The sequence below is a fragment of the Desmodus rotundus genome, chromosome 2 (genome assembly GCF_022682495.2).
Source record: "Desmodus rotundus isolate HL8 chromosome 2, HLdesRot8A.1, whole genome shotgun sequence".
In the NCBI taxonomy this organism is placed as follows: Eukaryota; Metazoa; Chordata; class Mammalia; order Chiroptera; family Phyllostomidae; genus Desmodus; species Desmodus rotundus.
In genome coordinates, this window is record NC_071388.1 from 96,364,494 (window position 1) to 96,652,851 (window position 288,358).

At 40.3% G+C, this 288,358-nt stretch overlaps 1 protein-coding gene across 6 annotated transcripts; it reads right to left on the reverse strand.

The window, feature by feature from the left end:
- Positions 1 to 78,455: 78,455 nt before the first annotated feature.
- On the reverse strand, positions 78,456 to 224,594 carry IGSF11 (immunoglobulin superfamily member 11). 6 transcript variants are annotated; one of them, XM_053918403.1, is made up of 8 exons: positions 224,204 to 224,594; positions 134,369 to 134,449; positions 91,660 to 91,823; positions 90,008 to 90,215; positions 87,175 to 87,330; positions 80,759 to 80,881; positions 79,817 to 79,967; positions 78,456 to 79,277 (listed from the first exon to the last, which is right to left on the reverse strand). In XM_053918403.1, the coding sequence occupies exons 3-8, from the start codon at positions 91,696 to 91,698 to the stop codon at positions 78,836 to 78,838; spliced, it is 1,119 nt and encodes a 372-aa protein (XP_053774378.1). In that variant the 5' UTR covers positions 91,699 to 91,823; positions 134,369 to 134,449; positions 224,204 to 224,594; the 3' UTR covers positions 78,456 to 78,835. The 6 variants fall into 6 exon arrangements, with proteins under 6 accessions (XP_053774378.1, XP_045041964.2, XP_053774376.1 ...); XM_045186029.3 differs by lacking the exon at positions 224,204 to 224,594 and adding an exon at positions 141,476 to 141,522; XM_053918401.1 differs by lacking the exon at positions 134,369 to 134,449 and having other exon boundaries at positions 90,164 to 90,215.
- Between the last annotated feature and the right edge of the window lie 63,764 nt (positions 224,595 to 288,358).

The following is a 288,358-nucleotide window of genomic DNA, read 5'->3' on the forward strand; positions in this document are numbered from 1 at the left end:
TTTTCAGAAAACTCTGCTTAAAGGACCCATTACACTCTTGAAAGGTACACAAACCCACCCACTGTGGGATTCAACACCAGGGCAACAGCTGGAGGGGCAACAGCTGGAGGGACACCAGTCACATACAGGAAGTGGATGAACTGACTGGAAATGGGGTGAGTGCCACACAAACCCCCAGAAGCCAGGCAGCAGCACAGTCCCCTCTCTGAGCCCTCCTACCACACAGAGCCACAAAGTGGTAAAGTGGGATGCCCCACCATAGAAAATTACCTAAGGCTCCAGCCCACACAACTTACAGGTGCCTTTAACAGGGAGTCAAAGCAGCTCTACCTAATACACAGACACAAATAGGGAGGCTGCCAAATTGAAGAGACAAAGAAATATGGCCCAAATGAAAGAACAGAACAAAAACCCAGAAAAAAAAAACTAAACAAAACAAAGATAACCAACCTATCAGATGCAGAGTTCAAAACACTGGTGATCAGGATGCTCAAGGAAATCATTGAGTGCAGGCAACAACATAAAAGAAGAAATGAAGTTTACCCTAAGTGAAATGGAGAAAAGTCTACAGGGAACCAACAGTGAAGGGAAGGTAGACAGGATTCAAATCAACGATTTGGAACATAAGGAAGAAATAAGCATTCAACTAGAATAGAAAGAAGAAACAAGAATTTTTTTAAAGGGTAGTATAAACATGCTCTGGGACATCTTTAAGTGATCCAACATTCTCCTCATAGGGATGCCAGAGGAGAAGAGGAAGAGCAAGAACTTGAAAACTTATTCGAAAAAAATAATGAAAGAAAACTTCCCTGATTTGGTTAAGGAAATAGACAGGTAAGTCCAGGAGGCACAGAGTACCAATCAAGTTGGACCCAAAGAGGACCACACCAAGGCACATCATCATTAAAATGCCAAAGGTAAAAGATAAAGACAGAATCTTAAAAGCAGCAAGAGAAAAGCAGAGAGTATTACAAAGGAGTATCCATAAGACTATCAGCTGATTTCTCAAAAGAAACTTTGCAGGCAAGAAGGGACTGGCAAGAAGTATTCAAAGTAATGAAAAGCAAGGACCTACAACCTAGATCAAGGGTGTCAAACTCATTTTCACTGGGGGCCACATCAGCCTCGAGGTTGCTTTCAAAGGGCCAAATATAATTTTAGGACTGTATAAATGTAACTACTCCTTAACAGTTCATCAAGAGCTCGGCACTGCCACTGGGTAGAAACAAGGTGTTGGGCTGGACAAAACAAGGTGGAGGGCCAGATTCAACCTCTGGGCCTTGTGTTTGCCACCTGTGAACTAGATTACTCTATCAAGCAAAGCTATCATTTAGAATGGAAGGGCAGATAAAGTGCAGATAAGGTAAAACTAAAGAAGTTCATCATCACCGAGCCATTATTACGTGAAATGTTAAAGGTACTTATTTAAGAAAAAGAAGAATCAAAACTATGAACAGTTAAAATGCAACAAATTCACAACTATCAACAACTGAGTCTAAAAACAAAACAAAACAAAACAAAAAACTAAGCAAACAACCAGAACAGGAACAGAATCACAGAAATGGAGATCACATGAAGGTATATCAGCGGGGGGGGGGGGGGGGGGGGGGGGGGGATAGGGGAAAAGGTACAGGGATTAAAAAGCACAATTGGTTGGTACAAAATAGACAGGAGGATGTTAAGAACAGTATAGGAAATGGAGAAGCCAGAGAACTCATATGTATAATCCATGGACATGAACTAAGGGAGGAGATTGCTGGAAGGAAAGGGGGACAAAGGGGGAAATTTGGGACCACTGTAATATCATAATCAATAAAATATACTTAAAAATAATATCTTTTTTAAATAGCTTAAAAGAAGAATGAGGAACCATCTCTTCAGGATATTACATTATTTCAGGTATTTTCCTTTTTGTTGTTGTTGTTTGCCTTTTAATTTGATAATGAGGTTATTTGAAATAGATTATAAGAACTGGAAGATTTAGAAGAACTTTGAGCCAACTATCAGTAATCTTTTCTCCTTAGGTGGCCCCAAGTTAAGTAATAGGTTGCTTTTTAAAGGGAGTGAGTGAATGGCCCAGACATCAATCAGACTTTTCTTTTTTTTTTTTGCTTTGCATTTTTTATTGTTGTTCAAGTACAGTTTCTGCCTTTTCCCCCCACCCCTCCCCACCACATCAGCCCTCCCGACTCCCTCCCCCACTTCCACCCCCCCCTTGTTATTGTTAGTGTGTCCTTTATAATTATTCCAGTAAACCCTTCACCTTTTTCCCCCATTATCCCCTCCCTTCTCCCCTCTGATCACTGTCAGCCTGTTATCAATTTCAATATCTTTGGCTACACTTTGCTTGCTTGTTCATCTTGTTGATTAGGTTCCTATTAATGGTGAGATCATACGGTATTTGTCTTTCACTACCTGGCTTATTTCACTTAGCATAATGCTCTCCAGTTCCATCCATGCTGTTGCAAAGGGTAGGAGCTCCTTCTTCCTTTCTGCTGCATAGAATTCCATTGTGTAAATGTACCATAGTTTTTTTATCCATTCATTTACTGATGGGCACTTAAAAGAAAATGAAACTCAAGCACCAACTTACACCACACACAAAAATAAATTCAAGGTGAATAAAAGATTTAAATATAAGTTGTGACACCATTAAAGTCCTAGAGGAGAACATAGGCAGGAAAATCTCAGATATTCGACACAGTAATATTTTCACTGATATGTCCCCTAGAGCAAGGGATGTAAAGAATAAACAAATGGGATCTCATCAAAATAAAAAGCTTCTGCAAGGCTAAAGAAAACAGCATTAAAATGAAAAGAGAACCTACTATATGGGAAAACATATTTGCCAATGATATCTCAGACAAGGGTTTGATCTCCAAAGTATATAAAGAACTCACATGACTCCACTCTAAGAAGACAGAAATCCCAATTAAAAAATGGGCAAAAGACTTGAACAGACACTTGTCCAAGGAGGACATACAGAGGGCCCAGAGACATATGAAAAGATGTTCAGTATCGCTAGCCATCAGAGAGATGCAAATTAAAACCACAATGAGATATCACTTCACACCTGTCAGAATGGCCAACATAAACAAAGCAACAAACAACAAATGTTGGAGAGGTTGTGGAGAAAAGGGAACCCTAGTGCACTGTTGGTGGGATTGCAGACTGGTGCAACCACTATGGGAAACAGTATGGAATATTCTCAAAAAACTAAAAATGGAACTGCCTTTTGACCCAGCAATTCTCCTGCTGGGATTATATCCTAAGAACCCTGAAACACCAATCCAAAAGAACCTATGCACCCCAATGTTCATAGCAGCACAATTTACAGACTTTTCTTCTTCAACAAAGTCCCTTTATTTTCTAGTCAAGGTAACATTAAGAAATCATCGGCTATCAATTCTCCTTGAACTGTTTCAAAGGCCTGAGCCAAACTGGACACACATACACACATGCACACATACCACATTCACTGGCTTAGTTGCACCCTAGTTACGTTCTCAGGCGGTAAACTGTTTCCTCTATCTCTCCCATGAGAGGCCACAGTTTTGTATATTATAATCAAACGTGATTGACAAAAATGACATCCAATCACAACTTTTCCTTCTTCATCAGGGCTGTGAGAAGTAAACTTCCCATTCTCTAAAAGACATTAGGAATAGCAAACATGCAAGCATTTGGATGACATATACAATAAAAAGCTAATGAACATCTTTTTTAAAAAAACATATTTATTGATTCCACAGACAGAGAGGGGGAGGAGGGGAAGGAGAGAGAGAAATATCAATGTGAGAGAAACATCAGTTGGTTGTTTCTCAGACACACCCAACCAGGACCAAATCCACAACCTAGGTAAGTGCCCTGACCAGGAATCGAACCCACAACCCTTGAGTGCACTGGACACTGCTCCAACCAACTGAGCCACATCAACTGGGTGCTAATGAACATCTTAAGTGTTTATTCTCTTTTGCACTGTATATTAAGTCATAATAATAACCTAGATCCCACTTTTCACAGATGAAGACTGCATTTTCAGAACACAGGTTGAGAAACCTATTGGCACATGGCAGCGGGGTTACCTGAGAACAGGTAAAACGATAACATTAGGAATGGAAGAAATCTCAAGGACATTTTTGATAGTTTTACCTACAAACAAAATAATAAATCAATAATAAAAGTAATAAAACAGTATAGAAAGATAGGAAAAGGACTGATACAATTCCAGGAAAAAAGCACTGATGGCTGCTAATATTATAGAGCCCATCAGCTGCTAAAATATATGTAAATATATTTTACATATAATTAGGAAAATGTAAATTACCTCAGCAATAAGATACTATTTTCTCTATATTGAGCTGGCAAAGATTAAGAACATTATAAAAACTCCCTACTGTCCAGTATGACATAGCTTTTATCCATAGTTTGTTGTGTATAATGCGCACCCATGGTTTTGGCCCAAATTTTCAGGAAAAAAATCTTTCATTTTAATTTTTTAATTCAATTTTTTATTTATATCTAGACACAAAACCAATTTTCATATTCCAGGGTATTATTTTGCATACAGATATAATTATTGCTTTCTAGAGTTACACTTTCAATGCATAAGCATAAATAAAAGAATTAAAAACATTTATATAGATACGGAATTAGTACTACCTATGTATAATGTGCATCCTTATTTTTCTCTCAATAATTTGGGCAAAAAAGTGCAATTATACAAGGCAAAATATGGTATATTGCTAATCATCTTCCACTGTAGAAATGCTAAGGCAATATGCATGAGAATTCTTACAATTTTTATAGCTTTTGACCCAGTAATTTCATTCTAGATAGCCACCCTAAGAAAATCATCAGAAACACAGGCAAATTTATGTGCATATATGTTTATTATAGCATTATTTACTATAGTAATAAATGGTATCAATAAAAATGTTCACAATATAGGACTGCTTAAATAAATTAGGGGTAATACAAACATGCATATTGTGAACTTTCCACAGCCATTAAAAATTACATTTACAAAGAACTTTGAACAACATGGGGAAATGCTTACAATGCACTAAGTGAAAGAAACAGAATATAAAGCTATTTATACAGCATAATCCCATCATTATTTTTAAGTGCATTTGTATGCAGAAAATAAAGTACCAGAATTCACAAGATGGCGGCAACATAGGTGGGAGCGGAGTCCACTTCCCCTCAACGCCAGGGAAATACCTAGCTGATCTGAGGAGCAGAGCGAACAGCCAACAGTATTCCAGCATATACGAAGATCAGAGACCAAAGATAGAGGACACTGAAAGATCTGACGGTAAGAAGAGTGCTCTAGGACAATAAGGTCCACGGGACCCAGGACCGCGCGGTACAAGGGCGGCAGAAGCGCCAGCCCTGGCGCAGGGGCTCCTGCAGGAGTCTTGGGAGAGGGCCAGGCTGCGCTGTGAGCAGCCAGGTGCTTGATTAGACCAGGGGGGCTTGAAAAGGAGGAATTTCTCAAAAAGAAAAAGAAAATAGAGACACTCAGGGGCTAATTAGAGAACTCTCGGTAGTAGCCGAGGCCCCTGGCGCCCCTCCCCCTCCACCCCTGGACTGCTACGCTCACCTGAGGTCCGGTCGCGCGCGCGAGCAGATTAGCGAACGGGACCCACACTTGAAACCCCGGAGGGGCGCCCACACCTGAAACCTCCGAGATAATTTGGAGCAGAGACTAGCTGCTCCACCCACAGGCCCCAAACCTCGGAACCCAGTGCCGCGTGATTCAGTCCCAGGGCGGCCCCGCCCGCCCGAGAGACTCAAGCACCGGGCGGCTGGATCGGGCCCCCAAGCACAGAGCCTGTGGCTCAGCGGGCTGCGCGCGCTCACCAAGCACAGGGCCGGCTGGGTGCCTGTTTTCCAAATACAAAGCTGCTGGCGAGTGTCCTAACCCCAAGGCGGCTGAATCCGCCACCTGCGCGCCAGCGTTCCAAGCCCTGGCGGCTCGATTGGTCCGCCGGCTGCGCGCTCAGGGCACAAAATAACGTCACAGACCCAAAGCGGCTGGATTCCCCTGCTGCGCACGCACGCGTCACAAGCCAAAGCAGCTGGATTGGCTGATCAACGGACTGATTGACTGCCAGGGACCACACCTACAAAACAGCGAAGAGTGTGACCCAGGAAGAGAGAAAAGTGAAACCAATCCTTCCAACCACCCCCTCCCGTTGCACAGACAGGACACCAGCAGAAATAACCTGACCGGTTTAAAGCCAACAGAAGATTTTTTTTTTTTTTTTTTTATCCTTTTTCTTTTTTTTCCTTTCCCCCTGAATTCCTTCTTCCTCTCTCTTTTTTTCTTTTTTTTCATTCCTTCTTCCTCCCATCCTTTACCATTTTTATGTCTTCTTCCTGCCTTCTTTTATCTATTTCTATGTTTTAATTTTTGCTAAAATTCCTTCTTATCTTGCCTCCGATCTTTCTTTATTCCTTCTTCCCTCCTTCCTTCCTTTCCTCCTTTCCTATTTCCTTTTTCCCTCCTTCCCATCTTTGTTTTGGTTTGTTTTGTGTGTGTGTGTGTGTTTTTTTTTTCTTTTCTTTTGCCCCCCCTTTCTCTTTTTCCCACAGGTGAGACAACAAAACCTGGAGTGCTGAAAAGACTAGAGTTAGACCGTGTTAAACACATAAACGTCAGCTCAAGACCAGTGAGCACAGGAGAGTAAGGAGACAGCACCACCGAATCCCATTGGCATTCTACCATAGAAGTTCATATCATAAATCCAGGGAGTCAGAACAAAGCAATTTAAGACGCAGAGGCCAACAAGAAGAGCCTCACAAACAATGGGAAGACAAAGAAACAATTCCCAAATGAAAGGAAAGGAGGAAGTCTCAGAAAGAATACTAACCGAAAAAGAGGCAAGTCAACTATCAGATACTGAGTTCAAAGCAATGGTCATCAGGAAACTCACTGAGCTCTCTGAGCTCAAAGAGAACTACCAGAAACTACAAGGAAACTACAATGAACTCACTGCAAACTATATCAACATGAAAAAGGAAATAGAAAATATCAACAAGAGCCAAGAGGAAATGAAGAATACAATTTCTGAATTGAAGAACACAGTAGAAGGAATTAAAAGCAGACTTGACGAAGCAGAGGATCGGATCAGCGAGCTGGAGGACAAAGTAGAAAAAAACACCCAGAAGGAGCAAGAAAAGGAAAAGAGGCTCAGAAAGAATGAAGAGGCAATAAGGGAAATGCAGGACAACATGAAACGTAACAATATCCGTATAATAGGAATACCAGAAGGAGAAGAAGAAGAGCAAGGGATAGAAAACCTGTTTGAAAAAGTAATGATGGAAAATTTCCCTAATCTGAGAAGAGAAAAAGTCACCCAAATCCAGGAATCACAGAGAGTCCCAAACAAGAGGAACCCAAAGAGACCCACTGCAAGACACATCATAATTAAAATGGCAAATTTCCAAGACAAAGAGAGGATCTTAAAGGCAGCAAGGAAGAAAAAGGAAGTAACATACAAGGGAGCCCCAATAAGGTTAGCAACTGACTTCTCAATGGAAACGCTCCAAGCCAGAAGAGAATGGCAAAAAATATTCCAAGTACTGAGAACCAGAGGCCTGCAACCAAGACTACTTTACCCAGCAAGGCTCTCAATCAAGATAGAAGACCAAATAAAGAGTTTCCCAGACAAAAGAAGTCTAAAAGAATACAGCTCCACCAAACCAGCTCTGCAAGAGATGCTAAAGGGACTGCTTTAAGGAAAGGAAGGAAAAGAGAAAGACAGAGGAACACAGGTAGGAAATAATGGCAATGAATAACTACCTATCGATAATAACCTTAAACGTAAATGGATTAAATGCTCCAATCAAAAGACATAGAACAGCTGAATGGATAAGAAAACATGACCCACACATATGCTGCCTACAAGAAACCCATCTCAGGACAAAAGACTTACACAGACTGAAAGTGAAGGGCTGGAAACAAATCTTCCAAGCAAATGGACAGGAAAAAAAAGCAGGGGTAGCAATACTCATATCTGACAAAATAGACTTCCAAAGAAGGGCCATAAAGAGAGACCCAGAAGGTCACTTCATAATACTCAAAGGAAGAATCCACCAAGAAGACATAAACATTGTAAATATATATGCACCCAACATAGGAGCACCCAAATACATAAAGAAAATCTTGGAGGATTTCAAGAAAGATATTGACAGCAACACAATTATAGTAGGGGATTTTAACACCCCACTATCAAAAATGGACAGGTCTTCCAAACAAAAGATCAACAAAGATATTGTGTCACTTAACAATACCTTAGAGGAAATGGACTTAACTGATATATACAGAGCTTTTCATCCCAAAGAAGCAAAATACACGTTCTTTTCAAGTGTCCATGGAACTTTTTCAAAGATAGACCACATGATAGGACACAAAGCAAGCCTCAACAAATTCAAGAAAATTGAAATCATATCAAGCATCTTCTCTGACCACAAGGGTCTGAAACTAGAAACCAACCCCAAGGGTAAAAACCCAAAACACTCAAAAGCATGGAGCCTGAATAGCATGCTATTAAACAATGAATGGGTCAAGAATGAGATTAGGGAAGAAATCAAAAACTTCCTGGAAACAAATGAAAACGAACTCACAACAACCCAAAACCTATGGGACACAGCAAAGGCAGTCCTGAGAGGGAAGTTCATAGCAATACAGGCCTACCTTAAGAAGTTAGAAACAGTTCACACAAACAACCTAACCCTACGCCTACAAGAACTGGAGGAACAACAACAAAGACAGCCCAGAGCAAGCAGAAGGAAGGAAATAACCAAGATCAGAGCAGAACTAAATGACATAGAGACTAAAAGCACAATTGTAAGGATCAATGAATCCAGGAGCTGGTTCTTTGAAAAGATAAACAAAATCGACAAGCCTTTAAGTAGGCTCATCAAGAAAAAAAGAGAGAGGATCCAAATAAACAGAATTAGAAATGAAAGTGGAGAGATTACAACTGATACCACAGAAATACAAAGGATCGTAAGAAATTACTATGAAGACCTGTATGCTAAGAAATTTGAAAACCTAGATGAAATGGACACATTTCTAGAAAAATATAATCTTCCAAAACTGAATGAAGAAGAAGCAGAAAACCTGAACAGACCAATATCAGCAAAGGAAATTGAAGAAGTCATCAAGAAACTCCCATCACACAAAAGCCCTGGACCAGATGGTTTCACAGGAGATTTCTACAAAGCATTTAAGGAAGAACTAACCCCTATCCTTCACAGACTATTCGAAAAAATCCAAACTGATGGAAGACTCCCAAACTCTTTTTATGAAGCCAACATCATCCTAATCCCAAAACCAGATAAAGACACAACGAAGAAAGAAAACTTCAGGCCAATATCGCTGATGAACATAGACGCTAAAATTCTCAACAAAATATTAGCAAACCGCATCCAGCAATATATTAAAAAGATCATCCACCATGACCAAGTGGGATTCATCCCAGCGATGCAAGGATGGTACAATATTCGCAAATCAATAAACATAATACATCACATCAACAACAGCAAAGACAAAAATCACATGATCATATCAATAGATGCGGAAAAAGCGTTCGATAAGATACAGCACCCATTTCTGATAAAAACACTCAGCAAAGTGGGAATAAAGGGAGCAGTCCTCAACATAATTAAGGCCATATATGAGAGACCTACAGCCAACATCACACTCAATGGACAAAAACTTAGAGCTTTCCCACTAAGATCAGGAACTAGACAAGGATGCCCTCTCTCACCACTCCTATTCAACATAGTATTGGAAGTCCTAGCCACAGCAATCAGACAAGAAAAAGCAATAAAAGGCATCCAAATTGGAAAGGAGGAAATGAAACTGTCACTGTTTGCAGACGACATGATAGTGTACATGGAAAACCCTATAGACTCCACTCAAAAACTACTCGACCTAATAAATGAATTTGGCAAAACAGCTGGATACAGAGTCAGTACCCAGAAATCAAAGGCATTCCTGTACACCAGCAACGAAACTGCAGAAACAGAAATCAGGAAAAAAATCCCATTCGATATAGCAACAAGAAAAATAAAGTACCTAGGAATAAACCTAACCAAGGAGGTAAAAGACCTGTACTCAGAAAACTACACAACACTGAAGAAAGAAATTAAGGAAGATACAAACAAATGGAAGCATGTACCATGTTCATGGATTGGAAGAATCAACATTATCAAAATGGCCATACTACCCAAAGCAATTTATAGATTCAATGCAATCCCTATTAGAGTACCCATGACATATTTCACAGATATAGAACAAACATTGCAGAAATTCATATGGAACCATAAACGACCTCGAATAGCTGCAGCAATTTTGAGAAAGAAAAACAAAGCAGGAGGGATCACAATACCTGATATCAAACTGTATTACAAGGCCACTGTAATCAAAACAGCCTGGTACTGGCATAAAAACAGGCACATAGACCAATGGAACAGAATAGAGAGCCCAGAAATAAACTCAAGTCTATACGATCAATTAATATTTGACAAAGGAGGCAGGAGCATAAAATGGAGCAAAAACAGCCTCTTCAACAGATGGTGTTGGGAGATCTGGACAGCTACGTGCAAAAAAATGAAACTCGATCACCAACTTACGCCATACACGAAAATAAACTCAAGATGGATAAAAGACTTAAATATAAGCCGTAACACCATAAAAGTCCTTGAGGAAAACATTGGCAGGAAAATCTCAGACATTCCACGCAGCAACATCCTCACAGACACATCCCCTAAAGCAAGGGACATAAAGGAAAGAATAAACAAATGGGACCTCATCAGAATAAAAAGCTTCTGCATGGCTAAAGAAAACAGCACCAAATTACAAAGAGTACCAACAGTATGGGAAAACATATTTGCCAACGATACCTCAGACAAGGGCCTGATCTCCAAAATATATAAAGAACTCACACGACTCCACTCCAGGAAGACAAACAACCCAATTAAAAAATGGGCAAAGGACTTGAACAGACACTTCTCCAAGGAAGACATACAGAGGGCCCAGAGACATATGAAAAGATGCTCAGCATCACTAGCCATCAGAGAGATGCAAATTAAAACCACAATGAGGTATCATCTCACACCAGTCAGAATGGCCAACATAAACAAATCCACAAACAAATGTTGGAGAGGATGTGGAGAAAAGGGAACCCTTGTGCACTGTTGGTGGGAATGCAGACTGGTGAGGCCACTGTGGAAAACAATATGGAATTTCCTCAGAAAACTAAAAATGGAACTGCCCTTTGACCCAGTAATTCCGCTGCTGGGATTATACCCTAAGAACACTGAAACACCAATCCAAAAGAATCTGTGCACCCCAATGTTCATAGCAGCACAATTTACAATAGCCAAGTACTGGAAGCAACCGAAGTGCCCATCAGCAAACGAGTGGATCCAAAAACTATGGTATATTTACACAATGGAATTCTACGCAGCAGAGAGAAAGAAGGAGCTTATACCCTTTGCAACAGCATGGATGAAACTGGAGAGCATTATGCTAAGTGAAATAAGCCAGGAAGTGAGGGACAAGTACCATATGATCTCACCTTTAACTGGAACATAAGCAATAGAAGAAAAAAGCAAACAAAATATAACCAGAGACATTGAAGTTAAGAACAATCTAACAATAGCCAGGGCGGGGGTGGGGGGTGGGGGCGGGGATAGTGGGAAGAGGGTATTACAGGAACTACTATAAAGGACACATGGACAAAACCAAGGGGGAGGGTGGAGAGGGGGGAGGGAGGTGGGTTCACCTGGGGTGGGGTAGAGGGATGGGGAGAAAAGGCATACAACTGTAATTGCATAACAATAAAAAAAAATAAAAGAAAAAAAAAAAAAGATAATTCACTAACTAAATGGAAAAAAAAATAAAAAATAAAAAATAAAGTACCAAAACATGAACAATGTGTAAGATTACCAGTGATTTGATTTCTATTTTATTTTTCTAATACTTTGCTTCTTCTAAATTTTCTATAATGAGCATGTAATACTTTAATAATTAGAGAAAATATTTATTTAAAGTGGTAGAATACAAGGTGATGGAAACAGACTACACTTGGGTGGAAAGCACAATGTATATAGACATTATATTCTAAAGCTGTACACCTAAAATTTATATAATGTTAATAATCAATGTTAACCAAATAATTTAATTAAAATAAATAAAAATAAGTTAGATCATTCCATAGCTTGGCACTTAAGGCCCTGGAAAGACTCTGTTCCAGTAACTCCCCTCTATCCCTGATTGTCCCCTAAACACAGCAGACATTTCCACATACCCTGATTTTCTTTTTTTTCTTTCTCCTTTTTTTTTTTTTTTTTGCCTTATTTCTTTAATGTTGGTTGCTTTTTTTTTATTTTTGGTCTATCCAGAAAGAGTTTATTTGAATATTTTTTATTTTTTAATTATATTTTATTGATTATACTATTACAGTTGTCCTGATTTTTCCCCCCGTCCCCCCTCAAACCAGCACCCCCCACTCCTTCAGGCAATCCCCACACCACTATTCATGTCCATGGGTCATGAGTATAAGCTCTTTGGCTACTCCATTTCCTATACTGTACTTTACCTCCCATGGCTATTCTAACTATCTATTTGTATTTCTTTGTTTTTAAGTATTTTTATTGATTATGCTATCACAGTTTTCCCAATTTTCCTCCCTCTACCTCCCCTCCTCCCTGGCCCCCCAACCTTCCAGCATTCCCTTCCCCCGCTTGGTTCATGTCCTTGGGTTGTACATATAAGTTCTTTGAGTCCTCTCTTTCCTATACGATTTTTTATCTCTCCCCGTCTATTTTATGCCTACTAATTATGCTTCTTCCTCTCTGTACCTTTTCCCTCCTATTCCTCTCTTCCCCCTCCCTACTGAAATCCCTCTATGTGATGTCCATATCTCTGATTCTGTTCCTGTTCTGGTTGTTTGCTTAGTTTTTGTTTTCATTGTTTTTCTTTTCTTTTAGGTTCATTTGTTGATTGTTGTGAGTTTGTTGTCATTTTACTGTTCATATTTTTCATCTTCCTTTTCCTCGATAAGTCCCTTTAACATTTCATATAATAATGGCTTGGTGATGATGAACTCCTTTAACTTGACCTTATCTGAGAAGCACTTGATCTGCCCTTTCATTCTAAATGATAGCTTTGCTGGATACAGTAATCTTGGATGTAGGTCCTTGCCTTTCATGACTTGGAATACTTCTTGCCAGCCTCTTCTTGCCTGCAAGGTCTCTTTTGAGAAATCAGCTGATAGCCTTATGGGCACTCCTTTGTAGGTAGCTCTCTCCTTTTCTCTTGCTTCTTTTAGGATTCTCTCTTTATATTTAATCTTGGGCTACTTAATGATGATGTGCCTTGGTGTGTTCCTCTTTGGGTCCAACTTCTTTGGGACTCTCTGAGCTTCCTGAACTTCCTGGAAGTCTATTCCTTTGCCAGATTGGGGAAGTTTTCCTTCATTATTTTTTCAAATAAGTTTTCAATTTCTTTCTGTTATTCTTGTCCTTCTGGCACCCCTATAATTTGGATATTGGAACATTTCAGATTGTCCCAGAGGTTTGTAAGACTCTCTTCGCTTTTTCGAATTCTTGTTTCTTCATTTTTTCCCGGTTGGATGTTTATTTCTTCCTTTTGTTCCAAATCGTTGTTTTGAGTCCTCGTTTCCTCCCTGTCACTGTTGGTTCCCTGAATATTTTGCTTTATTTCACTTTGGGTATCCTTCATTTGTTTTTTTTCATTTTTTGACCAAGCTCAATCAGTTCTGGGAGCATTTTGATTACCAGGGCTTGAAATTTTCCATCAGATAGGTTGGCTATCTCCTCATCACTTCGTTCGCTTTCTGAAGTTTTGCTCTGTTCTTTCATTTGGGCCATATTTCTTTGTCTTGGCGCACCTGATAAGTTGCAAGGGGGCGGAGCCTTAGGTATTCCCCAGGGCAGGGCAACCCTCCTTGCTGCACTGCTGCGCTGCCTGTGGGGGAGGGGCCAGAGAGGGAGCAGTGCAGCTTGCCTGCTTGTCTCTGGCGCACTTTCCAATGGACTCTCATATGAGACTGGGAGTTTCTCCCACCACAGCAACCGCCATAGTCCACAGTCAGCTCTGAGTTTCAGTTTTGCCTTCAGCCAACCCTGCCCACCCAGTCTGCTGCCTCACCACAGGTTTTCTGAGCCAGCCCGTGCAGTCTGCCACCTCACCAGTCTGGTTGTTCTGGGTGATTTTTTCTTTAATTCCTTGGTTCTCAGAGTTCCATGCAGTTGGGTTTTCTGGCACTTTTGATTGTTGATTGATTTTAGATTGGTTATTATCCTCCTTTTGGTTGTGCAAGGAAGTGAAGGGTTTCTACCTACGTCTCCATCTTGGCTGGAACTCCCCCTATTTTTATTTCTTAATCCCCTCAACTCTTCACCCTTCTGCCACACTCCCCTCTCATCTGGTAACCATCAAAACACTATCCATATCCATGTTTCTGTCTCCTTCTTATTTGCTTAGTTTGGTTTTTTATTCAATTCTTGATAGATATGTATTTATTGCCTTTTTATTGTTAATAATTTTGATCTTCTTTTTCTTAAATAAGTCCCTTTAACATTTCATAAAATAATTCTTTGGTGATGGTACACTTTGTTTTTTCTTGTCTAGCAAGCTCTTTAACTGCTCCTCAATTCTAAATTATAGCTTTGCTGGGTAGAGCAATCTTGGCTGTAGGTCCCTGCTTTCCATGACTTTGAATACTTCTTGCCAATCCCTTCTAGCCTTCTAAGTTTCTTTTGAGAAATCAGCTGACAGTCTTTTTTTTTAAGGATTTTATTATTTATTTTTAGACAGAGGGGAAGGGAGGGGGAGAAAGAGAGAAACATCAATGTGTGGTTGCCTCTCGTGTGCCTCCCACTGGGGACCTGGCCAGCAACCCAGGCATGACTGGGAATCTAACTGGCAACCCTTCGATTCACAGGCCAGCACTCAATCCACTGAGCCACACCAGCCAGGACTCAGCTAACAGTCTTAGGAACTCAGCTGTAGATAACTAACTTCTTTTCTCTTGCTGCTTTTAAGATTCTCTATCTTTAACCTTTGTCATTTTAAATACGATGTATCTTGGAGTGGGCTTCTTTGCATCCATCTTGTTTTGGACTCTGTGCTTCCTGGACTTGCATGTCTATTTCCTTCACCAACTTAGAGAAGTTTTCTTTCACTATTTTTTCAAATAGATTTCCAATTTCTTGCTCTTTCTCTTCTCCTTCTGGCACCCTATGAGGTAAATGTTGGACCTCTTAAAGTTGTCCCAGAAGCTGTTTATACTACTCTCGATTTTTTTTTAATTCTTGTTTCTTCTTTCCATTCTGGTTGAATGTTTATTTCTTCCTTATGTTCCAAATAATTGATTTGGTTCAAGCTTCATCCATTCTACCGTTGCTTCCCTGTAAATTGTTCTTTATTTTAATTAGTGTATCCTTCATTTCTGACGGGGTCTTTTTAATCCTGCTGAGGTCCTCTCTAAGTTCCTTGAGCATTCTTATAACCAGTGTTTTGAACTCTGCATTGGACAGATTGCTTGTGTCCATTTTGTTTGCTCTTTTTCTGGAATTTTGATCTGTTCTTTCATTTGGGCCACGTTTCTTTGTCTCCTTGTTTGGCATCCTCCCCATGTTTGTTTCTATGTATTAGGTAGAGCTGCTCTGACTCTGTTTCTTGGTAGTGTGGCCTAATGTAGTAGGTGTCCTGTAGGATCCAGTGGCACAACCTCTCCTATCACCCAAGCTGGTGTTTGAGGTACAACCTTTGTGTGGGCTGAGTATATGCTCCACTTGTTGTTGAGCCTTGGTTGCTGTTGGCAGACCAATAAGAAGGATTTACTCAGGCCAGTCAGCTGCAAGGACTAGATGTGACCATCACCACCAACCTCTGTCTTCCATGTAGGATCAGCTGTGCAGGGACAGGGTGGTAATGCTCTGATGTGGTTTGTAGCTGTTCACTGGGTACACTGGCCCTGAGGTTTCTGAGGTGGTACCAGGCAAGGTCAGCCCCTACCTGTGTTTTGCCAGCACAAGTAAGACTTGTGCTGGACTTAGAGATTCCCAGGTGAAGCCAAGCTCTGATCATAGGCTGGCTGCTACTAGTGCTGGGCCTGGGGCTCACTGAGACCAGCTGTTGCTTATTTAAGAGGATTTAGGAAGTTATGCAGAGTGAGCCAAGATCAGCCACTATATGGAAAAGCAGCTAGGCACATAAGTTGGGTGGGGTGGAGTCTCTGGTAATCTCTAAGGCAGGTCAAACAGTGTTAGCCAGGTTGGAGTCTCAGATATGGCACCAGCCTGCCGGCTTCATGGCTCTGTGGGGCAAGGGTTCAAAAAAGGGATAACTGCTTCTGCTCACCCCAATGCCAGATACTTCAGCCTCTCCCAGTATGCCACTGGTGCCCTTCAAGCTGCCATCCCGGCACTGGAGCTCAGAGGAAGTGAGTCTGAGTAGGTGAGTTCGTGTGTGGACTCGTTAAGAGGAATTGCTTGGGGCTCCAGAAGTTTCTTCCACAAACTCAATCCCCACTGGTTTTTGTAGCCAGAAGTTGTGGGGTCTTATCTTCCTGCCACTGGAACCCTGGGCTGGGGAACCTGGTGTGGGGCTGGGACTCCTCACTCCGGAGATATCCTTCCTGAATTTTTATCCAGTACACGTGGGTGTGAGACCAACCTGATCCTTGTCGGCGCCCCTCCTACCTGTCTGGATGGATGTGGTTTCTTTAATTCCACAGTTATCAGACTTCCATTCAACTTGATTTCTGATGGTTCTGAGTGATGGTTGTTCTATATTTTAGTTGTAAGTTTGATGTGGCTGTGCAAAGAGGTGAGCCATGTCTCCCTATGCTGCCATCTTGACCACAAGTTCCCTGCCTTTCTTCTTAAAGTTCCTACTGCTTGGAAATCCTTATAAGAACTGAAAGTCACTTCTTCTAGGTAATACTCTCTAGCATCTCCAGTAAGAATTGGTTTATCTTCATCTTTATTTTAAAACCACTTGATACTTCATTATAGAATGCCATTTACCAAATTAATTCTAATTTTTCATTTGTGTCTGTCTCACCATTTGGACTTTGAACTTTTCACAGGTCCTAGGTCTTAGACATCTTTAAATCTCTAATGTCTAGTGCCATTCCTGACATGCCATAAATATTAAATATATGGATGAATGAGTGATAAATAGGAGGACAGAAGGAAGAATGGATGGATGGATGGATGGAAACCTATAGGTGTCCAAAGAGTGAAACAATGTAGAAACTAAGTACCTTCAAGTTGCTTCATGTATTTAGACACGTACATATGGCAGATGACACACCAGAAGCACTATGTGGAGCATTGCTAAGACAATTGAGCTAAAATTAGCTTATAATAGAACTGAAATTTTTCTAGTTGAAACAACAAATCTGCTATTCTGCTTTACAGTAAATGACTTTCTACAAGGGATATCCACACGCTATTTTATTATTAAAAAACATTCCAATAAAAGATATGCTGAAAAATTATTGCAATTTCTACTAATTAAAAACTAATTAAGTCATTTGCTGAATAATACATACACTCTACTTGCATTATCTATGAGCATGCTCTTCACTTACAAATATTTGTCTCCATTTCATTAAAGTAATTAAACTGCTTCAAGTATGGTTATTTTTACAAGCATTTTATAGCCAACTCTCAATTTTCCATACCAATGGAGAAGCATAATTGAAATATTTAAAACTGAATATAAGATAATACAGAACCTCCCTGCAGTTCTTCTCCTCCTCCAGTTTAACAAACAACAAAAATAACTGACTTGAGTTTTAGCTCTGCTCCCTCCTCTCACTCCCACTCTGGTAGCCTAACAGAAAATAATTGCACATCAACAGTAAGATCATATTCATGAGCACACAGCATCTACTTCCCACCCCTTCACCACCCCATCTCTTAGTGTTTGTTAGGGCAAAATGCAGAGAGGAGTGAGCCTACTCTACCAGAGCAGAGGGACCGTCCCCAAATCAATGACAAAGTTAATTGCACTCTGTCTCTCCTATCACATTGCCCATGCTTTGTCCCAGGCAATTATGACAATTCCTTAAGCTCCCAGGAAAAAGAAATGCTGCATAAAGCAAAAAATTCTTTATGCTAAGCATTATAATGGAGATTCTGAGTGAAGGTGTCAGCATGTGCATGACAGCGGATCTGGCTGCATCTTTGTTTGCTGTTTTAGAGTAAGGGGACTTATGTGGAGGGAACATTTCCTTTCACAGAATGGGAGGGAGCATAATTATGAAGGGGCAGAGAGTATGTATAAGTTGGATGCATCTAATTATATATATTGAGAAGTGTGACAAGAGAACATATATGGGAAATGGGTTGACAATCCATTTTCCGTAATAGGCACTTTGTTGCCTATTACTCCCTAATGTCAGTTTTTGCCCTGAATGGAAGCACTGCCTGTGGGAGGACACGGATGGTGCTGCTCAGAGAAAGCACCAGCCAAGGAGGCAACGGATCATGTGGGGGGATAGCCATGAGCAGCTCAGGCAAGGGGAAAGGTGGTCAGAGTGCAGATGGCACACAGTCCCAACAGACTGGCTCCAAGGGCCTGGGAGCTGCAGTCGTGATGAATGAAAACAGAAGATAAATGATGATGAGATGAATGGATGGATGAATGGATGGGTGGGTGGGTGGACAGACAAACAGACTAGGTAGATAATAGATACATGGACAACTGCATAGATAGATACATAGATAGAAAGAAAAAATATTTGGTACCCACGCCTAGCATATAAGTACCTAACAAACGTAGTAAATTCTAAAGGTCCTCGAAGACAATATTTGGTTCCTAAGGTTAAAGACACAAAGTAGGTTGTGTGGCAGGAGGCAAGGGAGGGAGTTTTTATTGTTTTGTTTCCTTTTTAATATAAACCTCAGAGGTGGTCCCCAAAATGTGTTTGGAAGGCTTGAAATGGAATTTCATTCCAACCTCATTTGTTATACAGCATCTCCTTTATTCTAGACTTTCCCCTGCTTTAAATTTTATTGGATTTTAATCGGAGACCATCTGATGAAATGTTCTGAACCTAGATTAGAATGGAGCATGTACTACAGCTGAATGAGAGGGAGGACAGTGGAATCACATAATGGAATATAAAATAGATTTTAAAAGCAATAAAACTGCAGCAGGCAGAGGGGTCCCCTCAGGGGCAAGGAGAAGCGGGGACATGAAGAAATGTACTCACCACCCAGAAAAAGAGAACTCCAGCAAGTTCCTCCCCAGGCCAAGGCTCAGTCCCCAGCCCACAGCCACTCCCCTTGGACCAGAATGTGCCTCGTCCTGTCCAGGGCACAGATGAGAGTAAAGGCAGAGTCTGAGCTGGTTTATGCAAATAAGACTGAACAGAGTTATAAAAAAGGGAACAGCCAGAGTCCTCAAGGACCAGGGGCAATCCCTTCACTTCTCTTAAATTCATTATGAGACTTTGGAGGTCATCCAGAGTAGGGCTTCTGGGAATTCACCATGCAACTGAACCACAGGGGATTTTATTAAAACACAGATTATTATTTAGAAGTGCTGGGGTGGGCCTGAGACTCTGCATTTCTAGCAAGCTCTGAAATGATACTGATGCTTTGTTCCAGAGACCACAAAATAGAAAGCAGTGTTTTTCCTACCTGCATTGGCATCACTCAGTACCTAGTTACAGTGCAGACGCCCAAGCCCCCACCCAGATTTCCATCTCTAGGGACGATGCCTAGTAATTTGCATGTGTATCAAGCTCCCCTGTTGACTTTTATGCCTACTCTTTCACAAGCCAGACAAAGTATGGATAATTTATAACATGGCATTATCCACATAAATGACTATAGGACAGGAAGGCAAACAACAAGTTGACAGACAGGCAGAATGGAGAGTGGTGTGAGGAGGAGGGGAGTGGCTCTCACCGATGAGTTTAGCAGTGAGTCCATGAACAGAAAACAGTGCCAGGAACTCTCTCTTTGGGTCATACAGTACATGCTTTAAGGCAGGTACACCTGCCTAAGGGCTACATCTTCTTGAGCATATTTTTTTAAATCCCATTATAGTCTCCTATTCAACAGAATTATTTGGGGAGCCATCTTTAACTCTGTACTTTCCCTCACACCCTTCTGCCCACATCAAGTTGCTCACTCCTCCAGGCTCAGTCTCTAAGATCCATCCTCTCATCCATCTCCTTCTCTCTGTTCCCACTGCTACATCCGAGTCCCAGCCACATCTTCTCTCTCCTGGACCAGGGCAAGCCTTCTAGCGGGTGTCCCAACTACTGTCTAGCTGCCTATCACTCTTTGCTATTCCACAGCTAGCCTAAAACTCCTTCAGAAACTTCCTGCCGCATTCACAATAAAATCTTCATGGGAGCCTGAAACGTGCTACATCACAGGTGACAAACACAAGGCCCTCGGGCCAAATACGGCCCTCCACCTTGTTTTATCCAGCCCAGCACCTTGCTTCTACCTGGCGGCAGCACTGAGCTCTCCCTTAACTGTTAAGGAGTAGTTACGTTTATACAGTCCTGAAATTACATTCAGCCCTTTGAAGGCAACCACGAGGCTGATGTGGCCCCCAGTGAAGATGAGTTTGACACCCCTGCCCTACATGATCTTAACCCTCTATCTCTCCTGAACCTCATCTTTCCCCCTCTGTGCTCCAGCTGCACTGGCCTTCCTTGTGTTTCTTAAATACACCAAGCTCTTTCCCACCTCATGCTCATTTCGTGTTGAATTTTCTTTGCCAGACAGACGCCGCTCTCCCTTTAGGTCTAGGCCTAAATATCACCTTCTCAGAGAGAACATCCCTGCCCACCTCACCTTAAGTAAGTTCCTCTCTGACCCTTGTTGTTCCTTTATAGCATGTATTATAACTGGCCATTAATTCTCTTGTTTACTCATGTCCTTTCCTTTCTCTTCCATTATACCACTGGCCCTCAAAGTGTGGGCCCTAGAAAACTCTGAGGGTTGGGCCTGGCCTGTGTGTATTAGCAAGCTCTCCTTGTAAACTGCTGCACAGCTGAAGTTTGAGAACCACTGCCCTGGACTGTAGCCACAGGGGCTTAGAGACTAGGTCTGTCTTGTCCGCCACTGTATGCCCAGCACTAGAATAACGCAGGTAGTAGACATTTGGTAAAGTTTTTCATAAGTGAATAGAGTCCCATAAGGCCAAAACAATTCCCATGTCCCAACCCGAATCCCAGGCTAAAGCCACTAAAATACCTGCAAAAGCTCTATTTGAAAGAAAACTCTTTCACATGAATTTTGTTTCCAATGCAAGAGTTCTAAGCTGACTTCGGAGTAGAGACTGGGTTTCAGGGAGCAAGACAGAAGCTGGAACACCTGCTGTGGTCTAGGGGAGATGGTGATGTCCGGAACGAGGCTGATGGTAGTGGAATTGGAGAGAAGCAGGTAAATTGAAGGATTGATCTTGGAGGATGAGCCAACAGGACTTGATGGCTGGTTGGAGATGGAGTGGTTGGTGTGAGATAAACGTGAGTCATTAGAAAAGGAATAATGGGGGTTGAAATGGGGGTTCACAAGTATAGTGAGTCTCAAGTGAAGGAAATGGGACAATAAAAGATTATAAGCAGACTTCCTTTCTCTTCTTAACCCCCTTCCACCTCTCCATCTCCCAGAAAACACATGTAACCCAAAGATGGAATAGCATATTTGGAAGAAATCACTTAGTGGCCCCACATCCTTATTCTGTGGCTGATGATGCTGCAGGCCATGCAGGGAAAGTGACTTACTTAGGTCACAGGGCTGCTGGTGCCATGGGGATTTAGTCCCTATCCCCAACTCCTAGTCCAGTGAGATTCTTGTTCCGTGGGGTGCTCTGTGGGGGGTGGGGGGTGGGAGGCACAACTCCAGGGCCCAACATGTTTAGAAATGCTGCAAGCAACATTCTCTCTAGAGTGTTTTAGTGCACATTATATTAAGGCTGTGAAAAGCGTTCCATTGGAGAAAACTGTCTAACCCAGCATTCCTCAAAGATAGTTGATCTGGTGTCTCATCATCCAGCAGAACTTCATAACACCTGTTAGCACCCCCAGACCACACATACAAAGCATGTGCTATAGGGGAGAGAGGGATAAGTTAATCCCAGTTTAAAGATTACATCTGAATTTTTCATATACTTATATAAGTCTTGGTGTCTTTGCCATGTCTATCCACACTTGGAAACTCTTAAATGACTTTTTAAGCAGCTGTCCGGGCTCACTTTGAAGGCATTTAACTATCCCTGAGGGGAGATAACAAAGAAGCGCTGCAGAGGTTAGGGATTCCTGGAGCTTCCCAGGCCTGAGCCTGGCACTCTGGAGCCCTGCACTGCCCAGCTTCCCTTTTGTACTGTGAGGCCACAGCCTACATGGGAGGGCACCCTGGTGGTCTGGGAGGAAGAACCCCCTGGGATGGCCAAAAGGAAGCAGTGAGCAGAAGCACACAGCCCAGGGATGATGGGGGATGGCTGCCCACCAGGAAGAAGGGGAGGGGATGGAGCCCAGCACTCAGAAATCCCTTATGGGCCATGGAAGCCCAGGCAGGCTTGAGTCTGAACTCAGAAAACTGGGGAAGGAGATCTCTCAGAAATGAGGGATTCCAAATTAGTAAGAGTACATAGGTGTAGGTCCTTCCTAATGGAGAAGGGCACTGTGAGCTTGACTGAGCCCCCTCACCTAGGGAACAGTAAGGAGAAGGTCTATGCTCTGGAATTTACCAAAGTCCAAATGAACAAGTTTCTAATGCCTTAGCTGCATGACTTTGGACAAGACAATTACCCAGAGCCTTGGTTTCTGCATATGTAAGAGACATAATGATTCTTATCTCCCAGAATTGTTGTGTGGTTTATCACAAGAGTGTGAAAACACTGACAGATAACCAAAGTGCAATCAAATATAGGTATGGTTATAAGTATCACTGGTGTTTATGGAGCACTTACAATATGCCAGACATTGGATTAAGTATTTCACAGACATCAGGTTGTCTAAGCGTTCCAGGAGCCCCCTGAGACAGATACTGGTTTAGGCTCGATTTTACAGCTGAAGAAACTGAAGTCTAGGAAAACTAATTTACTTGGCCTAGACACACAGAAGGCAGTGGAGCCAGCATCTGAACACAGACTGTCAGAATACAGAAAACATTTCCCGCTCTTCAAACACTGATGCAGAAAAGTGGCAGAGGGGCAGGTTAACGGTGAGCCAGCCAAGCTCAGGGGGAGGGTGGGCTATGGATGCTGCAACAGCCAACAGCCCCATCCTGGGGTCAGTTTAACAAGCACAATCCTTTGATTTCAATTTGCACACTCTGCCTGAGACATAGAAAGAACTAGAAATCCTGTCAAGGGCTCCATCTCATCCTCCCTGGGAATGGTACAAGAGGCCCAGCTGAGTGACTGTGGCCAGAGGGATGTATGCCAGCACCAAGGGTGACCATGGTGTTCTCTGTGCTGGTGTCCAGGACAGTAGTTTCCTTTAAGACCCTCAGACAAGTCCTACCTACAGAGCTGGAGTGAGCAGTTCAAGCAAGGCTAGCAGCCTTAGGAAGCCCATCTAGCCTGCTTGGTGCAGCAGCCTTTGGCAATCCAGAGGCCAAAGCTCCTGGGTAGAGATTAAATCATAGGCAAGAGGTTTTCCCAGTTGGAAGTAGGTGGGCAAACTCAGTCAGCCCTGAGTGATTTTTGAAGAAAGTAGGTGGGGCTTTAAGGAGTGAGGGCTTCCAGGAAGTAGGGGTGAAGGTGGGGGAAGGGCAGGGACCTTTCCATCACCTGTTGGCGCTTGACCGCAGCAGGCAGTCCCAATCCTCCAGTGAAGACCAATCCCAGGGTTCCAATATTCATGTCAGCTGGGAGAGTAAGCCCGAAAGATAAATCACAGCCCTGGTGAAGTCAAAAAGTGGGGTAGAGGCATTAAGTGGCTGTGGTGCAGGAAATGGGAGTGAGTGTTATGTACTAGCCCCCAATCCCAACTGAGTCATAAAAGCCAGGAAAGAAGAGTTTATCTCAGGATAGTCAGTAAACTATGGAGCAGGCCCTAAAACCAAATAATGCTGTCTGAAAAGGACAAAAATCTGTCTTCTAGCCCTGGAGGAAGGAGGAAGGTGGGAGTGGGGAAAGAAAGGAAGGGGAGGAGGGGAGTGAAGATGGGAAAGAAAGGAGGAAAGGAGAGAGAAGGAGGGAGAAAGGAGACAGGGTTCCTAAATTAAGGTCAAATACTAGATGAAGAAATTCTATATCCAAGGCTGGCCCATATGTGATAGAACTATTTTATTCTATTACTTAGGATTTGAATAAAATCTATTGTTTTAAAATAATGCTGCCAGACTTTGGGGGAAGTCTGCTTTTCATTGTAGATTTAACTCTTATAATAAGGAGAGGGGGAGAGTATAAAATTAAACATAAATGGTAAAAACCTCAAAATTTTCCAGTCAAATTTCATTAACTGATAAAGGTCTATCCTGAGCCCTGGGCAAGGGCAAGGAAGGGATTTGGTTAATTTGTAAGATTAAAGGCGTTTTGAATAATTGAGGCCACATTAGATGGAGACTCTGTAGTTTGAATGACATTCCAAGGTCAGAACACAGAAAAGCTAAGAGTCCTTATCCAAAAACACCAAGTTAGCCTTTCAGACGAGAAAAATTCCAGCTACTGGGGCCTTGAACTCCAATGACTGATAAATAAGAAACAGACAATATAAATTGGTAATCTACCTGTTTATATGTAGATTTATCTTTCCTTTGGTTAAAGAATCTGACCAGTGGAGTCTTGAATATTTTAAGGTGTTTATATAAGGTAATGTGTTATCTTGACAGTTTATTAGCAACAAAGTCAAGAAGGTCAAAATTGAAGACTCCTTCTATAATTTTATTTCCACCCTGCTTACATCTTAATAAAAGGTGTCTCTTGCAACAGTAAACAGAAACCAATCTGCATCTGCAGGTGCAGAAAAGGTGCTTTCAAATATGTGATCAGCAGAGAATGACATAAGCTTGTTGGAATCAGCATTACTGAACACTCTTTGTTCCCTGGCAAGATACAAAGTGATCTTTTCTTCTCCTGGCAAAACAGAAAGTGAATAACAAAGTCCGTAGATATAAAACTAAACCAATTAAGATGATGGTATTTTTTGTTGTTGTTGCTATTCTTAGTAATCATAATACCATACATAGTGCTTAATAGGGTTCTAATATTTTCCCATAGTACGCTGGTCAGAGAGCTGCTTTGGTTGAAGGAGCAGGCTGTGTGTTAGGAGCAGGTTGGGGATGAGTGTCCCAACCCCTCATTCCCTCACAACCTTAGTGGTGGTCCTTGAGGCTCAGTGAGATACAGAATTTGGAAAACCACAGCCACATACTGCCTGATTTTATCCTCAATGTTACTATCACGGATATTGTGGTTGCTACCCTAACCTCCCTTTCCCTTTCCCTTGGTAGCAGGCAAGATTTCCATTCTGAAACCCACACCCTACCCTCTGTAGCCCACGTGCTGTGGCAAAGGTCATGCCACATCTGGTTCTAGACATGGAGCATGTAGAAAAAGAAGTATTATCCCATTCCCAGGCCTCGGTTACAGGTTCAGGAGTAGGAATATGACACAGTTTGGGCCGATGAAACTGTACACTGTTTTCTAGGGGTCCTCGAGAAAGAAGCATCATCTCTCTTCCAAAGACTTCCAGAGGGTGGGTACCTACACACACACACACACACACACACACACACACACACTCACTCACTCCAAATGTGAACAAGGAAGCATATGGGCCTTTATGTTGTGACAACAATGGAGAGTTATTCTCAGGATGAGACTGGCACCAGGAAAGGTAAAAAAGGACAGATATGAACAGAAATGTAATCCTTAACAACAATGCAGTCTGCTGAATCACACCAATACTGAAGTCCACCTAGTTCTAGACCTCCAATTACATAAGGTAATAAATTCCCTCTAGTACTTACACTGATTTGATATGAATTTTCTGTTGCTTGCAGCTGCTTTTACCCTGACTGGTATGGGTACTGTGTAAGGTGATTTAGTCAGGCGTTCTGTCCCCATTTGAGAGATAGGCTTGAGGTTCTGAGACCTAATGAGACACAAGAGTACACAGCTAATAAGTGAGGAAACCAAGTTCCATGTCCTCTGATTCCATGGCCAGCACCTTGCCACATGCTGTCTCCAAGATGTGGGCCTAAAGAGCCCCCTTTTCAGTTTTATGATTCCCACTAATTTTGAATTTAAACATTCTGACATTATACAATTAAAATTAAAATGTGAGTGTTGGTTCACAATATTTTGGCCTATAAAACAGTAGCAGTGTTTTCGTTTCTGTTTTCATAGCAAGGAGCTATAACCCACTTGTAGACAGAACACTAAACCCATCAAACTGCTCCCTTCATATCCATACAAACAGCATCAGGCATGAGGACAGGCTGCAAAAGTATGTACAGGTGGCTAAGTATGTTCTTATTGGGCAGGCTATAAAATGTAATAAAATGGAAGCCCTGGGCCAGTTACTTAACACCAACTGACTATGCTGCTTAGGCCATGTCACTTGGAAACAGAGCTTCGACCTTCTAAGAGTTTGTGATCTAAGGCGAGGAGAGAAGTTAGTGATCCTTCCTCCCTCTGCCCCTTCTTCTTCCAACTACAGTCCTCTTCCACTGCCCTGGTGTGTGATTAATTCCATTCATGTGAGCGCTAAATAACTGTGGTTGTAGCAGGACTCTTTCTGCCGTCACAGGGGAAGTCACCCAGCTTAGCTTGAAGATCAGTCAATTATATGAAATCATATGGGTCCAGGCAGGAGGAACAAAGAGAGAACAGTTAGAAAAAAGAAAAACAATTTGTTCTCTGAAGAGATACCTTGGGTTGCCAAAGAATAGAAACAACTCGAATCAAAACAGAAAAAAGTCAAACTGCCTAGGGATAAAATATATATCTATTATTATTTCAAAGTAGTGTTATTTTTATAACTAATTAAAACCAGTGTTATTTAAAACTAATTTCTCACCAAGAGGGAACGAGGCAGGAACCAAGAAGGGCTATAGCCAAAGAAGGGTTTGTGCTCTTCCCGCATTTGGAATACTGACTTCTCGCCCATCCAAATTTTAGCATCGTAAGGTCAAGAGTAGAGTTTAGCAGCTCTAGTTTCAAGACAGACCTGGGTCCAAAGCCCATTCCCAGTATTCGCTAGCTGTATGACTGTAGGACTCAGTGTATTACTGAACCTATTTAAAACTATTTCCTCATTTACAAAATTAGTTGTTGTAAGGATTAAGATTATACATGTAAAATATTTAAGATACAGTACTCAATAAACAAAATACTATTATTAGCCATATGCCAATTATCCTTCAAAACTTTACCCAGATTCTTAATTGTAGACTTCCCTGGCTGCCCATGAACCATAGTAATTTAACCTACAGCAGCTACTAGGGCACCCATTACCATGAGACTCCCTGAAATGCTCTGGCCACAAACTCCAGAGACTTCTGCAACATTAACTCTTCCCCTTTCAGAACCAATCCTTAGCTGGCTTTGCAGACTCTCACTGGGGCTAAGAATCATGCCCCTACATCAGCACCTCATTTTCTGGGTGTATGAGCACTGCTACCTTAGTCTTGCCCTGCACTCGAAGTATGCAGCTTCTGGTGACCCAAACAGCATTCTGAGGACAGGGTGGCTCTCAACTAGAGCCATCATAGAAGGCAGGATCCATGTGATCCATTTTCACAGAGGGTCCTGAGAACTGAGAAAGTGAGAGTGTTCATGGCTGTTCCTCTTTTCTGCAAAGCCTATGAGTCTCAAGGGCTCCCAGGTTGGCCTTTTTCTGAAGATCCACACAACTGTCCCAGATACAAGCTCAGGGAGAGTCTCGCATCAGTGAAGGCAGTCAGGAAACAAAAAGCACAGAAGAAATTTGAATAGATAGAATTTAATATAAATAATTATATGAAGTTATTAATAAGGAGAAAAAAGAATATTAAAGTATCACAGAGGCAAGTATAAGGAACAGCTCTCATCCCTAGGGCTGGAGCAGCAAAATGAAAAGTGTATAATTATTAAAACTCAGAGAAGGAAAAAAAACTTACAGGACAGATACAGTCTTCTGAGAAGGGAGTGCCAGCTAAATGATGCTGGTGTCTGGGGTTGGGGCAGGGGGTGTTTGCAATGATGCTGATTCTCCAGATGCTGGAAAAACTACAAACCAAACTCAGCTGCTGCTACAGGAAGGCATTGCTGCTTCCAGAGTGAAGCTCTACTGGGTGACACTCAAAGGAAGAAAAAGCAAACTGGAGTAAATTCCAGCTTCCTCCTCCAGCCTCCAGTCTCCCTCTTAGTGCCCCCTCCTGGCAAATCCTAATGAGGAACCTGCTGCCAAAGCATACGTATGACAGGCAGGCTGTCACAGAACAGGGTATAGAAGGGTGGCTGTGGAGGTGAGGGACAATAGCTTCATGACTAGCACAAGTCTCCTCCCAAGGATATGAAAGGCTTGATGGAACTCCTAAAACTGCCCACACCAGACCTATCATAGATGGGTCAAACAGCCTGATATTTTAAGGCTAACGTCACTCCTTATTTTACTGACCACCTTTTCCAGCCTTTATCACTTGACTTTATTAATCAATGAACACTAGGTAATAGTCCATTTAGTATAAAATTAGCAATAAAAAATGTCCCAAACTTGCCACCATCCCCTAAGATAAATGTCTCCCCTTTGTTGTCATGGGTAAACTCACATCTGAAATGGGTATGTACATTTCCTTTTCATTTATTTTGCTTAAAATCCTATTCCCATTTCCCTTACTATTTTTATGCAGAATGAGCTTGGGGTTTTATACACTTTTTCAAGAAGGAGGCATCTGAGCTGATGGCAACCTGGTACGAGTCCCCACTACACTCCTAAATCCAATGTCCCACTGCTCCTACCCACACAGCTGCTGGAGCCGATGTCAGCTGTGCCACAGACACCTCAGGCTCCGATCCATGTCTAATGGGGAGAGTTCATGGGAGGCCTGAAGACCATGGTCAAAAAGCTAGGGTAATAACTAGGTACTTTGAAGGCGCTTGGTCCCCAGAAATTCACCCCTCTAAGGGTAAAGTCAACATTGGCCCCTTCTGAGAGGTCTCACAAGTCTCCAGAAAGCTGAGAACTATGAGGCTGAGGACTACCTGCCCCTCAGGTGAAGAGACTGTGTGGAGTCTGGTCAGAAGGCAAGTTTCTCCAGCGATTCCAGACTGCTGTTTCCACTTCACCATCCCACATTACCTTGTACTACCATCAGAAATGCTGCCACTGAGGACATCCCCCAATAACCGGATCTGATTATCAGTAACACAAAAAGGAAAATAACAACACAGCTCATGGTTCCAGAGAAGGTAAGACCAAGCAAAATGGGCACCCAGCAAAGTAGTGCTTCCAGAGGGGACAGATGACAACTGGCCAAAAGAATATCAATAGCAGTTCGTGAAATTCAAGCACAGATCACGAGCATACACACAAGATCTTCTAGAACTGAAAGCTTTGCTTTTCAAACTGTGTATCTCTGTAAATTAATTGACAGAAAAGTGGCAAACACTGACACCCAAATTAGTGACCTGGAATTCTAATTAGAATAATCGCAAAGTACAGAAAAGTAATTATGAAGAAAAAGATAAAACACTTGGGAATAGATTCAGAATAACTAAGATGCCAGTAAAAGGAGTTCTAGAAATCACCAATAGAATACAGTGACAAGAGGAAATAATTAAAATAAGCAAATAACAAAAGAGAACTTTCCCGAGAGGAAGGAAAGTAAAAATTTTCAGATTAAACATATATAGTAAATTCTAGGCAAAAATGACTGAAAAAGATATACTTTTGAGCGCATAATGCTAAAAGTCCTAAACTTCAAGGATAACAAAAAAGTTATGCGTTTTTAGCAAGAAGAAGTTACCCATTAAGAACTGGTGTAGAAATTTTTATTTGTCTCATCGGCAGCTAGAAGATATGATGTTGGAGGACATCTTTCCTACTGAGAGGAGAGGATTGGAACCCAAGAATTCTATATCCAGCTCTCACATTTAACTGTAAGAAGGAAAAATTATTTGTACATATTCATGTCATCCAGCCCTCATCAAAAGAAAATGCTCAAGAAAGAACTCTAGCCAAAAAACAAATGCATCAGAGCCAAGAACTCGACTTAACAAGATGATGAAGAGAAGAAACAGTGGTGAGCATCAAGCTTTGCAGTGTGTGTGTGTGTGTGTGTGTGTGTGTGTGTGAGATACAGAGAAGAGACACAGAGAGAGAGGCAGAGAGAAATGTAAATGGATACTGAAAATTGTGGGAATGAATAATGGTTGCACTAAATAAGGTTTGTTAAAATAAAAAAGATAAACTTCCATGAAAATTTTAATAATACTAGAGACCTGAAAGTAATAAACTTTTACAGCAAAACTTTGAGGTTGGGGATTAAGAAAAGAAAGATGTCTTCCAAAAGTCTCATCTACGTTGGGGCTGGGAGCTTACGATATGGGGAAAGTTAAAGTACCCTTTAAAAGTCATACTTTATTGGACCAATGGTGGGAAAAACAGGGGAAAGATACAGACTCTCGATGGGGGAAATAGGCAGTGTTTTTTAAGTAAATAATACAGAAATATGTATATGAGTTTGAGTAATAGAAAAGGGAGCAGGAAAGTATAGAACTTCCAAATTAAAGAGAAAACAAATGAAATGAATATCAACTTTAACAAATCAGCAAAAACACTGAGAATGAAAAAGAGTACTCATTTAAATTATTTAAATATTTTTACTATTCTATTTTAGTTTACCTGTTGGCTTTTGGGCTTATATATCTTTTGCTTTGTGTTGCCTTTTAGTGGTTGCTCTAGAGATTACAATATAAATACCTAACCTTACCTTCTCAGAATAATTAGTCAATTCTGTTTCACTTCATATAAAAGGTGGAAGCCTTCCAATCCTATAGGTCCTCCAAGCCAACCTTTATGCTATAATTGTCATACTGTATATATTTCATCTTCATACATTGAAAATTCCACAAGTTTTTGCTTTTTTTAGTGATATATATTTTAAATCTTAAGAGAAAAAAGTAATTTACACAGAGATTTGCCATTCCTATTGCTCTTCCTTTATTCCTGAAGACCCATTCATGCTGAAATTTTTCCTGGGCATTTCTTACAGAAAATCTCTGTTGATAATTGACTTTCTTAGATAAACATTTACTTTGCCTTCATTATTGATGGATATTTTTTTCACTGCACATAGTAGTCTGAGTTGACAGTTTGGGGGGTGTTTGTTTGGGGGTTTGTTTGGTTTTTTTTAGTAAAGTTGCTGTTTCACTCTCTTCTAGCCTCCATGGCTTTTGATGACAAATCCACAGTCATCCTAATCATTTCTTCCCCATTGTAATGTATCACTTTTCTACAGCTGCCTTCAAGCCTTTTTCTGTATCTCTGGTTTTACCAGTTTGACTACGATGTGTCTAGGTGCAACTGTCTTTGAGTTTGTCCTGTTTAAGTTTCACTGAGCTTCCTAAATCTGTAAGCATATGAGTTTGGATTTGGGAAGTTTGGGCCATTGTTTTTAAAATGTATTTTCTGCCTCAATATCTTTATCCTCTCATTCTAGGGCCACTGCAACATGTATGTTAGACATTTGGATGTTGTTCCACTGGTCTCCAAGGTTCTGTTAACTTTTTCAGTCTTTTATTTCTTTGTTTCTCCGATGAGATTGTTTTCAAATTCACTGACTTCTCTGTCCTCTTTGCTATGCCACTGAGTTCATACAGTAAACTTTTCCATTTAAGATACCATGTTTTTTAGTTCTAAAATTTCCACTCGGTTCCTTTTTATAGTGTTTGTTTCACTGAAGAGAGCTCCTATTTTTCCATTCATTTTAAGTAAGTTTATTTTGGCCTCATGGAGCAGCATAGTTATACTAGATGCTTTAAAATTTTGATAATTGCAACATTGAAGCCATTTCAGGGTTGTCATCTATTTACTGCCTTTTCCCTTGAGAACTGGTTATATTTTCCTGGTTCTCTGTATATCAAGTAACTAGAAATTGAGAATATTATATCATATAGACTCTGGATCCTATTACAATCCTCTGGGTTGGTGAGGATGTGGAATAACTGGAACTCTCCTATGCTGCTGGGCAAAATGTAAAATGGTAATACAATGAAATACTTAAAAAATAAACTATTGCTACACACAAAAATGGATAAATCTCAAAATCATTAAGCCATTTGAAAAAAGTCAGGCAAAAGGAGTATACAGTCTGTCATTCCATCCATATAAAATTCTAGAGGATTCAAACTAATTTACATTAGCAGAAAGCAGAGAAGTATTTGCCTAGAGCCAGGAGTGAAGACAGGCTGACAGGAATGCTTGTCATCTTGACTGAATATAGGATTTCACAAGTGTATACCTATGTCAAAGTGATCAGATGGGCATTTTAAATATGTGCACTTAATGTGTTTCAATTATGTCTCAATAAGCCATGTAAATAAAAGAGGACTCAACTATGTAAATGAATACGAAACAAAGCAAGAGAGATGGAATAACTTCAAGTGTACCAGTCCTTGCACTGTGCATGACTGAACTCTCCCATTAAAAGACAAAAGACAGAAATCAGATTTGTTTTTTCAAAAAATCTCTAAGCTTATAAGAAATACTTAAAGTGATAACGAGGTTGAAAATAAAGAAATATACAAAGAGATACTGGGGAAATATAAATAAAAGTTGAATGGAGCTTTTAAAAATCAGACAAGGTTATAAAAACATCAAACAAATCAAAGAGAATTTTGCAATGATGAGAATGTCCTATTTATAAAGAAGATACCACAATCACCAAATAATATAGCTGATAAGTATGTAAAGCAAAATGCATTAAAAATGCAAACAGGATTTAATAAATAAACTTAAATATACTAGGGAGATTCAATATACTTCTTTCAGAAATGAGTAGAGCTACTAGATGAAAAAATTTTAAAAAGTACCTAAAGGAGCTGAGTAGCAATGAATAAATAGAATAATATAAGCAACAAAGGTATTAACTATATGGAGAACCATATGGCTCCAAACAGACAATATGTATTTTGTCTTATGTCTATAAAGCATTTACAAAAAAATTGATCTTGTACTTTTCTTAAATAAAAATATATCAAGAAAATTCTTTACAAGCCACATTTTCCATTCATAATGTATTAGGAACAGAAGATAAATGTGGCCAATGAAAGCAACTGTCAGGACTTTTCTGAGGCTGAAATACCACCTGACACTGAACATGATTCAAGGCTAAACTTGAGGGAAGAAAATCTGGGATCGGAATCCCACCTTTGGCAGACTGTGTGACATTGGGAGGTTACCCAAACACTCTGAGATTCCAGCTCCTACAAGACGGCAGTGATTATACTTATACTACAGATTTCATAAAAGTTGTTACCAGTGACAAGGCAAATTGAGATCATGAAAATTAAAGCATTTTTCAAAGTATAAATTACCATACAAATGCAGGGTTTCTGTGAGAAAATATGTCTAAGCAGCAATCAGCTGGACCCCCAAAAGACTTGGAGAAAAAAAAAAGGCTCTGGAAATGTCTTTTTATACTAGGGCCTACCTGTACATGCATGCAAAGATATTTTTAAAGAAATCTAGAAAAGCCATATGTACTTGGAATAGTAGGAGCTGCAGCCACTAACAAGAATAACTTGTTACTATCAACTAATGAGGAGGTAAAGTCCGTCAGATAGGAGCTACTTAAATATTTGATGACTAATAAATCAAATGTTCATTAAATACTTCAGTGATTATCTTCCCTGACCAGCATATAATTAACATTTAATTTGTTATAAAATATTTAAAGTTATGAAATATCCTATGGTATCTAAAATGTCTCCATTGTCAAATCATCTCAAGACAATGTGTCAAGGGTACAAGAGGTTAGACTGCCATTTAAACCTCAGGAGACAGAACATAAAAAGTACTTTTTGTGATTGTCTCGCATAAAGAAATTGAGAATGAGATAAGGAGAATCTCATTTTCCAACTGAATTTGGTAAAGGAATTTATAACTAAGTGTTATGAGGAAGTAAACAATGAAATAGGAGTGAGGCACCCTTCCAAACCTAAAACTATGTCATGAATATTGCAACCGCAACAACAGTTAAGTGGAAAATATGATTAAAAGTTGGTTAAAAAGAAAGCACCACTCACTTTGGCCTCTTTGAACTTGAAATACATCTGAAAGAAGGAGCATAAGGAGGAAATAGATTGGACAGAACAGTCATTTAGTAAGACACCAGGTGCCAAGAAAGAGGTATCCTACTCCCAACTCCCCCACAAGGCTGCCTGAAAGTCCCAGAGAGAAATGCATTCCCCATTGGTTCAAAGCTGACCTTGAAAATTACGTAAGCCTGAGCTTACAGCAAGGGAAATAGGGGCTGGAAGGACAGAGAACTGTAGGATGACATCTAGCTGGCAGGGAGAAAGGGGTTTGGAGAGTGAGCATCCACACTGTTAGTCTTTAAACCAGGACCATGCAGAAGAGTCACCAGACCAAAAGAAACATCTGCTCTTGCAGGTTGTCAGTAGAGCTCTGCAGTGAGCCAGGGCAATGGCAACCTCCTAAAGGAAGGCTCCCATGACACAAGCCTACAACATCAAAAGGAACATGTGGGTTCCATTTGCAAAGATCATGACTTAGGGATACAGCCTCTCCCCTCCCATTCCTGCATTGCCCCTTTGCACACATGGTCTTCAGGACCAACCCAGATCGGTGGTCCAGAAGGCAACACACATTCTATCAGGTGAGGTAAATGTGGCATGCACACCAGACACTAGCCTTTGGACTTCACAAGGGCTGATTCCAATTGCTTCCCAAATCCCCTAAATCTCTGTTATAATAGACATTGACGGTAACCTGCCCAAACTTTTTTACCTACCCAACCTCTTATTTCTAGTATTTAAAGAGTCAAGCTCCAACCACAGCCCCCAAGCCTCAAGGAATCATTCTGCTCAGCACAACATATGCTAATCATTGAAACCTCATTCTGCTTGTCTGTGATTGATTTAGGAGTAAACAGGAGCCTAGTTCTTGCCAAAGAGGAACAGGTGCAGTCTACTGGGACCTCTCTATGAAGACGGAGAACCTGAAAGAGATAGTCCTCATAGTACTGTTTCATGCTGTGTCTCTGTGACTCCAGAACAGAACAGCCATCCCATGCAAGGGTTGATCCTAAAGAAAAAGCATCCCGGGGTGGGGATGAAGACCAGAGAGAATGAAAGAAGCTGGCCACTCAGACCCATTAATTAGGGAGTGACTGAATTTACCTACTCGGGGGATCCCCACCTCTGGATTTCTGACCCTGTGTCTTCTTTCTGATAGCTCTTCTCCCAACATGCAGCCTTCCTTTTATTACTGTATTCCATTTTCTCAATACTTGTGCTCCTTTTAACTCATGTTAATGCTCCACTACCTGACTCACACCCAGGACTTCCACTTTCACAGACACCATCCTGCCCATACTATCCAGCTCAGTGCCAGTAGGAAAGTTCATACCAGCTCCATATAAATGTTTCTAAAATCTGGATAGCAATATGATTGTCCCTTCCAGAGAGCAGTACTCCAGGGTCATCCTATAATTTTGGATACAGGAGATATCCAAAATTACAGGAAGTGACTTTATCTTTGTGCTTCTGACTCCTACTCCATCCTCCTCTCTAGCAAGTTATTTCACTTCTACCTGCAGGTCCAGAGGAAGCCACTCCCAGGAACAGATCTGACCGTAGCAAGAAGCATCCATAAACTTCTGGGACTGCAAATGACTTCATTAAACAGCCTGATTTTGTACCTGTTCTTATACACTGCAGTTTTCTTGTTTGTCTTTCTATAGCTCTTCAGCTTCTGTTGCACTACAGGTCCTAATCCTCTCCATGGAAGGTAGACCGCCTGCACTGTTTTGCTCTTCAGGAAATTGTAGCCCCAGGTTCTGGTTTGCCTGCATATTTCTTACCTGCCCTCTGGCCTGGTTCTCATTCCTGGCATTACCCTCCATACCCCAGTTTAATCACCACCTGCCACACAAGGAGAGCTGCCATCAACACCCCAATGTGTCAGACTTAGAGCTCTGAGAAGTATCAGGGAGAGGGAGGGAAATTCTTGCATAATACTGCGAAACACATGGCCTGTGAATGTAAGCCAGAGAAAGTGACAGGCAATTTCCCATTGGAAAGGTATTGAAAAGAATAAGAGAATTAGAAAGAGATAATGACATAAGCATCAGATAAGGATATAAGCAGAAGTTCTTCAATATATACAAAACTATTAAAGACTAAATTGGAGAATGGTCAACAGAGTGAAAGGCTGAAGAAAAAAATGAGGTTTTTGGAGGCATGGTGTAATCTACAATTTCAGAGCTCACATTAAGTCAGAATGCAGAGCATCCTAGATTAGAATTGATTTCAGAGGAGGAACTCTTGTTTTTGTTGCATTTAGCCTACCTACATGTGACTCAGCAGTGGGACTGAGAACAACAAATAGTGTTTACTGATATCAGACATGGCAGTGTTAGCGCTCTCATCCGTCAGTGATACATGAACCTCACATGAGGTTATGCAGCAACGTCAGGTTTGGTGGTGGCTGAAGCTGCTTACCATGTCAGAAGATATTTTCTTGGTGGAACAGCCTTCAGCCATGCCATTTAACTCTCTGATGAACCCATCACAGTGATAAAGCTCTTCATGTCCCTGGACTGGCAGGGAACATCAGCATCACACATAATTATCATACTCAGAGAAAAGAGTCCATTAATGATCTAGGCTGAAACCAGGGCTGAATACTAATGAAAGGGTGGCCTCCTAGGATATTAATTAGAGGTGACACTTTCAGGGCAAGCTTGACTTTTCTTCCTATGATTCCAGTTGAGACCATGCATTGGATGTGAGCAAAATGCAGATTAGGTTAAGAAAGGAAAAGAAGGAACAGTGGAGAATTTTTAAAAATAAAGGACCATGAAAAGCAAATCAGGACAGTTTCAATCCTAGAACTCAAAAAGTACATCATGTGCCTATAACTCAAGTGCCAGCTGTCCTCTCCTTGTCATTTAAGATTTAATAAACCTCATTCCATCCCTTTTTCCTAAGTTTAGGGGGCAGTCTACTACTCTCCCCTAAGATTTCTCAGGATCTCTAGGGTTAATGTTCTCAAGGTTTTTCTGATTCTAAGTTTCTCAATCCACTGAATGTGACAGTTCACCTGCATTTCTTTTTTTTTAATTTTTTTCTTTTTTTTTATTGTTGTTCAAGTACAGTTGCCTCCAATTTCCCCCCACAACTCCCCCACACCCCAGCCATCCACACCTCCCACCCTTGATCCTACCCCCCTTTGGTTTTGTCCATGTGTCCTTTATACATGTTCCTTGACAACCCTTCCCCTTTCCCCCCCAATTACCCCCTCCCACCTCCCCTCTAGTTACTGTCAGTTTGTCCTTAATTTCAATGTCTCTGGTTATATTTTGCATGCTTGTTTGTTTTGTTGTTTAGATTCTACTTACAGGTGGGATCATACTGTATTTGTCTTTCACTGCTTGGCTTATTTCACTTAGCATAAAGCTTTCCAGATCCATCCAAGCTCTCACAAAGGGTAGGAGCTCCTTCTTTCTTTCTACTGCATAGTATTCCATCGTATAAATATACCACAGTTTTTTGATCCACTCATTTGCTGATGGGCACTTAGGTTGCTTCCAGCACTTGGCTTTTGTAAATTGTGATCACAAGATCATATCAATAGATGTGGAAAAAGCATTTGATAAGGTACAGCACCATTTATGATAAAAACACTCACCAAAGTGGGAGTAGAGGGATCATACTTCAACATAATTAAGGCCATATACAAGAAACCTACAGCCAACATCATACTCAATGGGAAAAAACTAAAAGCTTTCCCATGAAGATCAGGAACAACACAAGAATGCCCACTTTCACCACTCCTATTCAACACAGTATTGGAAGTCCTAGCTACAGCAATCAGACAAGAAAAGGAAATAAAAGGCATCCAAATTGGAAAGGAGGAAGCAAAACTGTCATTGTTTGCAAATGACATGATAGTGTATTTAGAAAATCCTAGAGACTCCACCTGCATTTCTTGCCTATGGTTCTCTTGCTTGTCCCCTTGATACACAAAATGTGTTCTTCACACCAGAGTCTGGATACTTGCTAGTGATGCAGAATCTTGGGCCCCACCCCAAACTAACTGAATCAAAATCTGCAAGTTTAGCAAGATCACCAGTGATGTGTGGGTATACACACACACACACACACACACACACACAAGTTTGAGAAGCTCTGCTATACTCAATGTAAATAATGTAGATGTGGAAATCAGTTTCTCTTTGTTTTCCCCAAAAGCATGATGAGAACTATTATGGATTTGGGGCAATGGAGGGGTTTCCACAGTAGCAGTGCCTATACCTTATACTAGATCATTAGCCACCCCTGTACTTAAGTCTTCAGACCACCTTAACTTCTTTCCCTCAAATCTCACATCTTAATTCCTTTCATTTTATGAGGCAGCGTAATTCAGCTCTTTAATCTGTCATAGCTCTGTGCTCACTTTTGCATACCTGAAAAATCACTTATGTCCATAGATAAAGCAATGGATTATCTCAACTTTTGGCACCACCACCCCCCCTCAAAACTTGAAGAGACTTTGAAGTTTAATGCTTTCCTTCCTTTCTCTTCTCTGGCCTCTGTGAGTAGAGGGAAGCAGTACAGGCATATATTTTTCCTCTTATATGAAATATGCCACCTCCACCACACATGAAAGGTAAAAACTGTAATAGTCACTTTGGATAATGAAACAATTTCTTTTTCATACTGCAAAGCCCAAATCTCAATTATTCATTGTAAAGCAAGATAATAGCAGCTTAGGTCATATAAATCCACAGAGTATAAACATGTGTGAAGCTCTACTTTCAAATATTTTACCAGAATTACAGACAGAGAATGAGAATTATTCTGATTGGTTTCTCTTTGTATGATTGGTGTCTTCGGTCAAGATCAGCTACTATCTCAGATTCCAGACTTAAGACTTTGGCCAGGGAAAACTATTCCCACCCTCCTTACCAGGGCCATTGGCTTTACTTGTGGCAATGGGCCCAAGTAAGGAAGGTGGTAACAGGTTTGGCCATGGGCCTCTTAACAATGTCTTTCTAAGACTGGCTGTACTCCCTAAGAGGATCTTACTAAAAATTTCTTGGCTAATGCAAGTGGTTGCCTCAGTTTTAAAATCTTATGTTTGATGCCTTAAGATCAGATGACTATGAACATGGGGTATCATTAGATTTATTAACAGTAGGGAGAAGGGAAAGAGGTTCACCTGCCTCCATGAGATGTACAAGTCAAAGGATGTTCCAGACATGGATGACTAGAAGTGCAGGCTGGGTGGATGGCCTGCATGACTGACAATACATCAGATTAATTTGTTTTACACTGTAGATGGGCAGCAGATTCTCATAGGTACTAACAAACTTCAATCAACAGTAGGGTTGATACATGTAGCCTTGAGTTCAGCTGAACATGACAAATGTTCAGAACAACAAACATTTTTTCAGCACCTACCAGTGCCAGATATTGTGTCAGGCCCTGGAGAACCACACATAACTGCAAAATGGCCCCTACCTTTGAGGAGTAGAGTCACAGTACAAAGTTAATTTGAATATAATATGGTAAATTCTAAAATAGATATAAAGCTTCAAGAGGAAGTTGCACCTGAGAAGAGATTTTTCTGTTCTACTCTGGTGGCAACTGATGTCCTACTCTCAACATTCTTTCACCACAAATATGTGTGTTAGGTTTTCTAACATAATCCTCAACATAATTCTCTTGGAAGCTTTGTAACACAGTTGTTAAAATAGGGGAGCCTACAGAAACCACCAGGCTACAACGAGAGGTGAAGGTCTATGGGAAATTGATGTTAGATTGTGAACTTCTGTCATAAAACAATTTGGAAGGTGATTATGAGACACCAGTAGAATTACTTTATAATTTATTGTCTCAATTAAGGCATTTCTAAGAGTGAAGGAGGGACACTGTTAATAATTTCTAGGGTACATAAAACCTGCAACTATAATACTGCTGAAAGAAACCATAGATGGTAAGTTCCTCAACATTGGTCTTGGTGATGATTTTTTTTGGATTTGATGCAAAAACAAAGGCAACAAAAGCAAAAGTAAACACGTGGTACAATGTCAAACCAAAAAGTTTCCACCCAGCAAAGAAAATCACCAACAAAATGAAAAGGCAACCAACCTACTGAACAGGAGAAAATATTTGCAAGTCATATATCTGAAATGAGTTAATATCCAAAACATATTTAAAAACTCATATAACTCAATAGTAAAAAAATAATCCAATTAAAATTTGGGCAAAGGATCTGAAAAGTATTTTTCCAAAGAATACATACAGATGGCCAACAGGTACATGAAAAGATTCTCAACATCATGAATTATTAGGGAAATGCAAATCAAAACCACAATGAAATATCATCTTATACCTGTTAGAATGGCTAACAAGTGTTGGTCAGAACATGAAGAAAGGAAATCTTTGTGCACTGTTGATGGGAATGTAAATTGGTGCAGCCTATAGAAAATAGTATGAAGGCTTCATGTTTATGAACTCTCACTGTGTTTTCACAATAACACTGGATACTTCTACAATATAATCCTCATTTTGCACTTGAGAAACTGAGGTACTCAGAAGTGAGCTGTGAAATCTTGGAGATACAGGAAGCAATGAGCGTTCCATTTTTGTAGTTCTATCTCTTTCAAGCTAGATTTGAACAGCTCTTTAAATGCAATGGCACTTATGTAAGAAACATGAAGAAGAAAAGGAGGAAGGGTTGTCAAGGAACATGTATAAAGGACACATGGGCAAAGACAAAGAGGGTTAGGATCAAGCATGGGAGGTGGGGATGGCTGGGGTCGGGGGAATGGTAGGAGGAAAATGGAGACAACTGTATTTGAACAACAATAAAATAAAAAGAAGATATGTATAGTCTGCAAAAATAATAAAGCATAAAAAATAAAAAGAAACATGAGGAAGAATTTGAGATTACCCTAGAGAGTCCCTCAAGGGTTAATAAAATAAAATTCTTCCAGAAATGGTGAGAATTTTAAAATTCTGTTCATTAACATGATACTGAGCTTGGTGCATTATTCAAAGTGTACACCTTAATACAATAGTACAAAGCAGTTCCCCTAGAACTAATGGAGGGAGGAGGAAGCAAACACCCATTTCTCAAAGAGGTGTGGTAAGAAAGAAGAGTTGGGTAAAACTTCCTAACAGAAAATCAGCCCTTGTGAGAAAAGCTCAGAGCTCCTGTGAGAACCATATTGCTGAGAACCAAGAGCAAATTCAGGGAGGAGAGGGTTACTAGGCCCTGGGACCCCAGAAAGATAACTACCACCCAGCAAGTCAAACTGCAATTTGATGGCCTGCTTCTGAGGAATATCGGATTATTGTTAAAGCACATTCCAATAAGTGAGAGCTCCTATTTGCCTCAGGATGAATGTTTTTAATTTTGAATGCTATACTGAATTGTTTATCATGAGAATGTTTAATAATGCAATGTGGATGCAATATAGGAAAACACCACAGAGTGGGGTAGAGGCTGAGTAATTGACTGGGAAAAGCCTCTCGCTCAGCTAAAGACCAGCAGGAGCGTGCTGGCCAGTAAAGGAAACACTGAAGTCAGACACTGGAGGAAAAGAGCCAGAGGATTTGGGGCAGGAGGAGGTGGGGACTAAGCAAAAAGAAACAGGAAAAGCTCATAAACACAGACAACAGTGTGGTAACTTTGGGGGTGGGTGCGTGGGAAGAGGTGGAAAAGGCTATAGTGGAGATGAATGGTGATGGACGGAGACTTGACTTGCAGTGGTGAACACACAATACAGTTGACGTGGTGCAGAATTGTGCACCTGAAACCTGTATAATTGTGTTAAGCAGTGTCACCCCAATATATTTAATTTAAAAATAGACAAAGGATAAGAAAAGTGAAAGAGAGTGTTACATAGAGAAAAGGAACTGCACTTCCTTTCCTTTTAAGTCCCTTATAGAAAACCTTAACGTGGCATAAACAGGAGGTATCCATAGTACCCAGGAATCCAAACAACAACTAAAGATAATGCTTTTGGCAGTACAGTTGGGGAGGAACAGTGGGTTCCATAAGAACCTGGATGATGTATCTCACTGAGGCTCAAGAAATATGCCCGAGACTTCAGCCACATAGATGAGCTAAAGACCATCACATCTGGCAACACAAGATATTTTGGCTTCTATATGAAATTAATGATTATTGTGTGCTGCTTCCAAATTAAATTCTTATGAGCTAATTCTTTTATAAGGAATATTAATTCTTACAGTACTGAAAAAGAAGAAATTAACCAACAGCATGGTTGATAAAATAAATTGAGAATTTTTTGAAAAAATTCTCTGAATCAAGTCACATTTCTATTAAATGATATATCAGATATTCTCTAGAAAATGTCCTAACTGGGCTCTAGATTTCCTGGCACCACCACATAAGGATTTTTCTTCCTCATGGGACTAAACAGAACTACTAGACTGTAATCATTATTTGTTGGAAAGGCATGGCTGGGTCTCTCGGTACCGTTTCCAAAGAGAGACTGCATATCTGCAGTGGGGGAGGAAAAAGCATGTAACATTTGCAGATTCTTGCTAAGACCCATGTGATACAAAAATCTCCCTTATTCTCTCCTTTGATGTGTGGGCTTCTATAAATAAAATAGGAGAAGTTAAGCCATTTGTTAACCAGAGAAGACAAAATAAAATTGTGACTGGGTGTCATATGAGCCCACAGTTTCAGCCCAAGATAAAGTAATAAAAGGAATCCGCATCCCTACACCCCTTTGCTAGAACAGTTTCACACTGTCACCAGGCTGCCTGGTAGAAGAGAAGGAAAGGCTGGGAGTGGGGATGCTGTCTTTGTAAAAAGCTTTTGTAGAGAGCATCTCAGCATGACAGGGAGAACCACGTTGGTTCTCTATGGGAATTAAGCAGCTGCACTGTATGAATCTATAATTCCAGGGAAGTGACAGCCTTATTGCCGCAAAGGGTCGAAGCTTTAGAGTCAAAGTCACTATTAATCCCCATGAGGTTTGCATAAAGGGTGTGTTGTCAGCAGCAACAACACCAGGGACTGACTGCTGGCCTGAATTCTCAGGCCATGCCCACACAAACTGGAGGTCTTTATACTCTACAGAGACTGTAGAGACTGGTAAGGCTTACTTCTCTCATCCAGTTCTGGGAAGAACTGAATCCTGCCTCAGCCTATTGTGTACCCAAACACAAGGACTAGGCAAGGGCACAGCTGTGGCATGAGATTTAAAGTCAGGGCCAAAGTGCAGACAGGGAGCTCAGGCCAGGATAGAGTCCTTGAAGAGTTAAGGGTCAACACAGTGACAATCTCAGAGGCAAATGGGACAAACTGCCAAAACTCCAAGGACAAATTGTAGCAGCTAAAATGCTTTAGAGAGTTGCTACACAAATAAGAACATACAGGGTATGGCAAAAGTAGGTTTACAGGTGGGAGTACATGAAACACAGGGTTTATTCTTGTGTTATTATTTATTAATTATTGCATTATTTTCCATATGAACAACTGTAAACCTACTTTTGCCCAAACCTGCATTTATAGTCAACTCCATGGATGAGGATTTCAGTATCGTATAGGATAATGGAAGGAGAAATGGTTTGTTTGTTTGTTTGGTTTCTTTGTTTAATCTACAAAGTTTCCTCCCAAACATCATGCTAATTAACAAGAACAAGAAAAAACAAAGTAGACCATACTTCTGCTTCTGACTATAACTGTAACTGATACCAAACTAATATTCTCACAGTAATTAACTATAAAATTGGACAAAAATTGAAGAAAATGTTTTTAAATGATGGACAACAAGCAGCGTATAAATGAAGTGAAGCACTGGGGCGGGGTGGAGGGATGGGGAGAAAAGGCATACAACTGTAATTGAATAACAATAAAAATTTTTTTAAAAATAAAAGAAGTGAAGCAAATGAGGTAAACCCTATGATCTCCCTGAATTTCTGTGTGAAAGCAATTTCTAGTCCATAGTTCAGGGAGGTAAGTTCATGCAGAGCATAATGATTTCATTCCTAGACAGACAGAACTTGGATTGGAGATCAGAACCTCAAGGGGACAGAATATGTGAAGCCTTGAAATAGGCAGAAGGGAGCACCATACAGAAGAAAAACAAGAAATCTGCAAAGGCTCTTACCACTTTGAATAAAGATTAAATTGCGAGAACCAAGATGGCAGCGTAGGTAGACACACTGCGCCTCCTCGCACAACCAGAACTGACAGAGAATCGAAAAGCAAGGGGGACCAACGCCAAGGAAATAGAAAATAAACATTCATCCAGACTGGTAGGAGGGGCGGAGACGGGCACCAGGGTGGAGAGGACTCCTGTGGCCATGGCGGGACTGAGACTGGCGGAGTGTGGGACAAATGGCGCAGGCAGTCTGAGCACTAGCAGACCCTGCGGCCCCACATTTGCACAGATAAACCCAGAGGGCTGGACTCAGAGTGGCAGAGAACGGGGCAGGCAGAGCAGCGGGTAGCACCCTGCGGCACCACATTCGCCCACAGATAAACCGGACGAACGGCGGGGAGCGAAGCAGACCGCGTAACCCGGGGCTCCAGCTCAGGGAAATAAAGCCTCAAACCTCTGATTGAAAATGCCTGTGGGGGTTGGGGCAGCAGCAGGAGAGACTCCCAGCCTCACAGGAGAGGTTGTTGGAGAGACCCACAGGGGCCTAGAGTGTGCACAGGCCCACTTACTCGGGAACCAGCACCAGAGTGGCCCAGTTTGATTGTGGGTAGCGGACTGAAAGATTGAGGGCCGGAGGAGAGTGAGGTGGGCGCCATTGCTCCCTCTGGGCCCCTCCCTCACGTACAGCATCACAGCGCAGCGACCAGCGTTACCCCGCCCCGGGGAACACCTAAGGCTCTGCCCCTTAAAGTAACAGACGCGCCAAGACAAACAAACAAAAAAATGGCCCAAATGACAGAACACTTCAAAGCTCCAGAAAAAATACAACTAAGCAAGGAAGAGATAGCCAACCTATCGGATGCACGGTTCAAAGCACTGGTTATCAATATGCTCACAGACTTGGTTGAATCTATTCGAAAAAGAGATGAAAAAATGAAGCCTATGCTAAGAGAAACAAAGGAAAATGTACAGGGAACCAATAGTGATGAGAAGGAAACTGGGACTCAAATCAATGGTGTGGACCAGAAGGAAGAAAGGAACATCCAACCAGAAAAGAATGAAGAAACAAGAACTTGGAAAAATGAGGAGAGGCTTAGGAACCTCCCGGAGGCCTTGAAACGTTCCAACATCCGAATTATAGGGGTGCCAGATGGAGAAGAGGAAGAACAAAAAATTGAAAACTTATTTGAACAAATAATGAAGGAGAACTTCCCTAATCTGGCAAAGGAAATAGACTTCCGGGAAGTCCAGGAAGCTCAGAGAGTCCCAAAGAAGCTGGATCCAAGGAGGAACATGCCAAGGCACATCATAATTACATTACCCATGATGAAACGCAAGGACCTACATCCAAGATTACTGTATCCAGCAAAGCTATCACTTAGAATGGAAGGGAAGATAAAGTGCTTCTCAGATAAGGTCAAGTTAAAGAAGTTCATCATCACCAAGCCCTTATTATATGAAATGTTAAAGGGACTTATCTAAGAAAAAGAAGATCAAAAAAAGGAACAGTAAAAATGACAGCAAACTCACAGTTATTAACGGCCACACATAAAACAAAAACGAGAGCAAACTAGGCAAACAACTAGAACATGAGGGTTGTCATTAAGGGAGTGGGAGGGGGAGAGGGGGGTAAAGGTAGAGAGAATAAGTAGCATAGATGATAGGTGGAAAATAGACAGGGGGAGGGTAAAAATAGTGTAGGAAATGTAGAAGCCAAAGAACTTATAAGTATGACCTATGGACACGAACTATAGGGGGGGAATGTGGTAGGGAGGGGGGTGGGCAGAATGGAGTGGAGTGGGGGGGGAAATGAGACAACTGTAATAGCATAATCAATAAATATATTTAAAAAATAAAAATTAAAAAAAAGATTAAATTGCATGTTCACAGAATGAGAGTAGATGAGGCAACACAGACAATAGCTGCTGAGAACGAGATCTGTGCAGATGGGAGTGCAGACTGCAGAGGTCATAGAGTGCACACAGATACAAGAGTCGCCCAACCAGCCAATGTAAAGAAGCCTCACTGCACACTATAGGAATTCAACTGAGACCTCAGGAACTTCACAAGAGAGTTGCCTTAGTTTAGCCATAGAATTAAGCCTATAGTTGATCTAGTCTAACAGCTTAAAATATGTCTTGAAATCATTACACTAATCCTCCATTAAATTAACTGCCTGACAGAACAAAATCCAACACTTTAAATGAAGACAACCAAAGCCAGGTTTTTTAAAATGTAGTATCTATAATTTCTAGCACACAAACAAAACCTGCCAGACGTGAGAAAATGTGATCCATATATTTTTAAAAAATCAATAGAAACATATCCAGAGATAACAGAGATTTTATAATTAGCAAACAACTACTTTATTTTTTAAATAAATTACTTATTGTTGTTCAATTACAGTTGTCTGCATTTTCTTCCCACCACCTCCCCCATCCCAGCCAAACCCACCTCCCTCCCTCACTTCCACCCTCCCCCTTGGTTTTGTCCATGTGTCCTTTATAGTAGTTCCTGGAAACCGCCCTCCTCAATGTCCCCTCCCCACTCCCCCCTGGCTATTGTTAGATTGTTCTTAACTTCAATGTCTCTGGTTATATTTTGTTTGCTTTTTTTCTTCTGCTGATTATGTTCCAGTTAAAGGTGAGATCATATGGTATTTGTCCCTCACCACCTGGCTTATTTCACTTAGCATAATGCTCTCCAGTTCCATCCATGCTGTTGCAAAGGGTATAAGCTCCTTCTTTCTCTCTGCTGCGTAGAATTCCATTGTGTAAATGTACCATAGTTTTTGGATCCACTCATTTGCTGATGGGCACTTAGGTTGCTTCCAGTACTTGGATACTGTAAATTGTGCTGCTATGAACATTGGGGTGCATAGGTTCTTTTGGATGGGTGTTTCCGGAATTGCTGGGTCAAAGGGCAGTTCCATTTTTAGTTTTGTGAGGAAATTCCATACTGTTTTCCACAGTGGCCTCACCAGTCTGCATTCCCACCAACAGTGCACTAGGGTTCCCTTTTCTCCGCATCCTCTCCAACATTTGTTTGTTGATTTGTTTATGATAGCCATTCTGACTGGTGTGAGGTGGTATCTCATTGTGGTTTTAATTTGCATCTCTCTGATGGCAAGTGATGCTGAGCATCTTTTCATATGTCTCTGGGCCCTCTGTATGTCCTCCTTGGACAAGTGTCTGTTCAAGTCTTTTGCCCATTTTTTAATTGGGTTTTTTGTCTTCCTGGAGTGGAGTCATGTGAGTTCTTTATATGTTTTGGAGATCAAACCCTTGTCCAAGGTATCATTGGCAAATATGTTTTCCCATACTGTTGGTTCTCTTTTTATTTTAATGCTGTTTTCTTTAGCCATGCAGAAGCTTTTTAATTTGATGACTTCCCATTTGTTATTCTTTCCTTTATGTCTCTTGCTTTAGGGGACATATTGGTGAAAATATTGCTGTGTGGAAAGTCTGATATTTTCCTGCCAATGTTTTTCTCTAGGACTTCTACGGTCCTAGAAGTCCTAGAGGGAAACATTGTGTTGAGCTTCTCCAATCTGTGGAGAAGCTCAACACACCACAATACAAGTAAGCCAAAGAAATAAATGACACAAGCTTATCACAGTAAAATTTCTGAAAAATCAAAGATGAAAATAAATGTAGCCATATTTTAAAGGATCCCAAAGTGCTAATAAAAAAAATCACTGAAATCTCATTAGAAACAATGTAAGCCAGAATTTAATGACATTTAAAATGCTGAAAGGAAAAATAAACATTAGCAATCTAGAATTCTATGTACAGTGAAAATATTCTTCATAAGTGAAGGTAAAATAAAGACATTTTCAGATAAATAAAACCTGAAATAACTCATCACCAGCAGACTTGCCCAAAATGAAATTTTTAAGGAATTTCTTTGAACTGAAGAAAAACAATGAAAATTATAAATATTCAAGAAAGATACTAAAGTAGATATGAACAAATGGAAATATATACCATATATTTCAATAAGACTCAACATCATAAAGATGTTAAGTGTGAATAATTCATAAATTTATTTCAACCTTAAGAAAAATACCAATAGAAATGTTTTCTACAGGTAGAAAACTGAATTATGAATATAAAGTTCATTTGGAAAAAGAAACAAAACAAAATAGCCAGAAAAATCCTGAGAAAAGAAGAGCAAAGAGAGCCTAACCTAAGACATTAAAGTATCTTACAATCCTCTAAAACTAAAACAGTATAACATTGACACAAGCAGACAGAATAGAAAGTTTAGCAACAGATGCGAGTATATGTGATAATTTGCTATATAAAAAAATGGCATCTCAAATCATAAGTGAAAGATTAGTTTTTAATAAATGATGAGATAACTAAATAGCTTTTTGGAAAATAAAATAGAATTAAATCCATCCTCACATTACCCACCAAGATAATTTCTTAATTGATTTAGTGATCTATATATAAAAAATGAAATATCCAAAAACTACAAACTTTTAACTTAGAAAGCAGGAAAATCTTCCTAGATGACTTAAGTTTCAGAAGCAAGAAAGAGAAAAATTGCTCTGTTTGACTACATAAAATGTACCAAAAAATAAGAAAAAGGGAAAAAGCCTTTACATTATAAATGAACAAATGGGAAAAAATGAAACATATCTGATATAACTTATATGAAAACTTTTTTTTTAATCTGGCAGAAAAGACTCATAACCCAATAAAATAAAGGGTAATGGCCACCAACGAATAAAATTGCAGATAGGGAATGTTCCATAAACATATGAAAAGATGCTTACCTCACTCTGAATAAGAGAAACATTAGTTAAAGAAACACAGATAAACTATTTCTCACTTATCTCCCAGCAAAACCCATGAGTCTAATCATAGACCCTTCAGTGAAGCTACAGAAAAATATTTGTTCTTATGCTTAGCTGTCTGAAAGGCAAAATGGCAACTTCTAGTAAAATTGCATATGCATTTATCCCACTGACGTTTCTTTAACTTTAGTTTGTGAGATCCTGAATTCTATTTCTATCTGGAAATATTTTAGAGACTCCTCTTATAATCAGGGTACAATTGAGGCTGGATTATTCCATCAGCCCCTCATTTGCCATCTTGGTGCTTGACTTGGTGCAAGACCCTGGTGAGAAGCATCAAACAAATACATACCTTGAATTTTCAAGCTCCCCCCCTCTTTCCTGATTACTATGGAATATAGGTGGTTCTGGTGATGGCAGGAGTTAAAGATGGAAGATTATCAAACACATTTTATATCAGGTGTCAGCAAACTATGGCCTGCAAGCCAAATCCAACATCAGCCAGCAGCCAGCCCCTGCTTTTGTAAACAGAAGTATTGGAACACAGCCATGCTCATTGTTTACATATGGTGTATGGCTGCTTTTATGTCACAATGGCAGAATTCAGCGGTTACAACAGAAACTGGGCCACAAAGCCTAAAATATTTACTCTCTGGCCCTTTACAGAAAAAGTGTGCCAACCCATGCTCTGAAGTAAAAAGGGATTTGAACCTTGCAAATTTCTGGGGCAGTTTAGTTCCGGGAGCAGGTCCCAATGCATTGCATCTCCTGCTACCATGATCCCACAAGCAACCAAAGGTCCATCAGGTCTCCGAGGTTACTGAGGTCCTGAAGTAAAAGCCGAGCTATGGGACCACAAAATCTTGGGCAAGTGTCTCCAGAGGCACCAGCCACAATTCAGAGACCCAACACTGGCTCCGACCTTCCTAACAAATTGTGGTACATGGAGTGTGATCCTGGGAACATCAGCCTTGGGACTCTGAACACAGGGACACTTGTCTTACCAGCCACTGTAACTAACTGAAATAAACCTTGCAAAGAAATACCCTTCTCTCCAAAGTATTGGGCTATCAATTCTGCCCCAGAAAGAGGAAATAATAATGATAACAACAACAAACATAGACTTGGAACTTTGGGACTGGGAGAACTCTGAGCAGCAGACAACCCACGATAGGGGAGCTTTTTCTCTAAGCTCCTTTATCCAGGCAGAAAGGTCTTATTTACTTATTAGCTTCATGTCACATCCTCAGGCTAGATAGCTACACACACACACACACACACACAGGGGAGCACACATCCCTCCATCCCGCCAGGCACCAATGATTCCCTCAACTTCCTCCCACACAGTCTCGAAATTCTATCTCTTAGCCCTGCTGACCTAGCTCTCCAAAGGCTTTTCGGCCTGCTGGACACGAAGCCCCCACATAGGATACTATATTTTTCCATGTATAATGTGCACCCATGTTTTTGGCCCAAACTTTCAGGGAAAAAAAATTTTCATTTTCAATTTTTAATTCAATTTTTCATTTATATTTAGAAACAAAACCGATTACCATATTCCAGTATATTGTTTTGCCTATGGATATTGTTATTGTTTTCTGGAGTTACACTTTTAATGCATAAGCATAAATAAAAGAATTAAAAATGTGCCCTGGTTGGTGTAGCTCAGTGGATTGAGCACTGGCTGCAAACCAAAGGGTTGCTGGTTCGATTCCCAGGCAGGGCACATGCCTGGGTTGCAGGCCAGGTCCCCAGTGGGGGCCGCATGAGAGGCAACCACACATTGATATTTCTCTCTCTTTCTCCCTCTCTTTCCCTCTCTCTGAAAATAAATGAATAAAATCTTTTTTAAAAAAAGAATTAAAAATGTTTATATAGATATGGAATTAGTACTACCCATATATAACGTGCATCCTTATTTTGCCCTCAAAACTTAGGGCAAAAAAGTGTGCATGATACACGGCAAAATACGGTAGGTCCCACTTTGATCATTCTGCTGCTAAGCAGGCTTTGTTTGCGTTCTAGCTCATGGGTCTGCCCTTGAGGGAAGGAAAACATTAGCCCTCAGGGCTAAGAGTTCTCTTGTGTGGTACTGCATGGCTCTTGTGCCCAAGGATGTGCCACACTCCTGAAGATTTACTACTGCTGCCTCTTTTCCTACCCCTGCCTCTGATAAGGTGGCTATGTACACCCACTACAGGCAGCGGCTGGTCTGGGAATGTTGTGCTCTATGAAACTGGCCTGGCTGTGCCCTGCTTTCTGTTGCTTAAGCAAGGCCTTCAGAGTACTTGAACTTAAATGGAAATTTGACTTTCATTAATTCCCTGCCCCTTTGGCGTCTCTCCTCTACCTACTGCAAAAATGCCCAGATCTCCTGAGTCACCTCCTGTTTCTCCTCCACTAATACCCCTAACAGATGTATAACCATGCTGATTATGACCCTGATCCATTACATTCTTCACTAGCATGGGAAAAGTCTGGTGGCAGGGTGCACTGGAAACTAACCATTTCTCTAACTGCATCTGCTTTGGAGGACACAGCGGGGTAAGCCTTACAGCTGGTTTTCTTCCAGCTCCACTACACCAGGAGCAAATGCAAAGGCACCTCTGGTCCCCCAACCAGACCCCAAGGCTGCCCATATCAGGGACCAGGATCAGAAGCCACATTTCCCCCCACACCCGTGACTGGGAAAACACCACCTAGCATTAAGAAGGCTAGAAAACACAAGAAGGCTAGACGATAAAGTTTCTCCATGATAGCAAGTGCCGCTGGGTTTCTTAGTATGTCTGGAGCTCATTTCTGTGCGTGTGGCTATCAGTTTCTCTCCTTCTCCCCTCGGTCAGACCTCACATGTCCCTCAGCCACATTACTTGCTGTCTCCCTCTGTGTCACTATCTTTGTGTCTCCTAGGTGTCACAGCCAGAGAAAGATGTGGGCAATTTTTCAAAATGAAACTAAGCCCCTGCCAGTGGAAACATGAGAATGCAGCTCTGCCAGAGCCCCTCCCCTTCCTCACAGTTCCTGACTGGGTCTTTATGCTCGAGAGTCATTGTAAGTTCACCTGTAGGGTCATAGAGCAAATTTCACCTCTGATCCTCCCAGGGCTGGAGTGACCATTTTCTTCCTGTCTTTGTCACAGGGCAGATAATGGGAGAACCTGACCATCACTGATGCAGGCAGGCCTCGTCTCCCTGGCCATCCTTCCACCCCAGGGCCATCGCCACACCACGCTATCCCTCCATTCCCTGGTTGCCTCATTGCCCCTCCCCATGCCTACCACTCTGCTGAGGTGGGGAAGGACTTTCTCACCACAAATGTTCCAACTTTCTACCTTGGCCCTTTTTGTGCACTGACTTGTATCCCTCCAAAACCAACATATTAAAGTCCTTGTCCCCAGTGTGACATATTTGAAGACAAGGCTTTTAGGAGGTAATAAAGGTTACATGAGATCATAACAGTGGAGTGTGATAGGACTGGTGTCCTCTGTCGTTCTACCCTGTGAGGACACAGTGAAAAGGCAGCCATTTGTGAGCCAGGAGCAGAAGCCTCAACAGAAGTCAAACCTGCTGGCACCTTGATCTTGAACTTTTAGCCTCTAGAACCGTGAGAAAATAATTGTCCGTTGTTTAAGTCAGGGGTCAATGGTATTCTGCTAAGAGCAGCTGGAGCTGACTAGTACAGCCCCCGGCAGGATGGACTTGCCTTGTCACTGCTTTGTTTGTGGCCCTTTATCCTCAGTTTTTTATGTCCGTCTTACAGGAAGGTGAGAGATCCCCACCAAGGTTAGCTCTGAGGCGCAGAGCAGGAGCATCAAGTGCTGTACCTGTGACCGTCCACCCCACGCTGCCCACCCAGCCTGGCTCAGAGTCTTAGCTGTTAGTTCTAATGCCTCTGTACTGGTTTCCTCAGAAGGCCCAACTTAGTCACCACCCAGAAAGGGCCTCAGTCCTTGTCTGGAACTGCTAAAATCCTTCTTGGGAAGATAGTCTTGGACTCTGCAGAACCTCAATCTATAGTGATTGCTTTTCTCACTTAAAAACCTCTCCTTGTATGTCTCTGTATTTCTCATTCTATCTTCCCTTGTCTCTTTATTTTAAAAATGTCCTTTTGTTATACTCTCTCTGCCTCATTCTTGAGGTCTTTCTTTGTCTCTTAATTATTCCCTTTTCTTTCTTTCCCTCTTAATATTAAATATGCTTTTAAATTATTTTGAACATAATGAAGATTTCTACATAAGGTTTGTTCTCTAGTACTAATTTGATAAGTAAATGAATCGAATGCTATACACCTCTTCTTGTCTAAAAAACAAACAAGCAAATGAAAACCAAATAAATACAACTTCTCTAATCCTTGACTTCTTTTTTATTGGGTGTACTACTAACCAACATTTGTTGCTACCACAAGGGGGCAGAGCAATCCAGCAGATAATTTAACCCAAGCAGTTATAATACCATCAGCCGGAAGAGGTGGCCAGGGGCTTTCTCCTGGAGAAAGATGGGACCAGAATGTAGCAGTTGCCTCCCTCTGTCCCTTGGGAAGAGCTATGACAGGCAAAGAGCATGGAAAAAGATTCAACAGGCTTTCTAATCGGTTTTCATATCTATGAATTCTGTTTACACCCGGCCAGAGGACCTTCATATTTTATCCTGGCTCAAATGCCTGTTTTGTTGAAAATCAAGAGGTAGGGGCGGGTGGTGAGATCAAGGATGATTTCAAATATTTGAATATGGTTGACCAGAAGGACATTGCAATTTGGCTACAAACATGTTGACGCTGCGGTGCAAAATGGCCAAACAGAAATATCTAACATTTGTACATTTGTGTCTAGCACTGACAAGAGGAGTGAGGATGAGAGATGTAATTTGGGAGGTCACAGAAGCCACAGACACAGAGAGCTTCCTGTTCTACGGTCTCCCTCCAGATGATTTATGCAGGGCTCTGCTTGGCACCCCCATGCCTTCCTAACCTCCCAAGCTGGGGTCTAATAAATACAGGCCTGTCCTCTTTCATTTGCAAGTAACAAATCGCAGTTCAAATTAGAACTTATTGACTGCCATAAGTAAAACGTCAAAAGAAGTAATGACCAATAGAAATTTAATGTGAGACACACTTAATTTAAAATTAATAGACTCATTTAAAAAGTTAAAAGTTCCAGGTGAAATTAATATTAATACATTTTATCAATCTAATATATCTATAATTATTCTACTTTTAATATGTAATCGGAATGTTAAAATTATTAAAACATTTTTTTACACACTAAGTCTTCAAACTCTGATTTGTATTTTACATTTCCAGGACATTTCAGTTTGGATTAGCCATCTATGCTGGTGGCTACCACGTCGGACAGCAGCACCCTAGAGCCAGACCTCGAGGTATGACTGGACGCAGGCTTTCAAATAGTGTCACTAAGTTCTCTCTCAGTTTCACTTTTCTTTGCATATTGGATTCATCCTTTCCAAAAAGACAGATACTTCCATCTGGCTGGACAAGGTGGCCCACCAGTAGTTCCAACTAATATTGTGCTTATAGCTCACAGTCACAGAGGAAAAGCATCACTCTGACAGCATCAAGCGGTCCTGCCAATATCCTATTACTATCCACAAACTAATCGCTGAGGCCAGGGGAACAGAGCCAACTCCAAGCTTCATTGTCTTCATAGATCTTGCAAACAGGCTGTGACTGCCCAAGCCTGGTCACATGCTACTGCAGGTACAGTGAGGGGGCTGGGCAGCCCCACCTGAACCACAAAGAATGAAGGAAAATGGGTCTCTAAAGAAAAGTATGGCACAAATCACACATATCTGTTTAACAACCACTTGTGGGCTAAACTGCCCCAGACCCCAGGCTCAGTGCTAAGGCAAGGGCAACTAGGAAGGTTAATATTAATAGCTGCTCACCTAGTCATAATTTGACCACTGTTTCCTCTTCTTCTACTTATACCATTATCATTATGTGATGAAAAAGAATCCCCACTGGGTTACTACTCCTGATCCACAGGTCCTTTTAACCAGCTTCTTAATGCCTGCAGTTGGATTCCGCCATGCTAACCTGCGTGGAATTCCTCTGAGAACCCAGCCAACCCTGTTCCTCCATTCAGCCCTTGGACCTGGGGGTTAATTTTGACTATTTCCTGACCTGGTGTATTGGTGCCCCCGTGTGAAGCTCACATTTGCTCTGATGCTCAGGACCTGCACTCTCAGGCTCCACTCTTTCCTGCAACTTGCATTGCTCTTGAGAGGCAGCTTCAGCTCTCATGGCTCAGTCCTGACACTGAACTGCAGTGACGACAGCAATGAAACCAATGACCAGAAGACACGTTATAGTACAGAGAGCAAGAGCATAGACTCTGGAGCCAAACCGAAGCTGGGATTCAAATTCTAGCTCAGCCCTTTAGTGGCTCTGTGATATTCAGCAAGTTACTCAGTCTTTCTGGGCCTTGATTTCCTCTTTTTTGAAATGCAGATAAAAATAGGACCTATTCACCAGGTGTTTTTGTACATTAGATATGTAATGATATGTGAAATGTTTAGGAGAGTCTCTACAAGCATATACCATGAAGGGTTTGACCAGGGAACACTATCACCAGTAAGGAGTAAGGTTTTTATTGGAGGGATCGGACCTTACACTATTGTGAGAAAAGCTGGGTAAGTACAGGTCTGCAAAGCAAAAGCGAGAGAGTCAGAGAAAAACCACTAACCAGGAACCACAGGGACAGCTGTGGATTGACTACCACGGAGGAACACTGTTGCCCCTGCATCTGCTGGTGGCCGGAGGTGCTAGGCCAGAAGGACTGGCAGTTGGCAGAGGAACTCTGAACCAAAGCAGAGGAAAGCAAGGAACCGTAGAACCCACCGCAGGCTCTCACAGCACTTAGCCAGCACACTGCTGGCGACCTGAACAAGATGCAGGGGCTCTCCACCGAGCTGCCCATGTGCCTACCTGAACTTCGCACCAAAGGAGATTCGGTGGGAGCACAAGGAGCCACAGTCCCCATAGCTGCTTGACTCCCATAAACTCAAAGCAGACAAAGAACAACAGCACCAGCCAGTGTAACCCCACGCACTCCTCCAACTTCCCCACACCCCAGCTGCTGGGCCACTCCCTCTTCCAAACCTTGCAAGTGAGTTTCTCCAGTGGCCCACCCTAACCCAGAACCACACGGGGAAGGAATCCTGGGAGATGTAGTCCCAGCTTAGCTGAGCTGTCGCAGTATAAAACCACCACAGAGTGTTGGCTATTGTTATTACTATCGCTGCCGATGTTGAGTATGGGTCTTCTGTCATTACTGTTTGTTGCTTATGCTACATTCGGCTAGGGGGTAAGATCCCTGAGGATGTCTTAGTACAACCATTATGTATACACGGTTTACAAAAGTTGTCATACGCATGCTATTTGACCCACATAACAACCCAGTTGCATAAGCAAGGTAGATTTTATGACCGACCCACAGAAAGCTTACAGAGGTGGAAAGTGGTAGGGCTGCAACTCGGCTGCAGGTCCCAGTAACTCCAAGGCCCAGGCACTCCACCTCGCCCTGTAGCCTCTTGCACCACACGGGGGCAGCACAGTGCCCAGTACAGCGCTCAAGGGTGTTAATAAACATCGCTTTCAATTTCCAACTGTGCTGGAATGTGGAATTAAACAAGAATGTGGTGTTCCGTGGCACAGTGAAACTGGTTTCTACGAGAATTTTGTGGAATCAGTGTACTTACTAATCCATCACACCGCATTTTGCCTGCGGAAATCCCAATGTCGAATTTTTAAGGGGTGCAGTTCCTACAATTTGCAGCAAGTGTCACCCTAGAGCTACTGAACAATCAGTGCCCGAGACCTAAAAAGATCTGAGAATCTGTGTAAAGCATATCAAGTAATGAAAGGCACTGCCTACATTTTAACCTGGACATAACAATAAAAACAAACAAAATTGCACCATTTCATGTTACACTGCAGATATGTTTTTACCAGAGTACTTCTATCAATCAGGATGTGTCTTTATGACACCACCGTGCTAAGTGCTGGGGACTAGCAGGATGGTGAAGGTGATTTTCAGAGCAGTCCTTGTTCTGGCGTGCTTTGCTATCCCCAAGTCCTTCTGACCCTAACCCAGAGTCTGGGTCTTCTCTATGCAATGCTACCCCAATAGCACATATATAAAATCTGAAACGATACATATCTTTATGAGACAATGCATATCTTTACTACATACAATGCATCCACTTTTATTTTTTTAAGCATTGATTGCAATCTACTAAAGGGGTTGTGAGCCACAGTTTGAAAAAAACTACATTTAAAATTATAAAAATATAATGGAATATTATTTAGCTATATAAATATTTCTTAAGATAACTTTTAATCAGAATATATTGATGTAACATTAAGTGATGAAAAGCAAGGTGCCGATTATTTCTATAGCCTGAATACAGTAATTTTTAAGCATGCATGCATTGGGAGGGTTCTCTGGGGCCATCAGTGAGAGAGAGGGTGCTTTAATGTGTCCACAATGTACCTATATTTCTACGTCAGACTTTCTTGTGGGGAGCAGAATGGAAGAGCATGGGGTTTAGATAGTCCTGGAGTCCTAGAGTTAGTCCTTAGATTAACTATAAAGTGTGTTCATTTTATTCAATAAGCACTTATTAACCAAAAACATTACATACTCAGGACTCAAAATGCAAACATGCTCCAAATCTATGATGGGAAAGCAGCCATTTAAACAAATTAACACACTGGTGTTGCAGCTGAACATAAGGTGTATGGTGGGGACCCAAAGAGATAGGGTCCTTGTTTCCACTGGGAGTGACTCTCGAGCTGATGTTAAAGATGAGTTCACCCCAAGATGTCAAGGAAGAAAAGAAGAGCATTCCAGATAGAAGGATAGAGCAGTGGGGTGCAGGAACAGGGAGGGGTGAATTGAGGGACATCAGGTATAAAGCTATAACTGGAACGTGAGGTGAGGGAAGCATGGGGTGAGAGGTGAGGCCAGAGGGCTGAGCATGGCTAGACCATGGAGGGCCCATGTGCCACACCAAGGAGCCTGGGCACTCTGGGCCACTGACTCTTAACAAGGATACACATTATCATTGCCCCTGAGCTTTCAAAACCATAGATGCCGGACAGCCCCCAGTAATACTGACTAGTTGTCCCTTACTGAGACCTACCTGTTTTTATATTTTACTTACCTCTTTCTATAAGCAATGAGTGATATTTAAGGAGTACAATAAACAGAAGTGTAATGTCACATTTCTAATCAGCAACAGTGTGGAGAATGGGCTGGACATGCTGAGACTGAAAGCTGAGGAGACCATCATGACCGTCCAGGTAAATAAGGGGGGAAACACAGGCTAAAGGAAAAGCAGTATTAAAATGTCAAGTCCCCAGACTGGACTTAATGTGAGGTGCTGGTGGTGGCAAAGGGTGGATTGGGAAACCAGGAGGTCTAGCTCTCCCATAACCTCCCGCAGTCCTCCTGAATAAATAGGCAAAATGAAAACAGCCATTTGCTATGTTACCAGAGTTACAGGAACATTCCCTCCACTTACCCTTCCTTTGCCCACTTTCCAATAGATTGCCACCTCCAAGCAGCTCCTCTCTCTGAAGCTGCCGCTGGTGTCTGGGTGTGGGGGAGGGGGACATGGAAGTGGGGGGGAATTAAGGATGACTGGCTTCTCCCAGCACCTCAGGGAAAGCAATCCTTAACCTCATGGATGTAAGGTGAGAATAAATAAAGTAACATATGGACTGTGTCTGGCGCATGGTAGGCGCTCGATAAATCACTTCCTTTTCCTGGACTGGAGTGACTAAGGCCTCCTTTCACCTGTCCAAAAATTTCTATTTGGCCCTGTTTTCCTCTCTGAAACATATTTATAAGTTTTTTAGTGCAAGACTAAAATGACAAGCTTTCACTCTCTCTTTCAGACAAGATGGGAATTTTTTCCATCATAGAGAATAAATTAAAGTCGGAGCTGAGTGAAAGATGTTCCCCCTTTAGGCTGTGTCATCAACTGAGAAGAAATTCTCTTTCCTGATAATCCTCCCTGAAATTTCACATTCTTTTCACCCTTCTACTCAATGAAAAAAAAAGTGCTAGCAGCAACACATCTGAAGGTTCCTTGTACCCATCTAAAAGTTAATTCCTGTTCAGCACATTGCAAGTAACCAAAAACACTACACTTAAAAGAAAAAGCTGCAGAAGCCTCTATTAAAACTGTTCTTTTTATAAAAGTGCAGTCACAAATCAATGCATTGTTAATGAAGAGCTTTCCTCTATAGCCTCCAGAGTTGTGCAGAGATTCACGGCTTGCTCATGACTTCGAGCTGAGCAGGGGGTGGGCTGGGCGGTAACACAGTGAGGACTTTCAGCTCCATTTACTTCAGAAGAACCCAGCAAAGGAAGTGAGATGCTGGAATAGCCCTCCCCCCTCCTCTCCAACGGTTAAGCCCAGACTGTTGTAAGGAGAACTGGGGAAAGGGGTTACAGATCTCAATCATCCAAGTCTCTTACTTTAAAAATGATAAAAAATGCACATTGTCTTCTTCTTCAGGAAGCACACCGACCAGAAAACACAACATGGCAGTTACGAGCCAAGTGCCTACCTCTGAATCTTGGTTCCAGCTCTGCTTCTGCCATGGAAGCTCGGCCTACTTACCTGTGCCTCGCTTCCCCGCCTGTAAAAGAGGAGAGTGACCGCACTGATGCAGGGATTCCGTGGGTTCGTGCCCCGCTGTGGGTTCTCTGCTTTGCGAGGGAAAAGTATTCAAATTTGAGCCAGCAGAGAGTTCAAAAGTGAGTTTATCAGTGAAGCAGTGAGACAGAGCAGCCCCCCTTTAGCAGAATTTGCTTCCTTTGCTGAGGTTCATTTAATCAGGGTTGGGGGTGTGTAGGATATTCAGCAAAGGGTAGGAATATTCAGGGTCTTCCCGGAAAGGGGTGGACAGGAACTCTGTTGGGCCATTTTGCGTCCTTACGCGGGCTTTCCTTTTCTGATTATGGTGGTTCTGGGATGTGTTGTTTGGCATACTAATGTATTACGATGAGTGTATTTTGAGGCTAGGGGTTACATTGGATGAAATTAGTCGCCATGTTAGATCCAGCCTATCTCTGCCAGTTTTAAGCCGTAAATTGTGGGGAAGGAGAGCAGGGCGGGGGGCGTGGGAGGAGGGAGCTCACTTCTTGATAGTTCCTGTAAGCTTTTATCAATTGCAGCTGTTCTCCCACATCCCCTCAGTACCTACCTAGAGTTGTGAGGATGAAAATGAGCTAGTAGTGTAAAGTGCTAGGAGTGCCTGGCACATGGTTTCTGGACAGGAGGTCCTATCCAGCAGAGGAGAGTGTCAGGCTGGATCAACCCAGGGAGCTTCGAGAAATAGATCTGTTCTAGAACAAGAGGTTATAAGTACTGGCCCATGGGCCAACTAGCCTCAAAGACATGCATAGTTAACTGGTACAGGGTTTAACTTTTTACAAAATTTGTTGCCAACACACATAACTCAGGAATATACAAATCAGCATTTCTTCTCTAGTCCCTCCATTGGAGTTTCCCCTCCTCCTTATAAAATTCAAATAAATTACTTCTAAAGTAAATCACTTTATCAAGAACTATGTCATTTTACATATATTGTCTAATCAAATCCACACAACTATTATGTTAGGAATTATGATCTTCACTTTGTGGATGAAGAAAATGAGGCTCAGAGAGACTAAACAACTTGCTCAAAGTCAGGAAGGAAGGGACAGAGCTGGGGTTTGACACTGAGGTCCTAGGGTAGTTAACCTGTGTCCTTCCAGTTAGCTGCTCCCTCCAAATCCACCGTGTGCCTCCAGGGACTTCTTGGAACGCCTGGAAACTTCTTGCCTAAGAAAATTTCATCAAATTCCCCCTTCTCTCCCAATAGCTCTGACTACAGAGCTAAAGGTGGTGAGGGAACTAGTATTTTATGCACATTGCAAATGCCCTAGGAAACTGATGAGAAAAAACTAAAAGGCAGTGAGACTCCCTAAGTGAGTAGAAATTAAAAAGGAAGACTCAGAAAGTTTACCTGTGTGGGGAAAATTGTTCTAATGGTCTAAAAAGTCATAGATGGCAGATTTTTTTTTCAATCATTAAAAAATGTTTAGGCAAAGAATACTGGAGGGAATTTAGAGTTCTTTGCCATGGCAAATTCAAAGCAATGTCCAGATTTTTTAAATTTATTAACTATCTTAATAGAGGGGCAGTCTAGGGCAATAAATGAGCAACATCCTTGGCTATACAACCTACCGGCATTGACCTTGAGCAAACTGCTTAACCTATGTAAGCCCCAGCATTTTCATCTATAAAATTAGCAAAACAGCAAACTTGGAAGTGTGTTGTAAGGATTACATGGGATACAACAAAGTGATTGGCATGCTGCCTGGTATACAGTAGGTGCTCTATAACTGTTGATGTTTTCCCACCCTATCAATCTCCTCAGTGATTTAAAATTAATGGTAATCACAACATAGAGGTGCTCTTTTGGAATGAAAGGTGAAAACAAATAGGAAACAAGGGGCTATTTGACTTGACAGACAGAAATTAGTGTCTTTTCCTTTGTACTAAACAGAGTCTCCAAGTGCTGTTTTGTACGCAGCAGCACGGACAGTGCCTCTGACAAGAAGAGCTGGAACACTGAGTAAGTGTAAATGACTGAGCTGTCACCTAGAAATGCAAAGCTTCTGAACTACTACTGCTGCTAATGGCGGATACTGAGTATTCACTATGACAGGACATTACTGAGTCCTCACACTCGCAGAAGTAGCACTATTATCTCCATTTAGTAGATGGATTTGAGCCTTAGAGAATTTTACAATTGTCTAATATATGCCTTGTCTAACAAGTTGCAATTGTCCATGAACATGAACATGAACAAATAACTTTTTCAAGCCCAAAATGCAACACTGCTGTAAATCTGATGAACTTGGGGGGAAAATGATGGCAAGTACTAAAATATGGCTTTAATGTAAATTATTTTAAGCTAAATTATCTAATCTAGATAGCCAACCTGCCAAACTTAAATCAGATATCAATTGAACCTACAGTGTTAAATACACAGTAGGCACTTACACTTATTGCTTTGTCTAATAATTTTGTCTCCATCATTAATGTCTTATGATTAAGCCAGAATTTTGTGCCCTGTCTTTACCTAAAATGGAGAAATTATACATATTCGTAAGGGCATAAATAAGGGTATAAGGGTATGAGGTCGAGCTATAAACAACTACATACATAGAATCTACAAGTCACCTTTTCTCTAGATTGCATTATCTTCTGCCAATGAAAAGAAAACTGAATGTCTGTAAATTTAAGGAGTTTTATTTGGGCCATCCTGAGGACAATAGCCTGTGGATATAAATTCAAGAAGCCCTGAAAGAGTGTTCTAACTTTGAAAAAATGAGTGCTACTTATATAGGCAGAAAGAGGGTGGGACTAAGAGATTAAGAGTGGATTATTTGGGGGCCAGGACACCTCTCCTTGAGGGAAGAGAACAGGAAGGGTTTTTATCTTGCAGATTGCCTCTGTGAAGGATAGAGAAGGCCAATGTGACAGGTTACCTGGCTGCTGCTGGACTGGAGAATTACACACTGGTTGGTTAAATTACCATATTTTTCCATGTATGATGTGCTCCCATGTATAATGCCCACCCACGTTTTTGGCTCAAACGCTCAGGGAAAAAGCCTTTTAATTTTTTAATTCAACTTTTTATCTACATATATAAAACCGATTATCATATTTCAGGGTATTACTTTGCATGTGGATATCATTATTGCTTTCTAGAGTTACACTCTTAATGCATAAGCATAAATAAAACAATTCAAAACTTTTATATACCATATTTTTCAGACTATAAGATGCGCTCCCCCACCCCCCAAATTTGGGAGGAAAGCGGGGTGCGTCTTATAGTCCCAATGTAGCTTACCTGGTTCACTGGGGTGGGGGAGCAGTGGATCAGGATTCTTTTTTTTCCTATTTTCCTCCTCTAAAACTTAGGTGTGGATGTTTTTAAGATGGCGGCAAGATAGGTGGGAGTGGAGTTAACGTCCCCCTGTACCTGGGTGAAACACCTACCCAATCTACTGAGGAACAAAGCGAACAGCCAACAGCACCCCAGCATTTATGAAGATAGGAGACCAAAAAGTATAGAGGACACTGAAAAAACAAACGATAAGGGGATTTCTTCAGGACAAAAAGGTCCCTGGGACCAGCGCAGGGACCAGGGTGACTACAGCCCCAGGCCCGCACCTGCCGGGCCTGCCGCAGGACTCCTGGGAGAGAGCTGGGTTAACAATTCCCTCCCCTGCCAAACAAGTCTTGAGCAGCACCGAGAGAGACGAGACCTGGTTGCTTGAAGTTGCAGGGAGGGGAATAAGGATGAAGTGGTAAACACACAGAGACCGTGGGCACCGACTGGGGAGAGCTGAGAGTTGGGCCATGTGGGGCCCTGTCCCAGACAGTCCCCAGTCTAGCTGGAGACGTGGGCTGTGGGAGAGGGCAGGCCCTTCCTTTTATGGAGGGAGCAGAGGGAGCAGCAGGATTGAGCAGGAAGATTTTCCCAAGAAGAAAAAGACCCTCAGGGGCACTCTGGGGAATACCCTGCAGCAACACCTCCAGTCTCCTCTCCACAAGGCCACACCCATTGGGGGAGTGTGTGCATCGACGGGGGAGTGTGCACACCCACCAGAGACTGTGCGCACCCACCGGGGAGTGTCCACACCTCATCTCAGAGGGAACTGAGACCACGGCACTGGGGAGAGTGTGAATCAAGGAAGGCTCCGCGCGCACACCCATAGCCCAGAGTAGGCCTACCATAAAAAAGAGTATGTAGAACCCAGGAACACCAGGATTCCTCCTGGAAGAGGAAACCCACCAACAAAGAAAACGCCAACAGATAAGAACAGAAGAAGGTGAAGGAGGGAGTGGAAGTCACATTAAGTAAACCCAGGACCTATCTGAAAATACAAATAAATATTGAAGAAATTACTAAGAACAAACAACTGAACAAGAGCAAGAGAAAAACCTCAAAACCTTGTACACACGGAAGAACCAGCTCCAACATAACCTGCCCACACCTGCACAACAGAAAACAAGAGGTGGGGGACAGACTGACCCTCAGATAACCAGCTGGTGGGAAAGACCCACCAAAGAAAGACCCAACAACAACCAAAAACCAAAGACATACACAGAGCCAACATAAACCACAGCCCAAGATCAGTAAGAGCGGGAGATCAAGGAGACTATCCCACTGAACCTCACAGGTATTCTACCACAGAAGTTTACACCATAAATCCAGGGGGTCAGAACAGAGCAACTTAAGAAGCAGAGGCTAACAAAAAGAGTCTCACAAACAATGGGAACACAAAGAAACAATCCCCAAATGGAAGGGAAGGAGGAAGTCTCAGAAACAATGCTAAATGAAAAAGAGGCAAGTCAACTATCAGATAATGAGTTCAAAGAATTGGTTATAAGGAAGCTTAGTGAGCTCACACAGAACTAACAAAAACTACAGGGAAACTACAATGAACTCACTGCAAACTGTATCAACATGAAAAAGGAAATAGAAACTATCAACAAGGGCCAAGAGGAAATGAAGAATACAATTTCTGAACTGAAGAACACAGTAGAAGGAATGAAAAGCAGACTTGATGAAGCAGAGGATCAGATCAGCAAACTGGAGGATAAAGTAGAAAAAAACACCAGAAAGATCAAGAAAAGGAAAAGAGGCTCAGATAAAATGAAGAGGGGTTAAGGGAAATGCAGGACAACGTGAAACGTAACGATATCCGTATAATAGGGATACCAGAAGGAGAGGAAAAGCAAGGGATAGAAAACCTGTTTGAAAAAGTAATGATGGAAAATTTCCCTAATTTGATGAGAGAAAAAGTCACACAAATCCAGGAAACACATAGAGTCCCAATCAAGAGGAACCCAAAGAGGCCCACTGCAAGACACATCATAATTAAAATGGCAAAATTCCAAGACAAAGAGAGGATCTTAAAGGCAGCAAGGGAGAAACAGGAAGTAACATACAAGGGATAACCGATAAGGTGGGCAACTGACTTCTCAATGCAAACGCTCCAAACCAGAAGAGAATGGCAAAAAATATTCCAAGTAATGAGAACCAGAGGCCTGCAACCAAGGCTACTTTACCCAGCAAGGCTCTCAATCAAGATAGAAGGCCAAATAAGGAGTTTCCCAGACAAAAGAAGTCTAAAAGAATGCTAAAGGAGCTGCTGTAAGGAAAGGAAGGAAAAGAGAGAGAGAAGAACATAGGTACAAAAAATTGGCAATGAATAACTACCTATCAATAATAACCTTAAACGTAAATGGATTAAATGCTCCAATCAAAAGATATAGAATAGCTGAATGGATAAGAAAACATGACCCACACATGCTGCCTACAAGAGACCCATCTCAGGACAGAGGACCTACACAGACTGAAAGTGAAGGGCTAGAAACAAATTTTCCAAGCAAACGGACAGGAAAAAAAAAGCAGGGGTAGCAATACTCATATCAGACAAAATAGACTTCAAAAAAAGGGCCATAAAGAGAGACCCAGAAGGTCACTTCATAATACTCAAAAGAAGAATCCACCAAGAAGACATAAACATTGTAAATATATATGCTCCCAACATAAGAGCACCCATATACATAAAGAAAATCTTGGAGGACTTCAAGAAAGATATTGACAGCAATACAATTATAGTAGGGGACTTTAACACCCCACTGTCAAAGATAAACAGATCTTCCAAACAAAATATCAACAAAGATATTGTGGCTTTGAACAACGCCCTAGATGAAATGGACACAACTGATATATATAGAGCCTTTCATCCCAAAGAAGCAAAATACACATTCTTTTCAAATGCACATGGAACATTTTCAAAGATAGACCACAGGATAGGACACAAAACAAGCCTCAACAAGTTCAAGAAAATTGAAATTATATCAAGCACTTTCTCTGACCATAAGGGACTGGAACTAGAAACAAATCTCAAGGAAAATACCCCAAAACACTCAAAAACATGGAGATTGAATAGCATGCTATTAAACAATGAATGGGTCAAGAATGAGATTAGGGAAGAAATCAAAGTTTCTGGAAACAAACGAAAATGAACTCACAACAACCCAAAACCTATGGGACACAGCAAAGGCAGTCCTGAGAAGGAAGTTCATAGTGATACAGGCCTACCTAAAAAGAATAGAAACATCTCAACTAAACAACCTAACCCTACACCTAGAAGAACTAGAACAACAACAAAGACAACCCAGAGCGAGTACAAGGAAGGAAATAACCGAGGTCAGAGCAGAATTAAATGACATAGAGACTAAAAGCATAATTGTAAGGATCAACAAATCCAGGAGCTGGTTCTTTGAAAAGACAAACAAAATTGACAAGCCTTTAAGCAGACTCATCAAGACAAAAAGAGAGAGGACCCAAATGAACACAATTAGAAATGAAAGAGGAGAGACTACAACTGATATCACTGAAATACAAAGGCTGTAACAAATTACTATGAAGAACTATATGCCAAGAAATGTGAAAACCTAGATGAAATGAACAAATTTCTACAAAAATATAACCTTCCAAAACTGAATGAAGAAGAATCAGAAAGCCTGAACAGACCAGTAACACCTGATCAAATTGAAACAGTAATCAAAAAGCTGCCGACACACAAAAGCCCTGGACCAGATGGTTTCACAGGAGAATTCTACAGACCATTTAAGGGAGAGCTAACCCGCATCCTACACAGATTATTTCAAAAAATTCAAGAAGATGGAAGACTCCCAAACTTGTTTTATGAAGCCAGCATCATCCTAATCCCAAAACCAGATAAAGACACAACGAAGAAAGAAAACTTCAGGCCAATATCGCTGATGAACATAGACGCTAAAATCCTCAACAAAATATTGGCAAACCGCATCCAGCAATACATTAAAAAGATCATACACCATGATCAAGTGGGATTCATCCCAGGGATGCAAGGATGGTACAATATTCACAAATCAATAAACATAATATACCACAAAAACAAAAGCAAAGGCAAAAACCACATGATCATATCAATAGATGCGAAAAAAGCATTAGATAAGATACAGCACCCATTTCTGATAAAAACACTCAGCAAAGTGGGAATAAAGGGAGCAGTCCTCAACATAATAAAGGACATATATGAGAGACCTACAGCCAACATCATACTCAATGGACAAAAACTTAAGAGCTTTCCCACTAAGATCAGGAACAAGACAAGGATGCCCTCTCTCACCACTCCTATTCAACATAGTATTGGAAGTCCTAGTCACAACAATCGGACAAGAAAAGGAAATAAAAGGCATCCAAATGGGAAAGGAGGAAATGAAACTGTCACTGTTTGCAGATGACATGATAGTGTACATGGAAAATCCTACAGACTCCACCAAAAAACTATTCGACCTAATAAATGAATTTGGCAAAACAGCTGGATACAAAGTCAATACTCAGAAATCAAAGGCATTCCTGTATACCAACAATGATACAGCAGAAACAGAAATCAGGAAAAAAAAACCCTTTGATATGGCAACAAGAAAAATAAAATACCTGGGAATGAACCTAACCAAGGAGGTAAAAGACCTGTACTCAGAAAACTACACAACACTGAAGAAAGAAATTAAGGAAGACACAAACAAATGGAAGCATGTACCATGCTCATGGACTGGAAGAATTCACATCATCAAAATGGCCATACTACCCAAAGCAATTTATAGATTCAATGCAATCCCTATTAGAGTACCCATGACATATTTCACAGATATAGAACAAACATTTCAGAAATTTGTATGGAACCATTAAAGACCCTGAATAGCTGCAGCAATTTTGAAAAGAAGAACAAAGCAGGAGGGATCACAATACCTGATATCAAACTGTATTACAAGGCCACTGTAATCAAAACAGCCTGGTACTGGCATAAAAACAGGCACATAGACCAGTGGAACAGAACACAGCCCAGAAATAAACCCAAGTCTCTATGGTCAATTAATATTTGACAAAGGAGGCAGGAGCATAAAATGGAGCAAAAATAGCCTCTTCAACAAATGGTGTTGGGAGATCTGGACAGCTACGTGCAAAAAAATGAAACTCGATCACCAACTTACACCATACACAAAAATAAATTCAAGGTGGATAAAAGACTTAAATATAAGTCGTAACACCATAAAAGTCCTAGAGGAAAACATTGGCAGGAAAATCTCAGATATTCCACGCAGCAACATCCTCACAGACATGTCCCCTAAAGCAAGGGACATAAAGGAAAGAATAAACAAATGGGACCTCATCACAATAAGAAGCTTCCGCATGGCTAAAGAAAACAGCACCAAATTACAAAGAGAACCAACAGTATGGGAAAACATATTTGCCAATTGGAGATCAGACAAGGGCCTGATCTCCAAAATATATAAAGAACTCACATGACTGCACTCCAGGAAGACAAACAACCCAATTAAAAAAAGGGCGAAGGACTTGAACAGACACTTCTCCAAGGATGGCATACAGAGGGCCCAGAGACATGAAAAGATGCTCAGCATCACTAGCCAGAAAGAGATGCAAGTTAAAACCACAATGAGGTACCATCTCACACTGGTCAGAATGACCAACATAAACAAATCCACAAACAAATGTTGGGAGAGGATGTGGAGAAAAGGGAACACTCGTGCACTGTTGGTGGGAATGCAGACTGGGGAGGCCACTGTGGAAAACAGTATGGAATTTCCTCAGAAAACTAAAAATGGAACTGCCCTTTGACCCAGCAATTCCACTGCTGGGGTTATACCCTAAGATCCCTGAAACACCCATCCAAAAGAACCTATACACCCCAATGTTCATAGCAGCACAATTTACAGTAGCCAAGTACTGGAAGCAACCTAAGTGCCCATCAGCAAATGAGTGGATCCAAAAAGTATGGTATATCTACACAATGGAATTCTATGCAGCAGAGAGAAAGAAGGAGCTTATACCCTTTGCAACAGCATGTATGGAACTGGAGAGCATTATGCTAAGTGAAATAAGCCAGGTGGTGAGGGACAAATACCATATGATCTCACCTTTAACTAGAACATAATCAACAGAAGAAAAAAGCAAACAAAATATAACCAGAGACATTGAAGTTAAGAACAATCTAACAATGGGCAGGGGGGAGTGGGGAGGGGACAGTGAGGAGAGGGGATTACAGGAACTACCATAAACAACACATGGACAAAAGCAAGGGGGAGGGTTGAGGCGGGGGAGGGAGGTGGGTTTGACTGGGGCGGGGTGGAGGGATGGGGAGAAAATGCAAACAACTATAATTGAATAACAATAAAAAAAGAAAGAAATCTACAATATGTTTTGTAACCAATTAACGTAAAATAAATATTAATTAAAAAAATAAAATAATATCTAGGTGCATCTTATAGTCCAGTGTGTCTTATAGTCCAAAAAATATGGTAGATACTAAATTGGTACTATCCATGTATAATACACATCGTTATTTTTCCCTCAAAAATTCAGGCAAAAAAAGTGCGCATATACGTGGAAAGATATAGTACATTTCTAGGACAGACTGAGACTGAAATTGGATCAAGTATTAAGTCTGAGTTTGGTATTGTGGGGTTTTAGCATTGATGCTGTTTTGGGTTTGTGAGGTTTTTTTTCTTTAACATAATATATTTCTGTCAAGTTAAGTATTGGATACAATTTAGAGGGTTTATCCAAAGGTAGATGACTTATTGAAAAAAGGGCTATTAGAAGGCAAAACAACAACGACCCCAGATCTCTCTTCAGACACTGGTTTACTAAACAAGAGTACCTACTGAGAAAAACGGGGGGTGGGGGAGCGGGCGGGAGTGGGGGGGAGTAAACACAGAGAACTGTAACTGAACAATAAAATAATTTTTTTTAAAAAGAACAACTGGCAGTTTCCTTACTAGTTGCTTACCTACTAGTTGCTTAGCTACTCTTAGCCTCCGTGTCTGGACTTATTAAATAGAAGTGATGATATTTCCCACAGAGGATGGTGATGAGGTTAAATAAATTAATGCTTAAATGCATTTTTAAAAGGTCTATCATGTAGTAAGCACAAAACAAGTAATAGCTATTATTGTTTTTATGTAAAATACTTAATTACTACTATTTAACACAGCATTTTTTTCAAATCACTGTATATAGTATGTTATTTCTACAGCTTTTCCAAAGAATACTGCATCTCTAATATAACATCAAATGCTCCCAGGGCATTTGTGCATTCATTCGCCCCTTGGGTGAACGACTCTGAGGCAGCCCTGCTTTCTGATATGTGACTGCTACTTTTAACACCTGAGATTCAGAAACCAATCATACATTTTGTTTCATCAATTTAGCACATCCTTCAAGCACTTTCTCTTAGTGACGCAATGTGCTAAATGTGACCACAATGAAAATATACAAGAGATCATCCCAGCTGCCTGAACTTGTAAAAACATCCACTTGTATATTTATGATACTAATTGCAATTATTTCTTTTGGGGTCTGTACTCTTCCCATAATATAAACTCCTTGAGGACAGTTGTTGTGCCTTATTTTCTGTTTTTATCTCCAAAACCTAGAACAGGGTTCAGCACACAGTAAGGGATCAAAAATGACCATGGAATAACTCAGTTTACAGTCTAGCAAAGGAGATCAATCATGTACACAAATACAGGAGTATAATACAGACTGTGCCCATCCCCTTCCATGCAGTGAATGCGACAGAGAAGCAGCAATCACTTCTCACTAGACTGAAAAATAAAGTATTTAAGAAGGACAGGGTATCTGGACTGAACTTGTGGTACAGGGAGATTTGGGTGGAGATAGGTGGAAGGTGTAGAAAAAAGTCCATTCAAGGGAAAATGAACAAGCCTGGAGCAAAGTTTGAGGAGAAGCAGAACTTGAGAAGGGAAAGATGGTGTACTATCAAATTATACACTTTATGTAAATAAACTTTATGATATGTAAATTATACCTCAATATAAATTGTAATTTAAATTAATAATTGAAATTTATTTTTAAAAGAATTAAATGTAAGTTATCAAACTAAAAAATAACAGCAACTGAAATAAAAAACTGGCTAGGTGGGCTCAATAGTAGAGAGTAAATCACAGAGGACAGAAATCTGTAAACCCGAGGACAGATCAATAGGATTGACCCTGAACAACACACATAACATAGACTGAAAAAATGAACAGAGCCTCAGGAACCTGTGGGACAATGACAAGAGATCCATCATCAGAGTCCCAGAAGGATATGAGGAAGAAACTAAGGCTGAAAGAGTATTTTAAGAAATAATGGCTGAACGTTTCCCAAATTGTTAAAGTGCTGAAAGAAAAGAACTGTCAACCATGAATATTATATCCAGTGAGAAGTGAAGGGAAAATAAAGACATTATCAGACAAAAGATAACGAATAGAATTGGCTGCTAGCAGACCTACCCTCACAAACTGCCTACAGGGAGTTCTTCAAAGAAAGGAAATGCTGAAAGAAGGAATCTAGGACCATTAATCAGGAAGAAAGTACAACAAAAAAAGTACAGAAATATGGACTTCTCGTAAGTCTTAAAAATTATATTTGATGACTGAAACAAAAATTATAAATCATCTTATAATCAAGAAAAAGATATTTAAAAGTGGAGAAACAAAAGGGACATACATATGGGAGTAAGTTTTCACACTTCACTCAAAGTGGTAAAATGCTGACATAAGTAGACTGAGATGTGTTATGTATACCTACTGTAATATCTAAAGTAAATGCTAAAAACCCCAACTATATAAAGTGATATACTCAAAAACACTATAAATACATCAAGAAGGAATACTAAAAATTGTTCAAGTAGATCACAAGAAGTCAAGAAAAGAGAAATAACTAATACGGGACAGAGGGAGTGAACAGAAAAAAAAACAGATTTAAGTTCCAAACATAACAATATTACATTAAATGTATATGATCTAAATATACAAATTCAAAGACAGATACTTTCAGAATGGACATAATTATAATCCAGCAATAAGCTGTCTACAAGAACTCACTTCAATTATCTTAATAACACAGGGATATTGAAAGAGGGTGAAAAAAAGGCATACTATGTGAACAATTTTAATTTTAAAAATGCATGAGATACCCAGATAAAGTAGACTTCAGAGCAAATAAATTAACAGAGATAAAAAGGATTGATGTGCCAGGAAGACACAGTGATTCTAAATATATGTGCACCCACCAAAAATACCTCAAAATACGCAAAGCAAAAAATAATAAAGCTGATAGGAGAAACAGACAAATCTGCAACCACAGTTGTGGATTTTAACACCCCAGATTCAGCAAATGAATTACTAGATAGAAAATCAGTAAGAATATAAAACTGATCAACGCAATCAATGAACTGAATCCAATTGGTATATTCAGAACATTCCACCCAGCAAGAGCCCACGGAACATGCAGCAACACAGAGTGTGTCCTGGGCCGTGACACACACTTCCACAGATTTGGAAGAATTAAAACAATAGATTATTTTTCTGCCTTCAACCTACAAACCATTAACAGGAAGACCAGAAAATCTGCAAAAACTTGTAAATTAACATGTTTCTAAATAATTCCACAAGGGAATTCTCTCAGGAAAATTTAAAACACATAAAATCAAATAAAGATAAAAATACAACATGTCAAAATATATAGATGAAGCTAAGCAGTACTGAGAGGGAAATTATAGCCCTAAAAGCTTACATTAGAAAAGAGGAAGAATTTCCAATCAATAATCTTTGCTCCCACCGAGAAACTAGAAAAATAAGACAAGAATAGCAAGCAGAAGGGAGGAAATAATAAAGAGCAAAAATCAATAAAACTGAAAACTCTGAAATATAGAAAAAAATTAGTAAAACAAAAAGTGGTTTGTTTGAAAAAAATCAGTAAAATTGACAGTTTCAAACAACTGACAAAAATAAAAAGGATATGAGACACAGATCATCATCATCAGGAGTGAAACAAGGTATCAGTACGATCCTGCTCTCATGGAAAGGTCACCAATTCCTCAAAAACCTACAAATTATCAAAACTCAATCAGGGTGAAATAGGTAACCTGAATAATCCTAAAACCACTATAAAATTCAATCAGTAATTAAAAAACTGAAAAAGAAATCTCTAGGCACAGATGATTTTACTAGAGAATTCCATGTACTTATACACACAAATTCTCAGCAAAATATTAACAAATCAAATTCAGCAATGTTTAAATAAATTACAAGCCCTGACCTACTAAAATTTATTCCAGGTACACAACGCTGGTTCAACATTTGAAAATTAGTCAATTAATCCAGCCTATCAATAGGCCAAAGGAAAAAATCATATTATTGTATCAAATGATGCAGAAAAAACATCTGACAAAATTCAACACTGACAAATGATACACACTGTCAGCACACCAGTAATGGAGTGAAGCTTCCTCAACTGATACAATAATCTACAAAAACCTACAGCTAACATCACATTTAATTGTAAAAAAAAAAATGATTTCTCCTTAAGATTGGGAGCAGGAGGATATCATCCATTACTTTTATAAGTTCTAACCATTATAATAATGCAAAAAAAGGCACACAGATTAAAGAGGAAGAAATAAAACTATCCCTATTTGTAGATGATATGATTATATATGTAGAAAATCTCAAGGAATCTACAAACAAGGGAAAGAAACAAACTCTGAAGACAGTTCGACAAGGTTACAGAATATAAAATCAACATACATAATGCAATTACATTTCCTTTTTTAACATTTCTATTCACTAATAACTAATATATAAAAACCAAAATTTAGAACAGTAATGTTTATAATAGCTTCAAAAATTATTATCAGGGACAAGTCCAACAAACCATGTACAGAATCTACATTCTGAAAATTATAAAATACTGATGAAATAAATCGAAGAAGATGTAAATAAGTGGAGAAATACCACATTCGTGGATTGGAAGATTCAAAATAGTAAAGATGACAGTTCTTCTCAAATTAATCTATAGGCTTAATGCAATTCCTATTAAAACATCACAGTGTTTTGTAGGTATAGACCATTTGCTTCTAAAATTTATATGGAAAGGCACAAGGACTGGCACAGCTAAAACAATTTTGAAAGGGAAAAATGAAGTGGCAGACACCACTCTACCTGATGTTAAAGTTTGTTAATAACTACTGTGGTCAGCATATTATCATTGGAGGTGTTAGGTAGCAGCTAGGAATGAGCAGGCAGAGGGGAAATAAAGGCAGGCCCCTCACCATTACGCTTAACAAAGAATTTAATACAGGAGGATAAAATCAAAAGGAAGACACGTCTCACCAATTAACTTAGCAGTCCTGAGCTCGGTTTGATAAGATTGCTGGGGGGTCCCGAGCATCACAAGCAAAACAGCACAGGAGGAGAGGAGAGCCCTTGATACTGAGCTGAGAAAAGGGGCTTCTGTAACAACCTTACTAGGATTGCCAGGTGCTCTGAACATCACAGGCGGAATTGCACATGAGGAGGAGAGGGGCCTATGCTGGGAAAGGGGGCCTCTGTAACAATTACACTAAGACAAAGAACCTTTACTGAGAAAGAAAGCCTCTGTAAGCTATCTCTCTCTGTGGGGCACTTAGACTTGCAGGTGCCTGCCTGCAGCTCCGTGCTTGTATGTATTTGACACATAAACTTGCTCTCATTTCCACTATACATATTGTATCTCGCTTGAATTATTCTCTTGTGGGTGAGACAAGAATGGAGGCGGGAGAGAAAGGCCACTTGCCTTAGGTGTCTCTCTCCCCACTGTCATAGAGGGATATACTCAAAGATCAGTGGATCATCTAGAAAACTCAGAAAGAGACACACAAATATATTTAAGTGAGTTTTTTCAAAGGTGTAAAAGCAGTTCACTGGAGTAAGAATAGACTTTTCAACTAATGGTGCTGGGACAACTGTACTCTTAGGCATTTCTCTCAGAGAAATGAAAACTTACATTCACACAGAAACCTGTACAAAAATGTTCATAGTAATAAAAAATATTCACAGTAGCTTTGTTGCAAAAGCGAAAAAACTGTAAACAACTCAAATACCCTTCATATCCATCAATGGGTGAATGGTGAAACAAACTGTGGTATGTCTGTGCCTTGGAATACTACTCGGCAATAAAAAGGCATGAACGATCAATACATGGAAAAACCTGATGGACCTTCAGAAAATCATGCTGAGTGAAAAAAAGCCAATTCCCAAAGGTTATATACTGCAGGAAAAAACAAAATTATAAAGAGCAGGTTAGTGATTTGGGACTTGGAGAAGAGAGAAGGGCTGTAACTACATAAGAGAAGCACATGGAACCCTGTATTTTGACTGTGGTGATGGTCACATGAACCTACATATGATAAAACTGCACATACCTGTGTGTGCACACACACGAGTGCCCGTGTAACTGTTAAAATCTGAATAAGGTTGATGGATTGTCAATTTACGATACTGTGTAATAGTTACACAAAACGCTACCACTGGGAGAAATTAGGTGAAAGGTGTATGGAAACCTATTATTCTTAGAACTGCATGTAGATACAGTTATCTCAAAATAAAAGTTAAAACAAAGGAATAATCCAATATACAAGGGGGGACAAAAGTAGGTTTGCAGTTGTGAGCACACAAAACAGTTTATTCTTGTATTATTATAATCATAACCTGCATATCTTTTTCCATACAAACCGTGTACCTACTTTTGCCCACACCTCTGTATGACAAGTTCTGATCAAGATCCGAACTTTCTGAACTAACACTTGGCAACTTCAGTTCTCAAATCATCAGTCATACACTACTCAACACTCTCATTAGGGAGTGGTTTAGGTGACAGAGATTCAGGGCTTAAAAAAAGCAGGAAATATGAAATGTAAAAATAGCTCAGTATGTGGGAAAGGTCATTATTACATCTGCAATCATACATGTGAGAATTGGATCCAACTTAAATTTCTAACAACAAAAGTTAAGTAATTTTTGGTCTGTCTGGAAAAAGTCCAGCCACTGTTACTATAATGAGAATGGTTTGCATGACATCAATGTATCCTGGCAGCCAAGAGTGGACTGGAATGTGCATGTGTGAACAATGATGACTTCACTGTACTAGTCAGTGGGGGCGGTAGGCACCACTGAGTGAGCATGTGTACTGTGTGGCTGTTGCATCTAAAATGACTGAGTGAGAGAACAACGAATCTGCATCAAATTTTGCATTAAGCTTGAACATTCCTCCATGGAAACTATTTGGATGATTCAGAAGGCCACAACTATGGGCAGCTGGTGATTGACAGCTTCATCAAGACAAAGCACCTGCTCATGTATCACATCTTGTGCAGATTTTTTTTGTGAAACATCAAATCACCCGGGTGACTCAACCCCCTACAACCCAGATTTGGTGCCCTGCAGCTTCTGGCTTTTCCCAAAAGTAAAATCACCTTTGAAAGGGAAAAGATTTCACACCATCAATGAGATTCAGGAAAATACAATGGGGCAGCTGATGGCAACTGGGAGAACTGTGTGAGGTCCCCAGGTACCTACTTTGAAGAGGACTGAGGCATCACTGTCCTTTGTACAATGTCTCTTGTATCTTCTTCAATAAATGTCTCTATTTTTCACATTACATAGCTGGATACCTTCTGGACAGACCTCATATTACATGTTCATTAAAATGATTATGAATACTATTTAACAGATTGGAAAGTGCTTATAAGATTAAGAGGAACACAAAATCATCTATTTGTTAGTATTATGATAACTAATGACAACTTGTTTTTATATGAATAAACTTTTATTAAATTTTAGATAATTAGAAAGAATAAAGAAATGCAAGATAAATGCTTTCTAAACAATATCTGGCATTATCATCTTCTCTGTGTCATGGTATTTTCACTTTTCTTTATTAAAAAGGATAGACATTCACATTTAAATTTTTACAAAGTCAAGAACCATCAAATAAAAAAATAAGTAATGCCAAAGTAAATTTAGCTTTTCATCAATATTGGAATGGTCAGGTTCTGAGTTTAGCCCTCTTGGAGACAGTGTATGCAGCAGCTGCTGGTTTCCATTTATTCAAACAAGTCTGAAAATCAGAAGGCCACTCCCTGCGGTGGCCATGCTTGCAAGAAAAGAGGGCAAAAGACATAGTGGGGAGAGGGAGTGAGAGACAACATCGGGAAAAGAGAAGACTCTCTTATGGATCATGGGGTCAGTATCATAAATGATTTTTTTTAAGTCTGGGAAGAAAGCATTTGTGTGTTACTTAAAGTGTGATTAAGGCAAGATAGTCACCAATCCAAGTATGGCCAGCTCTACATAGCACAAAATAGAGTGGGGAGTTTGTAAATTACCTGCTGAACTCCACGGCCAGCCACACCAGGTAATTAATCACAAAAGGAGTCTCTTTATAGGGGTGTAAAATGCATTTGGACACAACTGCAACCCTGAGCTCTGACAAATACAGGGCAGACCCTCCCAGGAGCATACCTGAAGACACGTCCTTGTCTCAATATCATCTTTTGCAAAAATAATTATTTTGGAAAGAAAAAGAAAACATCTCCTGCCCTGTAACAACCTACTAACCTAACCCCTACTTGTCAAACAAGGAGAAAGTTATCTACCTCAGTACAAAGGCATCGGATGCTGCCCTCATTAAGAATGCCCCAGCATATGGCAGGGGACCTGGACACCGGCCCCAAGAAGCTGTCAGGAAAGCTCCAGGCCCTGGGACCTGCCTGCCTTCTCTCCTGTGCTGCCCCCCCACCTGCCTCTTTCATGATGGACCTCTGTGGGCCCAAAGAATAGTTATTGAATGTGGTGTTAACAACAGTCTTTTCCTTCCCTAGCCCAGTGCCCCTCATGTATTCTTTTAAAAAACCAGTAGTTAAAAAAAAACTTTCCCAGGAAATAATGAACAGTAACTGTCATGGACCTATGGCAAGCCCTAGAAAAAACATAGACAGGCAAGAATCTGTCAACAGAGCAATATTCCAAATATGAAATTTGTGGCTCAAAAAATAAATAAATATAAATGGGCTTGGCAAAGAAGTTTCTTTTGTTTTCTCCCATTTCTTACTAAATTTTGCTTGTGTAAAAAGCTTTGATTCTGTGATACAAGAGCCAGCCCTGGTGGGACAGGTAGGAACCATTCATGCCATTCGCCCTCTACGTAAAGAGGGAATGGGGAGAGCTGGGAGATATCCCAGGAGGTTCTTTATTTTTTCTAAAGATGCCTATCTTTTAGAATAATTTCATTATTTAAACTCCATCTGGCACTTTAGTCTCTTAAAAACCTATTACGTTAGACATGAACTAAAGAACAAACCCGCCTGGATGCAATTTAGATTTTTCGTTCTATTCTGCTCTTATATCTTCTTCCTTGGCTTGGCACAACTTGAGATCCAGCTTTCTGAGCAGAACCCTGGGACGTCTGTGGTGGGGAAACAAATCTTCACGGCAGAGCAGTCTGGTTCATTTCACAAACCTTAGTGGCCAGGTCACAGCATTTGCTTTCTTGTGCTTTTTACTAGAATCATGGTAAGGAAAGAGTTTCTTTCCCAGCACTTACCCGCAACACCCAACCTACTGTGTGGAGCATTTCACTGGTTCTTTCCTGGACGCTCTATTGGCTCTTGTCCTACACGAGAGACCCGGCCCGACTCTGGGCCGGCACCATGACAGGGACAGCGCCAATTCGCTCCAGGGTTGCTCGACTAACAGTGCAGGCATGTGTGTGCTGAGGCCGAGGCTTCCTACTGACTGAGTCATTGTTCCTGGATACGACCTGTGGTGACGACCCTCTGTTGGCTGTCACTACCAGAGTCTTATGTGGAGTGGGGACCAGATGGCTCCCATTAGCATAGATGGATGGTATGTTGGCCTTGCCTGAGTGCAGGGAGAAGGACTGGCGCAAGTCACTGAAGTGGTTGAATGACTCTGTGTTCCTGTGAACTTTTGGATTGTTGCTCCAGTATCGACTGTTGAAGGTGTTGGAGGAGGTCAATGTGTTGTTCTCTGAGGAGGACATCTCAGTGTGAAATGCTTTGGCAGAAGAACATTTAGGTGGAAGATCATCCTCTCTGAAAAGGAACAAAACAAAGTCATCATTAGGATTTACTTCAGGTTTACTCTACCAGGACTGTTCCTTCTATGCTAAGGCTAATGTGTCTGTGAGATACAAATTCCCCAGGCTGTTCATATTCTTGACTGAACTGTGTTCCACACCAAGCCATAATGCTTTGGGCCCTCTGTATGTAGGTGCTGGTATGCTCTACGGTATTCCTTCTTGCTTTATGTTCTCACTTATAATATGTGTCAACATGAAACACATGTTCTAACTTTTCTACTGCAGCTGCCACCTATCCCCACTTACCCTGGAGATATGGGAGGAAAAGGGGACATTATCCACTTGTGTCAGCCTAGTCCTCCCCTCTCACGAGCCAGTAAATGAAGCTGACTGGAGCCATGAGGCAAAGTGTTATCGTACAAGAAAATATCATTTAGCCATTTTAACTATCTTGGCCATCACAGTTGCAAAATAAGCAAGGAAATTTCAGTTGCCCGACTGAGTAGAAGTACAGAGGTTGGCTAAGCAAGACAAATTATCTGACACACAAACCTTATTTCATTAGGAATTTCTTCTTCCTCTTCCTCTTTATTTTTGCTTCTCCAGTAAAAGAATGCCCCTAAAATTAGTGCAATGCAAAAAATGGTAATAACTGCACCAGCACCAATGGCTCCAGCTATTAGTCCAGTGTTCTTGGGCTGGGCTGCAAAATATATTTAAGGCATATTTAAAGAACAAAAAAGAGAGAGAGAGAAAAATAGTATATATCCATGTGACTTTATAAGCTTAAGTTTACTAAAGAATCTTTTTAAAATGTACAAAATTATCTCAAGTATTGCATCCACATAAAGTTAAGCCTCCCCTAACTTCCCGTAGCTCCAGTGGTTAGGACTAACACACAGCAGGCTCACATGTATTTAGGGAACAAACAGTTACTTGACTCACAGCTTCAGGAGAGCTGCACCTACAGCAGAACAGGGAAAAGATGGTAGCTGTCTAACCTGCCTGATCTGCCCCAATGTACCCAGCAACCAGTGGGATAACTCATCACCACAACCTAGACAGAGTACTCCCTTTTTCAACTAGAACTCAAATAACCCAGAATTCCCCGTTGAAAAGAGAAATTCCACACTGCTTATTTACCCAATAACTAAGCTGAAATAAGGGATTTGGAGAAAATACAGAAAGGTCTTGTCTTGGCCATGGCCATGGATCACTATAAATTTTATAATGTCTATAGCATTATACAATCAGAATTTGATTCTAATGACTCTGAGGAGGATGACATTTTGTCATAAAGAAGATGTCATATTGCTAAGGCTGAAACATATATTAATACATTCATAAAATATTTTCAATAATGATTAAAACCAAACAAATTTCTAATTAATCTTCAAACCATTTAAAAACAATTAGGCAGTGCTCTACATTCCCAGGTTTAACAAAGATCTTGGTTTCAGACCCAGAGTGGACATCAGAATTTTATATACTTACGGGAAGTAACCTGGAGGTCCAAAAAGCAGGTGCTGGTTCCAATGGCGTTAGAAGCCACGCACTGGTACAAACCTGAAGACAGAATGCTGATGTTCCGGATGGTGACTGTTCCTTGGACCTGGTCTGTCAGGAAAATAACAAGCAAGTTAGGATTTAGGGGAGAAAATGAGAAAACCAAAGAAATCAGCAAAAGATAAGACTATAAAAGTAAACACTGAAGAGGTATCAATAGCTTCTTAATTTTTTTGCAGAAATTTTTTTTGTTCATGAATTTTAAAGACTAAAATCGTGACATCACATTGAAGATGTGGAGATATTCAGGGCTGTTTGTGCAGTCAAGGCAGGGTGGAGCCGGGAGCACCTCTTCAGCAAGCACCAGACTGATTCTAGCCACAAGCACATGGCCCTTTCAGAAAAGAGATGGGCTAACTCCTCAATCTGTCACTTCACTTGGCCTGCTCTGGCATGCAAGTAATTTGTTAACGGAGTAATAGTAATGCAAGTAATAGTAAATGGATTTGGAAAATAAATTCTCTTTTCATCTTCTTTCTTTCAAAGAATAGGGAAAGTTCAACAGTGTAGAACCATAATTCGAAAGCACAAGTGACACCACCCCCCACTCTGTTTAGTTTGCAGCAACTGTATCCCATACAAGCTAGGCACCTGGACTCAAATGCCTTCAGAATTAGAAAGAAATAAATGTGTGTATATTTCCACTTCCATCCTCTCTCCTTAGTTCCAGAACCTCTTCCAGACGTGTTCTAGACCCAAACAGCCTGCATTGCAATCTGCCCTACCACCTACTAGGTATGTGGTCTCGAATGCATTACCTCTTCCACATCTATTGGGTTAGTCAAAAAGTTCATTCACCTTTTCCCCCCCGTAAGATGGCTCTAGTAATGCTTAGTGGTTTTTAATTTCCTTCAAAACAATTTTGTTAGATTACAATTGTGACAGATGTCATATCAGCGTGCATTTAAAAAAAATTGGTGAATTTTTGTGTAGCTATTTTAATATTGAATATGGAAGAAAATACGCAACATTTTTGGCATATTATGCTTTATTATTTGAAGAAAGGTAAAATACGCAACTGAAATGCAAAAAAAAAAAAAAAAGAGAGAGAGATTTGTGCAGTGTATAGAAAAGGTGCTGTGACTGACTGAACGCGTCAAAAGTGGTTGCAAAGTTTCATGCCCGAGATTTCTCGCTGGATGATTCTCCACAGTTGGTAGACCAGCTGAAGTGGACAGCAATCAAATAGAGACATTGATTGAGAACAATCAACATTATACCACACAGGACATTGCGGACATACTCAAAATACCCAAATCAATAAAGTTATTGGTGAAAATGAAAAATGTGTCTTTTATTTTACAGAAAAAAGACATGGTCTTTTGGGCCAACCCAATATTCAAAGGCACAGGATAGCAGTTTGTCACCATATCAACAATGTTTTGGTCACCTGGTTAAAGTGGTATCCACCACTCTACTGTATCCATCTCTCTACTGTAAAGTCACAGTTGACCTTTGAACAACACAGGGATTAGGCAAGCTGACACCCCCACCCCAAGCACTAGATAATCTGCATATAATTTTTGACTCCACAAAGACTTAACTACTAATAGCCTATTGTTAACCAGAAGCCTTACAGATAACCCAAACAGTAAATACACATTTTGTATGTTATATGTATTGTATACAATATTCTTACAATAAAGTAAGCTAGAGAAAATCATAGGAAGAAAAATACATTTACAGTATTTATTGAAAAAAATCTGCATATAAGTGGGCCTGTGCAATTTAAATCCTTGTTGTACAAGGGTCAAGTGTATTATTTTTTCTTTGCAATTAATAAGTAGTTTGTGGAGATATATTTTAGAACTATGTAGACATCTTGTGCCTTATCAAACTTTTGTCCCCTATTTTGATATCAGTGATGACCTTCTCAATCCCATCATTCTTTCTATGTACATTAATAGGCATTCTACTATAAGAAAATGCTTTCCCTTCTCCCCCATTTATTTATGCATATCAGCAGAGATTCAAGGCCTCTCATTTTACTCAATAAACTATATATTTATTTTAATGTTCAAATTGTCTCAGATTTAGCCCGAAGAAATGCCTTCAAGCTAGCTCCTATACACAAGGACAATGCTAACCCCCAAGTATTATGCCCCTGTCACTAATCAGACATCTGGGGTGCTCCTCACTGGTGTCAAACATTCTTTTGTCAGAGAACACATCTTCAGTTTACATGAAGCAAATGCAAACATATTAGTAAAGTAAATCTGAAAAAAAATTCTGTGTGATTTTGTGATCAAGTGCTATTTTGAGATCTACCGTATTAATGTAGCTATCAAGAGGTAAATTTAGACTTCTGGTCAAGTTGGCAGCATGGGCAGACATGGCTCGCCTCTTCCCCCAACCACATCAAAGTTACAACCAAAATACAGGACAACCATCACTCAGAATCCTGTCAGAAATCGAGTTGAATGGAAGTCTGAAAACTACGGAGTTAAAGAAACCACATCTATCCAGACCGGTAGGAGGAGGGCAGAGGTAGAATGGGCTGGTCCCACACCTATGTGTTGTGGATAAAAATTTGGGAGGGATATCTCAGGAGCAAAGAGTCCCAGACCCAATCCAGGCCCCTCAGCCCAGGATTCCAGTGCCAGGAAGATAAGTCCCCACAACTTCTGGCTGTAAAAACAGTGGGGATTGAGTAGGTGGAAGAAACTACTGGAGCCCTAAGCAGTTCCTCTTAAAGAATCTACAACAGTCTCACCTAATCAGACTCACTCCCTCTGAGCTCCAGCACCAGGGTGGCAGCTTGAAAGGCATCAGCAGCATACAGGGAGAAATGAAATGTCTAGCATCAGGGCAAGAAGAGTCTGTAGTCCCTTTGCTAAACCCTCCCCCAACAGAGCCAGTAGGCTGGTGCCATATCTGAGACTCAAACACTGTTTGACCATGTTTGACCCGCCCTGGAGATCCCAAGAGACTCCACCCCACCCAACTTACGGGCCCACCCAAGCTACTTTTCCATAAAAATGGCTGTTCTTGGCTCATGCTTCACAACTCCCTAAATCTTATCAAACAAGCAACAGCTGGCTTCAGTGAGTCCAAGGCCCAGCACTACTAAAAGCCAAATTAGAATCACAGCTTAGCTTCCCCTGGGAATCTCTAAATCCAGCACAAGTAGCAGCCATCTCAGATTGCTTTATAGCTCAGGCAGGGTACCCCGGGCAAAACACAGGTGGGGGCTGACCTTGGCCTGCACCACTCAGGAAATCTCCAGGGCCAGCACACCCAGTGAACAGCTACAGACCAGGTAGGAGCACCACCACCCTTCCCCTGCACAGCTCATCCTCCATGGACAGCAGAGGTTTGTGGTCATTGGTCAAATCCCTCCCATTGATTGATCTGCCAACACCAACCAAGGCTCAACTACAAGAGGAGGATATATTCAGCCCACACAAAAGGCACACCTTGAGTACCCAGCTTGGGTAATAGAGGAGGCTGTACCACTGGACCCTACAGGACACTTACTACATTAGGCCACACTATCAAGACATGGAGTCAAAGCAGCTCTAGTACACAGAAACAAACACAGGGAGGCTGCCAAAACAAGGAGGAAGAAACATGGTCAAAATGAAAGAACCGATCAAAACTCCAGAAAAAGAGCTAAATGAAATGGAGATAAGCAATCTATCACATGCAGAGTTCAAAACACTGGTTATAAAGATGTTCAAGGAACTTAGTGAGGACCTCAGCAGCATAAAAAAGATCCAGTCAGAAATGAAGGATGCACTAATTGAAATAAAGACCAACTTACAGGGAAACAACTGTAGAGTGCATGAAGCCAAGAACCAAATCAATGATTTGGAACACAGGGAAGCATAAAACAACCTTGCTGAACAGTAAGAAGAAAAGAGAATACCAAAAAAATGAGGATAGTATACAGCAACCTCTAGGACAACTTCAAGAGGTCCCACATTCACATCATAAGGGTGCCTGAAGGAGAAGAGAAAGAGCAAGAAATTGGAAATCTATCTGAAAAAATAGTGAAAGAAAACTTCCCTATTTTGGTAAAGAAATACAGAGTCCCAAACAAGATGGATGCAAGGAGGCCCACTCCAAGACACATCACAATTAAAATACCAAAGGTTAAAGATAAAGAGACTCTTAAAAGCAGCAAGAGAAAAGAAGTTGCCAGAAGGCTGCCAGATAGGAAGAGGGAGGGGGAGAATGACTGAAGAAGTGAGGGGATTAAGAAGTACACAGAGGTAGTTACAGAATAGCCATGGGGATGTAAAGTACAGTAAAGGAAATGGAGTAGCCAAACAACTTAATACCCATAAGACCCATGGACATGAACAATGGAGGTGGTACTGCCTGAGGGAGTGGAGGGTACTGGGTGGAGGGGGGCAAAGGGCGAAAGATCAGGACAACTGTAATAGCATAATCAATAAAACAAAATAAAAAGAGGTAAATTTAAATTAAAACTCAGACTCATTTAATGTGCATTATAATGACAGATGAAATTATCTAAAATAATTCTTAGTGAGGTCCTCACTAAGTTCCTTGAACATTCTTATAACCAATCCAGAGTCTGAGTTATAGAAGACAAACATTTTCATCTTTGTATTCAAGTTCTCTTTTACCCCTAAAGTATCAGAGAATATTTAAATTGCAAAGAAAATATCAACAAATTTGACTGATACACATTAATTCAGAACCAAAGTTATGGAAAGCTCTTTCTACAAATATTTTGCAACTTACACACATACAAGACACTTTTAAATGTTCATTTCTAATTCCAAACTCAATCCAATATTTTAAAGAAATGTTATAATAAATCATAGAATCTTAAGATGAAAAATCATCTTAGAGATATTGTTTAACCCCCTTATTTTACAACAGGGCAACACAGGCCCAAAGAGGTGAGCTGTCACAGAAAACTGTCAGTGAAAAGCCTAGAATTTGAATATAATTTCAGGATTTGAAGACAAGATCTATTTTAAACATATCACTTACAATGATGAGAGTGACAACTTAGTACACAAATAAAACTATCTAGCCCACAGTGTAGCTAAAACATTTCCCAATACAAAAATCAGTAGAGAACAATGGTGTTGCAGTCATTATCAGAGTAACCCAAAAGTTATTATGGTGAAAAGAAGTTTTTAAGTTTTTTTAAAATCCTCACCGGAGGACATGCTTGATTTCAGAGAGAAAGAAGGAAGGAAGAAGAGGGAGAGGGAAGGGGGGAGGGGGAGAAACATTGATGTGAGTGAGAAACCCTATTGTTTGTGCCCCAACCAAAGACCAAACCTGCAACCCCAGCACATGCCCTGACTGGGAATCAAACCCATGACTTTTCAGTTTAAAGAACAACACTCCAATCAACTGAGCCACACCAGCCAGGGCTGAAAAGAAATTTTTTAAAGTAATGAAATCTGGGACAAGTTAATTAAAAGATGATGGGAGGTCCATTAATATTTCTGTTGGGATTCTTAAAACTTAGAAGCTCTTGAAGAGGTTGGTGGTCCTGGTTCTCCAATCTGTCTAACCTCACCATGCAATTTAGGACTTTCCTTTTCCATGATTCAAACTTATCAGACATAACGAAGGTCGTCTCGGACCTCTCCATTAACTGCCAACTCTTTAAGATTTGTAAATCTGCCCTGAAAATGCTACAAGAAACATGTTCTGCATTATAGATGATGTAACACCTGAGACTGCTAAATTTTATTTTTTTAAAGAGATTTTACATGTAATTCTATAATTTGCATCATTTTACTTCACAAACTTTCCTCAATTTTTCAAGGGTATGTCCTTTAATATCAAATTTAAAGAGCTGATTTTACATGTAGAACACCATAAATGATACTCATGCCTCCTCCATGTTTCCCTCTCTGGTGTGGTCAACTCCTGGACCACCTGTGGCTTTTTTCTGCTCTTTCCCATCTTCCTCCTCTAATTAGACTTGAGGCTGAAAACAGGATGACTGACCCTTTTGTGACCAGGCTGATGATTCTCATTCTAAAATAGGCAGTTGCCTCAAGTAGGAAGTAGATTCTCAGTTATAAACTTCAAGGATTATCTTACAGTTAACAATACAATAAAGCTACCATTGCTCTATTTAAAAATCTTCACCATAGTGGAACAGAATTTCCATATATTGTTACCATTGGATAATATACATTTCATAAAATCAGCAATGAGAAGATACAATAAAGCGTTTTCTCTTCTTTGTAGTTAAAAACACAAAATGATACAGATAACTTTTTCAGCAGTTATAAATATGGTATATGTTATTTTCCAAAATCTATTCAAGTTAATTACTTTGTGAATCTTAGAATCAAAATTTTCCACAGTAACTAATTAAATGAGTAAAGCAAGACCATACATACCCTGAGTTGCTGTCGGAGGTAGTTTGAGGGTATTGTCTAACTTCTCCCAAAGGTAAGTTGGTCGAGGAATGCCTTCCTCTGAGCTACAGAGCAGGATGACATCGCTGCCGATATCCTGGGATCCTTGGATTTGGCAGTGAGGGGTCGAAGGGGGAACTATAATAGGAAGAGTGAGCAATCAAGGATGCATTCGCTCTGAGCCAATAATAATAGAGGAGACATCCAAGACTCAGTACAGTAGAACCTTACTGTTTTTGGAGTACATGCTAGGGAACTACCTGCGCGAAGCCAGTGGGTAGTCATGTACTGTTCATGGGGCTTGAGCACAGGTACAGGGCCTACAACCTCAGTTAGCAGGAAACAAATATGTAAAAGGTATCTTATTTTCACATTTTCAAGGTATCTTATGGTCTTGGTTTCACTCTGCTTCCTCTATATATGTTGTGTCAATGTATGGCCTTGAAAAACACTACTGAATACACACATATTCACAGCAGCATTGTTCACAATAGCTAAAAGCTGGGAACAACGCAAGTGTCTAGATGGATGAATGGATAAGTGAAGTGAGGTATATCATTGCAATGCAATATTATTCAGCCTTGAAAAGTAAGAAAATTCTGACACATGCTACAACATGGATGAACCGTGAGGACGCCATGCTGAGTGACATCAGCTAGTCATAAAAAAGCCAATGATGTATGATTCCACTTACATGAGGTACCTCGAGTAATCAAATTCATAGAAACAGAAAGCACAACAGTGGTGCCAGAGGCTGGTGGGAGAGTAGAGTGACAGGTGGCTTTAATGAGTACAGAGTTCTAGTTTGGCAGAGTGAAGAGAGTCAGGGAGAGTGGCTGCCCCACAGTGGGAGTGTACTGCACACTACTGAACTGCACATTCAAGTATGGCTAAGACAGTATATCTCATGCTGCGTGTATTTGGCCACAACTAATTGTTTTCAATTACTGAAAGAGGCCACTGGTAGAGAAGATATTTCAAGGAAGAGCCACCACTTACCCTGCCGGCTACTCTCTGGCTAAGACCACTTAAACAAGGTTCTTTATTACTTTACAAACAAAAACCAGGCAGACCCACTTTGTATGTAACCTGCTTACTGGTGGGGCAAGTTAGGGGAAAGTTCAGGTCTACCTACTACTTGACAGGAAGTGCATTTTCTAATCATTAAGGTAGATAAGGACACAAAAAACATGAAACAAAAAATCACCAAAGAAAAAGAACATGAGAGGAAAAAGGCGGTGATTCATAAAGAAGGAAGGAGGGGAGGAAGGAAGGAAAGAAGGAAGGAAGGGGAAGAAACAGAGAGAGAAAGGGAGAGAGGGAGAAAGAAAGGTATAAACGAAGCCCATGGCAGTAGAGATTAAATCTCAGCAATGATATACTTACAATGCTAATAGCTTTTCAATAATTGTGTTCAATCTTGTAAAAATAAATGAATGAATGAATGAAAAATAACTGCAGTATATAGAAGAACTAGGAAAGAAGGTAGGTGGAGAGAGAGACAATGAGAGTAACCTACAGGCAGGAAGAGTAAAAAAATCTCAGGGCACCCTAAACCTCTATGATGGAACAAACCAACCTCCTCAGTTCCCTGCCTTCCCCATTGCCACTGTGGTGCTCTGAAGGGAAACCAAAATAATTCTTTGAAGGTAGCATTAACTATAAAATAAATTAAAGGCTTTTTTCCTTCCTTTAAAAAACTGAAAAAATAAACTTGGATAATGTGGGAAGCTAGTTACCTAACTTACACGTATAAGCATCAGAATAATATTAAATTCCAACAGTATTCAACTCTCAGTGTATTTTAAAGTCTGTAATTTTAATATATTAGAACGAATAATTCTTCTAGAACAGAAATCTCCAACCTCGTTCTTAGTGTCCTTATTCTGTTTGAAAACTGGGAGAACAAGGCACCGAGGCTACAGCACATCCTCACCCAAAGAATGGCAACACCCGCCACGGGCGTCCCATGTGACTCAGTAACGAGGGGAAAGGAGAGAGTTTGCCAAAGAACATGCAAGCAGATTCTGAGAGTCGAGAAGGAAGAGGGACCATCAAAAGCACAACCTTTTCTGCTGGTAAGTACTTCCTCAGTCTCCCGAATGAACTGAACTTAGCCACTTGTACCGTAAGTATCCATCTGGGCGGCAGTGTTTTATTTCAGAGGCAGTGGAATTGAGAAATAAAACATGTTTAGAATGGATATAATTAAGTATTACATATACTAACTTGCCAGTATAACGGAAAGAATGAGTAAAGAGACCTACATTTTAATCTAAATTATAAAGTTTAAAGTTTATTGTTGTTCATTGTCTATATAACTTGGGAAAGGCCTTAAGTCTACTTGCCTTGGTATTAAGACCAAATTGATTATACAATTTATCATTTAAACAAGGATACTGTTGAGAGTGAAAGGCAGTACGATTAAAATTGTGCCAGACAAGAGGTGCACACCGAGAACTGTGCTGAGCCTACGGGGTACACAGACACGGAGCAGGAGTTGACACATTTCCACATGTGCTAAAACTTCTGCTTCATATTCACAATATATAACTCTTGACTTAATCTCCTCTCAACAATAAGTCCTATCCTGCAGAAGCTTAAGAAAAGTGAGAGGCCACTTCTGATGGTATTTTATACCACCTTCGGCGAGCCACCTGGGTCGGAGGAGGGTGGGGAGACTAAGAAGCAAGTGGCAGACTGAGCAAAGAGAAAACACACGCAGAGGGAGAGTACAGGACAGGCAGAAGTAAACAGGCTTCAGAGGAGAGTCACAAGTAAAGCCAACGTGCTTGGAACATTTCCTCTCACTCACCCAGAACTGTGAGACCGGTGACCCCAATGTTCCTGCCCCCTCTATCTGGAAGGTTGTTAACCAAACACTGATAGGTGCCTGTATCTGAGAGCTGAGTGTTGTTAATGAAGATAGAGACATTGGTGGCTGGCATGGTGCCCGTAAATCCTACCCTACCGTGGAACTGGGCGGCACCGTCAAACATCTGTCCACCCTGGTACAGAATGACCTGCAAAAGAAGCAAAGTAAATAAATTGGCCGCTGCATCTCCTTCCAGACCCATAACAACAATCTAATAGGCAACAGACTGCACCAAACATTAAGAAATTTTATTTTTAACTTAGAGTTGTCACCGAGTTCTTACTATAATACCTGTCTATAAGTATGTAGGGATTATAAATTCTCACATATCAAAGCGGAATAACATTGTTTCCTTACCTAACTCATCAGGATATAGAATGCATCTTTATGCTATGCTACTACCAGCCCATATTTTTACCAGTTCCAAATTAAAATTTTTAATTAAAAAAAATTTTAAATTAGCACTGCCATTCTTATGCTTACTAGGTCACAAAATAATAGATCACAGTTAATGACTGAATATAAATGAATGTCATAAAAGGGAAGAAGAGTTATAAGCCCATCATTGCTGTTCTTATGTCAATTTCTATTATTAAAGTTAACTATTTATGGGAGAGGACTCGGAACAGTGCTGCAGAAAGCCCTTTGGGCTGAGAGTGAGGGACTTGGTTCCATTCCAGCTCTACCAGTAAATGTTTGGGTAACTGTGGTCAAGTCTTCCTTTGTCTCTTTGAATCAATCACTGACTCCAAAAATGGTAAGTCTGAATCAAATGATCTCTAAGGCTCAGTCCAATTATAAAAGTTCCACAGCTTTAAGAAATACAAGAAGATGCTATTAAATATTCTATTTGTTCCCCTACCAGAAGAACGAATAGGAGGTTATGTCCTCACCCTTTGCTGCCAACCCAAATCCCTTCAGAACATTTAGCTTATCAAATATATTTAGGTAGTAATGAGCTTATCGAAGCAGAAAAGCTTCAAAACAGAAAGGAGTTAACTTAGGCAATGAAGGTAGGGTCATAATCACAATTCATAATTTTCTGAGCACTATTTTCTGCAGGGGGTATCACGTATTATGGGTCCTTCACTGTAATCGATACACCTTATTAGGCAGTAACTTCTAATTTCACACACCTTAACTTCTATGAGACTCCAGTGTGCCTAGCTGTCTTTGTTTATTTTAAAATACTTGTGAAATTAGCCAAATAATTCAAGTACTATTATCTAATGTTATTTTCTTAATATTATCACATCTCATCCACCTATGTTAATTCCAGTCTCTTCCTTCCCAAATATATTCTGCTTGGATATATATTCGGTCTTGGTATTTCCTGTCAGTAATGTTTTTTGATGAAACTTCAGGTTCCTACATAAAAGTCTCAGAAGAATCCCCTTGACATCAGTTAAGTTTTTTTTAAGTCTTTTACAAAGAGGATCGCTTCTTCTGACTTGACTACTGATGCAGGAGCAGGACTGCAAGTGTCACCTTTCTCTAGGAATCAAATACGTACTCAGGACGCCTTCCTGCCGGCCTCCTTTGAAAATATTAATAGTAATATTCTAGGGGTGGCACAGATGGAAGAGAAGTACCTGCTCAGGTTGGTTGGCATTGGCAAGAGGAATGACCATCCAAATGACATTGAGGTTAATGAGGGCAGCATTGGTGGTGAAAGTACAGGGCAGGACTGCTGTCTGACCTCGGGCCACTTGGACACTCCCAGGGCTCTCTGAGACGTCCAGGGAAGCTGCAACACCTACAAAAGAACCAACAGGAGGTGACATGCTCGCCCTTTCCTAACAGAAAGGTCTGTGTGTCTCACAGTATCAGTAGTGCACACAGATGGATACAATAGTCTTACTAAGCAACTGCTAGCCAGTCACTGAGTCAAAGTAATAAACACTGTTCCTTTCTTTCTTTACCTCTTAGTAACTATAAATGAAAAATATTAGAGGCTACTTACTGTATTTTTAAGACACTATTTGGCACTTGGCCAGATTCAAATATAATATGGGCGAATTCAACTGACAGCGTTTGAGCAAAACTTGAAATGGTGGTGGGGGATGAAAATAAGCTGACTTTTTTAAAAGCATCACAACAGCACAATTGTAAAATTAAATGCTCACATATAAATCTAATAATATATTTGTAGGAACTATAGCCTAAAACTATAAAATGCTGATGAAATAAATCCCATGAGACAAAATAAATGGGCAGATATACAATGTTCATGGATTGGAAGATTCGATATTGTTAACATGGCAATTTTCCCCAAATTGATCTACAGATTCAGAGCAATCCCAGTCAATATCCCAGCAGGCTTTTTGTTAATACTAATTCTAAAATGTAAGAAAAGGGAAAGTGCAAGAATGGGCTAAAGAATTTGGAGAATTCACACTGTCTGATCATAGAATCTGCTATAGAGCTATAATAATCAAGACAGTAGGACACCAGAACAAGGAGAGACCACCAGATATATGGCACAGGACTGAGAGTTCTGAAATAAGCCCTTCTGTTTACAGTGAAACGCTTTTCAACAACAATACAAGACAAATGGGGGAAAGAATAGTCTTTTCAATAAATAGTGTTAGAACAATTTGATATTAATATGCAAAAAAGTAACTCAGACCCTTACCTCATAACACTCACAAAAATCAACTCAAAATGTACCACAGACCTAAATGTAAGAGCTAAAACTATAAAACTTCTAGAAATAAACTAAGGAGAAAAATCTTTGTGACCTTGAAGTAATCAAAGAGGCCTTACATATAGCACCGAAACCATAAATCATAGAAGAAAACAATTACTGGACTTCATTTAAATTTTTCAAACTTGTGTGATTCAAAAGATTTAATGAAAAAATAAAATACTAAGGTACAGACTTGGAAAAAACATTTGTAAATCACATATCTGATAAAGGACTTGTATACAGAATATATAAAGCACTATCACAACTCAATAATAAAAAGACAAACACCTATTAAAATATGCTCAACACTATTACTCGCTAGGAAGGGTGCTGCAGAGTAACACCACAGCACCGTAGCATTACACATCCACTGTCACGGCTACCAGGAAGACTCCACCAGGTGCGGCCAGGCATGTGGGGGAACCGGAGTGTAAAATGCTTCGGCCACTGAGAAAAAGAGTTTGTTTCTTAAAACAGTTTAACATAAACTTAGTACACAACCTCACAGTTCCATGCCTAGGTGTCTACCCAAGGAAAACGAAAACATCTGTCCACACAAAGGCTTGCCCACGAATGCTGATGCAACATTATTCATACCATGCCTCCAAGTGGAAATGGTAGTCATCGACTGGTGAATGGATGAACCAAATGTGGAATATCCACACAATTAAACACTAGAAGTAAGAAAGCAACAAGCTACTAATACATGTTACAACATGGATGAAGACCTTTCAAAAACATTTTGCTAAGTGAAAGAAGCCAGATGCAAAAGACGGCAGTGTACTTTACCATTCCATTTATAGGAAACACCCAGAAAACGGAAGTCTATAGACAGTAAGCAGATCCGTGGTTCCATGGGCTACAGAAAAGGGAGTAGAGACTGATGCAAATGGGTTCAATGGAAGTTTTTAGGGTGATGGAAAACTTTTGAAGCTGGACTGTTATGAAGGTTGTACAACTCTATAAATTTACCAAAGACAATTGAATTTTACATTTTAAATGGCTGAATTGTGTGGAATATAAACTATACCTCAATAATGCTATTAAATGCCAGAAAAAGAAAGCAGTGATTTACCAGAGCCAACTCCTAGGAAGCCAAAATCAACTGTTATCTCTTCTGAAAAGAACGCCCACTCCCCTGGGACTATCAAACAATATGGGACTGAGAGGAAATTAAAATTTGTCAGGGAGATCCAACAAAGAAGCTATTCTGATCGTGAAAAATACATTAAGTCCATGGCAGTATCTCAAACTGCTTTATTTTGAAGTGGTATTATCTCAATTCTCCTCCCAAAAGTAACACAATAACATTCTATTATGATTACATTGAGATTAAAAAATAATCGCACGTCGCACCTTCCCTCTATAGAACTTCATGTTCTTCATACACAGTCTGATGATGTTCTTAGGAGTTATTCTGTTGCAATATAGCCTGTTTCATAAACTAAGCCGTCTGTGGTAAAATATAAAGCACCAGGAAAAGTCTCTAAGTATAAAAACATTAGGGAAAGTCTGTGAGTTTTAAAAAGGAAAGTTGAAAGAACATCGTGTATTAGGAGGCAGAAAGGGGAGGTAATTTAAGCACAAAACAGGCCATGAGCAGAGGAACAAGCTATGTCACCAGGTAAAAGTGAGTTAAGGGGGTATGTGTTACAATGATTGTTATAAATGCCGGGGAGGTGTTTTAAACAGTGAGTGTAAAAGCCAAACTGGTGACAAAGCTTCCATCACTTCATTCTTCAGATAATACTCAAAGGAAGAATGGAACGGAACACGCGCCCTTTAAACTACCCAGGATAAGGTATACCCTCCACCCTCAATTCACTCATTCCAAGCTGAGCTCACACAACCTTTGATACAAATTTTAAAAAGGAAAAAATGGCCAATATAAACTAAGAACGAAAGAGAAAGATGTAGAGGGGGCAAACTACCAAAATACAGCAGGATTCCAGTAAAGGAAGAGCAGATTTGCAGGACAGGGGTGGGAGCTGGGGAACACAGAACAGGTCCGCTGGCCGGGAGCAAGCCCCTGGGCTGGTAGACGCTATGGAAGACCAACTCTGACTTTGTTCACTTCGCATCTTTATATAAGCTTAACCCTGAAATTGCAAGTATCAACAGAACTACAGAAGAAATATTCTAGATAAGCTGCTTTCAGACCTTGTAAAAGTGTAGGTCTGAAGCAGGACACTAGTTTGAAATCTGGTTCTTTCATCTGTTTAGCTGTGTGGCCCCAAATAAATCACCTCCTCTCTGACTGTCACCTCATCTGTACAACAGGGCTGAATACTACCATCGCATCAGCAAAAGGGAATGATAAGGGCAGTGCCAGATGCTGATGGCTGACAGTGACTGCTCCCGCCGCTGCTACTGCCAGCTACTATTTAGGGCACACCGGCCAAATATCAAGTCCACATTAAGCACTATATATAAACGTATGCACATGTGTCTATATAATACACACACACTCATTTAATCCTGTATCTTACTGCCATTTACAGAAGAAATTGAGGCCCAGAGAGGATTAAATCTAGCTCAAGGTCACATGGCTCAAGGTCACATAGGTAATGGTAAGGTCTGGATTCAAATCCCAGGAAGTTTGTCTGAAGAGATCATATACTCTGCAACACATATTAACAGAACACATATAACTAACACATATAACACACATAACTAACTCATAGAAATCAGTCTAGAAAGGTTGTTTTATCATTACTATGTCATACAATCACAAAATTTAAAACTGCTACAGACTTTTATGTAAAGTCATGAGATGGAAACACCCTCAACTTCCTGCTTCCAAATTTATAAATCAGCTTTGATCTGCCTCGTCCTCTTGTTCCTCTCTCTTGTTAGATTAAAGGAGCTCATCTAAGACCAACCTCTCATCTGAGCATAATTTATAATCCATCCTCTTGGTCTCCTTTCAATTTTATCACAGACTGCTCCCTCTCATGTAGCTTCAACCTCTCCTCCCTGTGCTGGAGCCTTCCTGAGAGCCTTTAAACATCCTCAAGCATTTCAACTTAAAAAAAAAAAATTCCTCCCTCCCTCCACTCCACAGTTCTCTCCAGCCCTCTCTCTGATATATGACCATCAACCTTTTTGAGAGACCTGTCTATACTCACTCTCTTAGAGACTCTTCTGCTATTGTCTTCAATGCGCTCCTGCCACTACCTCTTCTTAAAGACAGTCCTCCCTGGGTTTCCCAGACACCTCCTGATCCTTCATGACTGATCATTCTTGGACTCTCAACAGCATCTAACAGTGATGACCATTCCCCTTCCTTCACGAAACACACATCTCCCTTAGCTTCAGTGGTATAATTTACTTCTGGCTTTCCTTCTCTATCACTGAATACTTCTTGGTCTCTTTCGCTGTTTCACCCTTTTCTACATAACTATTAAAGGCTGGCACTTCCCAAAGGGCTGCCTTCTATTCTAAACTCTCTTCCTATCGACTCAGCCACTATCATGGCTTCAATTCTTATACATATGACAATGGCTTCTAAATTTCTCTCTCTAACCCAAACCTCTAATCCAACTGCCTCCTAGACACCCGTGTGTAGGTATCTCAAAGGAACTTAAGTCACCTTGTTCACGATGAAACTCTTGATCTTCCCCTCTGTGCCTGCTCCCACTGTTTCTACTGTTCCCTACTCTAGTGCATGGCTCGATCAGCCATCAGGTTCTCAGTTTTTATTGAGAGATCTTTCTTGATTCCTTCTACTCTCTCATCACCTTCCAAACCCAATCCATGATAAAAATCTGAGCCATTTTACAAACTAAATTTCTCTTGACTTCTTCAATCCGAGCCTTTGCTCTGTTCCTGTGTTTTCTTTATCTGATTTTCTCTGTTCCACACCCCAATCCCTTTACTTGGTAACCTCCCAGTCCTCCTTCATATCAGCTGAAGTGTTATCTTCTCATAGAAGAGCCTTTCCTGACCCTCCGCCGAGGTTGGGGTCTCCTAAAGCACTGTTCCTTTCATTGTGAACACTGTCCAAACTTGTAATCATACCTTCTTTAGTGTATTTTAGATAACTTCACCAGTATACTGAGAGGTACATTAAGAACTCCATTACTGTAAGTACTCAATAAGAACTCAATAAATACATATTGCTAAATTGATCTAATTCAATTGCCACATGGAAATATGAGGGTCCAAAGAGATAGATTTGTCAAAGGTCTTAAGATTGGGACTTGCATCTTCTGACTTGCAATAAAGTATGTTTTCTGCTACACCAAAGTCCTCCACAGATCAAACCTCAGAAAACTAATGATATGATTACTTGTATTATGATTAAGGCACAGTGATATATCTGTACCAAGAGAACTGTACTGAGCAATAAAAATTCAATCTGTAAATATATCTGCTCTACTCAGTCTCAAACCAATGGAAACATTTAACTTTCTATAAAAAGTCTGTTATGCACTTTAGCTATCAGAATTCTCTATGATACAATTTTGAAAATCATTCAACACCCTAATGATATCAGATACTAAGATATCAGAATCCAAAGCTAGACTTCTGGCCAAGATGAAGGTGTAGGTAGACACACTGTGCCTCCTCACACAACCAAAAGAAGGACAACAATTTAAAAACAAAAAAACAACCACAATTGACAGAAAATCGAACTGTATGGAAGTCCGACAACCAAGGAGATAAAAAAAGAAACATTCATCCGGACTGGTAGGAGGGGTGGAGATGGGCAGCCAGGCAAAGAGGATTTGTGGCAAGGTGGCAGCTGGAAGACCCAGCAAGGTGGCGGATTGTGGAGCGGGGTGGGCAAAGCTGCAGCTGGCTGGAGAGGCAGCAGCTGGTGGACCAGGTGACAGATAGCACAACCCAGAGTTCCAGTGTGGGGAAATAAAGCCTCAAACCACTGACTGAAAACAATTGTGGGGGTTGAGGAGGCAGTGGGAGAAACTCCCAGCCTCATAGGAGAGTTCATTGAAGAGACCCACAGGGGGCCTAGAATGGACATAAACCCACCCACTTGGGAAGCAGCAGGAGAAGGGCCCAATTTCATTGTGGGTAGCAGAGGCAGTGACTGAAAACAGGCAGACAGTGGAGCAAGTGCCATTGCTCCCTATAGGACTCCTCCTCCACATGCAGCATCACAGTGCAGCTCCTAGCGTTACCCAGCCCTGGTGAACAACTAAGGCTTTGCCCCTTTACATAACAGGCACACCAAGACAAAAAGAAAAAATGGCCCAAATGAAAGAACAGATCAAAGCTCCCGAAAAAATACAACTAAGCAATGAAAAGATAGCCAACCTATCAGATGCACAGTTCAAAACACTGGTAGTCAGGAAGCTCACAGAATTGGTTGAATTTGGTTGCAAATTAAATGAAAAAATGAAGGCTATGCTAAGAGAAACAAAGGAAAATGTACAGGGAACCAATAGTGATGGGAAGGAAACTGGGACTCAAAGCAACGGTGTGGACCAGAAGGAAGAAAGAAACATCCAACCAGAAAAGAATGAAGAAACAAGAATTTTAAAAAATGAGGAGAGGTTTAGGACATCTTTAAATGTTCCAACATCTGAATTATAGGAGTACCGGAAGGAGAAGAAGAGCAAAAAATTGAAAGCTTATTTGAAAATATAATGAAGGAGAACTTCCCCAGTCTGGCAAAGGAAATAGACTTCCAGGAAGTCCAGGAAGCTCAGAGAGTCTCAAAGAAGCTGGGCTCAAGGAGGAACACACCAAGGCACATCATAATTACATTACCCAAGATTAAAGAGAAGGAGGGAATCTTAGAAGCAGCAAGAGAAAAGGAGACAGTTACCTACAAAGGAGTTCCCATAAGACTGTCAGCTGATTTCTCAAAAGAGACCTTACAGGCAAGAAGGGGATGGAAAGAAGTATTCCAAGTCATGAAAGGAAAGGACCTACATCCAAGATTACTGTATCCAGCAAAGCTATCATTTAGAATGAAAGGGCAGATCAAGTGCTTCTCAGATAAGGTAAAGTTAAAGGAGTTCATCATCACCAAGCCCTTATTATATGAAATGTTAAAGGGATTTATCTGAGAAAAAGAAGATAAAAAATATGAACAGTAAAAATGACAGCAAACTGACAGTTATTAACAACCACACCTAAAACAAAAACAAAGCAAACTAAGCAAACAACTAGAACAGGAACAGAACCGTAGAGATGGAGATCACATGAAGGGTTGTCAATAGGGGAGTGGGAGGGGGAGGGGGCGGAAGGTACAGAGAATAAGTAGCAGATGATAGGTGGGAAATAGACTGGGGGAGGGTAAGCATAGTATAGGAAATGTAGAAGCCAAAGACCTTATATGTATGACCCATGGACATGAACCATAGCGGGGGAATGTGGGAGGGATGGGGTGTACAGGATGGAGTGGAATGAAGGGGGGGAATGGGACAACTGTAATAGCATAATCAATAAAATATATTTTAAAAAAAAAGAATCCAAAGCTAGTTTTAAAATAGACTACCTAGATGAATTTGCACGAAGATGGCTAAAACTGGCCATATAACTTTTAGGACCAGACAGAGAAATAAATGGGTCAGGAGCAAACGTCTGTAAAGAGGCTTTATGGAGAGAATTTTTTATTAGAGCTGTGGTGTGCTGCAAATCCCATCCCATTCCCACCCAGCAAAGGGCCTACATTCCCTGAATGTGTCAGCGCAAAGGACATCTACATGTTTCCAACGGATCAGATGTGAACACATGTAAGAGCTGGTGCAGGGTCATCTTAGATTCTCCCAAAGGGCTGTCTAATGAGTCCAATAGAAAGAAGCTGAAGGTAGACCTCTGGATGCCTAGAGAGTGGATCACCAGTATTCTGAGAACTACATATATGTTTCTGTAAGGAAATTAAGATATTCTTGTTTTGTTTTCTTTTTAAAACTCAGAGTAATCAGGCCCTGGCGAGGTAGTTCAGTTGGTCAGAGCATTGTCCTGATATGCCAAGGTTGCAGGTTCGATCCCTGGTCAGGGTACATATAAGAATTAACCAATGAATGTGTAAATAAGTGGAACAACAAATTGATATTTTCTCTCTGTTTCTTCCCTTTCCTCCTTCTCTCCCTCTCTCTCTCTCTCGAATCAATAAATAAAAATTAAAAAAAAAAGATAAAACGCTGAGTGATCAGAAAAGCTGTATAATCTGCTTAACTTTACATCTACAGAAAGAACTGGCTCTTGAATAAATTTAAAAGGATATGGAAGACAAAATAAAGTTCTCTGTGATTGCATCTCAGCTTTCCTATTTAACATACCAATTCAACTGAGTATAATTAAAAATTTCTTAGAAAGACTAAACAGGAATGAAATGGGTGTTTTCATATTTTAAATGCTTAATTTTTTCCCCACTTTACTAAAAACAACTAAAAACCCTATTTCCTTTTAGAGTGCATTTCCATATTTGAAATTCTAAGCAGGAATTTAAACTTTAATGCTAAATATTGGATTAAAAATTCATGTAAAATATCTTACAATTTGCAATATTTACACACAAAAATGCATAATTTAGGAGCTGAATTGGCAGTATTTTGCAGACTTGAATATTTTCTTAGTACCTTCACTCAAGAAAAATTAAGTCAACCCATGAATTCTGAATGACTCTAAGCAATTAAATAAGAAAAACATAAAGCACATGGTCCTGTTTCCCATGAGGAGCTGAATTGTAAATATCAGTAGTCCATACTCTGTCTTTTAAAGCAGAAAGAAATTCACATTTTCTCAGACCAAGAGATACACGTTAGAGGAAAATGAGCTGGCAACAAAGGATCTTTAAAAATCTTAAGAGGGAACATCCATACTATATCACAGCCAAGAGAACAGACAAAGGGTATTTAACAGTGATGCTGCTAGAAGGACATGAAACCTCCCCTACAAACCACAGCCAGAACACCGAAAGTTCAGAATGAGGGCTAGCCCAAGCAATCCAACTGCCAGAACTGCCAGAGAGATCAAAACAGAGTGTTTGCAGGTGTCTGTGGACCATGTGCTCCAGTTTCAGGACCAGCCCAACTGCCAGAACACTTCCCTTGAGAATACAGTCAGCAAAGCATCAGAAGGATCTCATGACACTTGGGAAGACCTGTGTTGTCTTTCCATCCAAAATGTCACTATCAGCAGCCACAAAATGCTTGTTGGCTTATATGCTTCCCATATGATTTCGTAAGTGCTATTTCTTGCATATAAAATATATAACATAAAATTCATTTAAGCTATTAAGTTGTTTTGTGGTTACATCAGATTGAAATAAATTTCAAAATACACAAATTCTATGCTCGAGAGAGCTTCCAGGCAGTGAACACACGGAGATTCCAGGAGACTGGCTTGAAGAGGGCATGGAGGCCCTGTGCCCTCTGCGTCTCCTCCACTCGGTTGTGCCTGAGTTTGGCCATCGAGGGCCCAAGATGGCAGAGGACTAAGTGGTAGCTACACTAACCTTCAACAGGACCAACTATAATTACAAATATAGAGAAATCATCCTGAATAACCAACTGAATACTTATACAGAGAAGCTTTATAACCACAGACAGACAGAGGAAGCCACATCACCACAAGACTGGTAGTAATTGCAGAGAAGGCGCAAGAGGCTGTCTGGGCTCTCACGGGTTGCAGTTGATGTTCCAGGGGGGACACTGCAGCAGCTGGGGAGATTTCCCTGAGAAGAGTGTGGTCTAAACCCCAAGCTGAGCTCCCTAGCCTACAGCACCAGAGGCAGAAAGGAACCCATATAATATACAGCTGTCTGCTAGGGAGAAACAGCTGGAGTCTCAGAGGGTCTTTTAAAGGGCCAATGCACAAAATACAGTTTGCAGCAACTTACCCTGGGCTCCAGCAGAGGGAGGGCAGAGTGAACTAGAAAACTATGAGGAGAGTCTGGGGCAGGAGGCTCTGGGGAGAGAACTGAAGGAACAGCCACCAGGATCTCTGTGCTGAGTCAACCCCCAAACTGCAGGAGCCATCTTTCTCAGGCAGAGCACTCCCCTCCTAGTGGCATCAGCCTGAGGGGAAGCGGTGTCCCCGCCTACAGGAATTATTCTGCCCCACCCTGTGGTGCTTAAGCCCTGCTGCTGAGGAGTGCAGCTGGAAGACTTTCACTTTTTAACCCTAACAGAAAGCCTACAATCAGAGTGAGACCTCTGGGAGCTCTGATACTTTGGCTGAACCTCCCCTGGGGCCTGGTGCTGGAAAAAACCAGCCTTGGTGCACAGCCTGGTTCTTTTCGCACACAAACAGGCCCAGCACAGGGACTCACATGCTGTGGATCACTGATATCTCCAAACAGGTTGTCCAGGGCCAGTAACAATATCTGACATAGGCCTGCACCATAGTCTTGCAGGTCTACTTAATACATAGAAACAAATACAAAGAAGAGGTCAAAATGTGAAGACAAAAAAAAAAAAAAGCCCCAAATGAAAGGACAAGAGAATTCTCCAGAAGAACTAGAAGAAATGGAGGCAAGCAATTTATCAGATAGTTTATAGTAATGAATTTAAGGATATTCAACAACATGAAAAGACATAGAGACCATAAAGAAGAACCAGTCAGAAATAAAGAATGCAGTTTTTGAAATAAATAATACAGTGGAAGCAAATCTTGATGGACATAAAGGGAGAGATGACAGAAATACAGTAACAGTCGGGGATTTTAACACCCTTTGACGTCAATGGACAGATCTTCCAGACAGAAAATCAACAAGGAGACAGTGATCTTAAATGACACTCTAGATCAAATGGATTTAATTGACAGCTTCAGAGCATTTCACCCCAAAGCAGTATATACATGCTTTTCAAGTACACGTGGAACATTTTCGAGGACAGACAACATGCTAAGACACAAAACAAGTCTCAATAAATTTAAGATGATTGAATTCATACCAAGCATCTTCTCTGACCACAATGCTATGAAACTAGAAATCAATACAAGAACACTGAAAAAAAAAAAGGATACAGAAGCTAAATAACATGTTATTAAACATTGTATGGGTCAACAATGAGATTAAGGAAGAAATCAAAAGATACCTTGAAACAAATGAAAATGAGAACACAACAATCCAAAATCTCGTGGGACACTGAGAAAGCAAACCTAAAAAGGAAATTCATAGCATTACAGGACTATCTCAAAAAAAAAAAAAAAAGGCTCAAATAAACAATCTAACCTCACACTTAAAGGAACCTGAAAAGGAACAACAAACAAAGCCCAAGGCAAGTAGAAGGAAGGAAATAATAAAGATCAGAGCAGAAATAAATGAAATAGAGTGTAAGAAAATGATATAAAAGGTTAATGAATCTAAAAGTTGGTTCTTTAAAAAGATAAACAAGATTGACAAACCTTTAACTAGATTCATCAAGAAAAAAAAGAGGATCTAGATAAATAAAATCAGAAGTGAAAGAGGAGAAATAACAGTGACACCAAAGAAATACAAAGGATTGTAAGAAAATATTATGAGCAACTATATGACAACAAACTGGACAACATGGACAAAATGGATAAATTCCTAGAAACATACAATCTTCCAAAACTAACCCAGGAGGAATCAGAGAATATTAATAGACAGATAACATCTAGTGAAATTGAAACAATAATCAAAAGACTCCCAACAAACAAAAACCCTGGGCCAAATGGTTTCACAGGTAAATTTTACCAAACATTCAGAGAAGAGCTAACATCTCTCCTCAAACTATTTCATAAAATTCAAGAGGGAAGGCTCCCAAGCTCAATGTATGAGGCCAGCATTATCCTAATTCCAACACCAGATAAAGACACTACAAAGAAAGAAAATTATAAGCCAATATCCCTAATCAACATAGACGCTAAAATCCTCAACAAAATATTAGCAAACCAAATACAGTAATACATCAAAAAGCTCATACACCATGATCACGTGGAACTTATTCTGGGAATGGAGGTTGGTACAACATTTGCAAATCCATAAATGAGATTCACCGCATAAACAAAATGAAGGATAAAAACCATATGATCATATCAATGGATACAGAAAAAGCCTTTGATAAAATCCAGCACCCATTTATGATAAAAAATGCTCAGCAAAGGAGAATAGAGGGAACATACCTAATAATAATAAAGGCCATATATGACAAACTCACTGTCAGCATCATACTCAATGGGCAAAAACTACAAGTGTTCCCTTTAGGATTAGGAACAAGACAGGGATGTCCGCTCTCACCTCTCTTATTCAACATAGTACTGGGAGTCCTGGACACAGCGATCAGACAAGAAATAAAAATAAAAGGCATCCAGATTGGAAAGGATGACATAAAACGGTTTTTATTTGCAGATGACATGATACTGTACATAGGGAATGCTAAGTATTCCACCAAGAAACTCCTAGAATTGGTAAGTGAATTCAGCAAAGTAGCAGGATACAAAATTAATATTCAAAAGTCAGTTGTACTTTTACATGCCAGTAACGAAGTAACAGAAAGGGAAATTAAGAATATAATTGTTTCAAAAACAATGTAATACCTAGGAATAAACCTAACCAAGGATGTAAAAGACCTGTACATGAAAAATTATAAGACACTGAAGAAAGAAATTGAAGGTACAAGTTTGTGGAAGCATATATCATGTTCATGGATAGAAAGAATTAACAACATAAAAGTGTCCATACTACCTAAAGCAGTCCATAGATTTAATGCAATTCCTATCAAGATTCCAATGACATATTTCACAGAACTAGAACAAATATTTCAAAAATTTATGTGGAACCACAAAAGGCCCAGCATAGCCACAGCAATCCCAAGAAAGAAGCACAAGGCTGGAGGAATCGCACCACCTAATATCAAACTATACTACAAGGCCATAGAAATACAACAGCCTGGTACTTGCATAAAAACAGACACACAGATCAATGGGACAGAATAGAGAGCCCAGAAATAAACCCATACCTTCAGAGTCCATTAATATTCAACAGAGGAAGCAAGCACATACAATGGGCTAAAGATAGTTTATTCAATGAATGGTGTTGGGAAAATTGGGGCAAATATGTGCAGAAAAATGAGACTAGACCACCTTCTTATTCCACACACTAGAATAAATTCAAAATGGATTAAAGATTTAAATATTAGGCCCAAAACCATAAAAATCTTAGAAGAAAACATAGACAGCAAATCTTGGACTTTACTTGTAACAACTTTTTATCGGACATATCTCCCTAGACAAGGGAAACAAACAAAAAACACCAAATGGGACCGCATCAAACAAAAACGTTTTTGTACAGCAAAGGAAAACATCAACAAAATAAAAAGACAACCCACAGAATAAGATAACATATTCACCAACACATCTGACAAGGGGTTTAATACCCAAAATATATAAGGAAGTTACAAAACTCAACACCAAAAAAATAAACACTCCCATTAAAAAGTGGGCAAAGGACCTGAATAGACAGTTCTCCAAAGAGGACATACAGATGGCCAACAGACACATGAAAAGATGCTCTACATCACTAACCATCAGAGAACTGCAAATTAAAATCACAATGATAAATTACCTCACACCTGTCAGAATGGCTATTATCAATAAATCAACAGACGGTGAGTGAGGTGGAAAAAGGAGAACACTTTTGCACTGTTGGTGGGAAAGCAGACTGGTGCAGCCACTGTGGAAAGCAGTACAGAGATACCTCAATAAATTAAAAATGGATTTGCCTTTTTACCCAGCAATCCCACTTCTGGGAATATTTCCAAAGGAACCCAAAACACTAAATTCAAAAGAACATAAGCAACCCTATGTTCACCTCAGTGTAATTTACAATTGCCTAGATACGGAAGCAGCCTAAGAGTCTATCAGTAGATGAGTGGATAAAACAACTAGGGTACATTTACACAATGGAATACTACTCAGCCATAAAAAAAGTGAAAGGTTTACCCTTTGCAACAGTATGGATGGACATGGAGAACATTACACTAAGTGAAACAAGCCAGACAGAACAAGACAAATGCCATATGATTTCACTCATATATGGAATATAACAAAGAAACTGAACTAACAAGCAAAACAGAGACAGATTCATAGACAGAGGGCCTGATGACAGCAAATGGTGGGGAAGACTAGGAGGTGGAGGGATTAAAGAAAAAGGAAAAAAGACTCATGGACATAGACAACAGTGTGGAGACTGCTGGGGTAAAGACGGTGTAAGAGGACTAAATGGTAATAGAAAAAATATACATTTAAAAAATTGAAAAAATAGGATAAAAGAAAATATGGTCATCAAAAAAATTCTATGTACTACTCCCTGTTTTCTGAATGAAACTATCTGATATCATAAGTCTCTAATACGGTAGTGATTTTTGAAACAAATCACTTTATCTTCATACTTTAACCAAATTTTAATTAGGTATAATAATCTTTCATTATAATCATTATTTGTATTTTAAAAACTGCTACCTTAACAAAAAGTATGTTAAATGATATTAAACTATATTTTGGCCATCAACACAATACGAAACTAACTGAAGAGTAAATATCTGGTTAATATGATGAATGTAGATGGTCGTCTTATACTAGTCATCTATACTAATCAGTTAGGATCACAGCCAAAACTCAACTTCATTTATGCCATATTAAACAGTACACTTTATTGTTCATATACAAAGGTAGGCTACCATAAAATTATATGTCCTTATTTTCTGGCTGAAACACTCAACACTTGTACATGCTCCATGGTATTATAGTATTATATTTCCATGGTATTATGCTTCCTGTTTAGATGCTATGGTGGTACCTTCTCACTGACTTTTCCTTTTCAACCTACATCTTCCTCAAGGAGCATGCCAGGGGAATACCGTACAGAAATTATTTCCTCAGGTGTAGTTCCACAGAACAGGTCCAGAGATGAGAGAGAGCACAGAGGAAAGCCCAAAGCCTTGAAGTGAACCAACGCCCACATTCCACAAAATCACTCCCCTCTGTCACTTCTCAAACGATCAGAAAGGACATATACCTGCCTACTTGGTCCCTTCACCACTATTGTGTGGGTGACGTTTACTTGACCACAGCTCCTAACACTTGATATGAACTTGATCAGACTCCTCTACAGCAAGTCTCCCATTATTATCACTCTCTCCTGATTTCATATCTAGACTGAGGAATAGGTGCTCTAGTCCATTTAGGAAGTCCCTTATAGGGGTGACCACAGTCTGGAAAGGTTACGGACAATTTACATACACATTTTGCTTGGTCTATATTATATGACCCACTCAGAGTTTTTAATAGTTTGAACTGCTTATAATTAAACAACACAAAACTCTAGATTACCAACTTATCTTGAGACTTGGTAACACTGGGCCTGCATTTCATATGGCAAATTATTCATGCTGCCCCTTTAGACAAAGTATGAGCACTCCACACTGCCATGATCCCCACCACTCCCTAGTATACATAATATATAGCTCACTTTACTTAGGATACCTACCTGACTCCTCCACAGGAGGAGTCGCACGCTTGTGTGTGCAAACCCTTTTGTAAAACTAAGTGAGTGATGCGATTATACTTAGTTGTTCAAAGAGGCAAGGCACAAAAGCAGCATCAGGTTTTGCAGTGTTATGATGGACATGACATTGTAGTTGCCACCACAGTTACAATTCCCTCCAGGGAAAGCAGAATATAGCAATTCCTTAAACTTGGGTCACCGTGGATTGTGTGACAGAATCTCATTCACACCCTGGGCACAAGTGACTGTACCTGGAATCAGAACTGGACCGAAACAGTCACCTACACTCAGGACAGTTGCTTAGAAGGAAACTGTCATAAGACCCTTGTCAAAGGCACGCCAAATACAACGGACCCTCCCTTTTGGTGAGCAGCTTGAAAAAGCAGCAGCATGTGAAGAAAGAGGAGCTAGGTCACTAAAATAGGAATAAAGAGGGACATTAAGCAATGATAACGGGGTAAATTCATCAAGAACAGAAAAGTCCTGTGCATGTGCCTAACAGAGCTTCAGAGTATATAAAGCAAAAACTAATAAACTGAAAGAAGTAAAACGAAAAAAAGCAATTACACTCTATAATTACAGTTTCATAGTTACAGACTAGAACACTTCGGTCTCTAATGACGACATGCAACAAAAAGCAAGTCAAAAAGAGATGAGTAGAATTCAATGTAAATACAGAAAAATATACAGTAAATCAATAAAATGAAAAGTTGGTTTTCTTTAAAGGTTAATGAAGTTAATAAATCTCTACACTGAAACTGGTGAGTAATATATAAAAAAAGACACAGGTATGAAAAAGAGAACATTACAGATTCTAGTGACATTAAAAGAATAATAAAATGGATATTATAAATAACTTTATGCTAAAATATTTAGTAACACAGACATGAGCAAATTCCCTGACAGTCAAAGTACCAAAGCTCAGTCTAAAAGATACAAGTAACCCAAATAGCCCTACGTCCATTAAAGAAAATGAATTTAATTTGTATTTCAAAATCCTCTCACCAAGATAACACCAGGTCCAAACAGCTTTTTTGGTGAACTCTCCCAAACATTTAATGGAAAATAAACCAAAAACAATTCTATAAATAAACTCTTCCAGAGAAATAGAGGGAACACTCCTTAATTCATTTTATGAGGCCAGCATTACCCTAACACCAAAATCCAAAATCCAGCAATACATGCAAAGAAAATTACTAAAATCCCTTCTAAACATAGACACAAAAGTCCTTACCAAGATATTAGCAAATTGAATTCAGTAATAATATAGAAAGCATAATTAATCATAAGTGATGTTTATCCCAGGAATGCAAGACTCACTCAATATTTGAAACCAATATAGTTTACCATGTCTACGTACTAAAACGTTCATGCATGTGTGTACATACACTAGTCTATTCACTAGGTACAGAAAAGTGACAAAAACCTATTTCTTCTCATTATAAACCCTCTTCAACTCTTCAAACAAGAAAGAGTAGGGAACTTCCACAAACTGGTGACAAGCATTTACAAAAATATAGACAACTAGCACCATATTTAACGGTAGAAGGACAACTTCTACCTAATGGCTAAAGTTGCTTTCTCCCCACGATCAGAAGCGCAGACAAGGATGTCTGCGTTTGACACGCCTCCGCAGCACGGAGGTCCGAGGCGCCGCAGTGAGGGGAGGGTGAGAGACAAGAGGCACACAGATTGGAAAGGCAAAAGTAAAATCTATCTGTTTGTAGGTAAAGCAACCAAACACTGAAAATTCTAATGAATCTACAAAAAAGCAATAATTCTAACTAATAGTTTAGTAAAGTTGCAGAAACCAAGGTCAATATACAAATATTAGCTTTGTTTTTATATAGAAGGTATGAAATTTTGGAAATTAAAATTTAAAAATAGTACCAATTATAATAGACTCAAAAGGACAAAACACTTAAGGATAACTTTAACAAAATATCTATAAGATCTATACAATCAAAATTACATTACTTGCCTCAGAAAAACTTAAGAACCTAAATCAATGGAGAAGTTAAACACAACCACTAATCAAAAGACTTACTACTGTTACGATGTCGTCTCCCCAAATTCATCTATTTACTTAATACAATCCTAAGCAAAATTCAAGTGAGCTGTTTTGTAGAAATGGTCAAATTGCTTCTAAAATATATGTTAAAAAATAAAAAGTATGTGTTAAAATGAATATTAAAATAGCCAAATTTGAAGAGGAAAAAAGTGAAAGGACTCGCAATAGCTAATTTTAAAACTTACTATAAAGCTATGGTAATAAAGATAGTCTGGGACTGGCAAAAGGACAGACAGACAGAGACACCAGAAATAGATCTACACATATACAGTCGATTTATTTCCAACAAAAGTGTCAAGACTGGCCAGTGGGAAAAGGATACTTTTTTCAAAATATAGTGCTATAAATTTGAGACATCCATATGCAAAAATATTACCTCACACCTGATATAAAGTTAACCAGAAATGGATCAAAACTTAAATTTAAGAGTGAAACTATAATATTTCTGTAGGAAAATATAGGAGAATGTCTTTATGACTCTGAGTTATAAAACAATTTCTTAGGATACAAAATGCATGAGTTATTAAAAAATTGATAAATCAGACTTGCAAAATTAACAAGTTCTTGTCTTCAAAAGACACTATTAATAAAATAATACTAGGCGTATCTTGGGATAAAATATTTTCAGAACACATCAAAAACTTGCATTTATAATACATTAACAACTCTTACAATGTAGTAACACAAAAGATCCAATTCTTAAAATGCAGCATAGAAAACATACAAATGAGTAATAAAACCATGAAAAGATGCTCAACTTCATTAGTCAACAGGCAAACTAAAACCACACTGAGATTTAACTATATGTCAAGGAGAATGAGTTAAATTAAATGACTGACAACATGAAGTGTAGACAAGAATGCAGAGCAACTTGAACTCACACATTTCTAGGGGGACTGCAAACTGATATAGTCACTTGGGAATATTTTCAGTTTCTAAAAAAGTAACATATACTTAACCATACTATCCACCAATTCCAATCCTAAGTATTTATCTAAGAGCTATAAAAACATACCTTCACAAAAACACCTACATGCAAAAGTTCATAGCATCTTTATTCACAATAGCTAAAAAACTGGAAATACCTCAGACGTCCATCTACTGTGGCATAGCCAAACAGTGGAAAATTATTAGTCAACAAGAAGGAACAAACTACTGACATGCAACATGGATAAATATCAAAGGCATTGTGTGCTAAGTGAAAGAATCAGAAACAAAAGACTATACACAGCATGCATGCATTTAAAAAACATTCTATTTGATGGAATGGGCAGAAAACACACCAGTGGTCGCCAGGGGCAAAAGCGAGGGCAGAAAGGAGGAAGCCACAAAGAACGACTGCTCAGGAGCACAGGGAGACCCTTGGGGTGAGAGACACACTCTATATCACAATTATGGTGGTGGTTAGAAGACTGCAAACATTTGTCAAAACCCAACACACTGTATGCCTAAAGAGGAGGATTTTACTGTATGCAAATTATACCTCAATTAATCTGATTTTTTAATTTAAAAAGAAGGATGTTGGGAAGCTCAGAGAATCACTGAGATAGCTAGAGAAAGAAGCTCAAGGCTAAAGTTCTAGGAAAACATCCAAAACAAAGCTGTAGAAGAGGCCTGATGAGAACACTGCTGCAGCTGTCCCTGTCACCAAAGCCTAAATGCCAGAACCTTACAGAAACTACCACTGAGGCCGAGTCTCTCAGGTACCCCACCCACACTATCACCCCCAAAGCCTCACTGTGGCTGCTATCCATGCTAGCAGACAGAAGCGCAGCACAGAGCCCATGGCTCACTGCTCTCGTCCAAATCCAGGTCTGACCTACGTACATCTGACTGGAGAGCCAAAGTCTAAACTGCAGAAGGGGCTGGAAACTTGAGTTCTCACTTCTGACACTGGGGAGGTGGGCTCCGAATGTGGAAACCTCTCCAAATGAAGAAACTGTATTCAGTATATGGTGGCCAGTCAGGAAGAGGACACATGTTGGCTACAGCAAGCAGGAAAACATTTTGTTTCTCTTTCTCTTTCCTCTCCACTAGCTCTTTGAAGCCTGTCTCCGTATTTCCTTACCTCATAGGCCTTTGCAAGGTGGAAAGCTGAAACTGCTGAAGACAAGCAGGCTTCCTGTCTCTAGTGAAAGCCCGTGCTCACGGAAGAAATATTCTGAGGGAGAGGAGGTGGAGGGGCCACCTTTGAACATGAGAAAGCAAAAAAAGGCTACTAGGAAGAGCATGGAAGTTGGCCAAGTTCCTGAGGAGGGGGCACCCAAGCTCTACGTTTAGGTGCCTGGGGGAACGGCAGCTACTCCCAGAGGACAGCTGACCTTGGGCAGTGGGGCTCTGGGGGTGCAAGGTTCCCCGGGTTCCAACCGGCACAGAAGCTTCTGAGAAAGACTTCAAAGGACCCTGCAGGCTCAAACGTGTTGGCTATCAAAGGGGTCCCCGGTATTCTGGCTCAGTAAGAGATCATGGAGGGTACAGGAAGGGGCCTGAATAATAACTGATACTACATTTCCTCCAGCACTGGTAAGAAGAGAATCTCATAGTTGTATTTAACTTGATTTAAAGATAATTAGATGAATAGACACTTCTTGCAAACCTCTGTGGGTCCTAGAAGCGGTAAGTGTAATTTTAAAATAAATCTTAACACCCCAGTCCCAAGAATTATTTTTTTTAAATATATCTGTGCTTTCACATTTCATAAATCAGTTTAGAGACAGGGCAGGGCCTGGGGAAAGAAAACTGACCATCCATGGGCTATTTTTTCAGTGTCTCAGGACTGCCTCTTGTTACAGGGCTAACTCTCTCAGCCAATCTAAACTCCCCTTTTCGGGAGAAAAAAAATCAAAATATTTTGCTTTTCAGTTTTCCAAACTTCTGAAAATCAAGGTTTTCAACCTGGGGAATATTCAGTTAGGGTAGGAAGAGTGTATTTTTCTTTGATCATGTAGTTTTGCTTTGTTTTCTAGAGAAATTGCAGAGTACTTCACATTTTGGTAGCCCTTTCTGACACTGCCACACGGCAGCTCAATGTCAGGATCAGTCTGGTTAGCAGATTGAAGATTTGTATTAGGAGAGACTAACTGGAGTTTCCAGATAGCAAAAGGCCAGATAAATGGTTTTTACTGTTAAATACAGCCCTGTTCTCTTAACTTCGCCACTCAGTTGAAAACAGCCCCACTTGGCAATAATGAAGGAGCCCCATTTGTTTAAGGAAGCATTCATATGATAACAGTGGCTAAATCAACAAGTAGAGCTATTTATGAACAAATAAAGCCACCTGAAGCCATTAGGAAAGACGCAATATTCTGACACCAATTAAATTCCTAAAAAATGGCTCGGCTGAAATATCTTTTTCTTGTTCACCAATAACATTGCCTCTTTCCAAACTAAATATCACTCTTAAAATTTTCTTGATCTTTTGGATGTTAGTTTAAAGCTTTCTTCAGTGTGTACGACATGAAAATATAAGAGATCTGAACTCTTAGATCTCTTATATGGGGAATTTATCTATCCTGTTAGAAGCTCTTAGAAATTTAAGAAGGAAGAAAGAGGTAATAAGGTATCAAAATTATGTACTGACACAATGTGTCCAAGTACTTCCCATGGCCCTCAATGCCCTGCTTACTCCAGCCTGTGCGGCCTCTCCAACCAGTTTTACAGCACTTCCTCCCACGGTGGGTTTTCCAGGCCCAGGGACACACTGGGCTCTCCTGGATTCATGTGGTCTCTTCCCTAAGCCTGACCCCCAGAGCCGGTTACACTTCCCCTCTACATGCCTCCATAGCACTCACACTTCCTTGAAACTGTCATAGCACTTTAAATTCTCGTAGCATAGGTCTTTCTCACCAGATTCTAAGTAGAAACTACATGCCCAGTACATAATGACTATACTACAATAAATGTCCAATATGTATTTAATAATATTCATCAGGAACTTAAGTGACAAATACTGTTCTAAGCACTTTATATAAGCTTAGTAACAAACAAGTCTGGAAAGTGATATGATTATTAATCACACTTTACACATGGAGAGAGAGAGGCCCAGAGATGTTAAAAAATGTTCCCAGAGAGAACCGGGATTCAAACCCATGTCTAGTCTGACTGCAGGACCTTCCTATGTCTACTCCACACAGCCTCCCGGTAATAGTGGGAAAAGCGCAGGACTCAGAATAAGGAAGAGCTATTAGCCATGTAACCTTGGGCATGTTACTTAAATTCCTTGATCATTGTAGAGTTTTTGGTGGGTTTTTTTCTTGCATTTTTAAGAAAAGGGATAAAAATATCTACCTCAGGAGATCACTTCAAAGAAGCATAAATTAAAGTGACTGGCATAAGAAAGTTCTTAATAAATAGTCATTGAATCTGATCTCACGGGGAAAACCGAAGTGGAAATATGCAGTAAGAAGCAGATAAAAGAAGAAAGTAGGAAGTATGGATTAAACCAGACTCATATAACTGCCCCTTGAGAAAATTATACTCGTAACTTATTTGGACACAAAGCTATAGCTGTGATTTTTAATTTATTAAAAGGTTTATGAAATTTACTCTTAAGCATATGTTTAAGAGTAAACCTCTTCTGGTGTATGTGCTATCACATATCCATACCCCCCATTCCCTGAGTAAAAAGCCAAAAGACTGAACACTTCCCCCTAACAAAGCAGCAGTGAAATTCATAAATAAAATGAAAGTAAAAATATAAAAGAAACACTAGAAAACAAGTAACTGCCAGGAAATAAAAGTATAACTGCAAGTGAAACCACAGATAGTGCAGGAAAAATAACAAAGAAAAGAATGGGGAAGATAGTGAGGATAGAAGGCTCTGCATTGTTGACAGCGTCTGATCCAACGATTAATGTTGTTTCTAAGCAGATTAACCAAATCCCAACTGTTCTACATCAGGTTCTTTCTCTAAGCTTTTCCTCCCTCACATCCTGCAAATAAAGAATAAAACAATTTAAACACACAAATAAAAAAGAAAAAATCACTTATACAAAACAGAAATGTGCTGTGTTGAAGATTCACCCTAATGTGCCTATTCTTTCCTTTTATTCTGTGCCTACAGTAAAATTATAAAATGATAAAGGTGAAAAGTAAAAAAGAGAAGAATTAGCTTCTCTGTGTAATTTTTAAAATAGAGCATCAAGCCGCCCCCCTTGGCAACTGGCAGTGCAGTACTGAAGATCATCACAGGAAGGCAGGGCGCAAAGAGATGAGGGGATTGTTATTTTTGTCCCAGGTGCAAGGAGAACTTTTAACCTTCTGATAGATTTCCTTATCATAACCTTCTCCATAGCAACCACAGAACTGCAGTGGCAAGAAATAGATGGGGAGATAAAATATGTACCTGATATACACACGGATTCAGTAATGGCTTTAAAGGAAAAAAAATTCACACATTACCCTGAAATCTCATATTACTGTGGAAGACTAACCACTAAAAACCAGAACGCAGCTAGCATAGTGCAACTGTTATTTTTCTACATCACTTACATTTGTAAGATATTTATAGAACTTCACAACAGATTCAATCTCTCAAATGAGCCTATTTTACTTAAAAAAAAGATCTTTTGAGGTCTACAGGTTTCCCAGTGTTTGGTACAGAAGGATAGGCTTTTACCGCACCTACTGTTCCTAAACAACTGAAAGCGTTGCAGCACTGCTGTTACAAGATTGCGACTTTGTGTCCATTTTACGTTACACCCCTGGTGAGAAGTTAAGAAAAACTACAAAGGGTCACTTCCACTGACAAGGACTGTTATTCCAGGTACAGGCAAGAAAGGGCTATATGGTCATCCTTTGGGAACTACTTGCCCTAGCTTGCAGCTGGCATTTCCCCATTTAGACTTAACTTTGATTTTTAACTGCAAATTAACAAATTTGCACAAGATCTAGGATTTTAGTGTGAAGAGGTCCTGTAACCTGGCCAGCAAGGGGAAGCATGGTTTCCTCAGATAAGGCACAGCACTCACGGGGCCCCATTCTGCGGAAAGGGTAAAACTCTCTCAGGGCTGAGATGGCAATGACAACATCAGATGAATGAGTGTGCCCCTTCAAGACCTGCTCTTCTCGGGGACAGCCTACTACAGACCGCATTCTTTCCATCTCTTACTTATTGGTGCCTGGGAACCATCTAAGAAAGTGCTAAGCACAAGTGAGAAGCCCACCCTAGAATCCGGAAGGCCTCCCCATTGGGGGACTTTGAGATGTTCACCTTGGTTCTCAACTAAATGGTGAAGCCTTATTACTGGCCCAGCTCATATATTTCTATCCCATCATTTAAATGCCACAGAAGGAAAAAATGTTATGGCTCCCTTTATTAAAATATAGGGAAAGAACAGGCAACATAGGATATGGACACAATGAGTGAAGTGGAAGAGAAATGGGAAAAAATATTTAGACAACAGGTACATTAGTAGCCTGATTAGAAGAATGCACTTAATTCTTTTTCAGAAATGGAAGGGAACTGAAGCCAGAGCACTGGTGTGTATGTGTTGGGCAGGGAGGGAGGGCGGGAGGAGAGAAGGAAGCAGCAATGGCTGGGGGCTAGGGGCTGGGGAGCCCTGCGGAAATCACTCTCTAAGCTTCTACCTTGGCCCACAGGCTCGTAAAGGCCCAGGCTGGTCAAACTTTACACTTATTAATTCAGGCAACCAACCACATGACAGGCACCAATAAGAGGGGCGAGCACAAGAAAACAGATTCTACCCTTATTGAACCTACAATCTAGTGGAAATGCAGCAGTTAATCAATTAAACACAAAGGTGATAAACATTGTGTTTCTTGTGTTTGCAGAAGATGAGCACTTTTATTTCCCTTTTGTAAGGATGAAGTACTTTTGCTTGCAAGATTTGGTTATAATTTGAGAGGCATTTCTTTAATAAGTTGTGGTTACTTCTGGAACCATAGACCTGTCAACAAACTGCTGAGTCCTCAGGTCTCTGGAAAAGCAACATGCAGTCAAGGCTAGCCAGCAGCCCGTGACTGACACCCGAGGGCCCAGTGGATGACCTGGAGAGCCGACTCTTCCCTGGAGTCCTACGACACCGTGCTCTGAGGTGCAGAGGGTTTGTGGGCTCCCACTCCAGTTATGAAGCCCTTCCAGACCTGTCTCAGGTGCCGAGGGGACTTCAGTTGAATTTCGATCAAACTGATGCTCAGAGGGAGCACAGGCAGGCTGGCAGAGAAGCATTTTCTTTGGCATGAGAAAAATGATAGCAAACTGGAGACACCAAAGGACAGAGAGAACTTTCTGCACAGCTTCCACTTTTCTTCAAAAATTTAGTGGCTCCCTGTGAGAGTCAGGCTGTGATTTAGGAGTGAAACTCACCCAGCTTCACTCTAGTCACAATGAAAAAAGTTGTTTGCAATAAAATATGTGCTTCCACCAACTTGTGAGTGAAAGGGCTTTGAAAATTGCAAAACCCTATTAGATCTATGATATCACAACTACTTACATGATATTATTAATCTGTTCCTTCCACAAGATTTTAGAAGTTTTCTCCTCTGCTCCCCTGCCAAAACACCTGCTAGTTGGAGGCTAAAAGCAGCAGCACCACCCTGGTTGGTGTGGCTCAGTGGATTGAGCACCAGCCTGTGAACTAAAGGGTCACCAGTTTGATTCCCAGTCAGGGCACAAGCCTGGGTTGCGGGCTAGTGGGGGGCACATGAGAGGCAACCACACATTGATGTTTCTCTCCCTCTGTTTCTCCCTCCTGTCCACTATCTAAAAATAAATAAATAAAATCTTTAAAAAAAATAAAAATAAAAGCAGTAGCACTTCTAGACTGCGACTATTTTTCTTTGTATAGTGCACCCTGTCTTATGTCCTGAACCCAAGAAGAAAATTCCTCTCTACCACCCTATGAACTAAAGACAGAGCCTCATACATTCCAATTTAATCATTTCAGACAATTCCATGGCTCTTCAAAGTTGTCTGTGGTTTTCAGGTTCAGCCAGATGAAAAGAGATTACAAGGTACAAAATGGCTTGCAACTATTAACCACCATAGAAGCATCCAACAAATGTACGCATGTAGAGCCTGAGAATATGGAGATAAAATCACTCGTGTTCCGACAGAAGAACAGTACCAATAAAGTTTCGTGAAGAAAGTTGAAGTTCAGCCATTGAGCTGAAGACTATGAGAACAGTAAGCCTGCCACATTACAATGTTCAAGGATTAAACTTTTTTCTCATGCCACAAAAAAAGGAAAAATGAGAAGTTACATATCTATCCTTCTCAAGCCCACTTCCTAATGAAAATATCCTCAAAGTAACAGTCTACTTCTTTCACCCCCACTTCTCCCTCCAAGCCAGACTCCAAAGGGAACCACACCTCATCTACAAAAGTGATCAATAAAGAAGTGACATTGAGGCCAGAGGTCTAAACAATCCACAAACGGAACAATCCACAAACGGAACAATCCACTCCTTAATGACAAGGCATCCCCTGCAGTGTTTACGACCACTCTAACAGCACATCTCAAGATATGTGTGTGCACCGGTGTGCGTGTCTAAAACACTAACAACAGAGGGAAATGGCTGAAGAATACGAGTTAAATCAGATAAGCAACTCAATTTTAAATTCCCTAATTGTTCTACTTAGAACAATTATTTCCTAATTTTTAATTAGAAGCTAATAGGAGGAGCACTCTCTAGATGCTCGCATACCAACGGGTTGTGGCAAGCGCTGCCATACAAAACTGCATCTGTGCGGGCTCTGTAACTAAGAGGGGGTATGGCCAGAGAAAAATACAACCAGCCAACTTAGGCAATAGCTATGAGTTTTTGACAAAAATAAAAGTACACCGTCCTGCCAATCTGGTGGTCAGATGGTACATTCAGTGGGTTGGCTTCTAAATAAAAGTGTTCTACAAATAGTTTCTAAATTTCATAAACTAAAGCTTAAAGAAAAAAATACTTAAACTGTATAGATTGTTTCAAATTTACTGGTTTTCATTTCCAAGTTGTTTTTGGCTTCAGTACCTTGTGATCAGTATTTCTACCTTCAGTGAGTTTTCTATTCCTAAGAGAGTATCAGTTACCCAAACTGTGTTCAGAAATCAAGTCAGTGACCAGATGGCATTTGCTAGTGCTGCTCTCTTGCTCTACTTTCATTAAAAGTCTCTTTGAAAGTATTTAGTTTGTATGGTTTTTATGGTGCCACTCTGAATATATCCTATAGAGCTTACAGATTCTCTCACTTTTCATGGCCATTTTAATGTCTTTTTTTTAATTTGAAGCATTTCAGAATGTTAAGAGAGTGAAAGTAATCTTAAATATTATCCAATTTGATCTCTTTATCTCATAAATGAAAAAACCCTCCCACAACAGGGAAGTCACTGATCTGAAAGTCACAGCTAGCATCAGTCCTTAATTCCCAGCTGAGCTTTATTTCCACTGTGTCAGATTTACTGCACGAAAGACAGAAACTCAGATACCCAGGAATGAATCTTAAGTATTTATGAATTAGAAGCCTAAAACTTCTACTTCTTTTTGTTCCCACTGTCATTTATTCTATTTCTCATTTGGACATTTACCAAGTGGTAGATGGTAGAGACAGAAAAGATGACTCTGAAATCAATCCATTCTAATAATTTCTAGAACACTTATCATTTTAAAGTTTTTAGATGAAAAGAGGTTAGAATTGTAGAGAAGAACTTGCAATTGTGATTTAAATAATTTCAATTATCTGTGTTTCATGTCTCCCCACCTTCTAATATGTTATGTTACAATCTGCATAAAAACTCAATAAATACTCTCTAAATTAGAAAGTCAAATATTGGTGGTAATGTTTCTGCATGAGCTCAAACTAAATACAAGAGGCCTGACCTGTGTGGCTCAGTTGGTCGAGCGTCATCCTGCAAAGTGAAAGGTCTCCAGTTGGAGTCCCAGTAAGAGCGACCTATTGATGTTTCTCACCCTCTCATTCTCTCTCTCTCCTAAAAAAAAAAGCCCTAAGTACAACAGCTTTGAAAAACTTACTGTCAGTCATAGGGAAAACACCTAAAAGATATGGGGCTACACTGGCTGGGCGGCTCAGCTGGTTGGAACAATGTCCCGTACACCAAAAGATTGCAGATTTGATCCCCAGTCAGGCCGCATATGAGAGGCAACTGATTGATGTTTCTATCTGTCTATCTCCTCCCCGCTTCCTCTCTTTCTAAAAGCAATAGGCATATCCTCAGGGGATAATTAAACATATATGCATATGACATATACTTATTATACAGATAATAAATGGCTAAAGTTATTGCCAAGACATCCTAGTTATGATAATCTGATTGCATTGTATAAAAAATTCAGAGAGATCCAAGATCACAGAGGAGTAAGTTCAGTAACAATAACCTCTTCCCAGGACCAATCTGGAATTACAACTAAATTGTGGAGAAATTATCCTGAATAACCAACTGAACTCTAGCTAGAGAGAAGCCTTGTAACAAGAGACAGAGAGAAGAACACACTTCAGCACAGGATGACTGGTAGAGAATGTGGAGGAGATGCGAGAGGGCTGGCAGGGCTCTCACAGGTAGCAGCTGAAGTACTGGAGGAATATTTCAGTGGCCGGAGGGTTCCCCCCAAGGAGTGTGGAATCTAAACCCCAAGCCAGGCTCCCCAGCCTACAGCACCAGAGCTGGAGAGGAACCCAGATAACATCCAGCTGTGAAAAGCAGCTGGGTTTCCGTCTGCCAGGGAGAGGTGCCTGGAAACACAGACAGCCTTTTAAAGGGTCAAAGCACAAAATTTCATTTGTGGCCACTTAGCCTGGGTGCTGACAAAGGGAGAGCAGAGTGGACTAGACATGCTTGAGGAGAGTCTGGGGTTGGTGGCTCTGGGGAGGAAATGGAGGAAACAGCCACCAGGATCCCTATTCTGAGTCATCCCCCACACTGCAGGAGCCATCTCTCTCAGGCAGAGCTCTCCCCTCTTAATGGCATCCGCCTGAGGGGAAGCAATAGCCTCACTCACAGGAATGACTCTGCCCCACCTAGTGGTGCTTTACACTGACTGCTGATCACAGACTGACTGTATTAACAATTAATCAGTTTAAAGGGTGATTAGTTTACCATCTAAGGAGGAAAATACAAACAAGCAGCCAAAATGGGAAGACGAAGAAACAGACCCCAAAAGAAAGAAGAGAATTTTCCAGAAGAACTAGATGAAATGGAAGGAAGCAATTTATCAAATACAGAGTTTACAATAATGATTATAAGGATACTCAACAACATGAAAAAAGACACAGAAACCATAAAAAAGCATTCAATCAGAAATAAAGAATGTAATATGTGAGATAAATACTACATAGGAAGGAATAAACAGTAGGTTAGATGAAGCAGAGGATCAAATCAGTGTTTTGGAAGACAAGGTAGAAAATAACAATCAAGAGGAGCAGCAAAAAGAAAAAAGAATTTTAAAAAATAAGGAGAACTTAAGAAACATCTTAGACTACATGAAGCGTAACAACACCCATGTCATGGGAATACCAGAAGAAAAGAGTGAGCAAGGGATTGAGAACCTAGTTCAAGAAATAATGACCGAAACTTCCCTAATCTGGTGAAGGAAAAAGTCGCAAAAGTCCAGGAAGCTGACAAGTGCCAAACAAGTTGGACCCAAAGAGGCCTATACTGAGATACATCATAATTAAAATGTCAAGGCTTAAAGATAAGGAGAGAATCCTAACAGCCACAAGAGAAAAGCAGGTAGTTACATACAAGGGAGCACCAATTACACTGTCATCTGATTTCTCATCAGAAACATTTCAGGCCAGAAGGGAGTGGTGTGAAATGTTCAAGTTGATGAAAAGCAGGGACCTATGACCAAGGCTACTTTACCCAGCAAGGCTATCATTTAAAGTCAAAGGAGAAACAAGGAACTTCCCAGACAAGAAAAGGCTAACGGAGTTTGTTAACACCAAACCAATACTACAGCAAATGTTAAAGGGCTTGCTTTAAGAAAAAGAAGAGAAAGGGGGTGGGGAGGGGGGAACCCAGAGGAAAACAGTCTAACAATAAAATGGCACTACATACATATCTATCAATAATTACCTTAAATGTAAATGGCTTAAATGCTGTAACTAAAAGACAAAGGGTAGCTGAATGGATAAAAAAAACAAGACCCACATATATGCTGCCTCCAAGAGACGCATCTCAGATCGAAAGACACACACAGACTGAAAGTAAAGGGTTGGGAAAAGATATTTCATGCAAATGGAAAAGAAAAAAAGTTGGGGTAGCAGTACTTATACCTGACAAAATAGACTTTATAACCAAGTCTACAGTAAGAGACAAAGGATCCTACATAACGATAAAGAGAACAATCCAAAAAGAGTATATAACCCTAGTAAACATTTACACACCCAACGTAGGAGCACCTAAATATATAAAGCAAATTTTGATGGACATAAAAAGAGAGACAACAGAAATACAGTTAAAGTTGGGGATTTTTAACACCTCATTGACTTCAATGGATAGATCTTCTAGACAGAAAATCAACAAGGAGACAGTGGCCTTAAATTAGATCAGATGGATTTCTTTGGTATCTTCAGAGCATTTCACCCCAAGCAGCAGAATATACACTTTTCAAGTGCACGTGGAATGTTTTCTAGGATAGACCCCATGCTACAACATAAAACAAGTATCAATAACTTTAAGAAGATTGAAATTTTATCATCTTTTCTGACCACAATGCTATGAAATTATAAATCAATCACAAAAAAGAAAAACATGCAAAGACATGGAAGCTAAATAACCTGTTTTTAAACAATGAACAGGGCAACAATGAAATCAAAGAAATCAAGATACCCTGACACAAATGAAAATGACAACACAACAATCCAAAATCTATGGGACACAGGGAAACAATCCTAAAAGGAAAACTTATGGTGTTACAGGCCTATCTCAAAAAACAAGAAAAAGCTCAAATAAACAATCTAACCTCACACTTAAAGGAACCTGAAAAGGAACAACAAACAAAACCCAATGTGAGTAGAAGGAAGGAAATTATTAAGACCAGAGCGGAAATAAATGAAAGAGTCTAAAAATGATACAAAAGATCAATGAATCTAAGAGCTGGTTCTTTTTCTTTTCTTTTCTTTTTTTTATTGTTGTTCAAGTACAGTTGTCTGCATTTTCCTCTCACCACTCCCCCCAACCCCAGCCATCCCCACCTTCCTCCCCTAATCTCACCCCCTTTGGTGTTGTCTATGTGTCCTTTATAGGTGTTCCTGAAAACCGTTCCACCTTTTCCCCCCATTATTCCCTCCTACCTCCCCTCTGGTTACTATCAGTTTGTTCTTAATTTCAATGTCTCTGGTTATATTTTGCTTGCTTGTTTGTTTTGTTGATTAGGTTCCACTTAAAGGTGAGATCATATGGTATTTGTCTTTCACCACCTGGCTTATTTCACTTAGCATAATGGTTCTTTGAAAAGATAAACAAGATTGACAAACCTTTAACCAGGCTCATCAAGAAAAAGAGAAAGGACACCAATAAGTACAATCAGAAATTAACGAGGAGAAATAACAACTGACACCAAAGAAATACAAAAGGATTGTAAGAAAATATTATGAACAATACATGCCAACAAACTAGACAACATGGATGAAATGGATAAATTCCTAGAAACATACAAACTTCCAAAATAAATCAGCAATAATCAGATAATCTGAATAGACAGATTACACCTAGTGAAATTGAAGCAGTAATCAAAAAACTCCCAACAAACAAAAGTCCTGGACCAGATGGCTTCACAAGTGAATTTTACCAAATATTCCTAGCAGAACTAACACCTCCCTTTCTCAAACTACTTCATACAATTAAAGAAAGGGAAGGCTCTCAAACTCTTTTTATGAGACCAGCATTATCCTAATTCCAAAACCAATAAAGACAATCAAAGAAAGAAAATTATAGGCCAATATCCCTGATCAACATAGACACTAAAATCCACAACAAAATATTAGCAGACCAACATAACACATCAAAAAGATCATACACCATGATCACGTGGGATTTATTCTGGGAAAGCAAAGTTGGTATAACATTTGCAAATCAGTAAATGTGATTCACCACATAAAATGAAGGATAAAAATCACACGATCATATCTCAGTGAAGCAAAATACAACCAGAGACACTGAAATATAGAACAAACTGACAGTAACCAGAGAGGAGGAGGGAAAAGGGTTAATAGGGGATAATAGAAGAAGGGCCAACAAGAAACATGTATAAAGGACATATGGACAAAGTCAATGGGGGTAGGTTCGAGGCTGGGAGGCGGGGATGGGTAGGGCAGTGGGGCATGGTGGGGTAAAAGTGGAGACAACTGTACTTGAACAACAATAAAGAAATAATTTAAAAAACCACATGATCATTATCAATGGATGCAGAAAAAGCTTTTGAAGAAATCCAGCACCCATTGATAAACTCTCAGCAAAGTGGGAATAGAAGGAACATACCTAATAATAATAAAGGTCATATATAACAAACCCACTGCCAGCATCATACTCAATGGGCAAAAACTACAAGCATTCCCCTTAAGATCGGGAACAAGACAGCGATATCTGCTTCCACCTCTCTAATTCAACATAGGACTGGAAGTCCCAGCCACAGCTATCAGACAAGAAGAAATAAAAGGCATCCACACTGGAAAGGAAGAGGTAAAACAGTCTTTATTTGCAGATGACATAGTACTATACATAGAGAACCTCAAAGATTCCACCAAGAAACTACTAGAACTGATAAATGAATTCAGCAAAGTAACGGGACACAAAATTAATATTCAGAAGTTAGTTGTATTTTTATATACTAATAACAAACTAACAGAAAGTTAAATTAAAAAAATAATCCTATTCATAACTGCTTCAAAAAGAATAAAATACTCAGGAGTAAACCTAACCAAGGATGTAAAAGACCTGTATTCAGAAAATTATAAGTCACAGAAGAAAGAAACTGAAGAAGCTGCAAATAAGTGGAAGCACATACCATGTTCAGGAATAGGAAGAATTAACATGATTAAAATGTCCTTACTACCCAAAGCAATCTATAGATTCAATGCAATCCCTATCAAAGGTACCAATGACATATATCTCACAGAACTAGAACAAATATTTCAAAAATTTATGTGGAACCACAAAAGGCCCAGCATAGCCACAGCAATCCCAAGAAAGAAGTACAAGGCTGGAGGAATCACACCACCTAATATCAAACTATCCTACAAGGCCATAGAAATACAACCACCTGGTACTTGTGTAAAAACAGACACACAGATCAGTGAGTGGGACAGAATAGAGAGCCCAAAAATAAACCCACACCTTCATAGTCAATTAATATTCGACAGAGGAAGTAAGCACATACAATGGGCTAAAGATAGTTTATTCAATAAATGGTGCTGGGAAAATTGGACAGATATGTGCAGAAAAATGAGACTAGAGTACCTTCTTACACCACACACTAGCATAAATTCAAAATGGATCAAAGACTTAAATGTTAGAGCCAAAAAATGTAGAAGAAAACATGGGCGGCAAAATCTTGGACATTGCTCACAGAAATTTTTTTTATCAGATATCTCTCCCCAGACACTGGAAACAAAAGAAAAAATAAACAAATGGGACTTCATCAAACTAAAAAGTTTTGCACAGCAAAGGAAATCGTCAAAAAATAAAATGACAACCCACAAAATAGGAGAACATATTCACCAATACATCTGACAAGGGGTTAATATCTAATATTTCTAAAGTGCTTACAAAACTCAGTATCAAAAAACAAAGAACCCAATTAAAAAATGAGCAAAGGACCTGAATGGACACTTCTCCAAGAGGACATACGGATGGCCAATAGACATATGAAAAGATACTCAACATCACTAACCACCAGAGAAATGCAAATAGAAACCACAATGAGATATCACCTCATACCTATCAGAATGGTTATATCAATAAATCAAAAAACAACAAGTGCTGGTGAGGATGTGGAGAAAGGGAAACCCTTTTGCACTGTTGGTGGGAATGCAGAGTGGTGCAGCCCTTGTGGAAAGCAGTATGGAGATACCTCAAAAAATTAAAACTGGATCTGCCTTTTTACCCAGCAACCCCACTTCTGGGAAGGACCCAAAAACACTAATTCAAAAGAACATAAGCACCCCTATGTTCATCGCAGCATTATTTACAATTGCCAAGATATGGAAGCAGCCCAAGTGTCCATCAGTAGATGAGTGGATAAAACAACAACTATGGGACATTTACACAATGTAATTCTATTCAGCCATAAAAATGAAGAAAGTTTTACCCCTGGTAAGAGTATAGATGGACCCTAGAGAATATTATACTAAATGAAACAAGCCAGGCAGAACAAGACAAATACTGTACGATTTCACTCATATGTGGAATCTAATGAACAAACTGAACTAACAAGCAAAACAGAGACAGACTCATAGATGGAGAACAGATGACAGCTAGTGGAGAGGGGTTTAGTGGGTGGAGGGATTGAGCAAAAAAGGACTCATGGACATGGACAACAGTGTGGTGATTGCTAGGGGGAGGATGGTATAAGGGGACTGAATGGTAATGGAAAAAATATAATAAAGATTACATATTTAAAAAATAAAATAAAAATAAAAATTCAAACACATTTTTAAAAGTTGCAAGAGCTTTGATAAAAAGTGTAAAGCATCAAATATACAAATACGTACCAGAGCTATATGCAGCTGAAGCTGGTAATGTTAAATAGCTCTGTAGAAAAACCTACATAACTCAACAGCTATTTAAAAACTAAAAATAAAAGTACAGTCATGGTAAAAAATAAAAACATCTAGTCTAGATTATATAAGTGCTGCTAAGTATAATGTACTGTTAAAGCAAAGCACACCATTCAATAAAGGTTATACTATCACTGAAATGGTTAGAATAAGAAAGTTGCTACTGAACATTAGTAAAAAAGTGTACTATAACTTCTAGTACCAGCCACAAAAGACTAAATGATACCATAGTATCCCTCCCATTGGGTATAAATCACTATAAATTGAGCAACATATATGAAGCAATTGTTTTCAGAAGTTAAAACAAGCATACAGGACTGTAACAAGGTGAGATCCACGATCCTCCCAGCCTTCTGCCTGGAGGCTCATTCCAGACTTAATGTAGAGAGGTGGAATCAAAGCAGAGCATACAAAACTCACTAGGCTAAGAAGGAGAGATTCGTGTTTGGGGGTACTGAGTTGGATAGGATTCATGGAATAAGTTATCAGAGAGTGGACTGTAGAAAGAAAGAGCTCCAGATATCTATATTGAGTTCCCTTTAAGCCTTTGGCTAAAGACTTAGTCGCACATATGAAGGGCAAGACTTTACACAGCTCAACAGAGAAGAGCTACTGGGGAGCTGAAGACAGATACTACACAGGATCACGGGCTGGGAACCTATGAGAGTCTATTTCTAGATCTCAGTATCTAACGGCAAGTAGCATAAAACAGTAGCATAAAACAGGAGGGCAGTTGATTGCATCAAAAGTCTATGGACAACTTGTGGCCATTACAGGTGGTCCAGAGATTCTAGGAGGCATGAAAGGGGGTTGCTGAAGCCTCTAGTAAAAAATTGTTGGAGTGGGAGGAGGGGCACTAATGGGAGAACCACTCTATTGCAATTTGGACAGACTCTAGAACCTTCTGTTGTAGGATTCTGATTTGCAAGTAATAGCATAAATTGGCTTAAGTAAGGTTCGTTAATGAAATATGTTGTCTCCAAAACCCAAAATGACCTGAAAGAGGTTAAGACTGTTTTAACATTTGTGGGTATTTAAAGGGCCAATAGCTTTGTTTTCTTTCTTCTTTTTATTTTTTTAAACAGTGATATTTTATATAAAAAGTCGTAAAATTATGATCATCCTTATCTGTTTACTTAGACCCATGTTACTAGTCCTTGCTGATCTTGGTGTTTTTTAAGTTTCATTTTCAATTGCCGTTCACACTCAGCATGAGTCTGCACGGGTTTCAGGTGCACAGCATATGTACGTTTACACGATGGAATACGATGCAATAGCTCTTTTTTGACAGTGTCATGGGATGAAGCAGCTCTCAACTTACCAAACAATTCTCAGGAATTTAATGAAAGCAAGCAGGGCCCTGCACTGTGTGGTGAAATGGCTCAAGCCCGTTGTATTAGTGTGTCCCGAACGGGTGTGTCAAATGAATCTCCCTGAAGGAGAATGTCACCAATGTGATGTCATACTTGTGCTTGTGGAGAACGGTGGGTGTGGTTAATACCTTGCCTGCAACGACTGCATGCAATCATGAGGCGTTCCAAGGACTGCTGAGTAGCGGTGTATTTTATCCCTGCAAAGATGAAGGCAAACTGCAACTGAAAAGCTGCTGAAATAGGCTCTGAACAGAACATTTTAGCCAAATCCAATTGCAAAGTATTGCCAGTTGCTGATTAGATGAAGTCAGTAATTCTTTTTTTGTTTGTAGTTATTTAACATATTTTATTAATGTAGTAATTTCAATAATACTGAAAATGCAGCTTTAATGGGTACTATCATGGCATGAAAGCTATGGTAACCCACTCTGAGACACCACTCACTCTTTCAAGTTTAACAACAGGTCAAACTGTGCCGTTAAGTCGAGAAACAGTAGGAATAATCACCCCTGTGCTAAAACACCTTATGTATGGGTTTCAATTCTTGAAGGGTCTATTTTAATTGGCATTGGGCAATATTAACTATTTTAATCATGGGCTGGAGAGGAGGTCAAGGTTGTCCCATTTTTCCAAGCCAAGTTTAAGTGCCAAAGATGTGATTTAATTTACTACTCTTGGGTCAGGGCACTCATGCGAACTATGAGACATTTTAGGGCAATAAATCCTATGACTATGGGGAATTTGTTCTCTATTCGATATTTGGTAACTTCCCCATGAGTAGAGAGGGTATTCTATAAAAATTTAGCACAATCCCTATGTATGGGATTATTTTGTTTATGTATATTGGGATCCTCAGATATAATTGTAATATAAGACACAAATCAATTAAGACTGTGAAGGTGCACTTCAACAGGTGTTAAAGTTAATTCAGAACCTATGCTGCAGAAGTGCAAAAGTCAGTCAGTTCCTTTAAATCTTTTTGTTGTATAAATTCTCTTAATAAACTTTGATTTTCCAACTGGGTCAAATTGTAGACCTCTGATTCAGTATTTTGTTACCTACCTGTTTATCCAAGTATTTGTCTGTTGGGTTTTTTTTGGGGGGGGGGCGGTATTAGATATACTTCAGAAAGATTTTTCTCTACCCTGTTCATATTTATGTAAGTTGCTTTCTCCAGAGGGCCTCAAATAAGTATCATTAGAGTTAGGGGCCTTCCCCATGGCAATGATGGCTTTACTGGGTCAGCTTTGAGTTAACCCCTGTCTTGCCACAGAGTGCTATGGACATTTTTCTCTATAACCCTGAAATATTTGGATGCAGTTATACTAGTGCTTAAAAGAAAGTTTATAGCTCTAAAGGCTTGTATTAGAAAATTACATAATAAAACATAAAATTTATAACATTTATTATTGTTATAATCAAAATATTAAGGAACAATGTGTTCTTTAATTGATGAATCAGCAAAGATTATTTATTTCCCAAAAGTAAATAAATCCAATGCTTATAAGAAAAAATCAGCTATAACTTTGTATCTTAATGTAAAATTTTTGAAATATAACAGACATAAAGAAAAATACACACATCTCAAGGATACGCATCTGCATACTTCACTCTGGGGAAAGTAATGCATTCATTTTAATGTGAACATCTGAGATTAATTTACCGCTGAAAACTGGTTGCAGTCCTCAAACCCAAGGCTTGGAAAAAATTAGATTAGGCTAGGGAGGTGAGGGGACAGTTACCAATGCAATAACTTAATAAAGAGAGAAATATAAAGAATTAGCTCTATCTTTATTGAGTCAGGAATGAAAGCACAGATTTGTTCAGGAAAAATAGGTAATTCCCCATGACTCATATACAGTAGTTCCCCTTTGTCCGCAGGGATACATTCCAAGCCTTCCAGAGGATGCCTAATACCACAAATAGTACTGAACCCTACCTAAACTTGTTTTTCCTATACGCACATACCTTTTCACTTAAAGGAAGCACTTTATGGCTTCTTTTTGGCATATTCAAATTGCCAGCATCACTGCTCTTGCACTTTGGGGCCATTATTATGTAAAATAATTGGTTACTTGAACAGGAGCACTGCAATACTGTGAGATAGTATCTCAATCTGATAACCAAGGGCAGGGGCTACTAAGTGGCTCACAAGTGCAGAGCAAATACAGTGGAGATATGTTGGACGAAGGGCTGATTCACATTCCGGATGGATGGGGCAAGAAGGTGCAAGATTTCATCATGCTACTCAGAATAGTGCACAATTTAAAACTCGTAAACCATTTATTTCTGGAATTTTCTTTTGTATTTTTTTTTGTATTTTATTTTATTTTTTGAATTCCATTTAACATTTTTGGACCATGGTTGACCACAGGTAACAAAAACTGCAAAAGTAAAATGAGAGATAAGGGGGACGCCTGTAATACTTGATGCTACCAGCCCTTCCTAAAGAAACCACAGTGCACACACAGGCTCTCTCTGGACTCCATGCTTTCTCTGTTTAAGAAGTAACACACAGACTCTACCATAAATGACAGTAGAGATACAACCCTTCCCAATAACATAAACAGCCCTAAGGGATATAAATATGTTATATCCCACCACCAGCTCATCTTCCTACAGTTGAGGGAATTTTTAAAATATTCTATTTATTTATTTTTAGAGAGAGGGGAAGGGAGGGAGAAAGAGAAGAAGGGAAGCGCCAATGTGTAAGAGAAACATCAACTGGTTGCCTCTTGCACGCCCCCAACCTGGAACCTGGCCCACAACCCAGGCATGTGCCCTGACCAGGAATCCACCCAGTGACCCCTCAGCTTGCAGGATGATGCCCAACTCACTGAGCCACACAAGTCAGAGCTAAAGTTGAGTTTTAATATAGTAAAAATTCTTCAAACCATCATTAAGTGATTAAAACTGTGCTATTGCCCATTATACATAATAAAACATTATTCCAACAGCAGATATCGATTGCCACAATGAGATACTGCATTATTATGTCACAGTAAAAAAACCCGCTAGGCAATATGCATTTTATATATTTTCCAGAGAGTATCTACAGGGTATAAAGTTTGTCACTGATGTGCTTTTCTCAGTGGGGGAAAATACACACATGCACGCACATATGGACCCCAACTCAATTTTCACTTCATGCCTGGGAAGGCACTAAAAATAGACCCACCCTCTGAAGTTCAGTGGGGGAAAACCACGTTTTCTATTCCTTTATGGAACTTTCTCTTCAAACTGGAGGTTCACCTGGCACCAGGGGCCTACAGTCACCAAACAAAGAGCTTTTTAAAAAATACTTCAAAACAAATGTATAAACTGCTGCTACAGAGTGAATGAAAAGCTGCAGTGTGAGACCAAGCAGGAAACAATGCTTCCCAGTCCCCCACTACTGTGTAGCTGGTCCACCGCCTCTGCTCTGGCCATTTCCCACTGAGGTACAAGATTTGGTAGATAGTAATGAGTGCATATTTTTCTAACCCATCAGATCAGCTCTATCCACAGAGCATTCCCTAAAAATGAAAATGTTCCATATCTGCACTATCCAATATGGTAGCCTCTAGCCACAAGTGGCTATGGAGCATCTGAATGGTGTCTAGTGTGACTAAGGAATTGAATTTTAACTTCAATTAATTTAAATTTAGTTATCCACATGTGGCTAATAGCTAGCCTAGTAGGTAGCAGTTTTAGACTGTCTTTTTTTTAATATATCTATTGATTATGCTATTACAGTTGTCCCATTCCCCCCCTCACTCCACTCCATCCTGCCCACCCCCTCCCTCCCACATTCCCCCCCTATAGTTCATGTACATGGGTCATACTTATTAAGTTCTTTGGCTTCTACATTTCCTACACTATTCTTACCCTTCCCCTGTCTATTTTCCACCTATCATCTATGCTACTTATTCTCTGTACCTTTCCCCCCCTCTCCCCCTCCCTCTCCCCTATTGACAATCCTCCATGTGATCTCCATCTCTATGGTTCTGTTCCTGTTCTAGTTGTTTGCCTAGTTTGCTCTTGTTTTTGTTTTAGGTGTGGTCATTAATAAGTGTGAGTTTGCTGTCATTTTTACTGTTCATATTTTGATCTTCTTCTTTTTCCTAGATAAGTCCCTTTAACATTTCATATAGTAAAGGCTTGGTGATGATGAACTCCTTTAACTTGACCTTGTCTGAGAAACACTTTACCTGCCCTTCCATTTTCAACGATAGCTTTCCTGAATAGAGTAATCTTGGATGTAGGTCCTTGCCTTTCATGACTTCGAATACTTCTTGCCAGCCCCTTCTTGCTCGTAAGATTTCTTTTGAGAAATCAGCTGATTTCTCTCTTATGGAAACTTCTTTGTAGGTAACTGTGTCCTTTTCTCTTGCTGCTTCTAAGATTCTCTCTTTATCTTTAATCTTGGGTAATGTAAGTATGATGTGGCTTGGTGTGCTCCTCCTTGGGTCCAGCTTCTTTGGGACTCTCTGAGCTTCCTGGACTTCCCGGAAGTCTATTTCCTTTGCCAGATTAGGGAAGTTCTCCTTCATTATTTGTTCAAATAAGTTTTCAATTTTTTGTTCTTCCTCTTCTCCTTCTGGTACCCCTATAATTCAGATGTTGGAACATTTCAAGATGTTCTGGAGGTTCCTAAGCCTCTCCTCATTTTTCCAAATTCTTGTTTCTTCATTCTTTTCTGGTTGGATGTTTCTTTCTTCCTTCTGGTCCACACCATTGATGTGAATCCCAGTTTCCTTCGCCTCTCTATTGGTTCCCTGTACATTTTCCTTTGTTTCTCTTAGCATAGGCTTCATTTTTTCATCTGGTTTTCGAACAGATTCAACCAATTCTGTGAGCGTCTTGATAACCAGTGTTTTGAACTGTGCATCCGGTAGGTTGGCTATCTCTTCCTCGCTTACTTATATTTTTTCTGGAGCTTTGAAGTGTTCTGTCATTTGGGCCATTTTTTTTTTTTTTTTGTCTTGGAGCCTCTGTTACTTTAAGGGGTGGAGCCTTAGGTGTTCCCCGGGGCGGGGTAACACTGGTCTCTGGGCTGTGACGCTATACGTGGGGGAGGGGCCAAGAGGGAGCAATGGCGCCCGCTCCACTCTCCACCGGATTTCAGCCACTCCCTCGGCTACCCACAATCAAATTGGGCTCCTCTGGTGCTCGTTTCCGAGTGGGTGAGCTTGTGCACACTCTAGGCCCCTGTGGGTCTCTCCAAGGATCTCTCCTGTGAGGCTGAGAGTCTCTCCTGCTGCCGCCCCAACCCCCATGGGCATTTTCAATCAGAGGTTTGAGGCTTTATTTCCCCGGGCTGGAGCCCTGGGTTGCACGGTCTGCTTCACTCCCCGCCGTTTGTCCCCGTTTATCTGTGCGCGAGTGTGGGGCCTCGGGGTGCTATCCGCCACTCTGCCTGCCCTGTTCTCTGCCACTCTGAGTCCGGCCCTCTCGGTTTATCTGCGTGAATGTGGAGCCCCAGGGTCTGCTAGTGGTCAGACTGCCTGCCCCGTTCGTCCCACACTCCACCAGTCTCCGTCCCGCCAGGGCCAAGCAAGTCCTCTCCACCCTGGTGCCCGTCTCCGCCCCTCCTACCAGTCTGGATGAATGTTTATTTTTTATTTCCTTGATGTCAGACTTCCTTGCCTTTGGATTTTCTGTCAGTTCTGGTTGTGCGAGGAGGCGCAGTGTGTCTACCTATGCCATCTTGGTTCTCGACTCTTTGTCTTTTTATACAGCCAAATTATCATGCATGTATCTCCCATACCAGGGATTGTAAACTTGTAATCATGGACAATCTTGGCTGACAGATTAACTGATCACAGTAGTTTTTGCTTTTAATGTAAATCAAATACTTTTATATAGGGCAATACCTAGTTGGCCACTAATAGCTAACATTTCTTGATTCCAAGTTCTTTACACGTATCAACTCAGTCTCTCCAACACTTATTATGTAAGATAGGTACTTGTATTATATGCTATTATCTCTATTTTAAAAATAAGTGAGACAGAGGTATTAGGTAATTTACCAATTTATTGCCAATAAATGACAGAGCCACATACTGAATACAAGAAGTCCGATACCAGGGTCCTCATCTGCCCTTAACCATCATGCTCTCCACTTCTCGCAGGCACCCTTGTTTCTTTTAATGTTCGCTTATTTCACTAGCAACCTATTTCAAACATAATTTTTTCAATGTAATTACCAGTCCCCACTTAACCCTTGTTTTGAGCAACGAAAGTAATTTCTACTTGGAAACAGCAGCCGACTGCTGACAGGAGGCCTTGGTGGAAAGTGCCTCATCTACAGGCTAAAGTAAAGGAACAGCTGGTTTTGTTATCAACTGGAGCTGGGTCTGGTAACCTCCAAGAAAGGATATCATCCTCCAAATTTCTTTATCTTTCCTACTTTCCCTGGGCTACTGGGCCTGTTATGTATTTCCAGTGTGATTAGGAGGACATTAGCACAACAAGCTAGGTTTTCAGCACCTGCTGAAAGACTAGCCCTCCTCCTAGACAAGCCCTCAGGGCTATGCCGACAGCCCTCCTCCTAGAATCAAAGGGGCTAAGATCCACAAGTGAAATTCAAAAGAAAACAGAAATCCTAAATTTAACACCACTTATTCTGCAATCACTTGCAAATCACCTCTTTTCTTGATTTTAATCTTTTCTTGATTTCTCAGAATCATTGCCCCACACAAAGTTCTCTGTAATAGTTCACAGAAGATCAGACTTTTAAAATTAAAAGTTCACTAAAAGGAAGGTTAAAGTTCACAATTAACCTTGCCATGATGACTAATGCATTGTTGTTCTTTTATTAAGGAAGAGAAACAAATCAGAGTTGACAAATGAGACAGACAAGTGACCAGAATCCAGAAAGCATCGTAATTAGCATCACTGTGACCTCCATTCCTGCTTTAGAAGGGAAAGCAAGGGGGAATGTAGGCATATTTTGTGACTAAATTTGGTAGTTTAATTCTTCCCTTTCCTTACCTTATCACAACGTACTCAGAGATGACGTATACGAGGACTATAGCCAGGAATCTTGTAGCCATGCATGTCATTAGTCTCCAACTTTCCCCAGTGAGAAAAAAAATGATAAGAAACAAGATAAAAAAATACTGCAAAGGGATATGTGCATTTTCACTACAGTAACATCAAGAAATATAAACGTTGCATCATGTAAATGTACCTGTGGACAAAAAAAAGAAATACAAACACTGCATAGTTATGATTGCCTCTGCCACTGGAATGAATTTTTTAAATTAAGAATGCTAAATTTAATTGCAGTGAGTAAAATTGGAGTTAATGCCAAGGTCAGCCAGTGACTAGAAGAATTAATAAGTCTATTTTATAATACATGTTATTAAATACTTAATTATCATAAAAGGCATTATTACAATAATAAAATGAAACGTGTAGATGAACAGAATAGATATTTAGTAGGGCAAGTGTAGTCCTTAGCCTTGAGTTAATCGTTTTGGAGAACACCAGGCAGCAAATGAGATTCTCTGCATTAACAGAAGTCATCACCCTGTTTCATAGCTCCAGGACAAAGTCCGCCCCCACAGTAACTTCCATCTGCTGAGTGCTGTACACTCCACAGGCATCTGAACAGTATGTCTGAGGGAGAAGACTGCTTTACCAGTAAGTGAAGGTGGACCCACACCAGATGCACTGGATGTCAGAGACTGGATTTTGGTGGTTCTGTATGGATTAGGCAAGAAATACAAAAATACTACCTGCTCTCCAATATGTATGGAAGATTTTTCTTTAAACAGGGAAACAATTTTGATGTTCCCTACCATGAATTGTAGGCCACAGGGCTCTGCTTAGAGAAGATCCAAGCCCCTATGCAAGATTCCTAATTCAGATTGCATATGCTACTGGATATCAGTAAAGGAGACTGACATAGTTGACTCAAAAAAGAAAAACTGTGGATACCCTGGAGACCTGGAAAGACAGGAAGAAAAACTAAACAGCAAAAAGGTAGTACCATACTCTAAACAGAACAACAAAAATGACTTCCTTAAAGAAACAGGTCAAGAGTTACTCCTGGTGACACAAAGGTGAGGAATAACATCCCAGGGTATTGTGACCACGCAAAAGAAGTGACTATGAAAGTCATTGTAAGCTGGTTGTCCTTGTTGAATTCATAGGAGAGAATTACTATTAATAGTATGAATATTCACCTCAAAGAAAACCAACAGACAGCAGGAGTTCTTTTTTAAAAAAATATGTTTTATTGATTATGCTATTACAGTTGTCCCATTTTTTTCTCCCCTTTATTCCCCTCTGCCCTGTATCCCCCCTCCCACAAGAATTCCCCCACCTTAGTTCATGTCCATGAGTTGTACATATAAGTTCTTTGGCTTCTCCATTTCCTATACTATTCTTAACCTCCCCCTGTCTGTTTTATACCTACCATTTATGCTTCTTATTCCCTGTACCTTTTCCCTATTCTCGCCCCGCCACCTCCCCACTGATAACCCTCCATGTGATCTCCATTTCTGTGAGTCTATTCCTATTCTAGTTGTTTGCTTAGTTCATTTTTGTTTTTGTTTTTTAGGTTCAGTTGTTGATAGTTGTGAGTTTGTTGTCATTTTACTGTTCATATTTTTGATCTTCTTCTTTTTCCTAGATAAGTCCCTTTAACATTTCATATAATAAGGGCTTGGTGATGATGAACTCCTTTAACTTGACCTTGTCTGAGAAACACTTTACCTGCCCTTCCATTCTCAATGATAGCTTTCCTGAATAGAGTAATCTTGGATGTAGGTCCTTGCCTTTCATGACTTCGAATACTTCTTGCCACCCCGTCTTGCTTGTAAGATTTCTTTTGAGAAATCAGCTGATTTCTCTCTTATGGAAACTTCTTTGTAGGTAACTGTGTCCTTTTCTCTTGCTGCTTCTAAGATTCTCTCTTTATCTTTAATCTTGGGTAATGTAATTATGATGTGGCTTGGTGTGTTCCTCCTTGGGTCCAGCTTCTTTGGGACTCTCTGAGCTTCCTGGACTTCCTGGAAGTGTATTTCCTTTGCCAGATTAGGGAAGTTCTTCTTCATTATTTGCTCAAGTACGTTTTCAATGTTTTGTTCTTTCTCTTCTTCTGGTACCCCTATAATTCGGATGTTGGAACGTTTCAAGATGTCCTGGAGGTTCCTAAGCCTCTCCTCATTTTTTTGAATTCTTGTTTCTTCATTCTTTTCTGGTTGGATGTTTGTTTCTTCCTTCTGCTTCACACTGTTGATTTGAGTTCCAGTTTCCTTTGCATCACTATTGGTTCCCTGTACATTTTCCTTTGTTTCTCTTAGCATAGCCTTCAGTTTTTCATCTAGTTTGCAATCAAATTCAACCACTTCTGTGAGCTTCCTGATTACCAGTGTTTTGAACTGTGCATCTGATAGGTTGGCTATTTGTTCACTGTTGAGTTGTATTTTTTCTGGAGCTTTAATCTGTTCTACAATTTGGGCCATTTTTTTGTCTTGGCATGCCTGTAGCATAAAGGGGCAGAGCCTTAGGTGTTCACCAGGGTGGGGTAACACTAGGAGCTTTACTGTGCTGCTGTATGTGGGGGAGGGGTCTGATAGGGAGCACTGGCGCTTGCTCCACTCTCTGCGGGTTTTCAGTCACTCCCTCTGCTACCCACAATGAAATTGGGTCCTTCTGGTGCTGCTTCCCCAGTGGGTGGGTTTGTGTCCATTCTAGGCCCCTGTGGGTCTCTCCAATGAACTCTCCTGTGAGGCTGGGAGTTTCTCCCACTGCCGCCTCAACCCCCACAGGTGTTTTCAGTGAGTGGTTTGAGGCTTTATTTCCCCACACTGGAACTCTGGGTTTCACAGTCTGTCACTCAGTCCACCAGCTGCTGCCTCTCCAGCCAGCTGCAGCTTTGCCCTCCCCGCTGCACAACCCACCACCTTGCTGAGTCTGCCAGCCACTTCCTTGCCGAGAGTCCTCTCCTCCCCCACTGCCAGTCTCTGCCCCTCCTACCTGTCTGGATGAATGTTTCTTCTTTATCTCCTTGGTTGTCGGACTTCCATACAGTTCGATTTTCTGTCAGTTCTGATTGTTTTTTGTTTTTAAATGGTTGTCGTCCTTCTTTCGGTTGTGCAAGGAGGCACAGTGTGTCTATCTATGCCTCCATCTTGGCTTGAAGTCCTCTAAGTCAATTTATTAAAGAACCTGCAAACCAACTCCACCAGATTTGGCAACAGGGAGGTCTTTGTTGGTCTTCACAGAAGCAGTTCCCAAAGGGCAGTAGACCTGGCCACTTGGCTGAAACACAGGACTGTAGAATTAGAAGCCCGCATTCCCAACCCTAGATGAGCCAGAGTGGGATTTGCTGGGCTTCAGTGACCTACCGAATGAAGTCCCTGAACCATACTCATCAGGATTATTTGAGACTCTTGTTTAAAATTTCTGATTCAAGGGCTCTATATCAAACATTTGAATCACAACCTCAGGAGGTAAAAACTCAAGACTAGGTATCTTTAATAATTTCCTCAGGTAACTCCAGTGAGGACCACTGGACTATATGCTGTCTCTGGTCCATTCTACCTCTAACATTCTGTAGTTCAATAGTTTGTCTGAAAATAGGATGTTAAAGCAATGATTACTGAAATGTACCGAAAAGTCAGAAATTAGCTGATAAACAAACAATAATCAGAAATACTCTGGGCAGAAATAATACTTTTGAATTAATTTACATCAATTCATTTCTATTATGTGGTACCATCATTCTAATGAGGGTTGTGGAAAAGCTATAGCTGTGGAGCTATAAGTTCATGGGCAGCTAGGAGACCCATGGAGATAAGAGTTGTGGACCAGTGAACTATGTAAAACAAGAATGAAAAAGAAAATGTTCTGCTTGGTGGTAATGAGGTGCTAAAAATAAGCCATGAAAACTAAAAGCTCCAGATTCCAGATAGTAAGCTAAGATTACTATTGTTAGATACAGTAAAAAGATATTCAGTGTTATTCTCTTTCTTTTGGTTTGGGAAAGACACTGTTTATACACACACACACACACATATATAAACAGAAAGTCAATATTTTTATCTATATGTAAAGACAGAGAATGGGGTTTTTTCCCCTTAGGGAGGCTACAATTTTAATTAATATTCCCTAATTGGTATTGACTTTAATTGACTGGTGACAGTCTTATGATGGGCCTCTCTGCCAAGCTTCCTGGGTCAGGAGCACAATGAGCTCCATTGTGCACAGAAGCCTTTTGTGTCCAGTGGTCTTCAACTAGGCAACACTTCTTTAGGTCTCAGAATACTGGAGCCAGAAAGATCCTTGAGAAGCCATCTAATTCAGCCTTCCACACATTGTTTTCTAAAAATCATTGCAACACCTCCCCAGCCCTACATTTAGGTCTAAACAAAGTATCTTCTCATTTCTCTCTAGTTCCTCCAGTTATTTCCTCTTGATGCATCTGTAGCACTCTATACATTAGATTTACCTTGGGAAAGATCGTTGTGGGGTATCATTACATTATGGGGTTGCATATTTGCTCTGCAGATTCTTTTTTTTAAAATACTTTTGATTTTTATTGTTCAAGTACAGTTTTCTGCCTTTTCCCCCCACCCTTCTCCACCTCCCTCCCCTGTTTCCAGCTCCCCCCACCCTTGTTATTGTCCATGTGTCCTTTATAGTTGTTCTTGTAAACCCTTCATCATAATGGGGGAAAACCCTTTTCCTCCACTATACCCTCCCCTCTCCCTTCTGGTTACTGTCAGCTTGTTCCCAATTTCAATGTCTTTGGTTATATTTTGCTTGCTTGGTTGTTGTGTTAATTAGGTTCCAGTTAAAGGTGAGATCATATGGTATTTGTCTTTCACTGCCTAGCTTATTTCACTTAGCATAATGCTCTCCAGTTCCATCCATGCTGTTGCAAAGGGTAGGAGCTCCTTCTTTCTTTCTGCTGCGTAGAATTCCATTGTGTAAATGTACCATAGTTTTTTGATCCATTCATTCACTGATGGGCACTTAGGTTGCTTCCAGCACTTGGCTATTGTAAATTGTGCTAAGAACATTGGGGTGCATAGGTTCTTTTGGATTGGTGTTTCAGATTCTTAAATAAAATAGCAAGTAAGTAGAAAACAAGTCCAAAAGTCACATGAGTTATATCTATGATTGTATATTAACCACAGTGTTTCAAAGACAGTTAACAGACATACAGATACTGAGTGCAAGTCAGAGAGAATGGGCTGAAAAATGGGCAGAACTAAAGAGGAAAGGAAGGGGGTCGGGGGAAGAAACTTCCCACCAGTATGTCACAGAATGAGAATAGGGTTTGAAACCTGTAGCTCAAGGTAAGTACACACATTACTGCAAATACATAAGTTACTTGCATGAAGAAGGCATGGCAAGGGGAGAAAATACAAATGGAAAGAAAACATTTTATACTTTTAATAAACTAGGTATCAGGGGGTTTTTTTAAGACTCAGTATATGAGCTCTTTCATAGGCAATGCAACCTATTTTAACTCCAAATAAAATCACTTCCAAACCATCTCACACAAATAAAAATTTTATCTAATTTATGAGGGTTTGTAGAAGACATTACACAAACTCATTCTTGTGTTTGCAATTCTTATAGAAAACATCTCTTTATAGTATACCCAAATCTATCATACTGGAGCTTGAAGCCTGTATCTACTTTGTCTTCCAAATTAATCTCAAAACTAGCTTCAGAATAGTTTTTATAGTTCAGATTGAAAAAATGTCCCTTGAAATTTTTTCCAGACCAATAAACCCAATTTGTCATGAAGTTTTAATTAATTCTTTTTACAAATTTCCATGTACACTATATATACACAAATAATTTCCCCTCTTTTCAGAAAGGTCATGTGCCTTGCCCAGAGTTGACAATTCAAGGTCTAATCCACAACCAGATCTTAGATGCAAGTCCCATATCTTTTTTTCAGGCCATAGAATCATTTGAAAATCTGATGAAACTCATGGGTCAATCATCTTCCCAGAAGAGCATACATATAAATACATTTTGGCATACAATTTCAGAGAATGTAGATAACCCAGATCAGGGGCCTCCAACTTAGATGAATAAGTATATCTTCTAAGGGACCATATTCAAGTTCAACAGTGTCACACAAGACACCCCAAAGAGATCCCGCAGGGCCCCCTTCAGTAGCTCCATTTGTGACATAAAAATGAGTATAAGAAAAGAAAACAAGGCAAAGGTAAAAGAAAAGAAAAAGAAAATTAACTTGAGCATCTGTGTCATAAATTGCTAAATAAAAGAGCTTTTCTCTCTCCTAATTTCCACTTCATTGCTTCCTTTTTGACTCAAAAATGAATTGAAGTTACTAATCAGAGTAATCTTATACCAGATATAGTTAAAAGGAAAAAAAAGTACTTTCCTGTAGAAGTGATTACAATTCTTGAGGAAAAAATAGTTCTAAATTATCAGAGATCATAATAAATGTGGTGGTGTTTTCAAATGCGATGTCTATGTTGGCTGCAAAGAAAATCTAAACATTTACTAAATAATTTTTAAGAGAAAGAAAGAATATACCCAAAATTTAGAAGATGTGACCTCGAGATGTTAAAGCATCATAGGTACCTTTAATTTTCTTCTTCATACTTTCCTATACCTATGAAAATTCCCGAAAAATGTATAGTATGTTTAAAATTTGGGAAGCATCTATTAAATATAAATCTAATCTATAAATTTATATAGACTGCAATAGCAATCTATATTGCTACTGCATAGCAATGTGTGTCACTTTAGAGAAATGAAGGAAAGATGAGGAAAGCCCCATTTGTTTTATTCTCAGTAGCTGGGTGGATGAGTTCCCAGGGTAGAACATTCATAGTGTTCAGAAAAGACATATGAGAAGATTAAAAAGGGTAAAAAAGAGGTGGCCACAGAAAGGAGAATAAAATAAATAAAGAAGAATTACAGGGATGGAACTGCAGTCGTAGCAGTTTAAAGTAGTGTGATAAAAATGTAATTAGAACCCATTTTGGTGCACAAAAATACTGTCTTTTTTTCTATACAAAATGCATGAGTAATACAAAACCAATTGTGAGGTATACCCCTGCCTTGATAAATTTTGCCTTGCCACACACTCACCACCCCCATGTGCAGAGCTCATCAGAGTCCTCACCAAACAATGCCTCCATACTGCATCTGACTGCTGGTCCCCAGCATCCGTGCATGGATTGCAGGCGTTCTCCCACCCATCCTGATTCTGGGGATTCACCTGCATGTCATCAACCTGGGTAGTAGCCAAAGCAGGATGACTCTTCCACCCCTTGATCACGTGCAGTCCTGCAGGAGGGCGATACAGTGAGCTTCCCATGCTGTGGCCCGCTGTGTGCCAAGGGACCCTGTGAATGACCATGGTCTGGCCACTGAATCCAAGCTGATGCAGAAATGGCACCGCTAAGGCTTTTCACACAACTACTGATGAGGAAACAACTCAGAAGGACTAAATATTCTATCCAAAGTCAGATGTCTATTTGTAGCAGAGGAGGGGTGTTAAAAGGCCCTGATTTAAAATTGCTTTCCTCAACAGCACAGCTCCTCTACAAGCTTGAATGAGTTATTGGTTTATCTTAATTATATACTACACAAGTTGTGGTGAGTCTACAAAAAGACTTTTAATCTTTCCATTTATTTTCCATTTCTTTTTCAGGTCAACAATGTGCTTACTAGGGAGCAATATGAAAAAGAAAGCCTTCATGTCCACATCATGCCTCTCCAATGACATGCATAAGGATTTCCAGGCCCAGGTTAGTACAAAAGCAGCATTAAGTATGTTGAAGATTAAATATTTATCCCCCCAAAAAAAGTCAGATTACACTAATAAGGGCCAAATTTAGATCTAATTTTTAGAGTCAAAGCCAGGCCAGTACTCTTTCCCCTTTGTCTGATTTCCATTCCCAAGCCACCTTCAGAAAGCCCAGGGCTCTGCCTGCACAGAGGGTGGTAACACAGCTCCACATCTAAAAGAGACAATGGCTCTCACCAACATCTATAATTCTACCCAACAGGTAAGCTGAGGAAGAGAAAGGGGGAAAAAAAGAGACAGACACACTTTCCAAAGTTACCTCAGAAGACTGAAGGAGGGCTCCAACAACCATATTGCTATACTCTCAGTGAGATATCACAAGCTCTGCAGGTTACTAAACATATGGGGATGCTAAATAAACTGAGTTTCAAGAATTAATGCCAAAGTATTAAACCAAAAGACAAATGAATATGAAATATCTCAAGTAAATGTCCAGATAGCCCACTTATTATCTGAAAATAAAGTTTATAAAAGCCATTGATCATACTATGATTGATGTGTTAAATCTCTCCTCCAGTCTTTTCGCTGCATTCTCTATTGAGTTACATACAACTTTACAAAAATTTGCTATTCCAAAACAATTCCACTTTCCACAGCTATTTGCCAGTCATGAACCCAAGACTTTTCTCTTAATTATTAAACAGAAGCAATTCTAAATGAAGCTGCCCCCACCTCCTGCCACTCTTCCCCTCAGTCGCTGTGCCACGTGCTCAGCCTTCAAGTCCTCCAACAACCTCAGCCATTTCCAGCTTTAAGACAACAGCTTCTTCCTCAGTTCTTTTACTCTCTAATTCCTGTTTACTTGTCAGGTGTCAGCTTAGACATCACCTCCTTAAAGAAGGCTTCTCCCCCTCTCTGATGCATTCTTTCCACAGTACCCTGTGCTTTTTTTCTTCTCAGCATTTACTGAAGTACATTAAATAAATGAATAAGCAAGCAAGTGAATAAATGTATTATTCCTACTTTCTCTTTGTAGAAGCAACTATTTCAATTTATTTTATTTTTTATTATGCACTGGCAAGCAGTGACACTGAATGAGGCAGGGATTCTTCCCAAAGTTAATGCATGTTCTTCCTCACTTTCACAGTACAGACACACACTCCAATGACCTTATGACACGCAGGCTAGTCTGAAAGCACGCATGTGGGTGTATGCATATATTGAATATACTCATATGTATAATTTTTTAGAGCTTTTACCAAAAAATTCAAATTATTTGTAAGGGGTCATTTGAGGATTCAAAAATATTACATGCACTATGACTCTGTCCCTGGGACTGGGAAAACTGAAGCAGTGTTGGGGAGGCTAGGGAAGGGGAGCAGGATAACATCTCTGTGTGCCAAAGCATCTCAGATTTCTGCTCCTTCCTTCCCCAGGTCTTCTGCCTACTTTGGGCCTCCGGGGAACTACTATAGCCAGAGAAGTAATATAGGAAAAGGACATCTAGCCTGTCTAAAACCTAACAAAGGAGACCCTTCCATGAAGAAGCCCCTAATATTGAATAGAAGTGAGGTACAGAGCAGGGCAGGAAACCAGCTGAGTTTCTTTCAAGCAAACAAATGAAACACAGAACTAAAATCTGCAACAAAATTATTCTTTAGAGGTTGTGTCAAAAAGGAACTCTAATGTTGAATAATTTTTAATAATTTTTTAAAATATCAAACACAAAGAAATAGCTCTTTATCCTTCAACAACTTTGAGCAAGTAATAACTAAAGATATTAACTATGATGTCCATATTCCAAAGGCCTCTTCACCAGAGTACACAGCACTGCATTAAAAACAGACCACTTATTTAGCTACCCACTTAAGTGCCCCTTGAAAAGTGAACACCATCCAGCTTGTTAAAAATAGAGCAAATCAGCTTTGTCTTAACTGTCAGAGACATGCACAGTGCATCCACCCACTGCTTGCTTTTTTAATTTAACCACTAGAGTGGTAGTGATACAGAAATATATGAAGAACAAACAGAGAAAGATAAAACTCATCTCATTAGCAAAGTACTAGCAATGGCTTCTGCCCCATTAATTGATGAGTAATTTTTCATTATCTACTCTATGCCTACCATGTGCTAGCATTCAAGAGAATGCAAGACAAATGCGGGGGTGGGAGGGGCCCATATTCCTAATCAGAAAGCTTTTCATCTAGTTGGAGAAAAATAACTAATGGCCATAAGACAAAAATCAAGGAAACAAATAGCACTATGTAACTAAGTATGAAGTGGCACAGTAATTTTTTTTTAATCAAGACCATTATGAATTTGAAAATAAAGGTTTTCAAAAGGCAGCACAATCTGGGCTGAACTTTGAAAATGAATAGGATTTAGACTGGCAAAAAAAAAAAAAAGGAAAGGGCAGGCCCATTTCTGAATGTTAGGAGGAGAAATATAAGCCAAGAAAGAGCTGGGTGGGAAGCTGAAAGGTCGCCTGGCAGACATGAGGATAAGGGGGAGACTAAAATCAGAGGTTCAAGTGGGAGAACAGGGAAACAATGGAGTAGAACCAGACTGTGAAGAAGCTGGAAATCCACACCGGGTGTAACACACAGTCCTGGTAGATTCCCCCACGGGAAGCAGCAAGATTAGAGAGGCAGCACTGAATGGAACTAGTGTAAAAGGTACTGCTGCAAAGCACAAACGCAGGTGTACAAGAAGCTGGAGTTTATTTCTGTATAACTGAACTTAATTTGTTTTGAGGCCTCCATTCCACTGAACAGTAAAAACTAAATTTCAGTCAATTCGGGTAATCTCAGGTTTCCTCTTTCTCAGGGTGCATCCAACTTCCAGAGGATTACAAAATGCTAGATTTGGGGGGTATAGGGAGAGGAGGGGTGGAGGTCATTGCTTGCCTTTATCCCTGCAAACATCTGAAGCTCTCCCACGAGTAGGTCTACCCAGATCCTTCCTTCATCCTCGTCCCCCCACAAGCCTTCTGCAAGTCTGGCTACACCCATGCCCCTCCGGGCACACAGGAATCTCCTTGTTGCCACAGGAAACTGACAAAACTATCTCAGGTCCATCTAACTAGACAGCCCTCACAGCCATCTCTAGTATTCTCCAGCCATGCTGGCTGGGCTCAGGGGATCTCTATGCCACCACTCCGAGCTCTACTTTTAGGACAGAAAGAACTGATTTAGAATCTTCCAGATCAATTCCCTTTATGCCTGGAACTTGACTTCTAAAATTCAAAGTCAAGAACTTGATTCTTTTGTGGTACAGGATATGCTGTGTTTATCTTTTCCTTTAAAAAAATAAGTTGCAAGAAAACACTGAAAGTAAACTGTAATTGAAAAAAATAGGTAGTCACATACACACACACACACACACAAAGATTCAACCAGCCAAAAAAAAAAATTGCCAAACCAAAAAAAGGGAGGAGGGCTAAGTATACAGGAAACAACGAGGGAGGGGCACCAGTTCAGGTTTCAAACACTGCATCAAACTAGTCAGGAGGTGAAGAGGCACTTAACCAGAGGATCTTGGGGGATGGAAATAAATAGGTAAGTTTACAGATGTTAAAGGAAAAACTGACAAAAAAGTTTGACAAAAATAGAGGATACTGAGTAAGCGAGGAAATGTGATCAACCCAGGATTTCCAGCCGGTGAGAGTCATAGTATTACCCAGACTGAAGCCAGGTTAGAGAGGAAGAGGTTCTGAACTTGGTTCTGCATTATGTTCACATAGATTTTCCTCGTCCAAGGTGATGATTTAAAAACCAGCAAGAAGGATTTAAGTCTTATTCTAGGAGTTTGTACTGCTGAGGTGTTTCTCATTAATAGATCCATTACTATGGCTTTTAAATGCTATCAGATTTCAAATAGCTACAGTTATGAAAGAAAAAGCACAACTCATCTTTTAAAAAAGTTTTCAAAATCTTCAAACACTAAAATCTGTCTTCCCATGCACCTTTCTCTATAAATGATCTCTTCTTTTGTAGGAATAGGTACACAGATTTATTCTTTGAAAAATATATATTTAGCTAAAAAAAAAAGACCAAGATTACCGCTGTGATGTCTCTGCCATATTCGGGTGGCTGAAGCCAACTGGACACAATAAGGCTGACAAAAAATGAGCGCAGTCCCGCTTCACACACCCCGCAGAGCCTAGAAGCAGACAGATCCCTGCGAGCCTCAGAACTGACAGAAGTGCCTACTGCCACCTCACCAACTCTCTGCCCAGACAATAACCTGAGGAAGTATGAGTCAATTCCAGTATGAGAGAGCAAAAAGCAGTGGCACGAATGAAGTCTACAATGGGCAGCTATGACACGATATACAGACAGGGGCAGGGAGCAGAGAGAGATTTCCACATTATAAATTAATTAGGTCGGCTTCAGTGAGATTATTGAACTTCAGTGAGAGAGAATCCGGTAACAAAACAAATAGCTAAAGGAAACCATTTAGGTTATGTGTACACATGAAAAACAAAACATCAAATAGTCAGGATTATGTCAGGTCATGTGGTTTCATCTTAATTCTGAGATATATTTCCTCATTTCCAATGGCAGTGATTATCCTAAAAAAAAGCGTAACTGGGAGAAAAAGGGAAAATAAACATATGAAATCACAGTTAGTGAAGAAAACCCTTTCCCCACTCACCACCTTTTTAAGACTTCCCTCACACCTGAACATTTAGTGTATAAATTATGAAAGAAGAATGGTATATTTAAGATAACATACACCAAAAATCATATTTAAATCTATTCAGTAAGAATATATTTATCAAAACTACCTAAAACTCAAATAATTATTGCTGTACACTGAAGACACATATTAGAACAAAATGCATTTCTATCTTTTGGAGAAACTCTCAAGTCCATGAGAACAGAAATGGTGAATTCGGTGTCCTCTTCTCACTAAATTTTGATCTAGACCAGAGCTTTTTGGATTTATTCCTGTCCTTCCTTCCAATCCCAAATGGGCAGGACTACTTGGCCAACTACCCCTGTGGGGTCTAGAAAGAAGGGTCTGAATGCCTGAGTCCTCATGGTCTTATAACCTAAAAACCCATGAAAAGGCACAATCTCTTAAAATTAGATATTTGTAAAAATGTAAGGTTTAAATATACTCAAATGGAAAACATTAAACTCTAGTCTCACATCTTTTCAAGTCACCCCCTTATGGGTCTCTGCTTTTTGTTTCCCAATGTACTCACCACCTCATAACATACTGCACATCATATTTATTGATATTACACTTAACGTTTATTGTCTGTCTCTCCCTGCTAAAATGAAGGCTCCGTGAAGGAACGGATCTTCATATTTTTTTTATATCAGAGAACACTGCTCAATAAACACCGTGCTTTTCGGACTATATGATGCACTGGACCACAAGACGCACCTAGGTTTTAGAGGAGGAAAATAGGAAAAAAAAATCTAAAGCAAAAAATGTGGTCCTGCTCCTGCCTCCTGTGACCCCACTCCACCACCGCCCCCCACCCACCCTACAGCAAGCCAGATAAGCTACATTCGGACTATAAGATGCACCCCCATTTTCCTCCCAAATTTGGGCGGGGAAAGTGCGTCTTATAGTCCATAAAATATGGTAGCTGTTCAATAGATGACTCTGTATAATCTATGCAAATCCTGACATGCTATAACTTTGCTATTTTGAAGTTAAACAAAATCCATGTACCTGCAACATAACGTATGAGTACAGGGCTGGACAGCTATCTGGTCTTTTTGGGCAGACAATACTACTGAGTCTGTAAAAGTTATAGCTCAATTCTTGAAAGGTGTAATTAAAGGATAAATGGAACAGTTGCAGGTATGTAGAACAGGTCTCATTCGCATAAACTAAAAGCAAATGAAAGAGCTTAGTCACCCCTGGAGAACTAAAATGTGAACACCTTTAATAAAGAATGAACACCATCTTAAAGTGGAGCTGGGATAAGGCATATGTCATGCCCTACCTGAGTGAAGAGTTGGAGACAGGGAGCTTCGGGCGAGGCCAGGACCTAGACGAGGATGCCTGACACTAAGCCTGCTCTAGCTGACTATTTCCACTCAGAATGTAGATACCAATTCCTCCTATTTTTAATATCTCCTTTTCTTTCTGCTTTTACTGCTCACTCTCATTCTGTCATTCCCAGTGTTTTATTCTCCCTGCTGCTCTCACACCCAGGATCTCTCACCCAGGCATATGCCCCACCCGGCAGGAAGAGAACTTATCACATGCAGAGAAACGAGCAGGCCTCTCCTGCCCACCAGCATGTGCCAAGCTCAGCAGCGGCCTGGCACACATAAATGAGCCCTGATCTGAATAGAGTGGAGCAGGGACAGGCCCTAGAATTAACTGTTCCCTGCATACAGCACTGGGCACACACCCAGAAGCTAAATGCCTTCAATGCATCCTGGATAAATCCCTTCAAAAGTGGAAAAAACAGTTTTCTCTCTTGATTGCCTGAGCCTTGTGAAATTCTGTAATTCCAGAGCTCTAACAGGAGAGTAAATAAAGGAATTAAATGATGACCCAACTCATTCTGTTAAGCTGACTTGCTATCTGAGTTCCCAAAGACCTGGTGTCACAGCCACTTGAAATTCAAACCAAGATGGGCCATCTTGATCTCTAAAGTTTCTTCCACTTCAAAAGGCCTATAGTTCAATCACCACCAACTTTTCAGCATCCACTATATTACACGCAACTATTCTGAGCACTTGTAAGGACAATGAGATAAAAATATACACGACAATTATGATACAAAACAATTAGGGCAGTGAAATATGGAGTTGGATCTTGAAGGATTTAGGACATAGGTAAAGAAAGAGGAAGTTTGCAGACAGAGCAATGGCATGGGCAGAGAAGCAATGGTAGAGATGAACATGACATTGCTAAGACAGGAAAAACACTAGACCAGCTGGAAGTAGGGTTCATTCATAAGAGTAATGGCTATAATGTGGGTCAGTCTTCCCTCAGAGGACCGTGAATACCAGGATAAGAAGTCTGGCAATTAAATACAAAGAAAGACAAAGATGAAGTGATATTTCATAAAAATGCATTTGGTGGCCACAGGTGGTTGAACTGAAGTAGTTAATGACTTAAGAAAAATCAGGTGGAAAACTAATACAGTGGTTGAGTTATTGGTGATGTGAATCACTAGTGTACTGGCAATTGCAGTGAGGATGGGAGGACAGAGGGGACACAGAGCAGAAGAGAAGAACCACCTGCCCTAAGGAGAAGACCCTTCAGGATGTGGGAAGGCACACTAACCCCAGGCAGGCATGTGGAGTGCCACTGCAGTTCCAGCTGAGGGACCCCACCAGGGTTTTAGCAGGTTGTGGCGGCAGTACTCAGTCCCCTTCTTCGTACGCAAACCACATTCAAGTGGCTGGCTTCCCAAGAGTCCTGCACAACTGATAAACACTGTCTCCTTCAAACTCTTCCTCCACTCCTTCCTTCCAACCAGCTCAGAATCAAAAATCTGGAAAGAGGTTCTACCACAATCACAGCACCACAGGGTCCATGTCTTCTCTTTCTTCTATAATCTCTCTTCTCCGGCACCTTTTGAGTTAATACCATTAAAAACATATTTGTCAAGAAACCTAGTTACCATGGTGATAAAAAAGGCAACATTAAAGAGAAGAATTGCTCTTCTTTTACTAGCTTAAACATTTCTGTTTCCATCAGTTTACCTAAAAGATTAGACCATTAATCTCTAATCTCTCAAAATAAGCCTGCAAATAGCTCAACCCTCCTTCCAAGACAAATATATGACGCAAGCCTCATCCTAATTGCTCTAATTACACGAAGAACATAATAACATACAGCAGCAGATGGTTTCAGATTAAATTTGACAGACAAGAATTCTCCTCTCTCTCCTCTTACTAAAGAAACTTTACCTTGGAAAAAAAAAAAAGTAAATCATTTTGTTCACAAAACCAAAAGTATGTTTTTAAAAAGACTATCTCACTTTTGTATTTTCTTCAATAGTAAGTTTCCTTTAAAAACATTTACTCAGGTTTCTGTTACTAACAGAGGTAAATCTGTAATCCTGCTGAACAAAAGATGTGTTCGTTCATAAGTTTATATAATCATATACTTTCACACACCTGACCTATTTATAATCTCAAAGATATGTCCTATCAAATAGAGAATTGGGAGGGGTCTTTAATTGGGGCATAACAACAAAATGTTTCCATCACAACCATTGTGAGCCCCAGCTTTTCATTACAAATGGAGTGTCAAACTTCCAACCACTCTGTCATCACCTGTCACTTTAAACTCAAGGTCCAAAAGTGAAGATGATACCTTCCCCTTAAAATGAAGTTTGTCTTCCCAATGTCTTTTTGATGACTAGTGATAAGAACAGGCTCAAAACCTGGAGTTATCTTTTCAAAGTCCTCTCATGCCGGTGTCTATACTATCAAACAGTATTTTGTATCCAGGAAGTCCCTAAGTCATAACTCCCCCAAATCACCATCAACACCAAAGTGCTGGGTCTCTCTGCACTTACCTCCCAATATGTCAAAGGAGGTGCCTCATACTAATGCCATGAGCTGGGGCTCTAAGAAAGTACCCGAAAAAACAACAACAACAACAACAAAAAAAAAACAAGAATAAAACTCCTGCTACTAGTGAAACTAGAATTAGAATCAAATTTTTTATACCAATCTGAAGATAGAGGATGTTCTAAAAGCTGGATACTGGCAACACCTCTTCCCCAAAGTGATGTCGCTCCCTTAATTTCTAAAATCAGTTCTATCCAGATTATTCATGTGAATCCAAGTTCCTACAGCCATGGTACTCTGCAATGCACCAGGAGAGACACCAATCACAGAGGCGTCCCAGTGCCTCCCCTCTCCCCCACAATGTGACACTCCGGTGGCAGTAGACAGTTCTGTTCTCTGTAGGAAAAGGAATATTTACTGAATGTTATCAGCTGTTCTGATGCAGCACTACACAGTCCCTACCTGTTAAAAGAAATTTAGGGAACATATGATTTCATGCTCCTATTTTCCCAGAGACAGGCATCTGGGATATGTGACCCAGTCATGCCATGGGCCAACTATTTTCTCACACATCAATTTCCATTAATAAATGAAGCTGGTCGGCTTTGACCTCTAAGTAAGTTACCTTAATATTTGACTTGTATATTTCTTACACTTTATTAGTAGTATTTCTTTGCCCATCTTCATAATGACTCAATCTGAGAAACACATGAATAATTAAATATTGAAAAGAGAAAATGACACAGAAAACATTTTGAGAAGTCTTTTCTTGTGTCAGTGTTTAAAGATATTCAAAGATATTTAAACTTTTCTTCCAAGAACCAAATCTACTTTCCATTTTGTGTGGTATGCAGCAAAAGCACAGAAACTATCAGCACCAATGGTTGGCAACATTTTGTCACTTAACAGGTTTCACCTCAAGCATCACTTGACCCTGTTTATATGGATGACCCATGCTTCCTCCTCAGACTCCATGCAATGCCCCTCCCTTCCTCAAAACCCTAATTAGAGCTCTTATGTTCTCTCTTCCATACTCTTTGGTAAAACCTGCTCCCCAATACAGGATCTGATTAACTCACTCACTAATAAAATTATCAGTTACCATTCCAGAACACAACTGTTTGACATTTAATAAGCCAGAAGCAGCTTAGAACAAATAATTTCTATTCTAGGATATAGGGCAAGAAGAAGAACAGCAAACAATTTTATCACCCACACATGAATTTACATGAAACCCTTTTCAAAAAGAAAAATCTATGTCTAAACCCTGTCTCTGTTTCCCAAATAAAATCCCCTCCTCCCTCCTTCTTAGTATCTTCATTGAAAAACCTCTGCTAAAATTACATACTCAATAGTTTCTTTCACTTGGTGTTTAACCATTAATAATAATAGGCATATTATATTAAGCCACATAAACTAGATTATGCCTTGGTAGCAAACTAACTCTAAAATTTACAAAGTTTATTTCTTGTTCACACAATGTCCTCTATAGATCCAGAAGCTGTCTTCCAAATGGTGAATCAGGAAGTCAGTTTAGACTTATCTTACGATTCCATCACCTCACCATGCCGATCACCACAGTACACAAGGCAAAGAGCGCTGGCTCACAGATGACACCTATCAGCTCCCCACACGGAGTCCACCAGTTAAAATAAGTACATGGCCCCAACCTAACTGCAAGAAAGACAGGATGGTGCAGCCTTGATCAGACTCTGAAGAGGAAAATGAAACGGGACTAGGTGAACATGTAGCATTGTTTTGTTGCAATGAGTTGACTTCTATATACCTAATTAACTCCCATGAACCTGGAAATCTTTACATGTGTTAACATTTTTTACTGTGTATGACCAACCTATGAAATTGGTATTATTACTATTCCACTTTAAAAACACGGAAATCGCAGACCAAAGAAGTTAAGTAGCTTACCTAGCCTAGGAAGTAGCCTAGCTGGAGTTCAAGTCCAAGCAATAGGCTACAAAATATACTATGTCATACTGATCCTTAAATATGCAAAACAGTGCTAAGCACTGGTAAAGATAATGGTCTTCAAGTATTTGTCACATGAAAGATTTCAGATATATTCTATGTCTGTTTTCTAAAATATATTTTATTGATTATGCTATTACAGTTGTCCCATTTTTCCCCCTTTATTCCCCTCCGCCCTGCACACCCCCTCCCATCCAAATTCCCCCCTTATAGTTCATGTCCATGGGTTGGACACATAAGTTCTTTGGCTTCTATATTTCCTACACTATTCTTAACCTCCCACCGTCTATAACATACCTACCAATTATGCTTCTTATTCCCTGTACCTTCCCCCTATCCTCCCTCCTCCCCCTTCCTGCTGATAACCCTCCATGTGACCTCTAGTTCTAAGATTCTGTTCCTGCTCTTGTTGTTTGCTTAGTTCATTTTTGTTTTTGTTTTTGTTTTAGATTCAGTTTTTAATAACTGAGTTTTTCTCATTTTACTGTTCATATTTTTATCTTCTTTTTCTTAGATAAGTCCCTTTAACATTTCCTATAATAAGGGCTTGGTGATGATGAACTCCTTTAACTTGACCTTATCTGAGAAGCACTTTATCTGCCCTTCCACTCTAAATGATAGTTTTGCTGGGTAGAGTAATCTTGGATGTAGGTCCTTGCCTTTCATGACTTTGAACACTTCTTTCCAGCCCCTTCTTGCCTACAAGGTTTCTTTTGAGAAATCAGCTGATGGTCTCATGGGCATTCCATTGTAGGTAACTGTCTCCTTTTCTCTTGCTGCTTTTATGATTCTCTCCTTCTGTTTCATCTTGGGTAATGTAATTATGATGTGCCTTGGTGTGTGCTTCCTTGGGTCCAACTTCTTTGGGACTCTCTGAGCTTCTTGGAAGTCTATTTCCTTTGCCAGGTTGGGGAAGTTCTTCCTTCGTTATTTGTTCAAATAAGTTTTCAATTTCTTGCTCTTGCTCTTCTCCTTCTGGCAGTCCTATGATTCCAACACCCCTAGGATGTTGGAACATTTAAAGATGTCCTAGAGGTTCCTAAGCCTCTTCTCATTTTTCTTGAATTCTTGTTTCTTCATTCTATTCTGGTTGAATGTTTATTTCTTCCTTCTACTCCAAACCGTTGATTTGATTCCCGGTTTCCTTCCCTTCACTGTTGGTTCCCTATACATTTTCCTTTATTTCACTTAGCATAGCTTTCATTTTTTCCTCTAATTTGCTACCATATTCAACCAATTCTGTGAGTATCCTGATTACTAGTGTTTTGAACTGTGCATCTGATAGGCTGGCTATCTCATCATCACTTAGTTGTATTTTTCCTGGAGCTTTGATCTGTTCTTTCATTTGGGCCATTTCTTTTGTCTCAGTGTGCCTGTTACATAGTAAAGGAAGGAGCCTTAGGTGTTCACCAGGGAGAGGTAATGCACACTGTATGTGGGGGAGGGGTCCGAAAGGGAACAGTGCTGCTTGCTCTGCTCTCTGCCAGTTTTCAGTCACTTCCCCCACTACCCACAATCAAATTGGGCCTTTCTGGTGCTGATTCCAAGGTGGGTGGGTTTGTATACATTCTAGGACCCCGTGGGTCTCTCCAATGAACTCTCCTGTGAGGGTGGAAGTTTCTCCCACTGCCACCTCAACCCCCACAGGTGTTTTCAGTCAGAGGTTTGTGGCTTTATTTCCCCTCTCTGGAGCCCTGGGTTGCATGGTCTATCTCACTCCCCAGTTGTTCTTCCCAGTTTATCTGCATGTGAGTGTGGGACCACCCAGTCCACAATCTGCCGCCTCACTGGTCTGCTAGGCACCGCCTTGCCATGAGTCCTCCCTGCCCAGCTGCCCATCTCTGCCCCTCCTACCAGTCTGGATGAATGTTTCTTCTTTAACTCCTTGGTTGTCAGACTTCCATACAGTTCAATTTTCTGTCAGTTCTGGGGTTTTTTTGTGTTTAAATTTGTTGTTGTCCTTCTTTTGGTTGTGCAAGAAGGCACAGTGTGTCTACCTACACCTCTACATTGCAGGAAGTACAGAGGTTTTGAGGCTTCGCTATTCTATAAGTCTTAAAAGAACAAAATAAGAGGCAGTACTGAGAGAAAAATGTGAGAGTATATTTCAAAGCCATATTAAGCCCAGGTATATGAATAAATACCAATACTATGCATATTAGTCTGCCCATAAAAGTCCAGCCATTATTAATATAATGAGAACAGTTTGCCTGACATCGATGTAAACTGGCAGCCAAGGAGAGTGGACTGGAATGCACATGTGTGAACAATGATGACTTCACTATGCTGGGCAGTGAGGGCAGTAGACACCTTTGAGTGAGCATGTGTACTGTGTGGCCGATGCATTCAAAATGATGGAGCAAGCAGAGCAATGAATCTGCATCAAATATTGCATTAAGCTTGAACATTCCTCCATGGAAACTGTTCATATGACTCAGAAGACTGTAACTATGGGCAACCAGGGATTGGCAGCTTCAGCAAAACACACCCACTCATGCATTACATCCCCTGCAGTTCTCTGGCAAAACATCAAATCACCCAGGTGACTTAGCCCCCCTACAGCCCAGATTTGGCACCCTGTGACTTCTGGCTTTTCCCCAAACTAAAATCACTTTTGAAAGGGAAGAGATTTCAGATCATTGATGAGATTCAGGAAAATACAACAGGGCAGCTGATGGCAACTGGAAGAATTATGTGAGGTCCCAAGGCGCCTACTCTGAAGGTGTCTGAGGCATCACTGTCCTATATACAATGTTTCTTGTATCTTGTATCTTCTTCAATAAATGTCTCTAATTTTCATTTTATGTGACTGGATACTTTCTGAACAGAACTTGTATATCTCACCTAAGCATCAAAATAATTCCCTAACATACGGTAGTGGAATAGGTGGAAGCTAAACCAACCCCCTCCCAGGACCAAACTGGAATTACAACTAAATGTAGAAAAATCATCCTGAATAACCAATTGAACAGTAGCTGAAGAGAAGTCTTATTTATAACCAAGGACTTACAAAAGTAACCACATTGCCACAACAAATCTGGTAGTAAGCTCAGAGGCATGAGAGAGGTCTGGCTGGGCTCCGATGGGTGGCAGCTGAAGTTCTGAAGTTCTGGAGCTCTGAATTCTGAAGTTCTCAGCCCTCTAAGAAGTGTGGGGTCTAAACCCCACACTGGGCTTGCCTGCCTAGAGCACCAGAACCCGGAAAGAAACCCAGGTAACATCCAGCTGTGAAAAGCAGGTGGGTTTCTGTCTGCCAGGAAGAGACAGCTAGAGATGCAGGGAGCTTCTTAAAGGGCCAAAATTTCTTTTGCAGCCACTTACCCTGGGCTTCAGAAGACAGCACAGCAAACAAGAGCAACATGGGGAGAGTCTGGGTTTGGTGGCTCTGGGAGAGAGCTGAAGGGTCAGATGCCAGTGTCCCTGGGCTGAGTCATGCCCCATACTGTAGAAGCCATCTTTCTCAAGTAGAGCACTGCCCTCCATGTGACATCAGCCTGGGGGGAGCAATAGTCCCACCTGCAGGGATCCTATTGCTCCACCCTGTGGAACTTAAACCTGGCTACTGAGAGGTACAGCTAGAGGCACTTTAAGTCATTAAGCCTAACAGGAAGCCTGTGGGCAGTGGCAGATCTCTGGGGGCTTTGATACTTTAGGTGACCCTCCCCCATGTCTGGTGCTGGTAAAAGCCAGCTCTGGTGCACAGTCTGGTTCTTTCTGCACACACCCAGGCCCAGCATAGGGGGCCACAGGTTGCCCAGGGCTGGTCACAGACAGCATCTGACATAGGTCTGCACCAGAGTCTTTGCAGATCTACCTAAGAGACAGAAACAAAGACAAAGAGGCAGCCAAAATGGGGAGACAAAGAAACAGGCCCCAAATGAAAGAACAAAGAATTCTCCAGAAGAAGAACTAAATGAAAGGGAGGCAAGCAATTTATCAGACATAGAGTTTAAAGTAATGATTATAAGGATGCTCGACAGCATGAAAAAAGACATAGAAATCATGAAAAAGGACCAGTCAGAAATAAAGAATACAATATCTGACACTCCTGGGTGGGGAAGTTTAGGGGGAAGAGGGATCAAGCAAGAAATGATAAAGGACTCATGGACATGCACAACAATGTGGTGATTACAGGGGTGGGGGGTGAATGGGGCATAAGGGGGCTAAATGGCAATGGAAAAAAACTATTAAAAATGCAACATCTGAAATAAACAATACACTGAATAAGCAGACGGTTAGATGAGGCAGAGGACCGAAACAGTGATTTGGAAGACAAGGTAGAACAAACACCCAAGAAGAGCAGCAAAAAGAAAAAAAATGTTTTTTTAATGAGGAGAGTTTAAGGGACATTTGGAACAACATGAAATGGAACAACATCTGCATCATGGGAATACAGAAGGAGAAGAGAGTGAGGAAGGGATCAAGAACCTACTTGAAGGAATATTCACCGAAACTTCCCTAACCTGGTAAAGGAAAGAGACACACAAGTCCAGAATGTGCACAGAATCCCAAACTAGATGGACCCTTAGAGTCCCACATCAAGACACATCATAATTAAAATGACAAAGCTTTAAGACAAGGAGAGAATCTTAAAAGTTATAGAGAAAAACAGTTAGTTACCTACAAGGGAGCTCCAATTAGACTGTCATCTGATTTCTCAACAGAAACATTTCAGGCCAGAAGGGACTGTCATGGCGTATTCAAGATGATGAAAAGCAAGGACCTACAACCAAGGTTACTTTACCCAGCAAGGCTGTCATTTAAAATTGAAGTTCTGAGAAACAAAGAGCTTCCCAGACAAAAAAAAAAACTAAAGTAAAGGAGTTTGTTACCACCAAACCAGTATTGCAACAAATGTTGAAGGTCTTGCTTTAAGAAGAAGAAAATAAAAGAGGGAAACAGTTAAAAAATAAAATGGCAATAAATGGCAATAAATACATATCTATCAATAATCACTTTAAATGTAAATGGTTTAAATGCTCCAATCAAAAGATACAGGGTAGTTGAATGGACAAGAAAACAAGACCCATACATATGCTGCCTACAAGAGACCCACCTCAGAATGAAAGAGGCACACAGATAAAAAGTAAAGGGATGGAAAAAGACATTTCATGCAAATGGAAAGGAAAAAACAGTCCCCCAAATGGATATTATAATTCCAGTTATACCGGTGAGAAAAACAGATTGTGAGAGATTAAGTAACTTGAGTAGGATATTATGCAGACCCAGGAATTAAACCCAAATCAATCTGGCTCCCAAGCCTAAGCAATCTTCCACTGTGTTTTACTGCTATTCGATATAGATATAGCAGGTACAAATCTCTGTCTATAAATCATATGGGCAAGGAATTCAACTCCATTTTGTAAAGTTTTTTCTATAACTAAATTTAAGTTTGGTTGTGAGTCCCACTTTAGCTGAGAGGCAAAAACTGAATCTTTGCATTTTTGCTCTAAGGTCATAATGAGAGGTCCACTCTCCTCCAGAATTCACCATATCACCTGTTACATAAAGAAAGTCTTTTGACACTTAAAGCTTCTAAAAATGAAATGAGCTGTATGACACAGTGAACTTCCCAGTACCCAAGAAGTATTTAAAGGAAAGGATGTTGGTCATGTAGCTAGAGCAACACACAGATTTAAGAGGTGTAGAAGGTGGGGTGATTGAACCTGGAATATTTATCTTAATGAATAGAAGGAGAGCGAGAAGTAAACACAGATAAGCCCACAATTTCAAGGAGGTCAGGACAGAAGTGCTGATTTTCTCTATATTCAAATGGAAGGTAGGAAGGGACAGGCTACCACAGACCTTAATACTGACAAGAGGATCATTTTAAAAATATGAATAGACCACAAAGGAACAGAATGAGACCATCTAAGAATATGATGTCTTAAGGTACTCTAAAAGAAGGTAAAAGTCTGCCCTCCTTGCTGAGAAAAGGGGGCTGGATGGTAAAGGGAAAAGGTAAACGTGGGAGATTATACAAAAATTCTGAGCTGCAAGGATCCTGTCACCGAACTCTGCCACTCAGTGACACCTGGATCCTGATCTAAACCTGCAGAGCTCCGCGAGGGAGAAGGCAGGGCGTGGCGGTAAGAAGACAAAAAGCCCGTGTGGCAGAAACGTTCACATTTACCCCTCTCACAGCCTAAGGCATGCACCTTCATTTTCCTAATATTACTCCCTAAACTTTCATCGGAGAGCTGATGATGGTGATGATATTGTAATAATAATAATAATAATAATAATAATAATAATAATAATAATAATAATAAATTTCTTTGAAGCACTCCCAGGGGCATCACAAGACATGCTGATCCACATTAAAATGCAGCACAGAATTATGTAAAGTATCACATTAAAATTTAAGACCCTTCAAAATTTAATCTTATTTAATTTCAAAGCAGTATTTCAAACCAAAAGGCATTATGGGAATAGAGAGAAGAAAGGGAGATAACAATATTCTATCTCTATCAAGGAGAGAATTAAGGTAAGAGCGATGAGGGAGAATCTATTGGATATTTTTAATGACAGTTTCGTTTGTGACATAAATGTCTGTCCCTTTGTCACAATGCAAGAACAAAAGGACCATTTTATTTGTTGTTTCCTACATTATTACTTCAATTAAGATCAAGGTAAAAAGCTACATTTCTGGCTCTGACCCCCCCTAGGCCCTAAACCCATATATTGAATTGCTGTTGGTTTCCCCTCCCCTTAGATCACATTCAACAAACACAACAAATTCAATTTATTCAATTTATCCAAAACTAAATTTGTCATCTGTTCGCACAATCTGATCTTCCTTTATTCTCCATTCCAATGCACCCAGACAAGACTAGGACATTTCATCTGGACACCTTTTCATATTGTAAGAGGAAGGAGTCACGGATGTTGGTTCCTAAGTGACTCTCAGTTGGTCTTCCCGTCTTTATTCCTTCTGCCATTTGCTCTTTCAGCTCAGGCCCTCATCATCTCTCCTCTGAGCCCCACACTGGCTTCTTAGCACATCTTCCCCTTCTCATCTCCTCTCCCACCAATACATTCTGTACACCAGCACCAGAGGGATGCTCCCAAAAGGAGAATTTGATCATGACGCACTTCTGAATAAAGTCTTGGGATAAATGAATCTCATTCTCTGTAATACATAAACCAGGTAGGTATCTTTTAAAAAGCCTTCCATGAGTCAGCCATTAACACCTTTACCTACCACCACTGGCCATGTCCCACAACTGCTACAACTAAGCCAGCCTGAACCACTGCAGCTGTATGCCCTGGGATGCTTTATGCTTTTCTGACTTTCCTAGGGTACAGTCCCTCTCCTCAGAATGTCCTTCCTCTCTTCAACAAGCCACAATTCAAAAATCCATTCCTAAGACTTCCAGTCAAGACGGAGGTGTAGGTAAAGATGCCTCACCTCCTTGCACAACCACAGCAAAAAAACAACTATACTACAAAATAAATATCACCCAGAATTTTCAGAAAATTGAACTGTATGGTAGTCTCACAACCAAGGAATTAAAGAGGTCACATTCATCCAGATGGGTAGGAGGGGCAGAGATGCGGTGAGGCACAGGGACGTGCGCAGGTGTGGAGACACAGAACAGGTGGTCCCACACCCATGTGTAGTAGATAAAAATTGGGAGGGATATCTTGGGAGCAAGGGATCCCAGCCCCACACCAGACCACCCAGCCCAGGGTTCCAATGCCAGGAAGATAAGTCCCCATAACTCCTGGCTGTAAAAACCAGTGGGAACAGGTTGGAGGAAGAAACTACAGGGTTATCAAGACTCTCCTCTTAAAAGGCCTACAACAGACTCACAACTTACAAAGACTCACTCCCTCTGGGCTTCAGCATCAAGACAGTGGCTGGAAGGGCACCAGTAAGAAATTGAAGTCTCTGGTATTAGGGTGAGTGCCAGGGGACAGCTTCCTCCCAGAAAAAAGTCCAGAGCCCAGGCAGCAGCACTCTCTCCCTTCTGAGCCCTGCCACACAGAGCCACAGAGCGGTGACACCATATCAGAGACTACATCAGCTTAGTTCACCCCAGTTGACCCAACATTGCAATTACCTAAGGCTCCATGGCATTTAACTTACTGGTGCACTTTTCTACAATAAGCCATGCTACTAAGACAGGGAGTTGAAGCAGCTCTACCTAATACATAGAAACAACATAGGGAGACTGCTAAAATGAGGAAACAAAGAAATATGGCCCAACTGAAAGAACAAACTCCAGAAAAAGAGCTAAACAAAATAGAGATAAGCAATATGTCAGATGCACAGTTCAAAACACTGGTTATTAGGATACTGAAGGAACTCACTGGATACTTCAACATAAAAAAAGACCGAGGCAGAAATGAAGGTTCCACTAAGTGAAATAAAGAAAAATTTACAGGGAATCAATAGTGGAGTGGATGAAGCTGAGAATCAAATCACTGATTTGGAACATAAGGAAGAAAAAAACCATTCAATCAGAACAGCAAGAAGAAAAAAGAATCCAAAAAAACCCCCAAGGATAGGCTAAGGCTAAGGAACCTCTGGGACCACTTCAAACATACCAACATTCAAATCACAGCAGTGCTGGAAGGAAGGGAGAAAGAGTAAGAAATTGAAAATTTATTGGAAAAAAATAATGAAAGAAAATAGTTTCCTAATTTGGTAAAGAAAATAGACATACAAGTCCAGGAAGCATAGACAATCCCAAACAAAATGGACCCAAAAAAGACCACACCAAGACACATCATAATTAAAATGCCAAAGGTTAAAGATAAATAGAGAATCTTAAAAGCAGCAAGAGAAAAACAGATAGTTACATACAAAGGAGTTCCCATAAGACTGTCAGCTGATTTCTCAAAAGAAACTTTGCAGGCAAAAGGGACTGGCAAGAAGTATTCAAAGTCATGAAAGGCAAGGACCTACAACCTAGATTACTCTATTCAGCAAAGTTATGATTCAGAATGGAAGGGCAGATAAAGTGCTTCCCAGATAAGGTAAAGCTAAAGAAGTTCATCATCACCAAGCCATTATTATAGGAAATGTTAAAGGGACTTATTTAAGAAAAAGATCAAAACTATGAACATTAAAGTGGCAATAAATTCACAACTATTAAAACAATTGAATCTAAAAAGCAAACTAAGCAAACAAGCAGAACAGAAACAGAACCATAGATATGGAGATCATTTGGAGGGTTATCAGCTGGGAGGGGGCAGGGGAAGAATGGGAGAAAAGGTCCATGGATTAAAAAGTACAAATCAGTAGCTATAGAATAGACAGGGGGATTCTATAGCAAAGTAAAGCACAGTATAGGAAATGAAGTAGCCAAAGAACTTATATGCATGACCCATGGACATGAACTAAGGGGGGGGGGTGGGATGCCAGAGGGAATGGGTGGTACCAGGTGGAGGGGAACAAAGAGGGAAATATTGGGACAACTGTAATAGCATAATCAATAAAATACATTTTTTAAAAATCCATGCCTTCAGGAACTCTTCCCTAACTTTTTTCCACCCCTGGTCCTTCTCTCCCTATGTATTTTCACAGCAAAGCAGCTTTTACCTCCTCTAGCACCTGTCACACTCTATTGAAATGTCTGGTTGCTAAACTGTCTTAAGCATTAGACTACTAATAGCTCAAGGAAGTTGTCTTCTCCTCCATTCACAGAACCTGATGCACAAGAAATGTTGACTGAACTACATTTTTTCATTAAGTACCTCAGTTTCTCCTTATGCTATCTGTAACATTTTCTCCTAGTTTTCAATACAGGTAACAAGTGAGGGATTTATGGTAAGTAATATTCTGTATGCTCAATTTAACAGGAAAATGGCAAGGATCCTTTACTAATGTCTCCCCCAGGCAGCAGTTCAGCACACCAAGTACACACTTCCATGTGAAACGTAATGTTTAATATTGCCATGCAAGTTAAGCAGGGGCAGGATCCTGTTTTTACAGAGAAGGAAACCAGAGCTCGGAGAGGCTGATAAATTCTCCCAATGTTGCATAGCTGGAAAGTGGATCAGGCAAATACTGAAATGCAGGTTTTATGTGAACTCAATAGTCCTCGTGCAAGAGAGAGAACACAGAAAGTAAATGGAAAGACAAGGCAATGCAAAGAATTTTTAAAAGAAAATGTTCTAAGTTCTCTAGTCCCACAGTTTTCTCTTTTCTCCGCATTTCTCATCAGAATAGGTGATCCTGGGTAATGGGGTCATTCTAAGACCACAGATGTTGCTTAGAACACTGTGTTAAGGAAGGTTAAGGTTAACAGTTCAATAAACTTAACCATTAATTAGTTTCATTCCACTAGGCATCCATCTACTGAACTTGTAACCCTTGTAAACCATCTTACAAACACGTGGACCAGGACACTGTGGGTCAAGGCTGTTTCAATCCAGTGTTACAAACACTCAAAGTACTAACCTTCCTAGTGCGGCTTGCACGTTTTGGTGTTTGAAAGCTATCACAAAGAGGCTCAAGGCTCGGCTCTGCAAACAGAATGCATGATGAAATGCCTAACTAGAAAAGCTAAGTGTGAGGGTTATTTCATGTGCTCATCCCAGAGCATGCGGATTGCCCTCCCCCAGGAAATGGGTGAGGACAGGCTGCCCTTCACACCGTACCCATACACACCCTAGGTTGGGGACATTCTGGGGCAACCTGTGGGTACTGAGGGCTGTGGGCTCAGCCTGTGGTGCATGGCTACCAGCTCAAAAGCAAGGACTAGAGTGAGTCCAATGTCCCCACTTCTCCAAGTCCTGCGTGGTAGCATGGTGTCATAAAGTATGCTTGGCCTACTGGAGGTAATCCAGCCCCCACAAAGATTGCATCACAGCTGCTAAACAATGCTTGGAGTTCATCACCCAAAGAACTAAGAGTTACAATTCAGGAACACCACGCAGAGAGCCCAATAACAGCAGCCTTGAAAAAGACAAGGAAGAAAAACTGTAGCAGCAACTCACTGGGCATGTGACTTGAGACTCTTGGCAGGCTGCCTTTTGGGGCTGGTCAGTCTGTGGACAGAGAATTCACATCTTTCTCTTGCTGCCAAAGGCCACGAAGGCCCTGACAGAGGGATATCAACTCAGATCCTTCTTCAAGCTAATAATCAATGAGACCTTCTGAGGAGAACAGTGAATGAATAACCACAACGTGCATCTGTTTTACACATGCATGTGACTGATCAGCATTACTCTAACTGGGCTTTATGACTTCCACAACCTGAAACAGTAATATATTAATCGGGTATCAAATACGCAACCAATGCAAGGTTTCTCACCTGGTAGGCAGATTGCTCCCCCAAACTCTGGAGCAAAAACAAAGGACAGAGTTCAGCTAAACAAGTCAACTGACATTAAAAGCATAGGAATTGAGATAATGGGCCAAGAGTGGCTAATACAAAGATGAGTATCTTTGGGGAAGCTACAATCTATGGGGGAAGGAAGAAAAAAAGCAAAGGGAATGTCAGTATTATATGGCAATTGCTGGAGTAGTATGCATATCATAGTATATGAAGATCACCAGCCAGAGTTAGAAGAGCAAAAGCATCAACCCTGCAGAAGATCAAAGGGGAGAGTTAAAAAAAAAAAACTACCTAGGAACCATCTAGTCTGCATTTTCTAATGAAGGTATAAAAAGAATGGGACTTGCCCAAATTCATGCTGATTTTCAATCAGTAGCAAAGCCAGGGCTGGAACGTGCGTTTCCAGTGCTCGCCGCCACAGCAGAGCACCGTTCCAAAACTGCAGAAAATCGGGCCAGTTCCTGCCTTCTGAAGCTGAGTGGGTGAATACAGCTTCCAAAAGGGCAGACTGTGAAGACACGCTGCCTAATGACTGTGCATGGGGATGTAGGGAGGGGCGTGAGGGCTGGGTGTCCTCAAGGGTGGGAGGCCTGGGGACAGAATGGCATCCACATGTGTTAAGTCAGTAACCAGAAAAATTAAAAGCATATTTTTTGTTAACGGGCAGCAAACATCCTCCTCAAAGCAACTATTTGCTAAAAGGTTGCTTCAGTGGTATTACTATATACTCCTCCCCTAGCAGAGAGCTATTACATCACTTATGCTATGAATGGGAAAACGTCCTGCATGCAGCATTTCTTAGAGATCACTGAAATTAAGCTATATTACAACATAATTGTGTCAGCTTCAGACTGAGTTTGCAAGACCTTCCCCTAGCAGAAATTTACCACGGCCTCATAAAGTTCAAGGTGACACACACATAAACTAATATAAAGCTCTACCCAAGTTACTTAGAAAACTGAAACACAAGCCAGTTGTAATTACGAGGTAATGAGACCAATGCTACACTGAATTCATTCACCAAACATTTACTGATTAATTCTGGGTCACATACCCTGGCTGGGTGGCTTAGGTGGTTGGATGACTGTCCCATACACCAAAAGGTTGTGGGTTCAATCCCCAATCAGGGCACATACATACCTAGGCTGCAGGTTTGATCCCCGGTCGGGGTGTGTACAGGGGACAACCAATTGATGTTTCTCTCTCACATGGATGTCTCTCTTTCCCTCTCTCCAGCTTCCTCTCTGTCTAAAATCAATAAATATATCCTCTGGTGAGGATTAAAAAAAAGGTACGACCCCTGTCCAGGGAGGAAAACAAATATGTGTGCGACTGGCTGTAAAACTGCTCAATGTTATACAGCAGTGCAGCTCTGAATGTGGCCCACAGACCAAGGCCGCCCTGCCCCTGGCTCACTGTTGGTCCACAGGGAGACAGCTAACTTCAGAAATTGAGAGTGAACATTTAGAAACCTTTACCCCTACCTAATAGTAACTTTAGGTCTGCTGAATCTAACAATTTGGACTTCTATATTGTATTTTGTTTATCTATTATTCTTCATTCTTCCAGTAGTTCATTTTTCCTACATTTTACAAAATCATCAGTCCACAAACACTTTGGGAAGCAATGCAATACAGTGATGTAACAGACATACTATATACTACCCTGTGCTAGCACAGATAAGAAACGGCTTGTGAGATTTAAGAGGCGCTCCAAGGAGGAGACAACCTTTGCACTGCAAGAGGTTAGTCAGAGATACCGAGAAGTGAAGGGCCTCTCAGGCAGAGGACAAGCACCTGCAAAAAGGCCTGGATCATAAAAGTGGATCATATGTTTACAGCATAAAGTTTGAGGCATAGTAATAAACAGTAAAAATGCAGAAAGTTAAGCTACCAAGAGATTCAAAGAGACTTGTGTGACTGCAGTTTTGGCTTTACCCGAAACACAAGAGGGAACCACTGAATATTTTCCCGCTCATTTCCCTCAAACCTTAAATGCTATTATTCACCATGGTTCCATCATATAGGATCTTTTCCTTGTATTTTGAGACCTCTCAAATATAATATTTTTTCCTTGCCCTTACTTCTTTTTCTTTTTTTAATTTATTTTATTTTATTTTTATTCTGTGGGAGTAGGAGGTGAAGCAAGACAGAGGAGGGCAAAGGGGAAAAAATTGAGACAAGTGTAATAAAATAAACAAGAACCACTGAATATGTTTATAATCAGACAAAAGATGTGTGTATGTTTTCTTTTTTTTTCTTTTTTTTGGATATATTTATTGATTATGCTATTACAGTTGTCCCATTTCCATCCCTTCACTCAACTCCATCCTGCCCACCCCCTCCCTCCCACATTCCCCCCCTATAGTTCATGTCCATGGGTCATACTTATAAGTTCTTTGGCTTCTACATTTCCTACACTATTCTCACCCTCCCCCTGTCTATTTTCCACCTATCATTTATGCTACTTATTCTCTGTACCTTTCCCCCCTCTCTCACCCTCCCAGTCCCCTATTGATAACTCTCCATGTGATCTCCATTTCTGTGGTTCTCTTCCTGTTCTAGTTGTTTGCTTAGTTTTCTTTTGTTTTGGTTTTAGGTGTGGTCATTAATAACTGTGAGTTTGCTGTCATTTTTACTGTTCCTATTTTTGATCTTCTTTTTCTCAGATAAATCCCTTTAACATTTCATATAATAAGGGCTTGGTGATGATGAACTCCTTTAACTTGACCTTATCTGAGAAGCACTTTATCTGCCCTTCCATTCTAAATGATAGCTTTGGTGGATACAGTAATCTTGGATGTAGGCCCTTGCCTTTCATGACTTGGAATACTTCTTGCCAGTCCCTTCTTGCCTGTAAGGTCTCTTTTGAGAAATTAGCTGACAGTATTATGGGAATTCCTTTGTAGGTAACTGTGTTCTTTTCTCTTGCTGCTTCTAAGATTCTCTCCTTCTGTTTCATCTTAGGTAATGTAATTATCATGTGCCTTGGTGTGTTCCTCCTTGGGTCCAGCTTCTTTGGGACTCTCTGAGCTTCCTGGACTTCCTGGAAGTCTATTTCCTTTGCCAGATTAGGGAAGTTCTCCTTCATTATTTGTTCAAATAAGTTTTCAATTTTTTGTTCTTCCTCTGCTCCTTCTGGCACCCTTATAATTCGGATGTTGGAACATTTCAAGATGTCCTGGAGGTTCCTAAGCCTCTCCTCATTTTTCCAAATTCTTGTTTCTTCATTCTTTTCTGGTTGGATGTTTCTTTCTTCCTTCTGGTCCACACCGTTGATTTGAGTTCCAGTTTCCTTCGCCTCTCTATTGGTTCCCTGTACATTTTCCTTTGTTTCTCTTAGCATAGGCTTCATTTTTTCATCTAGTTTTCGACCAAATTCAACCAATTCCGTGAGCGTCTTGATAACCAGTGTTTTGAACTGTGCATCTGATAGGTTGGCTATCTCTTCCTCGCTTAGTTGTAGTTTTTCTGGAGCTTTGAAGTGTTCTGTCATTTGGGCCACATTTTTTTTTTTTGTCTTGGCGCGTCTGTTACTTAAAGGGGCGGAGCCTTAGGTGTTCCCTGGGGCGGGGTAACGCTGATTGCTGCACTGTGACGCTGTACGTGGGGGAGGGGCCGAGAGGGAGTAATGGCGCCCGCTCCACTCTCCACCTGATTGTAGTCACTCCCTTGGCTACCCACAATCAAATTGGGCCCCTCTGGTGCTGGTTCCCGAGTGGGTGGGCTTGTGCACACTCTAGGCCCCTGTAGGTCTCTCCAACGACCTCTCCTGTGAGGCTGAGAGTCTCTCCTGCTGCCGTCCCAACCCCCACGGGAGCTTTCAATCAGAGGTCTGAGGCTTTATTTCCCCCGCGCTGGAGCCCTGGGTTATGCATTCTGCTTCGCTCCCCGCATTCGTCCCGGTTTATCTATGCACAAATGCGGGACCGCGGGGTGCTACCTGCCGCTCTGCCTGCCCCGTTCTCTGCCACTCTGAATCCGACCCTCTCTGTTTATCTGTGCACGAATGTGGGGCCGCAAGGTCTGCTAGTGGTCAGACTGCCTGCCCCGTTTGTCCCACACTCCGCCAGTCTCAGTCCCGCCACAGCCACTCGAGTCCTTTCCACCCCGGTGCCCATCTCCGCCCCTCCTACCGGTCTGGATGAATGTTTCTTTTTTATCTACTTGGTGTTGGACTTCCTTGCCATTGGATTTTCTGTGAGTTCTGGTTGTGCGAGAAGGCGCAATGTGTCTACCTACACCGCCATCTTGGTTCTCCCAGATGTGTGTATGTTTTCATTAAAGCTATTCTGCCAGACTGGACAGGAGAGAGACCAGAGGGATGGACAGAGACCACTTACGGACACACTGGAATAATTTAGGTGGGAAGTGAAGAGAACCTGCATTATGTCAAGGGAAGCAGGCAAGAGAGAATGGCTTAGAAAATTGTTTTAAAGTAACAGTGTGTAATACTCCTTACTTATTGATATGGGTCAGAATCTGTAACTAGATAATTTTTCACTTAATGCAGTAAGTTGCCTGATTATACAACTGGGAGACTAGTACGAGTATAAGAATGATGAGTTGGGTTACCAATAGAAGGCATGTCGGAGTAGAATGGCAAATTCTAAAATGCATGTAAAAGTCCAGTAAATATTAGTATGATAAATGAATTGCTCAGATACAAGAGAGGTATCTGGCATGAAATGTGAAATTTTAAAATGATACTGGGCTTTAATAATCTAAATAGATTTGTGTGTGTATGTGTGTGTAATGAATAAAGAGTTGCAACCAGCACATTTCCTTTGCACATTCTGTGTACACAGCAGTAACTTAAACACTATGGGAGACACAAGGGGGAATAACAATAGTCCTTTAACTACTAGCTCCATGGCAACTCTGGGGTCTTCTGAGATGCCCTAGAAGCAAGTTCTGTACCACAGCAAGAAATGAATATTTCCTAAACTATCCACAGGAAAAAGTTGAGTCCCTTTCAAATCCCATCTCCAAGAGCGCACACACAACTTTGGCTTATCTGACCCATGGATCCATGGATCTGGCTTTCTGAGTCTAATCTTGGGGCTATAGTCTGCAGGTTCTCAAATAACCTACAGTGATTCCATGGCCACCCTGAGATTTAAGAAAAATGTTCAAGGGAGAAAAAGGCTCAAGAAATTGCACCAGAGTTAAACTACTGAGTCACCCAGCTCCCCTGGAATGGCCCGGTCTCCACGAGAAGTACAGCCCTCCCAAACGGACTGTAAACTGCACAGAGATCCAGTGATACTCTCCTCCTTAGGATGGAGATCACAGGCTTAGTGAGTCCCTGAAACTCGGTGTCCTGAGAGCAAGCAATAAGGATGGGGAATGTAGGGCAAAGTGTATACCATTTTCCCCCGGATCATTGTGAAAAAAAAATAAGTCTGTTGTTAGATACAGTCAGAAACAATTCAAATACTGTTTCACCCTGGACATTCATACCCCCATTAGCCACACTAACATGCAGGGAACGCCTCTCAGGTTAACACTACTGTTGTGGGCCAGGCCCAATATCCCTCGGTGGTCGGACTGTGCTTTACCAGGCCCTGACAACAAGTGCCAGTGCATTTCAAGGCACATGATTTTACCGAAGTACATAATAGGCTTAGTTGTGTGACAACTCTCCTTCATCATGGTCATGAACAAGGACAAACAACTCCTTTTTGTACAGCTGCATCTATGCGAGTGAAATGCAGCAATTAACCTGTTAATTTAATCTAATTATTTCACAAGTATACATGATTAAATATTCAAAAGTTTAATTTACCTAAAGCATAAGCTTTTAGGCTAAGATCATCAACTGCCACTTGACTTTACTTTATAAAAATATAACATTGCATATGTCTTTGTAAAATGACACTGAGTATAAGATACTTACACAGAAGAAAAGAGAGTATAAAACTATCTCCTACGAGCACTAATTGTTATCTTTATTAGAAAATAAAGCCTCAGTCAGCGCCTACCCATCTGTAAGACACTATTGGGAACCAAGAGAAAACAAAAAGAGCTAATTATCCACAAGGTCTGGAAAAGAGAAAACAGAATTGCTTGATACCAACAGTGTGTGGAGGTAAGAGAAGAGAAGCTCTCCATTCAAAGGCCCCAGGCCCCTCTGCAAGTCCCATACAAAGCACCAGCATGCAAAGTGATGAATAAGCTTCATTGATAATGGTGACTACGTCACGGCTGGCTGAACATTCAGTCCACAAACAGAAGGCTTCTTGTATTTGCTCGAATCAACCATAGGAAAGTTTTAGCAAAATGACTGTTATATTCAAATGGAAATCAGTACTTTCCAGCAAGAATGGACAATTAGCAATTCCTTAAAGTGGCACTAAGAGGAAGAACAGGGAAATGTACCAGAAATGATCACAATCTATATTTCAAAATGTGAAATAAATAACAAAGACTATGGTTAGCATTTTGAAAAAGTCACAGAGCAGACATAAAATGAGCTGTTGGGGGTCTCCCCTTTTTCCACCCAATCTGGTAAATTTCCCCCAATAATCCCCCTGTAGTAAATCTCTTATTACATACAAATGTAAACCATAGTCTGAGATTCCAGCATATGGTTTAGATGGTGTTTCTTGAACATTAGGAAAAAAGTACAAAGCCTATTTCTACAGCATTTGAATCTACTTTTAAGGCTGTTTTCACCAGATTAACAGAGTCTAGCAGCCTCTCCAAGACTCACAGGACAGTCACCTCCCTCACCTCTACCTCCAAGCACACACACAACTTTGGCCATCTGACCTACACATATGGTTTTCTGAGTCTGACCCTGGGGCTATAACATGTCTGCAGGCTCTTAAATAAGTTACAAAGATTCCACAGCCATCTTGAAACTGAAGAAAAATGTTCAACGGAAAAAGAGATTCAAGAAACTGTGCCAGAGTTAAGCAATGACATCCTTAGGTATGATACCAAAAGCATAAGTGACAAAAGAAAAAATTCATAAACTAAACTTGATCAAAATTAAAATATTTGGGCTTCAAATGACACCATCAAGGAGGTGAGAGTACAACCAACAGAATGAGAGACAGTATTAGTAAATCATGTGTCTGATAAAAGACTTGTATCCAACATCTACATATAAATCTTTAAATTTAATAACATAAGACAAATAACTGAATTAAAAATGGACAAGGAATGTGAATAAGACATTTCCCTTTAAAAACATACAAATGGTCAACAAGAATGTGAAAAGATGCTCAGCATTACTGGTTATCAGGAAAATGCAAAACCACAGTGAGATATCACTCCAAACCCACTAGAATGGCTATACTAAAAGATAGTAAGAACTATTGGTGAGGATGTAGAGAAATCAGAACCTTCACATAAAATGTAAATGGTGCAACCATTTTGGAGAATAGCTTGAAGTTAAACAGAGAGATACCACAAGACCCAGCAATTCCACTCTTGGGTATCCAAGGAAAAGGAAAACATGTCCACACAAAATTTGTAAATACATATTCATCGAAGAATTCATGAAAGCCAAAAAGTGGAAATCGCCCTGGCCAATGCAACTCAGTTGGTTGGACATCGTCCTGCAAACTGAAAGGTCACTGGTTCAATTCCTGGTTAGGGCACAAGCCTGGGTTGCAGGTTTGGTCCCTGGTCGGGGCACATGCAAATGGCAATTGATCAATGTTTCTCTCCTTCTCTTTCCTCCTCCCTTCTCCTCTCGCTGAAGTTAATAAAAGAAAAAAAAAATTTTAAGTGGAACTAACCCAAATGTCCATCAACTGATGAATGGATAAAAAATTTGTCTATCCATGTATATAATATCAGTCAGCAATAATAAAGATTACATGCTAAAACATGGATGAACCTCAGAAACACTATGCTAAGTGAAAGAAGCCAGTCACAAAAGAGCACATAGTATATTAATTCCACTGATATGAAATGTCCAGAAGAGTCAACTCTATATATGCAAAAAGCATATTAGAGGTTACCCAGTGTGTAGGATGGGGTGGGAGAGAGCAGGGAGCAGCTGTCAATACAATAAGCATGAGTTTTCTTTCTGGGGTGATAACAGTGTTCTAAAATTAGATGATGGTGAATGGCTGCACAAATCTATAAATATACTAAAAATCATGAAACTGTATACTTTAAATAGGTAAATGTTACAGTATGTAAATTACATCTCAATAAAGCTTTTTAAAAAATTGTGCCAAACTACAAACCTTTATGAATTCCTAGAAGCTGTCCATAAAGCTGCCTGCTAACAGAAGGGGCCAGGCATATTTACCAACCTATACCCCAAGCACTGGTCTGAAACTGGACTGGCTCTGTGGGCACCAAAGTACCAAATACATGCATTCCAAACACAATGAGTTTCTAAGGATTACCAAAGTCTAGAAGCTCTGGTTGCCAATTTTGGTTCCATTTACTGCAACAAACACTGACTGAAGCCACCATAGACCAAGGACCATGATTTGGATAGAAGGATGTAAACTGGTACAGTAAATATGGAAAACAGTATGGAGGTTCCTCAAAAAATTAAAAATAGAACTACTTTATGGCCCAGCAATTCCACTGCTGGGTATTTAACTGAGGAAATCTAAAACACTAATTCAAAAAGACATATGCACGCCTATGTTCACTGCAGCATTATTTACAACAGCCAAGATATGGAAGCAGCCCAAGTGCCCATCCACAGATGAGTGGATAAAGGTGATGTAAATGCATGCAGGGCAAGGCAAAAATAGGTTTACAGTTGTGAGTACACAAAACAAGAGTTTATTCTTATATTATTACTTATTAATTATTGTATTAGTTTCCATAAGAACAACTGTAAACATACTTTTGCCCTACCCTGTGAATACAATTGAATATTACTCGGCCGTAAAAAAGAGTGAAATCCTACTATCTGCAGCATGGGTGGACCTACAAGGTATTATACTAAGTGAAATAAGTCAGACAGAGAAAGACAAATATCACATGGTTTCACTAACATATGGAATCTAAAGAACAGAATAAATGAACAAACAAAACAGACTCACAGATTCAGAGAACAAACTGATGGTTGCCAGATGGGAGGGGGCTTGGGGGCTGGGTGTAAAAGGGGAAGGCATTAAGAAGTACCAACTGGTAGTAACAAAATAGTCATGGGGACGTAAAGCACAGCATAGGGAATGCAGCCAGTAACACTGTAATAACAATCTATGGTGCCACATGGGCACTAGACTTATCGGAGGGGATCACTTCATAAATTATATAAATGTCTAACCACTATACTGTACACCTGAAACTAATATAAAATAATATTGAATGTCAACTGTAATTGAAACGAAAGTTTTTAAAGACTGTAAGGACAAAAGATATAGTGCACCCAGTGCCCCAGGAGTTCATCGCCTGTTAAGTCTAAGACAAAAACGCATGTCGATGATTCAAGGTCAGTGCCCTGGGTGCACATTACAGGGATAAGCATAGGGGCAGAGAAATAGTACAAATTAATTTTGTCTTGAGATGGGTGACCCACAAAAGCTTCATAGGAATGATGACACCTGAGCAGGGCTTTTAAAAGGCTGGGTAGACAGGAATGGTGCAGAAAAGGGGAAGGAAGGAGGAAAGCAAACTGTAGCCAAGGCAATAAAAAGGTGCATGTAATAGCACAGAGGCTTCAGGACTGAAAGAAATTTGGGGACAAAAAGGCTGAGACAAGAATATTAGAAGATGAGTTTATGGAATTAAGCCAGATTGTGGACAGTCTTCTGGACCTGCTACAATTTTATAAACCTTATCCTAAAGGTAACAGTGAACCATTGAAGGGTTTTAAGTAGATGAATGAAATGATCACATTTATCTTAGAAATATCATCCCAACAATTGTTTGTAGGATGAAGATCCACTAGGGAAAGGGTTCTCCAGCTTTTGTTCAACTATGTAATTATTTTTCATGTGCTTTCGTATGAAATTTTACTCAGAACTCCGAGAAGGAAACAAGCAAAGAGCAAAGCTCTTCCGGTTGAAACAGTGGTGGGGGGCCCGGGGCCCTGCCTGGACAATGCTCCTTTACCCCCACCACGGAAGGACCCTCTGTGCTCTGCAAAAGATGGTGTGGGAAACTTTGGACAAAAAGAGTTCATAATGGAATATTAGGGATTAATTAGGAAGTGAGTGCAATAGGCTGGGAGGAAAATAATCAGTGCCTAAAATAAGCATAAAAGTAGGAAAGAGTCCAGAAATTTGTACAGAGATATAGAATTGACAGGCCTTCATGACTGACTAGATGTACAGTGAGGAAGAAGAAAGAGCCGAGGAAAACTTGTGGGCTTCCCGCCTAGTGAAAAGAAATGACGACAATGATCTAAGGAAATATAGGAGGGACACCTGACTTTCCTAAAGACATTTCAACCTAATAATTCCCAAACTTGAACTGCTGTCCCTTTCTCCCAAACCCGTCCCCAGAGCTTGGTTTCTTCATCTCAGTGTGCTGGTGCTTGAGCCTGAAAACCGGAATCACCTCTGTCATCTGCTCTCCCCACCCCACATTCAGTCCATTATTGGGTGCCACTGATTCTAATTCCAAACTTTGTTTCATCCGTCCACCACTTCTTTGATCACTGCCACTACTCTTCTTTATGCCACCAATATCTCACTTCTTGATTTCTTCAACAGCCTCTTAATCAATCTCCTCGCCACTGTCCTTGACTCACTCCACTCCATTCTACACACAAGGATGATTTTTTTAAAGTGTAAAACCCTTCAGTGGATTCCCACCGCACTCAAGTCTGAAGACAGGGAATATGTCCTGTTTTTTTCACCTAGGGACACCCAGTGCCTAATGTCTAGTACACTGAAAGAATGAGAGGATTAGGTCTGGGGCAAGATGATGAGTTCAGCTACAGGCCTATTGGGTTTGAGGTGTCTGTGCGATGTCCATGTAGAGCTACCCCCTGGCAAAGTGCAATATGGCCTGGCTCTGACCTGACATTTGCTTCACTGACTCAGGACTACCTAAGTAGAGTTATCTATGGTAAACAGGACTAAGGCCATTTTAGATAATCATGAACTAAGTTAATAAAGCTTGCAGCCAGCTCAGCTTCTTAAAAAGATTAAAGTGTCTCTCTAATCTGAAATTCTGAGGCTCTAGGTGAGGTCTAGGTTAGCACTTCAAGGACAACAGAAACCACTGATGTAGCACTAGATTTGTGGTGGGATCTTTACAAGGAACAATTTGGTAGCAAAGCCTGTGATTTGGCCTCTTCTTCAAACTATTTTTGCAACACCTCAGCTCTCTGATGTCCTCACCAATTTCCACATGACTCCTCCACTAGTTAATCATAAATTGTTCCTGATTCTCAGATAGTACATCCCATACATCTGGGGCAGTGCCTGGAAGCCTGTATTCTGACCACCACCCCAGGCAATTTCTCAGCCTAGGGATGCCACTAAGTTAACACTTTAGGGAGTAGATGCAAAAGATACCTTCCTTCCTCTCTCCTACTGACCCCAGACAGCAGCATTAGGATGTGGCTGCTGTAAGGATTTTCAGACAATAAAATTAAGTTATAATTTACTGTGGCTTCCTATGATACTATGCAAAGTATGCAGTATAAAGTATCGTACATGACAGATGCAAAGAGCTGTCAGAGAGTTCCTAATAAGTAACGAATGTTTTTCCGAATGCAGATGTAGGAGACGCTGATTATAATTTCCAATATCCTTTTTTCCTCAACTTTCTCCAATATCAGTATTTCTTAATTACTATATTAAAACCCTTCAAGTTCAGTAAGTTGGTAATGGCACTACATTTCAATTTGTTAAATGAAATATTAAATAATTATTTAAATATTTTAACTTGTAAAACAGAATATTTTGAGAGCCTCTGCATACAAATCCAGAAAGCATACTCGGCTTATGAGCCGGCCAGTCAGTCGGTTTCTTACTCAGGTGACCACAGGCAACAGTCTGGTGACGCCGACAGTCCTAAGGCTTTAAACTGGCTCATGCTGGCTCCCGTATCATTTATTCCACACCAGCCTAGGACCGCTGGTTAAATACAGGAAACATAAGAAATGCTGAAATATCAGTCAATAAGGAATACAAACATTAAATCCTGTACCTTCAACTCAAAATGAATTTTAACAGCCATGTATTACTGAAATCTCATCAGATTGCTGACATCTTACAACAAATTGGCTCCAATACATCAAAATCCAATGGGAAAATAAAGGAAATATACAACAAATATAACATCAAAATTGGCTTTTCATTTATGAGGAATTAAGATTGCCCCCATGATGTGTGAATCGCCTGTTTACAAATAGCAGTTTAAAGTATTTTATCTATTATTGTACTTAAAAAGAAAGCTCCCAAATCATTTTTAAATATGACAAAATATTAGACTTCTTTTTTAATATATTTTATTGATTATGCTATTACAGTTGTCCCATTTTTTTCTCCCCTTTCTCTGCCCTGTATCCCCCTCTCACCAGCATTCCCCCACCTTAGTTCATGTCCATGGGTTGTACATATAAGTTCTTTGGCTTCTCCATTTCCCATACTATTCTTAACCACCCCTGTCTATTTTGTACCCACCATTTATGCTTCTTTTTCCCTGTACCTTCCCCGCCCCCGCTTTCCCCTCCCTGCTGATAACCCTCTATGTAATCTCCATTTCTGTGAATCTGTTCCTGTTCTGGTTGTTTGCTTAGTTCATTTTTGTTTTTTCACGTTCGGTTGTTGATAGTTGTAAGTTTGTTGTCATTTTACTGTTAGTATTTTTGATCATCTTCTTTTCCTTGGATAGGTATCTTTCACATTTCATATAATAAGGGCTTGGTCATGATGAACTCCTTCAACTTGACCTTATCTGGGAAGCACTTTATCTGCCCTTCCATTCTAAGTGAGAGCTTTGCTGGATAGAGTAATCTTGGATGTAAGTCCTTTCCTTTCATGACTTTGAATGCTTCTTTCCAGCCCCTTCTTGCCTGTAAGGTCTCTTTTGAGAAATCAGCTGACAGTCTTATGGGCACTCCTTTGTAGGTAACTGTCTCCTTTTCTCTTGCTGCTTTTATGATTCTCTCCTCTTTAATCTTGGGTAATGTAATTATGATGTGCCTTGGTGTGTGCTTCCTTGGGTCCAACTTCTTTGGGACTCTCTGAGCTTCTTGGAAGTCTATTTCCTTTGCCAGATTGGGGAAGTTCTCCTTCATTATGTTTTCAAATAAGTTTTCAATTTCTTGCTCTTGCTCTTCTCCTTCTGGCAGCCCTATGATTGAGATGTTGGAATGTTTAAAGTTGCCCCAGATGTTCCTAAGCCTCTCCTCATTTTTTTGAATTCTTGTTTCTTCATTCTGTTCTGGTTGAATGTTTATTTCTTCCTTCTGCTCCAAACTGTTTATTTGAGACCTGGTTTCCTTCCCTTTACTGTTGCTTCCCTATACATTTTCCTTTATTTCAATTTTCATAGCCTTCATTTTTCCCTCTATTTTGCATCCATACTTACCCATTTCTGTGAGCTTCCTGATTACCAGTGTTTTGAACTGTGCATCTGATAGGCTGGCTATCTCTTCATTGCTTAGTTGTATTTTTTCTGGAGCTTTGATCTGTTTTTTCATTTGGGCCATTTTTTTTTTCTTGGCATGCCTGTTTTCTAGTAAGGGTACAGAGACTTAGGTGTTCACCAGGGCAGGGCAACCCATGTCACTGTGTTGTGGTTCTGTATGTGGGGGAGGGGACCGAGAGGGAATAATGCTGCTTGTGCAGCTCTTAGCTTTTAGTCACTTCCTCTGCTACCCACAAGCAAATTGGGCCCTTCTGGTGCTGATTCCTGGGTGGGTGGTTTGTGTGTACATTCTAGGACCCTGTGGGTCTCTCCAACAAACTCTCCTGTGAGGCTGGGCATTTCTGAGGCCACCTTAATCTCCTCAGGACTTTTCAGTCAGAGGTTTTGAGGCTTTATTTCCCTGCACTGGAACCCTGGGTTGTGTGTCTGTCTTGCTCCACAGTTGTTCCTCCTGGTTTATCTGCACGCAAATGTGGGATTGTCTGCTCTACCAGCCACTGCCTTGCCAGGAGTTCTCTCCACCCTGGCTGCCTGTCTCTGGCCCTCCCTACCAGTCTGGATGAATGTTTCTTCTTTTTCACTCCTTGGTTGTTGGACTTCCATAAAGTTCAATTCTCTGGCAGTTCTGGTGGTTTTTTGCTTTTAAAATTGTTGTTGTCCCTGAGAACCAAGATGGCGGCATAGGTAGACACAATGAGCCTCTTCCCACAACCAGAACTGACAGAAAATCCAACAGCAAGGAAGTCCGACACCAAGGAAATAAAGGATGGACATTCATCCAGACCGGTGGGAGGGGCGGAGACGGGCAGCTGGGGCGGGGAGGACTCGCGTTGCCGTGGCGGGACCGAGAATGGCGGGGTGTGGGAGGAACGAGGGCAGGCAGTCTGACCACTAGCAGACCCTGCGGCCCCACATTTGCTCACAGATAAACCAAGAGGGCCAGACTCAGAGTGGCGAAGAGCAGGGCAGGCAGAGCGGCAGGTAGCAGCACCCTGCGGCCCCACATTCGCGCACAGATAAACCGGACAAACGGCGGGGAGTGAAGCAGACCGCGCAACCCAGGGCTCCAGCGCAGGGAAATAAAGCCTCAAACCTCTGATTGAAAGCACCCGTGGGGGTTGGGGCAGCAGCAGGAGAGACTCCCAGCCTCACAGGAGAGGTCATTGGAGAGACCCACGGGGGCCTAGGGCATGCACAAGCCCACCCACTCGGGAACCAGCACCAGAGGGGCCCAGTTTGATTGTGGGTAGCAGAGTGAAAGATTGGAGTGCAGTGGAGAGTAGAGCGGGCGCCATTGCTCCCTCTCGGCCCCTCCCCCACATACAGCATCACAGCGCAGCGACCAGTGTTACCCCGTCCTGGAAACACCTAAGGCTCCACCCCTTAAAGTAATAGACACACCAAGACAAAAAAAAAAACATGGCCCAAATGAAAGAACAGATCAAAGCTCCAGAAAAAATACAACTAAGCGAGGAAGAGATAGCCAACCTATCGGATGCACAGTTCAAAACACTGGTTATCAAGATGCTCACAGAATTGGTTGAATCTGTTGGAAAACCAGGTGAAAAAATGAAGCCTATGCTAAGAGAAGCCTATGCTAAGGAAAATGTACAGGGAACCAATAGTGATGCAAAGGAAACTGAGACTCAAATCAACGGTGTGGACCAGAAGGAAGAAAGAAACATCCAACCAGAAAAGAATGAAGAAACAAGAACTCGGAAAAATGAGGAGAGGCTTAGGAACCTCCAGGACATCTTGAAACGTTCCAACATCCGAATTATAGGGGTGCCAGAAGGAGAAGAGGAAGAACAAAAAATTGAAAACTTATTTGAACAAATAATGAAGGAGAACTTCCCCAATCTGGCAAAAGAAATAGACTTCCAGGAAGTCCAGGAAGCTCAGAGAGTCCCAAAGAAGCTGGACCCAAGGAGGGACACACCAAGGCACATAATAATTACATTAGCCAAGATTAAATAGAAGGAGAGAATCTTAGAAGCAGCAAGAGAAAAGAACACAGTTACCTACAATGGAGTTCCCATAAGACTGTCAGCTGACTTCTCAAAAGAGACCTTACAGGCAAGAAGGGGCTGGCAAGAAGCATTCCAAGTCATGAAAGGCAAGGGCCTACATCCAAGATTACTGTATCCAGCAAAGCTATCATTTAGAATGGAAGGGAAGATAAAGTGCTTCTCAGATAAGGTCATGTTAAAGGCTTTCATCATCACCAAGCCCTTATTATAGCAAATGTTAAAGGGACTTATCTAAGAAAAAGAAGATCAAAAATAGGAACAGTAAAAATGACAGCAAACTCACAGTTATTAACGACCACACCTAAAACAAAAACAAGAGCAAACTAGGCAAACAACTAGAACGGGAACAGAACCATAGAGATGGAGATCACATGGAGGGTTGTCAATAGGGGAGTGGGAGGGAGAGAGCGGGGGAAAGGTACAGAGAATAAGTAGCATAGATGACAGGTGGAAAATAGATAGGGCGAGGGTAAGCATAGTGTAGGAAATGTAGAAGCCAAAGAACTCATATGTATGACCCATGGACATGAACTATAGGGGGGGGAATGTAGGAGGGAGGGGGTGGGCAAGATGGAGTGGGGTGAGGGGGGGAAATGGGACAACTCTAATAGCATAATCAATAAATATATATTTTTTTAAATTGTTGTTGTCCTTTTGGTTATGGGAGCAGGCAAAGTGTATTTACCTATACCTCCATCTTGGCCAGAAGTGTCACCCCAAAATACTAGACTTCTAATCACTGGGTGACAAAGTAAGGCTTTTTTCCTTTGTGATGCCTGGACACAACCTTAATTTCAACCTGCACTTTCACCTATTGTATATTAATTCCCAAAAAGCATGTCATTTTAAAGTTTGGTTTATTTTACATGATTAACTTAACTTTGTTACATATGCAGAATAATGCATGGATAAATTTATTCATTGTAACAGTTTATAATAGTAAAAGACTAGAAATAATCTGAGTAGTCATCAATAGGAGGAACGAATTATAGTACAATACAATGATATGTATAAAGACATAAAGAAAAGAAGAAGGGAACATACAGGTATGTGTGTAGCAAATGGGCATAGGTGATAAATGTATTTGATTGTATATGCTTAAGATAACTCTACATGATACTTTCTAAAAAAAAATAACACTGGTTGCCTATGAAAGAGACAAGTTGGAAAAATGGGGCCAAGAAAATCCTTTCAGGAAGTATTCTTTTATTTATTTTTTGAAATTTGAGGCATGTGAATGTATAACCTATTCCAAGAAAGAAATGGTTAAAATAAATGATATTTTAAAAAAGGAAACCATGTACAAGGTTTTTAAAGAAGTAAATACTTTAAAAAATGTAGTAGTTAATAACCAGGTTATTTAAGATTACATAGATAAAACCATTTTGTAAAGAAACTATTACAATTATCTGTTATGTTAAAACTGCTCCTTCTGTATGTGCCCCTTGAATTCCATGCAGAACAGCAACCTTAGAGTTCATTTCATCTCAAACTCCCTCTATGTTCCATCAATGGTTTAAATATCAGCCACAATGGGTTCCTTTATGTCCTTAGGGCTACAAGGAAAAGCCGTACAAACACGAGCTTCTTGACAAATTCCCAGAAGAAGTGACTGAGCAAAAATGTTTGGGAAAATATTCAGTTTTTCTAATTACAATGTACATCACTTGCTAAATTAAAAAGTCAAAGTGTCTCCGCATGTATTGTATAATGTTACATTAGAACATACTTTAAGTGTAAAATATAAATCAGTACTTAATAACTATCCACTGAAGATAAGTTTTATATGAATCACATTTTCTTTTATAGCCCCAAAGTAACAGGCGGTTTTCTGAAAATTAATTCATTAGGAAGTTCTAGAAAAATAGGGTCTCAGGGAACAAAAAGGTGAGCACAAAGTAGGTAACCAACTACAGCCAGTGAACAACTGACACCCAGAGTTGTTGGGGAGCAAAAATCACAAGTTTCATAATATAAAACAAAATGAACAAAAAAGGTTGGCTTTTGGATTCACCATCCAACCTCAAATGGGTATTCCTACTGTTCGTCTTTCACTCAGTTCCTAGCAGACTAACTTTAACAGTTCTTCCAAAGATTCATCTTTCCTAAACACCTTTTCCCACCCTACCCTTCCAGCTTTTGGCAAACATCTCAGTTTTCATCTTGACTAGAAGAAATTGAAGGTATTCTCTCCCTACCTCACCAGAGTATCCATCCTTTATCCTATTCTTTCATTTTTCTCTCCTATCCTACAGGAAGAAGGGTAACCCCTTCTTTGCTTTAAATCACCTCTCAACCTTCGCCAATATTTTGTTTGCACCATCATCCAACCAATTCACATTTCAAGAGTTTATTTTTCTTTGACCCCTTCCTTTGTACCTTCAAAAACAACAAAGACCTTTTGTTATTTTGAAATTTTTCTTGTCTACTGTCATACATCTCTCCTTTATCTAGTAAAGCTACTCAAATACATAATCCACCTCCTTCTTCAACCCTTAGGAAAAAGTATGCTTCAGGTTCATATCCTCTACTTACCAAAGTTCTTAAATGGTCCCCAAACATTGAATCAAAAGTGAAAGGGACCTGACAAACTTATCTACTCCATTTTGCTTATTATACAGATAAGGAAACTGAGACCTGTGAGAGATTAATTTGACCAACATTATACAGTGAATCAGTGTGACCTAGAACCTGGATGGCAACCTCCCATCCAGAAAAATACACATTTCTTGCTTTAAAAATAAAAAATAAAAAACTAAAGCAAGCAAGATGAACCCTACTCAAGATTACTTCCAGTACCCACAAAAGAAAATGGAAGAGGCATATTTATAATCTGAAATGAAGGTCAATACGAATATAGCAACAGATAATCCACAGCATATTTCAGTTGGCTTTGGCATATGGCCTTGAACTTTATGAATTTGAAAACACCTAAACCAAATATAAAGTTCCACTGTGAAACCTTCTCTGGAAAGTCAGTTTTCCTCTCCTTTCTCTCTACTCCTCCCCCAAACAGGCACTTGTTTGCAGTACACAAAAGAGCCAGCTGAAGGAAAACTGAAGGGGTAGTCAGAGGAGAAAGAGAAGCAGGAAGACAAGGAGGAGCTGCTAGGAGGAAAAAGCAGTCAATAGCTGATGCTGTGTACTTATATTCCCCTACAGACCTCTTTTCATATATTTTTGGTCATTCTAAATAAGTCTCTAAACTTTTCCTACATTAGGGCTTAACCTCCTTTACAAATAAACATGCCCATCTGAGCGTGAAGCACACACATTCCTTAATCTACTTGTAATCTACTTGTGTTCTGTCTCTCATGCTGTAAATTCTAAAGGCCAACCAACAGTCTTAGAGTAAAATATTTGAAATTCTACTACTGAAGCTTTCTCCCCATCCATACCTTCTTCCACAACATCCTTTTAAACACCCCTATAACTATAAAAAATTAATAATAAGTGAGGACTTTAAACAAAGAACCAACAGGAATTAACAGATAAAAAAGATTATTTTGGTTAGTCTCTTAGCCTCCCCAGGGATTTCCATCCCCAAATATTAATAATTGGGAGATTTTGTACACTTTCTTGCATTACATTTTATTATTTTGCCACACCATTTTTGGCTGCCCCACGAACTGAGAAAAGCAAGATACTACAGGAGACCGGAGAGAACCAAGATGACCGCGTAGGTAGACACACTGCACCTCCTCCCACAACCAGAACTGACAGAGAATCGAACGGCAAGGGGGTCCGGCAGCAAGGAAATAAAAAATAAACATTCATCCTGACCGGTAGGAGGGGCGGAGATGCACGGGGGTGGAGAGGACTCACGTGGCTGTGGCCTGACCGAGACTGGCGGAGTGTGGGATGAAACGGGCAGACGGTCTGACCTCTGGCAGACCCTGCGGCCCCACATTCACACAGATAGGCCGAGAGGGCCGGACTCAGAGTGGCGGAGAACAGGGCAGGCAGAGCACTGGGTAGCACCCCATGGCCCCACATTCACGCACAGATAAACCGGACAAAAGGCAGGGAGCGAAGCAGATCTCGCAACCCGGGGCTCCAGCGCAGGGAAATAAAGCCTCAAACCTCTGATTGAAAATGCCCGTGGGGATTGGGGCACCAGCAGGAAAGACTCCCAGCCTCACAGGAGAGGTCGTTGGAGAGACCCACGGGGGCCCAGGGCATGCACAAGCCCACCCACTCAGGAACCAGCACCAGAGGGGCCCAGTTTGATTGTGGGTAGCAGAGTGAAAGATTGGAGTGCAGTGGAGAGTAGAGCAGGCGCATTGCTGCCTCTCGGCCCCTCCCCCACATACAGCAACACAGCGCAGCGACCAGTGTTACCCCGCCCCGGGAACACCTAAGGCTCCGCCCCTTAAAGTAACAGACACACCAAGACAAAAAAAAAAAAAAATGGCCCAAATGACAGAACACTTCAAAGCTCCAGAAAAAATACAACTAAGCGAGGAAGAGATAGCCAACCTATCAGATGCACAGTTCAAAACACTGGTTATCAAGATGCTCACAGAATTGGTTGGATCTGTTCGAAAACCAGATGAAAAAATGAAGCCTATGCTAAGAGAAACAAAGGAAAATGTACAGAGAACCAATAGTGATGAGAAGGAAACTGGGACTCAAATCAATGGTGTGGACCAGAAGGAAGAAATGAACATCCAACCAGAAAAGAATGAAGAAACAAGAACTCGGAAAAATGAGGAGAGGCTTAGGAACCTCCAGGACATCTTGAAACGTTCCAACATCCGAATTATAGGGGTGCCAGAAGGAGAAGAGGAAGAACAAAAAATTGAAAACTTACTTGAACAAATAATGAAGGAGAACTTGCCTCATCCTGCAAAGGAAATAGACTTCCAGGAAGTCCAGGAAGCTCAGAAAGTCCCAGAGAAGCTGGACCCAAGGAGGAACACACCAAGGCACATCATCATTACATTACCCAAGATGAAACGTAAGGACCTACATCCAAGATTACTGTATCCAGCAAAGCTATCATTTAGAATGGAAGGGAAGATAAAGTGTTTCTCAGGTAACGTCAAGTTAAAGAAGTTCATCATCACCAAGCCCTTATTATATGAAATGTTAAAGGGAGTTACCTAAGAAAAAGAAGATCAAAAATAGGAACAGTAAAAATGACAGCAAACTCACAGTTATTAACGACCACACCTAAAACAAAAACAAGAGCAAACTAGGCAAACAACTAGAACAGGAACAGAACCATAGAGATGGAGATCACATGGAGGGTTGTCAATAGGGGAGTGGGAGGGGGAGAGTGGGGGAAAGGTACAGAGAATAAGTAGCATAGATGATAGGTGGAAAATAGACAGGGGGAGGGTAAGAATAGTGTCGGAAATATAGAAGCCAAAGAACTTATAAGTATGACCCATGGACATGAAGTATAGGGGGGGAATGTGGGAGGGAGGGGGTGGTCAGGATGGAGTTGAGTGAAGGGGGGAAAATGGGACAACTGTAATAGCATAATCAGTAAATATATTTAAAAAAAGAAAATTTAAAAAAAGAAAAAGTCAAAGTTATGAAGAATAGTCATGTGACATAAACACAGCATTGTCCTTTATATAGGAAATTTTTAGTGACTCCCAGGCATCTCATCTAAAAACATTTATTTAGGATGTCCTATTCCTCTGTTTATTCCAATCCACGTTACATAGACATCTTATATTTGTATAGCACTTTATGACTTACAAAGCACTTCCCCATTCATTAGGTCTCCTGGTTCTCACAATCCTACTCGTAGGCACCATTACAGATGGGAACACTGAGTCTCACAAACACTGAGACTTTTGCCCACCCTGCGCCAGGGATCTATCTGGCTATGTTATCTGTCCATATACGAAACCCTTCCTTTCCCTCTGCTGTTTTAGCTGCCAGAGTCCATCTACCCTTATAAAAATAATCAAACACAACATTTCGTCTGGGCAACCAGTCCCTCTTTTTCTCTCCATCCCTGGGCCCAAGTAGAGTTGACTCCATCCCAAGTGTTATGACTCACACTGGCCTATTAAGTTTCATAGGACCTTGGGATGGGTGAAGAACCAAATTTGGACTAACAAGATAAAATTATACTTGGATGGGTCTGCAGAAATAAAGAGGTGATCCCTTCTCCATTAGATTACAGGAACTACTATAAAGGACACATGGACAAAATCAAGGGGGAGGGTGGAGGTGGGGGAGGGAGGTGGGTTCAGCTGGGGTGGGGTGGAGGGATGGGGAGAAAAGGCACACAACTGTAATTGAATAACAATACAAAATTAAAATTAAAAAAGAAAAAGAAAAAAAGAAGAAAGGAAAAGACCTATATCCAAGATTGCTCTATCCAGCAAAGCTATCATTTAGAATGGAAGGGAAGATAAAGTGCTTCTCAGATAAGGTCAAGTTAAAGGCGTTCATCATCACCAAGCCCTTATTATAGCAAATGTTAAAGGGACTTATCTAAGAAAAAGAAGATAAAAAATATGAACAGTAAAATAACGGCAAACTCACAGTTATTAACAACCACACCTAAAACAAAAACAAAAGCAAAGTAAGCAAACAACTAGAACAGGAACAGAACCACAGAAATGGAGATCACAAGCAGGGTTATCAACAGGGGAGTGGGAGGGGGAGAGGGTGGGAAAGGTACAGAGAATAAGTAGCATAAATGGTAGGTAGAAAATAGACAGGAGGAGAGTAAGAATAGTATAGGAAATGGACAAGCCAAAGAACTTATATGTATGACCCATGGACATGAACTAAAGGGAGAGAATGTGGGAGGGAGGGGTGTGCAGGGCAGAGGGGAGTGAAGGGGGGAAAATGGGACAACTGTAATAGCATAATCAATCAAATATATTTTTTTAAAAAGTCTGAAAGAGTTATAATAAAATCAGACAAATAAAATTAAACACAAAAAGACCAAAGATAAAGAGGAGCAATTCATAATGATAAAACAGTTAATTCATCTGAAAGATATAATAATCATAAATGTGTATTACCCTAATTACAGATCCTTCAAAGCACATGAACTAAAAATTGACAAACCAAAGGGAGACAAAACAGTCATAGCAGATTTTAACACCCCTCTCTCAGCAACCAATGAACAATGGACCAAAAAGTAAAGAAAAAAGATAATCAGAACAGCATTATCACCTTTATCTCCAATCACTGAAGAATGTGAATTATTTTTAAGTACACATGGTACATTTCCCAAGAGAGAGCATGTGTTTTCTAAAAAACAAATTCCAATCAATGCAAAATGAATGACATCACACAGAGTATATTGTCGGACGAAAGAGGAATTAAGTTAGAAATTGATAATAATAATATGAGGTCTGTCTGGAAAAAGTCCAACTATTGTTAATATAACAAGAACGGTTTACAAGACACCAATGCAATCTAGCAGCCAAGGGGAGTGGTCTGGAATGGGTATGCCTGAACAGTGACAACTTCACTGGACTAGTCAGTGGGGGTGGTAGATGCCTTTGAGTGAGCATGTGTATTGGGTGGCCATTGCATTCAAAATGAGCAAGTAGAGCAATGAATCTGCATCAAATTTTGTGTTAAGCTTGAACATTCCTCCATAGAAACTATTTCGATGATTCAGAAGGCCGTAGCTATGGGCAACTGCTGACTGGCAACTTCATCACAACAACAGACCCACTCATTCATCACGTCTCATGCAGATTTTTCTGGTGAAACCTCAAATCACCCAGGTGACTGAACCCTGCTACAGCCCAGATTTGGCACCCTGCGACTTCTGGCTTTTCCCAAAACTAAAATCACCTTTGAAAGGGAAAAGATTTCAGACCATTGATGGAATTCGGGAAAATACGATGGCGATAGGGAGAACTGTGTGAGGTCCCAAGGTGCCTTCTTTGAAGTGGACTGAGGCATCACTGTCCTATGTACAATATTTCTCGTGTCTTGTATCTTCTTCAATGAATGTCTCTATTTTTCATATGTGTAGCTGGATACTTTCTGGGCAGACTCTGTATACCTAGGGAAACCCTCAAGTGATTAAAAATTAATTAAATACAACATTTTTAAGGGACACGTGGATCAAAGAAGAAATCACAATGGCAATCAAAATGCATGGGGGGCAAGAAAAACAGTGTTTACCAGAAGTTTATACTGTATATGCTTATGTTAGGGAAAAAAGGTCTAAAATCAGTGACTTAAGTTTCCACTGAAAGAATCGAAAATAAGTAAAAATTAAGTAGAGGAAACAATAATAAGGATAAGCAGTAATTCAATGGAGAAAAGAATATCTTTTAAAAAGAAAAATTCCTAAATATATGCATTTAAAAAATGAACATTTACACTTACCTCACAACATACACAGAAATGAATTCAAAATGAATTATAGACTTAGAAGTAAAAGCTAAACTTATGCACCTCCTAGATGAAAACAGAAAAAAATATCTGCAACTTTTAGATAGGTGTAATTTCTTAGATAAGAACATACACAACCCATAAAAGAAAAAACATACAGTGAACTTTCCAAAATTGAAAACATTAAACATTTGCTCTTCAGAAGACACCATTAATAAAGTGAAAAGGCAACCCACAGAATGGCAGAAAATAGTTCTTCATACATTTACCTGATGAAGAAAATAGTACCCATAATATAGAAATAACTCTTACATCTTAATAAGACAAAAATCCATTTTTAAAAGATGAGGAAAATTCTGAACAAACACTTCGCCGAAAGAATTCAACGAAGAGCCACTAAGCACACAGAGAGATGCTCAACATCACTAGTCTTCAGGGAAGTACAAACGAAAACCATGAGAAATCACTACACACACATTAAAATGCCTAATGCTTAAAAAGATCAGCCATAAAAAGTCTTACAATAACGTGAAACAACTAAATTCTAATACAATGATAGTAGGGGTCAAAAAAAATGGCACAACTACTTTGGAAAACAGTTTGGCTGTTTCTTAGAAAATTAAACACCAACCATTCTACCCATAACTATTTATCCCCCCAAACGGAAAGTGTGTTCACACATAGATTCATACGACAGTAGTCTCAAAGCTGGATACAACTCAAGTTTTCCCTAATAGGGGAGTGGAGAACAAGGTGTAGTATAGCCACACAAAAGGGTTCCACTCAGCAGTAAAAAGCAACAGGACTACTGATGTACGCAGCAACGTGAGTGAATCCCAAATCATTATGCTGAGTGAAGGAAGCTGGGCAAAAAGAGAACATGTGCAATGGTTCATTTACAAAAATTCTGTAAAATGCAAACTAACACACAGTAGCACCAAGTAGATCAGTGGTTGCCAAGCCTGGGGGTGGAGCGAGGGATGGATGCAAAATGAGACAGGTAATCTTTAGGCCACGGTAGAAATGTTCCTTATCTTGACTGTGGCAGTGGATTCATGGATATATACAACTGTCATCTAAATGTATACTTTAAAAGAACACTTCAACTGTACCTAATCAAAGTGGGTTTTTAAAAAATCATCAATACCCACTGAAGGGCCCTTTTTTCTGCGGTATGACTGGAAAACTAGTCATAAGCAACTTACCATCTTACCACCTTTCACAAAAACCACAGTATCAGCAAAAGCTAAAATTACATCCACTCAACTAAAAAATAAATCATATTTTATTTCCATACCAAAATTACCCTAAATAAATGGAACATTAATTTTGAAAAACTATTCCCCATGGAGGGTGGAGAGGGAAGCTATAGTTAAAAAGGGCTCTAACTTAGCTTAATGAACTTTCCTACTGGGGAGGTAAGAGAGAGAGGAGGGAAGTCAGGTGCTGCCCCCCTCTTTCCAGGATGGTGGGAGGTCCAGGAAGTGCAAGATACAATTTAATCAGAATCTCTGAGGAAGAGTCTGGAGGACAAGAGATCCTTGGGCACCTCTGAGAAGCATGGAGAAATTGTCCAACTACCAGCGGTTAGTCTCTCAAGACAAACTCAAGACGGGAGAAGCCGAAAAGGTCTGCATGCTCAGAGTATTCACCATGGCATTTCCCAAACCTTTCGTGAAATTCCCAAGTAAGTGCTACACTATGATTTTATATGCTTTATTTAACACATTCATAACTTATACCCCCCCAAAAAAAAGTCTGTTTGGTTTAGTTTGTGCTCAGGTGGGTACTGTTTAACTAAAAGTGCATTTCTTCTGTTACCCTGCTGTCTAGATTTCTAAGGCATGGCCTGGTCACCAACACTAGAACTAGAAAACAGACACAAATGGCTAGATTTTGATCTCAATGCAACACTAATAACCTTTCAACTACCCACATATATCCATATATTAATGAAACTCCCACAAATGTAACTTTTCCTTCTTACAGTCCTCCTATTCTGAGAAGAAAATATTCTCTGTACAAGTCTTCATTTATTTTGCAGCAGAGGGTGGGGCAAGGAGGGAGCTGAAGTAGCAATTATGTCTAGTTCTTCAGACTAATCAAGAGTGTGTCCTTCTTCTTGGACTTATACTTAATTCATCAACATTTATGAGGAATCTCACATGAACTTGAACTAGCATAAAAGCCACTTAACTGATCTCCCTGTCTCCCTCCTGGCCTACTTCTCCACATTGATGCTAAAGTCAGATTGCTAAAAGAGCAAAATTGAGCAAGTTATTCTTCTTTAACACCCTTGGAAGGCTTCCCACCACTCACCGGATAAAATCCAGATGTCTGGTGCTTGCCTATCCTTCTAGCCCCATCTCCAGCTTCTGGTCCTCTTGAACACTACCCTCCATTCATGCAGAACTCCTTTGAGCTCCCAGACTATTTTATGCCTCTGTAACACTGCGTATCTACTGCCTCTGCCCAGAAAGGCTAGCTCTCTCATGTCCCTGCCCTTCCCCCGACCTCTTGCTTCCTGAACTCCCGCTGTCCCCTACGTGAAGCATCTGGACTTGCTTCTGCCCTCACCTTGCAAACGTGATCATTCTACTTCCTTTAGTGATGGCCTTATAGATCGTTTTCTGCTTTCCTGCCTCTAACTTTGGAATAAAGGTGGTTCTATCAACATATTCATTGACACAAAATGTGAATTCCCACACAACTCACACTCTAATGGTGAGTGACGTGCATATTCAAACCTCCTCACTTGTTTGGATACTGCTTTTTTATGTCCTTGGATCTTTGTTGAGCTCCTCCACTTAACTATAAGATAGAGGAGGGAAATAGAATTTTCTAATAGGGACAGAGCAGCCATAAAACACTTAGTTCTTAAACAATTTGTCCTGTGAATTTTGTTAATGGAATATAAAACACTGTATTGATTCTTCTGGCAATGTTTATTAAACATGTACTATGTGCCAGACACTGTGCTAGATTCTAGGGACACAACACAATACAAAATAATTTTATAGATTCAGGTAATTTATAGACTTCAGTTAAAAACTCTGTAACTGAAAGGTACATACATCATAGACGTCCAGACCATCCATTTTAAGGCAGAGGAAGTACCTTTCCCAAATTCATTGTTAGTTAAATGCAAATGTAAGATACTAAAGACTTCACATGTAATGTCTCTTTCCTATCCCTTCCCCTAGTTCAAAGGAATTAACTTGGGGTAATGAGACAGATTAAACATTATTTTGCTTTACCACACCATATAAATCTCAACATTTTAATGTAATATTAATCTACTTGTAAAAAGAGGCTTGACACTACATTTTCAGAAAGGAAAGCAGTGACATAAAACAAATGTAAAGGGACTGAAATAACAGGGACCCAGAAGTGGGAGCTGAGATTCATCTAAGTCAGCAGATGACATCTATTTGCACTCGTTAGCACTGCCTGGCATGTGCTACACCACCCCCTCGGGTAATTTACATTTTTTTTAAAGCATGTATTTCTAAATTTAGGAAGTTAGGATAATCAGGGTGGAAAAGCCCATCTGTTTGATGTTCACTCCAGCTGCTGCAGATTCGGAAACGAAGTCTGAGTATTTTCTTGTCTGTTTCACCCTTCCCCGTCTGGAACACAAGGACAGGCCCGAAGCCGAAAGGCAGCAAAGGGCAGGGTGTCCAGTGTGTGTATTTTCTGGTGCACACAACACCTCCACTGTGCTTAACTAACCCTTCCGCAATTACACAACCCCGTGCACGATTTATACACATGTGTGTGCACTCGCGGTGTCTGTACATTGTTCTTGTGTAATTTTTGGGGGGGGTGACAGGGAGGTGGAGACCAAAAGACCCTGGAAAGAGATCATTTTTGACCCTATTAAAGTTAAAATTAGTTTGAACAAAGAAAAAAATAATAAATATTGCTTGGCTGTTTATTTCCCTTACCTTACTGGAAAGAGCATTAACCAGGATTCTGGTCCAAACTTTGCCACTTACATGCTACATAGTTTTGAAAAGATTCTGCTATCTTCTCTAGGTTTTTTATTATATAATATGAAAAAAGGGGGAGCCAGGAGGGAAGGAAGAAGACGTTGAGCGTGGAAGAGAAACCAGAAGACTGCAGGTGCTTTCTGGGTCTCAGTCCTGGGACTGCACGACAGCTGCATGAATTTTCACGAGAAACCACTGCAAATGGTAAGTTTTCCCCTCTGGTGTGAAATGATCCACGTTACACTCAGAAGCAAACCAATAAATATTTCCTTATATACCTTTCAGTATACATCTCAAGTGTATCAGTTATATGTTTTGAAAGCTAAATGTTTAGTAAACACTAATCAATGTAGAACTATTTTAAAAATAAACACAATTCAAACAGAACAATTTTGCATTTCCAAAGTACAAAAATAGTTAAAGGAAAAAGGAAACGAACATTCTCTAGGATGATGTTTACTACTGGGGATAAACATCAAAGGTAACTGTTGATAAAGCCTCCAAAAGAGAAGTTTAAAACACTCATCTAGAGAAATAAACTATTTGGGGTCCATAAACCTTCCCTGAATACCCTCCCCGTGGAAGGCACTGTGGTTGATATAAGCCATTGATATAAGAGTCATTGTTCAGTTCAGTACTGAGCAATGACTGTCTCGGACAAAATTGTTCACGTTTTTATTAGTGCTCTTAGGAGTAGGGCACCACTCAATTAAAAATAAAAACCGTACTACTAATCACAGTCAGGTCCAATTCCTTTTCTAACACAAGCAACTGCCGGCGTTTCCGAGACAGAGGCCAGCACAGGCTGCGCTCGGGAAACCATTACAGACCTGGAGAACACAGACCAAGTCAAAGGGCTGTAAACGCTTTTAAAAGGACATTTGAATTCTAACAATTTCTTTCTCTATCAGGTACAGTACTCTTAACCTACCACTATTTTATAGCTGAACAAACATTTTCAGAAGAACCAGGGATTTCAAAAAAGCAATTTTAATGCTACCTCATTTTTTTTTTAACTGCCTTAGATGTTGTTAGTCTGGTTTTCTTTTCTCTTTTTGCCTCTGCTATATTCCAGGGCCCAGTACAAAAAAGGAACTCAATAAATAGTTTTAGTGAATAAGTGAACAAATGTTTAAAAAATAAGGTTTACACTGTCAAGGACTGACTGAGGGAAAGAGTGAAGGCTTACATGTACCAGGTGTTACAGCCACCTCTTCATCTAATCCAGCCAGTCAGTGGGGGTAAGTATAGCCTGCCTCACTTCCCAGATGGAAAGAAAGATTCAAAGGTTAAACAATACTCTGACCAAAGAAAAGAAAACATGGGATATCCAGACACTTCCAGCCGAGATGGAGGCATAGGTAGATGCACTTTGCCTCCTTGCACAACATAAAGGACAACAACAAATTTAAAAACAGAAAACAACCAGAATTGCCAGAGAATCGAACTGTATGGAAGTCTGACAACCGAGGAGTTAAAGAACAAACATTCATGCAGACCAGTAGGAGGGGCAGAGACAGGCAGCCAGGGCAGAGAGAACTCCCAGCAAGGCAGCGGCTGGCAGAGTAGAGTCTCACATTCGTGTGCAGATAAACCAGGAGGTACACCTGTGGAGCAAGACAGACACACAACCCAGGGTTCCAGTGCGGGGAAATAAAGCCTCAAAACCTCTGACTGAAAAAAACTGTGGGGATTAAGGTGGCCTCAGAAACTCCCAGCCTCACAGGAGAGTTTGTTGGAGAGATCCACAGGGTCCTAGAATGTACACACAAACCACCCACCCACGAATCAGCACCAGAAGGGCCCAATTTGCTTGTGGGAAGCAGAGGAAGTGACTGAAAGCTTAGAGCTGTGCAAGCAGCATTGTTCCCTCTCCAACCCCTCCCCCACATACAGAACCACAACACAGTGATGTGGGTTGCTCCAGGCTGGTGAACACCTAAGGTTCTATCCCTTACTACGAAACAGGCATGCCAAAAAAAAAAAAAAAAAAAAAAGGCCCAAATGAAAAAACAGATCAAAGCTCCAGAAAAAATACAAATAAGATATAAAGAGATAGCCAACCTATCAGATGCAAAATTCAAAACACTGATAATGAAGATGCTCACAGAAATGGTTGAGTATGGTCGCGAAATAGAGGAGAAAATAAAAACTATGAAAAGTGAAATAAAGGAAAATGTACAGGGAACCAATAGTGAAGGGAAGGAAACCAGGACTCAAATAAATGGTTTGGAGAAGGAAGAAATTAAACATTCAACCAGAACCAAATGAAGAAATAAGAATTCAAGAAAAATGAGTAGAGGCTTGGGAACCTCTGGGACAACTTTAAATGTTCCATCACCTGAATCATAGGGGTTGCCAGAAGGAGAAGAACAAGAGCAAGAAATTGAAAACTTATTTGAAAAAATAATGAAGAACTTCCCCAATCTGGCAAAGGAAATAGGCTTCCAGGAAGTCCAGGAAGCTCAGAGATTCCCAAAGAAGTTGGACCCAAGGAAGCACACACCAAGGCACATCATAATTACATTACCCAAGATTAAAGAGGAGAGAATCATAAAAGCAGCAAGAGAAAAGAAGACAGTTACCTACAAAGGAGTATCCATAAGACTATCAGCTGATTTCTCAAAAGAAACCTTGCAGGCAAGAAGGGACTGGAAAGAAGTAGTCAAAGTCATGAAAGGCAAGGACCTACATCCAAGATTACTGTATCCAGCAAAGCTATCACTTAGAATGGAAGGGCAGATAAAGTGCTTCCCAGATAAGGTCAACTTAAAGGAGTTCATCATCACCAAGCCCTTATTATATGAAATGTTAAAGGGACTTATCTAAGAAAAAAAAGATCAAAAATACGAACAGTAAAATGACAACAAACTCACAACTATCAACAACTGAACCTAAAAAATACAAACAAACTAAGCAAACAACGAGAACAGGAATACATTCACAGAAATAGAGATCACATGGAGGGTTATCAGCTGGGAGGGGGCAGGGGGAGAATGGAAGAAAGTATACAAGGAATAAGAAGCATAAATGGTAGAACAAAATAGAGAGGGGGAGGTTAAGAATAGTATAGGAAATGGAAAAGTCAAAGAACTTATATGGACATGAACTAAGGTGGGGGAATGCTGGTGGGAGGAGGGCTACAGGGCAGAGGGGAATAAAGGGAAGGAAAACATGGGACAACTGTAATAGCATAATCAACAAAATATATTTTTTAAAAAGAAGAAAAGAAAACACAGGACCATCTAGTGTCCCTAGGTCAGGGTGTCAAACTCATTTTCACCGGGAGCCACATCAGCCTCGAGGTCACCTTCTAAGGGTGGAATGTAATTTCAGGACTGTATAAATGTAACAACTCCTTAACAGTTAAGCAAGAGCTTGGCACTGCCGCTGGGTAGAAACAAGGTGCAGCACTGTATAAAATAAGGTGGAGGGCCAGATTCAGCCCACGGGCCTTGTGTTTGCTAACTGTGACCTAGGTGATCTGGGTTGCAGGTACAAAATGCCACCGCAAGACACACACAGACAGACATGGGACATAAAGGACAAGCAGTCTGAGACTAGGCGGCCAGGCTGATCCAAGAAGGTCAGCAACAGGATAAGCAACAGCCCACTGGAAAGAACAAGCGCGGTCACAGAAGTGTACCTGGCTGGACCGGAGCCAGGCAAGAGGCACAGAGGGTGTTCCGCTGGGATGCGGCCCCAGGGGGTGGGTGGGAGGCATGGGAACTGTCAGGAATGAGGGTGCAAGGCTCTTCGGAGCCAGGGAAATTAGAAGGACCAGGGTGATATGTGTCATGGGTTCAAAATTTCTCAAAGTAAAAACTGCATAGGAATATACCAATACAAGCAAATAATGTCATGAACTTTTGTAACAAAGATGATGGTTATTTATGGTAATTTATTAGTCAAGCTGTCATTCCTAATTCTTTTTAAAATCATCTTTAGAAATCTAAAGGGAAAAGCCAATTTTCACCAGAAGAGAAGATTGTAAATATAGAATTTTTATTGACTATACAGGAAAATGTTTAGAATGCTGAAGCAAATAGTTCATATGTACAGATTACAAGCATAATAGAATTTCAAATGAGTTACCATAGCTACAAAAAGATAATTTTGAGGAAACAAAAGAAGAGACATCATTAGGAGTTTTCAAAGAGCTGAAATAATAACTGTGGCGTCCAAATTTAACACATTACCTCCTAATGGGAAGTAGCGATGCTCCTTTCCATGTGACATCTTCTAACGGTGTCACCCCTCCCCCTCCCCAGTTTCACGTACCTGGCCTCCTCCGTGCCTGACTAAAACCTGTTCAGGTGCTGCAAGACTCAGTCAGCTCCCACCTGTTCCATAAAGTCTCGTTGAGTTCCAGCTGCACTTATAGCCTGACCTAATATATAATTATCACTTATTATTTATAAAACAAATATTTATTAAGCACTGGCTGTCTACCAAGCACAATGCAAAGGGTAAGGAGGGGAAGGGAAGGTTAAACAAAGAGATGAGTGAGTCGATTACAGTAAATGGTGTTGTCTGAATGACACTCTATGAAGACAGGGAAGGGAAAAAAAAACCACCCAGGGAGACCACCTGCGAGGTGACGGACATCCAACATACACCTGGAGGCATGAGCATTTTTTCCAGACCCAGACAAAAAAAAGAGGAGAAAGGAGGATTTCAAATTGAAACAATAGTATTTTATTGGTCTTTTTCCTGAAGCAGGAAGAAGGTACGTTTGGAAACCAAAAGATTTGAGGTATAACCTAATTTAACCTTTGTGAACATCAATTCCTTGCTTATAAAATGGAATAAGGCAACGGTGTGGTGAAGACTAATTACACAATGTATATTGAAGAACTGATCCCCAGTAAACACACAAAAAGTGTTTTCTCCCTTCCCTTCTCAAAGGCTGTAAACTCTCCCAAGGCGGGAACGGAGTTTTGTTCTCCTTTCCTATCCCCTAGTGTTGAACACAACTGCCCGGCACAGTTTTTGTTGACTGGTAATCTCCAAAGGAGAGAAATACGGTAACTTTTCATCATTCTCTTTTGAACTTAATAACATACAAATCTTCTACCATACCTCCTTATTTTCTATAAATAAAAATAAAATTTTAAACTCTCTTATGGCTGGTGTTCCAGTACACAACATGCACACCAAACACATACTCAGGACACCAGAGCCAGGCAGGAGCCTGAGACAGAGTGGGGGGGCGGGCAGGAGGGAGAAAGGTATTTCTAAGGTTGATGTTTGCTATACCAAAACAAAGATCAACATAGTGCTCTTGAAGGAAAAAGCAAAACTCTGCTGAACTTGCTTACCTTCACTTTATAGTTTAGTGTCTCAATTTGAGTTCCACAGGAAGGAGCACCATAATCTTTTTATACTGAGAGTTGTAAAGGTCTTTAAAGCCCATCTCACAGCTCATACAAATGTTTCCCAAATTATTTCCTAGTTAGGCTCTAGAATGGAGACAAAACCACCACAAAGCTAAATAAAGCATCAAAGAGAAAATGCAACCCATTTACTGATTGTAGGAGCCTAACACAGTTTAGGCACTTTATACATTATCTTAATCTTCCACGCACTGAACTCCAGGTATTGAAATTCATTCTACTCTACAAGCACAATCAGTTTCCTCACTGGGAAATAGGGCTGATACTCATCTACCTCACAGGCTTGCCTTAAGGATTAGCTAGTAAACATACATAAAATGCCCAGGCACTGCACGGCCCACGCTGGGCAGTCAACAATGGAAGCTATGATCTTAATGGAAATTTGACATCCAGACTAGAAACTTGTGACACCAAAAGCAGCAAAAATGTGTGTGACTGAGAGCGGCATCCACAGTGGTGGCACCAGCAGAATCGGAGCTCGTTAGAGCTGGCACTGAAAGAAGGGTGACTTGGCTGGCCGCCCTTTGGCACATGTGCCCAGAGCCTATTCAGCTCCAGTGTTCCAAGCTGTTTAACCACATTCAGTTCACTGTGGGCACCTCACTGTCAAAAAAGCCTGCCAAATCCAAGTATTTTTTAAAAACACTCCCAGTGATCAAGTGAATAAAGAGGCTTTTCTTGGAAGAAAGGATCACCTATTGACATTCAACAAACCACTGCAGTACAGTTCTTGCAATTGCTTACACATTTGCTGCCATGTTGGTACAGCAGCTTAAGTTAAAAACTAGGAGAGAACTCAAGACTGGAGAATCTGGCCCAGTGAGGACTCTAGATGCTGTGGGACTGGCCGTGCATCTCAACCAAGTGTTTTCACAAGGAAAACAGTAAGTTTTAAATTTAAAGGGATTTAAGGGATTTTAAGGGATTTAAGTTTAAATCCCTTTGTTAATAAACAAACATATGCAAAGAAGCAGAGTCTCTTTTCTCTCAAGCTGATGTGATTTTCTTACTACTTCTCACCTCCCATCAACCCATCCCAAAACCAGAGGGGTGGCACAGGTTAGGAGGCGGACTGAATTCAGTCCTATCTGGTCATCTAAGGCTGATCCACATAATTTGAACAGCCTCTTCAAGTAACCCTATAGATGTCTCTTTTGGATGGCTCAGAGAAATGATGGGTCTTTCAGATTTCTTCCCCCTTGTCCCACTTTTCTTCAAGAGGGGGTCTGACTACATGAGGGGGAGAGTCCTCCAACTACCCCAAGGCAGAGAAGAGAGGTGGCACTCATATCCACGAAGTTCTCGACCTCTGCACTGCCTCTGCTAGAGCACCTCAACTGGCTACACCCAGACTGGTAACCAGCAAGGTACCACTGGCTGTTGGTGGGGGTGTCCTTTCCAGTGATGGTGGTGGTGGTATTGAATGGAGAAATAGTGGGGGGGATGTGCCAGTTCCCACCCTTGCATAGTGGTCCTGATCTGTGATCTTAAAAATCCCTGCACATGCAGACTTCATGCTATCCTCAGACCTCTATTAGTCGCCCTCACCAGGTCCCTTACACACTGAATGTGAGCCCTGAGGAACCAGGAGTACCTCTGAGATGCCTTCTGCTTTCTGCCACTGCCTCCATGCCATCACTCAAACACACGGTCAAAGTAGCCAGCTGCAGAGCTCGCAGACCCCAAGAACCATACCACCTAGGGAAATGGCATGAATGAAAGTTGAGCAGGAGACCACACTTCACTCATAGCATTGATGTAACACATTATATATCACACTGAGCTGAATAGCATTTGTGTTTTAAACCAAAGCATGAATGAAGTCTTGAAGACTGAACCCTATTCTTTTTTCATCTTTCTATCCCCAGATACCTGGAGCATAATAAACCCTCTGTGTGTAAGTGTGTTGTTTTTCCCTTAAAAACTACTGAATACAGAAGAAACAAAGGTGTTCTGCCTCACTGGCTGGGATAGGCAGTGCACAAAGCCACTACCTGGCTATATCCTCATCCTCGTGACACTGAAGGACTCAGTCATTTCTACTACTACTTCTACTGTATTTGCTGCCATGATTCTGACTATTAGTGTTCCACAAGTACTCCTTTTCTGATTTGTACAAATCTCCAAATAATAATTGTAGTTTTAACTGTAAATGTAACTATAAATTATAACTACAGTTACACATGTATTAAGTTCCTTAAGACCAGGGACAATATTAAATACTCTGTACAACCCACAATGCCTAGTACAGTGGTGTGCATAGAGTAGGTTTCTCAATAGTTTATTGGAAAATGAAAGAATATACATCTTTTTCTCTCCAAGAAAAAGAAAAATATCAATGTATACAACACTGTATTCTGCACAAAATTTCTGTGACTTATCTGAATACTATTTTTGGACCACAGGTTAAAATTCCTTGTACAAATGGACACAAAGATCAATGGAACAGAAAACAGAGCCCAGAAATAAACCCATGGCTATACGGTTAATTAATTTACAACACAGGAGCCAAGAATATGCAACAGAAAAAGGACTCTTCAATAAATGGTGTTGGGAAAACTGTGCAGCCATATGCAAAAGAATGAACCTGGAAACTGACCACTATCATATACCATACACAAAAAAATTAATTCAAAATGGATTAAAGACTTAAATGTAAGACTTGAAACCATAAAATTCCTAGAAGGAAACAAAGGTAGTAAGCCCCTTGACATTGGTCTTGGTGATGAAAGCAAAAGCAACAAAAGGAAAAATAAACAAGCAGGACTATATCAAACTACAAAGCTTCTGCACAGCAAAGGAAACCATCAATGAAATGAAAAGGCAATCAACTGAATGGGAGAAAATATTTACAAATCATGTATCTGATAAGGGGTTAATATCCAAAATATATAAAGAGCTCATATAAATCAACAGCAAAAGAAATAAACAATCCAGGAAAAAAATGGGCAGAGGATCTGAATCAACATTTTTCCAAAGAAGACATGCAGATGGAAAACAGATACATGAAAAGATGCTCAGTATCACTAATCATCAAGGAAATGTAAATTAACACCACAATAAGGTATCACTGCATCTCTTTAGAATGGTTATTATCAAAAAGACAAGAGATAACAATTGTTAGCAGGAATGTGGAAAAGAGGGAACCCTTGTGTACTGCTGATATGAATGTATATTGGTGCAGCAACTATGGAAAACAGAGTGGAAATTCTCAAAAAATTAAAAATAAAACTACCATATGACCCAGCAATTACATTTTTGGGTTATTTATGCAAAGGAAACAAAAACAAACATATTTCAAACAGATATATACAACCCCACATTCACTGCAGCGTTATTTACAGTAGTCAAGACATGGAAACAACCTAAGTGTCCATCAGTGCAAGAATGGATAACGAAAATGTGGTGTACATACACAATGGAATATTATCCAGGCATAAAAAAGAAGGAAATCTTGCCATTTGAGACACTATAGATGGACCTTGAGGGCATTATTCTAAGTGAAATTAATCAGGCAGAGAAATACAAATACCATATGATCTCACTTATATATAGAATCCAGAAAACACACACATACACCAAAACAACAACAACCAAATCACAGGTACAGAGAACAGATTGGTGGTTGCCAGGTGGCAGGGGAGGGGGGGTAAGCAAAATAGGTGAAGGGAATTTTGAAAACACAAAAACTTGCAGTTATAAAATAAACAAGTCAGGGGATATAATGTAAAGCATGGTGACTATGTTAATAATACTGTATTGCCTATTCGACAGTTGCTAAGAGAGTAAATCTTAAAAATTCTCATCACAAGAGAAAATTTGTAACTATGTATGGTGACAGGCGTTAACTAGACTTACTGTGGTGATCATTCTGCAATATTTACAAATACAGTTGTACACCTGAAACAAATACAATTCTGCCTGCCAAGTATACCTCAGCAAAATAAAATTTTTAAAACTCTACCTTAAAAAATTCTTTGTACCAAACAAATGTAAGGTGGTGTTATTATGATGCAAAGTACTCAAGAATATAAAATGCTATTACCAACGAAAGTTACTATTTTTAAAGGAAGTTACTATATAATGATAAAATTAAGATCATGAGATTTAGAACTCAGTCTCAGTTTCAGATGATAGAGATGATATTAATGAAGGAGATGACAATGATAAAGATGGCAGTGGCAACAGAGGAGGAAGAGGAGGTAACAGACCCTCCCCCAAAAAGGAGATACTAAAGTAAATCCCTAAAATGGAAGCAAAAACTATTTACAATAAAGTCAGATTTCACAGTGTTCTGTTTGGGTCCTAGAGGGTCCTTCAGGAAATCAGCCTTCATGGCCTGCCCATCGTCAACACCATTTGCTGCCCACCTACCAAGTGTAAGGCGCTGTCCTCCACCCCAGAGGTAAAATGAAGTGTAAAACCACATCGAAGAACTTATCTAACATAAAAAAAAGACTGAATATAAATATAAATAAGCAAACCACCTCAAAGAGTACATTTTAGTTCTTGGCTCTCAACTCTCGTCACACACACACACACAAAATCAATTGCAGGTGGGCTGTAGATCAAAACAAAAACAGCCTCTAGAAGATAACCGAGTGTCTTCATGACACTGGGATCGGCAAAGGATTCTTAGCCAAGATTCAAAAACCACTACTCAAAAAAGGAGAAATTATTAATACTCAATTAAGCACTGTTCTTTAAAATGCACCAAAATAAGAGCGAAAAACCAAATCAAGGAGTAAAAGATTTTGCAAAACTTGTAACCAATAAAGTGCCATTATTCTTACAAATATGTTTTTAAAACTTTACAAATCAGAGGGGGGAAAAAGACACACAGACTTTCCAATTTTAAAAACTGGCAAAACCCCAAGGGTTTATCAATAGACAAATGGATAAATAAAATAAAGTATATACATACAGTGAAATGTTCTATCAAAGAAAAAGAATGAAGCTCTGAAACATGCTGTACCATGGATGAACCTTGAAAATACTACAGTAAGGGACATAAACCAATCACAAAGGACAAATATTGTATGAGGTACCTAGAATAGCTAAGTTCATAGAGATAAAAATAGATTATCTGTTACCAGGGGCTTGGGGAAGGGGAAAATGGAGATTTATTGCTTAATGTTTAATAACTTAACTGGAGTTTCTGTTTGGGGTGATGAAAAAGTTTTGGAAATAGATTCTAATGTTGGTTGTACAACATTGTGAATAAATATGCTTAATGTCACTAAACTATACACTTAAAATAGTCAAAATGGTTAATTTTATGTTATAAACCAAATCAACAAACAAGTGCTGGTGAGGTTGTGGAGAAAAGGGAACCCTAGTGCACTGTTGGTGGGAATGCAGACTGGTGCAGCCACTGTGGAAAACAATAAGGAATTTCCTCAGAAAACTAAAAATGGAATGGCCTTTTGACCCAGCATTCCCACTGCTGTGATTATACCCAAAGAAACCTGAAACACCAATTAAAAAGAACCTATGCACCCCGATGTTCATAGCAGCATAGTTTACAATAGCCAAGTGCTGGAAGGAACCTAAATGCCCACCAGTAATTGAGTGGATAAAAACACTATGGTACATTTACACAATGGAATACTACACAGCAGAAAGAAAGAAGGAGCTCCTACCTTCACCACAGCATGGATGGTCTGTAGAGCATTATGCTAAGTGAAATAAGCCAGGCAGTGAAAGACAAATACCGTATGATCTCATCTATAAGTGGAACATAATCACCAAAAGAAACAAGGACACAAAATATAACCAGAGACATTGAAAAAAAAGAACAAACTGACAGTAACCAGAGGAGAGGTAGGAGGGGATAATGGGGGAAAAGGGAGAAAGGGTCATCAAGGAACATGTATAAAGGACACATGGACAAAGCCAAAGGGGGATAAGATCAAGGGTGAGAAGTGGGGATGGCTGGGGTAGGGGGGAGTGGTGGGAGGAAAATGTAGACAACTGTATTTGAACAATTAAAAAATGTGAAAAAAAATACAGTTGAACTTTGGAAAAGAAAAAAAAACATTAGACTTTTTTGTAATTAGTGTCACAATGTATTTAATGTGTGGTGCAAGATGACAATTCTTCTTCCAGTGTGGCCCAGAGACACCAAAGGGCTGGACACCCCTGAACTGACAATACCTGGTTTTCATAAGAATGCAGAGGAAATAGAACTCTCCTACACTCCTTGCAGATGAAAGATTAGCACAACTACTTTAGCAAAAAGTGGCAAAATCTCCTAAAGCTGAATATATGCAATTTGTCTCTTACCTATAACCAACAGAATTGCACTCCGATATGCATGAAAACACACACAAGAATGTGCACATTATTCATTATAGGCCAAAACTGGAAATGACCCAAATGTCTATCAGTAGGAGAATGGATAAATCACTATCACAGTGTATTCAAACAATGAAGTGCTATCATGTAATGAAGGTGAAGAAATAATAGCTAGACATAACATGGAATAATCACATAAACAATGTTGAATTTTAAAAGCCAGGCTCAAAAGAACACAAAATGAATAAGCACTATTCTACTTGTATAAATTTCAAAAACAGGCAAACTAATTTCTGGTGTTAGAAATTAAAAGTGGTTGAGGTGGCCACCGGGGAACCTGGGTGTTGGTGATACTGTCTTTGGATCTGGGTGATGGTTATACAAGTATATTCGCATGTACTAATTTATTAATATTTCTATACCTTTTTGTGTATATTACACTTTAAAAACTAATCCTTGTCACTATTGTCTTTTCTAGTAAGTATAGCACCTTTCAAATACATCACAATTAGAGAAAAATTGACTATATATAAGTCAATGTGAAGTCAGCAACTGGGAGATCCTGTGAGAAACTCTGGGTTCTTGGTTTCCCATGAAGAACGCAAAGTGGAGTCCGGCTATAGACAAAGCCAAAGCAAAGTTTACTGGGGATACATGTCCAGAGAGGAAGTGGGCTGTTTCCAACAAACACAAGGCAGCCACCAGTGGGCCCTCCCCTTTATGGAGGCTTTGTGGGTTGGGCTTCCAGCTCCCCTCCCCTTCCTTTGTCTATTTTTGTGCATGTTCTACCCAGACTTCTCCTTGATTCCCCACTGCGGGTAGGGGGGTTAAAACCACAATGGTAATTTATTATGATGAGGGACAGGTTATCCAAGGTCATGGGCTCCTTCCTCAGTGCACAGACAGGGCCTTGGGAATCCCCCTTTGTCTTCAGAGCAGCAGGCACAGACCATAGGGACTGGATATGTCAACTATGAAGTTCTTGCTCATTGGCCGGGGACCTACCCCACTCCTTCAGGGCCCTACCTCCTATTCTATTTGCCTGCCTCAAATCCCCCCTGAGAATTTGGATCCTCAAATTCTTTTGAAGAGAAGGGGGAAGGTCATTCTTCTGAAACTGCCTCCTGCTGACTGAGAGGCAGTGTTCCTAAATTTTGAAGATTTCAGAACTCTCACCCTGACTGGTCTATAAGTGATAGGACACAACTGGGATGGGCTGGAATCCCTGGGTTAGCACCCTCTGGAGTCCAATGGCCTGTAATCTATCACAGACAAAGTGTACAAGGAGGTTAAAGAGCTGCAGCCCCAAGATTAATAGTATGGCTCCAACCAGGGGTGGGACAAAAGGATAGAGGAGCCTAGTGGGTTCTACCAGGTGCAGTTTTTATATTTTCATTTTAAACCTGTGGTCTTGGTAATTAACACTTTTATATATTTTTGCATTTGCAAAGATTGGTTGACATAATAACATCATTCCTCTTGGAGAAAAAGGCATGTCCCTCCTTGGATGGCAGTGAGAGGGTCTAGAGCTCTCCTATTTTGTAGAACTGCCACTGGAGAGTTGAGTTGTTCCTGCAGCCTAGTCAGGGTATCTGCTATATCCTTGAAGATGCGGGAGGTTTTTCTGGCTACTTGGGTAAGAGAATGGTTATAAGCTCCCTGTTATGACACACATTAGTCCTGATGTAATGCCCACAGCTCCAAGGAAGGGTATTAGGAGGGGCGCTCACTTGGAAACTGCCCCATTATTCAGGACTGGCAAGGGCACAGTGGATGATCCTTCAGCTATGACATGAATGGCCAAATATATCCCAAAGAGCATCAGCCTGTGCACCACGGTGGTAACGAGAGATAGGCTTTTTCCCCACCTGTGAAAAAGAGCACGATACTGAAAGGCAGAAGGACAGAGAGTTCAAAATCTAAGAAAACATCAGGCTTAGTACACTCTGCACTGGGCCTATGGAAGGTAAGGTTCCAGCTGGCTATCCACCTCTCTACCCAAGTTTCTCTGAGGGAGCTAGACGAATATCCTTTGATAAAGAAGGCTTTGGCTGTGAAGTTTACTGTGGTCAAGGGGTTTAGAGGGAGGTTAAGCTCCTGGCAGGAATTTTGAGCAATATCTCTGGGCAAGAGGTTATTAGCTTGCCACCAGAGCTTAGAAATCTTGGAGGGTAGAAGCTTAGTGAGTTTAACCAAGCAAAGAAAGGGAGAATTGGGCCTGGTGCCTTGTTTAGGTCATCCCTGGTGAAAAGTGGAGGTTTGAAGAGTAAAGGAGGTGGTATCTGAAGGGATGGTAATATTTCATCTAGGGTATATAAAGAAGTGTTTTTTATTTTGTGCCAAATAAGTAGCAAAGCTATTTATGTTTGTGGGTGTGTAAATTATCTCTTGCCCTGAATCCCCTCTGATATTAAGAATATAGGGCAAGACACTGAGCTAAGATTTCCTAGGAAGGCTGCAGAGAGGGTCTCACTATAGTTCTGGATGCATATGGGATATGTTTGTGTTTGGGCAAATGTACTTTCAAATCCTTTCCCTGTGACTGGGGGTGAGGGCTCCAGGGTTTGAAGTCCCAAGGTAGGAAGAGTACAGCTGCATGAACAGGGGGGCTGCTAGGTGAAGCACCCTCCAGAATCTTTGATGTGGGCTAAGAGAGGATGGAGTCCTTGCCCAATCGAAAAGGGAGGCAGGCCTGAAGGATGTTCTGAATTTTGCATCCAAACAGAGCCAGCAGTTGGGTTTTAGGGATGTGGGCAGTTATGTTAGGTATAGTATAGGAGTTATGTTTCTGAGAGTGGACAGTTAGGGTGTAAAAGAGAGTAATAGTGAGGATCAAAAAGGAACCAGGATATGTCATCATAGGCAAAGTCCCTGGAAGAACTTGTCCCAGGTCAAGGTTAGGACTAGCAAATAGGCCCAGGCGGGAGTTAAATATCCCAGAGACCCTGGGGGTGGCTGACTGGTTCAGCAAGGAGTCTATCGTAGAATGTGCCTGGATGCTGAGAGATTAACTACTGCCTACAGTAGAAGTACTTTCCAGGCCCACAAAGGAAAGAGTTACTCATGTAAAACATTACAATGAGGAGGAGGCCTGACACTGCCGTTACCCAAAACAAGGGCCCAGCCTGTGTCATTACCTATCTGAGTGACTTGAGGAGAAGCCTGAGGTCCCCAAGCAGTTCCCAGGTGTATTGCATGGTGTGGGCCTGCTGGATTTACTCTCCTTCCTCTGGTGCTTCAGGAAGGGGCTCGACTCAGGAGAGATGTATCCAACTGCAGATGCCCTGTAATTTGACAACTATAGGGGTGGTAAGAAGGACTTGATAAGGCCCTTTCTACTTGGATTTTAATTGTTCTGGGGGGTGGGGGGATTTCTCTTCCCATGTCTTTAGGAGGACCCAGTCCCCTGGTTGGCAAGGGTTTTGAGACCCTGCACCCTGAGGTATGTGGAGAATTTTGTTTCCATGTTCTATTAAAGCCTTTTGGACCTGTCCTAAGTTTAAGAAATATTTTGTTAGGGCATGTGCCTCAGAGTCCAGGAACATATTGGCTATTAAAGAGGGTTTGTCATATAACATTGCCTAGGGACTGAACTGTAGCCGAGTCTTGGGCAAATTTTTGACCCACAGTAAGGAAAGAGGTAGACTTTGGACCCAGGTCGCTGAGGTCTACTGACAGAGCTTAGCAAGGGTTTGAGTACTTGGATGGCGTTTTCTACCTTGTCCAAGGACTGTGGCCTCTGGGAGAAGTGGAGATGATATTTTATTCCTAGAGCCTATGGTATTCTTTGGGTGGCCTGGCTAACAAAGGCCGGGCCACTGTCACTCTGAAGGGCCCGAGACAGCACGAGTTGGGAAATTATTTCTTTCAGTATTTCCTAGCTACTTCAGCAGCTTTCTCAGTTTGGCAGGAATAGGCCTCGATCCATCCAGTGAAGGTGTCAATATAGACTGACAGGTATTTGTATTCCTGGCATGGGGAAAGGTGAGTGAAATTTATCTGCCAATCTTCCCCTGGGTAAGTTCCTTGTCTCTGGACTGGGGGTGTTAGGTTAAGAGAAAGTTGTGTCCGCCTGAAGATGGTTTATCTGACAGGCTGGGCAGGTCCTTGCGAATTCCTGATAGTAGTAGCTAGACCTGTCCTGTGAATAATTTTAAGACTATGGTAGTCACAGCATCTCTGCTGAGATGTGAGGCCTTGTGAAAGGCTGTTCTAATTCCCCAGGGATTAGAATTTTGTTATCTGTTTTTTACCAAGGGCCTTCTTTTTCTCCCCGCTGAGTTAGCCCGCTCATCCTCTGCCTGAGAGTAGATGGGCAAGCGCTCTTGTAAACTTATCACGCGGGATAAACGCCAGGACTTCCTGGTTGAGAGGGGGGTCGGATTCTGTTGCCCTTTTGGCTTTAGCATCAGCCTTGGCATTTCCCTGGGATCTCCAAATCTACCAGAATCATCCTCTTAGTGCCCCCTGCAGCGCATTACCGCTACCTCTAGCGGTTCCTGTACGTGAAGTAACTTAAGGACTTCTTGGCTGTGTCTAATGAGGGTGTTTTATGTTTACAGTTATGTTTACAGTTCTTGGTTAGGACTGTAAAGAAGGAGGTCATCTATGTACTGTAGAGGTGTACTATATCAGGGAGGCTCAAGTCTCTGAAATCATGTTCCAGGGTTCAAGCAAAGAGGTATGGACTGTCTCTGAAACCCTGGGATAGTACTGTCCAGGAGCACTGCTGGGATAGATGCCTATCTAGGTCTTTTCATTCAAAGGCGAACAGATACTAGGAGTCAGGGTCCAGAGGGACACAACGGAAAGCATCCTTCAGGTCTAGGACAGTAAACCAACTGGTGTTGCCTGGTACTTGGGTTAGAATGATGTAAGGGTTAGCTACTACGGGGTGCAGGGATTATACAGCTCCATCCCTGGCACATAAATCCTGAACTCGGCAGTAATCCCCATTGAACTTGCAGACAGGTAAGATCGGGGTATTGCAGGGTGACTCTACAGGTACTAGAAGTCCATGGTGCAGCAATTTTTGCATAGTAGGTTTTAGTCTTTCAAGAGCCCCCTTATTGAGGGGGTATTGTCTTCTGCTAAGATACTCCATTCCCGGCCAGAATTATATTTTTACAGGGGTGGTATATCTGGCTCAGCTGCAAATTCACTCATTCCAAACATGAGAGGTTACTCCCTCAAGGACTTGGCATGGAATGTGGACCCCCTTGTGGGCCAGGGGTTCCAAAAATAGAGGTAGTATTTTATTAATAATTTGATCAGGGAAGAATAAAATGGTTCCCCGTTTTTCTAGTATATCTCTCCCTCGTAAGCAAGTGGGATAGTGAGGAATGAGAAGTAAGGCATGGTGAAAAATCTTATTACCTAGCCTGCAAGGAACAGAGGGAGTATAGTGGTAAGATGTTGGCTTTCCCTTTATCCCCATTATAATGGAGATTTTTCAGGAGAGAGGTCCCACAAAGGACAGTAAGACAGACTAAGTGGCCCTCATGTCAATAAGAAATTGAACTTGCTTATTTGCCACGTCTAAGGCCATCCAGGGTTTGTTGAGGGAGATGGAAAGGCTGTTTTGCAGGGGGTTCAAACTCTTCCCTAGGCACCCTCAGTCCTCTCCTGGGGGTAGGCCTTAGGTCGATGGCCCTTCCCCCCCTCAAGGAAGTGGGACAATCAATTTTTCCCACAGACTGGACATGGCCTAGAGGGGCTGGTTTTTGACAATCTCCAGCCCAATGTCCCTGTTGCTTACACTTGAAGTATTTTCTCCTCTCCCTGGGTTTTTGGCCCTGGTGTTCCCCAGGGTTGACCAGGATGGGTTGCAGGAGCCTGTCTGATTGCGCTCTGAACCACAGTGATGATGAGCTTAGCTTGGGCCTTATTCTGTCTTTTCTCCCTTTGGAGTCTCTCCTCTTCCTCTTCTATTTCCCTGTTGTTAAAGATACTAGTTCTTGTGTCCATGAGTTGGCTCATGGGTATCTGAGGTCCTAATTTCACCTCTGTAGCTTCCTTAGAATATCTGGAGCTGACTGTCTAATGAAATAATGAATTAACAAAGCATGCCTATCAGGGGTCTGAAGGTCTATGTTGGTGTATTTTCTGAGGGGTTTTATTAGGCATCCCTGATGCATTGCTGGGTTTTCTTCCTTATCCTGAGTGATTTTCTTAATTTTGTAATAGTTTACAGGTTTTTTGATACATTTCCTTATTCCACTTATATGATATTGTATCATATTGTCCCTTGCCCTGGTGTCTGTTCTGTTGTTATAATTCCACTGAGGATGCTGGTCTAGCACAGTAGTGGTAGATGCCCCCATTGATGGGCATTCTCTGTGTGCATGATACCTAGCACCCCCCCCCCCAGCTTCTCTGTTTCTCTTCAGGAGTGCGACAGGTAGCTAATAGCTATAAAGGTCTCTCCAAGTGAGATCATAAATGAGGGTGAGAGAGTGGAACCCTTCAGTAAATTTCCCCAGGTCTTCGGAGAACCTCCCTAGACTTTCCTTACATTGAGATAGGTTGGATACTGAGAAGAGCACTTAAACCCTTACAGTTCCAGTGTCCTGGTTGGCCACCTCCCAAAGTGGTAAGATCTGGCCACACTTGGGTGATACAAGGTACCATTGCATATTATTCCTGCTGGGCTTGGGGCCAAGGCAGCTTTGGGGCCTGGTCCCATTGGGGGGAAATCCCCCATCCCATGGGGAATGACTACATCCATGTCCCGCCAGGCTGCAGGAACCACAGTCTCACCCCACCGGATGGCACAAACACACACCCGGCCTCAAATCCAGGGCATGGGGAGAACCAAGATGGCGGCATAGGTGGACACGCTGCGCCTCCTCACACAACCAGAGCTGACAGAAGATCAGGCGGCGAGGAAGTCTGACACCAAGGAAATAAAAGATGAACATTCATCCACACCGCTGGGAGGGGCGGAGAAGGGCAGCCAGGGCGGAGAGGACTTGCGTTGCCATGGCGGGACCAAGAATGGCGGAGTGTGGGACTAACGGGGCAGGCAGTCTGACCACTGGCAGACCCTGCGGCCCCACATTCATGCAGATAAACCGAGAGGGCCGGACTCCGAGTGGCAGAGAACGGGGCAGGCAGAGCGGCGGGTGGCACCCCGAGGTCCCGCATTCGCTCACAGATAAACCGGACGAACAGCGAGGAGCGAAGCAGACCACGCAACCCAAGGCTCCAGCGCAGGGAAATAAAGCCTCAAACCTCTGATTGAAAATGCCCGTGGGGGTTGGGGCGGCAGCAGGAGAGACTCCCAGCCTCACAAGAGAGGTAATTGGAGAGACCCACAGGGGCCTAGAGTGTGCACAAGCCCACCCACTCGGAAACCAGCACCAGAGGGGCCCAGTTTGATTGTGGGTAGCAGAGTGAAAGATTGGAGTGCGGTGGAGAATGGAGCAGGCACCATTGCTCCCTCTTGGCCCCTCCCCCATGTACAGTGCCACAGCGCAGCAACCAGCCTAACCCCACCCCGGGGAACACCTAAGGCTCCACCCCTTTAAGTAACAGACTCTCCAAGACAAAAAAAAAATTTTTTAAATGGCCCAAATGACACAACACTTCAAAGCTCCAGAAAAAAATACAACTAAACGAGGAAGAGATAGCCAACCTATCGGATGCACAGTTCAAAACACTGGTTATTAAGACGCTCACAGAATTGGTTAAATTTGTTCGAAAACCAGATGAAAAAATGAAGCCTATGCTAAGAGGAACAAAGGAAAATGTACAGGGAACCAACAGTAATGCGAAGAAAACTGGAACTCAGATCAATGGTGTGGACCAGAAGGAAGAAAGAAACATCCAACCAGAAAAGAATGAAGAAACAAGAATTCGGAAAAATGAGGAGAGGCTTAGGAACCTCCAGGACATCTTGAAACGTTCCAACATCCGAATTATAGGGGTGCCAGAAGGAGAAGAGGAAGAACAAAAAATTGAAAACTTATTTGAACAAATAATGAAGGAGAACTTCCCCAGTCTGGCAAAGGAAATAGACGTCCAGGAAGCTCAGAGAGTCCCAAAGAAGCTGGATCCAAGGAGGAACACACCAAGCCACATCATAATTACATTCCCCAAGATTAAAGAGGAGAGAATCTTAGAAGCAGCAAGAGAAAAGTAGACAGTTACCTACAAAGGAGTTCCCATAAGACTGTCAGCTGATTTCTCAAAAGAGACCTTACAGGCAAGAAGGGGCTGGCAAGAAGTATTCCAAGTCATGAAAGGCAAGGACTTACATCCAAGATTACTGTATCACAGGCTCCTTCCTCAGTAAGCAGGCACAGCCTCGGGACTTCCCCTTCTCTTCAGAGCAGGTGGTACTGACCGCAGGGACAATTGCAAATTTCTTGCTGATTGGTTGGAGACCTACCCCTCCCTTCCACATCCCTACCTTCTATTCTATTTGCCAACCTCAAACACTCTTCAGTGGAATGAACAAAGTATAGAGAAAGGCAGCAGGAACCTGTTAGAAGATAGTGGGAAGCTACTGTAAATTTCACTCACATAAAGGAGAAGGCTGAGAAACTATATTAACCTGTTCAAAACTGGAGCACAAATGAAGTGCAAATTAAACCCATAACATAAAATAATCTGTATGTCATTTGTTTTGTGAATGAGAAATGTCTATTCTTTAGTAAAAACTTTAAAGTTCCTATCTCAAATGCATGTATAGAATTTCAACAATTTGCCTGCAAAATAAAAGAGCTGGATCATCTATTACCTAACATAAGATAAAAGCCTGCTGCAAACCAAAGCTCTAAAATTCATCCATTCACTCAATAAAGTAAGCATGGCCATGTACAACTGCAGAGTACTCACCCTGTCGAGCTTGCAAGAAAGTGTAAGAGAACAAGACACAGCATTGTGGAGGTGCCACCACAGGAGCACAGAAATGCATTGCTTAGGAAACTCTAAGAGGAAAAGATCTCCTACAGAGAAGTCAGGCCAGAAAGTAAAGCAATGAGTCTCAAAGGAAACAGGCTTGAGCTGGGCTAGATGGTAAGTAGGATAGATATCAAAAGGAGGAGGTGAGTTATTTCAGACCAAGCAGAAGAGGATGGGAATGTGAGCAACATCCTCAAGAGGAAGACAGCCCCAGAGTGTGAGCAGAGGGTGGTGGAAACATGATGGGCTGGGTAGGGAAGAGTAGAAAGCCAAAGAGGACACTGGAATTTATTCTTTAAGATTTTTGGAGTTTGTTGTGGTTATTGTTGATGAAGGAAGAGAATAATATAATGAAAGATGTATTCGACAGAAAAGGAACCTGGCAGAGAGAAACAGATCAATGAGAGAAAAGGTGAAGTGAAGAGTAGCTAGAAAACTGTTGGAATAATATAAACTTAAAATGATAAGAATATAATTTAATAAGTGGCAATGGAAGAAAGAATAGCAAGAAGTTAAGAACACTAAGAAAAAATATTTTAAGGATTCCATAGCTTTCAGATTAAAAAAATAAACTATTTTTGCCCAGAACAGGCCATGGGGTCACACCCATGTACAGTGTGTTGCTGCAACAACCTGCACAGAGTCTCTAAACTGTGACAGTACCAGAGCCTGGGTCATATTTAAAATTAGATAAATATGTGTGTATTTACCCAATCAGCTACCATATATGAAGCAGAACAGCAAGCAGAGGTTTTGTGAAGTTACATCTAAATGTGGAACAGCTGGATTAGTCCACTGGCCACACATAGGACAACTGCAATAAAAGAAGGGAAATGGTCCCACTACCCTTTCTTTCAAGTCAAAAAGAAAGCTGGATGCCAGCTTCCACTGAGAGAATCTGAGCCAAAAATGCAAGAGGAAGTGCTAAAGACTGCAAATTATTTTCGTGTCATGGTCTCCATCATCTTCAGTTTACAGAATTTTTGTTTGACACTGAAGGAGTAAGCAGATTTATTTTAATGCAGGCAGATGGCTTGGTCAGGGAAATTGTGAAGAGATTTACTGAACGGCTTCATCAGATCAAGGACATTATGGAATTAAAAGGCTCTAAGAGACCTCACTGGTCCAGCTCCCTGAGGCTCAAAACATTACACTTTCTTATTAATGAGAAAGACAACCCAACCCCCTAAATTCAAAGTAACCTGGGAAGGAGGAGGGAAGAACACTATTAATTTGTCCAAAGAAGTGCAGATGTTAAGACAGAACCTGCAAATATATAGTGATCAAAGAGCAATTAAAACATGTCTTGCTCTAAGCACAGTGAAACCATGAATTAGGAAGAAATAAAAGTCACAAATTCAGAAAACATTTTCATAAAAACAAATCATGTTTAAGTTTCTATAACTACTTTGAAATATGAAACTCAAGAACCTTCTCTAGTAGTGATTTAGTTTCAGGAAAAACTTAATGATCTGAAAACAAACTGTACTTATCATGATAACACAATAGGCAGTGAATTTATGAATCTTAGAATTATTTTGAGAGTGCTGCTAAGGTAACCAACTCTGTCCATTTTGGAGACCACCAAGCTTTCTATAAAAACATTCTCTTTAGTGAAAATACAAAAACGAACAGCTGGGAACACTATCAATGATATTCAACCTACAGTCAGATTAAGATGAGCCCTAACCACACCTCTCTAAAGCTTTCAAGTTAAGTATCACTACCACCCTGAGAAAAACTCACTGTTTTTCAAAAGCTCACAGGATTTTCACTTTTAGTCAATAATGGCAATACTAAAACATCTATATTCATCATGTAACCCAGTATAGATAAAATTTAGACACCTATGCCTGGCTTATACAAAGAAAAGTCATTATGATAGAAAAATAGAGAAAGGTCACAGAAATCAAGTTAAAAGACCAGAATACAGTGATTGTGGTAAAAAGAAGATTTTTGTAACATTTATAGCCTGCTTACAACTGATCCTTTCCAGACACATACAAGGTCTTTCTTTTACATAAAGGAGTAAAGAAAATAATGATTTTGCACTATACATAGATAGCCTGAGCTAACATGAAGAGGAATCATTTTAAAGTAAAATTTAAAAATAACATTCTTCATATTTGAAGCTATTTTTTATAATATTTCTACAACTGATGAAGATGGGTTTAATTCATAGAATAGATATCACCATAAAGTCCTATTATCTTGATGGCGGGAGAGGCAGAGGAAAAGTCAACTAACTACTTTAGGGAAAGTTTTATAAGTATGTTAAAACCAACTGTGTATTATCTCATCTATTTTACTGACAATATTCTCAATACTTGAAAGCCAACTCAAAGAATCACAATATTACAGAGCTGGGAAAAAGAAACCGATTACCAAATACAGCTCCCTCGTTTTGCAACAGAAGGCAGATCTGGGGAATTGCATGATGTCTCCAGGTTGCATCTCAGTTGGTGCTTCCTGGATTGCACTCTTACCTCCTGACTCAGGTTGGGGCTGATCAATTCTTGAACCGATAAATGCCACTAACCAAGCATTTTCTATATGCATCTGTGCTGGACACTTTAAAGACATGTCATTTCCTTTAACGTAGTACTCCTTAATGCACTGAGAAGGCCATCTCCACTCCACAGGATAATCAAACTCAAGCTCAGGACATTAACACATTCCCAAAGTCAGAGAGCAAAAAAGGAAAAGATAATTCAGGAATCTAAAGTCAATATGTCTGACTATACAAAGCTTCCACACAATGCTACTGTCTCCTCCAAAATGTGTACATCCAACAATTCCAGTTTAGCCGAGCTAGACTGCAGAAATACCTACACAGACGCGTAGGTTATACGTGTATATACAAAGAGGTTCACTATAACATCATTAATATCAAAAAAATCGGAAACAACTTAAATGTCCAACAATGGGTAAACACCTCAAAAAATTATGGTATAGACTTGCTGTGAAATACTAAACTTAGGTCATTAAAGAGAATGAGGTAGATCCACATAACAGATGTGGCAAAATACACATCTTAAACTATGCTTTAAAAATAACTTGTAGAACAGTATTTATGGCATTATTTTTTTAAAAATGCCCTGGCTGGTATAGTTTAGTGGATTGAGCACAGGCCTGTGAAGCAAAAACTACATGTACGTGCAGGCTTTGTGTGTAATTAGAAAAAGGCATGGCACAATGCTTAGCAAAACTAGAGAATTCAGTGGATGGAGATGGGGTATGAATTCAATTCTTACACACTTTTGCACTGTTGTCATTTTTAGGCCTAGAATATGTTATTCCTGTAATTTAAAAATTTATAATACAGAAACAAAGAAGTTTAAATACACGTATTATTTATGCTTAAATAATACATGCATACTCCATTTAACGCCATCCCATGTAGCATGGAATGATTGTGTGGCTATTTGTCTCTAATACAATTTTTTAAAAAAAGAATCTAACATTCTATAACAGCACACCAGAGTTCAAGTGCTGTAGTCCATGGACGGTCTCCAAGACCCTATCAAAAAATCCACGAGGTAAAAGCTATTTTCTTAATAATAGTAAAATGTTATTTGCCTTTTTGCCTGTGTTGCTATTTGCACCGATGGGACAGAAGCAGTGGTGGGTGAAAATGCTGGCACCTTCCCACGGCAAGGCCCTGGCACAGCTGCACTCGAAGTCACAGTAGTCCTCCCTGTCATGCACTCACAGTGCAAAGAGAAAATCCAGTTTCTCTGAAGAATGTCTTTGATGAAGCAGTAACAGTAACTTCACTAAAGCTCAACCTTTTATAATATTCCACGTGGCAGAACGGGTAGAATGGCACGGGAATCGCTGGTGCTGCACACCAAAGCAGTGGCTGTCCCAAGGACAAGCCCCTGGTGCAACTGTTGGAGCTCAAAGCTAAATGAATTAGTCGCTTTTTTCCATGTCTCAGCATTTTTACTGGAAAGAACAACTCAGAGACTATGGTTATTTAGACCTAGGTATTTGGCAGAGATTTTGTCAAAATTGAACAAAATAAGACTATTATTTCAAGGGAAATAACTGACAGCTGTTTGTTGTCAACTGGAGGAAATACTAAAATTTTAGAAAACCTGTATCTGCCTCTCTCAGCTTAACAGCTTCCCAATACGTACTTAATAATATGTCCACGTTTGTAAGATCTGTAACAATGAACCAGGCTTTTCTAAATTACCAATATATAATGATACCAAAAAATCACACATGAATAAAACATCCACTTGAAGTACACGATAAACTAATGGATTTTAATATGACAGAGTAAGAAATGTTTATTGATATGGCTTCTGATTCCACATTGCAACCAATCTTTAATAAACTACTACCTAATCAGTTTTGGTGGAATATCAAAGAATTACACACAAAATCATTTGAAAATGGTATCAAAATACTCCTTCCTTTTCCAAATACATGTCTGTGTGAGTCTGTGTATTCTTCATATAGTTAAACCAAGAAAACACATCATAGTAAGTTGAATGCAGAAGCGGACAGGGGAAGCCAACTCTCTTCTAATGAGCCAGACATTAAACAGATTCCCAAAAATGTAAAACGGTGCCATTCTTCCTGCTAATATTTTTTGGTTTGGTAGGGGGAATCTTACTTGTCACAAAAATACATTATTTATGTCACTATATAATGGATTTATTATGGTTGCTTTCAAATTAATAACTAAAATTTTTCTCACTTTTAATTTCTAATATGAAAAATATCCATAGACCTAATTCACACAAATAAAAGCTTTCTATCATCATCAATAATCTTTAAGGCCCCAACAACCTGTCGGGCCAAAAGTTGGAGAAGCTTTGCAGTATTGATAGCACATTTTTCACATGACCTGCCTACTGTCTTAAGTGTTGGCCAACAAGAGCTAGTACAGCAATTTGTATTTACACGTGGGCAATATGCATATGTGAACTATTCTACAAGCTTTCTTAGCCAATGAAAGCCTAAAATGCTAGCCTGATTTGAACACATTCTGCAACAAGTGATGTTTACTACACTACAACCTCTCTTTTTGCCATTTATTCCGTGTTCTGCCAAGTGATCTGAACCCATGGGGGCTGCTAGAAGTTGCGAAACTGGTAGTGATGGACCAGGTCCAAAGAAACAAAGATTAAGTGTTGTGATCAATGCTTGGTGTTACTTAAAGCATCTTGAGCATAATGGTCAATGATATGGCCATGAGTGGCTGAAGACCTTTGACATTTTGAGAGATATAAACACCACTGAAGACTGACAGAATGGTCAATAAGGAAATGAATCATAACTGGAAGAAGCTATGGCTAGAAATATGCCAAGTTCAGGAAAAGGAAAGGGAATGGGAGGGGGGAACAACTGGCAACCTCTACGAGAAGTAGGTTAAAATGCCCCCCACATGGGGCTGATTTTGTTAATGCTCCTATTTCTATAAAAGCATCTCCAGTATTTTATCCCCATGATATGGGGAGAGGGAAGCTGACCTTAGACTACACAAGGCGTTACTTTAATTATCTCTGTTCTTGAGCTACTAATTCTAACATACAGGCCCTCAGGACCAAAAATACTAGACATGGAAATGGGAAAATTGAAGGTTCTCAGTGAATTCCCAAGATCATTCTTTATTAAATGGAGCAAAATGCTACAGGGGAGATAAACGGTTGATGGAAGGAGACTTGACCTGGGGTTGGTGAACTCATGATACAATATACAGATGATGTATTACAGAACTGGACACCTGAAACCTATGTAATTTTATTAAACAATGTCACCCCAATCAATTTAATTTTTTAAAAAATTTAAAACCTTTGGGAATTTCTTAGAAAAATATATTTCAAAAATGGACAACTTCAAAGTTGTACAATTAAAAATAAGCTCAGAATCAATTTTGCAAGATCTGTAAATACTGTATAACTTATAGTCATAGAATTTGAAAAGACTATGAAACTATATCTCTATCATCTCTGTTCTATAAAATAGATACTACAGTTCAAAGAAGTTGAAGTGACACAGTAACACCAAATCCCTAAAGAAAATTTTAACAAAAATTCTTAAAGAAAAGAAATTCTTTTTAGGCACTCAAACCACACAGGATTATCAGTTACATTAGCAAACACTCACTTATTCATTCAGAAGTATCTACCAAGTGCTTACTATGTGCCAAGAATGGTATTGTACTTTAAGCAAAACATACATGCATACATACAAACACACACACACAGGGAATTGTATCTATCACAGTTAATTTCACTGAACAAAAAGAAAATAGAACTATGTGCACATTCTCACCTACTCCCACCAATGCCCACGTTCTAAGGTGATTGCTGGGTTATTTTTCTATATCAATTCCGAAATAGAGTTAAATCATTGGAAGGAACTAGGAATGCTAGATTTACTTACCCTTAAAAGAACCTGATGCAATTAGCAGAAGAATATAACATTCACCAAAATGGAAGGAGAGGATGAGAAGGAAAGAGGACAGAGAAGAATCAACATCACTGAGAATACAGGAGCGAGAACAGAGAGATTTTACAGGAGCAACTGCTATGAACAGGGAGACTCTGGGCAAAGGTGGGCAAAGGGGTTCTCTAAATTAGGACATTATTACTATTTCCACAGGCTTCGATAAAAATTAAATTTCTTTTCAATTTTTAAAAATGTTGGATTAATGAGTCTTTTAAGACTGGCCTAGAAGTGGCCTCATTACATTAGAGTTACATTCGCAATGCCACAGTGTTATTACATAGCTGTGATCCTTGACAGAAAAAATAGCATTGAATTTCCAAAGCTATTATACTTTAACCATCTATCCCAACCCAAAATCCTGACCCACTCTCATTCACAGCCACTGATGTTAACCTAATTCTCAGAAGATTCTTCCAAAGAATCCATGTGGTACAAGCATCTCAACTTCTTTAGCCACATGCTTTTCTAAATAAAAGTGTGCATCTAACCCTGTCACTTTTTTACCTCGCTCAAGACCAAAATGCGCAATGAAGAGAAAACAGGAAGTATATTTCCTCTAAGGATTTTTTATTCAATATACTTTTTGTTCACACTGGCAAATTTGTATTGTTAATCGTATGAACAGAAATTTTAGGAACATTTATTAAAATGTGATATTCCTATAATACACGAGTGAGGCAGAGCCACACCATATTGCATATATTATGTAGTATTTGATAATGGTAGAGATGAGATAGTATCAGATCAATGGCTGAGTCTATCATTTGTGAAATTAGGAAACAGATTTTCTCTCTGACTGACTTCACATTTCTATAATTTTAAAACCATCGCAATGCAAACTATAGTCTCTTTCTTAGATGGTAGGAAACCAGGTACTCAACTACCAGGGAATCAACTACCGGAACCCAAACTTTAATAGAAAGGAAAAAATCGTTCCACAGTTTAGCTAAGATCAGCTTAACTCATAAGTAAACTAATTAACTTTCCACTTTTAAGACCAAATCCAGCTGAAATCAGATGGTGTTTTGAATACCACCCAAGAACTGACAACCCCCCTGAAACCAATTACTCTCAAAGTACAGTCAAGGGAGGATTTCAGAGCCTCCAGATGGTCTGAGCTGCCCTCAAAATGCAAGGGTGATGTGTGAGTGCCAAGTGGCCCTCAACAAACAAAGGAGGGGACTTGAAGTGACTGGACTACCAGAAATCCAGCTATCTTAACCTCCACCTCCAAAAATATAGAAATTGGCATCATTAGTATAGATACAAAAAGGTTCAGAATCCCTATTCTAAATAAACTAGAGATCAGAATTTAGGGGGGAACACCACAGTGGTTCCCAACTTTCTCCCAGACTCAGCTAGGCTTTGCAGTCCCTCGTTCTGCATAACTCACGGCAACTAAAGAATCTTACGGGCCATCACATCACCCTGTTTGTCACTAAATCACATGGCTTAAGTATGAAGATTCAAATGAGAATTTTCATTATAAATGCTTCCACTATCAAAGTGTGAAAACACATTTGAAAATGTGCAACATACTGTTACTGGGGGGTAAAAATCCTTACCCATTGCATCATTACCTTGGGTCTGACAACAGTTCTAAGCATAACATTTTAGAAGCACTTGGTGATTTAATATTCCAAGTGCTTCCTGAATAGTTCAGGTTGAACATATAGTGTATTAAGCTTAATTTATCTAAATTTTTCACCCAGTGGCTATCACCTTTCATGTAGGTCAAACTACAGATTTTTTACTAAAAAGTGAGTTCTTCCAAAACAGTTACATAACTAAAATTAGAGCTAAGAAACTGAAGAAACAGAAAGAGAAATATCAATTGGTTGCCTCCCATACACACGCTCCAACTGGGGATCCAATCTGCAACCTAGGTATGTGCTCTGACTGGGGATCAAATACACAACATTCTGGTGTATGGCAGGGGTGTCAAACTCATTTTCATGGGGTGGGGGGGGTGGCTACATCAGCCTCGGGGTTGCCTTCAAAGGGCCAAATGTAATTTACGACTGTATAAATGTAACTACTCCTTAACTGTTAAGCAAGGGCTTGGTGCTGCTACTGGTTAGAAACAAGGTGCCAGCCAGATAAAACAAGGTGGAGGGCGGGATTTGGGCCTTGTGTTTGCTACCTGTGCAGTGTATGGCGTGATGCTCCAACCAACTGAGCCACCTGCCCAGCCAGGGCTACAGTAAATTTTTCATAACGCTAACATTTAGGCTCAAAATTTATTTTTACTTCATTTTATATGGTCTTTTCTTTCTTTTACACTTTTCTCATATTCTGGAAAGTCATTCACTATTTCAAGGAATCACAAGCAGTACAAGAAACAGTTTACAGCAGAGGTCCCCAACCTCCAGGCCACGGACTGGTACCGGTCAGGGCCTGTTAGCGACCAGGGCCACCCAGCAGGAGATCAGCTTGAGTCATCTTGAAATCATCCCCCACCCCCAGGGCCGTGGAAAAACTGTCTTCCACAAAACCGGTCCCTGGTGCCAAAAAGGTTGGGGACCACTGGTTTAGAGAACCTCAGTTCTCCAACTTAATTCGTTCCAGAAAACTGTTCCAGAAGCAATTTATTCGAAAACTGTACGTCCTTTGTCGCCTGAGAGACGTATGACTGATCATACATGAAAGGGTTTTACCGACATGAAAGCGTTGTCAGGCAGAAAATGAGACTCAAAGTTTTGTTAAACAACCAAGACATTGTTTTCTGTGAAAACTTGGTCGAGAATCGAATTGTTTGGGAACCAATGCGGTGGAGAACTGAGGTTTGACTATATGTCTAACCCATTAGTAAAATTATATAGTAGTAATCAATTTTTCAATTCAAATTCCCTTTGAAGTTTATGCCACAGAGACTTAAAGAAAAATAAAAACAGAAACGTCTCGACATCTATTATTTTTAGAAAATTCAAGACACTCTATTTCTACTTTTGGTGCATTATGCCATTGTAGTGGTCACTGCTACAAATGGGTATCTGTCTAGCATCCATTTCCCTTTTCTTTCTTCATAATGGAAATAACTTTTTTCAGATATCCACTCCTCCCTCTCATTCCACAATGGAAGTCCTAGGAATGGGCCCTAATTCACTGAAACCAACTTTGCCACTGACTGGTTCAGAATTTAATCCAGCTAGGACATGGTATTCGCTAGGAGACTGTTAAACTATGCACTCAATAGCTGTTTACCTTCTTCCCCTCCCCCATATTTAGGAAACTGAGTAGCAGTGGGCATTCGATGGCCTGCTGAATAGATCCCAAACTGAGCATTCAGGGCCCTCTACTCTCCTTTTACTACCTTTTTGGCCTCATCTCCTTTGCACAATCTCCTGTTCTGGCAGCTGGAAGGGCTTGGCCTTTCCAGAATATGGCCCTGCACTTGCCACTTCATATCCTTCATCCAGGTTATTCCTTTGGCTAGGAAAGCCCAATCGCTGCCAACTCAGTCAGTTCAAACCCCACTCATTCAAAGTCTAGACCAAAAGCAGACTTTCCCATGAAGTCTTCCCTGATGTCACCATTAATGAACAGCACTCCTCACATACTCCTTGCGTCATAAATCATTTGTGCACGCTTGCAGCCTGTTTCAAAACTGCAAACTCCTTAAAGGCTGGGGATAAACTCTTATGCATCTTTATTTCCCACCACGATCCCTCCCCACTAGAGTAGCTTAGTAAAAATTCACTGAACATGTGAACATATTTTTTCATTTTTGAGGGTGAAAAGTTCCTTTACAGAATAGATTATCATGAAGGCTAAACTGTCCTTGGAAGTCTTTAAAACATTCTAGGATGGCTTAGGAATAGTTCTACTTTAGGAAAAGAAACAAAGCAGATGACCTTGTAAGCCTGATTCTGCGAATCACATCAACTCTTTCAAAGTACTGCCTAATAACTCAACAAAGTATACACAATGCTGCTTACAAAAGTGAGCAGGGCATTGACCGTAATATACAAAGGTTAACAACTTTTTTGCCAAAAATTTCAGCTGTTCTTATAGTAACATTTAAAATATTTTCAGTAATGTCCAAGGGATTGTATAAGAAGACCATTTACTCAATATTATTTCACACTTGAAAGAAGTAGGACAGAGAAAAACATTGGGTCTTTCAAACTGGTAACCAGACGAAATTAATTTGGAAGCACATGCTGATGTCAATCATTATCTACGCATCATTACTAAAAATATATCTACTGAACTCCATGAAAGTTACCTGTAATTTTGATTATTTCCTTCACTGGCTACTATGGAAAGGTACACAAAGTTTTGTGTTCATTTCTCTCCTACTATATGAACTTCTACAACTTAAATCAGCTAGTAAATATTAGGTTACTTCAAGCTCTATGGGTGCATTATCAGTTCAGATAAGACCACAAAACTATGGGAAACATACCGATATCTCCAGGAAAAAAATAATAAACAGTTAACTACAATCTCTCATCAATCATTGAACCTGCTTCTAAAATAAAACCCTTCGAAATAAATCTCAGTAAATTTCAACAATCAATTAAATGGAACAGAAGACTTGATTCCACAGGACCGTGCATTCAGAAAGGAAAAAGGCCACGGTGTAAGATGAAAACAGTTTTGTTTCTCGTATGATGGCTACTCGTAGAAAATAAAATGTAAGAAAGATTAAACGGAGAGTATAAAATTAAATATAAATAGATTTTTAGAAGCTGTTAAGAAAAGGAAAGGCATTTATTCCTTTTCTTCTAATATTGTTATATTCTAGTATTTTTGCAAGCCAATTTAAATCCTTTGGGGAAGAAGCTAGAGTAGAAAAAATAAATTCTTGTTTTCAAATATAGTGTAGCAAACTGTATAGTTATTTTTAAGAGATCACAATTTCAGTTAAACCTGAGTATGTTTGTTAAAGGCTATGTAAAAGCACGATTTAAAGTTTTCTAAATTATTTTAAAGGCATCTCTAGCTTTCCTGGAGCCACCTGGTAACAGAAACTGATTCTAAATACTGTTTCTCACTGGACCCAGTAAGTACGGGAGTTCAATGTCTAAAAAAGAGCAGAGCGGGGTCAGAGCCGGTCCAGGATCGCGGTAACTGAGAAGCAGGTGTGGTTACCTCCCTGATTAGGGAACACCTGGGCTGTGCCGGCGGCGGGGAAGAGGGGCGCCGGCGCTAGGGCAGCCGCGGCAAGTGGGCGCGTGAGGCTAGGCCAACAACCACGACTAGGGATGGCCCTTAGAAAGTTGGGTTTCCAAGACCTGACACAGGCGATCCCCACACAGCTTCTGCCAGGCCCGCCGGCCCAGTCTGGCCCCACCAGGCCGGGGAGGGCTCGGGCTACTCACCGTGCAGAGAGAGGAGCAGCAAGGGCGCCAGAGGAGAGCCCGGAGAAGTCATGCCGGTGCCGCACGGAGCGCGCCCGCCGCCCGCCCCGCTCCTCTTCGCGGCGGCGGAGGCGCGGGCCGGGCTCCCGAGGAAGCCGGGTTCTCCCGGACTGGCCGCCCGGCCGCAGGCACCCCCGCGGGGCGCAGACCGTCGGACGCGCAGACTGGGCAAGTGCAGCTCCCGCGCCGCCTCGATCCGCGGAGGCGGTTGAGTTCGGACCAGGCGCGCGGCGTATTCGCTGTGCTCGCTGGCCTCGCGCCGCAGCGCCACGGACACCTTTCCTGCCCCGGGACCGGCCAGTCTCCCGCGCTGCCCTGGGAGCCACACCCCCTCCCTACTCGCGCCCCGCTACTCCCGCAGCAGCCCGGCTCCGCTCCGCTCCGCGCCGCCCACTGGCGCTGCTCCGTCTCCCGGGCAACCGCGGCTCCCGCGCGACGCCTGGCGGCCCACCCGCGGCTCCCGCCACCTGTGTGCGGCGCACGCCTCTTGCCACCTGTTTGCAGTGCGGACCACTCCCCCGCACTGCTCCGCGAGCGCGCGGTGGACCCAGAGGCCCTTGTCTTCCTCGCCTGCCCTGAACTGCTCTCGGGACAGGTGGTGTGAGTCTGATCCCCGGAGGGACTTTTCCCCCTCCGTCTTCCGAACCAGCGAAGTTCTTTTCTGCTGCAGTTCTAAGACAATTTCCATTTGGACATTTCACTTTCTCTCAATCTTCTATTCTGTAACCTAAATAATCTGAAAGAACCTGACCCTGGCAAAATTAAGAATCGGTAAGGTCTGTCCTATTCTATAGCTTTTTTTGCCTTTTTTCCCTGACTACTGTTTCTTTCTTGAAAGGCGAGTAGGGGCTGTTCCATGACCATCCAATCCACATCCCCCATTCTATCAGAGAGACTACCATCTTCTCTTGACCCTCTGGGAAAATTTGTCAACTTATATATTTAAAACTTTCCTGTTTAAATGTTACAGCTTTCTTACACTAGTTTCAAGTATTTGTTAACTAGTAAGAAGGTGATTTTATTGGGGTGGTGGTTACTTTGGTTAGGTTTTCATTTTTGTTTCTCATTTGTTTTAGTTGGTTGGGAAGAGAGACCTTGCTGGCACCTGAAGTTGTTGCCTACACATCTACCTGTTATCGTCCCTTATACAACCTAATCTTCATTCTTTTTCCATTGAGGTCACTGGCTGGTATCTTACAACCCCCAGTCATTTTCTGCTTTAGCCCTTAACACTAGCATTCTAAATTTGAGGACATACTGCCCAGGGAATATCAGACCATTCTGGTCAATTTCTGCAGTGGCACAGATTAGGATTCTCCGGGCCATTCAGAAATTCTGAGCCTCCCAGGGCAACTCAGGAGTGAATATAGTATGCACAGAAAAAAGGCAAATATGAAAACATCTATACATTTGGACAGAGATTAGAAGACATATATAGAAATGAAAATAACAGTGCTGTTATAATTTCAACTTAAAAAAGGGGGAAACATTCAGAAATGCCAGTCACCTGTAACAAGAATACCCTGAAAAAGTATAGTTTGGTTATGAATCAGGGGTGCCTCAACTTTGCTCTCTGCTTCCCATTTGCTAGAATCCCTTACCAGATCTCTAATGGCAAGAAAAGAATAATATAACAGTATAGTGTCTTTGATAATAACAACAGAAGTTTAAAATTTCAATTATGATTCCATCACTGGGGTTATTCTCATTCATTTAAACTCCAAGGCAAGAACTAGACTTTTTTTTCCTCCATCCAATCCAGTTCCTTACCGTGTCTGGCACATATTCCTGCATTCTCACCCAGTCACAAGCAGAGCATAAGAAAAAGTAACGTAAAGAGAAAAGCAAGGAAGTTGTCAATTGGTAGGTGTTACTTGGAGAGGGACTTCACGTCATAACAATCCCAGATTTAAATAGAGAATATTTATTATATAATTAAACAAATAACCTAATAATCTAGGCTGAAAAGCTCTGATAAAGCAAATTACCTGATACACTTCTTAGCACATCAGTTTAGCAAATATGTATCTACTGAGGATCTACAGGATGTAAGGCACTAGTTGGTTAAACATAAAGTGCAATATGTAATCCCTGCCCTTAAATAACTTCTTTAATTAAATGTATTGGGGTAATGTTGAATCATAGGGTCATATTAAATAGCTTTTAACTGAACATGGGATAAATCTGCACCATGATGAATCAGAAGAAGAAGAGAGGTCTCCTGCCTCTTTGTCACCATGGGGTACTTCCCCCTTGCCCCACAAGAGCTGGGGAGTTATTAAAAGGAAAGAGTGCTCACAGTTCAATGGAGCAGCCCTTATAATAAAAGAGAAGTGTGGCTTCTGAAGGGGGGGTGAGAACGATCAGATTTCCAGAGGCAATCTGGCTGCCCAGAAGCACGAGGCAGATGGTAGATGGTGGACTTGAAGGAAGCAGATCGGGAAGACTGGAAACTCCAAGTGCTGTACACAGAGGCTTCCAGAAGAACACCCTCACAGGACACAAAGCAAAAAAATGTGCTTTTTAATTCACAGAGATAATACCACTGGCATGTATTCTGAGTACATTTGTTATTAGTAATGATGAATTTCATGAACTCTTTTATCCTAATCTGCCTTATAACCACAGTACGATTTCTTCAAATCTCTTAAGTATTCTGAGTGCTAAAGCAACAGACATCTTTTATTTGTATAATACTTTATAAATGTCAAAGTACTTTCGAATATATTATCTGATTAGATCTTCACAGTAACCCCAGAGGGTAGGTAAACACAAGTATTATCTCCATACCCCCCTCTTCACACAGTGGACTGCTGAGTCTCAAAAAGATCAAGGGACACCTCCAGGATCGCAAATGCGGATGGGAAGAACCAGAACCAAGGTCTTCTCACGTTCACCCTGTAGGTTTTCTTGCCCCCCTCCCACACACAGACCTCTAGGGGAGCTGTAGTTGTCCATCTGACCATGGCAGAAATGGAGAGGGGACTGACCAGGACAAGGGACCCTGGGGTAAAAGACTGCTGTAGTGCGCTACCATATTTTGCTGTGTATAATGCACACCCACATTTTTGGCCAAAAGCTTCAGGAAAAAATACTTCCGTTTTAATTTTTTAATTCAATTTTTTATTTACTTATATTTAGGGAAAAAAACAATTATCATATTCCAGGGTATTATTTTGCATACAGATATTGTTATTTCTTTCTAGAGTTACACTTTTAATGCATAAGCATAAGTGAAAGAATTAAAAACATTTATATCGATATGGAATTAGTACTACCATGTATAATGTGCATCCTTATTTTTCCCTCAAAAATTTGGGCAAAATGGTGCACATTACACATGGCAAAATATGGTAATCTTGGCTCAGAAATATTGATGACATGAGAATACAGTCAATTTCTAAATACCTAAATGTGGATTGTTCAAATTCAAGTTGTAATCCTAGACCAGCTTCTTTCCATCCATCAGAATGCTAGACCATGTCTTTCTACAATCAGTTGCTCTGCATTCAAGAACAGAAAATTTTATTATTAGTTTAAGAGAAAAATAATGGAGAAAGAAAAATGATGAAGGAAATTACAAGGCTTTTCAAAGCTAAATATAAGTTATTTTTGTATACTGTATTATTAATTAGCCATTTTAAGGTATAAATGCCACCTACCCATCTCCATAATGTATATAATTAAAGGTTTATTGTATTTAAGTTTTTGAAATGTCTATAAAATGTTTTATAAGAACCTCTTTCTTAAAGTTAGACAATACCTTTTGGATCCTTGTTTGAGCCAGTAACTCGTTCTATGTGTTAACCTGGCTGCTGAGAACCATCTGTAGTCTAGAGCAGAGCTGGGTCCTTTTAGAAGTACCCGTGAGAGGAATTTTTCCCCATTCCCCTAGTGAAGAGGCAATAAAGGCTCAGAAATAACAATAAAGGGGTGGGGAAGATAACAGCAGAATCGCTGGAGTAATTAACAAGCCAATAAGTGTTTACTGTGTGTTAAGACATAAATGGATCATTTAATATTTTAAAACATACTTTTCACATTTTGGATCAGTTTACAACCTAGACATGTTGACTGCTTACTTTTGTATCTGTTTCTGCTCGATCCTCTGGGAGCTCTTGCTGGGCAGGACTTACACAAAATAAACACCTCCACGCCCTCGCCTTAGCTGGGTCCAGGTCACCATCACGAATATCGAATATCGCTGAAGCCAAGCTTCACAACACCTACGCCCATTTGGGGAAAAGTCAGCAGTCTTCCTTGAAATATTTTCATTATGAGCACATTTATTTCCAGGCAAAGTTACTCTCTGAGCAGAGCCTATTGTGACAAAGTGCTACTGAATTCATTCTAACGGCAAGTTTTAAATGTGTTTTTTAGGACTTGGAAAGGCAATAGCATAAGAAGCACTTCATGTCACCTGAAAATGTTTTTGTATTCTCTTTCTTGTAAGGAAGATAATTTTTAAATAGTCTTCCAAGTCTCTTTACCAGTATTCTCTAATATAATCTGCTTGGAACTCTGTCACTTGATTTCATATATTGAGGTACTCAGTTTTTTCTGACGAGTTTTCCTTAGAAGCTTAATTTAAAGTACAGTTCAGACTTTCATTTCTGACAACAAAACAGATCAGAGAGACCTTGACTTACAAAACATGGGAAATCACATTTTTTTAAATCTTAAGTGAACTTACGATCTCTCAATAAATATGGAAAAGTCAAGCCAAAAGCTAAATGAAGGAAGGAACCTTTCAACAGTCTCTCCTCAACACAACATGCAGAGTGATCCCACTAGATCAAGTCAGGTCACTCCCCCACCCAGTCTTCCCGCCTCATCAGTCAAACTCATCACACTACCGGACTTGTGTAAAACTTCCACTGCTGTTGTAACAGATTACTACAAACTTAGTAGCATGAAACAACACAATTTATTGCCTTGTACTCTACAGGTCAGAAGTCCAAAATGGGTCTCAGCGAGCTGAAATCAAGGTGGCTGCAGGGCTGGCTCCTTTGTGGAGAACCCTTCTCCTCCTCCTACAGTCCACCCTGCCTTCCTTGGTTCATGGGCCCCTTTCCCCTCCACCTCCAAAGGCATCAACATTGGGCCAAGTCCTCACACTTAGTCCCTCTCTCTCTTTCCTCGCTCGCTCTCTCTCCTGCCTCTTCCACATTGAAGAACCCTTGGGATTCCAGTGAGCCCACTTGGATAGCCAAGGATAATCTCATCGTCTCATCTCCAGGTCACTTGAAGGTGACCTGAATTCTATCTGCAACCTTGACTCCACTTTGCCAGTAACATGTTGGAGGGATCAGGAAGTGGGCATCTCCGAGGAGTCAGGACACTCTGCTCACCACAGGCCTGAGCTGATCTTGTCCCACTTTCTCTCCGCAATCGCTTCTCGTAGTTTCCCCACACTGACTCCACTCGCACTGTGCCCAGGCACCATGCCATGTGCTTTAATATACATACTCTCATTTAAATCCTCAAAACAATACAGCCAGGCAGATAGTTTTACCCCCCTTTTCCAGATGAAAAAATTTAAGATTCAGAGAAACTTGAAACTTCTTGATCAACAGCCCTGAAGTAGTAAAAACTAACTTTTCTGACTCCGAGGCCAGTTTTCTTTCCACTATACCCTGCTCCCTCTATTTGAATTAGCAACCTGACTGACAACTTAGAACTGGTAAAATTTCTGGTACTTTTTCACACTAAAAATTGTTTGTTCAGATTTTAGCTTGTCTTCTGAATTTGTTGATGAATAATCTTCCCTAAAAGATAAAGACTTACACAATTAACTGAATACCATTCCCCCCGTAAAATTAAGCTAAAATTTTGTATTTAGTGAGCTTGAAAAAGCAAATAATACCTGGATTTTATGTGCTATTAATAATGAAATCAGTAAGAACTGATAAAAATTGGAATTCAAATTAAAAACAGTGAGCCATGCTTTGTTTCTATGGTAACAATGAGAAAAGAAATGAGATGACCAAAGATACTTTAAGTCCAATAAGTTGTTTCACAGTTTTGATATCATTTTAGGAAAATTCAATTATATCTAACTCTTACCAAAATTTTTTAAATTATTACCAAAATTTATAAATTAATCCCACGTATTTTTTAATCCTCATCCAAAGATACTTTTATTGATTTTAGAGAGAGAAGAAGGGAGAAAGAGAGAGAAGCAGAGAAACATCAATGTGAGAGAGAAACTTTGATCAGTTGCCCCCCATATGAGGCCCACCCGGGGGCCAAACCCACAACCTAGGTATGTGCCCTGACCAGGAACTGAACCTGCCACCTTTTGGTGTATGGGATGACACTCCAAACAACTGAGCCACCCAGCCAGGACCAGGTATTTCTAAAAGAAGAGTACAGAGTATTAGAACCTTCCTGTGCAGTATTTCAGATCCTCTCAGCCCTACCTCCTACTCTAGCTTCTACTACAAGCTTAGCTTCTCACCGGTATAACCTGACATTAACTTGTTTCACCATGGCCTATACGAAGTACCTGTCTCTGCTCAGAAATTCTCGGACATTGCTGCCTGGGACACCAGCAGGAATCTGGTGGCACTGACGTGCGCACCCTGGAAACACAGGGATGTCAGCGCATATGGGGGCCGTTCTTGACTAATGTAGGATGGGAGCCAATGGATAATCCTACTCCCTGTATTCTCCACGTGGCCAGTTCTTAGTTCATCAAACTCCTCAGAAGGTGCTGGCATGATCAATAGTAACTAACAGACAACATCCAATAAAAACTACATCTTTGACTGGCTTTTCCTCTCTCACTTTTTCACTCTCCCATCAATTAACCCTGCTTCCTGGTACTACTTCTTAAATAAACCAACTCTACTTAAGCCTTTATTCAATTCTATCTCTGTGCATATGGTTTTCATTAAGATTCTACTACAGCTTTTGTAAACAGCCAGCTCTTTTCAAATCATACATCAAAGCTATACATCTTGTCCTAGAGATTTTGGCAGGCCTCTATAAGGTACATTTCTTGATAACTGGAATCAAAAAACACAGATATAAAATACAACTTTTGCATTTGAGCTTTTAAATGATAAATGGTTTACTCAGTTTCAACTCTGCTATATATTTTTTAATAACCTTTGGAAAGTCACTTAACCTCTCTATGCCCGAACTATGGCCTCTAGAAAAATGGAATATAACTCTTACCTCACAGGTTGTTATAAGGATTCAATGAGGTAAAGTATGTGAAAGTGCCCATTACGGTGCCTGACAGATAGTCAGCCTGGCAAATAATGATTCCTGCTGTTATTATTACCATTATTACATTATTGATTTTATTACTTATAGATTGTTGATTTATTATTGATTTTATTTGAAATCCTGCCATGGGGCATAAAATAACCATTTTGTGGACTCGATATTCCACCAAAACCTTTTTACTACACTGTATTTTGTAGCCATAAGAAAATATTTGAATCCATTTAATGATCAGAACCAAGGTAACTGCATAGAATAGACTGAGAAGACTTCCCCATGGATCTTTGAAGTGAGAGACTTCAAGGCATTATTGCTTTAACAAAATACCTTTGCCTTATAACCAACCCTGCCCTGTCTTTGCACTGTTACTGAAATGTACACAGGTCTCGTGTAGCCGTTCATCAATTCAACAAATATAGAACAATCCCACTATACTCTGTTGTGGTCACTAAACAATTAGATCATGTAAAATGTATGTTTGCGTTATTATGGGGTTAATCAAATGACTGGGTTAACTAATTGGCTAGTTGCCCAGGAATTCAGACATTGGGTTGGTGGATCCACAACTATTCCAGTCCTAGCTATGCTTTGGCGCCACCTGGTGGCAAATTAGACTAAAGCTTAGCTATTGAGGAGAATGGTTCTGGGTCCTGTACTGATAGCTCAGGGCAGCATCAGTGATTCCACAGTGAGTTGACATGTGTTTCCTCAGCTCACTGCAAGAATACTTGGCCATAATACACAGGTACATGCCCTCTGCTTCCTCAGAACTGACTGCCATTTAACTGCCAGCCTCACTCACCTCACCACATCTTCTCTTAGAATTTTATCCTCCACCCCTTTCCCCACCCTCCATACCCCCGTATAAAAAAGGGCTGCACATGGACAGGACTTAATCTCCAAATTCGTTATATGTTAATTTTCATTATTTCCTGGCAGTTTTGGTTGTTTTTTGTTTTTAAATTGGTTGTTGTCCTTCTTTTGGTTGTGTGAGGAAGCAAAGTGTATCTACCTATGTCTTCACCTTTGCCAGAAGTCTAATTTTCATCATTGATAGAGTGTATTATAATAGGGTTTTACAGTATTTGCTGAGAGTATGCTATATCCCAGGGTCTGCCCAAGGCACTGGTGACACACTAAGTAGCAAAAATCAAAAAGTCTCAGCTCTTACTAAACCTTCATCTTAATGGAAAACAAAGAAATTTATCACATAATCCTACAAAATAAATGTGACAGTAGTATGAAGGAGAGAAGTTGGTTGCTAGGCAGGCCTGTAACACAATTTAATGTAAAGAGATCTAGAAAGAGTTCCCTGAAGAAATTTATCTCTTTATCTTCATCTACAAGGACCAAAATTTGACTGGACAATGGAGAAGGAGATAAATTCTGGCACAGTCAACAGAATGTATAATGGAGGTATTTTGAAACAATTAAAATTGTGCATTTTTAGTTCCTCTTTGTAAATCATGTTTTCCTGAAGATTTCCCCCTTTTTAGATCAAGCCATGAGTTTGATCAAGCCATCCAAAGACTCATGGCTTTCTCTGCCCATTTTTGGTTAAGTTTATTCCTAAATTTAGATACATTTAAATTTCTGATGCTATTGTAAATGGTATCATTTTTTAAGTTTCATTTTCTCTTTGGTTTCTGCTGGCATACAGAAAAAACAAACACTTGTACATCTAAATTGTCTCCAACAAGTGTACTAAATTCACTTGTTGGTAGAACAGTTTGTAGATTCTTTTTTTAAAAAATATATTTATTGATTACGCTATTACAGTTGTCCCATTCCCCCCCACACTCCACTCCATCCTGCCCACCCCCTCCCTCCCACATTCCCCCCCTATACTTCATGTCCATGGGTCATACTTATAAGTTCTTTGGCTTCTACATTTCCTACACTATGCTTACCCTCCCCCTGTCTATTTTCCACCTATCATCTATGCTACTTATTCTCTGTACCTTTACCCCTCTCCCCCTCCCACTCCCCTATTGACAACCCTCCATGTGATCTCCATCTCTATGGTTCTGTTCCTGTTCTAGTTGTTTGCCTGGTTTGCTCTCGTTTTTGTTTTAGGTGTGGTCATTAATAACTGTGAGTTTGCTGTCATTTTCACTGTTCCTATTTTTTATCTTCTTTTTCTTAGATAAATCCCTTTAACATTTCATAGAATAAGGGCTCGGTGATGATGAACTTCTTTAACTTGACCTTACCTGAGAAGCACTTTATCTTCCCTTCCATTCTAAATGATAGCTTTGCTGGATACAGTAATCTTGGATGTAGGTCCTTGCGTTTAATCTTGGGTAATGTAATTATGATGTGCCTTGGTGTGTTCCTCCTTGGGTCCAGCTTCTTTGGGACTCTCTGAGCTTTCTGGACTTCCTGGAAGTCTATTTCCTTTGCCAGATTAGGGAAGTTTTCCTTCATTATTTGTTCAAATAAGTTTTCAGTTTTCTGTTCTTCCTCTTCTCCTTCTGGCACCCCTATAATTCGGATGTTGGAACGTTTCAAGATGTCCTGGAGGTTCCTAAAGCCTCTCCTCATTTTTCCAAATTCTTGTTTCTTCATTCTTTTCTGGTTGGATGTTTCTTTCTTCCTTCTGGTCCACACCGTTGATTTGAGTCCCAGTTTCCTTCCCATCACTATTGGTTCCCTGTACATTTTCCTTTGTTTCTCTTAGCATAGGCTTCATTTTTTCATCTGGTTTTCGAACAGATTCAACCAATTCTGTGAGCATCTTGATAACCAGTGTTTTGAACTGTGCATCTGAGAGGTTGGCTATCTCTTCCTCCCTTAGTTGTATTATTTCTGGAGCTTTGATCTGTTCTTTCATTTGGGCCTTTTTTTTTTTTTTTTTTTTTTTGTCTTGGCGCCTCTGTTACTTTAAGGGGCGGAGCCTTAGGTGTTCACCGGGGCGGGGTATCGCTTGTCACTGCGCTGTGACACTGTACGTGGGGGAGGGGCCGAGTGGGAGCAATGGTGCCCGCTTCACTCTCGGGATTTCAATCTTTCACTCTGCTACCCACAATCAAACTGGGCCCCTCTGGTGCTGGTTCCCGAGTGGGTGGGCCTGTGCACACTCTAGGCCCCTGTGGGTCTCTCCAACGACCTCTCCCGTGAGGCTGGGAGTCTCTCCTGCTGCTGCCCCAACCCCCACAGTCGTTTTCAATCAGAGGTTTGAGGCTTTATTTCCCCGAGCTGGAGCCCTGGGTTGCGCGGTCTGCTTCGATCCTCGCTGTTCGTCCGGTTTATCTGTGTGTGAGTGTGGGGCCGCAGGGTCTGCCAGTGGTCAGACTGCCTGCCCCGTTCCTCCCACACTCCGCCATTCTCGGTCCCGCCACAGCCACGTGAGTCCTCTCCACCCCGGTGCCGTCTCCGCCCCTCCTACCGGTCTGGATGAATGTTTATTTTTTATTTCCTTGGTGTCGGACCCCCTTGCCATTCGATTCTCTGTCAGTTCTGGTTGTGCGAGGAGGCGCAGTGTGTCTACCTACGCCGCCATCTTGGTTCTCCCAGTTTGTAGATTCTTTTGAATGGTCTACATACTCAATCATGTCATTTGAAAATAAGTTTATTTTCATCTTTTTCAATCTTTATTTACTTTTTTCTTGCTTTATTACACGTCTGAAGCCCCCCAGAAAATGTTGAATGGATGTAGTTGTTGCAGGCCTCCATGTCTTATATCCAATATCAGAGGAAAAATTTGAAATATTTCTTCACTTAATGTGATGTCTCCTATAGGTTTTTAATAGATATATTTATGAAATTAAGAAAATTACATTTTATTCCAAGTTTGCCATGGTTTTTAAAATATTAATATCTTAAATTTTCCCAAATGCTCCCTCTATATTCATTGTAATAATCATGTATTTCTTTTTTTTCTTAATAATATGTGAATTAATTTCACTGAGTTATGAATCCTAAGCTACCATTGTGTCTGCGAAATAATCCCACTGGTCATGATGGGACATCGTTTCTCTATATAGACGGAATTTTAGTGCTTTTTGCATCTACATTCATTAGAGAGATAAGTCAGTAATGGTCTTGTAATTTCTTTGTCAAGTTTTAGAATCAAGTTTGTGCCAGCTGCATAGAAAATAAAGAGGTATTTCTTTTTTCTATTTAACAAAAGAATTTGTGTCTATTAGTCTTTCAGTGTATTTTTGATATTTGTAAAATTCATAGTAATGTCATTTTTTTATGACTGATGCAGGTTATTTTTATTTCCTCTTTTTATAATGGTGGAAGAGGAATAGGATAAGATTTAAGGTTCACCTGGTTTAAATAATACAGGATGATCTCCTCATTTCATTTCTCCTGATTTAATTAGGTCTGTAAAAACCCTCTTCCAAACAAGGTAACTCTCACAGGTTCTGGGGATCAGACGTGTCACCGTCCAGCCCATTACACCTTGGCGTGCAACAGTTTCACAGTGATGTGCTGAGGTGTAGTCATTTTTGTATTTATCATAGTTACAGGTGGCTGAGTTCTTTAAATCATGCCTTGATTTATTTTCAAAGTTTTGAAATATTCTCAGCAATAATTTCTTCCAATGTTGCTTCTATCCCTTTCTCTTCTTTCTGCTGGGTCTCTAACTGACATATTTTAGACCATCTGAATATGATTCACATCAAGGGTGTGCTGGAGACAGCTTGCCCCAACTTGAGAGAGTCAATTGTTGAATATTCAAGTATTTTGTGATACGACTATTAAATCAGTGGGAGCTGGAAATCAGCCTTGGTGACAATATTTACACCATGGCAACCAATTGTATCACTACAAACCAAGACTTTCTTGTTTCAGAGAGTGGGGTGTACACATTTGTTATATTCTTTTCATCCTTTTGTCTCTGTGTGCTTCAACTTGGATATTTTCTCCTGAATTGTCTTCCAGTTTACTAAGTCTGTCCACCTGCGTCCAACCTCATACAACCCACCTATTGAGTTCTTAATTTCAAATATTGTTTTTAATTCTCAGGTGAGATTTTCCATCATTTCATCTATTTGGTCATGTTTTTCTTTATTTTAACAAATCAGTCACAGTTACTTTAAATTCCTTGGCTGCAGACTTCACTAACTGGACCATCTCTGGTTCTACTCAATTGTATTCTTTCTTAATTATAGATTCTATTTGTCTTGCCTCATCGTATGTGTAGATTTTTATTGTGTGCCAAACTGTTTGTTAAAAAAAAATACAAAACCTCCAAATAATGTCATCTTTCACCAAAGAGAGGTTTTCTTGTCCTCCATTAGCATATAGTACAAGAGGCTGACAACCTCAATATAATTAAGTACTAACTGGGTTGGGGCTGAGTTTCAGTGTTAATTAGACTCAAGTCTACCTCTGGTTCACATTTGTTCCTCAGGCTCTCTTGAATTTTTATTGACAGGTGAGTTTCTCTCTCTTCAGCTTTGACAATCTGGAAAGTGCAGCTCTACCCTCCCAAAGTCCTTAACCCAGTTCTTCAGTCTCCTTCCCCTACATTTTAAAATCTAGCAAATGTCTTAAAGGGGAGAGAAGCTATGTGTTTGAGGCACATCTGCCTCATTGGCAGGTCTTAGTTTCCTATCATGAAACTGCAGAGGATTTCACTTTGCCTTTTAGAAGCCTTTAGCTTTTCTGTTCTAAATTTATAGAGAGGATGCAACATGGTCTCAAAGGAAAGACCATATTGACTCCTATCTCTTTTTTTTAATTTTTTTATTTTTATTCAGTTGCAATTGTCTGCACTTTCTCCCCATCCCTCCACCCCACCCCAGCCAGTCCCACCTCCCTCCCCCACCTCCACCCTCCCCCTTGATCCTGTCCCCATGTCCATTATAGTAGCTCCCATAGACCCCTCTCCCCACTATCCCCTCCCCACTCCCCTCTGGTTATTGTTACATTGTCCAGATTTATAAAAATTTGAGTTAATGCATATGTGCAGATAATCATAAATTCAAAGCCTTAGCAATACATTAAAAAATGTTCACTGTAACTTTTGATCCTAAATGCCATTAAAATTTGGGGTAATTTTTCCTATGGGTAAAGTTATATTCACTTTCATTATTTCATATTTGTCTTTTTAGATCAAACATGGATATGTTTATCTTTCCCTTTTCATAGTAACAGGTACTTATAAAGACTTTCTTTATGGATATTTTACTTTTCACTAAATTCAAAAGAAATGGTGGTGGGTAGAGGTGGAAGAAGTTATAAGGGGGATAAGTGGTAATGGAAAAGTATACAATAAAATAATAATATGCACACACAAAAAAGAAGCCTTTAGCTTAGCTCCTCAGCCACCTCTGCAACACCAGCACATGGCTCATGTCCTATGGGGAAAACCAGACAGGCAAAACAGACAAGCAAGCTTCCTTCTATCACTGCAACCTGCATGGCCACTAAAAATGTTATACATTTCTGTTCCTCCCAGCAGAGTCCTTCCACATAGGCTGTGTCAGATCTCCAGCCTATGCCTGGAATTGACAAATGACCCCCGGGAGAGAAGTGGCTGTTGTTCATCCACCCACCTGAGAATGGTTCTCTCTCTGGAATTCTAGTATCAGCGACTTGCTTTTACAGCTCTCTCATGCCTTTAGAAATACAGGGTGGGGCAAAAGTAGGTTTACAGTTGTGCATATAAAAATAATACAATAATTAATAAATATTATGAGAATAAACTCTGAGTTTCATGCACTCACAACTATAAACCTACTTTTGCCCCAACCTGTATATTTGAAATTAGTCTGGGCTTTGTAACAGGAACAACAGCCTGCCACTACCTACCACGTCCTACCTGTTAGGATAGTCCCAACTTTAGTTTTTTATAATATCCTCAGGTGATTCTCATAAGCAGCCAATCTCAAGCAACACTGACCTCATCAAAGAAACTATTACAAGGCTGAGGGTTGAGTTGACTTGAGCCACCTGTGATTTTCATGGCTTTCCTTCACCTCTGCAAGATAAAAGGACCCCATCTACTATGCTTTTCATGTTCCATGGAGGAAAAAGGGAAAATCCATCGAGCAGAAAAGGCACACCAGTCATGTGCACCAGATCACTCACTTTTAAGAAGTAACCCCAGAAGTTTTAACCTTAAACTTCCATTTTTACATCATTGACCCAAATTGTATCACTTGTCCACTTCTATCTGTAAGGAGGACTGGGAAATGCATATTTTTAAACCTGAATACAACACTGTCCCCAAGAGAACTGGGCTTCTCCTTGTCAGGAAGAGAGCGTGCGTTAGGCGGGCAGCTAGCAGTCCCTGCGCCAGTTCCATTGTCAGCACCTCCTCTAGCTTCTCTTTTATCTAATCAATTCCTCTCTATAACTGCACAAGAGAAATCTGCTCCAAAAACTTTATCAAAAGCCCAAAGAGAGTTCTGCAATTTCCTATTTGCATGCAAGAAATGTGAGTTCCATATCTGGAGTGATCTTTTATCATAAGAAAGAAACAATCTAACTGGCAATGTCTTCCTGTGTTACTCCTTTCTTCTGTCAAGTAAGAAATTTTCCATTAATGACATTCTTACTGGTCTCTGAAGCCTGACTTTAGCTACAGATCTCTGCCAAAATGCTTTTAAGAAATTAGATTTTCACCCTGGCTGGTGTGGCTCAGTGGATTGAGCGTGGGCCTGCAAACCAAAGGGTTGCCAGTTGGATTCCCAGTCAGGGCACATGCCTGGGTTGCCTGCCAGGCCCCCAGTAGGGTGTGCTAGAGAAGCAACCACACATTAATGTTTCTCTCCTTCTTTCTCCTTCCCTTCCCCTCTCTCTAAAAATAAATAGGTTGCTTCCAGCACTTGAAGACAACTACTTGAACAACAATAAAAATAAAATAAAATAAATGAATAAATAAGATCTTTTTAAAAAATTAGCTTTTCAAAGCAACTTTTACAAACTGTTTTAAATGTAACACTTTTAAAATAGCTCTGTACTCTACCATGTGATAAAAAAGCAACAGTTTATCATAATGAAGAGATCATAACTTGGTATCTTTCTTTTTCCAATATATCTGGTAGTTTATTTCCAGCAAGCAAGCAAGAAAAATGCATTCCCCAAGGATGGAATGTATGCTCTTTCCTTCAGTCTTTAATTGTTGTTCAAGCACAGCTGTCTCCACTTTCCCCACACCTCTCCCCTCCACCCCACCCATCCCTACCTGCCACTCCCAATCCTCCCCCACCTTTGGCTTTGTCCATGTGTCCTTTATATATGTACCTTGATGACCTTTCCCCTTTTTTCCCTGTTACCACTCCCTCCCTTCTGGTTCCTGTCAGTTTGTTCTTTATTTCAACGTCTCTGGTTCTATTTTGCTTGCTTGTTTGTTTTGTTGATTAGATTCCACTTATAAGTAAGATCATATGGTATTTGTCTTTCACCGCCTAGCTTATTTCACTCAGCATAATGCTCTCCAGATCCATCCATGCTGTGGCGAAGGTAGGAGCTCCTTCTTTCTTTCTGCTGTGTAGTATTCCATTGTGTAAATGTACCATAGTGTTTTTATCCACTCATTTACTGGTGGGCATTTAGGTTGCTTCCAGCACTTGACTATGGTAAATTGTGCTGCGAGAACATTGGGGTACATAGGTTCTTTTGAATTGGTGTTTCAGGATTCTTGGGGTATAATCATAGCAGTGGAATTGCTGGGTCAAAAGGCAGTTCCATTTTTAGTTTCTGAGGAAATTTCAGACTGTTTTCCACAGTGGTTGCACCAGTCTGCATTCCCACCGACAGTGTACTAGGGTTCCCTTTTCTCTACAACCTCACCAGCACTTGTTGTTTGTTGATTTGTTAATGATGGCCATTCTGACTGGTATGAAGTGATATCTCACTGTGATTTTAATTTGCATCTCTCTCATGGCTAGTGATGCTGAGCATCCTTTCATATGTGTCTGGGCCCTCTGTGTATCCTCCTGGGAGAAGTATCTATTCAAGTCTTTTGCCCATTTTTTAATTGGATTGCTTTTCTCCCTGGTGTGGAGTCATGTGAGTTCTTTATATATTTTGGAGATCAAACCCTTGTCCAAGGTATCATTGGCAAATATATTTTCCCATGTAGTTGGTTCCCTTTTCATTTTACTGCTGTTTTCTTTAGCTGTGCAGAAGCTTTTTATTTTGATGAAGTCCCATTTGTTTATTCTTTCCTTGATATGTCCCTTGTTCTAGGGGACATATCAGTGAAAATATTGCTGCATGGAATATCTGAGATTTTCTTGCCTATGTTCTCCTCTAGGATTTTATGCTGTCTTGACTTATATTTGTCATTTATTCATCTTGAATTTATTTTTTGTATGGTTTAAGTTGCTGGTCAAGTTTCATTTTTTGGCATGTAGCTGTCCGGGTCTCCCAATACCATTTGTTGAAGAGGCTATTTTTACTCCATCTCTTGAACTCTCTGTTCAAAGTTCTTTTTAACTTTCCCTTATGGTACTTGTTGACTGTCGGTCTCGTGCCGGTATTTAACCTTAGATGGAGTTTACCATTTTCTCTGGCCTGCATTCCCAAGCAACCTGACTCAGGGAAGACCTGGGCCCAGCGTGCCAGGGCTGCTGCCCTCCCCACACTGCCCAAGGGCTGGTCCTTGGTCAGAAGGACTTGGGCCCCCCATGAGCAGTGCTGGGCAGTATGTCTTCCCTACACCACATTTCCTGCTCCCCACCACGACGCAGCATTCAGTGCTGGTCTCTCCCCTATTCCCTCGTGGTTACTGAGGGAATCCTGGTTAGTTTCTTTTCCTCCGCTGACTAACATGCTTAAATTCAGCAGGTTGCCATGATCTTTCTTAATTAGAGCATATAAAGATATATTAGCGACAATGATTAACTACTTTCTAAATCTTTTGTAAGAGAGAGGAGCCTTAGTTTTAGTAGACTGGGCTGATAATTAAGACCACAAAAACTGTGAAGGGATGAAATATATTACCATGGAAACTAATTAAGTCAACTTTAGGCACATCAAAACAAAGAGTAGAAAAATTCCTTTTGGAATTGATCCTATTTAGAGAGTGAAAGGATCCTTTGAGATTTTATGAATAAAATATGAGTATAGCTTAAAGACATCTGAAAATGAGTGTACTAATTATGAAAATGTCTACTTTTCAGATAATAACACCCCAGGTACCTTCGATGATATTCTACAGGCAGTTAGAAGGTAGATGACATAAAAGTGTTAGATAGCATTGTTAACATTTTCTCAGTAAGTAGAAAGTCAATCACCAACTTCTTTTGGTTCTTTTGGAGTAAATAAGTAGGATTAGGGAAACTAGTTGAAGTAAAAGAGGAAAGAGAAGGAAGAAAATCACATACTTGCCACCAATTAAAAAGGTGCTACTTTGTTAACAGTTGCTCACTGTTTCAGGAAGAAATTTTTCACTTCTCTGATTCTGTTGTCATGGTGATGAAAAAGGAGATCTATTTCTTCCCAGCTCTGAAATTCCATATAGCAATGATTCACTGAAGTATGAGACAACTCTGGAAGACAAGGCATGAGGTAGGAGGAAGTACCAATTGTTGAGCCCCTACTAGGTACCAGGCACTTTGCATGATTTCATTTAACCCTGGCATGAACACTGGGAAATATCTTCAATTTACAAAGGGGGAAACAAATCCATAAAGCACCTTGAACAAGAATATGTAAGTATGTAAAGATGATTTAATATTTTTAAAAATTTTAAACTGTACCCAGGTGTCTACCTGAAGAGCTAAGAATCATATCTCAGATCTAAAATGTAGGTAGCACCCAAGTATACTCTAAAGATAGAATATATGTGCATTTTGGGGTATGTGGTTTTGTTTGTTTTTGTTTGTTTTGAGTTTTGGATTTTTGCACTGTATGTAGCAGCTTAGGCCCAAGTCACAAGGAAAATGGTCAATACTCATAGTCCTCTGGTAATACATTTGAACAAGAGAAAATTGCTACCGCAGAGGTCTAGTGAGACTAAGGAAATGTAACGGGTCAGACCAAATCCCTGGAGAAGGCAGTGGGCAGGAAGAAAACCCCAAGTTGAACTGAAGATTAGAAGCACTTTGCCCTCCCTGGGAAGGGAAGGGCCTCAGGAGGAGGGAAATTGCCAGAGGCAGCTGGGCAACTGGTGACTCCACAGAAAGGAGCTTATACAAAGCATGAGGGACTGGAGACTTTGCCCCCTTACAGAAGGTGAGGGCCAGAAGAGGGGCAACAGCAAACATGGCCCAAACTGGCCCTCACTGGTTGGAAGGCTGGATACTCCCACAGGGCTTCTGGGCACATGGGATTCTGGGAGAATACTTTTAAACAGAAGGCAGGCAGAAGCTCACTCTCTTGGCTCTTGGGCTCTTGGACTCTTGACTTCTTGGCCTTTTGGCTTCTTGGGCTCTCAAGCTTTATCCCTCACCGGCGGGAGTGGCAGGCCAGGACCACTCGGGGCGTAGGCCTGGCTCTCTGGAAAGCCAGCTCTCCTCCCCAGAGGCAGGGTCCCACACTGGGATGCATGCAAGGGTATGCCAGGCTCCAACCCTTGGGACACTACGACCCAGGGCAACCTGGCACATGGGTCCTGGGCTTCTCCCACTCTCTTGCTCCGAGAGCAGCACATGGAGGAATGGGCTGGGAAGTTCCTCGCAGATGGAGTTTCCTCTGCATGACTGTCTGGAGAGATCTGGAAGTGCAACCCAGACCCTGGGAGAGAGCGAGCTGCTGTGAGGTGATGGCAACTCTGGAACCAGAGAGAGAGCCTGATGCTGGAGAGACATAGGCCCGTTCAAGTAATGACCTTGAGGAATAATGGGGAACTTCTGGACATGGATTTGGACTTTAATCTTCCCTGGGAGTGGTTGGGTTTTTATGCTTTGCAAAAGAGATTGACTCAGCCAGCTCAGAACAGGAAGGCTCCCAGCTCCCTGAAATTGGGAACCCTGTTAATAAAAACCTATTTCCTTCCCACAAATCGTTGTGTTGTGTGTATACATGGCAATAAGCACCCATGCTGTCCAGTTACAGAAACACAAAGGCCCAATTACAATTACATTGTCAAGAACATGGAGAGTCAGGGAAGTCATGGAGGTAACAATGTGAGCTGGGCCTTATGGAATAAATTCCCCAGACAGGTGAATTCAGCTGGAATTTTGATAGGGATGATGTTGAATCTATAGATCAGTTTGGGGAATATAACCATCTTAACAATATTAGGTTTTGGGTTTCTTTTGTTTGTTTTTTTTAAATATTTATTGATTATGCTGTTACAGTTCTCATTTCCCCCCTTCACTCCACTCCATCCTGCCCATCCCCTACCTCCCACATCTCCCCCCCTCTATAGTTCATGTCCATGGGTCATACATATAAGTTCTTTGGCTTCTACATTTCCTATACTATGCTTACCCTCCCCCTGTCTATTTTCTGCCTGCCATTTATGCTACTTATTCTCTGTACCTTTCCCCCCTCTCTCCCCCTCCCACTCCCCTGTTGATAACCCTCCATGTGATCTCCATTTCTGTGGTTCTGTTTCTGTTCTAGTTGTTTGCTTAGTTTGCTTTTGTTTTTGTTTTAGGTGTGGTCATTAATAACTGTGAGTTTGCTGTCATTTTTACTGTTCGTATTTTTGATCTTCTTTTTCTCAGATAAATCCCTTTAATATTTCATATAATAAGGGCTTGGTGATGATGAACTCCTTTAACTTGACCTTATCTGAGAAGCACTTTATCTGCCCTTTCATTCTAAATGATAGTTTTGCTGGATATAGTAATCTTGGATGTAGGTCCTTGCCTTTCATGACTTGGAATCCTTCTTTCCAGCCCCTTCTTGCCTGTAAGGTCTCTTTTGAGAAATTAGCTGACAGTCTTATGGGAACTCCTTTGTAGGTAACTGTGTCCTTTTCTCTTGCTGCTTCTAAGATTCTCTCCTTCTGTTTCATCTTGGGGAATGTAATTATGATGTGCCTTGATGTGTTCCTCCTTGGGTCCAGCTTCTTTGGGACTCTCTGAGTTACCTGGACTTCCTGGAAGTCTATTTCCTTTGCCAGACTGGGGAAGTTCTCCTTCATTATTTGTTCAAATAAGTTTTCAATTTTTTGTTCTTCCTCTTCTCCTTCTGGTACCCCTATAATTCGGATGTTGGAATGTTTCAAGATGTCCTGGAGGTTCCTAAGCCTCTCCTCATTTTTCCGAATTCTTGTTTCTTCATTCTTTTCTGGTTGGATGTTTCTTTCTTCCTTCTGGTCCACACCGTTGATTTGAGTCCCAGTTTCCTTCCCATCACTATTGGTTCCCTGTACATTTTCCTTTGTTTCTCTTAGCATAGCCTTCATTTTTTCATCTAATTTGTGACCAAATTCAACCAATTCTGTGAGCTTCCTGATTACCAGTGTTTTGAATTGTGCATCTGATAAGTTGGCTATCTCTTCATTGCTCAGTTGTATTTTTTCTGGAGCTTTGATCTGTTCTTTCATTTGGGCCTTTTTTTTTTTTTTTTTTTGCCTTGGTGTGCCTGTTATGTAAAGAGGCGGAGCCTTAGGTGTTCCCCGGGGCGGGGTAATGCTGGTCTCTGCGCTGTGATGCTGTATGTGGGGGAGGGGCCGAGAGGGAATGATGGCGCTTGCTCCACTCTCTGCCAGATTTCAGTCACTCCCTCTGCTGTCACGATCAAATTGGTCCCCTCTGGTGCTGATTCCCGAGTGGGTGGGCTTGTGGGTGAACCCACACTCCAGGCCCCTGTGGGTTCTCCAACAAACTTTCCTGTGAGTCTGGGAGTTTCTCCTTCTGCCACCTCAACCCCCACGGGTGTTTTCAGTCATAGGCTTTGAGGCTTTATTTCCCTGTGCTGGAACTCTGGGTTGCATGGTCTGCTTCACTCCCGTGCCATTCCTCCCGGTTTATCTATGTGCAAATGTGGGGTCTGCTAGCTGCAGCCTGGCCTGCCCCGTTCCACAATCCACCACCTCACTGGGTCCGCTAGCCGCTACCTTGCCACAAGTCCTCTCCACCCCAGCTGCCCGTCTCTGCCCCTCCTACCAGTCTGGATGAATGTTTCTTCTTTATCTCCTTGGTTGTCGGACTTCCATACAGTTTAATTTTTTATCAGTTCTGGTTGTTTCTTGTTTTTAAATTGTTGTGCTCCTTTTTGTTGTGCGAGGAGGCACAGTGTGTCTACCTATGCCTCCATCTTGTCTGGAAGCCCAATATTAGGTTTTGTAATACACGAATACGGGATGTCTACCCATTTCTTTAGGTCCTGTTAATTTCTTCAGGAAATGCAAATCTTTCACAGGAATCATAAACAAGAGACTCTACAAGAACACTCAGAAAAAAAGAAAAAGCTGCCTGAAAACCTTCCAATTTCCGTAAAGCTTGGCTACATTTCTGTAGTGTGTATGTGTTCCATGAGATGCCTTTGTTTCTTTATAGTAAACCTGATCTGGTTTGAATTGGTTCTGCTCCTGGTAATCAAATGATCCTGCACTAAGACATTTCCTATCAAAATTAATAAGACTTTTAAAAGGTCGAAAGTGTCCAAAAATCAGAGTTGAGAGTTGAACTCAGGTCCAGCTGGCTCCAAAGTCCAGGTTTTTTCCATCCTTTATGAATCCTTGCATTTAACTATTTGTCAATGACCGTTTAAGGGTTAGGCCACGTTGCAGACCTGCTAAGTAACTACTTATTGAATTGCACCTCTGCCTTCTTGAATGGCAGTTTTCTTAAATAGCATTTCTAATTCCACACATGGTTCTCTAATTTTGCTTATTCTTGTCTTTCAACTGGAACCCATGGAAGTTTCCCTTTTTATGATTTTTCTATGCTTAGTAGTTGAAGCTTTGATTCTTTACACTCTGAGGATTATGGGAGAAATTGCTGCTTTATTCTTGAACATTATGCTTCTATTAATGTATGCCAACGTCATGTGGCTTTTAATAATAGCACAATTCTCAGATTGCTAAAAAAAAATTTAGGACATTTGCAAACCACAGATTTATACCAATCAATATGACAGTGTAAGAAAAAATAAACACTACATAATTTCAGCAGACAGACTTTCTTCTCTCCTCTCTTAACAGTGGGACATCTTTTCCAGTAACAAATAACATTGAAGAGACAAAGCCCAGAGAGGAGGGGTAAGAAGCTGGAGATGGTATATTTTTAGTTGTTTGATTAAATTATGTACATGTGAAGTTGATGATTTATTGAAGGGGACCAGGGAAGTCTATGTAAATGTTTGTAGATGAATAATTAATGTGACTTTCCCACATCACTAGGCCTTTAATTAAAGCCACTGCGAAACAAAGCAAGAACCAAAAAGCACATTATTACAGCAGCTAATTGTAACTTCCCTTTCCTCAGTAACATTTGAGATCTCATGCTTAATTTGCATCTTTAAAGAAAGATAGACTATACCTAGGGTAACAGTTGTTTTTTTATACCAGTTTAACTAATTCCCTACAGACCAGAAATCTATTCATATATTAATGAATTTCCTTCTACTAAAATTTTACCCATGAAGTTTTATTTGTTAGTGTTTTATTTGTTAGTTTTGCTTCTTCAAATGTTGTATTAATTTTCATTTTAGGGCAATATATTGGTGCATCTCAACAACTTACAAAGTAACATGAATACACCATGTTTTTCTTAACATTAATCACTTAATGTGAGGTTCCCCCTGCTACTTACATCCGATTGAGCATTTGACTCATCTCTCATTTCATATCTTTCTTACTCATTTTTCATCCTCATAGTCCCATTTTTCATGTTTTTTTCAAATTTTGCTCATTTCTATTCTCTTTTCTGTCTCTCTCACTTCCATTTTTGTCTCTATTTCTCATTTGCTTCTGCTTCTCTTCATTATCTTACCCTTTAAGTCTTTTCCCTCTACTTTTTATTGTTACCTGTTCCTGTGCATTCTTTCTCCCAGGCTGTCTCTTTGTGTTCTGCTCCACCTCCACTCATCATCATGACCATAATACCTGGATGATAGTGAGCCCGCAGGAGCTGGTGCTTCCCTGCCAGCTCCTTTGGTGGAATATTTTATATATAAGATAGACTAAATGTATGTAAAGAACTGTACCATGAATACAGTTGTTTTAAAAATCTATTTTCTGACATACAGTGGGTTTGGAGTTAGGAGTTCTAGTTCTGGTTTTTAACACTTACAAATTGTATGTCCTTGAGCAAATCACTTTACCTCAAGGAGGCTCAATGTCTTCATTTATAAAAGGAAAGTTGTTGGGGCTCTCTAAAGTCCCATTCCATTGTATAAATACTGCTACTCATCCACACTTTCTTGTGGAAGGAAGGAGGAGGACCCAGCTCTTAGTCCTCCCATAGGCACTGGCTTCTTGGCTCAAATAAATCTAGGTGTAGTGGAATTTTGGGCAGCAAGAGGAGATAGTTGGGGGCAAGAAGCCTCCCCTTGTCATACACTTTTTGTCTGTGCTGCTAAGACAAGCACTGAAAATGGAACATAGGGAGGAAAAAGCAGAGAGTTTGAGTTCACAGTCCCTGGAACCCTGAGATGTGGCAGCTCCAAGGAGAGAAATTGTAGAGTTTGACCTCTTGCTTCCTCCTGTTATGGGCCTGAGATCGTCACATAAAATTCAGAGCAACTTCCTGCTTTATCTGGTTGGCCCATATTCAGCACCAACCCAGAACTACCCCCTGTATTTATTTATATGAGCTACTCACTTTATTCAAACTTCTTAATTAAAATTTAGAAGCTTATCAAATATAAAAGATAAGTTATAACAAAACAGTAATAGGTAAGAAATAATGGCAGAGCAAAAGCAAGATGAAAGGACAGATAATGTATGCCATAATATTCTCCAAACTTACTATGGGTCTGCTGTAAATTTAGCTCTGAGCTTCCTGGCAGGCACTGCAAAGAGGAAGATGACCAGTTATAAAATATAAAGTCCTGCCCTGGCAGAGTGGCTCACTTGGTAGGATCATTGTCCTGTATACTACAGGGCTGCATATTTGATCCCTGGTTGCGGTATATACAGGAGAGAGAGAGAATCGATGTTTCTCTCTCTCTCTCCACCCTTCCTTTCCATCTAAAATCGATAAAAACATATCCTCAGGTGAGAATTTAAAAATGTTTTTAAATAAAATAAAATAAAATAAAATAAAATAAAATATAAACTCTGTAATAGGTAAATAAAACAAAAGCTTAGGAGTTACATAACTATTCCAGGTACCAAGAAGAGACAGGAATTTCTTCCATGAATACTCATGTAGAAAACAATTTATAATGTATTAAATTACATCTTAAATAGCCTCCTTACAGTTACTATAATATGTTTTGGGGATTATATCTATATTATATTTCAACGGATAAATATTATGCCAAAATCCAATGCTTATTGTTTGTCCTTAAATTTCATGAAGCACAACAGTAATCATGTTTGTCCTTCAATATTCCAGATTAATTGATGTCACTATAAGCTTCAATGATTACATGAAATTCTTTTTTAAAATACATTTTATTGATTATACTATTATAATTGTTCCATTTATTTCCTCCCCTTTATTCCCCTCCCACCAGAAGTCCCCCATCTTAGTTCACGTCCATGGGTCTTACATATAAGTTCCTTGGCTTCTCCATTTACCATACTATTGTTAACCTTCCCCTGTCTATTCTGTACCTACCATTTATGCTTCTTATTCCCTGAACCCTTTCCCCATTCTCCCCCCTCCCCCACTCCCTTCCCGCTGATAACCCTCCATGTGATCTCCATTTCTGTGGTTCTGTTACTATTCTAGTTGTTTGCTTGGTTTGGTTTTGGTTTTGGTTTTGGTTTTTAGGTTTGGTTGTTTATAGTTGTGAGTTTGTTGTCATTTTACTGTTCGTATTTTTGATCATCTTCTTTCTCTTAGATAAGTCCCTTTAACATTTCATATAATAATGACTTGGTGATGATGAACTCCTTTAACTTGCCCTTATCTGGGAAGCACTTTATCTGCCCTTCCATTCTAAATGATAGTTTTGCTGGATAGAGTAATCTTGGATATAGGTCCTTGCCTTTCATGACTTTGAATACTCTTTCCAGCCCCTTCTTACCTGTAAAGTTTCTTTTGAGAAATCAGTTGACAGTTTTATGGGAACTCATTTGTAGGCAACTGTCTCCTTTTCGCTCACTGCTTTTAAGATTCTCTCCTTATTAATCTTGGGTAACGCAATTATGATGTGTGTGTTCCTCCTTGGGTCCAACTTCTTTGGGGCTCTCTGAACTTCCTGGAATTCCTGGAAGTCTATTTCCTTGGCCAGACTGGGGAAGTTCTCCTTCTTTATGTTTTCAAATAAGTTTTCAATTTCTTGCTCTTCCTGTTCTCCTTCTGGTACCCCTATGATTCAGGTGTTGGAACGTTTAAAGTTGTCCCGGAGGTTCCTAAGCCTCTCCTCATTTTTTTGAATTGTTTCTTCATTCTGTTCTGGTTGAATGTTTATTTCTTCCTTCTGCTCCAAACTGTTGATTTGAGTTCCAGTTTCCTTCCTTTCACTGTTGGTTCCCTGTACATTTTCCTTTATTTCACTTTGAATAGGCTTCACTTTTTCCTCTCTTTTGTGACCATACTCCACCATTTTGGTGAGCATCCTAATTACCAGTGTTTTGAACTGTGCATCTGATGGGTTGGCTATCTCGTCACCACTTAGTTGTATTTTTTCTGGAGCTTTGATCTCTTCTTTCATTTGGGGCATATTTTTTTTTGTCTCTGCGTGCCTGTTATTCCTGTCATGTAGTAAGGGGTGGTGCCTTAGGTATTCACCAGGGCGGGGCAAGCCATGTTGCTACATTGTGGTGCTGTATGTGGGGGAGGGGTCCAAGAAGGAACAATGCTGCTTACTCAGCTCTTGGACAGCTTTCAGTCACTTCCTCGGCTATTCACAAGCAAAGTGTGCCCTTCTGGTGCTGATTCCCAGGTGAGTGGTTTTATGTAGATTCTAGGACCCTGTGGGTCTCTCCAACAAACTCTCCTGTGAGGCTGGGAAGTTCTCCCACTGCTGCAACCCCCACAGTTTTTACAGTCAGAGGTTTTGAGGCTTTATTTCCCCATGCTGGAACCCTGGGTTACATGGTCTGTCTTGCTCCCCAGTTCCTACTGGTTTATCCACATGCAAATATGGGACCACCCCATCTGCCAGCCATCACCCTGCTACAAGTCCTCTCCGCCCTGGCTTCCCATCTCTGTCCCTTCTATCAGTCTGAGTGAATGTTTCTTCTTTAACTCCTTGGTTGTTGAACTTCCATACAGTTTGATTTTCTGGCTGTTCTGGTTATTTTTTGTTTTTAAATTTTTTCTTGTCTTTCTTTTGGTTGTGTGAGGAGGCAAAGTGTATCACCTATGCCTCTATCTTGGCCAGAAGTCTACAACATGAAATTCTGTTTGTCTATGTTTAGTCTTCAGAGTTTGTATGTTCAAATATTTATAACAGTAAAAAACTTAATATTACTGAAATCCTAACAGAAGACTCTTGGAGGCATGATAAGCTTTCTCTGAAAATGTCAACTTGGCATGCTTCTGGGACAAAAATGGCAAAGAAAAGCAGGGCTTTTGGATAAAACAAGCAAATAAAACTGTCCTGCCTCAAGGGGGTATAAAAAGAATTGTACCAGGTAAGGATTATACAGTTTCATAATCAGTGGTTAGTGTTATGTTTTAAGACAAAGCAGCCTACATTGACAAGTTAAATGCAAATATAGCACTGTAAACTGTGAATTCTTTCATTGATTGCCCCCTAGTTCACTTCATGTACTATTTCTATATAGTTTATAGTTCTACTTCTATAGATCTATATAGAAACTCTATTTCTACATAGTTTCTATTTCTATATAGTTTATTCCTAATTCCAGCTCTCCTGGGAATGACTAATCTAGCTGATCTATTAGCACAAGTACTATTACCAAAAAGATTTTATGTCCATAGAGACTTAGTCTATGCATGATGGTAAAACAAAATACCATAAACTGAGTGGTTTATAAACAGCAGAAATTTTATGTCTCACAGTTCTGGAAGCTAGGAAGTTCAAGATCAAGGTACCAGCAGATTCAGTATCTGGGGAGGGCCCAGTTTCTCATATTCTACCATCTTCTCATTGTGTCCTCAAGGAATCCTCTCAGGGGCCTTTCTTACAAGGAGAGGTCAATTCCACTTATGAAGGATTAACCCTCATGACCCAACCACCTCCCAAAAGCCCCTCCTCCAAATACGATCACCTTGCAGTTAGGATTTTAACATATGAATTTTGGAGGGAAATACACATTGAATCCATTTTGTATGGATTACATACAGGATGAGGCAAAAGTAGATTTACAGTTGTTCCTATGGAAAATAATAAAATAAATAATAATACAAGTATAAACTCACATACTAACAACTGTAAACCTACTTTTGCCATACCCTGTGCATATATATACACATCTAATATCATAAAGATACATTAAAAATCTAAATCACAGAAAATACTCTATCATATAATTCACACACAAAATATCTTAATGTTATAGAAGGAAATGAGGATTCCTGAGCTACCTTTGTATAAGGAACTGTTCCATGTTTGGGAAATGTAGCCCAGCTCCCACTCGGAAAAGCCAGTGAGAGCTAGGTCTGGCAGGCAGGACCCATGCCCATGGACAGGTTCTCCCGTGGGGAATTAGGCCTTCATTGTACCTAGGCTGCTATGAGACTTGCTTTTGCTAAAACTCCCTCACCCTGAGTTGAGGCAGCAAATGTTTACTGAGTATCTTTAACTTCCTAAAATCTGAGCTAAACCTCCCAAGTATGGAGTGTAACCAGTTCGACCACTTTTCCCTTTACATTTGCAAATATCCTTCTTCTTTGATGTAATTAGCAACATCCTCTCCTTTGTTTTCTGTAAAAGGTAACCACCTAAGGTGAACTGAACTTGTGCATAGTAAATGAGGGCCATCCTTGATGTAATGTGCCTAGAAAAACAATAAAAGCCTGTCCAGGTGGGGGTCAGGGCCCTCTCTCTCAGAGAGTGGCCATGCAGTCTCTAAGAATTTTCTCCACAGAATTTCCATAGTCCATGTGAATTTGTCTATTGCTGCCACAGCACACGGATCCCACGGGCCAGGATCCGTATCACCTCTGCCTGTGAAGCTCTCTCACCTTGTACTGGCAGCACTGTACTTTTTGGTACCCTTCCTCCTGAGGAATCCACTGCATCAGCTCCATGTCCATGGAGTGAGCTCTGACAGACCTAAACCCTGCATTGTGGACAGCTCCCTGCAAAAGCTGCTGGCCATTCATGTTAGGGTTTTTGAGGCCTTTTTCGCCAGATTGTTGCAGTTACTTTGGTTGACCCTACCTCTTAGGAAAAACTTGGGTAATTATATAACTCCACGCACCTACATTTTGAAATGAGAGATCTTTAACAACCACCAGGAACCTTCAAAAATCAACACTGAAAGCAAAGTTTTGTCCTCCACATTAATTTGGTGCTCAACAGTAGTTTCTGTTTCTACTTCCCAGATATTTTACTATTTTTTTCAAAAGGCTTTTATAGAGTTCAAATTCCTTTTCTTCATCAGAGGTTGTTTTTAGAGGTCTGAAATGATCTGAGGTAAGGATGGATCAGTAATACCAGCACACAAATGTATTTGATTGTGTGCTCCTGCAGTGTAGGGTCTATGGCTTATTCAACTCTGGGTCTCTTGAACCTAACTCATAGTGCCTGGCAAAAGTGATAGGCCCAAAATAAGGGTTAAATAAACTGAGCTGAATATGTAAATAATTTATCATGAGAAGTAGAACAACTAAGGGTATCTCATCATCTCAGCTAATCAACATAATTGTTTCTGCAAGAGAAATCTAATTGAGGTCAGATGATAGCCTAGATACTATAAGGAAAATGATCTTAAGACATTTTAAAGGATACTTTCATAAAGCTAAAGTATCTTTGTAAATCACCTCATCGGCAATAGCAAGTGGCAGGAATACACTAGCCAAATGAAAGACATTAATAGTTACAGTTGATAAGAATGTTAATATAGATCCCAGAAAGATGGGAAGCAGTGGCAGCATAACTTTTCCATCTTTCCAAATCCTCACATGAAAACAGGAAGAGACACCAGATAGCAAAGTATGCATGAACAACATTTATTTAAAAATTGGATAATAAGGTATACTTACAAACTACTGTATGTACATGAATGCCAGGAACCACTAACAGCCACAAATTTACATGGTATCAATGTCCCATTAGTTAGAAAAAATCAGCCAGCTTCTGACTTGAGAACCAAACCCCTTTTTTCAGGCCCTCCAGAAAGGAGACGCTGATTTGGAGTTAGGAGTGCTAGGAAAGAGCAGAACAGTGCAGAGGAAGTGCTGGGAATGCAATCAGAACAGAGGAAAGGAACTTCTAAACCAAAGTAATGTAGGAAAACAAAGCAAAAACCCGAGAGCAAGTCACTATGTTTTTTAAATTTAACAATATAGTTTATTTAACCCGCTGTATTAAAAGTATTATCATTTCAACATGAAATCAATATAAAAATATGAATGAGATCATTTACTTCTTTTTTAGCAAGACAACATATTTTTAACAGCACATAAAATTAAGAGCTCTGTGAAATTAAAAAAAAAAAAACTTCCCTAATATTACAGTCAAGATGACAGCATAGGCAGACATGGCTCGCCTCTTCACACAACCACATCAAAATTACATCTACAATACAGAACAACTGTTACTCAGAACCATAAGAAATCGAGTTTAATGGAAGTCTGACAACTAAGGAATTAAAGAAACCTCATCCATCCAGACTGGTAGGAGGGGCACAGATGTGAAACAGTTTGCTCCCACATCCATGTGTGGTGGAAAAAAATTCGGGAGGGATATCTCAGGAGCAAGGAGTCCCAGATCACACCAGGACCCACAGTCCAGGGTTCCAGTGCCAGGAAGGTAAGTCTCCACAACTTCTGGCTGCAAAAACCAGTGGGGATTGAGTAGCTAGAAGAAACTTCTGGATCCCTAAACAGTTCCTCTTAAAGAACCCACACACGGACTCATGGACTCAGACTTACTCCCTCTGAGCTCCAGCACCAGGGCAGCAACTTGAAAGGCACCAGTGGCATATGGGGAGAAACTGAAGTGTATGGCATCAAAGCAAGAGCTCATGGACAGCTTTCTCCCAGACAGAACGGCTGGCACTCTATTACATGCTGAGTTCAGAAAACTGCTTATAAGGATGCTCAAGGAACTTAGTGAGGATCTCAACAGCATAACAAATATCCAGTCAGAAATGTGCACTAATTGAAATAAAGAACAATTTACAGGGAAAGAACAGTAGAGTGGATGAAACCAAGGATCAAATCAATGATTTGGAACATAAAGAAGCAAAAAACAACCAATCAGAACAACAAGAATAAAAAAGAATCCAAAATTGAAGTTAATATAAGCAGCATCTGGGATAATTCCAAGAGGTTCAACATTCATATTATAGGGGTGCCAGAAGGAGAAGAGAAGAGCAAGAAATTGGAATTCTATCTGAAAAAATAGTGAAAGAATACTTCCCTAATTTGGTGAAGGAAATAGACATGCGAGTCCAGGAAGCACAGAGAGTCATAAACAAGGTGTATGAAAAGAGACCCACTCCAAGACACGTCATAGTTAAAATGCCAAAGGTTAAAGATAAAGAGAGAATCTTAAAAGTATCAAGAAAAAAGCAGGTAGTTATATACAGGGGAGTTCCCATAAGACTGTCAGCTGATTTCTGAAAAGAAACTTTGCAGGCTAGAAGGGACTGGCAAGAAGTATTCAAAGTCATAAAAAGCATAGATCTACAGCCAAGACTGCTCTACCCAGCCAAGCTATCATTTGGAATCAAAGGGCAGATCAAGAGCTTCCCAGACAAGAACAAAACTAAAGGAGTTCACCATCACCAGACTATTATTATATGAAATATTAAAGGGACTTATTAAGAAAAAGAAGATCAAAACTATGAACAATAAAATGGCAATAAATACAAATCTATCAACAATTGAATCTAAAAAACAAACTAAACAAACAAGAACTGAGACAGAATTTTGGATACGGAGAGCATTTTGATGGTTGCCAGATGGGAGAGTGGTATAGGGGAGAATGGGTGAAAAGTGGATGGGATTAAGAAGTACAAATAGGTAGTGACGGAATAGCCATGGGGATGTAAAGTACAATGTAGGAAATGGAGTAGCCAAAGAACTTATACACGTGACCCATGGACCTGAACAATGGTGTGGGGATTGCCTGAGGGTGTGGGGATGCTGGGTGGAGGGGGGAAAAGGGACAAAATTGGGACAACTGTAACAGCATAATCAATAAAATAAAATTTAAAAAAGAAAAAAAAAACAAATAGATGAGATCATTATGACTGCTTCCAACAAAAAGAATCAGAAGCTAAAGAATCAGAATAATCACCATCCAGCACACACAAAAATACTCCCATTGGGGTGCTCGTGTAGGGCAATGATACAAACAACTATAAGCCATTTACTGAGCACGACCATGTGCCAGGCACTGTAATGAGCATGTCTTGTAAGTGGCATCATTTACTTCTCACAGTAATCCTGAGTATTAGCCCCATTCACAGACATGCAGCCGAGGTGGGGAGGCCAGCAGTAACTCTAACCACATGCAGATGCCAGTAGCCAAGGCCCACCATCTCCCCACCAGGCCTCTCTGCTTCCTGACTCCCCTTCAAATGCCACAGATAGTGTATTCATTAAACACCAAAGGTGCCAGGGAAAAAGAGGGGCTGAAGACAGGCACAGGCCACACAGCAGCATTCTGACCTATATGCACTGGCCATCTCCCCAGGCTGCAGACCACATCCTCTCCAACCTCCCAACCTGGACAATGTGGCCAGGAGAAAAAAAACTTCCCTGAAATCCACCTCATTTATAAAAGTTCATAAAATTCAATTTCACACAAAAATGAGTTAAGATAAAGTATCAAAGTCAAAATCCAAACAAATATTATTTAAAACTGACAAGTAAAAGATAAATATCACACACACACACACTCTCTCTCTTCACATTATGGTTCATGCCCAGGTCTGAGAATGTATAATCTTTCTTCTTGCTGATAGCCTCTCCTTTACATTAAGAACCATGCACTATTAAAGATCCACTACAGAGAGAACCAAGATGGCGGTGTAGGTAGACACACTGCGCCTCCTTGCACAACCAGAACTGACAGAAAATCCAAAGGCAAGGAAGTCCGACACCAAGTAGATAAAAAAGAAACATACACCCAGACCAGTAGGAGGGGCAGAGATGGGCAGCCGGGCAGCCAGGGCAGAGAGGACTCGCGTTGCTGTGGCGGGACCAAGACCGAGACTGAGACTGGCAGAGTGTGGGATGAACGGGGCAGGCAGTCTGACCACTAGCAGACCCTTCAACCCTACATTCGCGCACAGATAAACCGGACCAACAGCAGGGAGCGAAGCAGACCGCGCAACCCAGGGCTCCAGCGCAGGGAAATAAAGCCATAAACCTCTGATTGAAAACACCCATGGGGGTTGGGGCGGCAGCAGGAGAAACTCCCAGCCTCACAGGAGAGGTTGTTGGAGAGACCCACAGGGGCCTAGAGTGTACACAAGCCCACCCACTCGGGAACCAGCACCAGAGGGGCCCAATTTGATTGTGGGTAGCAGAGGGAGTGACTGAAATCCAGCAGAGAATAGAGCAAGCACCATTGCTCCCTCTTGCCTCCTCCCCCACGTACAGCATCACAGTGCAGCAACCAGCCTAACCCCACCCAGGGGAACACCTAAGGCTGCACCCTTTTAAGTAACAGACTCGCCAAGACAAAAAAAAAATTTTTAAATGGCCCAAATGACAGAACACTTCAAAGCTCCAGAAAAAAATACAACTAAATGAGGAAGAGATAGCTAACCTATCAGATGTACAGTTCAAAACACTGGAAAAGGAAAGGAAAAGACTTCTGGCAAAGGAAATAGACTTCCAGGAAGTCCAGGAAGCTCAGAGTCCCAAAGAAGCTGGACCCAATGAGGGACACACCAAGGCACATCATCATTACATTCCCCAAGATGAAACAGAAGGAGAGAATCTTAGAAGCAGCAAGAGAAAAGGACACAGTTACCTACAAAGGAGTTCCCATAAGACTGTCAGCTGATTTCTCAAAAGAGAACTTACAGGCAAGAAGGGACTGGCAAGAACTATTCAAAGTCATGAAAGACAAGGGCCTACCTCCAAGATTACTGTATCCAGCAAAGCTATCATTTAGAATGGAAGGGAAGATAAAGTGCTTCTCAGATAAGGTCAAGTTAAAGGAGTTCATCATCACCAAGCCATTATTATATGAAATGTTAAAGGGACTTATCTAAGAAAAAGAAGATAAAAAATATGAACAGTAAAAATGACAGCAAACTCACAGTTATTAATGACCACACCTAAAACCAAAACAAAAGCAAACTAAGCAAACAACTAGAACAGAAACAGAACCACAGAAATGGAGATCACATGGAGGGTTATCAATAGGGGAGTGGGAGGTGGAGAGAGGGGGGAAAGGTACAGAGAATAAATAGCATAAATGATAGGTGGAAAATAAGACAGGGGGAGGATAAGAATAGTGTAGGAAATGTAGAAGCCAAAGAACTTATAAGTATGACCCATGGACATGAACTATAGGGGGGGAATGTGGGAGGGAGGGGGTGGGCAGGATGAATTTGAGTGAAGGGGTGGAAATGGGACAACTGTAATAGCATAATCAATAAATATATTTTTTAAAAAAAGATCCACTACAAAGAGAATTATACATACCTAATTTTTCCAAGACATGAACCATGAACCAAGGAGATCTATAGGGGTCAGAATCAGCAAGATTGTTACAGCCTTCATTAGAGTAGCCTTGCCTGACTTGGTGTTATCTGACATGGTGACCTCCTTGTCAGCCTAGAAAATCCACATGTATTCTTTAAGTCTCAGTTTACTTCTCCAAAACATATGAAGCAGGAGCAAACAGGGATACTCAGCACCCAAGAAAGATTGCCTCTTAATATCTTATTTATTTGCAGTACTTTGCCATTAGCTCCCTGCTTCATGCTGTGCAAGTGTGTCTTTCCTTTATGCCCAGCAGTATGTCTGGGACAGGCTGGACGTTCACACCTTTGTTAAATGCCAAGGCATATCAAAAGGGAAGTAGTAACATAGACCTCGATTGGCTTAGACCACATAAAATGTTCTCTCTTACAGGCCCCATTTCACCCTGTGGGGCCTTAGGCAAGGAGGGTGGCTGTGGAGTTCTCTTTTTAATTCACAGAACTTTATTCCTTCTAATCTATACCAAACCCTCTTCTGAACCAAGAGTCCCACATTTATCAGACACCATTTTGTCACATGGTCTGTTTTTGCACACTTGTGGGGCCAAGAGTTTGTCACGTTTCCATCTCTGTGACAATTCCACACCCCTCCTCCACATCCCTCTTCCACTTTTAAGAGTGATTACATTGTACCTTACCTTGTCTTATTCAGTTCAAGCTGCTGTTATGAAATACCACAGACTGAGTGCCTTACAGAACAGACATTTATTTTTCCATAGTTCCGGAGGCTGGAAGTCCAAGGTCAGGAAGCCAGCATGATCAAGTTGCTCGAGTCCTCACAAGAGCTCTCTTCCTGCCTTGTGGATGGCTGCCTTCTCATTTCATGCTCATATGGCCTTCTCTCTGTGCGTGCTCATGGAGAAAGAGATATTCTCTTCTTCTCCTTCTCCTTCTCCTTCTACCTCCTTCTTCCTCCTTCTTCTCCCTCCTCCTTCTTCTCCCTCCTCCTCCTTCTTCTCCTTCTTCTTCCTCTTCTTCTCCTTCTAAGGGCACTACTTTGACCACAAGGGCTTTGCTCCCATAACCTAATTCAATCTGTTACCTCCTAAAGGTCCTACTTCCAAATACGATCACATTCAGTATTAAGGTTTCAATATATGAATTCTGGAGGGACACACACATTCAGTCCATAACATCTGAATGATACAAGATAATCTCCCATTTTAAAGTCACCTGATTAGCAAACTTAATTCCATCTGCAACCTTAATTCCCCTTTGACGTGTAACCTAACATTCACAGTCTCCTAGATTTAAATGTACACATGTTTGGGGACCATTATTCTGTCTATCATAATGGCTTTGTCAAAAAAATTAACTAGTAAATAGCTGGCAAGAGCTAGAAAATATTAATGAGGTAGCCATCTCCACACTTCTGATATTTTCTTCCTCAAAGGAGCTCACTAACCCTAATTACTGGTTTCTTTCTGCTCATAAGAGATAAACTGATTTATCTGAGTAATTTTGGGAAGAGCAAATTGATCATGCATGGCTCAGAATTCCCTTCTTCCTTTTGGAAGTGAGTTGCTCCTTCAGGGAGCCCCCTGCTGGGGGCCAGCACTGGAGGGTGGGTTGCAGGATGGGGCTTACCCTAAGCCCTGGGCTGCCCTTCATGGGGGATGAGTGGGGTAGCCTGCTAACTCTGAGGCTCAGTATCTGCAAACCCATCAGAAGATTTGGTGGTATCAGTAATAGTTTGATATTTGGTCCCATCTCCCAACTCTGATTTCTCAAACTGTTCAAAATCCAGGTGAGAAAGAGAAGTACCTTTATTGAAACTCCACCATAGACCTCAAGGGGAAGCACTTAATTCATATGATGCAATTTATTTCCCCAGGATGTCTCATTTCTCCATAAGTGACTGGTTTTTGAGAACAGAGCTCATGTGGGAAACAGTATACAGCATGGTATGCTGCTTCTGAGGAGGAGTGTGGGTGTGGTATTAAGACTGCCTGAGTTCAAATGATGGTTCCACCACTTAAATATGTTATGGCTGGCAAGGTACTTACTCTCTTTGTTCCTCCATTTCCCACCTGGAAAATGGGAATATTAAAGCCTACTCCTCAGAATTGTGAGTAGTGAGGTCACAGAGGTAAAGCACTTAGAAGACTGCCATTACAATGGTGCACATGCTGTGTATTGTTTTTCCCTGTATCTATTTGTATCCCATATTGTATGTAGTATAGGAATGCTAAAACAACTTATTTTAGTAAAATGAAACAGGGTTCTTTGCAGCAGGGACAATGCCTTTGTATTGCCAGGAAAAGTACTGCACCTAACAGAGAAAAGAGCTTAATGCATGTTTGCTGGGTTAAGAAATAAAATGAGAAATAACAGTGAAAACCAAGGTAAGAAAATTATTCTGCAACACAACACAGCTTGTTTTATTAAACTTAACAGCTAATGCTAGGGCTTAGTTTCCACTATGTCAGAAATTCAAACGAATATATATATATATATATATATATTTTTTTTTTTTTTTAAGGTAATGGCAAGTGCATTCTGTCCAATTTTGCATCAGGAACTGTATTCCAAGCATATTCTCAAAGCATTCTATATGGCCTGATGCAATCACAAGGCATTGCTCCCCTCTAGTGGAATATATTGTGTAGTGCACATAAAGGTGGTAGCTGACTTACCTTTTAAAAAAATTGTTTTTACTCAAATTGCTTTCCAAAATACTCATACATTTTCAAAAACTGTTTCAAAATTTGCAATAATATCTCAGGTCACAAATTTATTTGCATCTATACTCTAATCCCTTTGGGAAATCAGTCAAATTAATGTTTCACTTTTTAAAATTTTGCATCAATGAACTGCAAAATAAACAGAAGTGAAAATTGCAACTAAACAATGCCATAAGTAAAGAATGCAATTTGAAAAGTATAACAAGTCTCAAAGGTAGTTCAGTTCCATTATAACTTAAATATGTGTGGTTAAGCCCTCCGGCTTCTAACTTCAATTTTCAATTCTGTTTTAGATTGCTGAAGTTCTGCAGAAGAGTCACAGAGTCCTCGATTCAATTTTCTGAGCATCTAGAGTGTGCAGAAGTTGGAGAAGAGAAGGTAGGTAGAGTACACCAAAATTAAAAAGACACAATCTCTGCATGTAAAAAGAAGGTATGTGCACATATGTACCACTAAGCAAAATAAAAAGCAAACAGTCAGTATATTATTCTGTTTGTGGTACAAATTCAAAGACATAAGAGTAGGATGGTTTGCTCCAGGAAAGCATCCTAAAGTAGGTGGTGAATAAATGGGGTCTTGAAGAATGAGTGGATAAAACTTTAACAAAAATAAACAAGGGAAAAGCTACCTTAGAAAAGAAAATGTGAACTAACAATACACATGAGTACAAAACTAGATTGAATTTTGGAAAAGATAACTAGTTAGGTATGGCTGCAGTGCAGGTGTATTCAGAAATGAAGTCAGAAATACAGGCTAGTTACCAGTCACGGAGGACTTGAACGCCATCCGAGAAAACTGGACCTTGATCTAGCTTCCATGAACAGTTAGTAATCATTTTACAAGAGGTTGCAATAAGATCTACATTTTTAGAAATAAAAATATGCTGTAATTCAGAAGATACATTGGAGAGGGGGATACCTAAAGTGAAGGAGACCAGTTTGAATGCCAGCACAATAGCCCAGGCAGCAGAATCTGAGCTCTAGCTGTAATGGTGGCAACAGAGAAAAAGGCACCAATATAAGATGTTTCAGGAAGAAAACTGCAGTCCTGATCTGAGGTGGGAGTGAGGAAAGAGAGTAATGAAAACAGCAGTGACTTAAGAGGACTTGGAGCTCTTGAGTCTCAGCAGCTAGAAAGACTTTGAAGCCAGTGAGGCAGAGAGCACAGAGGAGACAGCTTGACAATAATTCCTGTATGTTGTCTATTTGCCACATGTGGTTAAAAGACAGAGTTGTTCTAGTATCCACCTTTTATAAATATTACAGTATATCACCATTTAAATAAAGGAAGAGGAGGGAGATAAAAATATGTAAGTTTATGCTCCAATTTCTGTAAGTTTTAAACAAAAATGTGTCACATAATGCTTCTCTGCCTTAGGATTTTCATAGGTAACATAAAATTACAAGACCGTGAGAAGTTTCCAAAGTCCATGTCAGGTTTAAATTTTATAACTTTTTAATCCTGTGATTAGTTAAAGATATAAGTGTTTGAGTTGCCATCCAGTAAGTACCTTATAACCCAGGTAATCTAGAGCTTAGAGGAATGCGGAAACTGACCATAAAGATGTAAAACTAAAGTCATAGAAAGGAAGAAAGGCGTAAGATAACAAAATTTTATAAAGAAAGATAAGGGACAAAGCCCGTTGGCAGAAACTTAGAGAGTCTGAGCGTCCCATCCTGGGAATGATGCAACCATATATCCAGTTTCCCACGCCAGAAGAAATCTAGAAGTCATCTCTGACTCCATCCTCACTACCCGTCATTCCAACTAAAATCTTTCTAATCGATCCACTTCTCTCCATCCCCACAGCTGTTTCTCTAACACAGGCTACCATCATCTCTTACATAAGTGGCTAAAATAGCCTCTTTTTAAGAAAAATAAGTTATTTTTTTAAATGAAAGTACAAAATTCATAAATTACCATAAGGTATATGATAAACATTTCCTTCCCACCTTCTATATATATGTATATGTATATATATATATATATATATATATATATACATATAATTCCCAATCTTCTGCTTTTATGAATTACAAAGAACATCTTCTCATTGACTTTTCTCTCACATTTTCAAGTGTATCTGTGGACTAGCTTTAAGTTATAATTTACTTAATCCTATATTTCATTGGGCAGTATCTCTTATAGGATCCATAATATCAACAATGATTAAACTGGTATATTTCCTTTCCTGTGCCATGCCCCTCCTCACTCCAACACCTAATTTTCATGCACTATAAGATATTCCTTAGTATTCATCTTTACATTTTGATATATATTTATACTTCTAGTACTTCATTTATTAGCTTTAAATAGCTTTTGCCTTCCAATTGCAAAAGGTACTACACCAGTTCCCATGTTTTCTCTGACTTTTTCATGTTTTATTTCATCTATCATTTCCACCTTGTCCAAATTTATAAAATAATCTAATCATAGCCCCATTGTTATTTTCATCTTGATCCTACATTTAATCACACTGGCCTCACTGTCACCCCTTTTGTCTGCTTATTGGTTGTTGAAGTTTTCCCCTTAAAATCTTCATGAAAGCCATCTGCTCTAAAGACTAATGGATATTATGTTCTCTGACTTTTTGAATGTTCAAAGATATCTGTTGGTTTTATATTAAATTTAAAATAATGACTTTGCCCTGGCTGGTGTGGCTCAGTGGATTGGGCACCAGCCTGCAAAGCAAAAGGTCACCAGTTCAATTCCCAGTCAGGGCACATGCCTGGGTTGCAGTCCAGGTCCCCAGTAGGGGGCGCTTGAGAGGCAACCACACATTGATATTTCTCTCCCTTTTTTTCTCCCTCCCTTCCCCTCACTCTAAAAATAAATAAATACAATCAAAAATAAAATAAAATAATGGCTTTGCTGGGAATATATTTCTTGAGTCTATATTTTCTTTCCTTCAGGAATTTTAAGTATTGTTCCAGTGTCCTAGTATTGACTGTTGCTCTGAAGTCTGAGCCAGCCCTCTTTTTCTCCTTACATGAAATTTGATTTTTTTGCCTAGTTGCACAAAGGAGTCTTAACATTTGAGGTCCAGTAATTTTTTTCAGAATATGATATCTGTGCTGATCATTCTGTATCAAGTTTTCCTACATGCCTTATGCCGTTTCCATAGAGCCAAGAATTCTTTTGTTTCCAGAAAAAATTCTTGAATTATATATTTAAATATTGATCTATTTCATTCAATCTATATATACCCTTCCCTGTATGCTGGATCTTCTTTATCTTTCCTATCAATCATTTTGTACCACTTTCTATAAATTTTTTGTGGATTCTGTCTCATTTTTCTTGCTTTTCTTTTTTTTCTTTTCTTTTTTTCCAGTGCCATGACTGGGGATGCAACCCACAACATTGGCGCATAGGGATGACGCTCCAAGTAGCTGAGCTACCTGGCCAGGGCTGTGGCTTTTCTTAATCCTGTCTATCCTCCTTTTCTCCAAAGTATCTCTTCTGGAGAACTGCTCTTTGCCAGTTTTGCCTGAAATATGCAGATGCAAGCAGTATCTTTCTATATCTGCTTTACTCTTATTTAACCATAACTGCTCTCAATAACACTCCCTCATATATTGTGGTTCAACGTTATAGAGTTCATCTAATTTCTATTCATAGATTGACTTTGCATTTTTTTGTTTCTTGTTCTTCTTATCTTGCATTGATTTCTGAGAGAATAGTGTAGCACCATTTTTACTTGGCCATTTTAAAAATGGAAGTCTCTATAATAGGGTTTTGTTCTAATAACAGGGTTTTACTAGTCTCCCTAACTGCAATCTTTTCCTTTAATCCATTTTTCAATTCCAATAAGAATGATCTAAAATGTAAATCTGGTCAAGTCAGTACCCTGCAAGAAAACCTTTTATGACTCTGCATAAAATTGGAATAAAGGCCAAACATTTCTATGATCTGGCCCCTGTCTACCTCTCCTGCCAAATCTATTTTTCTGCAGCCCCCTCATACACAGTATCACAGCATATTTAATTTCATTATTCCAACTTTCCATGACCTGTTTTCCCTCCAGTCATGCACTGTACTTTTTCTGCCCAGAATATTGCACTCCTGATCTGACATTCACCACTCTATTTTCTTCTTAACTCCTAGTAACCCTTCAGTTCTCAGAATGATAATAATAATGAGTTGCCATTGTTATTGTTTACTAAGGCACTGTGCTAAGCAATGAATACTATTAACTCATTTACTGTTACGGAAAACCAATGAAATTAGTACTATTATTGTCCCCTTTTCAAATATGAGAAAACTAAAGGTGGAAACGATTAAGAAATTTGTCCAGGGTAACAGAGCTAGCAGATGTTGGAGCTGCAGCTGGACTCTAGCACCCAAAGGTCCTACAACCACAAACTGCCTAAACATCGTGCTGCTTTTATGTCTCTGCTCCTCACCCCTCGACTTTGGGTTAAGTGCCTCACCTACATTCACCAACAGCTGTTTGTACTTCTCCAATCCTAGTTTTTAACACATAGCATTATAATTGCTTGTTTTCTAGAACATGAGACTCTTGAGGTTAAAAACTGTATCTGTCTTGCTTTTACTGTATCTACCTTGTCTGATATATAGCAAGTGCTCAATAAATATTTTTGAACTGAAAAATCATTTTTCCCAGGATTGAGAAATGGCCACTTCAGAATACTCATAGTTTTGAGACGTTAAAATGGTAAATATTCATGATGTGTGAAAAAGCATGATTCATAACTTTATGATCTTAATTACACAAAAATGGAAGCTTAGTTGTGTAGATACACAGGGGACTTAGGACATGTCAAACTGAAAACAGCTTGTGGTTATGGATGACTTTGTTCTTTGCTTCTTGTGTTTTTCAGTTTCCTATTATATACCCTTATTAACTTTTAAGAAATAAATGTTACTTAAAAGACCTAAAAAAAATAAATAAAATAAAATAAAAGTGGGAGAATGTGAGAAGAGGTCAGTATCATTAAAAGCCTTTCCCTCAGAGATAACAACTGCTAACAGCATTGCTAACGTTATCAATGTCAAGTTGCTCACCAGGACCCACAGAGTTGTCCCACCAGAGCCGTCTCCTCCTTTTACCTCAGAAATGAGAAAAAAAAGGAGGAAGAGTCTATGTTGTGATAACATTGTAATAGATACATTTCACGTTTTTAAATTTTGTAAATAGTTGCTTTTAGGAAGACTTCTTTGGATGCCTGACTTGAGCAAAAATATTAAGATGGAAACCATTCTGTTAGAGTGCTTAATCACAGTGAAGCCAAAAAAAGAATGGATTATAAAAAAGAATGAAATCTTACCATTTGCAACAGAATGGATGAACCTACAGGGTATTATGCTAAGTAAAATAAATCAGTCAGAGAAAGACAGATACCATATGATTTCATTTATATTTGAAAAATAAACAAACTAAACAAAATAAACAAACAAACAAAATTAAAACGAACTCATAGATACAGAGAACAAACAGACTGATGGTTGCCAGAGGAGAGAAGAGTGGGGCTCTGGGTGAAAAAGGTGAAGAGATTGAAAAGTACAGAATGGTAGTCACAAAATAGTCATAGGATGCAAAGTACAGCATAGGGAACATATTCAATGATATTGTAATGACTATATATAGTGCCAGGTGGGTACTAGAAATATTAGGGAGTATACTTTGCAAATTATATGACTGTCTAACCACTATGTTGTAAACCTGAAACTAATAATACTGAATTTAAAATGTAATTGAAAAATAAAATATATAAATAAATGAATTAAAAAGAATGGATCACTTTAAGCTAACCCAATTTTGATTTGTTTGGGATCACCTACAGTTTTCCTAACTTAGACCAGGGCAGTTGCTGCCACCCAGGAGCTCTGACATTCCCCTCTCTTCTGTTGCTCCTTGTAGTAAGTCATCATCAGTTTAGACAAGTTATCAGAACAATAAGATATTCATCCAATCTTCCTTAGTAAATGATGGCTCCTCTGTCAGAATCATTAAGGAGTTAAAAGTTACAAGTTCTTTGCAGATTCAGACACCACATATATACATTGAGTCTTTTCTCTTGGAAGATGGCATTAACTGATCGTCTTCAATAAGTCTAAATCCTTGTGATTTAGGATTAGTTTCCTAAATATGACAGCAAAAGCATATATCACAAAAGAAAAAATAAATTGGACTTCATTAAAATTTAATACCTTTTGTTTTTCAAAGGATATGATCAAGGAAATGAAAAGACAACACACAGCATGGGAGAAAATACTTGCAAATCATACATTTCATAAGGGATTTATATCTAGAATATATAAATAATTCTTACAGCTCAATAATAAAGAGATTAGTAATCCAATTAAAAATGGACAAAGAATCTGAATAAACATTTCTTCAAAAATGATATACAAATGGCCAATAAACCCATAAAAGGTGCTCAACAGCATTAGTCATAAGGGAAATGCAAATCAGGGCCACAAAGATATACCACTTCACACGCACTAATATGGCTAAAATAATAAAAACATAATAACAAATATCGACAAAGAAGTAGAGAAGTTGGAACACTCATACACTGCTGATGGGAATCTAAAATTGTGCAGGCATTATAAAAGTCTGGTAGTTCCTCAAAAGATTACACAGAGATGCAAAGAGTTATCAATTCCGCTCCAGGTATATACACAGAGAAATTAAAATACAAGCCCACATAAAAACTTGTACATAAATGTTCATAGCAACATTATTCATAATAGATAAAAAGGAGAAAAAACTTAAATGTCCATCAATGGATGAGTGGACAAATAAAATGTGGCATATCCAAATAATGGAAATCATTTGGAACTAAAAAGAAAATGAAGTACTGGTGTAAGCTACAACGTTGATAAGCCTTGAAAACATCAAGTGAAGTTTAGATATAGGATATATTGTACAATTCCATCTATGTGAAATGTCCAGAATAGGCAAATCTATAGATAGAGAACATAGGTCAGTGATTGCCCAGGGCTGGGACGAGTTGGGAAGAGGTGTGGACAGGAATGGGGAAGGACTGCTGGTATCTATAGGATTTCTTTTTTGGAGTGTTAAAAATATTCTAAAATTAGATCGTGGTGATTGCAAAACTCTGCAAATATATAAAATCACTGAACTACATATATTAAATGAGTGAATTTTATAGTATATAAATTATATATTTATATATATTAATAAAACTATTTTAAATATGCAATTAAGTATGTAACACACAGCCTCATGCTTAAAAAACAAGAATTTCCCAGACATCAATCAAAAAGAACAAAGCAAAGCAAAAACAGAATACCATTTTTCCTATACAACCTCTAGATTCTTAATTGGGCTTAAGTATAGGCAGAATAATACCTTGAATTCAGTTCAAAGTTGCTATCACTTTGATTTACTAATAATGCAGAAAATAAATTAGGTAAATACTATAAATAAGAAAGGATGCAAAAGGGTTGACTTAGCACTCCACTGACCCTTTTGTATGTTATGAATATATAACCAAAATTTAATGGTCCTGGCTGTCCATATGAAGTTAGATATTGCAGGTCAAAGTGAAATTGGAAGTCAGCGTTTGTGCTGCCTGTCATTGCCAGAACCAGCAAGTAGAGACAAGGATTGAATCTTTATGGGCACTTCATTCAGATGCTGGCAATCTGAGAAGACTGTGGGTTATATACCCTCAACACCCATCTTAACATCTTATCTCAAGCTGACGTTTTTACAAGGAGAATAAAGGGTAGGTAAAGGGTTTGGTAAAAAGGTTAATTGAATAAAAGTTGCAGTCCAGTGGAGATTTCCCTAGTACTTCTTCATCTGTTGATTAACAATTCTTTATCTGGTTACAATGTTCCCTCCCTGAAACACAATGGCTCACATTCCATCTCCATTGTATACCCTTACCCCCTGGGTCCCAAAGGTTGAATTGACCTCCTGGAGTCACTAGGTCATGTTTTCCATTCCTGGAACAACAGCTTTCCACAGGCCTTAATTACTTAAGCCTATCAACCATGACTGAAGCTGAAATCTTTAACTCTTGAGTTCCCCTATCAAAAGGTGCGCAGAAGTGTAATTCAATGTGTATTTTATTATAGCCTTAAGATCCAACAACACAAAAGAATTGATAAACAAAAGAGGTATTTCTTTAAGAAGGCTGTTTAAAGGAACATTGAAAAAAATGCTACAAAGAAAGAGGACTCAATTTTGAAAATTGAAAAGGAAATATAAGCATATATAGAGAAGATTGAAATAATATTGTAAGAAAATACTTTATGGTCAATAAATTCTAAATCTGAGAGGAAAGGGAATGTTTTTCTAAGTAAAGTTGATATGTACACAAAAACCATATCCCTTCTGCCCAACAAAGGAAACACACCATGTGATTTTACAAGAGAGTTTCAGTAAAGACTGAAGAACAGATGATTCATATGCAAACTGTTTCAGGGCACAGAAAACAATAGTAAGCTTCTTAAATTATTTTATAAAACTAGCATAATCCTGATAATAAAACCTGACAAATAAAACAAGGTAACAAAAGACCAATTTCATTGGTTAATAAGATACAAACATCCTAAATAAAATGTTAACTGATTCCAGAATTGTATTAAGAGACAAATGTAGGATGGCCAAGCAAGGTTTGTGGAGGAAAAAGAAACCACATAATAAACCTGACAAACTTAGAGACAGAAAGTAACCATGTAGGATGGTCTTAGAACTTTAAACCAAAAGTGAGTCATGGCGACTAGGCATGTCCTATGTCTGCATCTTCCCTAACAAAGGTCAATCCTTACCTTAACCGAGCCTGTCTATTTTCTTTTTTCTATTTATGATACCATACTTTGTAATATCAGGGTAATTTCCTTTTTCCAGATTCCTCAGGGCACAATCTCCCACCAGAGCAGGAGATCACAGAGCCCTCCATTATTATTTTTATCCTGTCAATTGTTAACTGTTAACTTTCTTTTACCCACAAAGGTAAAAAAGAATTACGTCTCTATTTGTTTTACTTTTTATCCTATCCCAGAGATTTCCAGCTTTGCTTTCTGTGTGTCCCCAATCTATCATCAATGGATTTCATATAACCCTTTAGGCCTCCTCCTTTGATGGTAACGTATAAAATGAGGTACAAAACTGCCATTCTCTGGAGCATTTTCTCAATCCATTGAAATTTTGTTCCACAGCAATTGCCATCAGTTTGGCTCAACACTTAACTGTTTCTTACATTGACATTTATTTGGTGTGCTGTGGCAGGGTTCCAGAGACAACCTTGCAGTCCAGGACCCGTGCCAGAGGAAAGGAATAAGCCAGCACCATTTGCTATGGTGGCACCACTTGCCAAGCTGGCCTGTGACCTTGTTAACATGACTGCCATTTTACTCTTCTGAACTTATGTTCCTCAGGACTGAAAAATTACTGGAAAAGCAAGTACAGAACATGACTAACTGCTCCTCACAACTGCAGGCAAAAGATAACATTGGAGAAAACAGCAGCTTACCAACCAAAACCTCCTACGTAGCAATGTCCCTAACAGTCCAGCAGCTACACAACAGCAACCCCCTACCTTTTGTAATCCAATAAAAGCTCACAGTCCCAGCCTTGCAATGCTGGTGCATTTCTCTGTGCCTAGTTCCTTTCCTCCCTTGAAAAGTGAATAAGACTTTGCTCTATGCATTTTCTTCTCTTTGTGAATTCTTTCACAGCCCACATCAATTGCCACCCTAACATTTCAGTGGCCCATATGGTGACATTCTCTATTTCTCTCTCTCCTCTATCTCCTGAGACTTGCAAGTAGGGAGCAGTGGGCAGTAGAAGCTCGTCCCAGGCTTACCCCCTAACCCTGTCTCTGCGAGGTTTGGAGAGAGGATTCTAATCATTTTCCATCTCTCCAGACTCTGTGGACAGCCACTTCCTCGCACACACACCCTCCCCACCACCACCAACACAGTGATTGTAAGTCTTTCTAAAGCTTGGGGCAAAAACACTAGCTTTCTCAAAAGTAATAGCTTAGTACCCAGTTTTGTCACAAACCCTGGTGTCAGGTCTACCTATCACTTTCCCAGAGTTTCAGCCATGAGGGACAACTGTGGGAAACTCTGTCCTTGGAATTCTCCTGGTCAAGGATGAAATGAGTTGTCCTGGACACAATCTGTTGTTCCAGTGGGAAAGGGGGTGGCGATTCCCTCTAGTGCAGAACAAAAAGAGGTTTTCCAAATGGCCGTCTCAGTAACTGAGGGGGCTCTTCAGGGAGGGACCTACCCAAGGCCTCTGATGGAGCAGCAGGACAGCCATCACAGGCACTGGGGCCACAAACCTCCTTCAGCTGCAAACAAGAGGATCACTGGAGCAAAAAGTACCCTAAGAAAAAGCTGCAGCTGCTCAGACTATGCCCAGGCTGTAAAAAGATGGGGCACTGGAAGAGGGCTTGCCCTCTCCTCGAGGGAGGGAGATTGAACTCCCTGCTAGAACTGGCAGGCACTCCTAGAGGGGATCCCTCCATACCCACAGACCTGCCTGGTCTCCCCCAGACATTGGACTGATGAGCCCCAGCATCGGACCAGGCTCCACTTTGCACCATCAAATTGGATGAGCCTCAGTCAACTCTCTCCATTACAGGTAAGTTAATTGATTTCTTAATTGAGACCAGAACCGCTTATTCTGCTCTTCCAGAGATTTTGGGCCCTTTGTCTCCTTCTCCTATCTCCATCATAGGGGCCTGGGCAAGGCCTCATGCCATTCTACAAAACCCCAGTCTCCTTGCACTCCAGGAGATCAGATCTTCAGTCATTCATTTCCAGCAATACCAATTGTCCCATTCTTCTTCTAGGAAAGGACCTGATGATGAAGCTAGACACTCAGATGTTCCTACACCTTCAAGCTTCTTTCCTAGGACTGTTGGGGACTTCCTCAACCCCAACTTCCCTCCTGGACTCCATTCCCCCTGAGGCTGTACACAGAGACCCATGTGAGGTCTGGAACACTGACACTCCTGGGTAGGCACACTCTACCCTTAAGCAACAACTCACTAAACTCTCACCAGAACTCAGTCAAAGCTGGATAGAACTCCTTCCCTATGCACTTTTCAGACTCCGCATCACTCCCAGGGCTCCTCTCTTTATCAGCCCCTTTGAGCTCATGTATGGCTCATGTAAGGGCCTCTTCCAGGTTATTCTTACTATTCCTAGAGCAGTCAAACTTCTTGGACTCCCCTCCTGGATCCACCTGGATCACCTGAAAGCCACTAGACCCTCCTTCAGACAAGCCTGAACCTCCAGCTCTGGACCCACCACTCTACTACAGCCAGGCTCTCAGTGACACCAAACTCTGATTCACACAAATCCAGCCGATGGACACATAAGCGCCTGCAACCTTTGTCACTACTAATGAACAACTCACCTCCCTAGCAGAAGTAGTCCTACAGAACAGGCAGGCCCTGGACTTACAAATGGCTAACTAGGGAGGGATCTGTGCTATGCTTAATGAGGATTACTATTTTTCTGTTAACCAATCTGGAAATATAAAACAATTTTTAAAATACTGACAAAACCAACAAGTTCTATAAAGAGGGGACTTTGGGAGAATTTGACTGGTGGGATTTTAAGGCCAATCTGGTCCTAGTTTTCCTGGCTACCTCTTTCCCTAGGAACTATAGCAGCCTTTTTCTGTATTCTCGCTTTTGGGCCATGTTCCTCAAATATGTCATGTCGTTACCTGAACAGAGAGTCCAGGCTCTGGGAGATTCCCTCCGTGTACAGCCTCAGGCCACAGCTTTTAGGGTTGCCTAATTCTACCCTCTTCCCCTTAATGACCTGTACCCAGACCCTCAGGTAGAATATATATCCCTAACCAGCAAGAAGGAGCTATAAGAAGATGAGACCTTCACCCATACTCCCGAGAATCAGGTCCGATCATTAAGAATAAAATAACTTTAAAATCAGAATGGGGAATGAAAGGACAAAGCCAGCACCATTTGCTATTGTGACGTAATTTGCCAAGCAGATCTATGACCTTGTTAACCTTTGTCATTTTACTCTTCTGAACTTATGTCCCAAGACCGAAAATTACTGGAAAGCAAGAACAGAACATGACGAATTAATCCCCACAGCCACAGGCAAAAGATAACATTGGAGAAGACGACAGCTTACCAACCAAAACCTCCTGTGTTGCAACGCCCTTAATAGCCCAGAGCCACACAACAGCAACCCCCCACACTTTATAATCCAAGAAAAGCTCACAGTCCCAACCTATCAGGTGCTGGTGCATTTCTCCACACCCAGCCGTTTTCCTCCCTTAGAAAGTGAATAAAATTGGCTCTGTGCATTATCCTCTCTGTGAATTCATTCACAGCCCGTGTCAATGGCCACCCTACACTAGGTACCTGTAGGGTCCCATTGTGAGCCACCTGCTCCTCACTTTGCTTTGGGTGAGCTTGGGTGAGTGAGTTTTCCTAGGAATTCCAGACATCTCTGTTTTAAGGTTAGATGCCTGACTTTATTTGAGCTGTATTTAAAAAAAAAAAAAAAATCCTCAAATCCAGGCTAAATATAAGAGTTGAGGTAACACAGGGCAGGAAAAAAAAAAAATGGATGGCTGGGTTTTAATTTTGGCTTTTCAATTGGAATTGCTTTCTGGGAGTGTGAACAAAACCTTTTGCTGGATAAATGAAAGCCTGAACTAGTTTGGCTCCAAAGATAAGGCATACTTCCTCCCTCCAGCTTGAATCTCAGGTACTCTTAGGTGACTAAGAATCTATGCGGACCTGTCAGAGGGCATCCCTCATGACACGCAGAAGCCCCATAGCAATTCCAACTTGGCTGTGATCAAATAATTGACTCATCTTGGGATGTGTACATAAAGGTTGGTTACATAGTGCTCAAGTCCTCATGGCTGTATTAGATAGCCAGGGAGAAAAACCCAGACACATCAGGTAACAGCCCCTTGGAGCTCAACCCATAAGCAACACATTTCAACTAACCACACAATATCCCTAGGAATTTGTTCAGATTCTGAATATCCCAAGATAAAACTAAAATTATTATGGGAAATCATGCCACCAAGGCTGAAAACTCCCAGACCCCAGCCCCTACTAATACTCCTGCAGATATAAAATAAATACAAAGGCTTACTTGAAAGTATTTACAAAAATGGGGAGATTAAACTAGAAGAGATATCAACTTAATATAGTCAAAATGGAACTCTTTTGATGCTTGAATTAATTTTTGTATTCAATATTAGAAAAAAAGTAGGCTCTAAAATTAAACTGAATGAATGGGAAGCTTATCTTTACTGGAAATTAGAAGCTTCTAGGAGGAGCATAGATTAAGTTCTCTTTTAAAAGGAAGTTAATAAGAATTTTCAGAGACTGCCTCTGAACTAAAGAAGGCTTCTGAATCTAATAGGTGTCAACACCCCATTCCTCCCCCTTCTATAGCTCCTCCACCATATACTTTGCTCTCCAAGCTTCCTTGTCTGGACTTGCCCCTCCCCCTCCCTTCTTCCTTCTCCTTCTATCTCTTCTTTATCTTCTCCATTACCACTCCCTACTGACCTAAGGGAAAATGAGATTGGAAATATACCAAAGAATAATCAAGGAATTCTAGAAGCTCCCTTTAAGGAAAAGCAGTCCCAGGCAGAGGGTAACCAGTGATTGTATATATTCCTTGGACTAGAATAGAATTAAGGAGTGTATCTAAAGATTTCCTTGATTTTCTCTGGGACCCTGATGGATTTGCAAAGGAATTTAGCTGTTAGAACATGTGATACTGGCTATCCTGACCTATTCCAATTAATATACCTACTGGTTTCTGGGAGCAAAGCAAAAGAATTACTAAATAAGGTTCACTGGGAAACTCCTCTGAGGGAGTCTGTACACCTTAAGTAGGGTTATAGAAAACTGAAATGGGAATTAGAAATAGAAGCATCCTCTTCTCCATGAAACCATTAGTTTAGGAGAAATTGAAATTACTATAAAAGGGGAAATTAAAAACGTGTAACAGAGGGGTCTGGTCAGGTCACTGGGGAGTGGGGGAGCCCTGATCTAGCATGAGAAGCTATACTCCCCTGGAGAAGGGAGGGGCCAGAGGAAACCCCTTCAAGGCAGAAGATTTTTTTAATTACATTTTATTGATTATGCTATTACAGTTTTCCCATTTTTCCCCCTCTACCCCCCCTCCACCCTGCACCCCCCAACCCTCCAGCATTCCCCCCGCTTAGTTCATATCCATTGGTTGTACATATAAGTTCTTTGAGTTCTCTGTTTCCTATACCATTTTTTACCTCTCCCCATATATTTTATGCCTACAAATTATGCTTCTTCTTCCCTGTACCTTTTCCCCACTATTCCTCCCCTCCCATCCCCACCCTACCCCTGAAAACCCTCCATGTGATGTCCATTTCTCTGATTCTGTTCCTGTTCTAGTTGTTTGCTTGGTTTTTGATTTGTTCTTTTATTTTTTTTTTTTAGGTTCATTTGTTGATAGTTGTGAGTTTGTTGTCATTTTACTGCTCATATTTTTGATCTTCCTTTTCCTAGATAAGTCCCTTCAACATTTCATATAATAATGGCTTGGTGATGATGGACTCCTTTAACTTGACCTTATCTGGGAAGCACTTTATCTGCCCTCCCATTCTAAATGAAAGCTTTGCTGGATAGAGTATTCTTGGATATAGGTCCTTGCACTTCATGATTTTGAATACTTCTTTCCAGCCCCTTCTTGCCTGTAAGGTTTCTTTTGAGAAATCAGCTGATAGCCTTATGGGAACTCCTTTGTAGATAACTCTTTCCTTTCTTCTTGCTGCTGTTAAGATTGTCTCTTTGTCTTTAATCTTGGGTAACTTAATGATAATGTGCCTTGGTGTGTTCCTCTTTGGGTCCAACTTCTTAGGGACTCTGTGGGCTTCCTGGACTCCCTGAAAGTGTATTTCCTTCACCATATTGGGGAAGTTTTCCTTCATTATTTGTTCAAATAAGTTTTCAATTTCTTTCTGTTGTTCTTCTCCTTCTGGTACCCCTATGATTCAGATATTGGAACGTTTCAGGTTGTCCCAGAGATTCCTCAGCTTCTCTTTATTTTTTTGGATTCTTGTTTCTTCATTCTGTTCTGGTTGGATGTTTATTTCTTCCTTTCATTCCAAATCATTGCTTTGAGTCCTGGTTTCTTTCCTGTAACTGTTGCTTCCCTGAATATTTTGCTTTATTTCATTTTGGGTATCTTTCATTTGTTCTTTCATTTTTCAACGAAGCTCAGTCAGTTCTGTGAACATTTTGATTACCAGGGCTTTAAATTCTCCATCAGATAGGTTGGCTATATTGTCCTCACTTAGCTCTCTTTCTGAGGTTTTGCTCTGTTCTTTCATTTTGGCCCTTTTTCTTTGCTTGGGGCCCCTCATAAGTTGTAAGGGGGCTGGGCCTTAGGTATTCCCCAGGGCAACCCTCCTTGCTGCACTGCTGCGCTGCCTGTGGGGGAGGGGCCAGAGAGGGAACAGTGAAGCTCACCTGCTCATCTCTTGCGCACTTTTCAACGGACTCTCTCATGTGAGACTGGGAGTTTCTCCCTCAGCGGCAACCTCTGTAGTCCACAGCCAGCTCTGAGTCTCAGTTTCCCCTTAAGTCAGCCCCTCCTGCACAGCCGGCCACCTGGCTACAGCCAGCCCCACCCGCCCAGTCCACTGCCTCACCACAGTTTTTCTGAGTCAGCCCACGCAGTCCACCACCTTACTGGTCTGGTTGTTCTGTTTGTTTCTTCAATTCCATGGTTGTTGGAGTTCCATATAGTTTGATTTTCTGGCACTTCTGGTTGTTTATTGATTTTAGATTGGTTGTTTTTTTCCTTTTGGTTGTGCGAGGAAGAGAAGGGTTTCCACCTATGCCTCTGTCTTGGCTGGAACTCTATTTATAGACCAAGGCAGAAGATTGAAACAGCAGCTGGCAAAAGAGCCTGCCTTCCCCAGAGAACAGAGGGACCCCTGAGAGGGGTTGGGAAGTGCAGAAGGCAGCCCAGGATTGAAACTGGAGCTGGGGCTTGATAGGCTTCCATATCCCCAGGGAAAAGTAAACAACTAACAGCAGCTCAAGACACAGTTTGCACAGAGCCTGTACCAGGATGAAAAGGTCACACCACACATGTAAAAAGGTGACACCCTTCCCGGGACAGAGATGTGGTGCCCATATGCCCTGCTAGCAAAATGTTTGGACAGAGGAAAAAGCCCCACATACTGGCTTCTTGTACATGTGGCGTTTGGGGCTGGAACTTCAAAAATGGAACACACATGGGAGCTTGCCCTCTTTCCTCCCCCTTGCTAGTGTGGTCAGGAGTCAGGGGGCCAGAGTATTCCTGGGCCAGCGGGCCTTGAAAACTGTGTGGCCAGGCTACAAACCCTGTGCCCTCCCTGCACAAAAAGCAAGTGCAGCTCTGGTGGCACTGTGTGGCCCTGCCCAGACAGGCCCACACAAACTCAAGAGAGATGCCTGAAGCTGGGAACCTGCCAAGCCACCTGGATAATCATGCTGCAGCCACCTGCATATTGCAAAGGACAGTATTTTTAAATGGGAGAAGGGATTCCAGGCACAGCCTTGAGCTGAGCTGGCAGAGGGTGGAGAAGTTACTTGCCTTTGGGTGTTTTAAAGGGAATGGACTTCGAGGCAAAGGTCATTATTCTTCCAAAATTGTATAGCCTTTAAATAAAAAACTCCTTTCCTTTTCCACCAAACCTCTGCCTCTGGAATGTATGGGTGGCAGGCAACAGAACCCCACATTGCTGTAGAGTAACAAAGGCCATTGTAGATACTGGGGTTACTTTATCTATTCTTAACCATACCCAACTCAGTTGCCCTCCCTTTTGGAGTAAAGCTTCTGTGCAAATGGTAGAAGTATCTAATCAATGAGTAACTATTTTAAAATCAGAACATGTCCCCTTCCAGTGAGGGAAAATTACAGGACAACATATATTTTTACTGGTCAAATCGGCCCCAATTCACCTGATAGGGGGAAAGTTCCTTAAAACCCATGACATCCACGTATCTTTTTCCAGGAAGGGTGAAATGTACTTAGAACTAAATAAATCAGACAGTGAACTAACTGGGAAAATAATAATTTTAAAAGAAGCTCCACAAGAGGAAACTGTTCTTGAGACTGACTGAACATTTTTTTATAGGACATTCCAATACAACTTTTCCAGTCAAGTTGGAAGGGAACAGGTTCTGATTTTAAAACAGTCATTGCACAAGTTGGAATTGAGCCCAACATACAAGGTTACATTTTTTAACTTTTTAAAAAGAGTTTATTTCTTTATTTTTAGAGAGAGGAGAAGGGAAGTAGAAAGAGGAAGAGAAACATCAATGTGTGGTTGTCTCTCATACACCCCCAACTGGGGACCTGGCCCACAACCCATGCATGTGACCTGACAGGGAATCGAACTGGTGACCCTTTGGTTTGCAGGCTAGCACTCAATCCACTGAGCTACACCAACCAGGGCATAGAAGATTACTTTTTAAAAGTGGCTTGTAATTCCATGTATGAGCCCCTGTAATTCTCCTATCCTTCCAGTAAACAAACTCAATGGGAAAGAATGAAGATTTGTACAGAATCTCATAGCTATAAATAAGATATAGTTATTCTCAGACATCCTGGGGTTCCAAATCCACATACCTTATTACCAGCCATCCCTGTGGATTGCCAGTATTTTTTAGTAATAGATTTACATAGTGCTTTTTTCAGCATTCCTGTAGGAAAAGACAATAGATCCAGTTAAGGTAAAGATTGACCTTCATCAAGGAAGATACAAGCCTAGGACATTACTACCCACCATGATCTGCTTTTAGTTAGAAAGTTTTAACTTCAGACCATCCTATGGGGTTACTTTCTGCCTCTGAGTTTGCATGCCCACTGTGCAGGCCTCCCCTGAGCTTGTCAGCTTTAGTATGTGGCCCCTTTTTCATGGAATGGATAACTGATTTAACATTTAAGAATCTGTTAATGTAACTATATGAGTAAATTAATAGAGACAATCACATTTCAATAGATGCTACAAATTATTTGATAAAATTCAAAACCCAATTAAAAGTCTTTGTAAAACATAAATAGAAAAAACATATACATATATATCCTTATGTATACAGCAGAAACCAAAGTTAAGTGTTGTACTTAATGGAACATTCTCATTATATCAGAAATAAAATGAAGACATCTGTAATCTTCAAAATTGTTAAATATTGTTTGGCAGTCCTATTCAATATTAGAAAATTAAAAGAACAAGAGGTATAAATATTATAAAGGAAGAGGAAAAGTTACCATTTACCATTGTAAAATCAAATTAATTGGAGAATCTATTTAATCTAATAAAGTAAAAAAGATGGCAAGATAAAAGAAAAACAAAAATTGTTACCTTTCCTACATATGAGCCTTAGCCATTTATTTATTTTTTTAAAGATTTTATTTACTTATTTTTAAAGAGAGGGTAAGGGAGGGAGAAACAGAGGAAGAGAAACATCAATGTGAGAGAGAAACATCAATCAGTTGCTCCAACTAGAGAGACTGAATTTGCAACCCAGGCATGTACCCTAACGGGGAATTAAACTTGTGACCCTTCCTTTGCTCTGCAGGATGATGACCAACCAACTAAGCCACACCTGTCAGGGCTACCCTTAGCCATTTAGAAAATATATTAGGAAAAAAGATCTAATTCACATTAATAAAACTCATAAATTACATAAGATGAACCTTTTCAAACAAATATACTCAACAACAAAAAATTCCAAACATTAGCAAGGGACACAAAAGATGGCTTTAATAAATTTACACGAAAACTCATAACTACTATTTACTTCCTGAATGTTAGGCACACATTTGTCAACAACTCAATTGAGTAGTTATGTTTATCTGCATTTACAAGACGCTAAAGATCACAGAAGACATTTCACTTGCCTAAGGATATGCAGCTTTTAAGTGATGAGGACAACATTCAGACCCAGTTTTGTCTGGCTCAAAGCCTGGGTACTTGGTCATTACATAATACTAAAGAGATTGAAAATTAAAATGGGTGAAGGAACCAGTCAGGTAACTTAAATGATTAAAGGGCAGGAAGGAAATGTAGGGAAGTTGAAGAATGTATGTCCTGTCTGAACTGGGCAACTGTTCCTCACTAAGTGACACTTAAGATGTAGAACTGCAGGCCCAGCATTGACAGATTTTCCAATTCTTCAAAAGAAGCTGGAGATCTGATATGGATGCGTTACAGAATGGACCCGTGGTGGGAGGGGCGGGGGGGAGGTACCTACTGTTACTGAAACAAGCCCCCTCTCCGAGGGTCTCTCTGTACTATGGACTTTTGCCTACTGACCTTAGGAATTGTAGCTCTCAATGCCAGAGTTTGGTAAAAAGGAAAGGAACTATTTATTCAAAAGTTATACAGGTTTAGAGTAATGGCAGAACGCTGCTGTGAAAATCCCAAAGTCCCTTGAAACACCCACAAAGACACACAGTCCTTTCTTCCCCCCTTCGCCCAGTCAGGCCAGTCTCAGAACATGCCAATCAGAAGTACCGTGCTCCACAAGAGAAAGAACAGAAGTCCACAGCTCACTTCTCCCGGTTCCTCCCAGTCATCCATGCTCTGCTGGGCAGGTCTCCTGCAGTCCCCAGAACCATCATCTGTGTCACCACCACAATCTTCACTTCTTACTCCAAAACCATGTGTCACCGTCTCATGGTCCACCAGCGAGAGTCCTTTCACCGCTTTCCTTCCCCCATGGTCTCATATTGTCCTCCCCTTTCCTGGCAGCCAACTTTAGTTTAAATCCCAGCCTGGAACCTCCTCATGACCCCATTTCCAGCTTCTCCCAGAAAGGGCTACACCTGCCAGCACTCCCAGTCTTCAGCCTTTCTTGGCTGCCATAGTAAGTCTGGGCAGGTGTGGCCCCGCAGCATGGAGCAAACCATCTCCACGCTTTCACACAGGCGCTGTAACCAGGGGGAGCTGCCTCCCAGGTACGGTCATGGGTCAGAGTTATGCATACCTTCTGGCTCCATTTTGGCTGGAAGACTAGTCTGCTGTTATTGTTATACAAAATAACCATTTTTGCATGTCAGGTATGAAGGTGGCCTGAAAAACAACTCTCAGTGGCTCTGCTCCGTGTGTCCCTTCCCCCAGCCAGGCTTATCCTATAATCTGGAACACCCCAAGTTCTGGACCCAGTTACAAATATACGATGTTCCATTTTAAAAATACTAATGGGGAGAGAGGCAGCTGGGGAGTATCATCAGTGAAAATGCAGAATAGGTAGCTCCAAGGGCCCATCCTTTCACAGAAACAATGAAAAAAATGAGCAAAAACAGTCTGTCAACTCCGTTGAAATTCTGGAAAATAGACAAAGGTTTACAGCAACCAAGAGAATGCTGAGTCAAGAAAGAAGCAACATAAAAACAGTAGGAAAGCACTGCAGCATTTTTACTTGTCCTTGCTCCCCTGCTTCCAACTCAGCAGCAGTTTTGAATTAACAGCCCATGTTCACAGTGTGGGATCATACCCTCTGGTTTCAGAGGGACCACATGTTAGCCCACAGAACAAGTATTAATTAATTATAAAAGACTGAAACCATACAAAGTATCTTCTCTAAGCACAGAGGAATGAAGCTAGAAATCAGTAACAGAAGGAAAAGTAGGAAATTCACAAATATCTGGAAATTAAACACCCCATATTTAAATAATATTGGGTCAAAGAAGTATTATAAGAGGAATGGAACACTTTGAGATGGATGAAAATGAAAACACAACATACCAAACTTATGGAATGTAGCAAATGTAATGCTCAGAAGGAAATTTATAGGTGTAAATGTCTACGTTAAAAAAAAAACCTAAAGTAAATAGCTTCACACCTTAAAGAACCGTACATCTTAGACAACTATAAAGAAAAGAGCAAACTAAACCCAAACCTAGAAGGGAAGAAATTCTATTCTAAAGAACTGAACAGAGAGATAAATGAAATAGCATCTAGAAAAACAAAAGAGAAAATCAGCAAAACAAAGGTTGGTTCCTTACAAAAATCAACAAATTAACAAACCTTTAGCTACACTTACAAAAAGTGGTAAATAGTAAATAACTAAAGCTAGAAATAAAATTGAGGATGTTACTACCAACCTTATGCAAGTAAAAAGGCTTATAAGAGAATACTATGTGCAAGTATACAGCTAAAAATCAAGATAACCTATATGAAATAGACAAATTCCTAGAAACACATATACCACCAAAACTGATTCAAGAAGAAATAGAAAATCTCAGCAGACCTGGAACACATAAATAGACTGAAACAGTAATATAAAGCCTCCCAGCAACAACAACAAAAAACCCAGGATGAATTCACTAATGAACCCTACCCATCATTTACAGAAAAATTAACACCAGTCCTTCTCAAACTCTTCCAAAGGATGAAAGAAAAGGGAACACTTTTTAACTCATCAGCCAACATCACTCTGATATTAAAACCAGACAAAGACATAACGAAAAAAGAAAACTACAGACCAATATCTCTGATGAATATAGATGCAAAAGTCCTCAACAAAGTACTAGCTAACTAAATCCAGAACCATATTAAAAGCATCACACTCCATGACCAAGTAGGATTTGTCCCAGAAATAAAGGCTGGTTTACCATACAAAAACCAATCAGTGTAGTACACCAAAGTAACAGAATGAAGGGGAAAAAACCCACGTAATCATTTAAATTGCTGCATTAAAATCAATGGTAATAATCCAATACCTTTTCGTGATAAAAAACACTCAGAAAATGAAAAACTGGAAAATTCACAACTTGTGAAGGGCACTTCCTTGATTTGATAAAGGGCTTTCATGAAAAAACCTATATCATATTCAATAGTAAAAGCCAATTATGATCAGGAATAAGACAAGGATGCCCACATTCACCATTTCTATTCACCATTGTCCTGGAAGTTCTAGTTTAGAGTAATTGAAATAAATAAATAAATAATCAAAGGCATCCACATGAAAAAAGAAAAATAAAACCATCCCTATTCATAGATCACATTATCAAATATATAGAAAATCCTTTAAATTATACAAAGAGAAAACTATTAGAAATAATCATCAAATTCAGCAGTTGCAGGATACAAGATCAACCTACTAAAAAACAGCTGTATTTCTATATATTACCAATGAACAATCCAAAGAAAATGAAATTAAAACAATTTCATTTAGCATCCAAAAGAATAAAATACCTAGGAATAAATTAAACTAAGGAGTGGGGATGTGAAAGACCTGCACACTGAGAACTACAAAACATTGCTGAAAGAAACTAAAGACATAAATTTTAAAAAAAGAACAAACATCCCATGTTCACGAATTGGAAGACTTAGGATTCTTGAACTAGAAGACTTAGTATTGTTTAAATGGCAATGCTAACCCAAAGCAATCTACAGACTCAATGTATTCTCTGTCACAATTCCAACAGGCTTTTTGAAGAATTGGAAAAGCCAATCCTAAAATTCATATGTAACTTCATGAGGCCCTAAATATTCAAAAGAACATTTAAAAAAGAAGTTAGTGAAAGCACACTTACCAATTTCAAAACTTACAATGAAACAACAGGAATCAGAATAGTGTGGTACAGGCATAAGGATAGATGCACAGACCAATGGACTCCCTACCTCACACCACACACATTTGAGTAAAAAATTAACTCAAAATATATCAAAAACATAAATATAAAAGTTAAAACCATATATTTCTTAGAAGGAAACATAGGTCTAAATTTTCATTACCTTGGATTAGATGATAGTTTCTTAAATACCACATCAAAGACACAAACAACAAAAGAAAAAAATAGATAAATTGGAGTTCATCAAAATTTAAAACTGTCAAAAGACATCATCATGAAAGAGCATGGGAGAATATATTTACAAATTATATATATATGATAAGGATCTAGTATCCAGAATATATAAAAAAAATTCTTACAACCCCCAAATACAAACAACTCAAAAAACTGGGCAAAGGACTTAACCAGACATTTCTCCAGAGAAAAAGACCAATAAACACACATAAACATTCTTGGTCGTTGAGGTATCAAGACTACAAAGAGATACCACTTCACACTCAGTACCACGGCTATAATTGAACATGGAAAATAACAAGTGTTGGTAATGATGTGTGGAGATGGGAGACCTCATGCACTGCTGGAGCAATAGAAAATGGTGCAGCTGGTGGAAAACCATCTGTTGGTTCCTCAAAAGTTAAACATAGAATTACCATGATTCAGCAACTTACCCATAAGAATTCCAAAGAATTGAAAAGAAATCAAATATTTGCACACTAACGTTCATACCAAAAATATTCACAATAGCCAAAAAGTGAAAACACCACAAATGGCCATGAACAGAAGAATAGATAAACAAAATGTGGTATATACATTACAATCTAATATTATTCAGCTATAAAAATGAACAAATACTAATACATGCTACCACATTAAATGAACCTAAAAAACATGCTAAGTTAAAAAATTCAGTAACAAAACATCTCATATTGTATGATTCCATTTGTATGAAATATATCCAAAATAGGTAAATCCATAAAAACAGAAAATAGATTTGTGGTTTCAAGAGACTGTGGGGAAAGGGAAATGGAGAGTGACTGCTTAATGGATATGAGGTTTTCTTTGAGATTAGGAAATATTTGGAAAGTGATAGAAATGTGGTTGCACAGCATTGTTAATCTACTAGATGCTAGTGAACTCTATAGTTTTATTACTTTTAAAAAATATATTTTATTGATTATGCTATTACAGTTGTCCCATTTCCCCCCCTCTATTCTCCTCTGCCCTGCACACCCCATCCCACCCACATTCCCCCTCTTTAGTTCATGTCCATGGGTCATACATGTAAGTTCCTTGGCCTCTGTATTTCCTATACTATTCTTAACCTCCTCCTGTCTATTTTCTACCTATCATTTATGCTACTTATCCCCTGTACCTTTCCCCCCTTTATCCCCCTCCCATTGCCCTGCTGATAACCCTCCATGTGATTGCCATTTCTGTTCCTGTTCTAGTTGTTTGCTTTGTTGTTTTTTTTAGGTTTGGTTGTTAATAGTTGTGAGCTTGTTGTCATTTTACTGTTCATATTTTTTATCTTCTTTTTCCTAGATAAGTCCCTTTAACATTTCATGTAATAATGGCTTGGTGATAATAAACGCCTTTAACTTGACCTTATCTGGGAAGCACTTTATCTGCCCTTCCATTCTAAATGAGAGCTTTGCTGGATACAGTAATCTTGGATATAGGTCCTTGTCTTTCATGACTTTGAATATTTCTTGCCAGCCCCTTCTTGCCTGCAAGTTTTCTTTTCAGAAATCTGCTAATTGTCTCATGGGCACTCCTCTATAGGTAACTGTCTCTTTTTCTCTTGCTGCTTTTTAGATTCTCTCCTTATCTTTAATCTTGGATAATGTAGTTATGATGTGCCTTGGTGTGTGCTTCCTTGTGTCCAACTTCTTTGGGATTCTCTGAGCTTCCTGGACTTCCTGGAAGTCTATTTCCTTGGACAGATTGGGGAAGTTCTCCTTCATTATTTGTTCAAATAAGTTTTCAATTTCTTGGTGTTCCTCTTCTCTTTCTGGCACCCCCATGATTCAGATGTTGGAATGTTTAAAGTTGTCCCAGAGGTTCCTAAGCCTCTCCTCATTTTTTTAAAAATTCTTGTTTCTTCATTCTGTTCTGGTTGAATGTTTGTTTCTTCCTTCTGCTCCAAACCGTTATTTGAGTCCCGGTTTCCTTCATTTCACCATTGGTTCCCTGTACATTTTCCTTTATTTCACTTAGCATAGCCTTCATTTTTTCCTCTAATTTGCAACCATATTCAACCAATTCTGTGAGCATCCTGACTACCTAATTAGTGTTTTGAACTGTGCATCTGAGAGGTTGGCTATCTCTTTATTGCTTAGTTGTATTTTTTCTGGAGCTTTGATCTGTTCTTCCATTTGGGCCTTTTTTTTTTTTTTTTTTTTTTTTGTCTCAGCATGCCTGTTAAGTAGTAAGAGGCAGAGCCTTAGGTGCTCACCAGGGCAGGGCAATCCACATTGCTGCGTTGTGATGCTGTATGTGGTGGAGGGGTCCAAGAGGGAACAGTGCCACTTGCTCCTCTCTCTGCCGGCTTTCAGTCACTTCCCCCACTACCCACAATCAAAGTGGGCCTTTCTGGTGCTGATTCCTGGGTGGGTGGGCTTGTGTACATTCTAGGACCCTGTGGGTCTCTCCAACAAACTCTGCTGTGAGGCTGGGAGTTTCTCCTGCTACCTCAACCCCTACAGGTGTTTTCAGTCAGAATTTTTGAGGCTTTTTTCCCCACACTGGAACCCTGGCTTGTGCAGTCTGTCTCACTCGCCAGTTGTTCCTCCCAGTTTATCTGCACAGGAATATGGGACTGCCCAGTCGTCAATCCGCCACCTCGCAGGGTCCTCCAGCCACTGCCTTGCTGTGAGTCCTCTGCCCGGCTGCCCATCTCCACCCCTCCTACCAGTCTGGATGAATGTTTCTTGTTTAACTCCTTGGTTGTCAGACTTCCATACAGTTCAATTTTCTGTCAGTTCTGGTTGTTTTTTGTTTTTAAATTTGTTGTACTTCTTTTGGTTATGCGAGGAAGCACAGTGTGTCTATGTACACCTCCACCTTGGCTGGAGATTCTACATCTTGGTCTGGTGGTGTATACATAGATGTATACAAATGGAAAAATGTATCAAGTTGCACACTTAAGTTTTAACTTTATATAAGGAAAAAGAAATGTACATATACTGAAAAGTACTAAAAAAGTATGTGAGCAACATTTATGTCTTAAGAGATAGGAAAAGTCTTCTTAAGCATGACTTCAAAGATAAAAACTGTAAAGAGCCCTGACCAGTGTGACTATTAGTGGGGCGTTTCTCTGCAGAGTGAGGGGTAACTGGTTTGATTCTGGTTGGGGCACATGCCTTGGTTGCAGGTGGGTCCAGACAGAGGGCATGTGCTAGAGGTGACTAATCGATGTTTCTCTCCTCTTTCTTCCTCCCTTCCCCTCTCTCTAAAAATACAATCTGTTTTTAAAAAACTACAAAAAGAAAAATAAATTTAATAAAAATTTAAAAATGTAAAACTTCTACATGGCAAAAAAGCCAGGAAAATTTATTTGCAATTTATGTAACAAAAAAATTAAAGTGTTTATTAGAAACTCTTAACAAATCTGTAAGCAAAAGACAAGGGCATGAGTAGGATATCCACACACAAAAAGAAATAAAAAAGCCATTCAACATACAAAAAGAAATAATATTTAAAATAAAGTACTATTTTTCACTTATCAGGTAGGCAAAAATGAAAAATATATACAGAATTTGTGTTGGTATAGGGAAATAGCACTCTCATATATTAGTGGTGGAGCTACAAACGAGCTCAACTTTTCAGGAAGCCTTTAAATTTAGTACTGTGGAAAGATCAAAATGAACATATTTCCTTAAACAAGCAATTTTTTAAGAAAAAAAATCCTTTCTCTGTCTCTGGCTACCACAGCAAGAGGAGGCTGGGTCATCCGCAGCTCACGGCACTAAGTCCACCTGCCCTGCATGGTAATCTGGACTGCTCCGGCTTCCTGATCAAGAAGGACAAGCAGACGTGCAGCACCAAACCCAATAACCTGAAGACCCGCCAACTCCTTTCGCTGCAAAGGGCTGATTCACGGCAAGACCGTGGATGTGGAGCCAGTGGCCAATAGCAAAGGTGTGGTGGTCGCAAGAAAGCAGAGATCCAGCCAATGAAAGCTGGCCACCTCCAGGTGCCACCCATCGTCAACAAGAACGACCCTGACACTCTGAGCAGCATCCCCCCCATGATCTGCAAGAACAAGTACCGCCCAGATCTGCGCACCACCGCCATCCGCAGGGCCAGCGCCAACCTATGCAGCTGGGAGAGGGGAGGGGGAGGGGAGGGGGAGGAAAAAAGAGACAAGCTTGTAAAATGTCAGTACAGTGATACAGTCAATACATCGCTGTTAAAAGGAACAAAATAAATGCATCTAATTGATTATATGCAAATTTTAAAATAGCTACTGTTTATGCACACATGAGCTAATTATATGTATTATCTCATTTAGTTGTCACAAGAACTCTGAGAACTATTATTCCCATTTTCATCTGTAATGAGAACATTGAAGTTCAGAGAAACAATGAAATTTGCCCAAGCTCAACAATCTAGTAAGTGGCAGACAGACAATTAGAACAAACTTGGGCTGACTCAAAAGTCAGTATTCTTTAATTTAGATTACATTTATTGAGAAGGAAAAACATTTATACCATAATGTTAAATGAAAATGCAGCATATAATTTAGTCACCAGATGGGAGGGAGATTGGGGGGATGAGTGAAAAAGGTGAAAAGGATTAAGAAGTACAAGTTGCCAGTTATAAAATCAGTCA

Excerpts from the sequence above, each read along its gene's own strand:
- IGSF11 (XM_024577915.3), bottom strand. The coding sequence starts at position 224,255 with ATGACTTCTCCGGGCTCTCCTCTGGCGCCCTTGCTGCTCCTCTCTCTG. Across the intron at positions 87,331-90,007 it reads CACCGGTCTCACAGTTCTGG|TTCCCCCTTCGACCCCTCAC; the intron begins GTGAGTGAGAGG and ends TTCCTATTATAG. Across the intron at positions 79,968-80,758 it reads GGACCTCCAGGTTACTTCCC|CCCAGCCCAAGAACACTGGA; the intron begins GTAAGTATATAA and ends TATATTTTGCAG.